The sequence below is a fragment of the Hesperophylax consimilis genome, chromosome 5 (genome assembly GCF_061612785.1).
Source record: "Hesperophylax consimilis isolate HC1 chromosome 5, BYU_Hcon_1.0, whole genome shotgun sequence".
NCBI classification, from domain to species: Eukaryota; Metazoa; Arthropoda; class Insecta; order Trichoptera; family Limnephilidae; genus Hesperophylax; species Hesperophylax consimilis.
The window spans coordinates 24,839,431-25,127,788 of record NC_142840.1 but is presented as its reverse complement, the minus strand read 5'-3'; the positions used below and the strand labels follow the sequence as shown (position 1 = coordinate 25,127,788).

General features: G+C 35.7%; 1 protein-coding gene across 2 annotated transcripts; it reads right to left on the bottom strand.

Moving 5' to 3' along the window:
* Positions 1–65,691: 65,691 nt before the first annotated feature.
* Positions 65,692–287,793, bottom strand: jing (AE binding protein 2 jing). Of its 2 annotated transcripts, none has more exons than XM_089631744.1 (6): positions 287,485–287,793; positions 77,992–81,037; positions 77,314–77,493; positions 71,882–72,038; positions 70,483–70,714; positions 65,692–68,242 (listed from the first exon to the last, which is right to left on the bottom strand). In XM_089631744.1, exons 1-6 carry the CDS (start codon positions 287,703–287,705, stop codon positions 67,810–67,812), a joined length of 4,269 nt encoding a protein of 1,422 aa, XP_089487870.1. In that variant the 5' UTR covers positions 287,706–287,793; the 3' UTR covers positions 65,692–67,809. The 2 variants fall into 2 exon arrangements, with proteins under 2 accessions (XP_089487870.1, XP_089487871.1); XM_089631745.1 differs by having other exon boundaries at positions 71,891–72,038.
* Between the last annotated feature and the right edge of the window lie 565 nt (positions 287,794–288,358).

Below are 288,358 nucleotides of genomic sequence, written 5' to 3'. Positions count from 1 at the left end.
GCACCCTGTTACCAATATTTCATTTTCTCTACTTTATACAAAGCGTATTAGCATAACCATTTGCACATTTTAAATACCCTTCATTTAAAACTAAAAATATCCAAAACAACATTATGTCAACTGATGAAAATACTCCCAACGGGGGAGGTGTTGAATAGTTCAGTCCAAGAAGAACCACAGGCCATGGTCAAACGATTTTAAAACTACGTTAAGATCAATGGCTTATGATACTCCCTAGTCCTGAGGTGACAGTTGGCTGAAGTATATTATACAGAATGGCGCAAAAATACTTTTATGACTTAAGTTCGTTATAACTCGTTTTAATTGCAAAATTTGCTAACAAGATTTGGGGAAATTATTATGGAAACCAACGGTCAATTGCTCTGATGCAGTGCGCATTATTAATAATAAATTAAAATGAACTGCAGGCCTCTAACGAATGAATTGAAATAATTCCTAACAAAGTATCAGTCAAAAGCGAATGTTTTATGACAGAACACGCGTTCATACAAATAATGGTATTGATATTGACATACAATTAGGAAAAGATGATGTGCTCTTGAAATATTCTTAATGACTAATATTTTATCAAGAAGTTAGCAAACTTTCACTTTTTTAACAGAGTCATTTTTCTCCGTGCACAGTGTCATTTACTGCAACATGGAGCCTCCCTGGTACCGGAAGATCACACACTATTTCACTGTGTTGTTCAGGATAGGCCCGGAACATCGACAAGGAGACGTTCTGCTCAATATCGGGTGATAATAGAAAAATTGTTGAGGCAAAACGATCCACAATTGCGGTTCGACTTGCCAAGGGGCTGATAATACCTAACACCTTGAGATTCTTACTAATTTTCTTTTGGCCTATTTGAAAGAACAAGTGTACGTTAACAAGCCAGCGACCATCCCCCCAAATAAAAACCAATCCACAACACTACCAAATTTGCGAAAAGTTATGTAAAGTCTGTTGCAGGAGTACGAATTTGCGAATCAGAAAATGGCCACCATTTACAAGACATAATCTTTTAGTTTATGTCAATAAAATTCCCTGTGTTGTACAGTACTCTAAGAAAAATGTATTCTAATCTTAGTTACTCAAATCATAACGGTAAATCTGCATCACCCCGTATTTGTTATATGTATTTGTATAATGAATATTATAAATAACACAGTTGGCCATATTAATCAGCTATAGATAATAATAAAATGACTACTATCAAATATTCAATGCATAATTATTCATACCCAAACTTATCAACTACACACATCCTACCTTTGATTACAGGGAAATGTACGCCACTGGCTGTTCTCAGATCATATCCAGTCTAATTTTATAGTATGGGATCCATGATTACGTACGTTTGAAAGACATCGGTGACAGGTACCTACGTTTACTAATATTAAAGCGTAGGTCGCTGATACCAATGTCTCCCTAAAATACTATTTTCCCCGAAAATATGATCATGAAAAGGCACTTTCAAATATTCTAAAACTAAAAAATGTCATTACTCGTCTTATTTTCCGGACTGTCCCGAAGTTCCACTCCCATTGAGAGCTGTTGAAATTCCTAGTCGTGTAGAGACTGATGACAGTGCGTTCCGGGAAGTGTCTGTATTTGCGTAGGTAACCTGTCTGGTAATATAAATCGGCTACCACGTGCATACAAACTCTTCCTAAAATGCTAAATGTAGAATCTCATAAATGTGAAGAAACTGGGTGAAACACTGAAAAGAAAATATTTTAACAGTAGGGACAAGGTATTTTAACGGTAGGGACTAGGTAATTTAATAGTAGGGAGAAGGTATTTTAACAGTAGGGACAAGATATTTTAACGGTACGGAAAAGGTATTTTAATAGTAGGGACAAGGTATTTTAACAGTAGGGATAAGGTATTTTAACAGTAGGGACAAGGTATTTTAATAGTAGGGAGAAGGTATTTTAACAGTAGAGACAAGGTATTTTAACAGTATGGACAATGTATTTTAATAGTAGGGACAAGGTATTTTAACAGTAGGGAGAAGGTATTTTAACAGTAGGGACAAGGTATTTTAATAGTAGAAAGAAGGTATTTTAACAGTAGGGACAAAGTATTTTAATAGTAGGGACAAGGTATTTTAATAGTAGGGAGAAGGTATTTTAACAGTAGGGACAAAGTATTTTAATAGTAGGGACAAGGTATTTTAATAGTAGGGAGAAGGTATTTTAACAGTCTGGGCACGGTATTTTAACAAAAACATTTACAAATCATTGCCACATTTTCAAAACCACTTGCTGATTAGTGACTTCTGATACTCTTGAGGCGACAGGTGGCAGAAGCTGTAGGAAATAAAACTGAAACTGAATGTATAAATATATGTTTTAATAAAATAATGTATGAAAACTGTTACATAGTATGCATTAGTTTTGTCTGCAGGTTACCAGATTCCTTGAGACCGGAAGACTGTACAGATTTAATCACACGTTCAGTCACCAAGTACCAAGTGACCTAATAGCCTAATAACTGCCTAGTTAGGAATTAATTAATAGTTAAAAGCGACCATTTATATCACAAAATGTTTTGTTACATTTTCATTAAACGAGTCATGAAGTAAATTCCAATAATATATTGTTATACAATTATTTTTTATCACTATTTTTTTCCCTTTAACACATGTTATTATACTTATCTAGAAATGCACCTATTTACGGGGATATTGAATTTAGCGATATAATAAAATAAATGACATAGTGAAAACTTTATTTTAAAACAGTGTAAGGAACTCTTGTATTCTTTAAAGAAAGCTCGTCCCATTTTGAAGTGGACAGTAAAAGGGATTTAGAATTATTTGACTTTATATCGGTGTTCAATGCATTAAACTCTCTATAATGCTTGCTTTTACATTTTGACGCTAAGAAAAGTGTTGAAAAAGATCAACCTCAGAAGAATCACTTGCCACTGTCACTCGATATTATAGCTACGACATGATCAGAAACATGAGATACTTCCGAGGCGACATTCGATTATAAATCTCACCATTTATTAATTTTGAAATGATAAATGATAAATCACAACTAAAATTGTTAAATCGTTGTTCCTACCCAAACTAAGAAACCCAGAAGTGACATTAAAAATAAATACTTTAGTGAATGTATGTTATTGAATGTTTTTTTCCACCTGCTTACCACGGTAATTTCTTGTGGGGACTAGTTGGTTGTGTATTTGTGAATTTGTGAAAAACAGATGAAAAAATTATCAGCTTCCGCATTATTCATGTTGATAGCTGAATTAACAGTTTACCTTGGAGATATCACAAGTTATCAAGACACGATTTCATAACTACGATGTCACAATAGCTTGTGATACCTCCAAGGTAAACTGTTAATTCAGCTATCAACATGAATAATGCGGAAGCTGATAATTTTTTCATCTGTTTTTCACATTTCTAGACTGAAAGTTACGCTCCTGTTGACACTATTTCTCAGCGGAATTTCTGAATCGACATAACACGGATTTACCAAATAAATGCGTAATGCCGTTTGAGGCAAAATCATTTTTTGGCGTTATTTTAATTTAAATACAATAAGTTAATTTGTCTTCTTCAATATTTAATCAAAAAGGATCGACATGTTTTAAAAACAACCAACATTAAGAATAGTCAAAAGCGAAGAATCACTCAGAAAAGAAATAATCTGAAAGAATCATTCAGAAAAAAATTACAATGAGCAGTGATTAATAGGTTATTATTATCTCACCTAATTTTCTGCTGATATTGCTTAAACGAAATATTATTACAAAAGAAATGCGTTTGATTCAACATGCGAATATAAAAATGATGCGTGGCAAACTATAAAACCACCGATAGAAATTTCTGAGATTTTCTAGCACCACTTTAGAAGAATTTATAATAGGCACATTACGTAAACATCGCTTTTTCTTACATAAAAAGTGCTTTGCCATGAACGAAGATAAAGAGAGAAAAAACATGTGGTGCAAATCAATGTGATTTGCTAAACGAATTCCTTGAAATTTGAAGACTGAACATTCAATATAATCTGCTCAGTCCCTAAATAGCAAAAAACTCAATTGCAAACTGAAATTCTCAATCCATCGGCGTGGAGTAACACCAAAATAATTCCAAAAAAAGTTTTAAATCTAAATTTTATCATAGATTCAATAGAATTCCATTACATTCATCAATGGAACGTTATAGCATGTAGCGGTAGAACCATTTGTCAAGTGCCCCGGGTACACTGCTGCAGTGTGTGATGTTTTGAATATCCACAAAAACAAACGATAAATAATAAACGAACGTGCTCAAAAAAAAATTTTTTTGTTTAGACAACGACGGAAGATTTATGGACAGACAGGCCTGGAGTAAACAGATTCCCACGGGAAAGGAGAGACCGGAGGGACAGTCGAGTTTTGAACTTGGGTGCATTGACAGCCCCGAGAAAGGGATACAAATCAGAAGTGTTGTTTGAAATTACAGTTAATTATTGAATTCAAGTGGTATTAGAGAGTATTGCGGAATATTGAATTAAAGTGAAAGATTATTGATCCGGCGTTTGTGTGAAGTGAAAGTGGTTCGACTCAGTGGGTAAACAATTAATAATAATGACAATAATAATAATTGGATAATTTGTAGAGCGCCGTTTTGTAAAAACCCACCTCAGGGGCGCCAGGTGTTGTGCAATCGCGATTGTGTTATAAAGTTGTGTTGATTTAAACGTGATTTCGTATACAGTTCGAACTAGATTGCTTGTCTTAAAAACATGAAAATAATAAAAATAATGATTGCGTTTTTAAAATAGAGTGAATGTACTTAAAGGCAGGAAGTGTTTAATCGGGCTAAGTTATTGATTTGGCGAGATGGCATTCTATCCACGGAGACCGAAAACCAGAGAATCAAATAGATTATTAACTGTGGGTTCGAATCCTAACAGATTAGGGAGGTACAATTTTATTTACAGGAATATTTAATTACCCTTTTATAAGCGTAGGGAGGAGGTCGAAAATTAAAGTGATTTAGCTATATAGTGTAACCAGGTAAGCTTCACGCTGAGAATGAGAGGTGCCTAACTGGGTGAGTTTTTATATTATTTATTAAATTTCAGAGGACCTTTTTAAAAGACGGATACAACCGAGGTACAGGAACTAAGTTTACGACACCTGCCGCCCAAATAATGTTATCATTAACAGGGATGTGCTAGGCGAACCGTCAATCAGCTGTGAGCGAGAGACGAGTCAACGACCTTTTCATATATAGGCCGAGAGGCGCGGAGTACAGTCAGTCAAAGGGGAAGTTTTGCTAGCGTATGCCGTCCCAAATTGAAAGCGATCGGATGCAACCAGACGGAACGAAATGAAAACTTTTCTTCTGTTATTTGACTTTCTAATTTAATACTTTTCATCTATTATTTGACTTTCTAAGTTACGAATTGGGATGCACAAAAACAAATCTAAAGTCGAAAGAGGGAGATGGTAATCTCCGAAATAAAACTACCAACCGAACAACTTTTCTCAACAGGTATCTTTCGAGAGGTAGGCAGCCTCTTTAAATTAAATGCAAAAATCAAACCAATTATCCGTTTATACCTTACCTGAGAGCAGTGGCGGCTCGTGACTTTTGGGTGTACTAGAGTGCTTATATTTATAAAAATGACATTTCTGGAGTTTTTATAGCTGAAAACGATTTTTTTTTTTTTTTTCGAAAATTGATTTTTTGTATGAAGATTTTCAGGAAATTTCAGTAAAGCCGTGCGCCGCACGGAATTCCTGAAAATCTTCATACAAAAAATCATTTTTCAAAAAAAAAAAAAAAAATCGTTTTCAGCTACAACAACATCAATAATGCCATTTTTTGTAATATTAGCACTTTAGTAACCCAAAAGTCACGAGCCGCCACTGCCTGAGAGGATAGGTATTCAGTAGAAGTTACCCATACCTAATACGACATTTTGCTGATAATTGTTCTTCACCCAGCTCAGATGATAAACACCAGACCCAGCAGCAGCAGCTCCCATCTTTGTGGATACCTTGGAATGACAAATAATATAAATATATATTTTTATTTTTTTGCTATGGAAATTGTAGCTTCTACCAATTCTCCGTTCTTTCATACTTTTGTTTTATTTTTGCTTCATAATTTTCTTTATTGTTTCCTCACATTTCTCTTCTGCTTTCTTTTCTTATATTTTGTTATTCAGGTTATACACCCATATAGAAGAAACCTTTAGGGGCAACACGAGTCCGGGATGAAACTGAACATCAATGTTCTGTCAATGTCCATTTTCCCCACAAGGGGGTGGATAAACCTCGTCCCCTCATACGGCCAAAGGACAGACCCCGGAAACAGGATATCCACAAACCTACCGCGCCTCCCCCGAGGACAGTAGCAGGTTTGAGGGATGGTCGGTCGACTTTAGGGAATCTTCCTCCCCGCCTCCGACGACTCGACGCATCTCTCCCTAGGGTCTTCGGGTATCCATTCCCCCATCTCCCAGTTACACTTTCTTCAGGGCACCACCGAGAAATCGGCTAAGGGGAGCGGTCCCCTGACTTCGTAACCGATCAACCCAATCACCAACTGACTCGCCTCGGGACCGCCGAAAAGAATGTGGATTATTCCTCTCCGGACCAGCACCAGATGTTTTTCATTTGTACTTTTGTTTTATCTAAATTACTATGCACATACTATGTAGACAAACAGTCTACACCAGTTGTTTTTATTTTTGTATTTATTTTTTTCCCCTTCTACTAACATAGAAACAGAGGCAAGTACTCTACTAACAAACTAACATTGTACACAGTAAGCACTCGCAGACTGCTTCCCTAAAAACGTATGCGGGGACATTCGAGGTTTAGCTTCGTTCTTATTAAATGTAGAGTCGTTCTTAACAAAAAAATTAGCGTCCTTGCAAGAGCCCTGAAGGGGTAACCATAAGTTACCTATACCGGGGCGGGTAAGTGGTGGGATCCTCGAATACCTAATACACGAGGATGCTAGTAACCTCATAAAATAAATACTGGAACCAAATATTAAAATACAGACAGTCCTCATCCCAAATTTGGCATTTCGAGTAGACCTTACATATATCTCACATGATAATTGGCTGAATGGGTAGGCACACAACCTATCGTTAATAAGCAGGCAAAATGTCGACAAGATCGTCGTGTGTTACCTATGTATTGACCTAGAAAGGGATGTAAATCCCCGACGGCGTGGGAGTTACAACGTTTTCTGGAGGTGGCACGTAACTTAGGACCTTGCGTGTCACATTTTCGCGACTAGATTCGTGACAAGGGATGTCATGGTTTTCCCCTTCTACACTCAGTAAAGTAGATTTTCCTGGAGGTGTTTGAGATTGGGGCAATTCTGAAATTGGTGATGAGACCTGGTTTTCTTTATTCTGGCGTGAAGGTTGCCGATTTGGAACAAGGGGAGACCCGGCCGGTTGTGATATCCAGACACGCAGATATCGATCGCCTTGCTCAAATTATCATCCATCAGTTTTGTTTGGTAAGAGGAGGAGTCAATCTTAGCTTGAAAAAAATTCATTTCCTTTCCTCTCCTTCCCCTCCCAAAATATATACATGGATGGCGCCGACAACTAACACCATAAATTTATCGTATGTATATCACACATATAAAATCTAACACTTTAATATATTCACATTACCCTACGATAGGTAGAATCGAGTAGCTAGTGGGGGGGGAGCAGGCGACTTAGAAGATAAGGTTTATGAAATGGTTTTAAAACACAGCGGTAATGGATTCAACTCACTCTATCTCAAAAGAACCAAGGGATACCACACATACATAAATAACTAGGTTTCTAAACCGAGAAACAAAAACCCAACACAACGTTCGGTGAAGCCTTTTTATACTGAACCGTCACGTGAAATAAGTACGTTCAAGGTCGTACGTCACGTAGACAAACTAGGATGTACACACTTGAAGGGGTGTGTAATAAAGAAAAGACGGCAGGGAGGACCTTCCTACCCCGGATATATATATAACCAAAGCCTTATGGAAAGTTACCTACGGGACTTAAGGAAAATTTATCGTAGAAAGAAGAGAGGGAAAAGTTTGAAGTAGAAAGGGCAGATCATTACAAGTGTAATTTTGAAACATGTTGGAGTCAGGTTGGCGATAAAAGTCTTTGATGATGATGCATTCCAGGAAGAATCTTTATTCAAGTATCTACCTAAACATGAAGTAGATACATGAATGCAGACGCTCCCTAAAACGCTATGCATGAAGTTCCAGAAACGAACTAAACTAAAAATTCTGAAAGAAATTTTATATTTAGAAAGCAAAAATGAAATAATACGATAATATAAAGAAATATAAAACAAAACCACATTATGTTAATGTCGTAAAGGCTTACTTAATTCCCGGGACTTTCTAGAAGAAGTCACTACTCCCCAGAAGGAATTCCAATACAACATCACATGAATTCAAACGTTACACGTAATGCCGAATTAGAACTCCAAGAAACTGTGTGTTCTCGGAATCTGTTTTTAAGTGAAGTCTGTGAAAATATATATATATAGGATACTCACAGCAAAATTGTGTACTAATTGTGAAAGATAGCTTCCGAGAACCCTAATTATTTTAGAGTTATCTGAATTCAAACGTTACACGTAATGCCGAATTCAGATAACTCTAAAAAAATTAGGGTTCTCGGAAGCTATCTTAAAGTGAATTCTGTGAAAATGTATAAAGATTACTCACAGCAAAATTGTATTCTTAGGAGATTTTGGTTTCAAGAAGCGGTAAACTACTATCATAAGATAAAGAAATATACTTTGTGAAGCTAGACAAAGACACCTTGCAACTGCAAATCTGTCACGACCTTAGAGAAATTAAAATCATGACTATCAAGAAAGTAACCATATCTCCCCAAAATAAGTTGTAAACCGAAAATACACGAGTTTAAATAAAACGAGTAATTCCGATTTAAAACTACAAATTAAATTAGCACTTTACAAATTAATGAGTATATACACATGATTTCGAAGAACCTTAGATGAATAACTGCCGTGAACTGTGTACATATATATAATGTGATATGCGAACTGGTGGGTGAACGTGTCCAGGAGTATGGAACGTATGAATCTATCCCTCCCGCTGCGGTGAAAGGCGAAAGGTTAAGAGAGACCATTTGAAGAGGTCGGAGTCTCTCCTCAAACCAGCCTCTTCCGAAACTGGTGGGCAGGCGCATCCTGAACAAGCCAATAATATACGCAGATCAAATACCCGATGAACCCGGGCACCCCTGCTAAATCGCCAAACGTATCAAACTACTTGGTATGACCTACGACAGGGGTGTTGAATATCCAATTCATGGTTCCATGGGCGGCGGTACCCAATCCCGCCTTCTTCAAATTGAAATCATGATCTGTTGAGTACATTAACTATTGATATAGGTAAATGATAAGTAAGAAGAACTGAGAATTTGGTAGAAATCAGTAGTTGGATCAAAATTATAATTTTTAAATATTGAAGACAATATTAGTGATTTCTAAACGAAAATCTGAAACAGAAAAATCAGAAAAGGAAACGGTCACATCTGGGACTCGAACCCAGGACCCTTGTCTTTCCGGGACAGTGCTCTACCGACTGAGCTAATGGGACCCTATTCCCCTCGGTCACTTTTAACTGTATCATACTTCGAATAAGAACCACTAACATTGTCTTCGCTTTTTCACCGCACATTTTTATTGGCAACTATCTTTATGTATGATCGCAAGATTCAACCCGAACTAAATGCAATCCAGACAGCGTCTTTTTAGATAAACCTATCTTATTTTTTTATTTTTAATGTGCGACATCTGTTGACTTTTCTGCAAGTCTAGAATGAATATTTATTTTTCGGAATAACTTTATTGAGTAAAACCTCAAATTGTAATATTTAAATATTGAAGACAATATTAGTGATTTCTAAACGAAAATCTGAAACAGAAAAATCAGAAAAGGAAACGGTCACATCTGGGACTCGAGTCCCAAATTTTAATTTTATTTTAGAGGAAATTTAACTGCTTTGTCTACCCTAGAAGTATCACAAGCTAGCATGACACAACTTCAAATTCACTATGTCAAAATAACCTGTGATATCCCTTGGGCAGCTACTGTTATATTACCAAAAATGTTATTTTGTTAGTGTGCCCCACAGGCTACGGACACTAGGGAGCAGTTCAGACTCTTGTGTGGTGTATATATGTATCTTTGTTTGTAACATGTAGTAATTATTTTGACATCCCACAGTACGCGCAGTATTTCTACTCCTGCTTTAAGTCAGACTTCTTTCACGGAGTGTGAAGGATGACAGTATATTTCAGGATTACAATAGTTAAGGTTAACTACGGATATTCATATTAAAACGCAGTTAACTGAAACAAGTGTGTCCCTAAAGTACTATATTTCCCATCAATAATCTTCTTATTCACCTTTAAGGGACCTCAGGTGTTCAGCTTTGAACACAGGCATCGCTCAAATTATCTAGTTTTGTCGATCCTGGGCAGCTCCCATCCGTCCGAATTAATTCGATGATCTGTGTTGCCAAAGGTCATCCGTCATCTGTTAGTTTTGCCATAAATATGCACAGAATAATTCCATCTGAGGTTGTAGATTGTGGGATTGTGTAGGCTTGATCCTTATTCACTCGCTAGTGTTTCAATCTCACAAGGAGATGCCTAGCATGAATGTTTCCATGGTTGTTTGTGTGTTTTGGCTCCATTTGCTTCAAAACGTTCTTGTATAGTGTATACTTCGGAACCTTAATATCAGAAGTATACATTTTCAAATACGTCCTTCGGTGGTGCTGATGTGTCGTCCTGTATTTAAATTGTGACTAATTTTGCTAAAAGCGATTCATAAATCACCCTCTTAAATGCAATAAATAAAATTGTTAGGATAATTTTCAAAAGCATTAATACTCTTTACATTAATTTAATAAATGTGTCATTACCAAGAGTTAGAATAGACCTGATAGCGGTAGCACACTTTTCATACACTTTTCACAGCTCGAATGAAGGTGATAAATGATTTTTAATTTAGTAAAAGTCTTTAGTAAATTAAAATGTTTAATAAACAATCCAGCAATTAAGACTAAACAACAATTTTTGCAAAAGTCTAAATTCTACTGAAATTGTTTTCCCAAAAGAAGTTTTTGTAATTCATCACACGAAATTAAAATCGACGGGTGACAAACTACAAAAACTCCCTTCAAGAAACTGTAGCGACTTTTCCAGAAACTTGTTGTAAATCTTCTATTTTATTTTCCATTTTTAAACTTTACGATGCTTTGATTATTCCCCAGAAGAAGTCCTAAACCAACATCACACGAATAAAACACACGCGTAATGCCAATTTAAAACTACTCCTAAGAACTTTTAACTGTATAGCCCTTGAAACATAATATTATAAACAACACTTTAATGTGGGCTGTAGGAGATTAGGCGATAGTGCATTCCAGAAAGCGTCTTTATTCCGGTACCTACTTAAGCACGGCGTTATACAGTAGGCACATTAATGCAGACGCTCCCCAATAAACTAAGCGGGTATATCCAGAAGGTGATGACAGAAATACGGAAATAAATAAATAGAGCACAATATAACCAGAACGAAGATAAATAATTAATTAATATTTCAAATTATTTATTCTTAATTTAAATTTGAACCCATCTCGAATAGATTCTACATTCTTGAATCTTACAGGCAGTTAGTGAGACTTTCTAAGATTGTCATTATTACCCAAAAGAAGTTCCAAAAAGACAACGCACTAATCGAAATGTTACGCATCTTGCCGTAATAGTACTACCTCTAAGAAACTAGGTACAATGTTCAGATTAGATCCTACTCTGCCTGCTGATAGTGTTTCCCAAGAAAAGTCCTTATAATTCTCACGATAATACTCGTCAAAATACTCAAGAAAATACTCACGATATTGCTATATTATCGTTAAATGCTTGTAAAATGCTAAGGGGACATTACGATTAGCAATGGTCTCCAAAGTAGTACGTATACCTCATGGGGTACTCCGAAGTGACGGAAAACCTAAATATTTATCAAAGATGAGCAATGTCTCACTAATTTTTAAATAACATGACAATGGCCTCAGATATAAACGATCTGTTTGATTTGCTTTCAAATGAGGTGTTGTAGAATTATGTGACCCCAAGAAGCGCCATAGACTACCATCACAAGATGTTATTAAATATACATTGTAACACTAGGCTATGACATCTCTGAAGGCAAATGTCTGCTTCTAGTCCACATAACCTATTAGTAATAATTATTCATTTTACTATATCTTCCCAGAAGAAGTTGTAAACCCACATCACACGAGTTTCAAATAAAACGATTAATGCCGATTTAAAACTAATCCTGTGATCTTGATCACTGTACAAATAAATTCACATGGTTTAAAGGTAATGCAGAAACAGTTTTTCTTCTTTGTTTGCCTTACATAACTTGAAATATACCGCAGTGGAAGCAAAGTTCCTACTTCTGCCAATATCCGCTCTTATTTTATGGACTGGTATAAATGACCACAATATACTAGTATTGTAAGAAGACATGGGTAACAGTATCCTACGAGTATTTATAGTAACACGTAGGCCATTGAAACCAACGACTGTCGAAAATAATTTTAACTGCATCAAACATAATATCCAAAATACTGCTTACAAAAAAAACGCACGCAAAGTTTCAAACCATATTAAAAATGAAATAATTACCTCTCGAAGACTTGTTTCAATGATTGCTTTATTCTATGCAAGATAACTCTGGTGACTGTAGAGTTCGTATCACCCCAAGAAGTGCCATAGACTACCATCACAAGCTGTTATTGAATTTACACTATGTGATGCTAGACTGCGACATTCCTCGGGCGAATCGTTATGTGCACGTTATGAGATTTTTTCAATCCGATTTCTTGTGCAACGTAAAACATTTAGTGGAATACACTAGCACGACAATCAATGATCTTTGACAATATCGTTAAGGTGTTTTCCTGGATATTTATTTGCTGTTAGTATAATAATAAAATAAAGCAACATTGAAAGAATTTGGAAACATGTATCTACCCATAATTCTTTCTGATTTAAGCAAAAATTAAAAAAAATACAAACAACTTCTTTAGCGTGGCATTTGATATTGAAGAAGACACAACACTAACAAACTAGTAGTCACTATGAGGATGGGTAGTGTTGGTCGGTGTTGTTTGCTAACCGATCTATAACTTCCTATTTTAAGACTAAACATTCCTATAGTAAGTAGGTTCCTAACCAAATTTCATGAAACTCACTCGAAATTTTGTAATAATATTCAATATAACATCGCTATCCCATTGACAATCTTGTCTTGAAGTGAAAATTATGGCTAATATAATTCTTGTGAGAAGTAATATGTTTCTATGTGTTTATTCCTCGGCTTGAACGAAATCATGTTAACGGCTCCACTGACTATTCTTCAGAATTTGACGAAATGCATTCCAGAAAGCGTCTCGTTCCAGGTACCTACCTATTCATATAGGAAAACGGTAGGCACGTGAAAGTAGACGCTCCCTAAAACACAAGGTATGATGATCCAAGTTAGTTCACAAGAGTCTGATGTCCTGATGGTAGAGCTATCCAAGAGAAGCCCATATAATTCATCACACGAATCCAAAAATGACGCGTGACAAACTATATGAACTCCCCTTAAACTACTGTATTTTTTTCTTAAACAAAAAACTGTTAATCTTTAGAATCTTTCTGTACTATTTTAATATAATATCCATTTTTCCTCCATTTTTTCTCTTTTTCCTCCACTTGAACGAACTCATGTTGGCGGCTCCACTGACTATCCTTCAAGTATTTGACGAAATGCATTCCAGAAAGCGTCTCGTTCCAGGTACCTACCTATTCATATAGGAAAACGGTAGGCACGTGAAAGTAGACGCTCCCTAAAACACAAGGTATGATGATCCAAGTTAGTTCACAAGAGTCTGATGTCCTGATGGTAGAGCTATCCAAGAGAAGCCCATATAATTCATCACACGAATCCAAAAATGACGCGTGACAAACTATATGAACTCCCCTTAAACTACTGTATTTTTTTCTTAAACAAAAAACTGTTAATCTTTAGAATCTTTCTGTACTATTTTAATATAATATCCATTTTTCCTCCATTTTTTCTCTTTTTCCTCCACTTGAACGAACTCATGTTGGCGGCTCCACTGACTATCCTTCAAGTATTTGACGAAATGCATTCCAGAAAGCGTCTCGTTCCAGGTACCTACCTAATCATATAGGAAAACGGTAGGCACATGAAAGTAGACTCTCCCTAAAACACAAGGTATGATGATCCAGGTTAGAACACAAGAGTCTGATGTCCTGATGGTAGAGCTATCCAAAAGAAGCCCATATAATTCATCACACGAATCCAAAAATGACGCGTGACAAACTATATGAACTCCCCTTAAACTGCCGTAATTTTTTCTTTAACAAGAAACTGCTGCGAACCTTGTAGAACCTTCTTGTACTATTATAATATAATATTCATTTTCTTCTGTTGTTTTTATTCGGAAATAGTTCTAAGCCCATGTAACACAAATAAAAATAGACGTAATACCGACTTGAAACACCCCCAGAGTAGTTCAATTTTTTGGAACGCACAAATATTACGTTATTTTGTATTATTTTAATTGCTTTCTAATGATGAAAATCTTCTGTGAACATTTATCACACCTAGAAGTGCCTTAGACTACCATCACACGATGTTAACAAATACTATGTGACGCTAGACTAAAACACCACTGGGTTAATAAAGTCTATCGTGAAAAACGTGCTTTGTTCTTGGACACTGGAGGGCTCCCACCCATTCCCGAAACTGTTTTGTTTGTGTAAAGGACCAGACGTGTCCATTTCTCAGTTTGTCTGTTCGAGATTCTTAATAATAACTAACAATAATAAGTCCCGACCCTAACTTCCCTATCACCTATCATTACAACCCACTGTCCTTTTGAATTTTGGGTAGATTGGAATGCAAATATTAAATGAAATGGCATTATGGATGTTGTTGTAGCCTGAAACGTTATTTATTTTTTTTATAAAATAATAATTTTTGTATGAAGGTTTTCAGGAAATTTCAGTTTGGCGCCGATTTCCTGAAAAAAACGAAATCTTGAAACTTTTTCGGCTACAGCAACATCTTTAATGCCATTTTATTTTAATATTAGCACTCCCAAAAGTCACGTCACTGCTTTCAACATTATTCATCAACCATCAATTTAATTGGACTGAAACAAGCTGGAATGACTCGATTTCAAAAATTCTATTTCCAGACACCGTGTATAAAATACTGTCAATATTTACCTGCTAACAAACTACAAAGAAGTTTAGCATATTTTAAATGCTAATAAAAAAATACATTCCGATTTATTATAATTTCTTATATATTAACTAATTAGTAACCGCCAGTAAATAAGAGGGCTCACACGGGCAGGGGCGCGACTCCCTGGGGTGCATTACACATTGTACATTAAGTAGGTTCTGATGCACCCCGTTACTACTTTATTCTAAGCCTCTTAGCATAACCATTTGCACATTTTTAATAATCCAAAACAACATTATGTCAACTGACGAAGATACTCCCGACAGGTGTTGAATTGTTCAGTCCAAGAAGAACCACAGGCCATGGTATAACGATTTCAAAACTACGTTAAGATAAATGGCTTATGATAATCCCTAGTCCCGAGGTGACAATTGGCGGAAGTATATGATACAGAATGGGGCAAAATTACTTTTATGGCTTAAATTCGTTATAATTCGTTTATTAAAAAAATATGTATTTTGTTCAGAAAAGATTTGGGGAATTTATTATTGAATCCAACGGTCAATTTCTTTGATGCAGCGCGCATTATTAATAATAAATAATAATAATAAAACATTATATTGACAAAAAAGTCACTCTGCTCAGCTATACATTTCAGATTTCTCCAGCACATTAAAATACCGTCGGTATTTTAATGTTCGGATCACACCCACACGGAGAAAACTTAATTATATGAAAACTGTTAATTTTTCAAAAATCTGGTCAAATTTTTCGTTTTCCCCCAACTGAAAACCAATATTCTAAAGTGAAAGTCTGTTGCAAGAGTACGAATGTGCAAATGAGAAAATGGCCACCATTTACAAAATGTAATCTTTTACTTTAGGTCAATAAAATTCTCTCTTCACTGGAAAAAACAAATTTAATCTTATTTACTCAAACCATAAAGGTAATTTTGCGTCACCCTGTAAATTTTTTGTATATTTAAATGTATTTGTATAATATATACTAAAAAACTTTTTGACTTCTTGACAAACATTCCCGGGTTATGAATAACCTGAAAATATTTTTAAATCTCCTACTACCACTACGGTAAGCGGAAAATGTTGCCTGTGTTGTGAAAGAGGACTTAACTAGCCGAGGAATTGAACACGCCACGCCTGGGTGGAACCCAAACGCGATGCCAAATCAGCCACTGACCGGTCAACTACTAAAAATATGCATAAGAAAAATTAACGTTGATTATAAATTTCATTGTACATTATTGCCAACTTCTATCTATTTTCTAGATGGCAGTAATATCCGCAAGATTAGATTTGCAAGGCAAAAATTCTATGTTTATCGAATCACGTAATAGCGAACTATTCTGTAAATCTACTCATTCACAGGTGTCACTTTGCACACTAATACGTCTACTGGTAAAATGAATATATTTATGTCAAACACAAACCCAATCAATTAAATTGAGTGAATGATTCAAGAAGCAATAAGTTAAATATTTTTCATTCAACTCGATTACCTCCTGCCATTATGGTTGATAATACTACCAAAAAAATAGTTTTATATTTATTTTGTTTTCACATTAAACGACTCCTTATCTGACATCTATTAAAAGAAAGTTGAAGTACGTTTTGCATGCTACTTGTCCAGAAATTGTGCTGCACATCATCATATCACTACTTGCCGCTAGATGGCAGTAATACACTTTGCTCAAAAACATAAAAACACAAGCAAAATGCCACTGTACAGAGCTTCCAGACTAATTTCATATCTATTCAAATCTACGAAGTTCGTTACAATCTACGTTAGATGATTTTTCTTATGATTATAGACGGTGTTAATTTAGTTATTTTATTAAAATGCGATTTTTGCAGATTTTATTTGTCCCCGTGCATACGCAACATGAATGTAAAGAAATTGTTTTGTCCGTAATAATACGCAATTCTTTCAAGAGACGCACACAAATACAGTATTGGACTGAATCACCGATACAAAATCATATTTTTGTGCTTCTTTTCTTGAAGGAATTAAGTTTATATACGGTCAAAATTATTTATTCATTTTCATATAGCATATATGATGTTTTAAAGCTTATCTTGCAAAAATAAATTTTAATGAAATATTTAAATTCAAGCGATCTATGAACACGTAGATTATAACGAACGTCGCGTTTATGAACGAACTATTTGTTTGTTGGCCTCCCAAAGTTTTTATTTAATAAATTTCCAAGTAGATGAGAACTTTCCCTCTAATTTATGCCGTTGGCCATATCAATATAATATTATAAATTAAACAATATATGATAAAATAACAATTATTCATACCCGAACTTATAAACTACTCAAATCCTACCTTTGATTACAAGGAAATGAACGCCACTGGCTTTTCTCAGTTTTTATTCAGTCTTATTTTATGGTATGGGTTCGATGGTTATGTATGTTAGAAAGTCATCAGTGACAGGTACCTACGTGTACTAATAAGGGTAGGTCGCTGATACCAATAGAAAATCCTCCCTAAAATACTATTTTAAAGGGCACTTTCAAAGATTCTTCAACTAAAAAACGTCATTAATCGTCTTTATTTACGGACCGTCATGAAAACTTCATCAAAATCCAAAAGCAATGGAAATGATGAGCATGTGCTGTGCATTCCGGGAAATATCGAGTATTAAATACATTCCAATTTATTATTATACGATTTGCAAATAAAACTCAATTTCCCAAAAAAAAAACAATATTCTTCGCCTTGTTCTACAGGGTTTTCCAATAAGAGGTGTTATTTTGATATTCAATCGTAAAAGATCAATGGTTTCGTTGCTTGTGTGGCACGTAGCGCCGTTTTGTTGAAAGTAAACGTTGTCCAGATCAATACCATCCAATTCCGGCCATAAAAATCATTAATCATCTCTCGATAGCGCAATCCATTAACCGTAACTGTTGCTCTAGCCTCATTTTCGAAAATGTAAGGTCCAATGACTCCGTCGGACCATAAACCGCAGCAAACAGTCACACGTTGAGGATAGAAAGACTTTTCAACAATAACTCTTGGGTTTTCCGAGCCCCAGATGCGACAATTTTGCTTGTTGACGAAGCCACCGAGGTGGAAATGGGTCTCATCACTCAAGATGATTTGCATTTAATTCACTCAAGTGAATTTTAATTATTTCAATGCGTTGTTGAAGCGTGTATCGTTCCATTTTTATTAATGGCGTAGTTTCTACTTTTCTAATGTCAAAAAATGACAGCTTCAAAAGTAACATCTACCGAAATAGCGTTTATTCAAAAATTAATTATTAATAAAATAACTAAATTAACAATGTGGTTTGGGCATGTAGAGCGAATGAGCGAAGATAGGAGTGTAAGGAGGATATATGATGCAAATGCGAATGGTAGCAGAAGTCGGGGACGCCTGAGGAAGACATGGCACGATCAAGTGAATAAGATACTCGAGTCGGGCCATGTGAAGAGTCAGAATAATAGAAGAGTATGTATGAGACGATGTATGAATGTGAATGAGGCAAGGAGTGTATGCCAAGACCGAGTTGTTTGGCGGTCCGTCCTCTCTGCCTACGGAAACGGCGTGATGGTTAGTTAGTTAGTTACAACTCTTATTGGAAAACCCTGTATTTGAAGTTCCGCTCCCATTGAGAGAAGTTCCTAGCCGTGGAGAAGACTGATGACAGTGAGTTCCAGGAAGTATCTGTATTTGCGTAGGTAACCTATCGGGTAATATAAATCGGCTACAAAGTGCATACAGACTCTTCCTAAAATGTAAAGAAAATGGGTTAAACACTGTAAAGATTTTAACAGTCGGAAAAAGATATTTTAACAGTCGGTACAAGGTATTTTAACAGTGGTTGTACAAGGAATGTATTTTAACAGAGTAGGGGCAAGTTTTTGGATAATAATTCGTATGTTATTATTAAGACGTCACCGGTGAACTAAATTTGCTCTAAATAGATGTCCGATTTTTTAAATGAATAACTCTTTTAAATGAATAGCAGAATTTTAGTCGTTAAGCTGCCTCAAAATTATACTCGCGCCAAGCGCCGCCTTGGCTCAGGCCGGCCATAACCAAAGCTTAGCAAGCTCTGGTCTAAGAGAAATTTGTTTTAAGAACTCCCCTAAAGTGCCTTCATATAAGCTCTTTATATAAGATCATAGAATAGATGAGGTGGGATTAGAGGCGCAACTTAATGACTAAAAATCTGCTATTCATTTAAGAGTTATTCATTAAAAAAAACGGACTTGAACCTTTTATTGGAAATGACGGGTTTGTAAATTCAGTTGAATTCAAGCGTTCATGGACTTGAATGTGAATATTCTTCTTCCTTTTTTTCCGTGAAATTATATTTTTTTACGGTTGTCGTTATTCCCCAATAGTAGCTCTAAAGCGACATCACACGAATAAACATAGGTCAAATGCGTAATAAGTTAAAACTTCCACTAAGAAATTATAATGTATTTTTCTAGTGTCCCTCAGTCTGGACCTACTGATCGTACTTCCTAAATGAAGTTCTTATAATTCATCACACGAATTAAAAAGTGACGCGTTACAAACTATAGGAACTCCCCATAAAAAGCTGATGTGAATTTGTTCATATTTTCTGTTAAGACCGTCGTACTAGGTGCAGTTTATATTCCCCAGAAGAAATTTCAAATCGACATCACACCAGTAAAAAAAGCGTAATGCCGATTTAAAATTCCTCCTAAAAAACTTTCGTTTCTTCTTAGTTCATAGTCTTGCTTGATGTTTTGATCGGAACAGTGTACAAAACTATAAGTAGGTAATATAAAACGATAGTTTGATCCGTTTTGTAGCATTGCCTTCAATGTTTTTTCATTAGTTGGTGAAGTGTGAAGCAATATTGTTTTAATAATTTGCCATTAACTGATGGTGTATTTTTACTGGATTGAGATAATGTTTAATGATGACTGCAGGTTACCAGATTCCTTGAGACCGGAAGACTGTACAGATTTAATCACACGTTCAGTCACCAAGTACCAAGTGACCTAATAGCCTAATAACTGCCTAGTTAGGAATTAATTAATAGTTAATAGAGACCACACAAAACAATAGAACCGGTATTAATATGACAAAATATTATGTTATTTTTTCATTTAGCGAATCATGAAGGTAATTCCAATAATAATATTTTTTTTACATTTTATTTATATACCTATTTGAATATATTTTACATTAAACCCGCACGGGAGGCTCTGAGGAAAATTATTTTCTCCAGGGCTTATGTCATCTTTGCAGATGCCGTGTTTTTACCGGTCCCCTGCTAAATCATCCAAAATAGTGAATCACTAGGAGTAACAACATATGGCAGGGGTGTTGGTTATCGAATAAATGGTTCCCGAGGGGACGGTACCCAAACTGTTGCAAACTCCTAAATTGCTAACGTAATTATTATTATTATTAATTATTAAATTATTATTATTACTATGGAATATATAGGTACTCGTAAAATTAATATTTTTCCTATTTTAGTTATTGAGGGCAAATATAGGTTTATTGTGTTTGTTAAAACACCAATTATATATTTACACACCTAATTCGTTATTTCGTTTCTTGACTTACATTACAAGGAGATGATTTAAAAAAATGTATGGAAGTCAAATGGGTTTCGCTTCTTCCCGTTAATTCTTGTGAAGACAACTATGATAATATCATAGATTATATTTCAAGAAAGAAGTTAGACATATTTTTCCCCTCCTCTCAAGATCCTTTGGTTACTTGATATTTCGTACTCGGGGCAAGTCGTCAATGAGGATTTTGAACGTTCTAAGATAAGTCGGCAATTATTTATGTAGGTCATAAACTGAAATCTCCCCTTATAATCCGTCTGTCAGCCGATTACAACATCTTTGGTTAAGTTGTCATTAAAGTATTTGTGAATTCAAGGAAAAGTTGGCACTCAAGTACAAATCCAATTCATTAATATAAGATTTGTTCAAGAATGCCAACTATTCCTAAAAAACCAAGCACTTGTTATTTACTGAATGTAATTAAGGTTGTAACACAAAATAAAGTAGGTAACTATCAATTAGAGAAAATATATATTGACGATAATGCATTCCAAATAGCATCTGTGCTCGTGTACTTACCTATTAAATATAATACCGGTAAATACATGAACACAGAAGCTCTCTAAAATGTTTAAATTTACTGGACTGATGATAGACTGCAAGACTGGAAAAATTTGAATAAATTATTTTTATATCTATCGAAAGATAATAAATCACCAGTGATGTTATATTATATTTTGTTTACAAAATCAATAATGATTTGCGGAGATCAACTTTGATGAATTCGACATGAGTTTGTCTTGCCTCTTTCATTTTTTCTTTTTCTTGTCTTCTTTGATATCAGCCTTTTTCCCAACCATTTCAACACGTATGAATTAACATTTCAAGAAAAGTTTAATGGCACATACCAATCGTTTTAAAGCGCGGCTATGTTGTTTTACATTTTGACGCTAAGAAAAGTGTTGAATAAGATCAACCTAAGAAGAATCACTTGCCACTGTCACTCGATATTATAGCTACGACGTGATCAGAAACATGTGATACTTCCGAGGCGACAGTAAATTATAAATCACACCATTTATTAATTTTGAAATGATAAATGATAAATCACAACTAAAATTGTGTAAATAAACGCTTTATCGTTGTTCCTACCCAAAATAAGAAACCCAAAAGTGACATTAAAAATAAATACTTTAGTGAATGTATGTTTTTTTCCCACCTGCTTACCTCGGTGCTTTTTAAAATAAACGCTTTATCACACTATCTCTATATAATTTTCAAGTAGCAGTATAGCAATCGGCTCGTGACTTTATAGGGTGCGTCCATAAATTTAAAAAAATACCATTTTATTGATATTTGTGTAGCCGAAGATTAATTTTATTTATTTCTTTATGAAGTTTTCAGGATTTTTTTCAGTTATGTGGGGCCTATTGCCGGAAATGTTCTGAAAATATATATTTTTTAAATAAAATCTGTATTGACTACAACATCAAAAAAGTCGTTATTGCATCTTAGCACTGTGAAACAGTCAAAAGTGAGGAGCCGTCATTACCGTGTATGTTTGCATACTATCTTGAGTCGTATCGTTATCATCATGTCAGCATCCGCTCAGTGATGATTGATATCAACTTTCCACTTCATGTGTTGTCTTCCTGGTAGGTACTCTTCTTTCGTTTTAGAATCATCCTGTAGTAGTTTCGTTTTAAAAACAAGGAAGTAGGTTCTGACAAGTAGGTGAGAACAGATAGAGGGACCCATCTAGTCCCTCTATCTGGTTCAGGAAAGTGGTCGATGCCCTCGACTGCTTTTCTTTCTGAGTTCATACTCCTCGAGATAAATCTGGAAAACTGATTATGCTCATCCCTGAAGGGATCTACAGCATATCGATTATCAAAGCCTCCAAATGAAATGCAAAATGTATTATGGATGTCCGTATCATCACAGGTATAACATTATTTGCCGTCCCAAAAGTAATGAGTATTTAGTGTTTGATATAAAATCAGAAATAAAGTAGAAGTGATGTCAAGGCCTCAAAGAAGGACACGCTGAGGATCGCCGACTGATTTCAAATGCGACACTCGGTCAAACATCAGTGCATCCCGCTCCGGGGATTTAGAATCTTACTTCTTTTATAAACTTATTTTCATTAACAACGCACAACCATTTCATTTAGCAGCTGTCCCGCGGGCGTAAATAGGCATCTCGATCCAACATTACAGGGTATAATAATATTATTAAATCGCCTACTACCGTCAAAGTGGAAAATGTTTCTTGAGTCGTTATGGAGGCATATACATGGCTAGCTGAGGAATTGAACTGCCGACGACTGGTTGGGAACCAAACGCGATGTCCACTCACTGGCCCGTTGATATCACAGAAGTCATATAAATAGTCACATTAATTAAAAATGTTTTCATATAATATGTAGATTTCTTCAAAACCTGGCAAATATTCTGACGACAGTAAAATCCAAGAGGAGTTCTTATAATTCATCACACGAATTGAAAAATAAAGCGTGACGAACTGTAGGAACTCCCCCTAAATCTAAAAGTTATTTCATTTTAATGAAATCCTAAAGTTTTACCATAATTTATTATTCATCAAACGAATTAAAATTTGTATAAAAAATAGGTGTCATGTGAGTTTAATATTGGTAAAAGAATAAATTTAAATGACTCGATTCACGGAGAAAATTGGGTATTGCAGATTTATTAAAAATCTCTTCTCTTCTTCATAATGCGGTTAAAAACGGGATTGCAGGCCGTTTGATAAACTTTTAGTAAATTCCTCATATATTGGAACACGTGTTCATATAACAATTTGGGAGGCGGGTTTGGGTAACGCCGCCCCGGGAACCGAAGTGGTTCGTTACGTTTGGCTATTTAGCAGGGGTGCCCGGGCTCATCGGGTGAGGCGTGTTCAGGATGCCCCTTCCCACCAGCTGCGTGGCGTGCCAGATCGGGAGAGGCTGGTTTGGGGAGACCCTTTGACCTCTCCAGCTGGTCTCTCGACCCATCGCCTTGCAGTGGGAGGGATACATATTTATTCGCCCGTCACTCCTGGACGCACCGATCCCTAGATTCCTACCCACCCCTAATACTTTTTTTCCTTCCCAGAACTTCCTATCCTTCCTTCATTCCCTTAAAAACACCCTCCACACAGCATCCCCAAAGATGACATAGTCCCTGAGCGATATTATTTTCCTCAGGGCCTCCTGTGTGGGGATAATGTTAAAAAAATTATATGATGACGAAATGCGAAAATATTGTGATTAACACGTGTTCGGTCATCGTGATAATACATTCCCCTTTTACTAAAAGTTTGATAGGAAACTTATCAATTTATTTCTCATTAGTCGTTTTTAACCGGCTTACGAATAAGTTGAAGAGATTCTTAATAAATTAAATTTAAACCCGATAAATTACCTTTTACTTTTACTTTGCCTTTACTTTACTTCTCACTGGACCTTCCCATATTACCTTATCACCTCAGATTACCATCCCACTTTACCTACACAAACCTCTCCCATTTAACTTCTTACTTTACTTGACTTCTCACTGAACCTTCCCACATTACCTTATCAACTCAGATTATCATCCCACTTTACCTACACAAACCTCTCCCACTTAACTTCTTACTTTACTTGACTTCTCACTGAACCTTCCCACATTACCTTATCACCTCAGATTATCATCCCACTTTACCCACACAAATTACCTCCCCACTTAACTTCTTACTTTACTTTACTTCTCACTGAACCTTCCTATATTATCAATACAATTAACAAAATCAATGTAAATACTAATATGAAAAAAATAAACCGATGATATCTTATGAAAATATATATATGATTGAAAGAGTTTGTAAAGTATAGAGGAATTTAAAAAGTATAGAATATAAAACATAATAAGGAGTATAGAATTTTATGATTAAAAAATATATAACATCAAAGTGAGTGCATGTTACTGGGTAAGCAAATAAATATGGTAAACTGTTGATATTTAGTATGTACGACTTACATGTGGATTCATTGTTCTTCAGCATATTGTTGTATTGATTTTTGTTTGAACTTCGGCTAACAATACTAGAGTGAAGTACAGTAGTCACAATATTGTTCTCAGCAAATACTGAAGCGACTCTAAATTACATGAAACGTATTACTGGTGTCAAACAACAAATACTGAAGCGAATCTAAATTACATGAAACGTATTACTGGTGTCAAACAACAAATACTGAAGCGACTCTAAATTACATGAAACGTATTACTGGTGTTAAACAACAAATACTGAAGCGACTCTAAATTACATGAAACGTATTACTGGTGTCAAACAACAAATACTGAAGAGACTCGAAAGTACATTAAACGTTTCTGTGGTGGCAAACTATGTTTAATAATTTATTTATTTTTAAATTACCGCCCCACTTTACCTACTCGTATTACCGTCACACTTTAACTTTACGCAATACCGTCCCACCTTATTTGAAGAGCTTGTGATACAACCCGGAATTACAACAACTACCTTTATACTTCACTATTACTTCGCTTTTTTTTCCAAGACTAATTTTTCACTTAATGTCCGTAATGTGGGGTCTTCGTAAAACTGTCTTATATTGTTTAAATTAACGCCTAATAAGAAATTCTGTGTTTGCATGGGGCGTAAATAGCTAGGTACTAAGTAAAGTACCCTAAATAATTGTAAAATATTAATAATTAACCTTTAGTACATTCAAAACGCGCGAAAAATTATGTTTCAACAGACCTTGTCAACTTTATTAGAAATAAATATGTTTCCGTAAAAGAAAGTACATTAATTAAATAATTTAATTAACCTGCAAAAAAAACTTCTGAAAATCCTAACAAACAACTGAAAATAAACGAATATACCATCACATCACCATAAAGCAAAAGTGAGAACTCACCACTTATCCGGTCGCCCTCTGCAGTCCTGGGACCTACCTTTCGATGACGGCCACATCGACGGAGACGGCAACAGCGACGGCAACGGTGACGGCAACTGCGACGACAACTGTGACGGCTACAGCAACGGCGACGGCATCAGCGACGGCCACTGCGACGGCAACTGCGACGGCAACTGTGACGGCTACAGCAACGGCGACGGCATCAGCGACAGCAACTGCAACGGCAACGGCGACGGCAACGGCGACGGCAACTGCGAAGGCAACTTACTGCGACGGCGACAGTGACGGCGATGGAAACAGCGACGGCAACGGCGACGGCATCTGAGACGGCAACGGCAACGGCGACGGCGACGGCGATGGCAACGGCGACGGCAACGGCGACGGCAACGTCGCGTCGACGGCAACTGCGAAGGCAACTAACTGCGACGGCGACAGCGACGGCGACGAAAATAGCGACGGCAACGGCGACGACAATGGCGACGGACACGGCGATGGCAACGGCGACGGCATCTGAGACGGCAACGGCGACGGCGACGGCGACGGCGATGGCAACGGCGACGGCAACGGCGACGGCAACGGCGACGGCCACTGCGACGGCAACTGCGACGGCAACTGTGACGGCTACAGCAACGGTGACGGCATCAGCGACGGCCACTGCGACGGCAACTGCTACGGCAACTGTGACGGCTACAGCAACGGTGACGGCATCAGCGACAGCAACTGCAACGGCAACGGCGACGGCAACGGCGACGGCAACTGCGAAGGCAACTAACTGCGACGGCGACAGTGACGGCGACGGAAACAGCGACGGCAACGGCGACGGCATCTGAGACGGCAACGGCAACGGTGACGGCGACGGCGATGGCAACGGCGACGGCAACGGCGACGGCAACGGCGACGGCAACGGCGACGGCAACGGCGACGGCAACTGCGAAGGCAACTAACTGCGACGGCGACAGCGACGGCGACGAAAATAGCGACGGCAACGGCGACGACAGTGGCGACGGACACGGCGATGGCAACGGCGACGGCAATGGCGACGGACACGGCGATGGCAACGGCGACGGCAACACCGACGGTAACAGCGACGGCGACGGCAACGGCGACGGCAATGGCAACGTACACGGCGATGGCAACGGCGACGTTACATTTCTACAGAACTAACAATGTTTTTAGCAAATTTTATAACTTTTTATATTTCTAGATACTTTTATGATTATTTATTAACTTAACCGAAAGTTAATTATTTTGCTTTTTAAATCTAAACTCACTCATAAATTTAGAAAAAAAAGTGTGGAACAATATATTTTTTTACTTTTAATGTTAAGCTACGTTTTCTAAGGAAAGAAACAATTTTAAAAAATCTAAACACCGCGTTTATCATTTTGAACTGTATTACACGATTGACACAATTCAAAATCAGTGGAACATTAGCTATAACTCTGACAAAGACATGGAAAAGAGCCGCCGGTGAAATTAGTATCCTTAATCGAGCTAGGTGTGTGGGTGAAGGTAATGTAATATGAATGTTTTAATATTTACAAACACGCGGAAAAAGCGCCGCAGGTGAAAAATTTTCTATGTCCGGGGGCAACCCAATAAATACTTTCGATTTTTATGTTTCGGAGAATCAGTCTTCGGAGTGCAACCAAGGCGTCGTGATTCCTCCTTCACTGCACAAGCAATTTTTTTGGAATTTTTTTTTCGAGTCCGTACTCAATCCGGCACCTAGCCGGGGAAAATTTGATATATTCTTTTCCGAGTACTATGTCCTCAATCTGTATCATTTTCTCAGAATCCCCAAAGATGACTTGTTATGCCTAGAGAAAACATGTTCCTGTCTGAAATTAATGTTAAAAATAAAATAAGTGTGTCCCTGGTCGGGGCGTCCCACTCCGTGGATAGGGCCATAGGCCTAAACATAGGCTTGACTGAGACGACGTTGCGTCTGCTGTGGTGATGTTGCTTTAAATGGCTTTAGTAGTGTTTGGTGACCAGATTTTAATAGCCAGATACTTCCCCACCTTCTTTTTCCTCATCGACTTCCCCTCCCCACTACTTTCAGCTACAAAACATACCATTGGGGTGTGGGCCGTTTGAAAAAAAAACAAATTTTTGAAAAATGACGGATTTTTAGTTTTAGCGCCAATAAAACGCCAGTTTTTCTTTTCGCATCGCCAATTTGTGTAGGGGGGCAGCGAAATCTGTATCCGTGTATCTAATTCGTAAGGTGTTTTTGTATAAGAATACTGCACAAGATCCCCAACTGCCCGAAATCAGTGGAACTATGTCACCCCCAATGGCGGAAAGTCTGAATGTAAGGGGGAGGGGATGACCATGGTGACGGCTCGTGACTTTTCGTTGTTTTGAGGTGAAAGATGGTTTGAAAGGGAGATGTGTATATACGAATGTTAGAGGGAGCAAGCTAATATTAAAAAAAACGATAATAATTAAGCGAAAACGATGAAATATTTCATAAAATCTCTCGTCAAATGCTTTAGTGGAATTCAAGATACACTGTTAATATTTTCAAAACATAAAATAACAGTAAAAAACGTGTTTTTAATCATTTTCGGAGCTTATTTTGCGATTTTTTTCATCGAGGGATTTTCATATAATAAATTAACGTTTCGGCATAACAAATATATATAATTCAAAAATGACTTTATGATTTTAATGAAACTAAAAAAACTTAAAGATTTATCGAGAAAATTGTTATAAATTGGGTTTGCGTGGGCTTAAAGCCAAGTCTTAATACTGTAAAGCAATACCTTGCAAAAGCGTATTTAAACAAAATTAATTAATTAACGCCATCTGTGAACACGTAGAATACAACGAGCGTTGCGTTTAACCTTAAAGCAATGTTTACATTCGGAGTGGTGATCTGTCACCTGAGCGATATTAAAAGCACTGAAATATCTACGATTTTAAGTTGTAATAAATAATATTAACCGAATTAATATCGTATTATATTGAGAAAATAAACAAAGACTTTTACATTTCCATCCTTAGAATATGTTGGAATAATGTAAAAATCGATTTGTGTGTGAAAAGCTAAAAACAAGCCGAGAGTTGTTTTTAACACGTTCGTCCTTCTGAAATTTTGGAATGATTACAAAAAACATAGATTTCAATGTAAATATCGGAAATCAAGACTTTAGAAAAGTTTCGTCCTTTGAAAAATTTGAAATGATTCAAAAACATATTTTTGATACTGCTTCTACTGCACACAATTTAAAACGATCATTAATATAGGTATGTATTACAGGAAATGGATAATTCACATAAATTTATAAAAAAACTTACCCCAGTCGCTGCTTATCTTAGAGCTCGCAATTTAATTTAATCTGTTATCTAGAATTTGTTTATTTTTACTAAAACAATACTTTTCACTTTGATTTATTGCTATTTCTATGTGTTTTATTTTTCAAGGTTTTTACATGTAAATAAAAACCTACGCACTATTACAAAGCAACTATTTTAAAATTTCCTGAAAATTAAAATATATAACAAAAATAAATTGAAGGTAAAAATTAATAAATTTAGGTATATAAGGATATTTAGGTTTAAGTAGCTAAAAGGGGAGGTAAACAGGTAGTTCGGTTGGTAGGTGAGTAGGTAAGTAGCTAGGTGGGGGTAGTGAGATAGGCAAGTAGCTAGGGACAGAGGCAGATAGGTATATAGATAGGTAAATAGCTAGGGAGGTAGATAGGTAGGTTAGTAAGTAGCAAGGTGAAGTACTTGGGTAGGTAGGGAAGGAGGTAGGTAGGAAGGGTGGGATGAAGGAAGGTAGGGATTACGGGGTTAAATTAGGCTAGGGCGGGAGGTAGTTCGGTTGATAGGTAAGTAGGTAAATAGCTAGGTGGGAGGTAGTTAGGTAGGTAGGTAGGTAGTAGCTAGAGACGGAGACAGATAGGTACATAGATAGGTAAGTTTCTAGGGAGGTAGATAGACAGTTAGTTAGGTAGGTGAATAGTAACCTAAGTATGTAGGGAGGTAGGTAACAGATAAGTAAGCATCTAGGAAGGGTGTCTGAAAAACAAGGGTGTATCTAGTTAGGTAGATAGGTAGATAGTTAAGTAGCTCAGGGAAGTACTGGGTGGGTAAGGAAGGAGCTAGGTAGGAAGGGAGGCATAATGTTAGTCAGGGAGATTGCTAGGATGGTAGGTAAATAGATATCTAGGTAAGCTAGATGTAAACTAGTAGTAAGTATGTCGAGGGGGGAGGTAGATAGGTAGGAAGAAAGGGAGAGAGGATGGTAGGGAGTTATTTCTTGGATAATTTGTATAGCGCCGCTTTTGTGAGACATCACCTCAGGGGCGTCGGGAAGTAGGGAGATAGCTAGGGTGGTAGGTAGGAAGATAGATAAGTAGCCAGTTGGCTCGAAAGGCGATAAATAGTTATGTAAATTGAAAGTACAGATAGATAGATAGTTAGGTAAGTAGAGTAGGAAGGCAAGTAGCTAGGGAGGGAGGTAGTTTGATAATTTTAAAGGTAAGCTGCAAGGCCGGTAGATAGGAAAAGAGGGAGATAGTAGGTAGGGATTTAGGTACGTAGGAAATTAGGAAGGTAGAAAAGGGGGTAGGTAGCTAGGGAGGGAGGTAGTTTGATAATTTTAAAGGTAAACTGCAAGGCAGGTAGATAGGAAAAGAGGGAGATAGTAGGTAGGGATTTAGGTACGTAGGAAATTAGGAAGGTAGAAAAGGGGGTAGGTAGCTAGGGAGGGAGGTAGTTTGATAATTTTAAAGGTAAGCTGCAAGGCCGGTAGATAGGAAAAGAGGGAGATAGTAGGTAGGGATTTAGGTACGTAGGAAATTAGGAAGGTAGAAAAGGGGGTAGGTAGCTAGAGAGGGAGGTAGTTTGATAATTTTAAAGGTAAGCTGCAAGGCCGGTAGATAGGAAAAGAGGGAGATAGTAGGTAGGGATTTAGGTACGTAGGAAATTAGGAAGGTAGAAAAGGGCGTAGGTAGCTAGGGAGTAGGTAAGGAGAAAGGTAGGTAGGTAATTATGTGGGTAGGTAAGTAAGTAGCTTGGAGGTAGGTAAGAAAGACGGGAGGTAGGATAGTAGCTGATAGGTGAGTGGGTAGGTTGTAGATAAGGAAGGAATACGGTAGGTAGGTCGGTAGGCTGCTAGGGATGAAAGGAGGTAGGTAGGAAGGGAGGAAGGTACGTAGTTATGGAGAAAGGAAGGGTAGGTGGTAGGAAGTTAAAAAGCTAGGAAGCTTGGGAGGGATGGAAGGAGGTAGAGAGTTAGAGAGTGTGTCAGGTAGGTAAATAGCTAGGTTGCTAGGGAGGTATGGCAGGTGGGGAGGAAGGGAGGTAGGGAGTGTGATAGGTAGGTAGACAGCTAGATTGCTGAGGAGGTTAGGGGTTTGGAGGAAGGGAGTTTGAAAGCTAGGGTGTTCATATATATCCTAGAAAGCTAGAGTAGTAGGCAAGGAAGAGAGGGAAGATGGTAGAGAGGTAACTTCTTAGCTGGAGAGTTATATTAATGAGCTAGGTAGGTGGTTAGGTAGTAGGTATACAAATAACTAGAGAGGAAGGTAGTTAAGTAGGTAGGTAGGTAGCAAGGGAGAATAGCATGGGGTAGAAAAAAGAGTGAGGTAAGTAAGTAGGGATATAGATAGGAAGGAACGTAAGAGGAGAGAGGAAAATGAAGGTAGCTAGGGAAGGGGGTATGTAATTAGTTAGATGGGTAGGAATATAGCTACTGAGGTAACAAATTATTATAAGCAGTAATTAGTTGCCTGAAATATCCATACAAATTGAAAATATCTCCCAAGTAAAAATAAATGCCGACGACGGGAATTGAACCCGCACCTTCTGATGTCCGGTCTGGTGCTCTGGACCACTGAGCTACGTCGGCTTATTCCCAACCCGCCAATTACTAATTATTAATTATTGCTTATAATAAATTGTTATCCTTTGTGCTATGCATAAAAAAAACCTTGTCTTACAAACATTAGTTTATCATTAAAAAATAACTACTGAGGTAAGTAAGGAAGGCAGGAGGTAGGTAGATATAACGGTAGTTAGGTAGGTAGCTGGGATGGGGGGTAGATAGTTAGTTAGGTAGGTAGAATTGGTAAGCAGTTAGGGAGGGAGGTAGTTAGGTAAATGGGTAGGCATCAAGGGAGATGTGTAGGAAACGTGGGAGGTTAGTAGGTAGCAAGGAAGGGGGGTAGGTAGTTAGATTGATGGGTAGATTAGATAGGTATGGAAGGGAGGAAGGAAAAAAGGAGGGTGATAAGTAGCAGTGGCGGCTCGAAAAATTCGACATTATTGATGATGTTTAACACAGAATTTTTTTTTTTCGAAAATTATTGTTTTTGTATGAAGGTTTTCAGGAAATTTCAGTTTGGCGGTGCACTGCGCCGATTTCTTGAAAATCGTGCCGCCACTGGTAAGTGGGTGAGGATGAAGGTAGGGATTAGGTAGGTGGGAAGTTAGAAAGGGGAAGAAGGAGGTAGGTAGCTAGGGAGGGAGGTATGTAGTTAGTTAAATGGGTTGGTATGTAGCTAGTGCGGTAGGTAAGGAGGCGGAAGGTAGGTAGGTAGGTAGACTGTTAGGAGTGGTAGGAGGGAGGTAGCTGGGGAGAGAAGGAGGTAGTGTGTGTGGTAGGTAGGTAGACAGGTAGGGATGTATGTAGGTAGGGAGAGTGGGAGATAGATGGCTAGAGAGGGAGGGGTGTAGGAATTCAACTAGGTTGCTAAGGACGTAGACAGGTTTGGAGGACGGGAGGTAAAAAGCTAGGGTAGTAGTAGATTTCTAGGTCAGCTAGAGTGGTAGGTTAAGTCAAGACGAGAGGTAGGTAGGTGTTTGTGTGGGTAGGTAGGTAGGTAAGTAGCTGGGGAAGTAGGAAAGGAAGTCGGGAGATAGGTAGATAGTAGCTAGGGAGGGAGGGGTGTAGGAATTCAACTAGGTTGCTAAGGACGTAGACAGGTTTGGAGGACGGGAGGTAAAAAGCTAGGGTAGTAGTAGATTTCTAGGTCAGCTAGAGTGGTAGGTTAAGTCAAGACGAGAGGTAGGTAGGTGTTTGTGTGGGTAGGTAGGTAGGTAAGTAGCTGGGGAAGTAGGAAAGGAAGTCGGGAGATAGGTAGATAGTAGCTAGGGAGGGAGGGGTGTAGGAATTCAACTAGGTTGCTAAGGACGTAGACAGGTTTGGAGGACGGGAGGTAAAAAGCTAGGGTAGTAGTAGATTTCTAGGTCAGCTAGAGTGGTAGGTTAAGTCAAGACGAGAGGTAGGTAGGTGTTTGTGTGGGTAGGTAGGTAGGTAAGTAGCTGGGGAAGTAGGAAAGGAAGTCGGGAGATAGGTAGATAGTAGCTAGAGAGGGAGGGGTGTAGGAATTCAACTAGGTTGCTAAGGACGTAGACAGGTTTGGAGGACGGGAGGTAAAAAGCTAGGGTAGTAGTAGATTTCTAGGTCAGCTAGAGTGGTAGGTTAAGTCAAGACGAGAGGTAGGTAGGTGTTTGTGTGGGTAGGTAGGTAGGTAAGTAGCTGGGGAAGTAGGAAAGGAAGTCGGGAGATAGGTAGATAGTAGCTAGGGAGGGAGGGGTGTAGGAATTCAACTAGGTTGCTAAGGACGTAGACAGGTTTGGAGGACGGGAGGTAAAAAGCTAGGGTAGTAGTAGATTTCTAGGTCAGCTAGAGTGGTAGGTTAAGTCAAGACGAGAGGTAGGTAGGTGTTTGTGTGGGTAGGTAGGTAGGTAAGTAGCTGGGGAAGTAGGAAAGGAAGTCGGGAGATAGGTAGATAGTAGCTAGGGAGGGAGGGGTGTAGGAATTCAACTAGGTTGCTAAGGACGTAGACAGGTTTGGAGGACGGGAGGTAAAAAGCTAGGGTAGTAGTAGATTTCTAGGTCAGCTAGAGTGGTAGGTTAAGTCAAGACGAGAGGTAGGTAGGTGTTTGTGTGGGTAGGTAGGTAGGTAAGTAGCTGGGGAAGTAGGAAAGGAAGTCGGGAGATAGGTAGATAGTAGCTAGAGAGGGAGGGGTGTAGGAATTCAACTAGGTTGCTAAGGACGTAGACAGGTTTGGAGGACGGGAGGTAAAAAGCTAGGGTAGTAGTAGATTTCTAGGTCAGCTAGAGTGGTAGGTTAAGTCAAGACGAGAGGTAGGTAGGTGTTTGTGTGGGTAGGTAGGTAGGTAAGTAGCTGGGGAAGTAGGAAAGGAAGTCGGGAGATAGGTAGATAGTAGCTAGGGAGGGAGGGGTGTAGGAATTCAACTAGGTTGCTAAGGACGTAGACAGGTTTGGAGGACGGGAGGTAAAAAGCTAGGGTAGTAGTAGATTTCTAGGTCAGCTAGAGTGGTAGGTTAAGTCAAGACGAGAGGTAGGTAGGTGTTTGTGTGGGTAGGTAGGTAGGTAAGTAGCTGGGGAAGTAGGAAAGGAAGTCGGGAGATAGGTAGATAGTAGCTAGGGAGGGAGGGGTGTAGGAATTCAACTAGGTTGCTAAGGACGTAGACAGGTTTGGAGGACGGGAGGTAAAAAGCTAGGGTAGTAGTAGATTTCTAGGTCAGCTAGAGTGGTAGGTTAAGTCAAGACGAGAGGTAGGTAGGTGTTTGTGTGGGTAGGTAGGTAGGTAAGTAGCTGGGGAAGTAGGAAAGGAAGTCGGGAGATAGGTAGATAGTAGCTAGAGAGGGAGGGGTGTAGGAATTCAACTAGGTTGCTAAGGACGTAGACAGGTTTGGAGGACGGGAGGTAAAAAGCTAGGGTAGTAGTAGATTTCTAGGTCAGCTAGAGTGGTAGGTTAAGTCAAGACGAGAGGTAGGTAGGTGTTTGTGTGGGTAGGTAGGTAGGTAAGTAGCTGGGGAAGTAGGAAAGGAAGTCGGGAGATAGGTAGATAGTAGCTAGGGAGGGAGGGGTGTAGGAATTCAACTAGGTTGCTAAGGACGTAGACAGGTTTGGAGGACGGGAGGTAAAAAGCTAGGGTAGTAGTAGATTTCTAGGTCAGCTAGAGTGGTAGGTTAAGTCAAGACGAGAGGTAGGTAGGTGTTTGTGTGGGTAGGTAGGTAGGTAAGTAGCTGGGGAAGTAGGAAAGGAAGTCGGGAGATAGGTAGATAGTAGCTAGGGAGGGAGGGGTGTAGGAATTCAACTAGGTTGCTAAGGACGTAGACAGGTTTGGAGGACGGGAGGTAAAAAGCTAGGGTAGTAGTAGATTTCTAGGTCAGCTAGAGTGGTAGGTTAAGTCAAGACGAGAGGTAGGTAGGTGTTTGTGTGGGTAGGTAGGTAGGTAAGTAGCTGGGGAAGTAGGAAAGGAAGTCGGGAGATAGGTAGATAGTAGCTAGGGAGGGAGGGGTGTAGGAATTCAACTAGGTTGCTAAGGACGTAGACAGGTTTGGAGGACGGGAGGTAAAAAGCTAGGGTAGTAGTAGATTTCTAGGTCAGCTAGAGTGGTAGGTTAAGTCAAGACGAGAGGTAGGTAGGTGTTTGTGTGGGTAGGTAGGTAGGTAAGTAGCTGGGGAAGTAGGAAAGGAAGTCGGGAGATAGGTAGATAGTAGCTAGGGAGGGAGGGGTGTAGGAATTCAACTAGGTTGCTAAGGACGTAGACAGGTTTGGAGGACGGGAGGTAAAAAGCTAGGGTAGTAGTAGATTTCTAGGTCAGCTAGAGTGGTAGGTTAAGTCAAGACGAGAGGTAGGTAGGTGTTTGTGTGGGTAGGTAGGTAGGTAAGTAGCTGGGGAAGTAGGAAAGGAAGTCGGGAGATAGGTAGATAGTAGCTAGGGAGGGAGGGGTGTAGGAATTCAACTAGGTTGCTAAGGACGTAGACAGGTTTGGAGGACGGGAGGTAAAAAGCTAGGGTAGTAGTAGATTTCTAGGTCAGCTAGAGTGGTAGGTTAAGTCAAGACGAGAGGTAGGTAGGTGTTTGTGTGGGTAGGTAGGTAGGTAAGTAGCTGGGGAAGTAGGAAAGGAAGTCGGGAGATAGGTAGATAGTAGCTAGGGAGGGAGGGGTGTAGGAATTCAACTAGGTTGCTAAGGACGTAGACAGGTTTGGAGGACGGGAGGTAAAAAGCTAGGGTAGTAGTAGATTTCTAGGTCAGCTAGAGTGGTAGGTTAAGTCAAGACGAGAGGTAGGTAGGTGTTTGTGTGGGTAGGTAGGTAGGTAAGTAGCTGGGGAAGTAGGAAAGGAAGTCGGGAGATAGGTAGATAGTAGCTAGGGAGGGAGGGGTGTAGGAATTCAACTAGGTTGCTAAGGACGTAGACAGGTTTGGAGGACGGGAGGTAAAAAGCTAGGGTAGTAGTAGATTTCTAGGTCAGCTAGAGTGGTAGGTTAAGTCAAGACGAGAGGTAGGTAGGTGTTTGTGTGGGTAGGTAGGTAGGTAAGTAGCTGGGGAAGTAGGAAAGGAAGTCGGGAGATAGGTAGATAGTAGCTAGGGAGGGAGGGGTGTAGGAATTCAACTAGGTTGCTAAGGACGTAGACAGGTTTGGAGGACGGGAGGTAAAAAGCTAGGGTAGTAGTAGATTTCTAGGTCAGCTAGAGTGGTAGGTTAAGTCAAGACGAGAGGTAGGTAGGTGTTTGTGTGGGTAGGTAGGTAGGTAAGTAGCTGGGGAAGTAGGAAAGGAAGTCGGGAGATAGGTAGATAGTAGCTAGGGAGGGAGGGGTGTAGGAATTCAACTAGGTTGCTAAGGACGTAGACAGGTTTGGAGGACGGGAGGTAAAAAGCTAGGGTAGTAGTAGATTTCTAGGTCAGCTAGAGTGGTAGGTTAAGTCAAGACGAGAGGTAGGTAGGTGTTTGTGTGGGTAGGTAGGTAGGTAAGTAGCTGGGGAAGTAGGAAAGGAAGTCGGGAGATAGGTAGATAGTAGCTAGGGAGGGAGGGGTGTAGGAATTCAACTAGGTTGCTAAGGACGTAGACAGGTTTGGAGGACGGGAGGTAAAAAGCTAGGGTAGTAGTAGATTTCTAGGTCAGCTAGAGTGGTAGGTTAAGTCAAGACGAGAGGTAGGTAGGTGTTTGTGTGGGTAGGTAGGTAGGTAAGTAGCTGGGGAAGTAGGAAAGGAAGTCGGGAGATAGGTAGATAGTAGCTAGGGAGGGAGGGGTGTAGGAATTCAACTAGGTTGCTAAGGACGTAGACAGGTTTGGAGGACGGGAGGTAAAAAGCTAGGGTAGTAGTAGATTTCTAGGTCAGCTAGAGTGGTAGGTTAAGTCAAGACGAGAGGTAGGTAGGTGTTTGTGTGGGTAGGTAGGTAGGTAAGTAGCTGGGGAAGTAGGAAAGGAAGTCGGGAGATAGGTAGATAGTAGCTAGGGAGGGAGGGGTGTAGGAATTCAACTAGGTTGCTAAGGACGTAGACAGGTTTGGAGGACGGGAGGTAAAAAGCTAGGGTAGTAGTAGATTTCTAGGTCAGCTAGAGTGGTAGGTTAAGTCAAGACGAGAGGTAGGTAGGTGTTTGTGTGGGTAGGTAGGTAGGTAAGTAGCTGGGGAAGTAGGAAAGGAAGTCGGGAGATAGGTAGATAGTAGCTAGGGAGGGAGGGGTGTAGGAATTCAACTAGGTTGCTAAGGACGTAGACAGGTTTGGAGGACGGGAGGTAAAAAGCTAGGGTAGTAGTAGATTTCTAGGTCAGCTAGAGTGGTAGGTTAAGTCAAGACGAGAGGTAGGTAGGTGTTTATGTGGGTAGGTAGGTAGGTAAGTAGCTGGGGAAGTAGGAAAGGAAGTCGGGAGATAGGTAGATAGTAGCTAGGGAGGGAGGGAGGTTGGGAGTGTGGTACGTAGGTAGATAACTAGGGTAGGGTGGGAGTTAGGTAGGTAAAGTGAATAGGAATAGAAGGTTTGAAGGTGGGGAGGAATGGAGGTAGATGGTTATTTGGTAGGTTGCTGAAGAGTTAGGCAGGTTTGGAGGAAGGGAGGTAAAAAGCTAGGGTAGTAGTAGATTTCTAGGTCAGCTAGAGTGGTAGGTTAAGTCAAGACGAGAGGTAGGTAGGTGTTTGTGTGGGTAGGTAGGTAGGTAAGTAGCTGGGGAAGTAGGAAAGGAAGTCGGGAGATAGGTAGATAGTAGCTAGGGAGGGAGGGGTGTAGGAATTCAACTAGGTTGCTAAGGACGTAGACAGGTTTGGAGGACGGGAGGTAAAAAGCTAGGGTAGTAGTAGATTTCTAGGTCAGCTAGAGTGGTAGGTTAAGTCAAGACGAGAGGTAGGTAGGTGTTTGTGTGGGTAGGTAGGTAGGTAAGTAGCTGGGGAAGTAGGAAAGGAAGTCGGGAGATAGGTAGATAGTAGCTAGGGAGGGAGGGGTGTAGGAATTCAACTAGGTTGCTAAGGACGTAGACAGGTTTGGAGGACGGGAGGTAAAAAGCTAGGGTAGTAGTAGATTTCTAGGTCAGCTAGAGTGGTAGGTTAAGTCAAGACGAGAGGTAGGTAGGTGTTTGTGTGGGTAGGTAGGTAGGTAAGTAGCTGGGGAAGTAGGAAAGGAAGTCGGGAGATAGGTAGATAGTAGCTAGGGAGGGAGGGGTGTAGGAATTCAACTAGGTTGCTAAGGACGTAGACAGGTTTGGAGGACGGGAGGTAAAAAGCTAGGGTAGTAGTAGATTTCTAGGTCAGCTAGAGTGGTAGGTTAAGTCAAGACGAGAGGTAGGTAGGTGTTTGTGTGGGTAGGTAGGTAGGTAAGTAGCTGGGGAAGTAGGAAAGGAAGTCGGGAGATAGGTAGATAGTAGCTAGGGAGGGAGGGGTGTAGGAATTCAACTAGGTTGCTAAGGACGTAGACAGGTTTGGAGGACGGGAGGTAAAAAGCTAGGGTAGTAGTAGATTTCTAGGTCAGCTAGAGTGGTAGGTTAAGTCAAGACGAGAGGTAGGTAGGTGTTTGTGTGGGTAGGTAGGTAGGTAAGTAGCTGGGGAAGTAGGAAAGGAAGTCGGGAGATAGGTAGATAGTAGCTAGGGAGGGAGGGGTGTAGGAATTCAACTAGGTTGCTAAGGACGTAGACAGGTTTGGAGGACGGGAGGTAAAAAGCTAGGGTAGTAGTAGATTTCTAGGTCAGCTAGAGTGGTAGGTTAAGTCAAGACGAGAGGTAGGTAGGTGTTTGTGTGGGTAGGTAGGTAGGTAAGTAGCTGGGGAAGTAGGAAAGGAAGTCGGGAGATAGGTAGATAGTAGCTAGGGAGGGAGGGGTGTAGGAATTCAACTAGGTTGCTAAGGACGTAGACAGGTTTGGAGGACGGGAGGTAAAAAGCTAGGGTAGTAGTAGATTTCTAGGTCAGCTAGAGTGGTAGGTTAAGTCAAGACGAGAGGTAGGTAGGTGTTTGTGTGGGTAGGTAGGTAGGTAAGTAGCTGGGGAAGTAGGAAAGGAAGTCGGGAGATAGGTAGATAGTAGCTAGGGAGGGAGGGGTGTAGGAATTCAACTAGGTTGCTAAGGACGTAGACAGGTTTGGAGGACGGGAGGTAAAAAGCTAGGGTAGTAGTAGATTTCTAGGTCAGCTAGAGTGGTAGGTTAAGTCAAGACGAGAGGTAGGTAGGTGTTTGTGTGGGTAGGTAGGTAGGTAAGTAGCTGGGGAAGTAGGAAAGGAAGTCGGGAGATAGGTAGATAGTAGCTAGGGAGGGAGGGGTGTAGGAATTCAACTAGGTTGCTAAGGACGTAGACAGGTTTGGAGGACGGGAGGTAAAAAGCTAGGGTAGTAGTAGATTTCTAGGTCAGCTAGAGTGGTAGGTTAAGTCAAGACGAGAGGTAGGTAGGTGTTTGTGTGGGTAGGTAGGTAGGTAAGTAGCTGGGGAAGTAGGAAAGGAAGTCGGGAGATAGGTAGATAGTAGCTAGGGAGGGAGGGGTGTAGGAATTCAACTAGGTTGCTAAGGACGTAGACAGGTTTGGAGGACGGGAGGTAAAAAGCTAGGGTAGTAGTAGATTTCTAGGTCAGCTAGAGTGGTAGGTTAAGTCAAGACGAGAGGTAGGTAGGTGTTTGTGTGGGTAGGTAGGTAGGTAAGTAGCTGGGGAAGTAGGAAAGGAAGTCGGGAGATAGGTAGATAGTAGCTAGGGAGGGAGGGGTGTAGGAATTCAACTAGGTTGCTAAGGACGTAGACAGGTTTGGAGGACGGGAGGTAAAAAGCTAGGGTAGTAGTAGATTTCTAGGTCAGCTAGAGTGGTAGGTTAAGTCAAGACGAGAGGTAGGTAGGTGTTTATGTGGGTAGGTAGGTAGGTAAGTAGCTGGGGAAGTAGGAAAGGAAGTCGGGAGATAGGTAGATAGTAGCTAGGGAGGGAGGGAGGTTGGGAGTGTGGTACGTAGGTAGATAACTAGGGTAGGGTGGGAGTTAGGTAGGTAAAGTGAATAGGAATAGAAGGTTTGAAGGTGGGGAGGAATGGAGGTAGATGGTTATTTGGTAGGTTGCTGAAGAGTTAGGCAGGTTTGGAGGAAGGGAGGTAAAAAGCTAGGGTAGTAGTAGATTTCTAGGTCAGCTAGAGTGGTAGGTTAAGTCAAGACGAGAGGTAGGTAGGTGTTTGTGTGGGTAGGTAGGTAGGTAAGTAGCTGGGGAAGTAGGAAAGGAAGTCGGGAGATAGGTAGATAGTAGCTAGGGAGGGAGGGGTGTAGGAATTCAACTAGGTTGCTAAGGACGTAGACAGGTTTGGAGGACGGGAGGTAAAAAGCTAGGGTAGTAGTAGATTTCTAGGTCAGCTAGAGTGGTAGGTTAAGTCAAGACGAGAGGTAGGTAGGTGTTTATGTGGGTAGGTAGGTAGGTAAGTAGCTGGGGAAGTAGGAAAGGAAGTCGGGAGATAGGTAGATAGTAGCTAGGGAGGGAGGGAGGTTGGGAGTGTGGTACGTAGGTAGATAACTAGGGTAGGGTGGGAGTTAGGTAGGTAAAGTGAATAGGAATAGAAGGTTTGAAGGTGGGGAGGAATGGAGGTAGATGGTTATTTGGTAGGTTGCTGAAGAGTTAGGCAGGTTTGGAGGAAGGGAGGTAAAAAGCTAAAGCTTTGAGAGTGTGATAGATAAGTATATAGCTAGGGATGTTGGTAGGTAGGAATGATGGGAGGTGGATAGCTAGGAAGGAAGGATGGTGTCTAGGATAGGTGGGAGTTAGGGAGGTTAGTCTGGAGGGTTGAATGTAGGTGGCTAAAGAGGGAGTTATGTAGGTAATTAGGTAGATAAATATCTAGGGAGGAAGGTAAGTAATTGAAATAAATGAAAAGAAGTCATAGTATATAAAATTATTCAAATGAGATAACAAAAGTATTTTTTTAAACTTACCCTTTGGTGATCTGGAAGCTCGCTAGCTATATGTTACTACTTATTTTTATTTCAGAAACAAAACTTTTATTATTCACTTCGATTTATTGCAATTTCAAAAGATATTATTTTTAGGGTTTTTAAATATAAATAAAAACCGTTCACTGTTAGAAAGAAGCACACACTTTCCTGAAAACAAAACCAAAATTATGAAAACAGGTAATAATTCATATGAAAATTTAATAGGATATAAAATACTTGCATGTTCAATAAGTTGTTAAGATGTGAAATATACAATTAATTAAATACATATTAATTATATCGAGGGGACTTACCACTGCAGTAGGAGATGTTGTCCGGATGGGGAGCCAAGAAAAGTGAAGTCCGATCCAATTTAGTTCCTCTTATATAGGCTAACGCGGAGCGCGGTCGGTGACGTAATTTTGCTACGCCGAAGACGGAAAGCCAAGGAAACAGCAGATTCAAAATAATGGTAGAAATGGAAATTAAAGTGCAAATTTGCAAATTTTTGTTTTTAAATTAAATAAATCTTCCAGAATATACGAAATAATGTACAGATTTACGGTTTCTAATTAAACCTATTTAGATATTTTAAAAAAATATTGGTCTTCCTGTTGGGGCTAACAAATTTTTTTCCAAAGAAGTCAAGCTAGCAGTCCAGAATGGAGTGCTGGTACCTACCCTAATGTACGGCAGTGAGGTATGGAACTGGTAGAGGATTAATGAATATAATTATATAGACTGAATGCTGTAGAAATGAGATCCTTGAGTCGTATTTGTGGTAAAATCATGTATGATCGTCTGAGGAATGTAGAGACCCGCAAATATTGCTAGGCTGATGTGAGCTTAATTAAGTATGTGATGAGATGGTTAGTTAGTTAGTTAGTCTTCATGATTATTGATTTGCATAAAATTTTGTGTAAAATGCAGAATACATGAACCTACAATGCAACAAATCTTAAAAATAAACTAGTATATTTATGTATATATATATTTTTATAACTGTAATATGTAACCTTTCCTAAAAATAATTGTTGTCGTGATATGAAAACTTTTATCTACATACTCGTATTTAACTCGTGTAAAAAATATCTCTCCCTATCAACAACTCCATTGGAATCATCATTCGTTTTAATAAATGTTACCTACATGTATCAAATAAAATGCGTAACACTTTTGTTTTATTAATAAATAATCCATTGATTGAAATGAGTTAATTGCAAGGAATTTTTAAAACCCTTATAATTTTGCAAAAGCTTAAGTCCTATACTATGACACAATCAAATGTCATAGTATAGGTTGATTTGCAAAACAAATAGTCATAACACCAGTGCCAGTGGCGGCGCGGCCGGTGCACTATGTATGGGCTCGCTAAATAATTCAACAAAACATAAACAACAAAGATTGTCGCAGAAACAGTGCGTGCTCGTATGAGGAACTTACAAAGTAAATACGGTTTTACTGCAATATCAGCTACGAGCTGCAACCGTTTAGCTTGCGATAAGCAGATGGAATTTAATTATTACCGATTGTTCCTGTAAAGTAATTGGTTTCTTTCAGCGCTAATAAGGATTATTCTTCTCAGAACGTTATAAACCTTTAGTTTAAGAATATTAAGATAAAAAACGCTCAAGGTATTTGAAGCGCTTAGGCGTACTTTATCATACTTTATTGAGCTCAATACAATATATAAATATATGAAAACCTTTTTTTTGTTATTTTTATTTCTTGCTAGAGCAATCCCGATGAGTTACAAAACTCACTGTAGGACGAGAGGAATATACGTGGGAGTTAATAGGTACAATTTTACATTGGTATTTTGATATCAAAATTATAAGTTTCACGCACGAAACAGTACAAAAATAGAAAAATAACATAATTATAAGTGTCACATACAAAACAGTACACAAATAGAAAAAGGAGGGTTAAGTAGAACAAACAAGAAGAAACCAACAAGGAAACAGACAGGGATATACACATAAGCACAGAGCCAAGGTAGGAAATTAGATGAAGGTACTTACCCACTAATACAATCGTGAAAATAGGTTGTGCTCAATTACAAATACAGGGGATTAAATCGCTTCAAAATTGCTCTAACCTTTATGTAAAATTATCCGAGATTTTTTCCGACTATTCCTATGTTTTTAATTTGAAAGTATGATGATCTGTAGAAGAAATGCGGTAGTATTGTGATGTTTTTTCATATATTTTCTAGTAATACTTTGTGTTTTCCCGCGATATATATGGGAGTAGTTAGGTATGTATTTGCAAAGCCTTATGGCTTTGCAAATACATACCTAAATTTTTTTTTTTAATTATTATATACAATAACTTTACATATTTGATAACGTGGATATTACTGGGTAATTTAACCGTGCTGATGTCCCCATTTGTCCTATCTACCAAAGGTATCCATCCTAAAATGGCACCATGACCGGAATAAAGGTTTTATAACTAACAATCACGCCATTTCCTGGCAGGGAGGACCGACCGCCAAACAACTCGGTCTTGGCACACACTCCTTGCCTCATTCACCTTCATACATGTTCTGCTATATCTGACTCTTGAGATGGCCCGACTCAATCATCTGATTCACTTGATCATGCATATCTTCCTCGAGCGTCCCCTACTTCTTCTACCGTTCACAGTTTCGTCATATATTTTCCTCACACTCCTTTCTTGGTTCGTTCGCTCTACATGCTCAAACCATATAAGCGTCCCTTTCTTAATCTTACTAATTACGCTTACATCAGCCTTGCATTCTTTGCGGATCTCCACATTTCTCATACGATCATACATGGTTTTATCACACAACCGCCATTTTACAGCATTCAGTCTTATTATTTATTAATATTTATTAGAAGAAATATATGACGTAAAGGAGACAGTATTCTTTGCATTCATCATTCATCTTACTAAATGAAAAAAACGGGGGAGTCCTATCCTACTCCTATATTCCTATCGGGGCTCATCTTATGTTCTAGAAGCCAAGATTTAATATTTTGAGGGATACTGTCCATAGCAATGAATTGTCCCATATAATATAATAACAGTTGACATAGTTTTAGGACTGGTCCTTCGAGTGTGTTGGAAAGACACCATTTTGCCTGAAAAAAAAGAGCTTGTTCGCATTCGGTAAAGTTTTTCAACATTATGTTGAGATACATATTCTCAAAAAATTTGATTTAAAAAAATGATTCAACACTAAAACAATTTCCGTTTGGTTAAAATAAATTTGAGAAAATGAGTTACTCACTTTGGTTTGACATTTTATAAAAAGGAAGTAAAATAATTCATAAGTAATGTTTATAATGTTGAGTTTTTCACCCAAGATACCTACTATAAATATTTTACCATTAGTTAAAGCTTGTATTTCTGAAGTGGATAGAAGATGAAGCTGGTTTTTCTTAAAAACAAATAAGTGGTGGTACAATATATTTATTTAATATAGTCAGAGTAATAAAGTAGTTTAAATAAGTCAGAGTAACAAAGTAGTTTGATGTTAAGACAAATTAATAAAGTCCTTTAATAATAATTCACAGTAATAAAGTAGTTAATAATGAGTCAGAATAATAAAGTAGTTTAATAGTAAATTAAAGTAATAAAGTAGTTTAATAATTTTATTATTACTGAACAGCCATCATTTAACAGGAAAACAGAAAAAAATCAACAAATTAGTCTGGCTCCTGAAAAGGTACGTTATAATTTATTTATTTTTTATTAATACCCCAAACTAGGCAAATGCCCGTATTATGGTGGTAATAAATAAGAAAATATTAAAAGAAATCATAAGAAAATATAAAATAAAATATAAAAACAATTATACAATGTTGTCCATATATCGTTATACAAATGGTAAAACAAAAACAAAAACAAATACAAAATAATAATGTGACACTTAACCTTATCAAGTAGATGTACACTAGATATAAAATGTTAATTTTATAACTAAATAAAATATACTTACAAAAAAACTACACAATATTGAATGGTTGACTTACGAATTATTTTACTTCCTTTTTATAAAATTTCAAAACAAAATGAGTAACTCATTTTCTCAAATTTATTTCAACCAAACGGAAATTGTTTTACTATTGAATCATTTTTATTACTTTTTTTAATTTGAAAAAATTATCTACGATTCGTGCTGTAGCAGTTTGGGATTACTGCTTAGTCGTCAGTAGTTACAGTTGTATTTTAAGTACCATCTTTAGATGGTTAATTTGCATTCGAAAAACAGTTCACACGATAATAATGAAGCTTTCGTTAAATTTGTGAAGAAAATGCAAAATTTGAAGTCAACTTCAGTATTTGTTTTTCTGAAACAGCGCTTACGGCAAAAGTTATCATATCGGTAAATTCGAGTGCACTATTCTGCCCTGACTTTCAGTTCCCGCAGAGATGGATGGAGCATGAGTTCATTACTTTTCACGTAGGTCCTCTTACATCTTACCTTCAGATTCTTCAGAGATAATAATTCTACAATGCGTATTTATTATCCACTTAAATGTGGTCAAACTGCTGATTCCTAGTCCCGTATCAAGGATATAATATATCTTCACTATTATAAACAAACTAATCTGTTATAACATTGACTACGTATAACTCAGTTATAATATAATCTGTTATACCATTGATTATGACTATAACTTTAACAAATTAATCGGCTTTTCCAGGAAATCTTGCCGCAAATAACTAGCCGCGAGTTGTTTGAATTTATCGAATTCGGGGTAGGAATTTTACTAATATAAATAAGAAGATACCAGGGAGGTTTTAAAATGGATTTGAAGTTACGTCAAATGAGATTGGTATATAAAATAAAAAATTATCTATATATATTATATATATTAAACATCTTCCATATTAACGGAAAAAAACCCCAATGGCCAAACTACTACCCGATGCTCATGGAAACACCTTTTTCAGGACCTAGACAATGTTTGCATTTCCACAACTTTGCATCCCTCGTGGCGCACTAGATCGCTTACGTTTTCCACAAACAGACCAACCCAAACTAGAGCAACCACACTTGTCGAGAGCTTTTAGAAAAAAGGGCAGCGTTTCCACGATAATAAAAAGAATTGGAAAATTTAAATAGCGCGTTTTTGATCAAAATGATTTCATTACTTCCTGGGCTCAATCTAGTTAAATACAAACAGATATAGAAACATTCATACCTGACAGTCAACTTCAGAGGTTCCCAAACTTTTTTGCCCCTTAGACGCACGCCGAATATTGAATTTTCCTAAACCTATTATTATTATTTGGACTTTTATGAATTTTGAGAAAATCGACACTTTCGATCAGTTTTTCGAGTGCCACAGCTACAAATACCATAGTCTAATTTTTACTATGCAACTCAGAATATTCCCGATAATGATCACAGTCCTAAATAAAACTATAATATAACAATAATGACAATATTTAAATAAAAAAATTAGTTAACTTTGACTCATCATGCTCTAAAAAAATGAACAACGCTAACCTGGCAATTCGTGTAAAATAATTGGTCATTTAGTGTAATTTTTTTTTTAATTTACTTCCGTTTCAGGGTATATTTTCTTATATCCCTAAAAGACCTACTGTAACTACACTAATCATCACCTAATTTCACGGCCCAAAAAGTTTTTTTGTTGAAATTTTCATTTGACCCAATAATTAGCGCAGATTAATTACGCCAATGGACATAGAAATATTATATTTAGCAGTTTTGATCACGTCCCTTCCGAATGTGGGAAAGCTTATCACATTCTTTCTCACGAAACGTTTTGCTTATGACACCTTTCTTCACTCCTAGAAACAATACTGCAACAAAGGGAGTCAAGTTACGAATACTAGGAATAATGATCGCTGCGTCGTAGAAATTTCCACATAATATGCTGGCGTAGATAAATAGAACAAAGGAATTATTTTGTTAAACAGAATGCTGATTAATATTTTGTTCAGTTAAGAATGTGATACATTGTATTTGTATTTGCCGGCAGGATTTTCAAAATCTTCCATGAATTGAATTTTCCGTTTTTGACTATAACATTTTCCAGCAATTTATGTTCTTATGGACGAGAAAACCATCATCTAAAATATAAATATACTCTAAATATATAATAAATTTTAAATGGTTTTTCTTCTGAGTGTTGAATTTTAAATTTTTAGCGAAGACTAGGTTTCTTGAAGGATGATATATTTTCAATCAATACAATGGCTAGACGGAAGGAAAATGGATGTTAGTCGTAGCATCAAATACCTGGGACATATTATCACAGACGACCTGAAATTCATCAAGGATATGGAAAGACAAAGAAGAGCGATACCCGTTAGAGCATGTATGCTATCAAGGCGTTTTCACTTTTGCAGTATAAACGTAAAAAAGGATATTCTGCACTTCGCTCAACATATCAGAACTGTGGGTAGATTACGCTGCATCCCAATGGCATAAGTCGCTTACAATAATGCTTATCGCCAACTATTCCGCCTACTAGTGCACTCTTTCAGAGCGCTTCTTCGCCACCACATGGGAAACCTATAGCGCAGACTACGCCAATCAAATAACACTATCGTCACTGCCATGGTTGCCTGGATGGAGTCTCCCCTGATGGCCCTCTGGAGATGAGAGATGTTCAAATATCCTCCATAAACGGCATTTTTCACTTCTATTCCGCATTGCCTATCTGTGTATTCTTATTATTATTATTGGTCTGTTATTTTGAAATATGGTATGTATTGCATTGCACTACCCCTACATACATGCTGGAATAAACTCTCATTATTATTATTATTAATACCTCAAATTAAAGTAAATTAGCGGTAGGACTATTTGTTGTATTTGTATTTATTTAAGTTTTTTGCTGCATTGATAAAGTTGAACGGAAATAATATTTTGGGACGATTGAAATTTTGCTTTTCTTATTATTTTTACGTCATAAATTGCCGCCAGAGGGGCCGCATAACACACGTGAGCCGCGCCCAACCAGCAAATAAAAAAATACGCAATTAATTGGGATGAATAAAATTTGTGACTATAATAGTGTATTCTTCAATGTTCAAGTATTTATTAACTTACTTACTTATTATTGCTAGTTTGAAGCGGTTCAAGAAGTAGTATTATCTATCATTTTAGGTTCTTTGTTTAGGAGGTCATTGTGAAAGGGCCTCTCGCAAACCCTTAAAGGGTCGAATGTGGAATTAACTAAGTATGCCTAAAATATCGTATTTAATTTTAAATTAAAATCTTTTAACTAAATCAAAAGATTTGTCTCCCCCATAACTCACGAAGAGGGTCCCCTATTCAACTGGACAATATATTTATATATATTTTTGGAATAACTCAATGAGTAAAACCTCAAATTCAACTCCTTGAAATGAAAATTGGTAGGGTAAAAATAATCTCCGTAGTATTGTGTAAAATGCTTTTTTTCGTTAGTTATGTTTGGTCAAGTTTAATTCAAATAATTTAAGTATTGTATGAAGGTCGACGGTCGAAGGCTTTGCTATTAATGTAATTTTTTGTTCTGTTTTTTTTTTGCACTTCATTCGTATGCGTTTTAATAATTGCAAATTCACTTTTTCGGGTTTTTAATTTAAATAAAATAAATAACTTACAGAAACTATATACCATTCTGGATGCCTCGAGGTAATTATCGCCACAATAGAACGAATGAGTACTTGTACGATTTTTTTCTTTATTTTAATGAAAAGTGTAATCAATTTATTTGGACAAAATTGATTAATTAAGATCGTCTTCTGCTTGTGCTATTCCCGATTTTTAAAACACAAACCACACCATAATAAATTAGTGGTTGAAACTCTTATCAAAAAATACGTGACACGAGCTTACATTTTTTTCCTGCGCAATCGAAACAAACGCGTAAATTGTTCGCTGATATTATTATGGTGTATTGTATAACACTGTAACGCTGGACTCGTATTGCCTATTCCAGGCAATACGAGCATAGCGAACCTATTGTTGCTGTGCCAGGGGTGGCACATGCATCATTAACAGAAGATGGCAGTTTATCAGCATAGTATTATTTGTTCGTTACATGTAAGTACATACACTGTAGGTATATATAGACCGGGCAGAGGCTGAGTTGGTATCGTGTCTGGGTCCCACCCAGGCATCGTAAATACAATCCATAGGCTGGCTAAGTCCTCCGTCACGATTCTCGCAACATTTTCCGCTTACTGTGATGGTAGTAGGAGATTTTCAAATATTGTCAGGTTATTCACATTCTGGAAATGTTTGTCTTTCATTTTAATGAATTTAAAGAAATATGCCATCTATGAAACTTTTTGCTTTTAAAGAAACTTAAAACGACGGTTATATTATTATTAACTTTAGTTCGGGTGGGTGACAAAAAGTGACAAAATATGAACATCCAATGTACAACTAAAAAACCCCGTGACTGATGTTGCTTTTTAATCGACAAAGTAATATAGATACGAGTCAAATGTTTCAATAAAATTCTACAAAAAAATGTTGTTAAATAATTTTTTTTATTTCTTTATAAATTTTCTAAACATATTTTGATTGCTAAAGTTCCTGCTGTGAAGCTATATAATTATGCGAGACAGCTTTACTTTTCCACAGGATAATCAAACATTTTTCTCTTATTTTAAAAATAAAGAGACATGCGCCTAAAGTTTCCCGCTACTGATCAACACAATTGGATTTTAAATCTCTATGGCTTTAAAATGAACGGTGAAAGGGTACTAGATTTATAAGTAATGGGAATTCTTAGTTCAACAGGCGAAGAAAAGCTCTCTGCCATAGGTTTTTATATCCACGTAAACTCAAGGTGTTAATTTCACACCTCGTTACAAATAGAGTGATTAGTCCGGTGCAGAAATGTGGGAGTTGTGGTGATTCAACTGTCACTTAAATAAATCATAATGTGCAAAAAATAAGGAAAAATAAATAAAAATTCTAACTTAAATTTTCCTGTTTCCTGAAAACTCAATGCCTGGTGAAGATGAAAACCCTTTCTGTTGATTTTTTTAAATTTTTTTTTATTTGTATTTTTTACAAACGATATGTATTTTTTATAAAAGTTATGACAACTTTACATGTTATACAGTGTTATAGAGGAAATTAAAAATGTCCTTTCTCGCCCTAAAGGGACAAGTCTCTTTTATTGTGTGAGAGAGTTCTAATTCAACTTTAAGAAGACATGTAAGTGAGTAATAACAAAATATAAATAATATACAAATAACAATAAACATATAAGATTAACGTAAGATTTGCCACTAAAAAAAAAAGAATATTAAAAAAAATAATAATGACAGATATAGATTCTTAAATTAGTTTTAGACGATTGTTCAAAATAAGCTGAAATTCATGAATATTTTTGATATTTTTTTATATCGGAAATGTTTTTAAATTTTCGTTATTTTTTTAATAAGATTGTTAAAATAATTAACTATTAACTAACTAATTTAGGTATTCCTAGATAGAGGTCGGTATTTTTAATGTTCTTGGTATTCAATTTTGAGAATTTAATTTTTTTCTGACATATTAAATTGTAAGTTAACAAACTGTCTGTCTTTAAAAATTTGTAGTTTTGTATATTTAAAAAAAAAAAAAATTATTATAGGTATTTTGAATATTATTCAAATTTCTTTAAAAAACTTAGATGTTTTTTTCAAAATTTCCAATCCTAGATTAATCTTGAACTATTTTAAGAGTAATTAAAATACTATCAAGAATTCCTCTCCAATAATACCATATTATAATATAGATTGACCAATTGCATAGTACACTCTTTTTAGGATTTCTAATCTAAGAATATTTCTATGTCTAACAAATATATAAATACGTTTCCAAATTCTTTTGAGAAGTTCGTTAATTTTTTTTCCATTTAAAATATTGATTTATGTAAACAGCAAGATATTAATTATTAATTTGAAATATTATTTTAATAAAATTCTTGTGTCTTGTACAACTTTTAAGATTTTAGTCAAATTTGTGGGAAAACAAAAAGTAACTCTCCTGAAAATTGTTGATCCATACAAACTTATGAAATCTTCTTATAGAAGATATCTAAAAAGATCTCTGGAAAACCACGTTAATCGGAAGACTAACCCTTGCGGTTAGTAAGTTAATCACTCGAGTGCTTTCGTCAATAACTGGAAAATGAGTTGAGTGATTGGCGTTCGAGTTGTAAATTAATAACCCTAATTTAAAAATATCATTTCTCTGAATCTTGAAACGGAGACATAAACTAATTATAGTGCCATATAGCCGGTGAATTCACTATAGTTTAATTCAAATATAGCACTATAATTGCTATATAGCCGATGAATTCACCGGCTATATAGCAATTATAGTTGAATTGACCGGCTATATAGCAATTATAGTTCTATATAGCCGATGAATTCACCGGCTAAATAGCAATTATAGTGCTATAGAGCCATATTTTTTTATTATTGTTTTTGTGTTTAATTCGTATAACTCCATTTAATTTTTTTTAAATTTAATTAATATCAAATTTAATAATATAATTATTAAGTTCTGCAAGTATTTTTTGGTTTATGTTATTTTTACAGCTGTTTCGGCTTTCAAGGCTATTTTCAAACTGTGGTTTATCCACGTTTAGACGACTTATTAATATGATTTTATTGCTATATAGCCGATGAATTCACCTATCTTTTATCACCTATCAAAAATCGTAAATGCGTGAATTCTCCGAGTCATAACGGCATATTATGGCGTGCGATCACTCAAGACGCTTTTCAAACTCGGCATAATATGCCGAAAATCAATCGTGTGGTTATAGGTGCAGTAAGCAACAATGTAGAATAATTTAATAATATTCGCAACTCACCGAGCTGGTTTTTTAGCTGAGGTTCATATCGCCTCGTGGCTCGTGGCATTGTTCTTACGACTTTTAAATGTGCTGAATTCACTTTTCATGTTTACAGTTATTTTTATCGCTTTCTTACATAGATTTGATTTTGCGAATTTAAAAAAAATCAGAAAAGCAATCGCTATGTGGTTACTTATTATTATAAATAAATAATAATTATTATTTCAATATTTTATTAAGTCTGTCTTTATTTCTTATTAGGTACTACTTTTCAATAAAGCCGGCCGTCGTGGTCTAGGGGTAAGGCTCTCGGCTAAGAATCCGGAGGTCACGGGTTCAAATCCCGGCGTGCACAAATACATTTTATTTTATTAATTTGTAATATTTCAGAGTGGAAGATACTCTCAGTGTCGCCCCGGTGTAAGATCACCATTCGGTATTAAAACGTTGGTTGAAACGGCTTTAACCGTGATTGGTGACCAGATCGGAATAGCCAGGTACTTCCTCACCTTCATCATCCCATCTCATTTCCGATTCCACTACCTTCAACCTCACAACATACTCCGATTATTGGCGATGCCATAGTCTCACTTGTTCCAGGATGGTTGGGAACAGTTTATTTTCACACTGCAGCAGATGTGCTTTGTCTCAATTGTAGTGTTAAACTAAAGATTTAACATTGGAGAGTTATGCTATGTTTCATAAAAAAATATGAATCATTTGACATTAAAACAGAAATGATTTCTTTTTAATTTCACTCAACCTGATATCATATATTCAAAGCTCCTGTCGCTATTGGCAGAAGAATAGACAAGTTCTATAAATATATACTATAGATTTAGTCATCTAATTGGGTGGTGAAATCTTCGAGTAATAATAATTCATTTATTATTAGTGCGCAGTGCTTCCAACATGCTTGTGGAATAGGGTGTATCGATTTTTAACTTTTATTTTGTTTTCAAATTCCAAGTTGAGAAAAAGTTGCTACTAGGTACCACAACTTACCACAAAAAGTTTTGGATTTTTAAAAAAATGTTTAGGTCTCCCGCACAAGGCCTAAAGTTTTAATTTTTTTCAAAAAATATCAATTTATTTTTAATTTAAAAAAATAAAATCGTAACTTTTGTGTTTATTCCAAGTTAAAAAACAGTAATATTAAGGCATAAAAATAAGTAAGAAACGATTTTTTTTATAAAAAATGGATTTTAGGTCTCCCGCACAAGCCCTAAAGTTTGTTAATTTTGATGAAATTTTGTAATTTTCTGTACATATATGAACCATGCTTTTTTTTAAGTTTAAACCACCGGAATTAATTTTAATTTTCTTACAGAAGGCATAAAATGAGTTCAGAACACAAAAGTTACGATTTTATTTTTTTAAATTTAAATTTTTTTAATATTTTTTGAAAAAAATTAAAACTTTAAGCCTTGTGCGGGAGACCTAAACATTTTTTTAAAAATCCAAAACTTTCTGTGGTAAGTTGTGGTACCTAGTAGCAACTTTTTCTCAACTTTGAATTTGAAAACAAAAAAAAAGTTAAAAATCGATACACCCTATTGTGGAAGGGCGAGTACCAGGATTTGCAACCCTCATAAAAGTCCGGGTAGCAGATTGGAAGAGGACAAACAACTCCAAAAATGTCCAGAGGGCAGATTCAAACATCGCAGCATACTGGAGAAAGGTTTTGGCCCCATCAATCTAATGATGAACGTCTTAAAAATAATTTGTTAATTCCTATTATTGTATATAATCATTGTAATATTATTTTAATATTTTTTATATTATTACAGTATATGTTTTATGGGATGTATAAATATGGAACAAACTCATTATTATTATTATTTCTATAAGTCCTCCTCAAGTCCTCCTCAAGGGCGCTTTACAACGTTATTTAACCAACCATTAACATATCACTTATACTTATAAAGTATAACTTACAGCAAAGATTTGTTACTAATGGCTTATATAACCAAGATCTATAACTAGTGACTTGGGTACAATTATATCTGAGAATTATAAATTGCTAGTGACTTAAACTAAGACTAGTTACTTAAAACTAGCGACATTCGTATTTATGACCCAGTTTTTGCAGTAATAATATTCTACTTATCAGCAATAAAACACGGAGGTAACAATTTAATAATAACTGGGGGTATAGAAATGTGATTTTTTTTAATCGTTGACTTTGATCTAACTCGGACCTTGGCCAAGAGTTTAGCGTAGATTATTATTGAAAAAAAAAACTTTACTAAGGTCTGGTGTTTCACAGAATTTGAACAATTCATCAAATTTCAAAATTCTGTGATCAAGTTCTGTTATTACATCATTATTGGCAAGTTGTTTCACGAAACTGAAATAATAACAGAACATGAAAAGAACTTTGACAGAACTCGAAAATCAACTTTGAAAATTGTTGAATTGTTAAAATTCTGTGAAACAACCCGTCCTTAAAAAACGTGAAAAACAGCTGACAAATGGATAAAAATCAAAAATGTGTTTATCGTTAACTCTTTTATTTTATTTTAAATTTGAATATTTGTATTCATCTCAAAAAGGCGGTCAGGTTTATTGAATTCTCTGCACACTGTTAGTCAAAACACAGAATATCACATCACCTCCATATAACTATGTATAATAATACTTATATATATATTTAGGGATATGATATAAACAAACGGGCTTTCTAACAATGCTTTGAAAACATCGACGGATACTGATATGGGTACTTTTTCCTTTCTTTATCTGCTCCTATGGGTGGGCGAATGGCGGCAAATGAAGAAATACGTCGTATATTGTTATTGTAATGTTCTTGGATATACATTTGTTTCAAAAGAAATCATTTGAAATTCGCCTGATAAAAGGAATTTTTTTAAAGGTTACCAAATTTTCAAGAACTCCTTTATTTCTCTAGGTTTTATAGGTAATTATATTAATCTTGTGTTTAAATAGTTGTTTATATTTCATTTTATGACCTCGATTGTGTCTCTCGAAGCATAATGACTAGGGTCTTACGTCTAATGGCGCGAATACATTTGCGAGCCGAAACGCGATACAAGCCTCGAATTATGGGAAAGGAACGAAGCATATGTACATATTTTTTTTAAATAACTTAATAAGTAACACCTCGAATTGTAATATTTAATCAAAGACAACATTAACGTTTCTCCAACAAAAACATGAAAAAGATAAATAAGAAAAAAATACAGTCACAACTAAGAAAAACAAAATAAATAAAAAAAGTTCATCCTAGACTTGCAGAAAAGTCAATAGATGTCGTACATTAAAATAATAAAGGATATATTTATCAAAGACATTATGTAGATTGCAGTTAGTTCGGGGAGAATCTTGCGATTATACATAAAAATAGCAGCCAGTAAAAATCCGTTAGTAAAATGAAGATATATTGGTAGTTCTTAGTCGAAGTATGATTACATGTAATCAAAGGAAATAGGGTCGGATTAGCTCAGTGGTAGAGCAGCGCCTCATCAAGGCTAAGATCCTGGGTTCATTTTCTAGATGTGACCGCGTCTTTTTCTAATTTTTCTGTTTCAAATTTTTGTTTGAGATTTTTGTGTCAGGACACATAGACAGGTCTAGTAATGACAAATAATATTTTCGTGTCCTCAATCAATTATATTTTTTTGCCTAACAATTTATATTCCATTATTGAAGGCAATATTAGCGATTCCTATTAGAATCCTTTAGTATAAATATTATAGTATTAAATATTATAATTTGAGGTTTTACTCACTAAGTTATTCCAAAATAAAAAAATATATATTCCCTTCCTTAATATGTAGGTATGTTTTTCAATAATTTTGCTGACCATTAATAAAATTTATTTATTTTCCGTGCCAGTTGGTATCAACGCCTTTTTTATAATAGGTGTCTACAAAAATTGAGTAAGTACCTACTAATACTAATATTATTGAAACATAGATGACAATCGCTTTTTTGATTTATTAAAATCTTTTTCTGACCAATTTCTTGTGAAAATGAAAATGACAATAACAGGATGTATTCTCGTACACGAATTAATAATTAGGAATAAAAATAGTTTTTGACAGAATCAGCACAATTTTAAAACAGTCATTCCGACAGATTTTGTATCAAGCTCCTCGCGTTCTTAACTAATTTGAAAAGTTTTGGAATCTAATTTAACAAAAGACGTTTCTGCACATCTCTGCGTACATTTTTTTCATGTTTCATAATATACAAAGTTTTTCGCTTTAAATTAAAATAATAAAAACAGCATGACAACTATCTTTGTAAATGGGCAAATTACATGTTTATTGTTGTTAATTTCGGTTCACAAAGCCATTCAATATTTTACAGTATTTTATAAATCTCAGCAATGTTTAACATAAAATAAATAAAAGTTTTAATGACCGCAGTATTGAAGCGATTATTATAAATCAGAGAACTCTATTTATATTTGAACATTCACACATTTTTCGTTGCTTAGGTGGTCTGTGGCTGTCAAAATACTTCAATATTACTGGTCGTATTATTAATATTTTTTAAATTTATATATTATTTCTCTCGGTGCGGGCCTGTATTGGAAATACTTAAATGCTCGTACATCCCCGGTACATGGATACACTCGTAGCCATGTCTATGGATTGGATTCCGTTGTTTTGGGGTTTCAAGACGCTTTAGGTATTACTGAATATGTATAGATGATTTTTGTAATCATTTGTATGAGTATGAGATTAAAAAGCTGAAGCAGTGTTCGCTTACAAAATCACCATTATCATGACTATTACATTTTTTATTTTTTTTTTTATTTGGTACATTATTTTTTACAATTTATGTTTTCCAGTAATGTAGGCCTCACTGGGTGGCTTGCCCGTGCTGAGGCCTTCATTTTATAATATGAAAATATAATCTACATATTATTTAAAGAAAAAATAATACATTTAAACAGAAAATAATACATTTGAAATTAAAAATACGAAATACATAATAATACGTTTAAAATTAAAAAATAATACAATAATAATAATCTTGTGTGTTTGTGAGTGATGTGTGTTTATATTGGTTTTGTGTGTTACGTGTAGGTTTCATTTTTATTTTATGCTATGACATTTTGGTAATATTGTCTTTTTTGTTCTTTAATCCATTTTGTAATTTTGTGTGTGACTTACTAACTAATTAATTAATTACCCCTGAGGTATTCGACGTCCATATCAAATTGCCTCCTTTGGCTGCTTACTTCACTTATTGTAAATTTAAAAGTATTCAACAAGATGGAACAAAGAAAATTTTGCGAACAAACCTTTCTTATAATGTTGGACGCCATATTCATAATAATGAAGAATGAATGTCGCTAAAGCCAAGCATTTTTTCCAATAACTCCTCACAAAATAATTTCCATCAGAGCTTATGTCATCTTTGTGTATGCTTGTGGAGGGTCTTTTTGATAAGGAAAGAGAGGAAGTTCTGGAGAGGGAAAATGTGTGATGGGTGGGTAGCAATGTTGGGGTGTCCAGCAGTGACATATGAATCCATCCCGAGAGAGAGAGAGAGAGAGAGTTAAGAGAGTCCGGCTAGAGAGGTATATGGATCTCCCTCAACTGACGAATCCGCCGCCAAGACCTGAACAAACCTCATCCCATGAACCCAGACACTCCTGCGCATAAGATGTACCAAACCACCTGGGGTGATCTGTGGCAGAGGCTGTCCAATGAATGGTTCTCTGGTTAGTAGTAGGCGTTTGTCCTAATAGTGACAGATTTCCGTTGCGCGGGAGTTTCTAGCGTAACTTAACCGCTCAAATTCAAACGTGTAGACTAGTAGGTGCATTATGGAGCACGAGACAGCAGAACCTGTCTAAATTTAACAGAAAATTCACTTAAATACAAGTATATGAATTTGTGTCCAAATTTGATCCAAAAATCATTTTTGATTCAAGAATCTCTCAATAACCAGCCAGCACAACAAAGGTAGCTATTTTCGTATAGGTACTGATTTCCCAAACTTAAAAAACGGATTATCTCATTCTCAATATAAAAACATATTTTTACCTGAAATTTTCCAAGCCATACAAAAATAAAAGCAAGTAATTACTCATTGTAATTGTATTTTCCAAGCCATGCAAAAATTAAAGCAAGTAATTACTCATTTTAATTGTATTTTCTAAGCCATACAAAAATAAAAGCAAATTACTCATTGTAATTGTATTTTCCAAACCATACAAAAATAAAAGCAAGTAATTACTCATTTTAATTGTATTTTCCAAGCCATACAAAAATAAAAGCAAGTAATTACTCATTGTAATTGTATTTTCCAAGACATACAAAAATAAAAGCAAGTAATTACTCATTGTAATTGTATTTTCCAAACCATACAAAAATAAAAGCAAGTAATTACTCATTGTAATTGTATTTTCCAAGCCATACAAAAATAAAAGCAAGTAATTACTCATTATAATTGTATTTTGTCAGTAATTAAGATTACGACATTGTATAATTCTTGGTCAAAATAATTGACAACCTCATTGAGTACTTATTATTGAGTGTTTTTTTTATTATTTTATGTTATCTGGAAGTTTCCTACTACTCCGTGAATGGCTGCGCCATCTTTTCTGCATTACAGGAATCTAATCCTACGTATTTTGGATTAGTAAATATATCCATATAATATTTATATATTATTCTGAAATTCGTTCATTTTTTGTATTTATCTCAGAAAATCCGATATGCTTATCCACAGTTGACATAATATATTAGTATGTAGTACAATAGTGTACATTATGCATACAATAAATAACGTCAATATGAGTGGTAGTAGAAGTCGGGGACGCCCGAGGAAGACATGGCACGATCAAGTGAACCACATAAAAAAATGTTAAAAATTATTATAATACGCCCACAGGCTTTGCCTTGGTGGGATTTTTATTTTTATTTCCTTAAATTTTTGTATTTTTATTTTATTACCACGTATTTTATAACTGTTCTAATGAAACAAAAATTATCCATTTAAAAAAATAATTTAAAAAAGGAAACATGAGTAATCAAAATAACAGAAGAGTATGTATGAGACGATGTGTGAATGTGAATGAAGCAAGGAGTGTGTGCCAAGCCGAGTTGTTTTAAACGGCGTGATAGTAAGTTAGTTATAATGAAGTCGGGTCGTGCAAAATTGAGTCATCTATGAATAAGTAGTCCAAGCTTTTGACTTGAGGGCAACCAAGATTCGAACCATATTTTGAACATTATTCAGTGCAATAAAAAATACCTTGGTTGTGTCGTAAAGTCATGGAGCTAAAAAGCCAGGCCAGTGAGTTGTGTACTGGTTGGGTAAAAAAAATATTTTTGGTAGTGTAAGTTAGGAAGCTGTGTAAGTGTAAGTTAGGAAAAATGAAAAAAAAAACGAAAAGAACATTTATTTGCAGGGTAAAGCTGTGTACTCCCTGAAGCTGTAATCATAACCGTTGGTAAAAGTTGCAAATACTGTAATGGTAAATCTCTAGTATGTTTACTAAAGCTTATATAGAGGCGTCCGCTCGCAAACTACTTTTTTTGGTAACGGTAACGTCTTATGGTAACAGCTCACAGGTGAGTACTACGCAGCTTAACTCTTCATGTGCTGCTGAAAAATTTTCACCATGCTGCAGCTAATTTCTAACATACTTGAGAGAGAATCCCACAATGCGTGACTTTCCAATTCGTAATTCCGAAAATTAAAAAAAAATTTCTTCATCACAAGCAAGCCGAGTGCGGTTGTAAAAGGTACATTTTAGTGGAAAGGGCTAACAAAATATTTATTTATTTCTACATTTTCTCCATAAAGCAGTTATACACTAATGTATTGCGGAAAAGAATACAAATTTGATGTACATATAAATAAAAAGGTTATGGGGGACAGTTCTACGTAGGATGAATTGTCTGAAAGTGATGTTGAAAATGTCGATGGTCAATGCTGAATCGTTAAGCAGTTAAGTCACTCTGATGATTGGCGCGTTCTAATAGGCAGAAGTCCTCACTACCGTAACTTAAAAAGTGCATGGGATCTCCCACGAGTAGGCACACAAATGCTATTCTTTCAAAACAGGTGAATTAAGTATAGGTCCAGAGATTAACTTTAAAAATGTTAATGAAAATTACTTTTCGGCGGGCTTCGAACAAGGCCGGATACAGGAATGGATAGTACCTTAAAAACCTTAATTGTACTCTTTTTATTTCTTGGAATACGATTTTGTTCAGAAGGGGCCCAAATAATGGAGCTGTATTCCAGGATACCATGAACAAGTGCTTCATATGTTCTTCGTATATCGATTCCATTAGTAAAGGATCTCACATTACGGAGAATAAATTCAAGTGTTTTGTTGGAGCGGGAGACAATGTCTGATATGCGGGATTTGAAAAAAATTTGCTAAAAAGGTATCTAATCTAATTTTTGAGTGCTAATTGGTAGGGGAACTGTGTGACAACATTTCTGGATTCTGAAGGGTAAGTTGATCGGTTCCGACCATTTGGCAAGAGAATTAAGATCATTCTGTAGAAGAATAGAATGGTTTTGACTTTTCAGAGGTTGAGTATGTCTCTGTTAAGGAGTTGGTTATATACTTGTGAGAAAGATGGTGTCCGTATCTGGCAAACTGAGGACGATTGTATATATAGTAATATACTTGAGTCACGCTTGCTTTCGGACCGTTTTTTATCTTTTATGTTTTGTATTACTTACTGATTGACGACTGGCTGCTGAAGATGAGTAATGTCCAATTAAAATGACTAACTAATATCGAGTGTTAGTGGAAAGGGCAAAATGAATATTAAGTCACGGTTCCTTTGGATTTTATGAAGGGTCCTAGTGACGACCTTTGGATGGTGTGTTGAATTTTTACCTACAGGTAAGTAAAGGTCAACTAAAATTTATTATATTTTTTAAGTATTTATGATAGTGGATATTAAAACATATTAAAATTATTATTTCTTGGATAATTTGTAATAAGCGCCACCTTTGTGAGACATCACCTCAGAGGCGCTTTACAGTTGATATTACAAAAAATATTAATATTACAAAAAGTGAAGTACAGGAACAGGTGACACGAAGATAGAAGATAGAGACTCTGCAGCAAGAATTCTAGGTGGTGAAGAAACTGGACCAGCTGCTGCAGCGAGAGAGTCCACCGCGTCCACCAACAGCGCCAGCACGAGGTTCGTCATCCGTCCAGGTATGTGTCTGCTGCTAATAGAGCGCTGACACAATATCCTCACATAGATACCAGTCCTTGGCAGCACCGCTGTGACGTTCAACAACACTAACTTTGCAACATTAACTTTATGTATGTCACAACACTAACTTTGGTCGTAGATATCGTAGAGATCGTATACATAATAAACGAATTCATAAATCATAAACAGTTTTACATATTTGTATTGTTATATGCCTGCTGAATGTTGGTATTGTGAAGCCGGCCTTGCATCTGATTTAAGGCCGTTTTAAACATACAAACGCAGTGGTAATAAGTCAAGTTTTTTACTGTTCTGATCTTACACGTCGCATAATATTGGCACCGCGTTTATAACTAAAGAGGAGATTATTTCATTTTCTAATTTTTGTAATTGTAACGGACGTACTGCTCCGGGAGCGGACGCGGTCGCCCATGTTAAGATCGCCCCTGATCTACATCATCTATCTATTGAATATACTGCTAATTAAATATACTGCCGAAATATAAATGTAAATGTATGTAAAATTATGTGAAATTGTAATGTAAAACCTAAGAAATTGTTATAATAAATGAAATGTCGGAGCTTGGCTAGAGGTATACGGGCAGAGAAGTATTGTGAGAGCTGGTAAAATCATAATCATATTTTAATTCGGGCACGATTGTTAGAACCGTGCCAAAACGTAGTGGGAAGCCGTGCCGTGCGCCATGCGCCGTCGTAGCGTCACAAATGACCGGTGGTACGCCATCATTACGTCCCACGGGCACGGTTCTGAGGATCGTACCCAAACAAAGGAAGGCCGTGGTCACGTTCGACCACGGCCCGAAACTACCGGCCGAGCGGCGGTAGACGGCCCGGCGGGGCGCCGCGATAGCGTCGCAAACACGGCTAACGGATTCCAGGAATCAAAGAAAAGGTGGGCCCGTGTGCGCGTCGCGCGCCCGCTTGCGGCTATAAAACGGGCAACAGGCCCTCAAAACGTCAGATCTCCAGAAACCACCACCAGCTCTACAACTCTCTCTCTGCTCTGCCCTCTACCTCACTCCGACTTCTGCTTCTACTCGCCTTCTTTCACTCTGACCCCCGCCTCACCCTGGACCACGGACTTGCCTACCCCTTCGGACCAGACTCGGAATCAGCTCAAGAACAAGCGACAAGCTATCGGACCAGCTCTACAGCGGCTTCAGAGACGGCCCCGTTCTACCCCTCCACGCCACTGAAGGACGACATCTCCCGCCTCCACAGATTGGGATCACCGGCCCCCTTACAGTCTTGTGTTTTACACGATTACGTCTGATACAGTAATCATTGGTGAAATTTCAGTCCATTTGTTTTTAAGTTCATTATACTGCTTATATTTTTATAAATTTTCACTAAAGAAACTGGAATTTTGACCAAATTACATATCTCTTGCACTTCGATATTTACGGGTCTGACAAATTAATATCTCTTTACAATTGAAAAATAGATTATACCTAGCAGATAAAAATGCTGCTGTGGGTTTTTGCAAACGGCTTTTAGTTGGGCTTGCACAACAGCATTTTGAATGTATGCAAAAATTTACCTATGAGAAGGGATCTATTCATTTTTCTATCCAAATAAAAACCATTTGTGGATGACATATAACTTCTTTCTTTTGAAATTCACCGAACATAAAACTAACTTCAACTATCTTTTCTATTTTGTTATTTGAAGTTTGGAAATTTGTCATGCTGGGAAATTTTTTATCCCGCAATATGTTGTTTCTGAAAAAAATCTTCCGATAAAATTGGTCAGGAAATTGTATTAAAGTTTTTGAAATGGAAAAATTCCAAGTATCGTACATTAACAATTTTTTCTTCAACCTTTTCTCAACGAGGATACTGTGTTGCACGGCATTCACATGTCGAATATCGTCAGGTAACTCGAGGTATATGGTTTAAGCCTCAAAACTCTAAAACTCAAGTTCAGCATACCTGCCCCGACACTTAGCTCGTCCATGTCGAGATACCGCTTGAATTCAGCACACCTGCTACCGAGCCATTTCAATCATCTCGTAGTCAGTGGTTGTTATATGCATTGTAAAAATGTGTCTTGAGGAATTTGAAATCGCCCAATGTATGAAAACTTTAAGGTTTCTTTTTGAAAAAACAGAGGGTGCCACTTCTGTTTAAGGGGTTGGGTAATCAGCGGCATGAAAAAAAATTAGTATTTTAAATATATAAAATTAAAATTATTTTATAAAACAAAGTTATTATATTAAGTTTTAACTTTATTTGATAATTATGTTTTTTTTATATTTATTGCAGACAAAGTTTTCGCTTTATTTGTTGGACTATTTTTTCAAAGTCGGCGACCACTGTAATTCACAAACCGCTTGACAGATTTGAATGGAATTTATACAGTTTACTAGCTGTACCCCGCCACGCGTTACTGTGGCTTAGTCTGTCTGTGCAGATAGAGAAACAATAGCGCGTGTTGCTTTTATGTCGAACAGATGGTACTGTTTTAAAAAAAAAAGCATGGAGCACTCCTGTCCCAGTGAGACTGGTACACCAGAGGGCCCTGATTTGTTAGGACTAGGAACACGTGCTCTAAGGATAGGAAGGAGGTTGTAGTTTAATTGACCGGTAAACATGGCAACCTAATAAGCCAATATTGGAAAGTAGGTTGGGCAGGAATAAAGAAATAGATTGAGCTTAGGTTTTCATTACCCGTCATTCGTGCTTTCCGCTTCCACTGTTTCTTGGTTGTTTGCTTCTCGCCTCACGCTGCTTCTTACTTCCTACTTCTTGCTACCTGCTTCCTACTTAGCGTTTCCAGCTTCACACTGTTTCTCATTGTCGATCGAAGATTGAATTAAGTAGAAGTACCAAACGAGAGATGAAGGAAATCTGTCCCTTCATGGAAAGAAAGTGATCTGCATTGATTGTCACTATCATTGAAATAAAAGAACAGAGTTCGTAATATAATTCATTTTATTTGATATTTCATACGATGCAATAAAATGTGATAGGTAGAAAATTGAAATAAGATAATAAAAGAAAATAAAGATAATCAGTAAATATGTTTGCTAATTAAATAATAATATATCTGTAATGAATAAAATATTTTGTATTTTGCCCGAATACTTGATATAAATAAACTGAGGTAGTTTTTCTTTCTCCGTTTCTTTTAATAATAATTTCTCTTCCCAAACACACGAGGGAATCAGATAAAATCATAAAGGGTCAGACAATATGACACCCTACGAAAGCACGCAAAGAAAGAGGCAAACATATGTGACAGGGTTGAATACAATGTAATTACACGCTTACACACAAATTAGAGTTGTCGGTAAAAGAATATGTAACTCTACAATAGGTAATTCAAATGTGGGCATTGTTTAGATTTTAATCATTAAAATTCTACAAATAAAGTAAGCTGATTGTGACAACATAAAGTTTTATATATATATTCTGAAACATTCATAATAAACAGAACATTTATGTATATTCCTTTTCGATTGCCTACTTTAAGCTAACACTCTTTTAAATACCAGGGATTCCTGGACGTAAGGCTAAATTACACTATCAAACTCGACAAAGGAGTTAACGCACTCGGTAAAGTTACACCCGCCAACAGCCATCGCTCATTTCTATCTACAATCTGTGATGCCTAGTTTCATAGTGACATTTGCCTGAGAACAACAGACACTCCACATCCATATATAATAAAGTTCACAGTTGAGAAGGTTTCTTAGCAACCATTACATTATAAATAGGTTCCTCTCACCTCCAGTGTCCTCTGCCCTCTGATTCTACTTGGATTTGCAGACACCAGACAGGTGGTTACAGACAGACGGGAGAATGCAGAGAAACCCTACTAAACAACTTCCTATCGAAAGGGCACTAGCTCACAAGACAATCTAATAATACACTTGAAATTGTAAATATAATATATTTATATCACTGTAAACAAACCAACCCACGGATCAACTTCCTCTTTTATACTATTTTACACTGGAGCGGATGTCATGAGATGACTCATCATGCTAATCATTCTCAACTAATCTCCATCCACACTAACCTCTGTTACCACAAATTATATTTCAATTTGTCTCCAAATACTCAAATAAAGGTGAATTTCATAAATATTGTGGAAAAGATGAAATGTGAAAATAATTGCATCGCACAAAAATATATTATTTTGGTTTCTTGACAGATTTCAAAATGTAAGGTTATCAATATAAATCACAATATTTGTCTACCCCATAAAAATATGACGAATCTTCTCGCGTTACTTGCTTACAATAAATGATGTAAAACCATTCTGAAATTCAGTCAATTTGTGCAAGCACTTTTCAACTATCGAGTATACAAAACATATTTGCGATTTGGTCAGACAAACTACTATGCATTGAAAAAGGGTTTTTGTAATTTTAAGTATGCCTAAATGTTTCCGTGTAAATTTATTAAATAAAACGTACTTTCTAGTCTTAGTAAAAATATTTTCCTACTTATAGTGGTATTCCGATTCTTACACATATTTTCGACCTAACTTTAAAATCACATTCTACAAAAGTGACCGTAATTTTTAAACATAATCTTACTCTTAGAGAAGTTTTGGTTATACACAAATATTTATTGAATAATTATTAAAAATGTTATTCCATTACATTCTACTACCTTGTCATGAAAGAAAATTATATCCACTCTAAAATATTTTGTAAAATACTAAGACCATTGTTACCATTTGCAATTGATTATAGATTTAGTAAAAACATCAGTCTATACAATGTACATAAAGATTTCAATAATAAAATTACAATTGATTTGAGCTTGCAAATAAAAGGAATTCTCAGTTAAATAATTTACTGAAATATATTATTCAATGGAAATAAGGAGATCAAATTTGGAATCCTGTAAAAGATTTTTAGTCGAAATAGGATTGCACGTTGACAGAAAGAAAACATTTTATGGTTAAATTAATTTACATGCTTTTTTAAATGATTGCTCATTAATATTGCTTCGGGTCAGGTTGTATTCATAATAATTTTCAATTTTCATTGTAACTACCAAAATAGAGTTTTGATAAACGGAAGTCAAATTGTCGGTGAATTTTGTATTCACAAAAGTAGCAAGCTTTCGATTCAAATGGTTGCAAACATAATTAGTAATGACAAAAATTACAAATAAATGGTTGCTTCAAATTCATTTTACAGGATATAAATACACACATTACAAAAAAAAAGGTTGCCACATTAATTACTCAGTTTACAAGATATAAATATTAGAAATACAACAATGGGAAGAAAAGAAACCATCACTTATTTAATAAATGCATGTGGAACAAATTTGGTTGTTTTATCTCGTCAAATGGGTTTTACATATTTGGAAATGGAGTTATAGATGCAAAAAGCAACAATTTAAATTGAACTAAAATAATAATTGCGCTAACTTTGTTACGTTGATTGTAAAATAAAATTGATTAATAAAAGCTACAAGTTCATTAACTAACTAATAATAGAAAGAGTCCCCTAGGAGCTGAGCCGAGCCATGTTTTATATATCTTGGTGTATTTATGCACAGCGCAACACGGTACAGCAAAGTAAATCCGAGATCAATATTATTTAGTGATAATCTAACGGACGCAGGCGTCATACCAGTCATTGAGTGCTACTTTATGTTTTTTCGTCAAATTATAATATACAGTCTCAGGTACAAAAACGATAAACAAAACACAGAAAACAAAAATGAATACAGAGAACAATGAAGTTGTGAATGGCAATGAATGAAGATTTTGTCCGACAATGATCATATTCTGTGGCTGCGTCATTTGTACAGAATTTGACAGAACAACAGAAGGCTGTCATCGGAACGCAAAACAGCTGATATGACACCACCTCTATCGCTTAAATCACCCAAAGAAAATATTCAACTAAGTCATTAGCCTTAATAATATATTGTAATGATAAGTCTACACTTGTTGTTACACAATTTGGCAGTGTGTGTTGTGTGTTTATATGAATAATATACATAGACATTTCTGATCCCGTTTATGGAGATAAACTCATAAGATAACCATCCACTTTACATACATATTAGTAATATACAACACTACTTTAAATAGCTAAGCACTCCACACTAGATATCTTACATTGTTACACGCGTGGTACAGCAGTTTTACACATCATTTAAATTAAAATTCATTAAGTATAATATTATTACATTGTGCACAAACATTACGAGAAAATAATACAATAATTACTTTAATTATACATAATAATTAATTATGAAAACTGTGAGATCTCTATATGAATACAAAGTAAAATAATGTCCTTGCCCTAAATACGCTATGGCTATAGCGCACATCTAAACCTGTACAATCTCGGCTATTTACATTATATAATTTAAATGACATGACACAGTATTGACAGAGATGGCAATTTAAGTATACTTCCTCGCCAGTAACAAACACGCTATTACATTCACACAAAGTTACTAAAGACTTTATCAAAATGACTCGTTAAACTAAACATAACCCGATGAAATTTAAGTCTTAAATTTTTGTTTAAATTGAAAATTTTAACGATTATTTTCGATTTTATTTTATATAATACAACAATTTCAGTCTTATCAATCTGTTAGAAACATAATGTCACTTAACTTAGCTATTCGGCAGTCAAAAGTGACTAAAATTTTCCAAAGAGATTTAACTGTAAGAATTTCAACACGAAACGAAATACAGTGAACCTTAGAATATACACGGCTAAACTGAGAACTATCGAGTAACATACGTACAGCATAGGCAGAGTGGCATCATTGATATTAATTTATACATCGAAAAAGGCCATTGTGGTGGAGTCAGATACTCTTCTCATCACCCAGACCGGTCCACTCTCGGCACTCTTCTACCGGCGTCCACCCAAACACACCTCATACTCGCTCACCTCACCACCTCTGGTGCTACAGTCTCAGGGCTACGTCTCCTGTCAAGCGCTTCCCCTGCTTCCTCTTGGCGGCTCCCGTCAGCTTCTCGCTGCAACCTTCGTTCACACAATTAACTAGTCGTTTTCTCCTACAACTAAATGTATCAAAGGAGGTTTCTTTATTGGCAGTGTTCGTTTTTAAACTATCAGTCTTGGCATTATTATTGTGACAGTGTAAGGAATTGGTGCTCCTTTTATTAACGGCTCTGCAGATCCCGTTGGCGGGCGTGGCTGGCGGCTTCATCAGGGTGGTCTCTTGCCGGCTGCATTCTCTCGTGCTTGGCTTGGCGTCCCGGTACGAGGAGCAGAATCCCAAGTACAGGACATCTTTAGCTGCCGGAGGTAAATGCGCTAAACGAACATCCTTCCTCGACACCACATCCTTTTCAGGAAGCCACTCATCCGGTAATCTGAAAAATACACGATAAAATCAGAAATGGTGAAATGTACACATACATACAAATTGAATATAGGCTCAGGTTAACCAAAGAGAGTCGAGCAACCTAGAGAATAAGGAAGGGGTTAGACGAAAGATCGCCAAGAGATGGAGCAACATGAAAAGGTGTTACAGATGTTGCATTGAAAAAGCACCACAGCTTTGGCTAAATTGCTAAACTTGCTCACAATAGTAAATGTAGGAAAACTAATGTATTACTAAAGAAAAGAAGGTTTTTCTTTTCGAGAGGATTTTATTACATTACTTTTAAAATGACATTCAGTTTAAGAATATGAACCTAGTATGTATGTAGTTTTAATTCCATGGCAACTCAGAACAGTGGCAATTCAACACACTTTCGATTAGTGATATAGTCATAAAAAGTGATAAACTGGCCTATAAATCTAACCTAACGCAACCTATTTAACCTAATTGGCCTTTAAACAATCAAATACTATATCTGATGTTCGTCAGATGTAGTATTTGATGGTTTGCAGTTTTGCCGCTCGGAATCATTATGTAAACCACTATGTACATAATATCACATACAGACTTCATGCAGTATTCAATTATTGTGACTGATTGAAAAAGTATTTAAGAAATATTTTCTAAACACACTGTCTTTCTCCTTTTTCATCCTTTACCCAAAATATTGTTGCATTTTGTCGGTCCTTCATTTTATCATTTTTTTTTTTTTTAAATTAAATTTACAAACACATTACAAAAATTTATAAATTTAGATATTTCGAGGCTGATTGTGAAGAAATTATATTTTTTTAACTATACTGCCAAACTCAATTGAGAAATTATATCTCATGTTTGAATTGGGCAGTAGCGTCATTATGGTTTATAAGCTGTAAAACTTCATTAATTGATGTACATAAAAATTAACAAATAGTTATAAACCTAGATGAGTAATTTAAATAACATAATATAATTATTGAGAAAATAAGAAAGATAATTACAAACTCAAAAAATATAACTTAAATAATATAAAAGTTATTAAACTTAGAATATAGAAATAAAAATAAATGTTATAATATTTGGATGATTTGTATAGTGCCGTTTTTGTACAAAAAGGTAGGTACAGAACTGGTTGTAAATTGTTCAAAGACAGAGCTGGCAATATTGTATGAAATGGGTACTTAATAAAATGCAACAACAATAAACGCATACTAATACAATCAATCAATCACACTCCCGGGACACAATAGAAATATTTCGAAATTGATAAAATAATTTTAGAGGTTATGTAAAAAAAAAAAAAAATTTTTTAAATATTAATTAATTGATTAATTACCTTTAGGTTCATAACACGATTCAATCAATCAAATTACAAATGGGCTCATATTATTACGCTGAATAGGCACATTTTGAACCAATGAAAAAGGGAAAAAAATTTTGTTTCATAGAATTTAAACCAATTGGGCACATTGATGTTTAAAATGTTGAAGTGCAAAATATTTCAAGTGATTTTAAAACAATATAGCTCTTCGATTTTTTTGACACAAATGATTTAAAATAATTTAAGTGTATTTATATTTTGTTTGGGTGCTCTAAGAACAAAGGCGTATTGGAAATTAGGAAAAAATTAAGTGAAATATCACTCGAAACGTCTGTGTACAATAAAGTACGGGCTTGAGAGATATGGATAATGTACTTAACTCATTTATACCTAAAATCGCACTTGACACATGTGCGATCGAAATGGATGTATGTAAGAACTAAATTGAAACAATAAAACTGTTATGTGACGTTATGGACACAAATCTGTTACATTTTATGGGACTTCGATTGACATCAAGGACATCACATTCGAGGACATCATTCGGCCTTAGGACTATCAAAAATGTTATTTTAACCGTGTTTAAAAGCCTTCAGATGAAATGTTCTTTGTCTTCCTTTATTGTGTATATTCATTTAATGTAAAAGGTTTCTACATACGAAGAAGTCCTCTTTTTCGGTACCTTAAAAACAGGTGTAAGATATTTTTACCATAATTTCTTACACACAATAGTTTAGTTGTTCACCATACACAAAGTAGTAATGGTCATTAAATTGGGCTTTATGCACTGCTATCTTCAAATCTGATTCTACTTTAAAAAAGCAAGCATAGAATTGCAACTTCTTTCTCAATTTGAACTTTCATATAACATTAATTAACAGATAGAAAACATAAAGCCTCACAAATCATACATATTTGAAATAACTTACACATCCTTGGGAGTCCATGTGACAAGGCACTCGGGGTACTTTAGATTGGCGTGCAGTCTCCTGGCCAGAACGGAGGCAGACAGGGTGATGCAGTGGGCGCTTCGCTCTCTCTGGTACAGTGGGGCCCCCGGGGCCACCCCGGCCGCGCCCCCAACCCTCCATGAGGACGACTGCACCACGCGGTACTGGAGGCCCTCCATTATACCGGCATCAAAGTAGTCGAACGTGCGGGCTGGAATAAACCAAATTAATGTTAGAGGAAATCTATGAAAGGTTATAACTTTTAAGAATTTTCTTTATTCAATTATTTATTTTATATTATGGAAACAAACAGTTCATTGGTTATAGTGATTATTTATTTTATTTTAGTTCATTAGGAAAACAAACAGTTATACATATACTTTTTAAAGTAGACATAACTTTTTGTTATTTAAAAAAAAAAAAGACATTCCCGGGTTACGAATAACCTGACAATTTTTGAAAATCTCCTACTACCACCACAGTAAGCTGAAAATGTTGCTTGTGTTGTGATGGAGGACTTAGCCAGCCGAGGAATTGAACACACTACGCCTGGGTGGGACCCAAACGCGATGTCAACTCGGCCACCGACCGGTCGAGTTATCCATCATAAACAAATGAAACAATGTAACTTTTAAACTAAAATGTAAAGACTGTTCCTCATGTTTAACAGGAAAACAACTGGTAATTTTGACATTAGGATCAAAGAACATAAGGTGTCTTAGTAATATTTCAGATTTGGCTAACCATATCATTGCCAATAATCATAGTTTTTCAAAAACACAGGAATAAATATTATTTATGTTAATAATAAAAGAAAACTACTAGATAACTTTGAAGCCTTAGAAATAAAAAAATCTATTAATAATAATGAGTACATTTTTAATAAACAAGAAATATTTTGACTTGTCAAATATGACAAGTCAAAATATTTCAGTAGATATAATATGTCTCGATGCCATCTAGTGGGAAATTTAGCATTAACAAAGCCTTTTCTACAATCATAAAGTTGGTTGTTTACAGGTGAAAAAAATATAATAAGCAGTAATTGTTGATTGAGGTACTAGTACATAATGAATTATTTGACGTGTTGGAAATAAGCTGACATAGCTCAGTGGTCCAGAGCACCTGATCAGACATCAGAAGGTACGGGTTCGATTCCCGTTGGCGGCATTTATTTTTACTCAGAAGATATTTTCAATTTGTATTGATATTTCAGGCGAATAATTATTGCTTATCATTATTTGTTTTCCTTTATGCTATGCATAAAACATGGTCTTATAAAAATTAGTTTATCATTAAAAAAATAATATTAACTTAATAAATTAAAATTAAAAAAATAAATTTAGTTGGTAATTAGAAGTTATGAAGGCACACATACAATGCTTACCCGACCAGGGCTGTCGTCTGTAGCGTAGCTTTTTACCATTCCTCTTGATAAGCTTGGGCCCACCGCTGCTGTCCAGACTCTTCCTGGCACCATTTGCACTGCTCCCTTGCTCTGTGAAATGACTGTTGACGTGTCTTTGCAGCGACAACTGGAAAAACACATAACATGTTCATATAATCGGCATCAAACAATATTTAAAATATAGCGAATACATAAAAGCGTAAAAAGTCTGAGAAAATAAGGAAAATAATATATACCAAATGATTAGAATTTCCTAAATAATTAATAATTTTTACAACATAATCGAAAACCAATTAAATTTAACTTATAGTCCCATTCTTAACCCTTCAGTATTTTAAATATGTATTCAAAGAAGTCTTTAACTGCCATTTAATTTCTCATGAAATTTCCCAATGTTTCCGATCTATTTTAAATTTACTAAATGTTTATTATTTTAGAAGTTGTCGTAATGACCAAAACCATTATAGAAACTGGATAAAATTATCTTTTTTATATTTGTATTTGAAAGAAACAATATTAATATTTCTAAATAATACAATTTTTAAACCAAACACGAAAAATGTTCAATAAAAAACTTACCGAAACATTTTTACTTACGCCAACAACGTGGAAATAATTCCATATTTAGAAAACAGTTTCATATTCTTTACAAAATGGTCACTTCACTTTCAATGCCGTAAATACATAAAAATATATTAAAAAAAATTGTAAACTTCCGATAATTATTTGACATCAAGGAAACAGCAAAATATAATATAAAACACACCTGCACAAGGCATATATATTATTAAAAAATGTCACTTTAATGAATTTCTTTGATACGTATTATAATTTAATAACACAATTAACATATCCTACGTGAAATAAACCCAACTTTTGATCTCGGCACAAAACAAACATTTTCAAGACACTGACAGAAAGATATTTTAAGATAGTTCCAAATGAAGTTCATAATAACACATATTATTAAAAAAAAAACTGAAGAAAAGTACACGAAATAACAATTAAAAACATATATATTCCGATAAACTCGCTCACTTCGTAAACACAAACGGTCACATTGCCGACCATGATGGAATAGGGATGGAATAGGGATGGAATAGGGATGGAATAGGGATGGAATCGGATGGAATCATTACGAATTGAATTTTCACATAATCTCGAAACTCAGCGTTAACGGTGTCAGTTGTATATAAAATTAAAATGAATTTATAAGCAGGTTTTCTAAGGGTTTTAAATTCAAGAACTATGGTCACTTTTAAAATGACTTACTAATACGTATAATGCTATTAATAATGTTAAATAATACTGATGTAGCTTTTTGTGTTGCATTAATTAGGTGACTAGGATTGTAGTTATTTCGTCGATTGAAGGCCAGTGGAACGGAAGGTAGGTGAATTAAAAAGTAGTTTTTTTAAATTATTTACTCAAATTACGTAATAATGCAGAAATATTGGTAAGGTAGTAGGTATACAAAGTGTCCGGGGGGGGCAAAGTAAATTAACTTTGAGAGATGTACTACACATGAAAGTACAAGTAAAAAAGATTGAAACCTTTTCAGAATTCCAACATTTTAAGGTAGTTTTATCAGGTTAAATAATTGAATTGTTTGTATGGGTAAAAAATCTTCCATGAATAAAAATATTGTTCGATAAAACAATGAAATTTCGAAAATAGTTATTTATGTTTTTTTTACTTCTACCATAATACAGAACCACCTCCCGAAATTAGTACACTTTACTCCCCGGCCACCCGGTATAAGACGAATAAAATAAAAATGAAATTAGTTGTAATTCGATAATAATAAATTTTACAATAATAATATTAAATTAATTATATAATTATCTTCCTTTTTTGTAACAAATAGATATAATGATATCTTCACTGGGATCTCCATATACTAACTATTCGTCACGCCGTTTCCCAAAGGGGTAGGCAGATACAAGTAAAAAGTCACACAACTCTGTATTGGCATACACTGTTCACTTCAAGCACATTCATGCATATTATATTACAAAATTTACATATCAAAACTACAAAATAAAGGCAAGTAAATGTATCTTTCAGTCTTCACAAAATAGTTGTACACCAATTTAATACTACCGAGAAGATTACAAATTTAGAACACAAAAGTATGGTAAATGATAAATGGCTAAAAAAATCGCTTGTACATGAGTGAAATGTGAAATACTCCAGAGTGAAATTATTGACTCAGATAATTCAGATAAGAAATAAAGTGGGTACATACCTATAATTTTATATTTTGACAGAAAATTATTTTTTCAAAATTGGAATCATCTATTCCAAGGCTGCCCAACCCCAGGCCCGCGGGCCACAATGTGGCCCGCGAACGAATTATAAGTGGCCCGCGTGAACCATTTTAAAAAAACCCGCCAATTTGAAAAAGTGTCGCGGGCCCGCGGTAAAACAAACATTGCAGCTTGCGCGCGGTCACCAGTGTTGCCAACGAAGGCGATTTATTGCTATTTAGGCTACCCAGAACGAGAATCAGCGACGAAAAAATCCAACCTGTTGAACTTACTTTTTAAACAAAAATACACCGGTTTTTGACATAATATTTTTCACGTCCGAAATGGAATCTTGTAGCCACCCCCCCCCCCATGGAATTCGAAAAATTGTGTTGTGGGGAATCACATATGATGTTTTTGGGTGCGCGGAATTTTTTTCCTCAGCGAAGTTCCGTAACAACCCCCCCCCCATGGATTTCAAATATTTTGTGGGGAGCACTCATTTTGAATTTTTGTTGTGGGGAATTATGTTTTATAGAAATTCTCTAACAACCCCCCCCCCCCCCCCCCCCCATGGAAATAGGAACCGTTAGGTACTCAGTGGCCCGCCAGTGATTCAAAAGCGTCAATTTGGCCCAACTGTTAAAAAGGTTGGGCAGCCTTGATCTATTCTATTGGAATAATCTTAGGTAGGCAGTTGAACTACAAATTAACTGAAATTAGATAACTTTGCTTAAACTGAAACACGCTATTGTCTTTACTTGAGAAGTTGTTATAAAAAAATAAGATTGTTCATTTTAATAGTAGATTTATTTTTTTGATAATCATATAATTTTTTAAAGTCTTTAGAAATATAGTATATTAAAGTATAAGTGGATAAACACGCGCGATTTTTCGAGCACGATGGCGTAGCCGAGTGCTCGAAATAAAGCAAGTGTTTTAAAGACCAGTTATCCACGAATACTTTACGCTATTTTTTTTTATTGGTACACTTTGAAAACATAAATATTGATATTAATATTAAAAATTTGGAAATAAGAACTATTAATGAATTCGTGATGTGACATCACAATATCTTGTTGTCATGGAAATGAAAAACACAAACATTAATTTGCAATCTGTCACATAAGATTAATAGTTGGATTTATAGTTAAAAGTTGACATAGACTTCACATTTTGTTGATTTGTTTATGTTGCCATGGTAACTTTAAAAAACGCGCGTTCCATAAAGTGCGATTTAAACACGCTAGAGCGTACTTTAAATGAGTAAAAAAAGGGCACCAATAAAAAAAAATATTATTTCACAATGTTCCAAAATAAAACCTGTGACCGATTTTCGTGTTTCGAATTTCGAAGTTGATCCGCCCAATCACTAACTAAACAGCTGACCAGAGCTAACATAAAAATGGCAATATTTGCGTCCTCATTCATAAAAATTAAAAATGAAGACTGAAATTAGTTGATGGAGCCCCTTGTTTTTCTTGAATAATGATTAATAATAAATACTTTCACGATATTCACATAAATATAAATCAAACACTGCAAATTCAATGCGAAAACACTCACTTTTAAAACACTTTCGGGTGAATTTAAAAGATGTTCACTTTTAACATACTATTATTGCACGATTATTTCATCAAAACAACACACATAAGTCGTTAATATATTGAGTTATTAAAAAACAATAGATTACATTGCCATTTTATAGAAATAATGACCAAAAACACAATTTAATCACGGAGCTCTATCTGTCACTTTAACGGTCCACAGAATAATTCCGCCAATTTGTAATCATGCACTTAGTCATTTACGGACCCTCCCGGTCAGATCTGTCCTTCCGAGGCTATAATGGAATATGATGTTTGTGGCTAGTAGTGTCCTTCCAAGACTTGAAGGGTTAATATCATTGTGACCTCTACTAACTCCTCAAAGAAATTTCAGGTGAACCGCTCTCTTTCTTGCGCATACCCCGTAACAAGTAACTATCCCTTTTCCTTATGTTACTTTCCACTTCAACACTTATACAACAAAAATTATTATGTTGTTTAACTTTTAAGATAAAGGAAGGACAACAGTAAAAAATATTGAGGGGTTAAAACCAAGAAGCAGGGTAGGCATAAGATATTTGAACAAAGCAATAGTGTCACGAAAACTTATTCCCCTTCCACCACTTCTGAAATCAGAAACATCTTGGAAGAAAACATTTAACTAGAATCTGTTAACTGGTTCAGTGCCAATCACTCCCATAGGGGGACTTACATATATGTAATTTTAATGGTAACAAAAGCTCCTGCCACCAAATGTGTTATGTAATAACACCTAACACCCCATCGGAAGATGTTCTCATTTTTCAAATGAGGAAGCAGAATATACGTTGACAAACCATGGATCACTATTATTATTAAGAACACGAAATAATAATTGTGTCAAAGTTTTTGAAAAGTAATCAGTCTGTGATTTAGGCTGAAAGTGAATTTCATCAACTATTCCCTGGTCATGTGGCACCAAATGGACACACACTACGCCATTTAGCCGCTAGTCTCGAGGAGACTGGGTCTACAGTCAGTAGCAGACGTGGCCGGCTCCTATCCTGGAATATCATTTCTGTGGCTGCAGTGATAGATGTGGAACATGTAGATGAGGAAAGGTTATTTATTAGCCCTTTTTTTTGAGGACGGCATTGGCAACACTGTTGTGACTGGTGAGCGCTGCAGAACGACTTCGAAGGGCGGTACAACCTCACACTCGGCACGATTGGTAGTGGACATTCTGAAGCAAGCGTTTCCCGGCCGCTTAATCCCTTGCTTTAGCAATTTTCACTGTCCCTCATTTGGCCATTACAGACTTCTTTCTAAAGGGGTTTTTTAAGTCACAGATCTACATGAACAAGTCACAGGTCTACATGAACAAGCCACAGACCTTGGTGATCCTACAGGAGAACATCTAACAAGAAGTGGAGAATTAATCGCCGGAAGTTTTGAGAAAAGTCATAGAAAATGCTGTGACGTTTCACAGCCTGAATGTGCAAAAACTCTGGCTGTGTACACTTGACCAATGTTATCTTAACTTAATAAATAAACATAATCAACATACAGAACCAATTCTTTTTAATTACTAACTAATACTGCCTTTGTTGCAGTTTGTAATAATTACCTGAGTATTGAATCTTAGTCCACACCCATCCACGATGCACCGGAAGAGCTTGTTGCCCCCGTGGGACAAGACGTGTCTCTCGAGCCAGCAGCGCGAGCAGGAAGGGCGGTTGTAGACCTTGCAGCCTTGCCACAGGCAAGTGTAGGTCTCTCTCCCCGCTTGTACATTCACGTGCGATGTCTGAAAAGTCATTAGACAAATGATTAGTCTTTTTCAAGACACCAGGATAATTGTTCTACAACTGTATTCTTCTTTGGCAGGACATTTTCTAGAAGCACCTAATTTTCTTCCAATTTAAATTTTTATTAAGGAAGAATTTGCTCCCAAAATTCATTTATATTATATATTGATTTCTTAGGACGGGTTGTTTCAGAGAAATTGAACCATTCTTCAAATTTCAAAGTTAATTTTCAAGTTCTATTGTTATTTCAGTTATTAGTACAGTTTATTAGTATCTGGCCTATAATGATATAATAACAGAAATTGAATAGGACATTCACAGAACCTTAAAATGAATGTTGAAATTTGATGCATTGTTCAAATTCTACGAAACAACCCGTCCTTACATAGCAGAATTCTAGATACTTTTAAAATACTAACTATAAAAGATAAAATTTTACCACCCGTTGCTTATACTACATGTAGAGATAAAAAATTAAAATTTGAGTGTTTTCTTACCTGCAGATGCTCCAATAGATCGCCACTGTCGTCAAAACATAAAGTGCAGTCATTCCACCGGCAGAGTTTGTTTTCTGAAGCATTGGATCTGGTGCTGCCCCTATTCCTGGCATCAGTCGGCTTTTTAACAGGAAACCTTATGGTCTTTGGTGGGGAGAGTATCGGGCTCTTCTGGCAGCCCAGCACATCTTCTGCTTCTGCAACACTCGTATCGATGGTAAGGAAGGAATCGTCATCAATCTCTTTGCCCGCTTCGGTCACAGAAGATTCCGTGGAGGTGACTTCACTGATAGTAGTATCCGGACTTGACTTGCTTTCATTGAATGTAGGCGAACTTTGATCAAGTTTACTACTGTCATCCAAATCATTCTCTATTGAATCTGTAGAGTCATCTATACTGAGTCTCGAAGGCGGAGCTTCCAGGATAATTTGTTCTTCAACTGTTTCATTGACAACAGTGATCATCGGTATACTGAGCAATGGAGCAATCTTGGAACAATTTAAAGGATTTGGTAATTTTCTAGTAACTTCTAATGCTTGAGATACAATAGTATCAATAATCGCATCCGGTTTAGGCACAGAATATTTGGTAGTAGAATTAGATATAGTAATGTCAACATTTTGCATCCTACCATTCTCCACAGTGGATGTGATAATGTTCGTTTTAGAGTTTGATACCACGGTATTAGTGTCCGGTTCAGAAGCTAATGACATTTTTGGTATAGGAGGTCGGGTAGGGGTAAGGAAAACACGGTTAATATCACCTATTTTTAAAGGCGAAATTGGTATACTACAGGTAGGCATAGACAACCCTGATATATGATTACTTATAGGGTTAATGTGTACATTTGAATGGACGGGTGCTGTCAGAACCATATTTCCATTAAATGTCTGTTGAACATTTCCATTAAATGTCTGCTGGCCATTTCCATTAAATGTCTGCTGGCCATTTCCATTAAAAGTCTGTTGGGCATTTCGATTAAACGTCTGTTGGATATTTCCATTATAAGTAGGTTGTGAATTTCCGTTAAATGTAGTTTGAGTATTCCCATTAAAAGTCTGCTGAACATTACCATTGAATGTTGGTTGGGTATTTCCATTAAATGTTGGTTGGGCATTTCCATTAAATGAATGCTGGACATTTCCATTAAAAGGTTGGTGAACATTATTAGAATTGTATGTCTGCTGTACATGAGATATTCCTGTGTTGGTTTGCGTGGTAACGACACTTCCGACGGGATTCAAGATGAACCCGGAGGAAGAAACGAACATGGGATGGTTCAGATTCATGGTGAAGTTGGGTTTAGACACCATCACCGTCGGCATACTTGTAGATATGTTTTTCTGGGTAACAGTGTACGACACATTCGTGGTACTGGTGGCGGTCATCTGCTTAGCTATAAGGCTGGGCAGACTGGGATGAATGGGGCCGTTGATTTTGAGAATGGTACCATTGATAAACATCTGCGTTGTCTGCTGATTGACAATGCTATCAGTTCTTTGCATGATATTTTGGCCGGAGAGAGGTAGCACAGTGTTCTGCGCCATTTTGGTGACTAAATTAGGGATTTGCAAGATAGAGCCGTTGATATTCTGAACCATGGGCAACATGAACTGGCCATTGAGTTTGGTTGGACTAGTCAGGCTGATGTGATTGGGGTTCCTGTTGCCCTGCGAGTCGGAGGGGCCCAGTTGGTGCAGACTCTGCTGGGGTATTCTGATGGCAGTGAGCATCACAGTCGGTTGGGACATTGACAAGTTGGAGACACATGAATTAGTATTATACGAATTAACTATACTTTCAGTTCTATGAGTTTCCACTATATTACAATTGTTTGTTGTCACATTAAGATTAGAATTTTGAATTTGCGCTTGGTTATTATAGCAAGGCACTCGATCCACCTCCTTACACTCACTAGACACTTGTATTGACTTTGATAAATCTGTTTGCAGAGACTTCATTTCTGCTAGGGGTAGTTTCATAAATACATGACGCATGTGATCATGAATTATGTGATTAGTATTTGAAGGCAAAGGTGGCGTTGAATTCGAATACAGTGGAGGCGAATTATTGACTGCGGCTTTATTTCCTTCAGTCCCAACTTTAGGCAGGACACAGTTTGATGTAGCTTTGCAAGGCACCGTATTTGCAACTGATTGAACGCCAACTGACTTCTGGGTGGTTTTTCTGACTTGAGCATTTTTTGTTTTAGTTATTTTAGGAGCTAAGGACTTTTTACCATCCATTTTTCTTGTTCGTTTCTGTTTAGGAGTAGTAGAGGTTCCTATGCTTTTGAACTCTTTTGGGATTTTCTTTCCAAATACAGTAGAAGTCTTATTTACATCAGTCTTCTCAGCAATTAGAGGCCTACAATTACTTTTAGAATTTAGGATGGGGTTCAAGCCTGGGAGTGGTTTCCTGTCTTGCTGCTTCTGCGGAGAGATATGAATGTAGCTTTCTGGAATTTCATTGGTATTTTGTTCAGCATTCGTGAGTAGGTTAGCGGTGAGCAGTACTTTGGGGTTGAGGGTTTGCGAAAGGAAGGAAATGTATTTTTCCAGGTTTTCGTTGGCTTCGAAAGAGCCTTTGGTGACTCCATTGGTCGGAAGGCGGCTCTTCCCGTCAGTAGCCTTGGTGATCCAGGCGGCTATGTCGCGCTTGAGAGCGTTGGGCTTCATCTGGGACTTGAAGTATTCGGTGATGCGACCCTGCTGGCTGGCTGCGTCTAGGCTCAGGCCAGGCATGACGGCCTTGTGGATGACGTGCTTGGGGATCTGCGCAGGGTCGAGACAGTCCTCGGGGCTGGTGGGGGGCGCAGGCTTGGAGAGCTTGGTAGCGATGAGCGCTTCGAGGTTGGTGCACTTGTCCTGGCGGGGCCGCTTGGCCGCCCAGGGCCAGGCGGGCCGCTGCACCACACCGCCGCCCCCGCCCTCGGACACGCAGCCTGAGCTGGAGGACGAGGGACTGCACGGTGAGCCGGGCTCGGTGATGTCACTCCCACTGCTACCGCTGCAGTCCGTACAGCTGCTCAGCACTGCCACCCCGCTGTAAAAAGACAAAAACAATAAGCATTAGTAAACATCTCATTGGCGCACGAGAACACACACTTTGTAGTCAAAGTCTATTTAAAAGAAATACTGTTAATTATATATAGGTAGTCAGGGCTGGCCCTGAGATAATTTAAATAGGAGCACAGCATGTATTTATTTAATGTTACGTGGAAGGTTTTTATGTACTTTAATTTCATATCCATGTAGTATTCACCACCTAGGATTCTTGCTGCAGAGTCTATCTTCGTCACCTGTTCCTGTACTTCATTTCAATTTATTTTTGTAATATGTATTTATATTTTTTTGTAATACCTGCATCAACTGTAAAGCGCTCCTGAGGTGATATCTCACAAAAGCGGCGCTATACAAATTGTCCGATAAATAAATAATAATAAAAATATATGTTTTGTTTTGAGGGCAAAAACAAAACAATATTTCAAAAAGACCTTAACTACATGGAAATGATATGAAAGAATATATATTGTGGGAAGTTTCAGTTTTTTAAAAGGGGTCTACATGAATTAGAAAAACGCAATTTGTGATTTTTCTTAAACATCTCCTATGGATAACAAAAACATCTTTGAAGTTTACCGAATTTCCCCGTAAAAACTATTCCATTGAATAAACATATCCACAATATGCAGAAATTAAGAATCGATATTCATGATTTTTGAGTATGCCCAGAACAAGAGAAGCTGATTTTTGCTACATGTTCTTTCCATCTTTTATCTATTACATCGCTCTAATAACAATATATAATCTAAACATGTCAATTCCTCCATAAATTTGAAATTTATCTACATTCTTACTTCAATAAAACGCGAATCAATCATCTGTACGGGGTTGGTTATCTTCCGATTCCGATGTTTACGTTCATCTGAAAAAGTTTTAAAAAACATAACACACATCAACAACTACCATACGCGCCGACAGCGGCGGCGCCACTGGCAGATGTAACTAAACTACTAACTAGCGTCTCGCGCGCCCGAGCGCGCAGTAGCGGCAGTCGGGCGAAGCTCACAACGCACTGCAACCACGAGGTAAACGCACCGAACGGCGCAGAGTAGGGGGAAAATGCAAGAAAAGGATGCATTTACGGCGACGTCACGGTGACGAAACGAGACAAAGCGAAAAAGCACAATACAGACACGACTATCCACCTCTGCTTTTAGAGTGGTAAAACAACGCGAGCAAAAGAGACAAGAATATGTGTAGAAATTCAAATAAGCTTGACCGTACAGAGTATTCAGAAAAGCCAAAGGACACTTAGTGAAAAGTAAAATAATATGTATGCTACTTCTAGTATTACAATAAGATTATTTAGTCACTTTTTACTCGGTGCCGTTATTGTTCGTAGTTTTTCGTTGCGATTTGAGGTGCCGACAGCTTTGGAACGGGGTGGGCCACGACGAGGGCGAGCACATGGCGCGTGGGCGCGTGCGAGTGGGACAGTCGCGCGGCCGGTGGCGCCGCGGCGGCAGAGAACCGAACCGCACGGGGGTTATCGAGTCAGATGACTGAAATTCGGTATGGGTACTATTTTTATTTGTGGGGTTAAATGGCGGCAGAGTAGAAAAGGAATGAGATGAAAACACGAAATCATCATTTATGGGTCAAATGGTGCGGACTCACTCTTTAAGTTTTGCAAAAGACTAGCAAGAAAAATCATTATATGATAATATTGAATGTTAGCTAAAAAGCGCACACCCTTGAAAAATAACAAAATCTGACTTTACTTCCCAAGATTAACAATAAGAAATTTAAATAAAATACCTGCACAAGGAAAAAACAGAATAGAATTAAAATAATTTTCTGTTAAAAATATTAAATTATTATATGTAAAGGTACGTAGGTAGTATTAGCATTAGGTATTAGCATATGCAGAAACTAAAGAAATTTACATATAAAATACATTTTCTGGTAAAAAAATATTATGTTATAGGTAAGTTTTTATCGCTCGTCAGAATTCTTCACATCAGTTCCAATTTTGAAAATGATGACACATAAAATCAGAGCAAATTTGAGTTCATTAAACGTGAAATTTGAAAAAAATGAATCATCAACATTAAAAAGGGTTTTTTTCAACTTTGAGGATTTAAAAAAAAAATCGCACCTTGCGCCACAATATGAAGTATCTCAAAAAAATACAAATAAATAGTAGTATTATCTGTGTGTAAGGATAGAACGGCCAACCTTATAATTCCAGAGATAGCCTCATTTTTAATGTCAGCGCCATACAAATTTTTCTTAAAAAAATTATAACTCTTTCATTTGTACACGCAATTGCTTCGTACGACATTTTATAGCATAGTAATGATCAGCAGAATCCATTTCTAGCCAAAAAAAATACCCTTGAAAATTCAAGTCTCTATGTCTATGAAAGGCGATTTTCAGCCCACTGTGCGGCGTCTGACAAGATGCTCTGATAGGAACTAGGTACTGATATTTTTATATGATAATAGCTAAAGTCCCCGGCGTTACCCGGGCTTTACGTAATTTTTTTAACTAACTAACCATCACGCCGTTTCCCCGCAGGGGTAGGCAGAGAGGACGGACCGCCAAACAACTCGGTCTTGGCACACACTTCTTGCCTCACTCACATTCATACATCGTCTCATACATACTCTTCTATTATTCTGACTCTTGACATGGCCCGACTCGAGTATCTGATTCACATGATCGTGCCATGTCTTCCTCGGGCGTCCTCGACTTCTGCTACCATTCGAATTTGCATCATATATCCTCCTTACACTCCTATCTTCGCTCATTCGCTCTACATGCCTAAACCATCTAAGCGTCCCTTTTTTAATCTTACTCATTACGCTTATATCAGCCTTGCACTCTTTGCGGATCTCCACATTCCTCACACGATCAAACATGGTTTTACCACACATACGCCCCAGGGATCTCATTTCAACAGCATTTAATCTACTTTCATCCTTTCTTTACCAGTTCCATGCCTCACTTCAATTTACCTAAAGCATATATTTTGGTATTCATATTGTACACCAATTCGTTATAAAGATTAATCAAAATAGTGATATGGCACTAAGCTTCGCCTTAAGGCGATGCACTACGTCGTGTAATATTTTAAATTGAGCCGCTATCAATAACAACCCTTACGTAGATGGCGATAAGGTTAGGCGACCAAATTTTCAAACCAAAAACACATATTTTGCATTACTACGTATGGCATCGCCTTAAGGAAGGGTTGTTTCAAAGAATTTGAAGAATTCATAAAATTTCAAAGTAATTTTTCCTATTGAAAGTCCTATTGAAGTTTTGTTATTATATCAACATGAGCCAGTTGTTTCACAAAACTGAAATAATAACAGAACTAGAAAATTAACTCCGAAATTTGATGAATTTGTTCTAATTCTGTGAAACAACTGGCCTTAACCGCCAGCAAGGACTGCGATTAAACGCAGCGGTTTTGGAATAGCTGAAAACGCCAAACCGCATGCAAACACGAACTGCGGCTGGCTTTTTACTTAATTTCTATTTCATTGTGGTTCTGAAATAGAAATCGCAGTGCGCGCGGGCGGTTAGGTTCTAATGAGGAAAATCGCTTTGAAATAGCCTATTTATTTACTATAATCTGTTTACATATTCTGTCATAAATTCATTCAATATAAATGTCAACATAAGGTATGCTATCGGCGTGGTTGCTATGTTATGGTACTTACGTATGTTTGGATTAATTCAAACATACTTATGTTTGGATTAATTCACGTGACAGAATGATAAAACAGCCAGGAAATTGGAAAGAGCCTATCGTATAGGCTAGCCACAAAAATCACAATGTTCCAAGTTCATATTTTGTGTTCATGTTTAAATAACACACCGAAAGGAAACCTCTCCCACGTTCTCATAAACGGTGACCGGATAACTCAACACAGTGACAATTTAACACACCTTTAAAAAGTGATATAAAGTCACGAAAAGTGACAAAACAAACACTAGATTAGGTTTACAGGTTAGTTTTTTGTCATCGCTTTTAATAACTTTATATCACTTTTTAAAGGTGTGTTGAATTGTAAATGCAGGTAATTCCGTTAATGGAGGACTGAACGCCGTTGGCGCTAACAAAAAATTGTCCAAAGAAGCGAAATTAGCAGTCCACAACGGAGTGCTGATATCTACCTTGATGTATGGAAGTGAGGCATGGAACTGGCAAAGAAAGGATGAAAGTAGATTAAATGCTGTTGAAATGAGATCCCTGAGGCGTATGTGTGGTAAAACCATGTTTGATCGTGTGAGGAATGTGAAGATCCGCAAATAGTGCAACTGATGTAAGCGTAATGAGTAAGATTAAGAAAGGGACGCTTAGATGGTTTGGGCATGTAGAGCGAATGAGCGAAGATAGGAGTGTAAGGAGGATATATGATGCAAATGCGAATGGTAGCAGAAGTCGAGGACGCCCGAGGAAGTCATGGCACGATCAAGTGAATGAGATACTCGAGTCGGGCCATGTCAAGAGTCTGAATAATTTAAGAGTATGTATGAGACGATTTATGAATGTGAATGAGGCAAGAAGTGTGTGCCAAGACCGAGTTGTTTGGCGGTCCGTCCTCTCTGTCTACCCCTGCGGGGAAACGGCGTGATGGTTAGTTAGTTGAATTGTCATTGTGTTGAGTTATCATGGAACTCTCACAAACGACGGCTGTAATCAGTGATGTCATATCCCAAAAAAATTAAATAAAACAAGTTTCAAGCGTCAAAAAAATATGATTTACCGTATTTTGAAGGATTAAAAAAAACCATAAAAGATAAAACAATGTTTTTTGTAACCTTTGTATTGACATTTTAAATAAGAAAATAACGGTACATAAGTATGTTATCTATAATGTTTTATTAAAAACAATAATTTTATAAATTTCCTTTGAATAATAGGAAAAAAGCCCACAGAACGTACGATTTAATCATTGTATTTTTTATTCTGACCCCTGTCAATAACTCCACAAGTTTCAAGTGTTCTGATGTTGACTGAATATATACTGGAGTTTAATATTGTCAGCCGAATCACTTATCGGGTTTAAGCATATGCAACGCGAGACGGAATATATAAAACGAGTCGAAGAGAGAATGGGACGGAAGGAGCAGCTATCCAGCTACGAGTATTGGGCAGGTACCTAGAGAAGAACCGAGCACGGATGTCATAGTGATCCACCGGAAACTGTTAATAATAGCTTATTTACAAGAGCGGGAAGAAGGACTAGAGGAAGCGGGAAAACACCATGTGCTCCGTCAATATGGCCCTACCGCTGAAAGCTCCGTTGCAACATTGTTCATACGTCTTTTATGAAAAAGAGGGAGAGGGTAAAACGAAGTGTCAGCGGCATGTGTAAGGTTCAAACAATTGGATAAAACGAACTTTTGTTTTCAAACATATTTATTGAAGAAAGAGGTTCCTTGATTGATTTAATCTTTGGGAAAGCTCTGGCAACAGAGCAACCAGTATTTGTTTATAAAACCAGGAACCGAGAATACGAATTGAAGCAGCTTCGGAAGATATTGGTCCAGAGGGTGATGATCATATTATATTTATTTCACAAGCATCTCTTAAAAACATTTGATTGGATAATTTCTCGGTTATTTCAACATAATAAAGCACGGTAGAGAACGTGCCGCAGGAACCTGGCTATTCAGCCCGTGTCAATGAACTAGAAAACGCCATCTTGTACCGAGGACTGATAGGTAAGTTATGCTTGAGTAACCAGAAAAATTAGAACCACTAAGATACGAATTATACAAAAGTTTAAAATTACTTAAAAACCTATTACAAAAACTTTACGGTCCTTCTCCAGAATCAAAACTGAGCGAAAGCTAAGTAGAGCAAAAAATAAGCCAAAACCTCAAAGCTAACTCGGTTACATAATATTTCATCAAAATGAAAATTCAACACACATTTAAAAAGTGATATAGAGTCATTAAAAGTGATGAAACAAAAATTTGATTTAATAGTTACCTATGTAACCTATTTCGGCTACTGGCGTTATACCTAGCTCTCTCATTCAAAATTTAGGCGTATAAGATCTGTCAAAGAATTTATACATAAAAATGCAAAAATCAGTCATTTTAAATAATGTAGGATTACGAAAGATTTTTTTAATATTTATATTGAGGGATCAGTAGGATGTATAGGTCCAATTAGAAGTTCTACCGAGCCGAACCCTCTGATATGAAAAAATCTGGAGTCAGTGAATTATTTTCCCATTTGATCTCTGGTGATTTAACTTGTTGTTTTTGTATTTATTATTTATTATTTTATTTACGCCCTTATGGGCTTTTACATGAAAATATACATTTACATTGATTACAATAATTGAACATAAGAAGATAAATGGAGTTAATTGTAAGAAAGCAACACATATAATAAAATTTTGTGCAAATTAGCAAAACACTAATAAGATGGATTCAATATAAAATATACCCAAGCATGAAATAGTAAGTAAAAGAAAGTTCAACATAAAAAGTAAGTAAGTGGGTGTGTTTAAACCCAGTATTAATTGTGTGTTTAACAAATCGATAAACCAATATAAATTAGAGTGTAACTTACTCGTGAGGTAAAGAACATTATAACAGAGATTTAAAAAAAAAAAAAAAAATAACAAAATAAGAGTTGCACCTGTAAAAAGCAAAAACTAATAGAATTTAGCAATATCGACATGAATAAGAAATAATAAGATCTGAGATGGAACATAGTGTTATGTATAAAAAGTAGTTAGTAGGTATATGCATACAATTATAAGTGTATAGTAGAGCAAATAAAAAACAAACAAATATGGATATAATTTACTTGAAAGGTTTCGAATGGGAAAAGATGTAATAAAATTATTAAAGCTATAAAAGTTAATTATTAGCCGATAGAATCGAAATAAGTTGCCTTTTAAAGCTCACAAAATTGTCAAAACCAAATATATCTATAAGTTCACAGTATTTATTCGCAAGGTTGTGAATTCTAGGAATTGGTGAAAAAATAGAATAATTAGTGTTGAGGTTCTTGTTAAATTTAAAAGTATCTTTACTGCGAGTTTGCCTAGCAGGAACATTAATGCAAATAAGTTCCAACAAATTAGGGCTGTCAATTAAAGATTTAATAATTTTGAATAAAAATAGCAAATCAATTAACACTCTTCTATCAGATAATTTAAGAAGTTTAGTTTCAGCAAGCAAGTTATTGTAATTTATAAATTCGATTGGAATTTTCATTTTAAAATTAATGTACCGAAGGAATTTATTTTGTACCTTTTCTAATGATTGAGAATGAACCTTGTAGTACGGTGACCATACGGTGGAATTGTATTCTAATTTGCTTCGTACTAACGAGCAATACAGATGTTTTAATGTTGACATACTTTTAAAATTTGCTCCCATTCTCAAAATAAAACCTAGTATTCTCATCGCATCGCTTGTTATTTCATCGATGTGTTCGTTAAACTGTAGACTCTCGTGGAATATAACACCAAGATCACGAATCTGTGATACACGAAGAAGATTAGCACCATTCATAAAATAGGAAAAATTAAGTGGATTTTTGCCTTTGTAAAAACTGATAATCTGGCATTTACCTAAATTTAGTTGCAAATCATTGACAGAACACCACGCACATAGTTTATTAAGGTTCAACTGCAAAATTGCGCGATCGTCATCGTCTTTGATTATTCTGTATATCTTCAGATCGTCGGCAAATAACAGGACTTTAACATTAGTAAAAATATTAACAATATCATTGATAAACAAACAAAATAAAATTGGGCCCAAGTGAGATCCCTGTGGTACTGTATTATGCTTATATAATGCACTTGCATAATGTGGATTGACTAGATTACTAGATGATCATTTGTGGAAAAGTGTGTGGAAGGGTTTTGTTTTTTCCTGTGGGGAAGATTTAAACCGGACATAAAGTAGGAAAAAAAAATAAATTATTTGTTTGTTTTACTTGATTAGTGAATAACTGTACGGGTCGCACACTACACACAAGAGATATTCTCACTGGCAAAAAGACTGCAGTAGTCTTAAAATAAAACTTCGCAAGTCCTCATGGATTGATTGGTCCAAGATAAATAAATGCTCTTATTCAAGTCCACTTGGCACTCTTGGCAGAGGATTTATTCTAAATTACACGGATTTTTATTAATATAGTTTTGCTCTATAACCATCGGTCAATTAAACATCGTGGTGATAGTAGTTAGTAGGCGAAATATGTGATGCTTTACTGTCGGTCAGGCTGTGTCTAATCTCCTTAGCACTAAACTTAACTACGGTGCGAAGAACAGATTTAATTAAGCTATAGCTATAACTAACGGTTAAATTTGAGCTCGGGTTAAACTCTGGAATGTTAAGCTCCCTCGCAACGCTTGACCACTTAAATCTACCTACAGGGATTACAAAAACGATTTGCTAATCGAAATTATAAGTGAGATATTAAACATTATTAGAAACTGTCAAGTTAGTAACAAATTGTTGATTTTCAGCAATAAGCTTTTAAGCTTAATTTTAAAATAAATTTATTTTTAATACTTTCTTTAAAACCAGCGATATCCAATAAAATGTTTGTAGTTTCACCAAAAATTATTGCAGAATATTATTTGAATTTGATTTTTTTTTGGTTTTCCCATTTTTAGATTTAAAATATCAGTCTGTAACGCCTTTTCTGTCTGGATTATATGTAATAATAATTTGATAATATGGTTAGATTTTTTTTAATATACCCATTTTTAGATGATAGATTTACAAAATATCAGCAGCGTCACAATAACACAATCTAAAAAACTGTTTTTCGAAGCGGAAGAAACACACTTAAAAAACGATGAGCTCTGGGGTCATGCAATTTGTAAAGCATTTTCCGTCTGAATTCGACACAACTCAAGGTGATTTTCACAAAAACGGCGCTATACAAGTTATCCAATTATCATCATTCGTTACATCATTTCCATAGTGAACTATGGCGCTTTGAAATATTAAATAAAATGTAAAAACGAAAATATTGTTTGATCGATGGTATAAATTTCAATAATTAAAAATAAAATTATTCTTCTCTTGCACAAAATTGATGGAAAAACATTCCAGTTTCAAAAGAAATTCTAACCCTCAGCAATCGAATCAACGGCCGGATTATCTTGGCCATACCGCTGTTCCTCTCATTGACGGTATGCTCGGATTCCTCGGTGTCGTCACGGAATTCGGATGAGGAATTTCAGAGGTTGGAACGAGGCGGACAGGTAGTCCTCCCCCTCCTCCCACCTGCCTAGATCGGTAGATAGGTAGATTGGTCCACCGACTCGGCCAGTGGTCGGTTTGGGATCATTATTCAGGCGGACATTCCTGAGTAGGATAGGAGAGGGGAGAAAGGGGATATCTCGCAGCGGGAGTGAAATTAAACCTTTGCGAGAGATTAGCGGGACGGCTTGATCCTGCATGGATTATGGATAAATTATAATTTTAAGCCGTTTCCGTTTCATCTGTTTGCTTTAACAGAAATCGTATTGAAAAAATCTACTCCGATTCCATTGAAAATATTCAGCGTAAATTTCTATGATACATTAACTATAAACCCCAAGAAACCATAAATTACAGCTACTTGATAAAAGAATTAAAATTATTAAAACTCTCAGATAGAAGACTTGTTTCCGACGTGACTTTTATTTTTAAAATAGTTAATGGTTTTATACACACCCCTGATTTACTTTGTCCAATTACCTTCCATACACCAACTATAAATACTCGATGAAAAATTATTATTAGTTGCTACAACAATATCAGGACTGAGTCATTTAGATGTATGCATGTACCTAAATTGCAAGCAGTTGACAATACTTTCTCAAGAAGATTAGATGTGTTCAACTGCACGGAATTTAGGTACAAGAAGGGTATAATAACATACCTCATAAATATTAATGTTAGCATTTATCATTCGTTTGCACGTGTTCTATTGTATAATTTCTTTAACAAATTTTACTTCTTTCATAATGTTCCACTAAATTATTGTATATCACGTTTGTAAAAGCTCACATGGGCGTATAATATAAATAAATATATAAAATGTTATGAGATCGGAATATTGTCTCGAATATCTCTCACTGACTAATAGAAAAACTACTTAAAGCGATTAAGGTTAAGGTATGTTCACACACACCGTTTTTTGACAGATTACATTTATTTGTATATTGCAAGGGTGAATAGAGTGCAAAGATGAAGAAGATGATGCGAAGTACCTGACTATTTAAATTATGCTCTTCAATGTTTACTATATGAAGACGGCAGACTCTCGGCAAATTATTATTTTATAGGGGATAAATGTAACTGTAAACTTAATTCTAAATTCCACATAGAAACTATTTGTTTCTTAAGCGGGCATTTCTTCTGTCGTTATGTCAAATTATTCAAAAACAAGCAATAATAGACACAAAACATTTAGAGTTCGCAAAGTCGTTGTTGTTAAAATTTCGCAAAGAAATAATAAACAACAGTTTTCCGACCCAATGCCTCTTGCGCAGGTGAAAAATGTCACGAGAACACACAAAATATTCAAACAAAAAACTCGGTGGGGGAAATATATCACTGTGGAGTTTCGGCTATATCCCAATATTAGGATAATAAATCTGTGTGGTAAGTTAAAAAAACAACATATTCCTGGAAGGCACTGTGTTTTTACTTATCACGACAATATTATTGTCCTAATAAAATTCTCGTTCTTGCTATTTAAAAAATATGTGTATAAATTCCAATCCGTAGGTGCGCACGGCAAAAGCAACGATGATCGGTAGCGATATAAAGCAGATGTTTGGAGGTGCTTTAAGATAAAGGAAATTTGTAATTCAATATTCAATTAGATTATTCGTGACCTTTCAAAAACGTTTCATACGATTATTTTGAATCAATGGAATTGTCATATTATTAACATCGCCTATGCAGGTACTTAACTCGAAGAAGGTTCAAGAGTTTTGAAACTTTGCAACAAAGTAATAAATTAACCACCCGATTTCAATCTCTCACTGACGTATTTGATTTACTCGATCATGCCATGTCTTACTGGGATGTTCCCGACACTCCTTTAACAATAGCTATTTCACACACGACCTCTTAAAACCTATTGATCCTTTTGATTTTAAAATAGAAATTCCAAAGATATAGAGAAATTCTGTAGAAAAATGTTGGTAGGTATTACATACATATAATACACGGAGAAAAATGACTAATATCGAATATTGCTAATTTATTAAGAATCCCTTCAAATTATGAAACGTTTAAAACGGGATTGCAGGCTCTTAACGAAAGAATTGATAGGTTTCCTAATAAACTTTTAGTAAAATACGAATGTATTGTCACGATGGCGGAACGCGTGTTCATAAAAAATCTAATATTTTAGCATTTCACCATTAAGGCAAATGCAGGCACATGAACACGTGTTCAGATATATTAGGGATTACTAAAAGTTATCTTTATATATTAGGGATTACTTAAAACCATGAAACGGCCTGCTAGACAATTTTAAACCGGATTACCAATAATTTGAAGGTATTTAAATTAGGAATAGTCCATAGACATATGAATATTAGTAGACCTGCCCTAAGTGATAAAAGCGTATTATCCCCACTCCCCATACCGGTTCCATTGGAGCCGGCTGTGCTCGCGTATGGCCTCAAGTGAAATTTGAAAACGTGACGTCATCATTCTTGTGCGAACTATGGTCGAGGCATCATCGGTTCATTTTACGAAATAACACGGCAAAATGTTGAATTGTACTATGAAAACTTGTAAAAATAGATGTGAAAAGAGAATAAACCCAATTGTCGTATTACATTCCATATATAAGCATTATTTTACTTTATTTTAAGCATATTCACATCGTATAATATGGATCAGTTGTAGAAACATATACAATCACATCGAGAAACGTCTGGACGCGAAACACAAAGCAGGTTGGTTGCTGGGAAGTAAATTATGAACATTTATAAAAGTGTCTTAACTAAATACATAAACGAAATATTCGACTCTGAAAATAGAAGAAATTTATTTTGCCGAATTTGGACTTCGCAAATTTGTTCATAACGTGGCGAGTAATTTGCGCTCCCATGTAAAAATGTCTATTCATTCAAAAGCAGATTTTACTTTTAAGAACTAAATGGTGATATTATAATGCGAGATGCCTATTTACTGTCAGATTGATTTATTGACGAATCACAGTCAGCTTTACCCCCTTCGTTCTTCAACAGTTGATTTTACCCCTCGCCATTATCTTCTCGTCTATTAATTCCTATGTCTGTGGAATAGTCATTTTTCTCCGTGTACCAAGATTGTATTTTACCCTCTTATAAAAAAATTGATACAACTTTTATATTTCAAATTACATTAGGTAAGTAGGTACCTACTACGAAAAACTAAATTTGTTAAATTTGGAATTAGTCAAGGGTAACATTTATTTTAAAAATTAAAACTAAACCCAAGCGAACTCATTCCTGTATTTTTTTACGAATGCCTTATTAGTTATTATTATTAAAAATTTAGCCTGCGGCGCAAGAATAATGCAAGACAGCAATAAAAATTGGGTCAACCAAAACATTATATTTATATAATATTTTTGTAAAAGCACATTAAAAGAAGATTTCTTTATTCATTACTTACGCTCATTTGTTGTCAGGGGCTAAGGCTAAGGGTTGCGAATAACAAGATTGCCAGGACTTACAGCACATCTGAAAGCTTGGAGGATTTTCCCAAGCCTGTTCAGAGGCTTAAAGAGTAAATGGAAGATTCTTAGCACATTGTTTGGAAAGTTTCCTTGCATTCAAAATCGAATTTATTAAAGAATCGAATGTTCACATCTGATGTATTGATACATATCTTGATGTATGTTATTGATCGACTATTTAATTACAGTTAATGTTATTTATTCACAAGCACACCATTTAATAAGAACTTATATAATAACAAACATACATCCCCTCCCTAAACATGAGTTATTCTCAATGAGGGAGATATTAATTAACAGCATGAAACATATATTTACCCTTAAGCGGATCATTTTAAATAACGTGCGATTGTACACCGTTATTTTTTTATTTATTATTTAATAAATGTTTACACGTTACATTTTTTGACATTTTTTTAACTACCATACTAGGCTAATGCCCGTGTTGTGGTAGTTATACATGAAATAATAATAAAAGTAACATAATAGAACTAAAAAATACTATTTTATAGAAACATAAGTATGCAAGTATGAATCATAAATGAAATAATAATAAAAGTAACATAATAGAACTAAAAAATACTATTTTATAGAAACATAAGTATGCAAGTATGAATCATAGATGAAATAATAATAAAAATAACATAAAAGAACTAAAAAAATACCATTTTATAGAAACATAAGTGTGCAAGTATGAATCACACATGAAATAATAATAAAAATAACTTAAAAGAACAAAAAAATACTATTTTATAGAAACATAAGTATGCAAGTATGAATCACACATGAAATAATAATAAAAATAACTTAAAAGAACTAAAAAATACTAAGTATTTAAATATATATTGGACGGCTGGTATATTTAGATTTTGTAATTTTCTTAATGTTAACCCTCTGTCTGCTGTACACTTTTACTGATGATCTTACTTCTATCAATATGTATTATTTGTTAACACTCTGCTAATAAAAATACAAAAAAAAATGTAAAGCCTAATTAGATAGATGTATTGAAAATCTACATATTGTAGTGTGTGGGCAGGTACTTAGTTCAATTCCCCATAATAATACGCGACATCACATCGACGATCCCTTGCGTAAATTGAGTTCTCGAGCCTTATCTATAATAATAAAAATGTATGTCTCCCTTTTGATAAGAAAAATCGTAATAGTAAATTGTAAATATTGCTAGTTTTCCGTTACCTCTGAAATGGAATAGTCGAATGAATAGTAAAACATAATAAGTGTGGGAATTTGGCAAAATCGAGCCACTGAGCAAACAAGTCGGACCGAACACACGAAGAGAATTCGAACACGAGTCAACCAGACAAAAGGTTCGTCAATGCGCCGCGGTAATAGAATCGACATTTTGAACATCTCCATCCGAGGTCATCACATTACATTTAGTTGAATTCTGAGTCGAATTACAAAAAGATACTCAAGGCCCCAACTCGAAAATAAAACAATACAAGTTGAAAAGTTTGAAAAGGAAGAAAAGGTAACACCGCTGATAAATTTATTGAAAGATCTCCTTCTCTCTCGTGAAAGATGTGACAGAAATAGATGTTAAAATAAACACGTAACGGAAATAGGTGTTAAAATAATTATTGAGTTCTCAATGACTGGATCACAGAGCTCAAAACCTGAAGCCTATAAACATAACGCTGATTGATATGATATCGATGCCACTTCTCATACCTATTCAACACATAAACTATACATTCTTATTCTAAATACACTTAAAATGCATTGCCCAGAAAATAGAAGTAAAATAAATGACTTTTTTGTTTAAAATTATTCACTCCGAACTAAACTGTTGTGAACTCTTGCACCTTATCGACTTTAAAGGGAAAAAAATATTATTCTGCAACAATAATTCCGGGACCAACTACCATGCACGTGCGCCTATTTCTCGCTTTTACACACTTGGAAACAAATTCACCTCAAACATCGGCAGATTTGATATTAGTTTACCTGAATATTACAAGAGATATCTGAATTGTATTTTTATGTAGCATAATATTATTATTTAGGAGCATCGCATAGGAGCGATTGCGCATAGTTTTTTTTTATAATATTCTTATTGTTCACTCTACATTATGTATTATGAACTTTTATTGTTATTTTGTATTATATTTATGCCGTTTGCAATTTTTGTTTTTGTTTCCGATTTTTTTATAACATATTATATACATTTGAATGCAACTTCATATATACCATGTATTATGTTCATTTAACAAAAAAAAAGTATGTATGTTGGTTCTGTATCGTCCATTAAACCACGAACAAAAATAATAATGTAAGGATGCGAACAAGCTCAGATTTGTTTTAAGTAAATAACATTAATATAAAAAATATATTTTTAATGATAAACTAATGTTTATAAGAGAAGGTTTTTAATGCATAGCACAAAGGATAACAAATTATTATAAGCAATAATTAGTCGCCTGAAATATGCATACAAATTGAAAATATCTCCCGTCGGCGGCATTTATTTTTACTGGGGAACGATAATCTGTCACGCTTTGGAATAACTGGGCGCAAGTTATATTTTGTCGAACGTAAATCCAAGTTGTGATGATTAGAAATCCGGCTTTTGGTAGTGTCGTGCCCGGAGAGTCGGGACTGTCCACTCTGTCCAGTGCTCGAGTGTTGCACTTGGCACTCGTGTAAATTCAGTAAATTGGTGAGTTGCGTTGTGGTGTGTTGTGTGCCATGCTGTAATTCGTCCGACGTGCGTAGCCATTATCCAAGGTAGTCCATTGACTCGACGGGGGCGTTGGGCTACTCCGCTGGTGATTTGTTTTCGTCTGGTTTCGAGTATTTTACTACCGGCCAATGCACGGGCCCGAATTAAAACACGACCCGCCGAACCGATACAGCCGATACCGTGCGTTATTGTTATTGGACAACTTTGAATAGCTAGCTTTGTTTAGTAATTAAATCACAACGGGGGACCTTTACATAGCTGTTATTACATTTTATTGTTACTTAGCGCTTTTCGTTAAATGTGTTTTAACGTTCCTGCCGCTGAGAGATCCATTATAATCTCTCTTTCTGTCACGCGATTCTGAATGCCGAGTGTTTGAAAGTCTTCAATGCTTCATTCTAAGAACGTATGGAACCAACATGATAAAAGCTTTGTCCCTAAATTTTTACACATTTTTACCTGGTGGCTCTACCAGTCTATTGAACGCCTAACCGACCTGGGCACCATTTCTCGTTAGATAAGACTGTTCCTACGACAGATCAGTAGTAAAGGATAGTGAATTATACTACACCAAAACACAAATTCTAAACCAAACAGAGTCATGTATAAGTAAAAAGTCGACTTGCGCGACAGTGTTTTCTACAACGCAAGCACTGTTAGTGCCTATTTTAAACCTACTAATTACACTGTAAAGTGAACTTTCACGACGGAAAATCAAACTTAAATGTGCTAAAAGTTGTATACAGTGGCATGAAATTCACAACAATTCACGACTTCCACAACAGCAAAAACATTCAGAACTTTAACGAGAAGTGGTCAGAAAATATTCAAACAACGCCGTAGGACATCCCGTTTTGTAATGATCCTAATGAAGTTGCGTAATAACGTAAGAAGCGATTCATTGCCTCCGATATGCGGAGAGATGAATGTAAACGAGCTTGCGGATAATGCGGATGGTACAAAGAAGACCCCGGGCATGCGAGAGAATAACACCTCGGATGCCGTTGATTTTTTTAAGTTACGGGCACCCATGTTTTACTGCAATCTACACCTGAAGAAGGAATACTATGCGCCTATGTTACACAGGCGAGTACAATGCGGCAGTAACAAGAGAAACATAGCTACAAGAATAATAATCCTCAACGGAGAACGTTGAAACATCCTCAGTCCCAGCCCTAGGAGATCACGATAAGGAACAATAATTAACACTAAGTATGTTAACTTGTATGTTGAGATCATTGTTAATGAGGTCAAAGGTAGGTAAATCTCAACATTTTATTATATTTAAACGGCCTTTATATCGTCATGAGCCTTGCTGGATTTTTGTCATATTTCAACCTTACAAAAATTACTTTTAATCACTAAATTATGGATACGTTTGATGTGACAACCTTACAAAAATATCTGTGAAATGAAAAAAAATGACAGTAGTCATGTTAAGGGACCAAATTATGTTAAGCAAAGGCGGAAATCGGCCTCACAGGCCAAGACGACTATCACAACACCATATAAACTTCCGCTAGTAATTACATGTTAACTACAGCAAAATGCAACAAATAAGGAAAGTCATTAGGACACTTACGACGTCATAGACGACGACATATTTATTATTATAGGCATATTACATTTACAGGGATATTTCGAATCGATCATTTTGAAATAGATGTTTCGATTACGCCCATCACTATGCAGCTATGTAGGCACTGCATAAACATGGAAAAATCTTACTGATATAAAATACTATTAATTTATTAAAAATCTGGACAAATTGATCGTTTTCCTGTTAAAACGGGACTGCAGGTCTTTAACGAATGCATTGACAGATACATTAAAAAAGAATCGGTTAGAAGTCAATGTTTTATAAGGTCATACAAATACTGATATTGTCGCATTCCGTCAAGATATTTATTATGAAAAGAACACATGTTCTCGATATATTCTGAATGACTAATATTTTATCATGAAATTGGCATACTATCCCTTTTTGGACAGGATCATTTTCTCCGTACACCCTTAGGAAATCCACAAGACAAAACTCCGAGACTATTTCCAAACCACCAGCTAACAAATACCCTACGCTTAACGGGGAAGAATTTTAGCAAAATACGGATTCAAGAAATAATTCAAAATATCGCCGGTTGTAAATCAACGCAAAATAAATCAATATTCCTATCAAATGACAGAGCTGCGGAATTATACTAATTATATTCATAAAATAGATGACAGGCCTAAAAAGATAGTAATCAACGATAAAAATCGTAATTTGTAAAGTTTCACATGTAAAGTTATGGTGTTTTGAAAGCAGATGCTTAATAACTTAAGTTATTTTATTCATTGGAATATCGTCCTCTAGGCAACTAGGCAGTTAATATAATTTCACTGGGGGAGAAAACCCCTTTTGATCTAAGATCTTTCACAAAGAATTCAACATGTTAATAAAACAATATTGTTCATACTGCTGTTAACTGATGTAAAAAGCAATCAGATCTTCCACTGTTGTTGTCGACAGGATAATTAAAGGCTAGACGAGGCGTTTAAAGGCCTGCAATAGCGGGATTACTGAACTCAACCACAAAGGTTACGAAAATAATGTGTCTTATACTATGAATTGTCCAACTTGCTCCACGCTACATGGCATTTGGCGTGCAGTTAACTTAATGATTTGGCTATCCACGAATGTTGTGCAGAGATTGTAACCAGATAACTCGTGTAGTTTGTAGCTTTTCGGTTGGTTAGGTATACTAAGGCGATTATGGGGTACCTACTTATAATCTGTCTGCCCACCGACGGGGTTGCCACGCTCCGCTAACTACAACAGCACCACACAACACTACAGAGTAGTCGGTGCCTGTCGGTGTTGAAGGTAGAGGAAGGTACCGGACCATATAATAGGTGGGTATTATCGTATGCAGGTTCGTCGGTACCTGCTCACTACTGCAGCCAGCCGGTGCAGGGTGCAGGGTACCCTAACACCAGATAACCATACGCGACCGATTGCAATTAAAACATCAACGATTTTAGTGCCAGCCCGCCTAATTTATTTATGTTGCATTGCTTGCATCGCGAATATCGTCCTCGTCGGAATACAAACAGACGCGAGACAGTTGCGGCTGCGGCGATGAGTTGCCGTTTTAGGGCACTCGGGCGGTTGCCGCCGCCGAAATCACACCTGGATTAAAACGATGAGCGAGGTAGATGGAGATGATTAGTACGTGGATAAAAAAGCAATTAAAATAAGACCGTAATATTAAATATACATGCGGAGGAAGTGGACTATTAAAATGAAGGCATAATTCAGTATCTCAGACTTCCAAATACACGCTTTGCGAAATGAATTTTGAGATATAATTTTACACAACAACTAAACAGCCGCATGTTAAGGCGATGCACTATGTCGTTTAATATTTTATTATATTTTTTAGTAACAACCCTTACGTAGATGGCGATAAGGTTTAAATTCTCGCTTAACACCATCCGCCTGTTTTGAACATGGCCAAAAAGTGCCTTTTATTTTATTTTGTGGATGTTCAGGCATAATTTTTTTTCCGATCATTTTATAAATAACTTATTTGCCACATTATACAATAAAATCATAACCGAAAATGGGTTTGTAAGTAGGAAATTTTGAACTTTAAAGCAGTTTTTATAGGCCTTACACATTATTTTTTTCTGGGCTTATAAAAAGACTTATCTAAAAAGTTCTCGATTTCAAAGGCCAAGATGTATTCTACTCGCAGTATTTAATTAAAGCATCTGAAACATTTCTAGGCCACCAAATATTCAAACCAAAAACACATGATTTTGCATTACTACGTATGGCATCGCCTTAACTTTAAATCATCGTGAATTCAGTTTGCGCCCTCATAAATCCATCTACCGTACAATGCAGGTAAAGGGAATATCTTGTGTAAAGTAAGGTCATAAAGTGAACCCATAATCAAAGCAAGCAAATGCCAACGATGCAAATAAAGGTAAAAATCAACACAGGTTTAAAATAAAATCTAACAAATTTAAGATGCTCTTTCGACTTTTTAGTAACTTAACTCAATAAAAAATGAATGACTATGAAGCCCGAGGTATGAGTAAAATTATGTATGGTCGGTCATTGGTAAAAGATGACGCGACTAATAAAGCGAGGATTTAAAAAATAATAATAAAATTGTTGGGGTTACCTTTTAACTAGGCCAACATTACTGGATTGTACTATGAAATGTAAAATATTGTACATGAAAAAAAAACATGTAAGTTCGCAACATGATCATAATAACATATATTTAACATTATAGACATACAACAACGTGGAGATAGATTTGGTTACTAACCGTGGTGCATAAAAAAAATAAAAGGGGATGAGATAACAAAACATTATCTTTTGTGCCTGTCATTTATTTGCCATAACAATAAATAGCAGAATGCACAAAAGGTGCGCACGATCGTTCACACTCGGTAAGGATTCCCTCGCAGTTTATTAACCCTCCGAAAGTGCATACATCATCCATTGAGCATAATAATGCGCTATTGTTGATCGGAAAATTTAAAATTCAGCGCGCACTCTATGTATGCAAGGGGGTCATCACACTGATGAGATGTGACGCTTAAAGACGTATGCCATTCTAAACACATCGCCGACAAGACAGGTGAGCTGACAAGTTCGTGTTATATCCTAACATCGTGATTTAGCCTATCGTCCCATTGGGTCGGTAAGGGTATGGAATCGATATAAAACGAAGACTCTGCGCAGAAAAGTAAAGTTCGCTATGGTTTGTAGTGCAGGCATTGCGACACTTTTCTCAGCGTCTTCGGTTTATGTCGATAGTCATTTAGCTACATCCTAATTTTCAATGAAATCCGTCAGATGAAAACGAACAAAAACAAATTTCTTATTTCAACCACTAAAATGACGATTTGCGTTACACGTTTGGAAACAAATCAGTTATTTTACTTATTTGCCACATATAACTTATTTGACATCGCGTCATCGCGTTAAATGTAATAATATATATATGTATTCATAACACAATTTTCACTGTCATGATGATCGGTAGAAGTTAGAACCAACTTCTCATAATATTATAGCTTCGTTGTCATTGTCAAATTATTCTATCACGAATCAATTTACCTTACTCCCTTTTGTTTCGTTATCCTATAGTATGGCTTTGTCTAAGGGACTGTTGTTGAAAAGATTTTTAAGGTGATAAACATAATATACAAAACTTACACTGAATATAAGTATTAACCACAATCAACAGCTGCGGAGTGAAATCGCTGCGGATAATCGAGAGAAAGATTGCATTACCGGAAGAGATAATTATATACCTTCTACATCATTTTAAGCTGCAAGTTTATAGAAGTAAGTTCAGCTAAAAATAATGATTGGAATTATATACGGAATAAATTATCAACAGTTAACGGAAAATTAAACAATTTTATGGTTTTATGGAATAAAGATAGGTAGTTTATATGTGCATCTAGAGAGATTTAGAATTCCGAAGAACAGTAAATTAAAATTAGATAGATTTATGGATTATGTAGTTACTGTCATTAATGTGTAAATGTAATTAAAGTTGGCTGAATAATCAAAGAGATAAAGATTGAGTTATACGGCGTTAGTCTTAAGTACTAATAATTTAATATTAAAAGTTCATAATCTACTAAAGGATTGAAACACATAAACAATTTATGGTTTCCTGTTACAGAATCGGGTCTCGGCCGAGCAATGTCTTCGAAACGACGATAATATATATAATTCGGGGCGAATCCCTAAAAAGACACAAAAGTCTGAGAGCGAAGCATGCAAAACGAAGATGGAGCGTCGAATCAATGAAATATCGATGGATTTAAGCAGTACACAGCAATAAAAGCGGACCGTTTTAGGGCCCTGCCAAAATAGCAGGGTGGGAGGAACAAGGGACCAGCAAGGACGAGGGACTCACGTATACCAACGTGACGAATACTTAAATAACAAAAGCCTCAAATCAATAAATTGTTGCACGCCAAAAGAACCCAAAATAAATCCGACACCTTTGACCAAATTTTCCCCCTTTCCCTCTGGGAACATTCCTTCTATGCAATAAAACAAATAATGATTTAAAAATTAGAATATTATATAAAATTCTTTTCATGCAATAAAACAAATAATGCTTTTAAAATAAGAATATTATAGAAAACTCCTTTTATGCAATAAAACAAATAATGCTTTTAAAATTAGTTATTATAGAAAACTCCTTTTATGCAATAAAACAAATAGTGCTTTTAAAATTAGTTATTATAGAAAATTCCTTTTATGCAATAAAACAAACAATGCTTTGAAAATTAGTTATTATAGAAAATTCCTTCTATGCAATAAAACAAATAATGATTTAAAATTAAAAAATTATATAAAATCATTTGCATGCAATAAAACAAATAATGCTTTTACAATTAGAATATTATATAAAATTCCTTTTATGCAATAAAACAAATAATGCTTTTAAAAATAGAATATTATATAAAAACAACCATTGTGAAAACATCAAGTTAATAGAAGCGGAACATAATGATGTACTTTATTCGAGAATCTACCAACGCGTATCCATTTGTAAATATTGATCGACCAAACTAAATAGTACCTAGTTACAGTTAAATCCACCCAAAAAGCGTACCTACACTGTATAAAGATGGTTCATCAAAAGTCTGGCAAGTTAAATAATAACCCTTAAATACAACAACTGTTAAAAACATAATTTCAGATTTTTATCAATGAGTTATGGCCAGTAATAACGAACTTATCGATTTCAATGAAACGAGTTCAGCTTCCGAATGTTGACACAGTAATGGGGTAGGTCGAGCAAAGCGTAACAAACTAGTGGCAGTTTTACAACTGTTGTAAAAGTAATTATGCTACTTCAGTAGGTTTATGTAAAAAAAAACACATTCATAGTATAAAACGGATATAATTTTTTTGCCATTGCCATACTATTTATTTTTTTATGGGTTTATACAAAGGTAAAGGGTCACGTATGGAATGTGGGAATCATAGGGCTATTAGCCTGCTAAGTTCAGTTGGCAAGCTGTATGGTATGAATTTTGATTGAAAGGGTAAGAAAGGAAACAAAGGATAAAATATGGGATGTGCAAGGTGCTTTTATGAGTGGAAGGGGGTGCATGGACCAGATCTTCTCATTGCGTATGCTCACTGAGAAGTTTCTGGAAAAAAAACAGAAACTTTTCTGTGCCGTTGTAGATCTACAAAAAGCATACGACCGAGTCGACAGGAAAAAGCTATGGAAGGTGTTGTCCAAGTATGGAGTGAATGCGGGAATGAGGGAAGCGTTGCATGTGTTAGGGTGAACGGTGGTTTTACGGGGTGGTTTGATATCACGAAAGGTGTTAAACAAGGCTGCGTAATATCACCGTGGTTATTCAATCTATACATGGATAGTTGTATGCAAGAATTGAAAGAGGTGGGATTGGGCGCGAACTTGAGTAATCTTAAAGTATGTTGCCTGTTGTATGCTGATGATGCGGTGCTGATTGCTAATAGTATGGATGATCTGCAGTCTCTCGTGTCTAGGATGAACGAAGTATGCGTGAAGAATGAGTTAATGATGAATGTAAGTAAGTAATGGTGTTTGAAAGAGAAAGTACGAAAACAGTGTGCAATATAGCTGTGAATAAGGAATACTTGGAGCAGGTGGATGAATTTGTGTATTTAGGAAGCATGTTTACGAGAGATGGGAAGGCTGACAGAGATACTGAAAGAAGAGTAAATGCAGGTAACTCCATTAATGGAGGACTGAACGCAGTTGGCGCTAACAAAAAATTGTCCAAAGAAGCGAAGTTAGCAGTCCACAATGGAGTGCTGGTACCTACCCTGATGTATGGAAGTGAGGCATGGAACTGGCAAAGAAAGGATGAAAGTAGATTGAATGCTGTTGAAATGAGATCCCTGAGGCGTATGTGTGGTAAAACCATGTATGATCGTGTGAGGAATGTGGATATCCGCAAAGACTGCAAGGCTGATGTAAGCGTAATGAGTAAGATCAAGAAAGGGACGCTTAGATGGTTTGGGCATGTAGAGCGAATGAGCGAAGAAAGGAGTGTAAGGAGAATATACGATGCAAATGTGAATGGTAGCAGAAGTCGGGGACGCCCGAGGAAGACATGGCACGACCAAGTGAATCAGATACTTGAGTCGGGCCATGTCAAGAGTCAGAACAATAGAAGAGTATGTATGAGACGATGTATGAATGTGAATGAGGCAAGGAGTGTGTGCCAAGACCGAGTTGTTTGGCGGTCCGTCCTCTCTGTCTACCCCTGCGGGGAAACGGCGTGATGGTTAGTTAGTTTATGGGCTGATGAGGTATAATGGAGACCGACCCAACCTAACACAACAGTTTTGCTAAAATATTACATGTTTGCTGCAATTTCTTTCACCCGCTATGCCTTCAGACCTTTTTCGTCGCCGCCTAGTTCCTAAGTGAACAATAGATAACTCCCCTTTTGAGAAAACTGACTAAACGGAATATGCATTTAATATTAGATTGAAGAAATGGATTTTAGATCAACAGCTTTACTAAAAAAATCACTTCACAACCGTTAAACAGTGTTTTTATTACAAATCAAAATTCAAATTTTATTTTATTATTGTATGAACGAGGTAAAAAGTGAAGTGACATTTTTATGAAAAAAATCTTAAATAAAAGGACTGTGTTTTTTTTTTATTTTGAATTTCGTGAATTCATGCGAATGTGGAGATCCGATTAAAAATGTTTGTAGTAAACTTTTTTCGTGTTTGAAATTAAAGTATTGCAATGAAAATATTATATTTCAAATGCAAAAATCTAAAAGGTAATCTATTTTTTTTTAAATGATAAACTAATGTTTATAAGACAAGGTTTTTATACATAGTACAAAAGATAACAAATTATAAGCAATAATTATTTGCCTCAAATACCCATACAAATTGAAAAAATCTCGCATCGTCTAGATATTAAACTTTGAAATTAATATGCACTTAACTGAGAAAAATAAGACAGTTTAATTTTATTGTTAGTAAGATTGTTAAAACTCATACGAAGACTGGTAGTAACTAATAAGTACAAGTAAAGATGATACAATTATCTCTATTAGTTAGGAAAAGGATGGTAATAAAGCATTTATCATTATTATTATGATTATAAAATACATCATTTATAATTTTTATCTATAGATCAATATTCCAGGGGAGTGAGAATTATTCGTTGTATTTATTGTAAATTTCACAAGTTGTAAGCAAGTACGATAAGGGTAGATTTGTTACCACTCGGAAAGTGCAATCGGTGCCTCTTTGGTCGGTCAACACAAGTGAATGTGTTCAAAGAGGTTCGTACAACAAACTAATGCCGATTAGCGAGGCCAAATGAGCACTTGCTACTTGCAGGTATCACCAAACGAGAATTCATAGTCCTCCCTCAATTTCCAACTATTTGCCAAGCCATTCGTCACGATTAAAAGCGCATTTGCAACGATCGTCATTGGAGGGACGAGTCTAACGCGTTACGTAGAAAACGGGCGTCAGTCGCTTTAAAGTTTTAAAGTAATGAAAAATTGAGCGGGTTGAACGACTGCAGTCAAGGCAGATATCACGGTTCACAGTTCACTGTTCAGTCTGGGGCAATAAAGCCGGCGGGCCGGTCGCATGTGACACGCCACTCTTCTGCCGCGCCGCGAGGGGCGTCCTAGAGCCAAATTATGCAGGGAATAATGTGCGGATGATACTATTCGCGACATATCCGACAATGGCGAATTATTTAACCCAGCCGCTTGTGCTACACCGTATAATACCTGTAATGGAAGTCTGCGAGGTAAAGGTTTATCATATTTTATACAAGAAGCCACTGCAGATTACAGCTCAATTAGAGATACGCAAGAAAGAAATGAATAGGCATCGTTACGTTTGAATAGAATTTGTAAACAAATTTTCGAACATTAATGATCAAGCAGGGAGTAACTGAAAGCAATGAAAACATTCTGCAAATAATAATAGAGTGTATTGACTAACTTTGTGTTAGTGACAAGCATAATCAAATCGACGACAGTAAAAAATCGATTCGAAAAAAGAACGCCGATTTTAGCATCTTATAACAAAAGACGCCGACGGCTCGCCGAAAATACAGGGTTTTCCAATAAAAGGTGTTATTTTGAATAGCCCGCTATTTCGGTAGATGTTACTTTTGAAGCTGTCATTTTTCGACATTTGACAAGTAGAAACTACGCCATTAAAAAAATGGAACGATACACGCTTCAACAACGCATTGAAATTATTAAAATTCACTTGAGTGAATCAAATGCAAATCATCTTGAGTGATGAGGCCCATTTCCACCTCGGTGGCTTCGTCAACAAGCAATATTGTCGCATCTGGGGCTCGGAAAACCCAAGAGTTATTGTTGAAAAGCCTCTTTATCCTCAACGTGTGACTGTTTGGTGCGGTTTATGGTCCGGCGGAGTCATTGGACCTTGCTTTTTCTAAAATGAGGCTGGAGCAACAGTTACGGTGAATGGATTGCGCTATCGAGAGATGATTAATGATTTTTTATGGCCGGAATTGGATGGTATTGATCTGGACAACGTTTACTTTCAACAAGACGGCGCTACGTGCCACACAAGCAACGAAACCATTGATCTTTTACGATTGAATATCAAAATAACACCTCTTATTGGAATACCCTGTATATGTGATTTGTAATCTAGTGTATGAGGGATTCGTACGATTCTAAATCATTTAAATAAATTTAAACCAATTATTTATTTTACGAATAGAAGTGTTTTGACAATAAAATAATAAATCACTTAGGAATGTATACCTCGATAGTGCCAAGAATAATAATCAGCACGAATAATTATTTGTAGTATAAAGTATAACCAGAATGTTGGTGTATCATAACAGAACCGAATGCAAGCTGAGCGAGAACGTTCACCAGATGGCAATATTATGGCAGTATTTACCCGCTGGCGAAATGCCACGCGAGGCGTAAATGTTGAAGCACCAGAGACACAGATCGAATGGGGTTGTATTATTTGAGGCCCCGCTCAGAGCTCAGATGAGTTTAGGCTTTAGGCCAGAGGGGTGATATTACAAGCTTCAAAAGAAAAGGAAAAATCACAGGTTCTTCAACATTTGTACCGATTGGTGAAACTAATAAATTATGATTAGTAAACATTGCATGTAAATATAGAAGGCTAACTATAAGGAATTTGGGTACTAACTATAATTTCCCCTCACAGGCATAGGCAGGTACCTCCCACAATTCAGCACACATTATTTACTTATTCCTACAGATTCTTGACATGACCAGACAATTGATTTTGTGTCATCCTTTGGCAGCCCCGACATTACTCAGTGTAAACATGGGTATTAAGTACATCACGAAAGCTCGTTATACAAAATTAAGATAATATTATGCACTAAGCAAATAATGGTAGGTACAGTGTGACGGCACCGGTACCTACTGTTCGCGTTACTCAAGAAGACCTTTGATAGTCGACGTAATAAAGTCTGTGTGAGTAAGTAGGTACTGAGCATAGTTTTTCACGGGTTGTTACCAAATCGATGTATTCTTTGAGACAACAAAGCTTTGCGCTCGTTTCGCCTCAACGAGGGTGGCATCGCGGTGCACTGAAGTGGGAACGGTGGGCGGAAGTGCGCAGGGCGGCCGCTCCACCGCCAAATCATCATGCTCAATTTCCTCGGCGGGAGGGCGGGGAAGGTAGCACCCCCAAACCTCCACCGCCCTCGGGAAACTACGCCCCACCCTAAGGGGACGCGAGGGGTTAAACTGGAATGAATCCGCCAAGAGAACGGTTTCGGCGGGGTTAAGTCCAGATAATCCTCGCCCGTCGCAAAGAAAATGCAGGTTTTTCGTTGAATAAATCTGGCTTATAAGCGAAATGAAAGGGTTGGTATTAACTCAAAAAAAAAATTCATTGAAAGAAGTGTCATTTGAAATTGCAATCGAATTCTTGAAAAGCCCACCATAAACGAGACTGAGTAATTTTAGGTCTTGTGGGTAATTACACTTTATTAATGTGCCAAGTTTCCTTTGAAAGTTTAGAATGCCGGAATGTACCTACTGTCTGGAATGCCTAATTAAGCGATTAAAGTTCTTGTGATGGAAGAATCCGGTAAAATCCATATTGCTAAAGTTCCTGACAAAAGAATTCCAATCCTAGTGAGATGTTCACAAAACATTTTTTTTTGTATTAGGCAATTCACCCTAAAGAGAGTGCTATGTGATAATACTAACCTGTTTACATACAGTTTCTGAATATTAACATTTTTTATATACCTATTATCTACGTTAACTGCAATCATCTGCAAAATGTACGTACGATAAAAGAAATAAATAAACAATAAAGTAATAAAATAAAAACATGCTTTTATAGGTGTGCTGAATTCAATTGATAACCCAGTATGACGGGAGATTATAATGAATGCACAATATCTTATAAATATCTCAAAAATAGAATGGAGTAAAATGAATAGGTATTGGGGTTGTGTGAGTAGGTAATGATATCAAATTTGAGTGGCAAGGGTTGAGGGGGGTCTGTCTTGAGCAATCCGGCCAAAAACAAAGGCTTAGTCCTCATGTCAGCCGCTCCGCACTTGTGCCTGGTGAGCCCCGGGCCTTTGTATAATAGCCCAGCTACACTACTCGCGAAGTTGATCGAAGTTGACCGAATACGATAGTGTGGGCACGAACTTCGCTTCGCTTCGGGCATCTTCCCTTCGCTTCGCAAGACTTCCGATTGTTGTCGGTAAATGCGCCCGAGTCAAAGGACTCGAAGCGTCACGGCATAAATAAACCAATCACTGACTGGTTGGACTGAGTTACTCGCGAAGTACACGAGTGTGTGGGCACGCACTTCGAACTTCGTCGAGGACTTCGTCGAGGACTTCGTCGAAGCGTCGAAGCGAGTAGTGTAGCGGCCGCTTAACATAGGAAAGTGTAACCCCGTAAACCACTTCGCTAATAAAAACATTATTATAATTCACCTGTAAAGTTTACAATCCCCCAACAGAAACACGAGAGAATGTGGTTTTGAAGGGATCATTGTCTTAGTGATGTTTTAGAGGAAGCTACAAGTCAAAACTGTGTATATTCTTGGTATACCTTATATCGTAGGTAATAGGCATTAAAATCGCTTGACAAACGGAGTCTAGAAACGTTCAATTTCAAGCAAACAACTGGTTTTTATTTATTTTGTAAATAATTTTATAAGAAAGCTAAAAAGTTAATCAAGTGAAACTGTCACAGATAATCTTAGCTATAATACTGTATTTTTTAAAAGTTGTTTCCTTTATGCGTTCATACATTTCTATTGAAATTTTTATTTTTTTATTAGTTTGCATTTATGTTTTTTATTGAGTAATTTAATTTGGTTTTTGTATTATACTCAAGCGAAGCGATAGGAAAACTTTTAATTTATCTAAAGCATATTTTTTGGTATTCATAATGTACACCAATACGTTATAAAGATTAATCAAAATAGTGATTTAGCATTAAACTGCGCCTTAACTATTATTATGAATATCCGCGCGTGCACGAGTTGTTTTACAATTTCAATGATTAGTTCAAAAATTCTATCTTTAAAAGTTGAGTATGTTACAATGGAACAGAGAGGTGGGAAAGTAGCACAATAGCTTAAAGATTAAGGCGACACAATACCCTGATAACGGGGATTTGCCCCGACGCTCACATTTTAATTATTTCTGATGAGCTTATTACTAAAATCTTAAATGTTTCTAGAGGGATTCGAAGGGATGCAAGTTATTTATATTTAAGATTAATAAAAACAGGACCTTACAATTAAATATATTATGTAAAACGATAAGTACATTTTATTAAATGTAAAATGTTGTAAGATAAGCGGCAAGTACCAGATTTTATTTTTCTAAACGATGAATTAGTAACTTCCCGACGACTCCCTCACAAAAGATTAGAGATTTTATTAATGTATTCATAAGAATTAATTAAAATAAAAACACTCGCGAAAATCCAATTTCTGGCCAGATACACGAAAAACGACCGCCAGTACTTCAAAACTCTCTATTGTGCGTAGTATATTTGTGTGCGGGTTGACAAGGAGTTACTACGTATTGATTCAGACGCCGCGAAAGTTCCGGCCTGTAAGGTTGTGTCACCCGGCCGGTCGCTCCGGTCATTTCTTTTACGTATTTTTTTTATTTAATCAAACGATACTTTGAAATCTATTAGTGAAATTTTCTGTTTTTTATAATTTAACTTCTTCCTCAAGTGAGTAAAGGTTTTTTATATAAATAATAAATATAAATATAAATAATAACCAATACAAAAGAATACATTGTTAAATGCGTAAATGTGTAGGCACTTGAGAAAAAAGGTGACACTAAAGTATTGTCGTTATGTTATTATATATCATTTCTAGCCCAAGTAGACTTTTTTACTATTAATCTTTTTTTTCACGCGACGCGGCTGTCTGTCCGGTTGTCACAACCAGCGGCACAGAATGTTATAGAGTGCCCCTTCACTAGAATCGTTTTCCTAGTTTTATTTATTTACGCCCTACTGGGCTTTTACATTAATTTCTAATTATACAGTCATGTTAGTTGTAACAATGGAATATCTAATAAATTATGGTAAAATAAAAGGAGTTTTTTTACTAAGGAGTGGTATTCTCTTATATTTCAATAAAGTGTTTGTGAAGAGTTCGTTTCATTACTAATACTCCAGGGCAATTACCGATTCGCGATCGTAATTATTCCGGTAGTCCCAATTTTTTTATATGTTTTATAAACTGGTCCCCTGATGTAAAATCTGAGTTTCCGACCTTGGCACACCTGTGCTCGCGCCGCCATTTTGAAAAAAACCGGCCGAAATCGCTCCAAAATCTAGTTTTTCCAAAATATCTCATTCCCAATGCAAATTTCGGCTAAATTAGCTAAACAATTAAAGTAGAACATAAAATTACTTACTACTTTTGTGTAAACAATTTTCTTCAATCTCTAATAGGTACCGAGGTAGAAAGTCGTAAAGGTGCGTATATTTTTGAAAAAAACAAGTTTTTTGCGCGACTAGCTTTTGTTTTTTGTAAATATCTCGTTTCCAGTACAATTTTGTGAAAAAATTATTGATACTAATTTTGTAGAAAATAAAATTTCATAAAATAAATAGGTATTTAATTTATGTGTTTTAACTCTAATATGTATCCAAGCTCTTATCCACCAAAACCAGTTAAATTACCCAACAACAAATTTTTGAAATTCGAAAGTTTTTTTCCATAAAACAAAAACTCTACATCGAAAGTTTTTCTCCATACAGACAATTAGACATATGTCACCTATAAAGTACCTAAAGTCATTCGAATATTAAAAAGAGTCATTAATCTTTTAAGTTTAGATTGTTAGATCATTTGTTGTAGATAGAATTGTGCAATTATCTCCCCAAGTTACTGCACTTACTTACGTTGAAATGATTTTCAAATTTAAGGTAAAATTGAACCAATTTATAATAAATCTCTTGGCTAATATATACTTACGTTTCAGTTAAATATGGGAAAACAGAAGACAAAAGGAGTTTTATCCCGAACAAAATTACGGCACCAAGGAAAATGTTTAACGGAATGGAGAAGGTACTACTTAAATACACACATAAAAATAGATCTTTGGGATACGTTTTTTACAGAACATAATTGTACAATGTCAGCTTAAATAATTTTATATATGTAGATATATACATATATACGCAGTCGATAAACTTCTGAGCATATTGAATTTGGAATATAAGAAGTAAATTAATTTTGATTTCCGGTGACATATTTTTATTTTTACCGAAATGCATTTTTTACACCAAATAAGCTCAGGGATTGTTGGTGAAAGTTTGTCGGGCATGTCTTAATACATCTCTAAATAATTAGGGAATAGAGACAGTATAAATAATTAACAATATTTCTCATTTTAGGAAAAATTCCGCAAGACTTCATCCAGATAATATTGCAAATAATAAAGAAAATACGAGTATTGTGTTAAACACTATACCGACACTCAACATGGTAATTTTTTCACAATTTCTGTAAATATAAAGTAAATAATATTAATTTTATATGATTAAATAAGCGCTCTAAAAAAATTAACAAAAACTGACATTATTTTTCAGCACGGACCAGAGATGAATGAACCTGAAAAGTTTTCACTATTTGCTGGCTCTAGTTCTTATGACACTAACGTGCATGCCGTTTCCAGCCCCTTATAGCTAGGTCTGACGCAGGCATGACGATTGTTGTCAACTGATATGTTCTCACAACAATAATTGTTGAAGAAAAATAAAATTAAGGAATGAAATTTAAAACACTTTACCTCTGTTTCAATTTTTGGCCTGGTTTTGGTGGATTAGAGCTTGGATACGTATTAGAATTAAAACACATAAATTATATACCTATTTATTTTATGAAATTTTATTTTCTACAAAATTAGTATCAATAATTTTTACACAAAATTGTACTGGAAACGAGATATTTACAAAAAATCAAAGCTAGTCGCGCAAAAAACTTGTTTTTTTCAAAAATATACGCACCTTTACGACTTTCTACCTCGGTACCTATTAGAGATTGAAGAAAATTGTTTTCACAAAAGTTGTAGGTAATTTTATGTTTTACTTTAATTATCTAGCTAATTTAGCCAAAATTTGCATTGAGAATGAGATATTTTGGAAAAACTAGATTTTGGCGCGATTACAGCCGGTTTTTTTTTAAATGGTGGCGCGAGCACAGGTGCGCCATGGTCGGAAATTCAGATTATACATCATGGGATCAGTTTATAAAACATATAAAAAAATTGGGACTACCGGAATAATTACGATCGCAACCCCCTTTTTGGCGCTATGTGTACTGGCCTATAATACGGAATCCCCAAATATATCGACAACATTCTCACATTTATAACCCAGATAACATGTAGGTACGTTTATAATCAACAAATCAATACAAAAACCGACCAATATCATATAACAACAAAGGCAAAGGCATATGGCAACAAAGAAAAAAAGAACAGGTATCCGCTAGTAAGCAGGGTGAAAAAAATCAAAGGCAGAATAAAGAACACAGAAAAATGTGCAATTAATGCTTGCTTCTAGACTCAGCAATATACCACCTCTATCTATATTACAGCAGGTAATTTATACACTTGTATATACCCGTCTATACGTACTTATACGCTCGTGTGTATAATTCCAAAATTTGATTGAAAAGTGAATTAACATAATGTTTCTAATATTGTTTTTATTTAATCACGAAAATACTTAATATATCAATAATCCGATGCCGAAAGGACCGATTTCACCGGAGAAAAATTCTGATTTAAACATATAATTTTATTATGAACGTATTGAAGTCGTAAAAAATTTTCAAATACATATTTCCCATACATATTGTTTTCAATTATATATCCGTAATAGAAATTTTAAACCGTTAAATATTTATGTTATAAACAGAAAGCCTACCTCAAACATTAACGAATTCTTAATGTATCATGAATCTATTTTAAATAACTGTATAGATGATACCCTTATCTTTGGTGATTTCAACATTGACATTCTTCAAAAAAATAATACATCTCTTAAATACATCAACACGCTAGACTCATACAACTGTTTCATATGTAACACATCCTATCCTACACGAGTAACAGATACCTCTACTTCTCTAATAGACCATATCATCTCAAACAGACAAAATATTTCCTCAACTACTGCAAATATAGATGCCTACCTAAGTGATCATAACATTTTGATATTAGATTACCAAAACAGCTTGAAACATCACACTAATAATAGAATACATTCTTTTTCAAACAACACCAAAACCGATAAAAACATGTTAAAAACATATGTAGAATCCCACAACTTTCCACACGAAACCACCAGTAATGCCAATGAAATCTATAATAATTTTAATAAATACATCAAAACAGCAATAAAATCATCCCAACATAAATCTGAGTTACGCATAGGAGACCAACGGAGGGGTAATACTCCATGGTTTGATGCAAAATTAAATGCACTTATCAAACAGCGCAACAATGCGTTTAAAATCTGGAAAAAAAATCAGCAAAGTGATATATTCACAGCACTGAGAAATAAAACAAGAAATCAAGTTACCAACTATAGAAGATATGCTAAAACCAAATACTACACGACTATATTTAAAGAAAACCTGCGTTATCCGCGACAGACATGGAAAATAATAAATGCAATTCTAACAAATAGCTCGACACCCCAGAAAGATGAAATTGAATGTCTTCTCATTAAGAATGAAGAAATAACATGCCCAACACAGATAGCTTCAACTTTTAACAACTTCTTTATATCAGTTGGGGAAAACTTAGCAGCTACAATTGCATCATATCCAGATGATTCTATCACTATAAACACGGATCAAAAAGCAATCCAGTCCTTATACATGGCCAAAACAAATAAAACAGAAGTTCTCAGTATCATCTCTCAACTAAAGTCTAATGCATCTCCAGGTTTAGATGGAATTACACCAGTGTACCTGAACTTTTGCAAAGATATATTAGCTGACCACCTTGTTTTTCTTATTAATCAATCCCTGAATAGTGGAATCTTCCCAGATCAACTAAAGATAGCAAAAATAATTCCGATTTACAAAGATGATTGCAAAAAAAATCCTTCTAATTACCGTCCTATATCCATCCTCTTTGTCGTCTCTAAAGTTTTTGAAAAGGTTATTAAGCTTAGGCTCACTAAATATCTCCTATCAAACAATTTACTCGCATCCCAACAGTATGGATTCAGAAACCAATCTAACACAAAATGTGCTGCCTTCGATTTTGTATACGCCCTCCAAAAGCATATAGACCAGGGTAAGCATGCTGCAGGCTTATTTATAGATTTAAAAAAGGCTTTCGATACGGTTGACCATGGGATACTACTAAAGAAGCTAGAACACCTAGGCATAGTAGGCACTCCCCTGAAGTTACTGTGTAGCTACCTCTCTAACCGACACTGTCAGACCTTTGTTGGAAAGGGGACAAGCAGCATGGGAACGATGAAATGTGGCGTGCCTCAGGGCTCCGTACTTGGACCATTACTATTTTTAATATATATAAATGATTTTGCTAAATGGGGACTTAAGGGTACAATACAACTCTATGCAGATGATACAGTGATTCTTTATCACAATAATGATTTAAACGAACTTGAAAAGGAAATGGAAAGTGATGTAGCTTGCCTGGCAAACTGGCTGCGATTAAACAAACTTAGCCTAAACATAAAAAAAACACATTACATACTGTTTGCAAATAAAAAAATGTATGTCTTAATATAAGTCTTGATAATAACCGCCTTGAAAGGGCTGATGTTACAAAATATCTTGGCCTTTTCATTGATTCACAACTCACATGGAATCACCAATTTAAACATGTTCTATCCAAAATTACTCATATAACTGGTGTTTTATATAGACTTCGCGGGTTACTTCCTCCCTCTCTATTAAAATCGATTTACCATGCTATGATTCACTCACATCTAATATATCTCGCCGGAATCTGGGGATTTGCTACAAAAAAAATGATTTCAGAAGTCCAAGTCGTCCAAAATAGAGCCCTGCGAAATATTTTCAGTTTACCTTGGGACACACATGTCAAAGACATCTACAGAAACACCCAAATACTTCATTTTAATACCATTCCCACTTTTGAAATAACGAAAACTATATTAAAAGTAATTCAACACTCGGCACATTCCAACACTACACTCTATTACAATTACGACGTACACCAACACAACACAAGAAATCACAACAAACTACATATACCAAAAATCAAATCAACAAAATATGGACTAAGATCCCTGGAATACATAGCTCACACAAAATATAATCAACTACCCAACGAGATCAAATGTGCAAGTCAATGTAAAAAGACCCAAACTAACATGCTCAAACTTCATCTTATTAATGACTATCTGAAATAATAATGTTGTGTATGTCCCATCATGTGTCCATTTAATACATACAGCTATATGTTTCATGTAATGCGTATCATTCCCGCAATGAGTTTATTAACTCCTGGGAGTACAATGCTTTATATAATATACTATATTCTGTATTGTATACTTTTAATAAAAAAAATTAAAAAAAAAAAAAAAATTGACGTAAATAAAGTAAAAGTTTTGTTTACACAGGACGAGAAGAAACCCGTTATTCTGGAAGGAAGGAGAATAGAAGACATATTTTTTCTTTAACTGTATTAAATAGAATTTCGCAGCACGACTCTTTTTATGATTGTAATTATCTAACTTAGAGATAGTTGAGCGTATACTTCGAGAAGACAAGTTCTGGGAAGAAAAAATGCTTATTAAATTAACTAATTTTTAAATGGATTGCATTCTTGTCGAGCTTATCGATCCTGGAGTCACAAGGTCTATGAATGTTCGTGATCCTCCACATATCTTAGATATTGTATGTAAAGAACGTCAATTTGGAAATCGTCGTTTAGATTTCGACGAAATGCTATTTATTGAATAATTATTTTCGTTTTTTATATAAAATTATTTTTACTATTTCTAACTTATATTATAATAAATGATGGCCTTTATACAAAAAAAAGTTGCATCTTATGCTTTTTACATTACACAATTATTTGTTTTATGTAACTTTTTGTAAACGATAATAATAAATATTGAAAATGACTGATATTTTATTTATCTTGTCAATATATTCAGATATAATTATGATCAGATATTATGAAAATGATTCGTGATTGAATACCGTATTGCTTTGACATCTGTCAATGAAGAACACGTCGGTTACGAGTCATAAGTTACTGCCTACCGTCTAGCAGTATGGTTACAGAAATCTGATAAGAATCATAAAATCATGAGCTCCTTCTGCAATAGGTAACGTTTCTATCGAAATTTGCCTAAAACATGCACATTCAACTTAATATTACTATTCACATAGTTTGAAAGACGCCCATTATTAAGCATTTCATGTTCAAACCTTACTCATGGGTACCATCTAGTGGATTTCATCGCTGCTCTGACTTCGAACTGTTCGTTGTGTCGGGTGTTCCCCATTGCAACGTACTTCATTCCCCTGCACCCCGAAATATTATAATATTTAATTCGAGCGGAGCGCGTGTGAAACTAATTTGCTTCGCCCACTTAAATCGCGTTCACGCCCATAACTGATATTTTTTTAGGATCTTATTTCGTCTTAAACCTTTCCATACCAGTGTTATTCATTTCAGGCACACATAGCAACATTTCGATATAATATCCAAAATTTAATATTGCGTACTAGAAACACAATTAAGCTGACATTTTTTCGATAAATACCAGAGAAGTTACACATATGAAATGATTAATTAAATTTGTGTGAAATACATGGTTTTCATATGTGTTGATTTTAAGAAATTGAACACATTGTTTTAAGAATAGTTATGAATATTTAACGAAATTCAATCAAACCAGTAGACCGAAGTTAACTCGTAAAAATAATGTAAAGCTAGACGAAAAAATACCTAAGAGACTTGAACAATTAATTATAATTATATTATCGCAAAAATATAAATCAAATGATTAATACAAGCGCCCCTGAGGTGATATCTCACAAAAGCGGCGCTATACAAATTGTCCAATAAATTAAAATGGCTCATGGAATGATAGATTATCATGCTAAACTGAAAATATTAATATTGAATGCACAAGCACGAAGAAGTTATAGAATTATTTATCACCTGTGAATTCTCACATCACGAAGATTAATGCTATAAGTGTTGCGATATAATTCAAAGCATTATTGAAAACACTACATAACTTTAATTCACTTAAACATTTTCGCTCGAACTGGTTTCACCCTGCTACAGTCATCTTGATACACGGAGAAAAATGAAAAACAAAACTATTTGTAACCCTGTTGAAAAACTGCAAGTCGCTTCCTAATAAAGTGTTAGTAAATTCATAATAATATCGGAACACGTGTTCATCCACCTGCGTTTGTCTTAATAATATATCATGACGAAATGCAAAAATGTTATGCTACTTATGAACACGTGTTCGGACATCGTGACAAAACATTGGTATTTTACTTAGGTAAGTTTATCAGGATACCTATCAATTCATTCGTTAATGGACTACAATCCCGTTTTTAACGGGAATATGAATAATTTGAAGAGATTCTCAATAAATGAGCAATATTTTTACAAGGAAGTATTCTCCGTGTACCTATATTTTAAACTACTATTATGTATAACCTTTGGGGCCAGGGGAAATATATACAGCGTGTACTAGGTACAAGTTGTTATATACATCCTGGCTAAAGTTTAAAAATAAAACATAAAAGTTTAGTTCTAACACCTTTTACTACAGTGGAATTCTTCAAATATAAAGTTAGAAATACACGTCGCAAACATTTCGTCATAGCAATAGACTAATATTCAAAATAAAACGCGGCTGCATAGTGGACGGCTGCTTTACTAGTCAGAACCTAACGGGCACAAGTTTTACAATAAAACAACATCAAAATAAGACTGACTGCAATAATTTCTAAGGTAACCATGCGGCATGCACCATGCACCATGCGGCGCATGCTCCCGTGAACTATTTTAGTTCGCTGTGTAACTTGAAACACGCCGCTGGTAATTCATAGAAAAAAAACACAGTTGGTCGTTATTGTACCTACTTTGTAGATGCTTTGTGGTCACGCTATTTTTTCAATCGATCGTTCTTGAAAATAAAATCAAAAATGATTTTTCTATACAATATTGCAATATAGACATAATATCTTCGGTGTTTTGCAGAAATTACGAAGATTCTAAATCACAACTCAAAATATTTTCCAGTGTTAGTAAGATTGCCCATATTCTAAATCCCCTAATATTAAATATTTTAATTTGCTGATGTTATCATATTTTTATTCTAATATTACTTATAAATCCTTGGTCACTGCACTGTCAAACTGCTTTTGCGATCTCATACATGGATAATGTCAATGCATTTTTGATGCAACTTGTGTTATACCTGTAAATATCATGTCTCTAGAGAACCACGGACGACATAACATTATCAAAACGTTCAGCGACTGAAGATTGAACATCAAAAAGGGCAGAGCATTATTAGTGCAACACTGCTGCATAAAAACTTCGGATAGGTAAAGCTTATTGGGCCGAAAAATGTAGCTACGTGGGTGAAGAGCAGATGTTCTTACAATAAACAGGATGTCATAGTATAAGCCTAATTGTTGAGATGATTGATAGAAAAAACCCTACAAAGAAGGAACATAACAAGTATCAAATTTAATGCTGAATAATATAATTATTTTCTAAAAGTTAGGACATGATGAATCAAATTAGGAAAGTTACTTATCTTTAATTATTAACTAATGCAGAAACCAAATAAATACACATTTCAAATATAGAATCATCGATTTATTTATTCAAATAAGATAATGTCGGTAGGTACCTACTTTATGGCTTGTCTGAATTATTCCCACAAAGAGCTTCAATTTTTAAAATCAAAGCATATCCAAGTTCTACAGTTAATTGAACCGGAATTACAGATTGTCACAGCCGAAATTAGTATTTTTAATGTTCAATAAAAAATCACCGTATAAGTGTTCACAAAAACAAAAAAATAATAATAAAGACAACAGTTTTTACAATAAATACTGTCAGTAAGGATACAGAAGCAATAGGTACTCGAACAATTGTGGTTTAACATTTGTACGTGTATTAAATGACATTCATATTATTATCAAATCGATTGTTCGATACAAAGAAAACAAGTAAATGAATAATAACTTGGATAACTATTATATAGTTGAAAAACATAATTTTAAAACCATATGAAGAAGCTATAGGTTGGCAATGAAAACGTAATAATACCTATCCAAACTTGCACACAAAGGTGATCCATGAATACGAAGAGAAAAAAATGGTTGTTCAGCAAAAAAGGTGCATAAAAGCAAGCATACAATTATTAACAACTTTAAAACTGCCGAAGGGAATACACATAGTGTATTTTGTAGGTGTACCTAATCATTCTTCAGAGATAAAGTGCCCACCAACAAAATAACATGACATCACTTTACCAAATACACAAATACCGATATAAAATTAATGTAACTTTTGTTAGAGCAAATCGCAAAAAAGCCAAATACATTTTCAGGTGACAACTAACCTAACTGATTCAGAAAACCCAAAAAGAAACCCATCACAAACAATTTGTTCAAGGTATTGAATATACATTAATAAGTATATGTCTTCTTCCGGTCACGTCTCCCACGAGCAGAACTTCCGTCGAAGTGCGACGGGCCTGAGAAAGCAGCAACGGCGCGACGGAGGATCAGAAGCCGTAGTCGGTCCGTAGTCCCTAGTCCCTAGGCTGACCTTGTTCGCTGCAGGTGCGATGACCGCCGGTCGCGTACCCCGCTCCGCTCCCCGCGAGGATAAACCTTCCAGGTACCGGAGGTTTTAGAGGGCACTAAACGAGTAATATCTTCTAATGCGGCCTGGCGGGCAGTAACCGCTAACCTAACCTAACCTAACCGCTACTCGGGATGTGATTCACGAGTCCTGCGACGGAGGCTGGGAGGAACCGGGAGGTGTGATGGAATGACCGCTCATCACTATTACGGAATTTGAAGGTACTTTGATTCACGCTACGGTAACCCAGAATCAAAGTACCTTAGCACTGATGAGAGGTCATTCCATCCTGTCTATCATCCAAGCATTTTGTGGTCAACAAAATAATTGTGTACGATAATTTGAGTAATCGATTTCCTTAATTATTAGGAAACGAAAACTTATAAAATAAGATTCAAAGAAGACGGTTATTTACGATACATTAATTTTGGTCATCAAATCAACTTTTGAGCAAAAATTACGTTGAACACAGGAAACTTATAATAGATTACCAACAACTTTTGCATACCTACTTACCTATGTTAAAAAAAACAATTTGGGGAATCGAAACTACTATGTTATAATATAAAGAGGATTGCAAATATGAAATCTGATTGTAGAAAAAGCTGTGGTGTTGTTCCACTGAAATCCTTATACAATTCCTTCCTTCATCAATCACCACGATAAAACTATAAAACTTCTAAGCTCTGCGAATACGTCGGGGGATATGCCCACTTTTGAGGCCAAGAAAAACACACGAGTTTACTTTCCTAGTTCCTACCTTTATACCAAATCGAACAGAATTATAACAAGGAGGAAGGTGGTATCATTGTGTAACTCGGCTGTGAACTAGTGAGGTATGCAGCAAGGATCACAAAGAAACGACGGCGGCCTAGGTTAGGTTAAGGGCATAAAAAATGCACGATTCTAACACAAAAGGATCGTGGCCCCAGAATGGCGTGGCTAACTTAGTGGAAGGAAGGAGAGGTGACAGACAGCCTGCGGGACGAATACAGCTGATGGGGGTGAGGCTCTATTCTGGTTCTATTATGCCTGCTCCATAGACTCGTACCTTCCCACCCATCTAACAATCCGTTTCTTACAAAATGAACTTTCTTTCATTTGAGTGGGTGTACCTACTGCAGCTGCTCTTGAATTAAATTTAAGTTGCTTACAAGGTATAACTTATACTGCAAATTAGTTTAAATTGGAGATTTTAATGATGAAAATAAGTAGGTAGGTAAATACGAAGAAACAATATGTCTACAGATTAAGGGCCTTACTAATAAACGAGATAAATAAATCAACTGATAAACAAAAATTATTAATATATATGGTAAACGGTTTTTTATCAATTATGTAAAAAATAAAAACACATTTATTAGTAAGGGGGTAGTTAAATATAATATATTAATAATATAAATATGTTTATGCTTGTCCAAAGTTACAAAAGTATTTTTAAAGCGATTTATAAAATTTGTATCTAAATAAATGAATAATTACATCTACTGCTCGTCTGAGAGCTTGTTCAACTTTTTGGTGAGTTCCAATTTACACGGACAATGGCCAGATGTAGACTTTAACCATCGAAGAAATAAAAATTGTGGTTTATAAAAAACGTAAATCGGATTTCTTTACACGTTAAATTCAACTACTGCAGAACGGCCGGATCAACAAATTATTTGCAGCCTTGTGGTGCAGCTTGGGGAAAACTAACAAGGAAATTATTTTTGTACATTTTTAGGTCTTAAGACCACCAACTAGGTGGCCCTTAATTATTATGGTTAGATTTAAATAATTATTATCAGCAGGAAGTAATCGGAATTTGCCTCAATGTTAAACCGCGTGAGAAATGTAGATAAGAATATAAAAAAAATGAAAAACCCCCGAAGTAAGTGTAAGAAAGGTATATTTTAACAATGTACAAACGTTCCTGAAATTAGAGTAGGTATTTAGATAACATTTTGTTATATTTTTATATTGGCCACACATGAAGCTTTAAAACCTTCTGGGAGGCAAAAAAAACAATTCTGGCTTCAACGGAGCCCACAAAACCGGACTGCTCACGGACGTCAATGGAAGAAAAGTTATGAATTTCGATAACCTTTGGTCGTAATCAGACACGATTGGGTTTTCGAAACATTAACTTCGATTTCGTAGCCCAAGAGGAAACTCTCTCAAAGCAACCATCCATTTTTTGCTTAAAATGAAAAAGTTGATTGTACAGAGGTGATGTAAAGCAACACAATGTGAATATTCGACGGGCTTTATGATAATGATACATTTCTCTTCATGTATTGTACTTTATAGGAGCGCACACCAAAGTTTTCTCTTCTTACTTTGTCATACATAGATGACTACCTATATGGAAAATTTTGATATTTAAAACTAAAGGTAAAAAACAAAAAGAAAAAAGTCAAAGTTCACTCTGGTAAAGTAACAACATTAACAAAGGGTCATGTCGTACCGAAAGTTGTTATTGTGCAAAGCACATAGGTTTTATAAGTCTAGGCGTTGGCGTGGCAGTGATTCGTAGATACCCCACCCATGTATTTCCATTATAAAACAGCATAGCGGTTACCTGATGCAACTTTGTGTTGTGTACCTTTATGAGCAGCACATTGCTTTGTAACAACAGTGCAACGCGGTTAATGTTAGTTACAAAACTGGTATAACATCAATGACACCATGTCAGCTGAGCGGTTGATTTCACTAAGAATGCTGTTCTGATGAAAAGGTAGAAGGGAAATCATGTACAATCATTTTTACTTCACATTCTTTTTGGTAAAATACGCAACTTGGTAAAGGGTAGAAATAATGAAAATACATAGAAAAATATTTCCAAACTAATTTTATCATTTTACGCGTTTTGACTTTCGGGTGTGTCACATGTCTAGTTCTATTTTTTAATTTATTTATTGCACATCTATATATTATTTTTTTATATTATTCGAAGGGAATTGAACCCGCACCCTTCTAATTGTCGGTCAGGTGCTAGACGCTAGACTCTAGACCACAAAACCCTAACCCACCAAAGAATTCATATGTACTAGTATTTCATTCACAAATTAGTGCTTATTACATTTTTGCACCTTTAAACATCAACTTTATTTTTGTAGGAAAGGCTTTGTTAGTGCTGAATTCCCCACCAAATGGCGTCGAGACATATTATATCTACATTTGTTGGTGAAATATTTTGACTTCTCAAATATTATTTCTAAATAAATTCTAATTTGTAAATAGAATTTAATGTTCATAGTTTTTATACATATTTTTAAAGTTATTCCCGTTGCCTTTTCACGGTCGATATACAATCTGACTAATACTAAACTCCCGAATCCAGACAGAATGCAGATAAATATTTCACAAGGTAATCTGCGCGTACAACCGTGGGCTGTAATCACAAGCTCATGAATCACCATCATACATAGGTACCTACTTACCTACCAACTATTCTATGAAAATTACCGACGCCGAATTCGTTAGAAACAAAAACGAAAATGCCGACGAGAAACAACAGTTACTCCGAAGCAGGTAGGTGGGTACTTACTTGAACACATGGAATATTATTTATTTGGCTAACAAAAGTGAAATAGACTCGTTGCAAATATTTGGATAAGAACGGCTGTAGCGGGTGGGAAGGAGAATTGCGGGAACGTTGGGGGAAAGGGGGAGGGGAATTATTAGCATTCGTCTCACGGACTGTCGTGGCGGGTGGATTGCGGGGGGAGGGGTGCTGGGTCAAGGAACGCGCCAGCTCCATACTTTATTAAATTTGCGCTCATAATTAAAAATGGTGACGTATTTCTAAAGTAATTACATATACTCAACGTGCATTTTAATTAAGCTTGTGGGTAACAAAGAACACACACGATGGCCAGCCTGATAAAAAAATAAAAGTGTGCCGAGCAATAATCAAGAAAAAACAATGCACGTAAAATAAAAATCTTTAGTCAGAATAGAAACAGAAAAAAAACTTTCGAACGTTGTGCTCTGGCTTCATGAAATTTGCATGAAATGTCTATCAATGCAACTATGCAATCTCTCAGTAAGCTGTTCATTACCACTACTCGAAGAATAAAGCATACTCGTAAAATGTAATAAAGAATAAGTTTATTTTTCGGAATAACTTTATTGAGTAAAACCTCAAATTGTAATATTTAAATATTGAAGACAATATTCGTGATTTCTAAACGAAAATCTGAAACAGAAAAATCAGAAAAGGAAACGGTCACATCTTGGACTCGAACCCAGGACCCTTGTCTTTCCGGGACAGTGCTCTACCAACTGAGCTAATGGGACCCTATTCCCCTCGGTCACTTGATTGAATTGACTTGGTTGAATCTTGCGATCATACATAAAGATAGTTGCCAATAAAAATGTGCGGTGAAAAAATGAAGACAATGTTAGTAGTTCTTATTCGAAGTATGATACAGTTAAAAGTGACTGAGGGGAATAGGGTCCCATTAGCTCAGTTGGTAGAGCACTGTCCCGGAAAGACAAGGGTCCTGGGTTCGAGTCCCAGATGTGACCGTTTCCTTTTCTGATTTTTCTGTTTCAGATTTTCGTTTAGAAATCACGAATATTGTCTTCAATATTTAAAGAATAAGTTATTCTACGAATGGCGCTAATGAACAGTTTACTTAAATGTTGTGAAATAGCTTCCAAGATTAAGAAACATATTTTCACTAATCGATTGTTCAATATACTGTATTGTTGAAAATAAAAATAAAATACAAGTGGGTACCTACATGGCCTAGCTTTGGTTTGGTTACATTTAACCGAGAAATACAATTTTTAAATCGTTTTACGAAAATTTATCACTAGACCATTCAATTTTATTTTCGGAGCCGTCGATTATTTCGCAATGTTGTATGTTGTAGAAGATCTACAAAATAACGTAACAACTTCGCGTCTGAGATGTTCGCACGCCAGTCGGCCGAACAAATGAAACCGAAACGGCAACATGTTGGCGGGAAAATTCTGACTGGCAATAATAATGTCAACAAAGCCGCGCGGGTAAAGTTCACTTTCAGCGCTGGCGAAGCGCGGATTAAATTGGAGATAGGTAGGTACTACCGTAAGTACCTACCCTAGTGTGTGTGGGAACTAAATGGGTTAAGTGTTAAGTATTTTTAGCTGCCTACTTGAAAGCATAATAATTATAAGCTGTAAGTGAGATTACAGATATTAAATTGACTAGCGAAGACCCGTAATATAAATAATCTACAAATCAGTTACAATTTTTAAAACAGTAATTTAAATAATTTTTCGTTCAAAATATTATATTAAAGGTATGTAGGTACTTTTTCGCTTGTCCGAATCCTCCAAACCAACACTTCATATTTTAAAATTAACACTCAAATCCAAAGCAAAAGTTCCAGAGTTCATTGAATCGGGTTACAGAGAGATAGTTGGAGTCACAACCGAAATTATTATGTTTCCTAATGGGCTTAATATAGGTACCCAAGTATACCTTAAATTAACCATGGGATAGTTCAATTTCAAACCTGACGAAGCGCGGGTTAATTTGGAGATTAATTTCAAGTAGGAACTAAATTGTCAATATGTTTAATTAGGCGGGATTTTCAGTTCTATTCCAAGCATTGATGACAAATATTGATAAAAGATAGTGTGAATTATCTGATTATGATTGAAAAATAGATACTTTTATATCGTTAATAATATGGTAAACTCATAGACATATGAATATTAGGTAGACCTGCCCTAAGTGATTAAAAGCGTATTATCCCCACTCCCCATACCGGTTCCATTGAGCCGGCTGGGCTCGCGTACGGCCTCAAGTGATATTTGAAAACGTGACGTCATCATTCTTGTGCGAACTATGGTCGAGGCATCGTCGGTTCATTTTACGAAATAACACGGCAAAATGTTTACTTGTACTATGAAAACTGGTAAAAATAGATGCGAAAAAAGAGAATAAACCCAATTGTCGTATTACATTCCATATATAAGCATTATTTTATTTTATTTTAAGCATATTCACATCGTATAATATGAATCAGTTGTTACTATCACATCGAGAAACGTCTGGACGCGAAACACAAAGCTGGTTGGTTGCTGGGAAGTAAATTATGAACATTTATAAAAGTGTCTTAACTAAATACTCTGAAACTAACTACGACTCTGAATATAGAAGCTGCCTTACTTTGCCGAATTTGGACTTCGCAAATTAGTTCATAACGTGGCGAGTAATTTGCGCTCCCATGTAAAAATGTCTATTCATTCAAAGCAGATTTTACTTTTAAGAAGTAAATGGTGATATTATAATGCGAGATGCCTATTTACTGTCAGATTGATTTATTGACGAATCACAGTCATCTTCACTCCCTTCGTTCTTCAACAGTTGATTTTACCCCTCGCCTTTATCTTCTCGTCTATTAATTCCTATGTCTGTGGGTAAACTTAATAATAATTAGGATAACAATTACATGGGTGGGTACCAACGTAAAACCCTCATAAATATTATCATCATCATATTAAAAATTCAGGTACCTAATTATTAATAACAAACCGGTTTACTTCCTGTCGAGTTACTGAAATTAAAGTATTAAACTGAACTAGAGAAGTATTAAATACACCAACTTATAATGCTAATCTATGATTTTATGATAATCTGAAAGAATTTAATATTATCATGAGTTTGCTAATGCTCAAATTGCTTTATTTCAAATTAATGTGTATTTTTTTAACACTTCCAAGATAGTTCAACGATGGCACACAGGTACATCTTATTTTCTCGGAAATAAAAGCATAACTTGATATAATAGTAAGAAGTCGATACCATTAAAGCATTATAGTTACTTAAAAAGAAGAAAGGAATACAAAAAGGTGAAAAGATTTATAAGGATCAACGAAGTTGGATATATTTCGGCAAAAACAAATTTGAATAATTTACAGGTAAATTACTATTGGGAAATTAGGTACCTACTTACCATCAAAGGTAATCATCACAATAGCTACTTACCGTCGTATTTATCGGTTATCAATTTTTAGAATCCACAGGAATTTATGTCAATACAGCGAATCTTCTTGATTATTCAAAAGCAAACCTAGGGTCACCCCTACACTTTTTTTACAGATGAAAATAAATATAATATTTATGCTGTTTTTTTTAGATAACCATGTGTTTATCCCATAAATTTTTGTGGTGTGACCATAAAGCAAGATCTAAAACATCTGCCAAGTCAACTTATCTCCAAGAGTCTTAAAATGAAGTCGCATAAATAAAAAAAAAAACTGACTGAAAGAAAGAAAGCTCTCGTGATACCTCTACAAAGCGATCTAAAGTTAAGATAAATTTGGAGTATAGCATAGAATATTTCCATCGATATATTCGAGGGAGGCAGGAAGCGAGGAAAGGGAAGAATGAAGGAACCGCAAGGTGGGGAGGAGTGGCGCTTCAAGGAACGTTCACCTTATAGCTATGGTGTAGGAGACACCTATTCTAGAGTGTGTAGGTACTCCTGGTAGGTCTACCTGGGACAGGAGAAAAATATAAGGAAGAAAACTTAACTTATGAAAATAAGTCATTATCTAGTTGAAAAATTAAAAAAAAAAAATTATATATAGGTGTATAAGAAATACCCACCACATTGTTTTGCCATGTACAGGGTTTTCCAATAAGAGGTGTTATTTTGATATTCAAAGATGAATGCCATTTTTTAATACAAATGATGGAATGTTTATTACATTATAAAGAGGAAGGTGTGCCGTTAATATTGAAAAATAACATCAGTCAAATGACAACCACGACCACGCCTACGGGACCATATCCTTTTCATGAAATTTTCCATAACCAAATCGCAAAGTGGCTGCCTTATGTCCTCGATAGCCTCACGAATTCCATCTTTGAGGTCTTGAATTGACGCTGGGCAGTTGGCGTAGACCTTCTCTTTCACGTGGCCCCAAAGGAAGAAGTCGCAAGGTGTTAAATCACAAGATATCGGTGGCCAATTGTGATCACCTCTTCGAGAGATAACACGGTCCGGAAACTTTTCCCGTAAAAGATCAATGGTTTCGTTGCTTGTGTGGCAAATAGCGCCTTGTCTTGTTGAAAGTAAACGTTGTCCAGATCAATACCATCCAATTCCGGCCATAAAAAATCATAAATCATCTCTCGATAGCGCAATCCTATTCAAAATAACACCTCTTATTGGAAAACCCTTTACTACATAAAGCGAGGTTACAGCGGATTTTTCAGCGACAGAACCATATAAAAAAAGCAAGCGAGGAAACTGAAAACAACCATAAATTTGAACATCAAAAATACAAATTTCGGTCTTGTGCGTCTTTCACTGTGGTTCAATGAACTCTTGATAAGTCAATGTAATTTTCAAAATTGGAACTGATTGTGTGAAAAATTCAGACAAGCGATAAAGTAGGTACATACCTATACTAGGTTATGTTATAATATGTTTACAAAATATTATTTAATTGTCGGCTTCAAAATTTGAATTATAATATCACATGTTTTCACGGGTCCGCGCTAGTATTTAATAAATAAAATAAACATCAAAAGTTAAACGAAATAATAGGAGCACAGAAATGTCATAGGATTGTGCTAATTTCCGCGTGGCGCTAATGTCACAATTTATTTATTGTACATAAAAGAAACGTCAAAACGTGAGCCTGCCGACAAGAACAAAATACCAGGAGCAGAGAAATATAATCGTTACCAATCCATTTGTTTATTACAATAAATATTTATTGCTCAGAATAAGTACCTAGTTGTTAAAAATCACACAACGAAGAAACCATTTATATATGTATTTTAAAATACAATAATTTTTTTTTTTTATTTAATAAATATTTACACGATGATGCATTACATTTTCTTTCGACCATCACACTAGGCTAATGCCCGTGTGTGGTAGTTATAAATTTTATATATTTCGTTTATATTTATAGTCATACCAATATATTTTATTAAATTTTCCCGCGACGTCAGAGTTTCACACAGTAATAATACTTGGCTAATCTTTATGGTGCCATTATTTATGAAATAATAATCAGCCCCCTTACAATCTATGTAAGGGCGCTGTGCTAAGGAAAAAAATGTTTGATAATGGTTTCGAAAGCCGAAAAATCTGTAACGTAATAATCAGAATCCAATAATAAAACTCGTAACAAATTATAATTTTTTAAATTATTATGATTATCGGCGAAGTTCAAAGTTCATAACTTAAATTGTTACGGAAAACGTTGTACTAAATTCCTATCTACTGGCCTATTCCTATCTACTAAATATATAAATGGTTTGGCTAACTAAACGTGTACTTTGGAAGGTGATGATATACGCTTGCAAATTTTATTATTAGAAATAAACATATAGATAGTGGTATATAATAAAAATTTGAAATGCACAAATCATTTTTTCTTTTTAAATGTTTCACCGTGCATTTTTTTCGTCTAAACACTGAACTAAAATTACTAAAATTACTGACAAAATTACAAGGAAAAACACAAATTTTATTAGATAAATGTACCTACCTATTATAAATATTATTGTCATCTCGTTTTTTTTTTCATTTCACATAAAAGTAAAAATAACAAATTGAAAAAGTTGTACATTTTAATTATTTTGTGGTGAACTTTTAGATTTGAATATAAAGCTTTCTCTTTCTAACACCATTTAGATCATATTTCTAACCATGACAGTAGATAGACACAACGATTTCTTTGAGATCATATGAGCTGTTCCCAAAGGCGAACAAATTAACCTGAGGGGTAGGTTAGTGGGAGGTAAGTACCTAGTACTATCTACTTTTACTAATTCTTTTTTCGGTCAACCCGTGGTGAACAAGAATGATCGAAAAGCACACCAACAGCTTCGTTCGCTATGTGTTAAGTCGTGGTAGAATTTTTACAGATGCATTCTAAATGATCAAACTAAAAAAATAGAAGTGAACACAACACATTTAGGAATCTGGAATAACAAATAAAAATATAAAAATCTCTTAGACGCATCTTGGATCAACAAAGCTTTATCCTCTCCCCGCAGGAGTGTGTGTATTACAATGTTTGTGTTAGTGCATCGCACGCACCAATACACGCGCACCCGCCAAAGTCACACCGAGTTCGTTCCCTTCCATCTAGTTAAAAGCTTAGAAACAGGCCAGAGAGAGAAAGGGCATACACAGGTGCACAGGCATAAGCGAGAAGGGATGAGGCGAGGTGCAGATAAAAAATAAAAGAGGAGGAACAAGTTTCGCTGCGCTCGAAGGATTCCCATCCGCACAGCTGAGAGGGGGATTGGGGGAGGAGGTGGGGGACAGGGGAAGTAGGGTGGATATCTCCCCCAACAGATAGGCCTTTCATCACAAGGGTTGCGAGGCAATTTGGTTCAGTGGCGCTTATCACAGATTTATCAAAGCACAGTTTCCGCGCCCATTACCGAGGCCCCGATGTCGCTACACCTCCGGAGGTCGAGAAATTTACTTTGCTGTTGGCACTTGAATGTAAGGACAAATCAATCAACGATCTTACTTTTTAATTAATTAAAACTTACTTACACCTAATTTAAAAAAAAAATCTATATTATACCAGTTTTACTAGGTAGGTACTAGGTTAACTTTCAGAAAACTACAGAACTAAAATATGGCGTCTTGACTTATTTTTGATAAATTTAGATATACGCTCCATCTCACAATCGAAGTGACGTTGCGAGCCAGTTATGACGCCAGAACTCACCGTTGGAGTATTTGCTGTATATACCTAATTCAGATACACGGTTAGAGACCAAAGTTAATGAAATCAAAAAGCTATGTCAGACGCCGAAATAACTAGATGTGATTTGTGTTCACGCCTTCAAAAACACATAAATAAAAACCATCCCGTTATTTATCCTTATTATGGCATTAATTTTGACCATTTCAACAGCCCTGTTAGTGTAACTACGGCCGGGTAGGCGAACGAGCCGCTATTGAATTTGGTTCGTAGTTCATCTCTAGTCACTAGTGAGGGGACTGATCCCTATCGCTGTAAGGGTGTATAGTACAATACTATATATTATAGTGCCTGTATAGATCGGTTCACATATTATTTTATTGGTAATTTTTTCATGTGCATTTACAATGACCGATAGCAGACGTCAGTAATAAAACAAGAACGACACATTATTTTGTGGAATATACTAAATTGTAACCCAATATAATACTATATACTTCCAAAAGCAATCATAATTTTTATTGTGATCGATACAAAGTTGAATAAACACTCCAAGTGCTTATATTACAATAAATCTTATGGAAACGAGATCCCTGAGGCGTAAGCATGGTAATTTACAGTACTATACATGAAAAGATTTGAAAAGTTCAAGGTCGATGTTAGAACCATTTTTTAGACCAGATAAAGAATGTCATCATCTTTTTTTTAGGCTAATCAAGATGAAAAATCTTCAGTGTAGTAAAGAGTGGGAATAAAAGAAAAGTGTGAATAAGACAATGTATGAATATGGATTGTTTGCGAAGACAAACGAAGAAAAATGAGTAATGCTAATTTATTAAGAATCTCGTCAAATTATTCGTAATCCGGTTAGAAACGGAATTGCATGCCCGTAAAGAATAACTTGATAGGCTTCCTGATAATCTTTTACTAAAATACCAATTTGTTGTCACGATGTCGGAACACGTGTTCATAAAATTCCTAAAATTGTTACATGTACACGGTGTTATTATGAATTCACTAGTTTATAAGGATACAGCCTGCAATCCCGTTTTTAACCGGATTACCAGTAATTTGAAGAGATTCTCAATAAATTAGCAAAACTCATTATTCTCCGTGCAGTGCTTTGTGGCGTTCTGTCCTCTCTGTTTTGTCACCCCTATACAGAGATGTGCAAACTGGGTACCCAAAACCATTTGAAATGCAAAATGGAAATGGGTCAAAACTTTTCCATTTGAAAATGCAAAATGCAAAATGGTTTTTAGAAAAGCATTTCAAATGCAAAATGCAAAATACCTATTTTCAAAATGCATTGAAAATGCAAAATGGTTTCTCAGGTCAAACAATTAAAATAATTATAGAATTTTTAAACAATTTTGTCATTTAATTATGGAAATCAATGTAGAACAAACATATTACATGATGGTAAATCAAAAAACACTACGACTAGAGATTATGAAACCACAAAAAATTTGCGCTGGACAATTTTTGCCAAAGTAAAAACATATAAATCTAACATTTAATATTACAGCGTCATTGCCCCATTTTCAGTATTTGAATCAGTATTTTTTGTAATGGTATCACTCAATTGCCAGGACTCATACCAGGGAGCAACTTGGAGCAACTTGACAAATGTAAATTATCTCTCATAGCGAGGTTGAGGACCGACTGATATTTGGGGCTTATGAAAAAAAGATGAGTGGAGATAGTAGGAAGAATGTTGCAAAAAAGCATTTAAAATGGAAAATGCATTGAGAAAAGCATTTAAAATGCAAAATGCAAAATGGTTTGTAGAAAAGCATTTAAAATGCATTTTGCATTTCCATTTGAAATGGATTTATTTGAAATAAAGCACATCTCTGCCCCTATAGTGAAATCACATGACAGTAAGTTATAATAAATATAGTACATCTTCATTTAATGCACCACAGATAGAGGTGTGGAAAGATTTAGTTTGTATCCGCATGAGAGAGTGCTGTATCCGCATGAGAGAGTGTTGTACACTCATGCACACGAACAACGATATTTAAAGAAAGAGCTAGTGTTTTTATATTGCCGAAATAAATACAGTATAAATCACAAAGTTGCTATGTCCGCGGGACCGCCCTCACGTTCCATCAAGTCGTAAATAACGCATTCGGTCAATTCCAAAAGTCTGCTGGACTCTTAGGGGGCGGGAAGGGTCAACAAAACTCTTATTTACACCAACTGACCAAATGCATATAATATTCTCCTCAAGATTTCTACAAATGTAGAATTCAAATTTAATAACATGGTATTAATTTACGACCAGTAAAAAGTCTTATTTACTTTGGACAATATAAATGCTTTTTGTATACTTTAGTTCAAAGTAAACTGGGATAGAGTTGTACCATCTTCAGGGCATAAATATAACAACTACTTTATAAAAACAGGTAAAATTTACTTAATTATCCGTATTTATACTGCCCTGATAAAGGGACAGTTGTATTAGAACCAAGTTGGTAAGAAACTGTAAAAGTGTAATAATATTATTACGCAAATATTTTAGTATTTATTATTGTCACAGCTGTTTTGGAGTAGGCCATAATCTAGTTTTAATAATAACACGATTAAATTTGATTTACCATTAGGTTTTTAAATTAAATTGAGTTATATAAAAATAACACCTAACAATAAAAAATAAAATTTTAAAAATCAAATAAAGTGGAGTACACAAAAACCGAGTAGGTGTGTATTTTGAATAGTAAATTATTCCACAACAAAAATGCCCATTTTGAAAAAAAATGTTTTCAGGGACATAAATATATAAGCAGATAAGTAATCTCCACAAAAGTTAATTTGGTTCTGTAAACATGGAGGAACTTGTACCTGTATTTTATGTAATTCGACATTCAACCTAACCCAACCTAACATAATAACATTTTGGCAGATCATATTCCCATCTTCCTTAAAATATCATAAATAATCATCTAAAAACACAAAAACATTTTTGAAGATCACAGTATTAGCTTTTATATCCCTCGTTTATTGATGTCTTATACTGCTAAAGCGTTTAAGTATGTGTTAATAATAATCATTGTGGTTGAATGATAACGGTATTTACCTTATAACTGATAGATACAAATCCACATGTAGTTGAAAGACAAAAAAGTGTGAGTAGGTATCTACAAATCTGACAAGCCGTATATACATCATAAATTTGAATAAAACAACAAGGCGCAAGTGGCCCGCGACTCACGGTAAAAAACCAGTTGAAAACACGGTCAGTGTGCATTTCAAGTTTAAGGTCCCATTGCCGAGATGTACAATAATAATAATATATTATTGTATATATGTAGTGTGTAGTAATATCACAACTATTTAACAGTAATAATTCTAAGCACGGGTTGTTGCAGAAAATTTGAACAATTCATCACATTTCGTAGTTAATTTTCAAGGACTGTGAAAGTTCTATTATTCTCTCAGTTCTGTGAAGTAACTGATCCATGTTGACAATAACAGAACGTCAATTCACAGAACTTGGAAATTTGATGAATTGTTCAAATTCTCTGAAACAACCCGTCCTAAGACTCGAATTCTCATTTGACATTGTTTGAACGTGAAAAGTCCAGGTATGATCGAAAAATAAGAAGACGACGACGACGACGCACAGTGGGCTGAAAATCGCCTTTCATAGACACAGAGACTTGAATTTTTTGGCTTGCTGTGTAAATAAAATATTGTAAACTAGACAAAGCATACTCATATGTAAAGCATTTAAGGATTATGTAAAATGAATCATCAACATTAAAAAGTGTTTTTTTTCAAGTTTGAGGATTTAAAAAAAAAAATCGCAAGTTGCGCCACAATACGAAGTATGTCAAAAAAATACAAAAAAATAGTAGTATATCTGTGTGTAAGGATAGAATGGCCAACCTTATGATTCCAGAGATAGCCTCATTTTTAAAAATGATAACTCCTTCATTTGTACACGCAATTGTTTCGTACGAAATTTTATAGCATAGTAATGATCAGCAGAATCCATTTCTAGCCAAAAAAAAATACCCTTGAAAATTCAAGTCTCTATGTCTATGAAAGGCGATTTTCAGCCCACTGTGCGACGGGGCGATGGACGACAAAAGACAACATTCCTGATATTAGTAAAATACGTGTACCGTAAGTCGTCTGAACATAATTTGTGACGAGCGTACATCAAAATATCAGGTGGTTTTAGGTTTTGTGGAGGAGCCCAAATAATATTTGTGGCGTTAGGTCAAATAATTTTTTTAAAAACCTGGGGTGAACTTGTCCCTATAAATCTCAAATAATAAGATTCGCTGTTTTATTTGAAATTTTTGGTGGATTATAATTGTTTATGATTTAATTTTTCACTTTTTGGACCATAAATATAAAATTAATATGTTATTCACATATTTTTGGCGTGGCCGCATAAGCGACATGATGAATGTGGCAGCTGCAACGTCATAATTCTTAATAAATCATCCGCACGAAGTTACGCGTAATCTCGTACCGATATTCCCAAAGAGGTAATGGCATACCCTGGAGGGTACGGAGGAGATAACAGCAGGTTCAAAGGAAGAAAGACCGCAACAGGTTTAGATGAGAATTTTTGAAATTAGACGTCGTCCGGCGCGAAAAACGCGCGCGAATCTCGCGGCAGTGCGGGGGGTTCAACGGCCGCCTGACGCGCGCGAAGAGCAAAACAATAAAACACTGGATACCAGGGTGGGCCATCAGCGTTTGAAATTTTTTATTTTAGATCAAATATTGTGCATAACTCTTTATACCTCTTATACCGAGGATTAGGGGGATAATATTAAAGTGATTTTGTGAAAAAACTATTTACATTTAAAAACATAATATTAACAGTACGGTTTTCACGGTTCTGCTCAAAATCTATAACCGGCTCCTATCAAAAGTCCCTCTAAAAATGCCTTCGTATCTACTCAAAATCTGTGTTTATTCGTACAACTAATGAATAGATTTTCATGTAGCACTTCAAAACACCACTAACGTCAGACTTCCATGTTCTCAGCGCCACCGGGAAGCAATATTTCGAGTGATTTAAAACTGTTGTGACTTAATCTGATGCAAATCGTACGGAGCTCTTAAAATAAAATAAAAAGTTCCTCATTCGGAAAAAGCTTTGAAGGTCCACCCCACTGGATATACTAAGACTTATCGGTAGGTAGTGGATACAAAAAGTCGGTCTGGCGATGCTTGCTAATCTCCGACCAAGTCCCCGTCCACGATCCGCTGCACCGACTCGCGTCTCACATATTTGGAAGTGTTTTTTTATATCATTTCCCGCCACAATGCCAAGTTCGCGATCGGCCGGAACGGGTTTCTGGCACGTTTCGTCACTGGCGCGGTTATTCAAATCGCAACGGTCCGCAATCCGCAATCCGACCACCGAATATTATTATGGAGGTCTCGAGTCAGGCTAATACCTCCTTGAGAGATCCTTTGTAACTTGTAACCTCTCTTTCTGGTAGATTACAAGTTGCACAACGGTTACAATGGAACGATCGGGGATATCAAGTTGTACCTCGCCGTATGGGCCTGCTACTGAGAGCACAGCTATAACCTATATTTCAGTTGAATCCATAATTCAAGAGGAGAAAAAGGGAGTCAGAGATAATATTATTAGCTTGTATATTGTACCTGTGTGAATGTATTATTACACAGCTCCGCTATAATCGCTAATGTGGCTACTTACGTTTATGAGGAAGGTGCAGAGGTTACAGAGGAAGTAATAACAATACTGGGTGCTTTATCCGTGCTTAGGCCCCCAGTTTACAGTTTAAAAAATAATTAATAAAAAGATGATATGAAATGAAATAATAAATTGAAAATAAAAGAACTTCTACAATACCGAGTTTTCAACTGGCGAAAACAAGACAAGACGACAACTTCACAAAGAAAAGAAGCGAAGCCCGTTATGAAAAGTTGTATTTAAAAATAATTACATATCACAAGCTGGAATTTAGATTTTAGTAGGTTTATGTATCATACAATTTAGCTAGGGATTCAATAGCCAAGTTGCTCAGATCGAAACCAGTTATATGAGCGGATAATAATAATTGTTTATCGAGCAGCATGCTGTAATGATTACGATTCAAGAGTGAGTGAGTCGACTTCTCGACTGCGATCATTCCATCACCCAATGATCGTCACGTCAATATCGAGGAAACAATAAGTGGAAATACCTACTGGAAATACAATACCGAGGAAACCATAATGATGACGGACATCGAACAAGTTAAATTATAATATGTTCCTGTTCATTGTTGAAAATTATGAGTTTTAACAACTTCTAGAACAACGAAGACTAGCATGCAATCGTCAAATATTATGCACGAAACGTGCAAGTGCAACGTAGTGCATTGATGTAGGAGGTGGCGGGACACGAAAATCGAAGTACCTAATATCTAGCCATTTTCTATTAAAGTATAACTGACACAATATTACTAATTAACGCATCGAGAATAATCGACTTGTAAGAACAAAAAGTAGCAACAATCTGAGACACCAAATTAAAACTAAACACAAATTCTCCGACCTTCTATCAGCGTCTTTAAGAAATAGAATGATGAATATGCCAGAGGCCTGAGGGGTTAAGTAAAATAAAAATATATTTAAACTTTTCACCTCAAAATTAGGAATTTACAGTTTACCACTTTTCGCTCACAGTTACTATTATAAAGACACAAGAAGAAAAACAGTTAATGGCGCGACCGGAACTTGGATTCAGGTACTTATGATATTCGGGCATCTGCTTTAACCACTGAGCTATCACAACTATCGTCAGACTAGCCGCTTTTTTCCACTAAATAAAAGTGAGTTTTAAATCATTAACTTTACAAGTTTTTTTTCCGTGCGAGACATTAACCTTTCCGTATAACTAATAATATTATTTGATGTAAAAGCACTCCAAGCATGTTATGCTAATCTTAAAAGTTGGTACGCGCCGTTTAACACATAGGTACATGTTAATTTAATATGTGCTTAAACATGATTAATATCCAAATCTGATAAGTGAAACCCGAAACGACATCGGCGTTAATTGACGACAAGGGCGGGACCCGCTAATGGCTCGTATCATGCCAGATGCCAGATCGCCAGATACTAGGAGAAGAGTGGACGTCTCTCCAGCAGGGACGGTGCGGATGTAATTCCACCCAGCTAGTAGGCAGTAAGCAGTAGGTACTACGTAAGTACCCACCAACTCTCGGCGACCTAACGACTTGGGAGGCTGAAGGAATAGGTGCTACCTAACTAACCGCGAGATAGCACAAACGGAGAACAAAAGGGTTACGTGTATAATCTATGCGCCTTGTGTCAGCAGTTTAACCAAACGATTATTCATTCAGATTATCCGTCACTACTCGGAACAGACCTGGGCTTAAGTCTGCCTAAGCTCCATATAGTCCGAGGCGGATGCGAACCGGTCATTAGGAAATCATTCATTCTTTCTTCCATTGTAAAGGAAAGTGACGAAAATGAGTACTGAGTAAGCAAGAACAAACTCCACAGACTTGAGGTTCATTATACCTATAAAGGACAGGTATAATAAATGGCCCGGAATTTAACTAGACAAAGCGAATGGGTTTTATATTTCAAAATACACAAGCCTAAATAAATATTAAGATATTAGGTATCAGCAGTTTAAGAACACGAAGAAAAGAATTGCCTTATTTGCTTTCCTGAACTAGAAAGTGTACACAGATATTATTTTTTTTCTTCAACAGTTTTTTAAATTTGTAAATTTTATTATTTAAAAGCAGTGTTGCTAGGAATATCACAAATGATTTATAGTATTAGCTCCGCGAGCCGACGCCATTTTGACGTAAGCATCGAATCATTAAAACTGAAAGTTCATGCACCAAACACCATGCACATATACCAGTTTTCTATTTGTTGATTAACCATATTGAAGCAATAAACTTTATTTTAGTAAAATAAATACCTACTTAAAACAAACTTTGTAAACTGTCAAAGTTTGTTACGAAAGTGTAAATATAAAATACATACTATATATACCTAGGCATATATTTAATAAAATAATTTGATCGCAAATTTATTATTTTACCTAAATTTAAATATGAAATTATATTATTTCTAAAACGAATGATTTCTGAATAAGTTTGTAGGATTTATTCCCAGCGAGAATTTTATTTATGAAATGTTGTTTTTTTCATGTGACGTTGATAAATGAATAACACTGTAATGATATTCCGATATGTTATTTACCTCCATTCATGCTGTAACATGACTCCTGGAGCATTGCCACCACGGACAACATCGCAGCGCATGGAGCTGGCTGCAGATATCACTCGCTGCGGATGATCAATCCATCATCAACACAATAGAGCTTGGTGATAATGATACTTGGTAATCAACTAATCCAGACTCATGAACGGAATTATCCCGAAGTATCCACGGAACGGGGTTAATACACCGAAAGCACTCTACGGGACATCAAAGCTCCAACAACGATAAGATATAAACCAGTAAAGTTGACACAAAACATCAAAGTACACTCAGAACCTGAATTGAAAACTAGATAGACAAACGAGTCAGGAATGTAAAAGATTCAGATGAAATGACACAATAAACAACACTAAAGTAACGTTAAACATTGAGCTAAGTTCGTCGCCTCTGGGCAGATGCACTGGATGTTGTACGCGACTTGTTTACACTACAAATCCACAATATTCTTCATGCAGTTCCTCTGGCGCAACGATAACACAAAAACTCTAAAAAAACAAGAGAATAAGTCCATTGTTAAAACTGAATTCTATTCTGTCCCTTTTACGAGCAGGTATACGGACCATCGATATGTTTAGAAAATAGGAAACCAACACTCGCGCACTTCGATGCAAAAGCTCTCGGCAGACTAGAAAGACGCAGTGTTGCAGTAGTTGTTCACTGAAAACTTGCACGAAACAAACACTACACTTATTTTATAACTTAGAGTTAGTATAAAAACATAGCACTCGAAGGTTTTGTGTCGAATACAGTTTACAAAATGGATAAGTGTATTCGATGCCGTAGTGCGAGCGCTTCGCGTGAAGAAGAATAACTGGTTAGACGAGCGCTCGCCGCCACAGATCGGGCGCGAATGACGGCCGCGGGGCGCGCGCCCTCGCCCTCCCCCCTCCCCCCCGTACCCCCGCCACTGTCATACGGCACCCCCCGGCCCGGGGGAGGGGGCGCTACCCAGCGGGGAAAGGCTTATGTGGGAAGCGCACCGAAGCTTTTGTAATTGTTTTTAAGTCGCTTCGGCGATGCCAATAGCGTGAGAATATCCCGTATCACAGAACTTTGAAAAGACTTCTTTAAATAAAGATGCTGAAAAGAACTAGAATGATATATATTTCCATGTGTGCAGATATGGTTGCCATTATTTCCAAAGTCGGAAAAATTCCTGAAATTAAATTCATCAAGGTAGTACCAATATTTAAGACGTTCGTTCCCTCTCCAGCATTGTTCGCGCACAAAAGCTAAGGACAAAAGTCCTGACGATCCGAACGTAATAGCAAGCCTAACTATAACCATATTTTTATTCCAGAACACATAAACATTTTTTCCTAAATAAATACGCTGTTGAGTTCTCACATCATAAGAAGCACCAAAAAAACATCGATCAGAAAAATTTAGGAAGTGTGTTTTTTTGCTTATAACCCTAGAAAGTGATTTATTTATACATTAACTCATGGGCGTAGGCAGGGGGAGGGCAGGGGAGCAGCTGCCCCCTCTATACAAATTAGTGAACAAAAAAAAAACAAAAAATGACGTTTGTAACTGGCGCCAAAACTATAAATCTATTGTTTTTTATAACAAAGTGACAAGTTTAGTGCCAGTTACAGAGGTAACGTGTCGTCTCGGTCGGGGCCTGACTTTCGTTAGGCCCCGAGGATGTTTTGTATTATTTATTTTTAATATTAACTCCACACAGGAGGCCCCGATGGGAAATAAGTTCCTTAAGGGCCTGTAGTAAGCGTTCAAAGATGGTTTTTTTTTTTTTTTTTTAAAAGAAAGACAAACATTCCCAGGTTACGAATAACCCAACAATGTTTGAAAATCTCCTACTACCACCACAGAAAGCCGAAAATGTTGCTTGTGTTGTGATGGAGGACTTAGCCAGCCGAGGAATCGAACACGCGACGCTCGGGTGAGACCCAAGCGCTATGCCCACTCAACCACTGACCGGTTTAAAACTGAGATATATGAATACGAATTAGCGAGGGAGCGCGTTAATATTTAATTAAACGATAATAATTAGCGAAATTGGTGAAAATATTTAATAAAACAAGACTCGTTTGAAATAGAGAAAAAATCTCTAGACAAATGCATTAGTTGCATTTAAAGATACACTGTGATTTTTCATTCCTATAACATATTAAACAACAGAACAAAACGTGTTTTAAATAATTTTCGGCCTTACTTTACGATTTTATTCTATCCAGGGAATTTCATACAATTAACGTTTCAGCATAACAAATGTATGGATATTATCTTCAAAAATAACATTATTTTTTTTGGAACTTAAAAACTTAAAGAGTTAACGAGAAGAAACACACATCGAGAAGAAACACGCGTCTGCCCTGGTGATGGACTCTGTGACATTGTCCGAAACGTTGGCTAAAGAAGGAGTTAGCGCAACACGGCATAACACCCCAAAAACAAATAACAAAAATACTTTTGGCCGTGAAAATCTTAAATCATAGTTAACGAGAAACTTGTTCAGTTCAAATCGGTAGAATTAAGTATGCGGGGCTTAAGGCATAATACATACGTCATCTGTGGGTATACTGTGAAATGGTTGTTACCATTGACTGATTGGTTGGTACACATTGAGGACGCAGATCTCGAAAAATAATATAAGAAATTTTACGTAGAGCCCCAACGTCGGAGGGGCCCCCGGCTAGGTTCCAAAATGATACACAATGAGGACACAGAACTCCAAAAAAAAAAACATTTGTGGGCGGCGCTTTTCCGTTTCTCTGTGAGAGTTATAAGTAATTTTCCACTCCCTTCGCTCCCGTCACTTATTCCAGTTGGGGTTGTCATAGTTCCACAGGGCTCCGACATCATCGAGGAATTGGGACTGATGTGCGGTATTCGCAAGTATTTTTTTGAAGTGAAACTTCTTTACGCGCGTCATGCAATTTCGAGGACCGGAGTAAAACCGACTCATGACCGAAACGAAAATGCGGGTACCCCCACCACCGATTAAAGTTCATTTGATCTAGTCAAAGTTTTGAAGTAACATATAAATGCTTCTTAGCTCATCCCGACAACTGGCGTTGGTGGTGTAATGGTCAGCATAGTTGCCTTCCAAGCAGTTGATCCGAGTTCGATTCTCGGCCATCGCACATTATTTTTTTGTTTTTAACGCCTTTTTCATTCAATATCTTATTTTTTAGTAGGTCAGAACATTTTTTAAAAGAAAATAATATTGCAAAATAATAAAAACACTTATCTCACTGTGATAAAACATTACTCCGCTAGAGCGCGCTTTGCGTTATTGTGTTGGATTAAAATTATTATCTAATCCGTATATTATGATAATTGTATTACATTTATTTAATTAATTTATTTATTTTGATAATATGTAATAATTTACAGAAAAAAAAATTAAAACTATCTCCCTCTGATAAAATATCCGTTCGCTAGAGCGCACTACGCGATCTTGTGTGGGATTCTATTTCTGTACATTGTACATTATTTTTAAAAATATATTATATTTTGGGTGTGATGTAGGTAACATTATAAAACATAACAAGCTCTCATATTTTCAGAACCTACATAATATAATCAATTTATGCGGCTTTGCTTACAGTTGGTGCTCAGCGTGGTTGGCTTTCAATCAGTTAAGCGAGGTTCGATTCTCGGCTGTGGCATTTTTGAAGTGAAACCTTGTTGAGGTGGGGGAGCCGCTCACGAACGTTCTCTCTCTTCTCTTCTTTCCTCTCTCTCAGACACCAGCGAACTGCGCCACGCCAAGCATCAGCTGAAACTAGAAGTTTCACTTCTGTCTTGCGTAGGCTTGACACACCCACTTTTTTATATCTATGTAGGTAGTCTAGACAATCTAAAAAAAAATCATTTTCAATGCAAGATAAGATTTTGAGCCCCTTCACAGCTTAAAACGGCCCAGTTCATAAACCTGAGCAATGCCGGGTGTACGTGAGCTTGTATGTAAATATTTCTAGTTTGTTCTGATTACTTCTTTGTTCCTTCCTTGTGAGCTCCATAAAAAAATTAAGCTTCCTCCTAGCTCGCTGGCTGGCGACGCCCCTGTATCAACAGTTAATATTTGTGTATCTAGCGATTTAAGGCGATGCACTACGTCGTGTAATATTTTAAATTGAGCCGCTATCAATAACAACCCTTACGTAGATGGCGATAAGGTTTAAATTCCCGCTTAACACCATCCGCCCATTTGATTAATGCATGAAAAAAACATGGCTAAAAAGTGCCTTTTATTTTATTTTGTGGATGTTCATTGTTCAGGCATATATATTTAATTTTTTTCGATCATTTTATAAATAACTTAATTTGCCACATTATACAATAAAATCATAACCGAAAATGGGTTCGTAAGTAGGAGATTTTGAACGTTAAAGCAGTTTTCATAGGCCTTTACATTATTTTTTTTCTGTGCTTATAAAAAGACTAAAAAATACTCGATTATTTCAAAGGCCAAGATGTATTCTACTCGCAGTATTTAATTAAAGCATCTGAAACATTTCCAGGCGACCAAATTTTCAAACCAAAAACACATGATTTTGCATTGCTACGTATGGCATCGCCTTAAAACTCAATAAATAAGCTTTAAGAATAGATTTTTCTTGAAGAAAAAATAGAATGTACCAAAACGGTGAGAGTCATGTCGTCCTTTACGATTGTAACCCTCCCCCTTGTCTATTTTATTGTGGTGTGGCGATATCCTATCGCACTGCGTCCCTAGTCTCTATTGACCTATGGAACGCAGAATCCTGAAAACACCCCGGACCCTCCAGCACTAATTATGCGGGGTGCTCAAATAATATCAAATCTGATACACGCCCAAGGGGGGACATTCGGTCAATAAAGTTGCTAAAATATCATTTTTACATGCGTTTCGCATATTCCAAAATAATGACACGTGAAACATGTACTGCTTTTTCTTTAAATTTACATGTATCTATTGAACTTGAAGCTGTTAAATTCTTTGGCGAATATTACATAAATAAATATTTTGAAATAAAACCTACAAAGGACACCAGATTAAAAGAATAAATCTAGAAATCGAATTAACATTATCTATTAGATAATGTTAATTGATAAAATTATTAAAAAAGTGCTTTGAAATTAGAATACGAAAACTCATGGTTTGATAATAATATTACCTAAAAAAACCTAGCCTAAATAAACGTGTTTTGTCATTAAGGTAAAAAATTTGACATGATACATATTAAAGCACTCGCGTCGATGAATAATTAAAGGCTTTCCCAGACTAATCGATTAGAAAATTTGCAGTAATAATTAGTTAAAACATTTTTTTTTAATTATTGCGAAAGTTACAGCGTTGGTAAAAAAAATACATATACAGGTTGTCCGGGGGTAAAGTGCGCTAACTTTGGGAGGTGATTCTACATGAATCATCATTCCATTAAGAAGTAAAAAAGATGAATAACTTTTTTGGAAATTCCCATAGACATATGAATATTAGTAGACCTGCCCTAAGTGATTAAAAGCGTATTATTCCCCACTCCCCATACCGGTTACATTGGAGCCGGCTGGGCTCGCGTATGGCTTCCCGTGAATCTTGAGAATGTGACGTCATCATTCTTGTTCAAACTAGCGTCGAGCTATGGTCGATGCATTTTATGAAATAACACGGCAAAATATTGGCTTGTGATATGAAAACTTGTAAAAATATATGTGAAAAAGAGAATAAACCCAATTGTCGTATTACATTCCAATATGTAAGCATCATTTTAAGCTTATTCACGTCGTATAATATGAATCAGTTGTAGAAACATATACTATCACATCGAGCCAACATTCGTCGAATGTAGCGATTCTCAAGTGTGCGCATCGTTGTTACTGGGAAGTAAATTATGAACACTTATAAAAGTGTCTTAACTAAATACGTAAACAAAATATTCGACTCTGAAAATAGAAGAAATTTTTTTTCCCGAATTTGGACTTAAGAACTAAATGGTGATATTATAATGCGAGATGCCTATATACTGTCAGATTGATTTATTGACGAATCACAGTCAGCTTTACCCCCTTCGTTCTTCAACAGTTGATTTTACCCCTCACCTTTAATTTCTAGTCTATATATTCATATGTCTGTGGAAATTCCAATGTTTATTTTTCAATACAAACATATTTTCCATACAAATAATTCATCTTTTTAACCTAAAAACTACGTAAAACATTGGAATTTTGAAGAAACCTTTTTTATCTGTTGTACTTATAAAATCACGTAGAACAACCCCCGAAGTTATCGCACTTTACCCCCGGACACCTGTATAAGTAATGCCAAAGAGAAAAACGTCGAAATGTAAAATGACCGATAGTTAAAGCCGATTTATGATCAAGTCAATTGAAATCAGTCCATGTAGGACATTGCATATGATAAAACTTAGGTATGTATAATGTGGTGTACTAAAATGCTATGAAGTTATGAAAAGTGATGAAACAAAAACTAGGTTAAATAGGTTACATATTTTTTTATTATTATTTTAATATATCTAGATCATATGGGTTACATTAATACATACATATTTTGCAAAATATAATATTTAGGTTCATAATTGGTCATGTATACCTTATCAGAAAAGAGGAGCTCATGTGCCTGATAAGGGAGCCACGATTCTTACTTAGATTCTATGTTATAATATTATGTTATGTGTAAACTATATATAATAATATATATATTTTTTTGTACTATAAGTTTTTTTGGAAAAAAGTATGATTTTATTTATTTGTTCTTGTTGGTTCGTAATACAGCGCAATTCGGAAGGGAGATTGTTGTAGTTTTTTATGGCTTGGTAAATATAATGGTTTTGCATTTGAGTTGTTTTAGAGATTATATTATATGTGACTATTTAACCTAGTTTGTGTTAAAAGGTAGGTAGGTACTGGTTGAATGATAACTCAACGCAGTGAAAACTCAACACACCTTTAAAAAGTGATGAAAAACACATATTTTTTTAATTTTTAATTTATATTTTTTATATATTCAATAATATTGTTATTGGGTTTATAAAAACAGTTTATTTGTAAAAAAGTTCTGCTGTGTAATTATTATTACGCGTGACAGCTGTTTCGCCCTCTGAAGGCATTATCAAACTGTCTGCCTTCAGAGGGCGAAACAGCTGTCACGCGTAGTAATAATTACACAGCAGAACTTGTTTAAAAATAAACTGTTTTTATAAACCCAATAATAATATTATTGAATATATAAAAAATAAAATGGAGTTCTACAAATTAAACTTAATAACAATAAAGAAAAACACATATTTTTTTTAGTTTTGATTCATCACTTTTCATGACTTTATATCTTTATTAAATGTGTGTTAAATTGTCATTCTGATAAGTTATCTGGCCACCGTAAGTACTTATATAATTCCCATAACAACAGTCGAGGCAAAAGTATTTGAAACCAAGGGATACCAAGCAAACTCCGACAAACTTTTGCCTGTGTAAATAAACACGTAACTGTTCATTATCGTTGTTTACAATTCTTTTCACGTTGAAAAGTCGACCAATGTCACAGAAGCATTACGCATAAAAACCGATCAACAAGTCAGGGTCAGGGCTACATTATTACATATAATTACAATTACACAAACCGGTCAACGTTTTAAAACCGTCAGATAGGGAATATATAAATCATCATTATTATGCAAGGAATATCGTTAATAATGGCAATTTTATGGAATTTTCGCAGTGCTAACTTACTCTAGTAAGTTTACTTTATAACATGCGTTTTCATGGATCATCTTTTCTAGGGTTTCGGTACTGAAATTTATTTAAATGTTATTTTACATTTTATGCAGTGTTGCACTAACTTCTTCTTTAGCTAACGTTTCGGAAGCTAAAAAAATGTTCTAGCAGTGTGTTTCATAGACGACTTGCGTAATATTATATAAGATAAAGCTACGTGATTCAACGCTTTACGGGAATTGAATAAGCGAAGCCTTTAAAGAAATATATTGAAAACATAAGTACAATTGCGTTGCTCAAAAAAAAGTCCTCTAAATGTTTAAACGATAAATTGTTTACGGCGCGATAGAATAATAATAATATGAAAACCATTTTGACGGAAAGTTGATTAACTAAAAAATAATTTTATATAAGAAATAAAAAGTTCTGAACACGTGGGCTATGAAAAGGGTAAAGTTTTATTAAGGGTTGAAAGTGGGGTTGGTTTTCAATGGAGGGTGAATTCGGGTGGTTATTGTTTGTTTTCCCCGCATTTAATTTTGATTGACTACAATGTGAACATAAGGTTTAAGGTTTAAAACATCGTCTAGAGGTGGACATTCATGAATTCACTGAAGAACTACGTTAACTTTGGTTAGATGATATTGTATAAAACCAAAGGGATTGTTTCCAATACCGATTTTTAAGCCTTGACGTATTAAACCCGAATAAGCCATTAGACGTAGAAGTAATAAAAACAACGTTTGAAATAAAAATAATAAAAACCATGTACCTACGTAAATTTTTACGACGCCCTTGAGGTGACTTCCAACTTTCATCCACAATAGCGCTGTATAAATGTAACATTTAAAGCCTTACTAATACATGGTGAATATTTTATAAGATAAACAACCGTGTGTGTAAAAACCTTACTAATAGAAACTGAAATTTTTACCGGCCATAACATATTTCATGGAAAGATATATATTGTTTTATACGTATATATATTGTTTATAGCCAAAGAGGATTGTTTATGTGTTGTACTTGTGGAAATTTCTCATAGAATTTCGGAACATTTCCAATGTATTTGAAATATAATATGTCGTAAAAACAAATACCATTTTTCATTTTAGAAACTAGATAAATTTGCCTTTTATTTTTTTGTATTTGAAATATGCTTTAATATTTGTAAATTGAAAATACGAAATTTGAAAACACGTGATTTTTTTTATTTAGGGAATCTTCAAGAAAAGTGTTACTACACTTTATCTCGTTTTTACAATAAAGAATATAATAACTACCCAGAGAAAAAAAACATTTTGGATTCATTGTTTTCGCAATGTAAAAGATCATTTCTTGGATTAATTTAGGAATTTATTATTTAAAAAAATCGTCATTTTCATGGAATACTTGTTAAAAACAAGCGGTAATAGTCATTCAATTTGCAAATACCTTAGTCAATTAACAGCATGTCAGAAATAACCTAACTTTTTCAAGACGGGAACCTGATGCGTCATCCTTTTAAAACGCGTGTTACCAGGTCTTTCGCAGCCAGTTAAAGGCATTTGTATTAGGAATAGTTTTAAACTCTTTATTTAATGTATAACTAAAACACCGTTTAACCAGTTGGGTAAGTTTTTTTTTTAATATTAGTTATTATTTTCTTATTTCCTTACTGTATTGGTTATAGCTGGTGATTTGAAGGAAAATATTTTAAGTTCCGGCAGATAACGAGGATGAGGATAAACAGCTTTATAACAGAGCGTAAGATTATCTCATACATTTTCCTGGAAACACAACTTTTCAATCCACGCCAGTTCGGCACCTGCCTGTAATCATAATTGCCTTTTAAACCACCAGTCTACCTGAATTTACCTATCCAACGATGGCAGGTTCCGTGGAAGAGTTAAATATTAGGCAAGTTGGTCCCACCCTATAATAAGAAGCATGAATGCCCACGGCTAAAAGTAATAACAATACATACCCACCAAGATAGGGTCTTACAATTATTTTTTCCACCTCAAATCGAACGAATTTTTGCTTGCCTCTATATCCAAGCCGATCGTTTTGCAAGATATGAAAGAATAATTAAGGTTAAACCAGATAACCGGCAAATAAAAATAAACTTGAGTAAATCTAAAAAAACTTACTCGATCTGATATAAACTTACTATTATTATGTATAGTAGAAATAATAAATCATGAGATCTTAGAAATATACTTATGTGACCATGGCCTCTATCGCTCCGACACGTGTGTTGATTTGTGCTACGGATGATAGCTTATCAGCAGTAAAACAAAGATCAGGGTGGCCCGACTTAAAAAAAAAAACATATTTCAAAACCCTCTTAAAATTTACAGATTTTAGTATAAATATTAGGGGGCAGGCGTAGATAATATAAATTAATTGTTTAGTCGAATAAGAATCGGTATTTCTTCGTGATTTTTAAATGTGTGTTTTCAAATACTCGTGAAAATAGTAAAATATTACAGATAATGAGATAAATTTGCAAATACCTTAGTACCAGTTAGTAAAGAATATAAAATGATAAATTAATAGTGTAGGCACAAATTTGCCTGACATTGTGAATATAAGTAGATATTCAAAGATTCTCGAAAAGTGGCCACAATAATTAAATTTGATTAAACAGCCGGCAATTTCACTATATAGTATATTATAATAGAAGTAGATCCCTCTCATCCCTAATTTAAATAAAAAATAACACCGCCTAAGAGTAATTTCATAATACAACTAGGTACCCATCGAATTCCTATGCCTCGCTTCGAAAGCCTAAATATACATGCAAGTTAGATACAATGTAGAACAGAACACAAAATTATCGCTCAAATAATCCCATGGTGTAATATTTGTTAATTTATCGGCCAATATCGTTTCGAAAAGCATCGCGTCACAAGATATAGAGATGAACTTAACAACCCAACTTGATGTAAACTTGTTGTACGAGCTTCGAAAAGCGTTCGCAAAACCAACGACGATCATTCATTTTGTGGCAAAAGTGTTGTCGTTATTTGTTGCGTGACGTAGTTGTTTTGGTGATAAAAAATGTATGATTCTATCAATTGTTACTTTTATCTAAACTATTAAGCCGTAAAGCTATCCATAAGGTATGTATATATATATATATTTTTAATATGGTTGATTACATTGTAAATGAAGTCCGCGAGAGCCCCTACCTAAAATATTTCTAACAGCCTCAATTTCGTCTTTGAAAAATGATCTTCACAAAGCTAGCCTATTGAGCGCTGGGACGAACTTGCTGGAAGACAAATTTGGTCCGTGCATACCAACAAAAGGGCAATCCCTCTTCCGATCTTTCGACTGCGAGAGAATGCACGTTATTTTTGATAAATGTTTTTCTAAACCAATATTTTTGATTTGGGTGTTAATTTTAAAATAAAGACACCCTGTCTAGAATAATTGATCGATGATTATAAAGCACGTAAACAGTTATAAGGATAAAAATTATTACAGGATAAAAAACTATTATAACTGTCAATCAGCTACGAACTACCTATTCGAAATATTATTTTTATTATTTATTAACAAAAAATATATAATTACATACAAATACATATATTTTTAAGTATAAACCACTTCACAAGCCTGATATTATTATACAATTAACAATAAGATTCATTACATAATAATTCCTAAAAGTTTCGGGTTTACGGTATGCCACACTGGCCACCCTGATAAATACCTAAAAAAAATGTCCGATAGTTTCAGTTGGAATGTGTTGCAAATAATGTAATGAATTTTAAAGGGCCACAATAATAACTGTCAAACAGCTGTTTTTACTTTTCAAATAAACTGTAATGACTTTAGGTTTTCCTCGTGTTACCTTTTCCTAATACGTTTCATATGACTTTGTATACATAGAAACAAACTTGCGGTGATTTACGCGAGAACGATCGTACATAAAACATAATATACTGCATTAATAAAAAGTACGTATTATTTAGAGTACGCGGTAGGTGCGGTAGGTAGGGCTTGTAAAGTAACTCGGCACTCCCAGCTCCTATCGCGAGTGTGTGGAGTGTGGAGCCTTGAATTTGTCAAGTAGAGCATTTTATGAGGCTGATTTCTGCGGGGCCACAAAATATTATCGCACTCTCGGTAAGCAAGGAACTCCGCGATTTGTTTACTGAATAATACATGTTTGACCCCATTTCGCGGACGAAGGTATTTTAAAGTGCTGAATATCCGGTATGTTTATCCAAGTGGTTCTATTTACTACCCGGCTTCACCCAAGTTACAAAGCTTCCAGTGCTCATGATGCAAATGATTTTTTGAGCTTAAAATAGATTCGTTGACCTATAAATTTAAGACAGAAAATGCTGTATTTTTCAAGACGCCAGAGTTCATCGTTCCAGAGTTTTCTGCGGGATATACAAAGATACATATTTACTTATTTATAGTAAGGTTAAGTTTCCCTAGCACGAAGTTCTCTACTAAGTACCAGCCGTCACTAGTAATAGCGTGAAATACAATGCGCTTGACACTATTATTGATTGATCTTTCACATTACCGTGAGTTCTTTGAATGCAACCACTTTCGCAGTGGAACTCGACCGTGAACATATAGTATCCACGTAACATTACATTTGTTTGAAAATACGCTCGAGAAGGTAAAGATCTACCTCCATCGTAAGCTTTCAATCTTTCTCGTATACGACCATGTACCAGAAAGAGTGGTTACAACTGAGCTATCAGCGGCAGAAAAAAAGGGGAAAAAAACGCGACGCGCCCGTCGTATCGTCTTCACGCTAACAAACGACGCATGTACCTAATAGAAGGAGAGATTACAGCGGAGCTCTCATTGGCAGGACTCTTCATCCATCGTCTACTCTTCATGCTAGGCTCGGTGCAGCACGCAGCACGCAGCACGCAGCACGCCGCACGCAGCTCGGAGCACGAGCGTACCGGTCAGCGCGGGCGGTGTCGGCGGGCGGTGATGCGGCGGGGCGGGGGGAGGTGAACGTCCGCTCCAAGGCCGCGCAGGGGGAGGGTAGCCCTCCTGGCGGGGAGCGGGAGGGGGACATACACCGCCCTCGGTCTAAGCCGCTCTGCGCATGTGCATTGTCCATGTGCGCCGTATGCGTTCAGTTGCGCTTTGGCAACATACCTACATACATACTATTATTATTTGTTATTTACTGTCATCGCCATTGTTAAATAATAACTGTACTTATGGGCGTGATTATTATTTAATCGATATTCGTTATTATTATTATATTGCACGATTTATGAATGACCTCCAAGCGACGTCAATTTAAAGTTTGACTTTTACAATTTTATCCATTCTCATTCTACACATACGCAAACGGCATAAAATGAAAAATTAGTGAGTAAATCATACAATTCAAATAAGCAAATCATAGGTAACAACTGGAAGAGGGTGGAAACGTCAAAATAATTATACTATGAGTTTAGGAAAAATAGTGTAAACTGCAGAACAAATTCATCAAAATATAAAGTCAAAATACTAGCTGACGTATACCCTGTGTTGCTGGGAGTTATCTTTACGAGATAGACATATACCCTGTGTTGCTGGGGGTTATCTTTACGAGATAGACATATACCCTGTGTTGCTGGGAGTTATCTTTACGAGATAGACATATACCCTGTGTTGCTGGGGGTTATCTTTACGAGATAGACATATACCCTGTGTTGCTGGGGGGTTATCTTTACGAGATAGACATATACCCTGTGTTGCTGGGAGTTATCTTTACGAGATAGACATATACCCTGTGTTGCTGGGGGTTATCTTTACGAGATAGACATATACCCTGTGTTGCTGGGGGTTATCTTTACGAGATAGACATATACCCTGTGTTGCTGGGAGTTATCTTTACGAGATAGACATATACCCTGTGTTGCTGGGAGTTATCTTTACGAGATAGACATATACCCTGTGTTGCTGGGGGTTATCTTTACGAGATAGACATATACCCTGTGTTGCTGGGGGTTATCTTTACGAGATAGACATATACCATTACAGACTTTTCTGTAGACCTTTTTACTATATGCAATTCCGTAGTACATTATTTTGATGCATCTCATATGGTTTAGCCAGCAGTGGCGATGTAAGCGCTCAAAAAAAATTATTTACGAGTTGATTACAAAACATCGATTTTTCTGTACTTTCTAAAAATATAAATATAATGTGCATGTATTAGTACCTTCCGGAAGAAATTCTCTAAATAATAGTGAAAACCCTATTCAAATCCATGGCGTAGTTTAGAAGCACTAAGCGCACAAACAGACAGACACGGATAGCGACTTTATTTTATATTATTTAAATAAACGGGAATTTGTTTACACAAGAGTAACATTGCCCAGAGCCAGTATGACTATGACACCGCCAACATAGGCGAATGTTGTCACGATATAGAAAAATCAGGGAGACTAAGGATAAGGATAGTTTATGGTATATTTATACCGTTGATATTAAATAAATAAATAAAATCGAAAGGGGAAGCTTAGTAAGTTCCTTGTACCTTTCCGGAGCAGAAAACATGAAGAAGTTCGTGACAATTCATAATATAAAATATTCAATGTTTGTCCTAAAAATCACTTATTTTCTTTGAAATTGTACAAATACCATACAAAATAATGTTCGTACAAATACCATACAGAATAATGTTCGTACAAACGTACCTAGTGGTAGGCATCCTTTGTCTATTTCTACTTACAACAATATCTAGGTATTGGATTTCACGCATTCCTATTTCGCGGTTAACCGATTACACGCTAAAATAAAATATTCAAAATAATCCAATTTTAAGATTCACCCCTGCGAAACCTAATCCAGAAAGTGAAAAGCGGTGAGGAAACAAGTTTATCGAGAGGCTAACTCTTATCAATGCTTAATGGCAACTTACCTCCCCTGGCTCCCCCCCCCGTCCGTCACTCGGTCTCGCTCTCCCTCTCTTTCTCTCTCTCTCTAACGATAATAGGGGTTGGCGTAACAATACGAATGTAACATGCTGGTCACATGATGGACAACCCATACTGTTAAATAATATTACATTATAATTATGAACACATAATAGGCGTACAAAAAATCTAAAAGTTACACCATTAACATTGACAAAAAATCAATCCGAAAAAATTTTTTTTTTACCATAATACATATAATTTTATTAATACATACATACATTTAAAAATAATCCTTCCTCCGCAGGGACCGAATCAGCCGCGCTAACTGAGCTAAACAACAATCGCCAAAGCATTACCAAGATATTGCTTGTTTTAAAGTACGAGGCATATCCAGAAAGTAAGTGTACTGAGGCTCTCACGACCGAATGAATTTTATTTTAGATATGTTGGCTACACTTACGTGTAGCCTGACTCTTCTCCTCCGCAACGAGACCTGTTCAAGGTCAGTACGTTGAGAAGTGTCAACGCGACAACACGTTTCGTGAAAAATGTCAATCCAATCTCCCGCCAAATGCGAAATACGCGGCGTCATCCGTTATCTCGTTTGGAAGGAAAAACCTCCGTTTGAGGTTTATAATGAGGTTAAAACTGCATATGGTGATAAAGCTATGAATTGTACGAGTGTGTACTAGTGGTATCGCGAGTTTAAAAACGGTTCTCACCTCTTCACCCTCCACCAAAAAGTTCAAAACCACAATTTCAGCCAAGAAAATCGTGGCATCCGTGTTTTGGGACTGTCAAGGCATAATTTTGATTGAATATCTGCCTCAAGTGGAGACCATCAACTCTGCAAGATACTGTGAGACCCTAAAAAAATTGCGGAAGGCGATTCATAACAAGAGGAGAGGCATGCTGACAAAGGGAGTCAGCCTGCTGCACGACAATGCCAGACCACACACGGCCAACGCCACGAAGGAACTGCTTGCTTCGTTTAAATGGGATATCCTGAACCACCCCGCGCATTCCCTTAACCTAGCACCTTCAGATTATTATATCTTTACCTCCCTGAAGCTGTACATGGGTGAAAAAAGGTTTTCAACCGACGAGGAGGTAAAGGAGGAGGTGGAGAAGTGGACGAAGGGGTTGGCGGGAAACTTCTTCGAGGAAGGCATCAAAAATTGATACCCCGCTTCACCACCTGCATTGAGAGGAATGGCGACTATGTCTAAAAATAGCTTACATATGTACTACGGTAATCATGTAATTTTTTTGTTTCAATAAAAAGATTTGTAACCTACAAAAATTCAGTACACTTACTTTCTGGATACGCCTCGTAGATTCATTAATCAAGTGCAGCAATTTGATACAAATTACAAGACGTTGAACTTTTTGCATCATTTGATCCCAATTATATTAGTACAAAAGATAAAAAAAGTGGTTGACACAAAGACTACGGAAGGTAAAACGAAACCCCTTCACTCCACGGACACGTCGTGTTACGGGGTTTAGATAGTGCGGAAAAGCTCCCGGTTGCCGGTTTACTACCCACCGGCCAACTTTGAAGAAATAATATTCTACATTTGTTGTTAATATTGCATTATTTAAGAAACATTTATACAAATAGATACTTCTCCATTTGTAAAATGCAGGGAAATTAAATAAAAATCATCATTTACGTTCCCATTTATCAACGACAGCAAGAAAAAACTAAACATTTTTTAGTGTTTATGAATTTTGAAACAATTTCACATATTTGTAAATACTCGACAAAAAGATAGTATACCTATTCTACCCTACGATAGATTGGTTGACGTGAGATTAATCACGTTATAACATAAACAGGAAACACCATTCAGGAATTTCGCCAGACAGGAATGTAAGAATGTTACCCAAGTTCTTGACAAGCATTATTGCAAGTTACAATTAAACGGCTTATTGGTACAATGCAAGGATGATTAACACATTCTTATCAACTTTAATAATCGTATGTAAGCATTATAAATTACGTTCTACCTATGCTCTAATTGAAATTGGTAGTTTAATAGTAGGTACTTAGTGAAACAATCATTTTTTATCATAAAATAATAAAGCTTAGAAAACTGAAAAAAAGGTTTCAGGGTGATGATTGTAGACGTTAAAAACTAACAATTTAGATAGAACAACACGATAACATTTAATAATTATACATGGATCGTTAATACCTACTTAGCAACAATAAAAGGAAGGTATTAAGCTATTCAGGAATAATTCCAAAAGCTACATCGTTAAAAACAACAAAATATTAATTTAAATGACAAAGCATAGCCCACTTACGTCCTCCCATCCGATGAACAGCGCTTCCGCTTATCTCCCATCGTTTCAATTAAAATAATTAAGCACCAAATAACTCGCGTTAAAGTTCACAGATGGACACCGGAATATGCCCTTATCGGCCAACTAACATAACGTACACCAACTATCGGGGCGCTAATTTTACTGCACGAAACGATGGCGAATTCAAACCCAATTTACGACATAAACTGACAAATTCGTCGATTTGCCAGTGGCTGATAATAACACACCACACAATGCACTCGTAAATTTTCTCGTTGGCACTTCTGCACTAAATGCGGTAAATGCCCGCCTGAAGCTGCTAACCCTGGCAACAAACGCACTTGAGTTATGTACGGTTACAATATTTCACTCCGTACAGCTTACTGCTTGCAACTCTCGCATCGACATTTTCGCTGTATCGTAAACAATAACACAAGTCTCAGCTCTCAGCGATAACAGAAGCTTTCACACAAAACTACAATGAGCGTTATTTACACAAGTCACCGAATCCAGAAACAGAATCTTGTTAGATACAGTAAACAGAGCACAACGCTGCAACAAGTTCAATACACGATAAAAAGAGTCAATATTTCGGAATAACATTTCAGATGGCCAATCGTGTGTGCAAAATGTAACTGATAAAACACGTGAAAGCAATTCTAGGAAGGACAGTGATAATGGTCTGATAACACGCACCAAAAGTGAAAGCTAGATATGAGACAGATAGCCGCCACTTATAGATGTTATTCCTGGATATGCCTACAGGAAGACGCGTGCGGTAGGACTGATATCTCCCGCACAGAGGAGATGTTCAAAGGTCTCACACGACGACAGTCCCGTGAGTTGGTCGCGTTGCTTTTTTTCTTCCAGAAATTATTTATAGAAGCAATTGTGGCGCGCGCTCCCGACAATCTGGAATACAGACCGGGGTAAACAGATGTACGCCGAGTTTACAATTACCCACTGTACGACCATACAACAACCAAAACACAAAATACTTAAGATTTGTCAAAAACAATAAAAAAAATCCTTGTATAATTTAGGGAGGCGCCGGAAAATACTCCTATCGTCAGCCCACGCAAAAATAATAGGACAAACTGACTTAAGATTACCTTTTACGTAAGCTTTTAGTCTATTTATCTAATCTAGTAAAACACAACGCGGAAACGATAAAATAACTGCACGCACAAGAGCGTTTTACTTGGAAGTAACCTATGAACCTACATAGATATTTTCGTCACATCAGGAAACCGGAAAACGATACTGGTACTGGGCATTGCAGAATGCAGCCCCTCCAGTGCTTCAATGTTCATTAGGTTGGTGTGGCTACATAGCTACATGCAGAGTATCGCATTTCACTACACGGGCACGCCAAGCGGGATAATTAACGATTACACGAAATGCTCTAACGGCGTGTAAAATAAAAGGGTCGTTATTAAATGGGGAAAACTTGGCGAAAGTGCGCGAAAATGTTTATAGCCGTCGTCACCGGAAGGGCGACAAGAAACGGCGCGCGGGGAAATTCCGTAACACCTCGCGACATTACTTACTGGGGGAGGCTTTTACTTCGCGAAATCATCGGCTAACTTCACACAGCTTAATAAATAATCAAAATAATAATTATATTTGAGTTTGAACGATTTGTAAGTTTTTAGATATATCTTGGTAAAATCAATACGATTCATTCATTCATTTAATGTTTCCATGACAACTCCTCAAAACGACAATTCAACACACCTTTAAATAGTGATATAAAGTCATTAAAAATGATGAAACAATTTGACGAGTTATCCGTTCACCATTTAAACTGTAGATACAAATAATAAAATAAGTTTTTTGGTGGTTACTCGATTACCTTTCCGGGCAAAGTAGAATAATAATAGTACCTACGAAAAGCTCGATGGAGTAATGGAATTAATAACCCTCCGCCAGCCCGGACCGGAAGAGCGGCGGAGGAACTATTAGAAATGGTTGATGAGCGAACGGGGCGAACTATTATTTTAGCAAACAAGGGGTGCGGGTGAGGGGGGTGGGGTTGCTTGTGATAATACATCACTTTGTTTATTTTAAAACGTGCAGGGAAGTTTTTTAGAGTCATAAAAATTTGTTGATCGAATCACAAATTATTTTTAACGATTACAAGAAAGAGAACCTATTACGTTTTGATCAAGAGTAAACTTTGCATCGGACGAAAAAAAAGATTTAATTGACTCTTTTCAACAAAGATTTCAGATTAATGAATAATGATCAACCATCATTGTCACAGAAAACATCTATTATGTTTATGTATTTTTTTTGACGATGTTCTCCTAACTAGGTCGACAGGGTAATCTCTGTGATCATAAACTATTCTAATAAAGTTTATTACTTTGTATCCATCCCAGAAGTTTACAGGTTTAGGCCATCTTATAGATTATGATTGTTACCATCTTTACTACCCGGCATTGGCCGAGATTTGAACACTATGCGTTAGGTTGCTTTATTCCGTTATGATTTCAATGAACCAGAGACATGATTGAAATTACGTTGGGAGCTGTAATTAATTAATCGTCTGAGTTTTTATGCAAAAATACCTTGCGCACAGTGAACCGATTGGAACAAGCTAGCTTGACAAAATATATTTTTGTTTTTTTTTTATCTTTTGTCGTTACGAGCCAAAAAACAATTTTATATTTTTTTTCAGCTATTTTTAGTACAATATGTCCATTTTCATATTAATAGAGGGGTAATTATAAATAGAATGATGTTTCTTTAAAACAATGGATATAGGGTCAATTTCTAAAAATCACCCTCGTTTTTTGATTAGGCTTGCCTAAAATTCATGCAAATTGTAGAGAAATAGTGTAAAAATTGAAAATATAATTATGGCTACGTACTAAAATAAAACAAATATGTAGGTACCCTAACTATGCGTAATCATAAACCCAATTCAAATCAATAATTATGATAACACAATAGAATGGTAGATACTTCCAGAATCACCCTGGTGAAAGACAACCATTCAGTAACATAGTTAGTAATAGCTTTAACCGTGACTAGATCTGAATATTCAGATACTTTTCAATCTCCCTTTTCCCCACCTGCTTTTATTCCCTACTACCTCTAACCTCACAACCTACCACATTCCTTGCCAATTATGAAACTACAAAAACAATAATAGGGGATTCCAAATAGCAACGAGCAGTTGGGAGTCTTGTACTAAGACTATTAGAGAAATTAAACTAAATGAGATCAAAGATAAAATCAGATTAAATGACATTAGATGGTAACTTTAACTCAGAACAGGCTCAGCCTAGTGAGGTGGATTATACCAAAAAAATGTATGTTAATTTATTGGTTAATAAATAATTTAAAAAAAAAAAAAAAAAAAAACTTTATCATATAATATCGGCACCCTTTTGGCAAGGAAAGCTATGAGAAGCTTTTGTATTAACCCATAATCCACTGCTCCGGTAAATCTTTCACACGTATTTTGTTAATACTGCAAGAGACGCCATCAAAATCTAATTACAAAGACTGACTTCAGTCATAGATACATTTTAATAGAACCAGGAAATAGTCACACACCATTTTAGATTTAATAGTTATCTCCTTTTAAATTCCCAATAAAAAAATGGAAAATCCATTTGAATTTTGTCTAGCTAGATTTTTTGAGTCAATTCACCGTGTTACCGTCTGTATAGTTACGACACACGATATAGATAATGTAAACGGTCCCATATCCTAGTTTTTTAAAATTGAAATATGTTTAAATTGGGCATATTGACGGATCGTGGAGTACCTACCTACACCTTAAGTTCATGATAATACATATATCTAATGAACAGCATTTTTAATGTTCCCATATCTGAAACCAACAGAGACACAAAACCACAATAATAACACTCAAACAAATAACACAGCCACCGTCGTAGATAGCAGTGCGATGATTTGACAAATGAATTAATGCAACAGACCGAATGAGATAGCGCACGCTTCTGTCGGATCGACTGTAATATTTTCATGCAATATGGTAAGGTATAATATACAGATATTCATAATTTTAAAACTGCAAATTAGGCAAGACAACACCACAAAGGGTTTGGGTACAACCGTGGATCAGTCAAGGAAGAAATCAGTATATTATGAATATTTATTTATTTTATTGTTCTTTAAAGTTTCTTCCCGCTAAACCACAAATAAGCAGTTTTGTCAACAGGGTGTATATGTTCAATTACAGTGTAAATATGTATACATAATATTATTACTAATTATAAATATACATAATATTGTAGCTACTTATTAGATATTCAGATTATTATTGTTGGCACACTGTCTAAAATAACACTATGCTAAAAAATAACAACTATTTATTGATAGTAATGATTAGTATAAAGTATTTGTACTTATGAGCCACGTTTTCACCATATATCTGAATCCATTTGGGAATTTACAATTTTTTATGTTACTTGGCAACATGTTGAACATTTTGGGCAGGTTATATTCTAGGGTTCGCTGTCCGTATTTACTGTTTTATTTTGGAACAAGCATACATTCATTCTTTGTGAACCTAGTGTTGTGTTCATGTTCCAAGTTATTACTATATTCATAGTCAGATGCTGAATCAATATTTTGTCTTATAGTTAGGCCTGCACAGGCAAAATATTTAAGTTTCGATACAACAATGAAATGTAACGTTTCTCTGAAAAAATATTTTTGAGACTAGTAATTGAACTGACTGTAGGTAATTGAAGTTACTTTTACAAGAATGTCCCCAAGTGGTTATTCCATATCGTAGAGTTGATTCTGCGAGTGATTCGTGTACATAATATTACAATATTCGCAAAGAATGAAAGGCTGATATAAGCATATTGGGTAAGATTAAGAATGAGGAGCTTAGATGGCTTGGGCATGTCGAGCGAATGAACAAAGAAAGGAGAAGGAGAATATGTGAATGATAGAAGAAGCCGATAAAATTAAGAAGTCGGGCCATGTCAAGAGTCAGAATAATAGAAGAGTAAGTATGAGACGATGTATGAATGTGAATGAGGCAAGAAGTGTGTGCCAAGACCGAGTTGTTTGGCGGTCAGTCCTCTTTGCCTACCCCTGCGGGGAAAAGCGTGATGGTTAGTTAGTTTTTTAGAAGAAGTCGGGGACGCCCGAGGAAACATGGCACTTTAAACTAAACCAGATACTTTAGTTGGGTCATTTCAAGAGTCGGAATAACAGAAGATGAGAATATGCACGAGACGATGTATGAGTATGAATGAAGCAATGAGTGTGTGCCAAGACCGAGTTGCTCGGCAGTCCATCCTTTCTGCCTACCCCTGCGAGGTAACGGCTAGATTGTTAGTTAGTTAGTTAAGAGTTCAGGTTATATAACAATACCTAATTTGGTGTAAAATTACCATTGATAACATTAAGTACGTAGTACCAAATTTCTTCTAAACTAACTGCAGGTCTCAAGGAATACGTAGAATTTGTCATCCACCGTATTCAGGCAGGGGTCGCTTTCCACACGGGTGAATTCAGATTTCAACGATTCACTTGACAACTAACAAGTTGTGGAGACGTCCCCAAGTGTGAGACTCTGATACAAATATGTTGATTTGTGCCAGAATCCCACTGTTCTGATACGTGGCCGTTGATTAAGAAATATTAACAAAATATAATATACAATAATAATAAGCAAAGCATATACCCGTTTCTTTTCAATGATCTACATTATGTAATGTAGGTATCTAACCTGACGTGAGGGCATGTTTAAATAAAAAAAATGTTCATCAGAAAGTTACTAAAACTCAAAATATAATGTACATACTATTAAATATGAACATTTTTGTCATAGCGTGAAATAGTGAATATTTTTTGGTTATTGGACAAAGGAAACTAGAAGAATAAATAGGAGATCTGTTGTAAAAGTCTAACAATTCAAAATAGAGTGTGTTACACCTTTAAAATGTTAGGGGCTTTAAACTTCTATTCAGTGTTCCCATAAACATGAACAGACTTCATCTCCCTTGTACCTTAACCCCGAGGTTTAACATTCCTCGTCCATTTTCGTAAAATGGAAAAACGAGAAGCGAGAGTTGCAGAAAGAAACGAAGAAGACACGGGACTTCGAGAGGGGAAGAGATGGGACCACTTCCGACGGAATATAAAACAATGCAGTTTGCCGCAGATGAACCGGGAACAATAACAACCCAATGAGATGTGTGGAACATGTAGAAAACGCGATGTTGTGTACTGTTCCGTCGTTTTAAAAGTACAAGATCTGATAAGTTATTTTTTTTTTAAATTTCATTCAGTACATCAATTTACATATTTTTTGTTAAACCGTTTGAGCGTTATTATTTACCATGAGAGCTAAAACCCACCCTCGCCCTCATAAATATGTCGAGGGGGTGAATAGTGAAACAACAATCCCGGCACAAATTAGTGAGCGGAAAACGCGTTGCGTTTTAGTGGCCACGTGTACCAACTTAATGTACAAGTTACTTTCATTTTGGGTCACGAAAAATAATATCGAGTATAAAATAATGTGTACCTGAACCTAACCTAAATGAATAAATTATTATATGTAAAATTAAATTTTATACGTTTTGTCAAAATATCACATAAAAGTCCTTTTTTTTTTAAATCAATAGAGCGGTTTGAATTTCGTTTCTTTAATTATTTCAATACACAATTTTATTAAAAGGCTTCAAATTTTGAAGTCTCATTGTCAAACTTTAAAATTGCGATAGGTAACTTAGTAGCAGCTGATTAACGAAGTTACCAACTTTTAGCAACTAACAAACACCATGAAACTATGATTTTGAAGATCGAGATCAATTAGATTCTATTGAAAGTCAGGCATAATTTGTCAATTATTTTAAGAATTTTTTTTTCCGATAATGCTTAAAACTTGGACGATGTGTAGTAACTAGTAACTACTAGTTAAATTGCTAAGAAGCATTAATTTAACCTAAAATATATTTATTCATGCCATGAAGGCTTTTATATATATACAATGTTTAAGGAAAGCTGATCAGGAGTACAATAATATGTGTATATTACATAACATAATAGGCAGAGTACGGACAATATAAGCAGGTACAATACTAGTTATAATACTAGAGTTGTTGTACATTCAAGTAATAGTTGTTCAATAAATAAATATAATAATAAGAGTACAATTTAGGTTCTTAAAGTACTACGAAAGTAGTAGCGGAACCATATTTAATAACAATGTTGATGTTAGTCTAATAAATATGAACTGTTTATTGTTAAGCATGTTAGTATTTACCAAGTGCCGGATTGGGTATTATACAGAACATAGCTTAACAATATTAATACATACTACTGGCCATACGTAATCTTAATAATAATTGGATAATTTATACAGCACCGTTTTAGTGAAAAATCACCTCAAGGACGCTGCACAAATATGAATGCATAGGCTCTATACAGGGTGTATCGGCACGTACCCGACAAACTTTAACCAGCTATTCCTTAGCGCATTTGGAGTAAAAAATGTTACGGGCACTTTGCTGTCCGGTAAAATTTTTTTTTAATAAAAAATTTACTATTCATATTTTCACCACATGTCACCAATGTTTTATCCTTTGTCAAAGTTTGAAAACCCGTCTGGCAATATTTTGTTCGAGTTTCGTTGAATAATGTACGTACGTACCTAAATTGGCGCGCTTTTACAATCACAACGAAATTGCATGGCACCATTCGTCTCATTTTTAACTATTATTATTTAGTGTGTACGAAAGAGCGAGGACACTTTTTGACACCCTTGCTAATAACAGCTGTTGAACACGAGAAACAATTCCGATGACAGTGACGGAGTGTGGTATTTTATTTTTTTGTTTTTAATTGAAAAACAATGTTACCGGACAGCAAAGTGCCCATAACATTTTTTACTCCAAATGTGCTAAGGAATAGCTGGTTAAAGTTTGTCGGGTACGTGCCGATACACCCTGTATAAGCAAAGCTTCCTAGGCTATGTTAGTACATGTATACAAATAGACATTCTGAATTTACACACGTATGGGGTTTTCACATAAGTAGTTATGTGACCAACTTGTGGTTATGCAAAAGAAAATACAGTTGTCTCGTAAAACGTCAGGCGGACACGCGTGATAATAATTCAGCGATTTACACGGCAGCTAACCTGAGCGCATAAGCAACAGTTTGACTTTCCGCGAAATCAAACGCAGGGGAAGAAATAAATACTTGGCCGAACGACGCATTGTACGGTGCGGTAGCGACATGACACTTAATTTATGCCCAACATTTCGACGAATTAACATTTGCATAGTTCGGAAAATGCTCGCTGCACTACACAATACACAATGCACGTCCCCGATTGCAGCAAGCGGCAGAACCGAAATGATGGATACGTGCAATATGCACCGTGTTATTTATGGCACAATTGTCATATTTTATTCATTCATTGGGGGCATTTGACACATTGCATTAGTTTTCCAGGATGGAAATGATCTTGACAATGTTTGACGACCATATATTAAAAAAAAATAATGGTAATAAGACATGTTTTACCTTAAGGAATTACGGATGAAAGTTTGGAGAATAAGATTACCTCACCACCACCATTATCATGAGCAGTTTGAAGGTGTATATGTACTGCAAAGCGTCATTCATTACCTGAAACAAAAACAAAAAACGCGTTAGTATAAAACAAAATAAATGTAAACAATAAATAAATACGATACTCAATAGGAACGGCTGCGCGGCATTTTTCTAACAAAACTAAAATTGAAGTTGAAGCCAAAATACTTACTTACTAAATCCAAACTGATTAATTATTTTTTTCATAAAAAGGAATATCAAATATCTAATACGGACACGTGCGACATTTTTTGTTTGTATTATAAATTATAAAATATAGGCCATTAAAGAATTAATTTTTTGTTTATTAAAAAGACAAGTAACTTAGTTTACATCACTTTATTTTTATATACACAATCTACAAATAATGACATTTCAACGTGAGAACCGGTTAGAAGAACCTTTCTTCGAAAAATTCAATTTTTCATGATTTTACAGGCAACTTTGATATTTTTTATGCGAGTTAATGGTAATTATTAAAAAAAATATATTGCTGAAACTACGATGTAATCATAATGAAATATAAAATTTAAAAAAAGGTTTTCTTGGGTCGAAATTTTGAATTTACAACATAAATCGATCATTTGTAATTTAAAATTAAGAGATAATCAAAATATTTTTTTTTAATTATAAATATATTTTATTTTATTAAATGTACATTAAATAATTATCGTTAAGTCACAAACAATTGCCAAAGTTGCCTCTAAAATCATAAGAAATCGAATTCTAAAGCGGCCTGTCATTTGAAAAGCAAATAAATACAATAGCACAACACATCCATACTAGATATTTTCCACACCTTTTGATTAAAAAAAATATTATTCAGTTTTGTTAAGTATTTTGGCCTCAAATCTAAATTTAAATTTCGAATTAAAAAGGCCGCGCAGCCGTTCCTCTTGAAATGTTAATAAAATACGTTATACGGTTACTGAAATTAATGAAGATCGCAATTTGCAAACATAATTTAGTGTTGAATGTGTTGGGAGTACGGAGATTGAAGGGTGAATTATATGTCACACGATACAGGGTTGCATCGGTGGGGGGGGGGGATTAACGAGAAAAAATGATCAAAACTTAATAACGAAAATAATAATGGTGTGTAGAAGAGGGCTAATGAAAATGAATGTCTGTGCGAGTGAATCACCCGAGGTGGGGAGGACGTGGACAGTAAGTGCAGGGGGTGGAAACTAGAATTGTGGAACTCCCCTATTCTCGCGTAAATAAATACTGTGAAACCTACTACATTCTGCGTACTTTGTACTTATAGATATATGCCTCCGTAATGCCAAACACACGTCATTATAGTCAAGGAACACAATAATGTGAACGACATAGGTAAGTGGATTTTTATGTGTTCGGCCAAGGAGACGAAGGTTGTTATTACTGCACATTCCATTTTATTGTTTCCGCTGATGAGAACCACGACAACAACTTGAGTTATAAAAGTACGGACAACTAAATCATATTCGTCGCTCTTGTGTTTAATGTGACGGTACGTTAACCACATAATTAAAGTGTTGTAAATTAGCCCTACAAGTCAAAATAAACCCAACAGGAGAATTAGGTTTAAGTGAGTAGGTATACTGCGTACCTAACCACTGTCCATTGTTCTATTTTCTAATAGGTGAAACTGACCACCATTTCTTTCAAGTGGTAGTCAGTTTCACGTCTGGTTCTTGCGGAATACTTTTGTTCCCTTCTGGTGTGATGGGTACGGAATGGTGGTCGGTCAGTTCCCGCTATTGGTTTCTCATCTCTGTCCCCGCATCTTTGGGCGGCTGTTGTTTCGGGGGGATCGGATGAAACATCGACGTCTTGTTTTGGGCAGCAACCTTTTTCGGTCCATCCATCCGGTTTCCGATCTGTCTCCGGCAGATCGCATATGTTACCACGGAGACTCCATATTTCGATTCATTTACTGTTTCGTTTTTAAATATACCTGTCTTCTGTCTCCAAATTCATCTCTGATAATGAACTGAAAATGAAGTGGAGGGTTTGGGGGGACTTTTTTTCATGACGATGTTTTAGTGTTTAGGGCGCTAGGCTTTTCGTCGCTTTTACAGGTGCACCGGCTAAGACACATTTCAGGGGGTAGATAGAGATAGGGCCAATAAACATCTTTTTCGTGAATGATGTACAAGGACACTGAGGGCATTGAACTCAATTTAAATGTAGCATCATTTTAAAAAGAGTCGGATAGGCAAAAGTTTTTAGATAGCATCTTAAAGACAGGTATTGTAGAATTGCTAAAAAAATACATTAACAATTATCTTAACCCATTAAATGGTACGCTGATATATCGGCATGCATTTCTTGATAAATCAGAAGAGTGACAAATAAGATCACTTGAAAAATGACAAAAGTGATGAAAAGAGAGTAGCCTAAAACTTAGCCTAGTTTTTTCCATCACTTCGTGACTTTATATCACTTTTCAAGATATTCTGATTTGTCTTTGTTTTGATTAGTCCGGTTACCATCGGCATGACACCTGTTGTAAGTGTGGCTCGTGCCGATATATATTTATAGATATATTGGCAGGGACATAGAAAACGTTTCGCAAACTTCGTCGCAGCATGTCCCTGTCACCTGCTTTTTCGACATTGGAAATAATGGCAATTGTTTTATTTTATTTAGCAAATTAAAAAGTAGTAATAAATACCAAATATTATAAAAATAATACATATTATTAAGTAGATTATTTTTATACACCTAAATGGTTAAACCACATTTACACATACAGTTATATTTAGAAAACGATTCATAACCAATAATACACACATTTTAAATTATTGCGCTACACGTAATATCATAAACTGATTAATTGTTTAATAAATAGTGTATAAGCATAATGCGGAAATCTATTATTGATTTCTCAGTTAAGTAAATTGCAAATGTTTAAACTAACCATATTGTAACTGTAACTGATTTCCTTAAAATAAAATAGGTAAATATGTGATCTACTTCGATTATAAATATAACAAGTTTGTTAACCGTGCATCCGGCGCACGACCGGCGCGTTGAGATATTTCAATCTGGTGCAAGATCACGATTATATTTACAAGACAAGCAGATGGATCTCTCGAGAGAGTAAAAGTTTATTGGTACAACCTATAAGAATACTAGGTATGGTGGACCATTTATAGTTTACAGCATATTCAACATTCCAATGCGTTATTAAATGAGCAAAAAATTTGCCTACCTACCTATGACAGCATTGCGTACAATGCAAAATATTCAAGAGAGGAGTCCAAGTCAAAACATTACAATATGTATTTTGGACCTTCTTGAAATATTATTTGTCGAAAGAAATAAATTACGGAACGCAAATTTAGTAGTACAAAAATTGTTCATAGGGCATAATCGAATGACATGATTTAACGCCAAGTTGTAAAAAAACAATCAAAAAGTACAGAATGAATATGGTAAGCTACTCGAGCTGTATCGACGGGTGACCGAATAAATCGTCACAATGATAATTCATCACATCTTTAAAAAGTTATATAAAGTCATGGAAAGTGATGAAACAAAAATTTTATTAAGTGGGTTAAGTTAAAAAAAAAATTATCGTTTCTAATGACTATATATAACTTTTTAAAAGTGTGTTGAATTGTCACTGTGTTGAGTTATCATGGAACCGTATCGATGATGGAAAAGCAAGAGGGGTATATTATTTTTTTTTTGATTTTTTCTTTGGTCCCCAACCTATTTTCCCTGCTCTTTCCGTATTATATTAGAATGAATATATTCTCTATTCTAAAAAAATTTCGGTGGCACGAAGATATTTTTGTTATTTGACCCCTCACACGAAGAAAAATGAGTAATGCTGATTTATTAAAAATCTCTTCAAATTATTGGTAATCCTGTTAAAACGGGACTGCAGACCGCTTCCTGATAAAGTGTTATTAAAGTAAATTCGTTATTATAACTTATAATATATATTATATCGGAACACGTGTTCATACACCAACGTCTGTCTTAATAATATATCATGGCGAAATGCAAATTTTTTTAGGATTTTTAAGAACAGGTTTTCGGACACCTTTGACCCCCTTTACCTTTCCATCGTCAACATTAATATGTACCATGCACCGAGTATGAGATTATAATCTGAAACTCAAAAGGTACTGTTAAACATTATTCACTTTTTATCCAAACTAGTGATGTAACATTTTTGCATTTAAATGGGATTTTACGAACAATTCCCGCAGGGCGATTAGAGTTTTAAAAAATCACCAGTAATTAATTCCGCCAGAGCTGTTGAGCCGAACTTCAAATTGGTAATCAAGTGGCGGAAAGGATTCGAAGACTCGAATGGGCCCTCGGCCATATGGCGGTTGCAGTAGCAGGGCAGGGTATTAATAAGTTTTAGAAGAGCGTGTTGCTATTATATCATAATACAGTTAGCTAGGAATACATTATTATCTCACTATGCCATAGTAGACATAGGAACTATGTGTCCGACAAAACTTAAGCAATAGTATGCTTACTCTACGGCCAGCACATCTAGATGTGAGTAATCGTCTTATCGAACTTTCTAGGTCAAATCGAGCCGTTTACTATGATCGCTCTTTTCGTGTAACAGGCCCGCTCATCTGGAATAGACTTCCCTCAGCTCTTACTAATCTCCAGAATTTGGTTGAACTTAAACGAAAAAAATATATATTTTTTAAATTTTATTCAAAAAAATCTTACCATTCACAAATCTTAACTACATTTCAATATTTTATAATAAGCCGTATTCTCAACCTTCCGGTAATTGTTTGGTTTCGGTTGCCTACTTATTGTACCTTTTTAAAATGTCTGCTCAGAAGATTCTCATTTCTAATAAACCGCCTCCTGTTTTGAATTATGTTTTAGTTTTAATTTCCTTGTTTTGTCCTGTCCTGCCGTTATTGTTATTCTAAAAGCCCAGCTACACTACTCGCTTCGGCGCTTCGACGAAGTCCTCGACGAAGTTAGCCGAAGTTCGAAGTGCGTGCCCACACACTCGTGCAACTTCGCGAGTAACTCAGTCCAACCAGTCAGTGATTGGTTTATTTATGCCGTGACGCTTCGAGTCCTTTGACTCGGGCGCATTTACCGACAACAATCGGAAGTCGGGCGAAGCGAAGCGAAGTTGCCCGAAACGAAGTGAAGTTCGTGCCCACACTATCGTATTCGGTCAACTTCGATCAACTTCGCGAGTAGTGTAGCTGGGCTATAAGTTTTGTCATCACTTTGTATAAACAGTATATTTAGTGTAATAATAATAAATCTGTATTGGGTAAGTCACGCTGTAGGAATAATTTTAATAACATGACAACTAATACTAAATTACCGTTTTTAAGTTTGTTATAGTAAAGCGTACTTGAAGTGAAATGACACAACTGCGCTATATAAATGCCATGTTATTATTATTATTAGACTTGGTTTACTACACGTACATATTTTAAATACTATATAAATTTCGTATCAAACAGTTGAAAAAATTATTTTGTATCCTAGTATATTTTAACATCTTTTATTCTATTGTTGTAATTATAGAAGAATATGAAACAAACCACAACCGTGTGGAACAAACCGTGTTATATCATAATTAAATGGAATTTTCAAAGCTTCATAGCGCATGATGGAATAAAGTAATGATCTGAAAACAATAGCGTTAGACTAGAAATTTAAAACTGATCTTAGGAAATTTCATGACGCCAGAGCGTCGTTCCAAAACTTTTTTGCTCCATACAAACAGATTTTCTGCGGTACAGTATCCACCCTCTCGATTGGGGTTTTATTTTTTATTTAAAATAGTGCTATAATTCGATTCACGCTTTACGTTTAGTTATATTACATAAATATTGTATGGACGTTCTAACAAAGTTGATTTTGATTGAAAGTTAAACAAGACAATCAATCAATCAATCAGTCATTAGACTTGTCGAAGAATAATATTAGGGGAGCTTTCAATACGGCCTGCGATTGTTGTGAGCCGATGTAATAAAACTGGAGATGCAAGTTTGCCTTGGAAAACTTTCCCAACAAAGTCGTATTTATTACAAATCTCAAGTAGATACTTACACACACTAGTGGGTACAATAGGTTGAAATATCAGATTTCCGCTTCCTGCCGAATTGCTCCCTCTAGGGCGAACCTACTATGAAAGGTCATTCATTACATTACGAATCAAGGGATGCTGGTTGTATCTCGGAGGTAGGTAATACAGTAGACTCTCGATTTGTCGGTGAAAAAAATCCCGATTAAGCAATCAAACGGTTTTCCGCTAGTGCGTTGTTGGGTGTTTTTGTCCGGGTTGAGCAGTGGCTACAGTAGACAACCTAAAGGGAGGTCTAACGGCCGTTGTTCCCAACATTTCGAACGATCAATCTCAGGGTCCGATCAGCCAAGTGATTTATTCAGTAACATTCGATTCGCCTGTTTCCAAACATCTTTACTGTTGATTATCTTAAGTGGCCATGCCCACTATCATAGACAATAAAATGACATCAAGTTAAACTTTCAATGCTAAATTAACATTGAAGAATTAATTATTGTATTTATTATTAATGCATATATTTTTTTAAGTACTGTAATTCGTAAACCGATATTTAATATTTAAGCGTATGAAATATGTTAAAAATAAAGTATTAGCTTGACTTTAATGCCACCGTGCCTTGGCCTCGCAAATATGTTTCACTCTGTTGACACTTTTTATAAGTAGTCATTTACTGAGGCAAGCTTAATCCAGTAGTTTGGCTTCCTTAAATTGGTTGATCACTCAGTTGTCACTTTTCCGTTGGAAAGAGCATAGTTGTGCGTTTGAGCAGTGTTGAGCCAAAATTTCGGTTCAGTAGTTGATCAGTAGGATTGGGAAGAACGGCCGTAAGTCTAGGTGTCTGAATGGTGCACGTGCAAATGTCGCAACCGTAGGCTTACGTAAAGTTAACTGGTGGAAAACATCAGAAGATTTTTTCTAGAGGTGGTCACTAACTAACTAACCATCATACACTCTCTCCGCAGGGGATGACACTCGTCACACTCAGGACCCACCCACTCGTTACTTTATTCACATTCATATATCGTCTCATTCAAACCCTGGTTATTCTGACTCTTGAAATGGCCTGAGTGAAGTATTTGATTGACTTGATCGTGTCATCTAAGCGCTTAGATGACACGATAAAATCAATCAAATACTTCATTCACATTCATATATCGTCTCATTCAAACCCTGGTTATTCTGACTCTTGAAATGGCTTGATTGAAGTATTTGATTGACTTGATCGTGTCATCTAAGCGCGTCCCTTTAATAATCATTCATTCATCAGCCTCAGATTCTTTGGGAATCTCCACATTTCTCACACGACCATTTTTTATCTCCTAGTTATATAATAATCCACTGGAAATTTTTTTTATAGGGTCAAAGATTCAATTTTGTTTGGATTTAAAACCAGAGTCTGCTGTAGATGTTAGGTAGTTATTTTGTGTGTAGTTAGACCATGCACAAGTTTGGCTCGTGGCTACCCCGCAGCTAAAAACAAATCAATTTTATTAAGAATATCTGACACTTTTATTGCTCGAGTGGGCGGTGTGCGGCCAGCCTTATATTGTTCTGCTGCTGATAACTCCGTTGTATCGTCTCGTTCTGTTACTTACCTCGTTTATGAGAAAGAGGGAGTGATAACAACTGAGCTATCAGCGGTAGGCAGTGCCATGTTATACTCCCCTCAGTCCGTGTCCGATGTAACAGACATCCATAATGAATCAATAACCAGGGAAATGCTCATTGCGTTGATGAATATATATGTAAGAACTTTACGCCCACAAAAAGTTGTAAGCTTCAATGGGATGAGTAAACTAAATATGCATAAAACTTTCTAAATATTTCCTTATTGGAATACTTACTTCAATTTGAATTGGGTACATAGCAGTGGTGTGCAGTGCAAAAGGGCGGCCACGTTGGATATTGTTTGAAAACTTCTGAAATACTAGTATATAATACAGTGGCGGTTTTCTCTAAAGTGCGTTTGTGCGGCGAACCCCCATTAAAAAGATGAGAAAATAAAACAAACTTGTTTTATAATAATATAAGCACATTATAGATAGCACGCTATTAAAATTTCGCCTTCAAAACCCGCGCCACCGAAAAATACGATACATATTCCAAATTTTGTGCGAGTTGAAATCCGCGCCAAACTCGTCATACAAAAGAATTTTAGCCGGTACAGATCCCTATGACGGTGACATATACAAAATTTGGTCTTTCTTTGCAAAAGTAAGACAAATTGTGTGCGCCGAACACGCGTTATGTTATCACGTGACCTCCGAACATTGACGAATGTAACCGAAGAAACCCGAGAACTTCGCGGTCGACGTTTGACCTTTAGGGAAGCAAGTGTTATTTTTTATGTTATATTATGGTATTTAACTTTGTAGTCATTTTTGTACATATTTTTGTTTTCTTGTTTCTGCATTTCTCCAACCGTTTGCTTATGGCATTTGCAAATCTACTACCTATTGAAGTAGACTTAGTAAATTTATTTCGTGCCACCTTTATTTGTTTTTTTTTTATGTTTTAAATATCTATTATATGTATATTCTACGAAATTATTCTTCTCGAAAAAACAATAATAATTAGCAACATACATTGAGTGCTATAAAAACATTAAACAATTTAATTCCTATAAAACTTTTCTCATTATCTAATATTTGTGTCTAGTGAAGTGATTTAAAAACAATAATATGTAGGTACCCCTCCCACTAACTTTATTTAAGTTGTGTGACTGCTGCCGTATTCGACTATTTGACGAAGGACAACAGTAAGTAAATTTTAATTAGATATGTTTATCTTCTCTTGAATTTCTGAACCCCCTGTTAAAAAGACCACGAACCGCCACTGATATAATATCGCAAGTTATGAGAAGAGTCTTAGAATAAGAAGACGGCAAAAACAATAGAATTATATTAATTACTTTATAGCTTTTCAAAGCATTATAATTTATCATAGCGAGAACACGTGACGTCTTACTCATAATAGATAATACGGAGGGATAAGAACAGGTTAGGAGAAAACGTTACACATAATCACGCGCGTGCGTACCTACTGCGTATACCGGCCGTAATACCGCAATATTAGAGGCTGACCGATTTTTAAACCGCCTGACCCCCAGGATTAGGGACGTATTACTATGGTATTAAGTCGGAGATCGCGGACTTATTATCTGCAGGATTTAACAAATATCGATTGGTCGCGCAATGAAAATTTTAAAAATATTATCAGAGGAAAACTTTAAATCAAAATATCGATTTACCAAAGCAAATAAGGTAAGCTTAATGAAATTGGCCAAATATCGAAGTAAATCCAAAGCAGACCGAGTCAATGACATCGCAAATATCATCTGAGGAAACGTGAAGTTAGCAACTAAACGCGAAATGCAAAAATGACCGTGTTTTTGAGGATTCGAACAAAGTGGTGCCCGTAAAAAAAAATATTATGATAAGTAAATATTTTAACCCAAGCAGTATACGGCCCTCCTCGCAGTACATCTATACCAGTGTTGCAGCGGGGCGTTAGGTAATATTTATAAGTAAAACTGGTCGTGTTTAGGCAGGGCCGGACCCGTGCAGACGCTATTGGAGCAGTCCGCTCCAGAGGCCGACTTGCCAAAGTGCCAAGGCGCTGATCATACATAATTCAGCGTCCTTGAGGTTTTTACTAGCGCTAGGCTTAGTTTGGCTCAGGGCCGGCCCTGTGTTTAGGTAATGACAGAGGATAAAAATCATAAGAGTCGCGCGGCCCAGGTTTGCGATAAATATTCGCACGGTTAGCCATGCATCCAATTAATATCGAATGGAATATGTTTTCACAGACGTCCATCGGGGACGTGCACGGCAACCGGCAGTTGTTAGAAATGTCCGCTCGATTTGGCTTGATTTAATTGGAAATTGATTGCCAGAATGAATGGACAAAATAAATAACTGATTGCCAGGAAACAAACGAACAGAGCAATCACTATTTGTTTCCAAAAAAAATAGTTCAAAGAATGTTTTAACTGCTTTGTATTGAAAGATATTAACTGATTATGTTCACAAATGTTCTATAGCGAGGATTCGTCTATATTTACTACACATATTAAAAACTACAAAAACAAAAATGATTCTTACGAAACTGAATAAATTATAAAACCTTCAATTGTATTTTAGTTGTAGGTACTACCTGTTATGCAACTGAGGACCTAAAGGCACTCGGGGGTTACCTCGCGGGAGGATATGAAATCCTCCCGCGGCTCAAAAATAGTACGCAGTCTTAATTCTTTCGAAAAGGTCTGAATACACTGGTCAACACATTTTTTGTCCCTTTAACGAAAGTAGCCAAATCTGACAGGAAATTTCACGCTGATTTCAGATATGTGATTAGTTTTTTTCTATCACGTCAGGTTTTTATGGGTTTTAAGTTTTACTAAAACGTGTATTAATTCATATTTATTCGTGAGTTATCATTGATTTTTTTTATAATATGGCAACACTAGGCTCGAATTTCATTTGAATGTCACAAACATGAAAGATAACTATGACAACATGAAGCTGCGGTTAACTAAAATTAAATATGTAAAATACGAATGGAAAATATGTGGTGATCTAAAAGTAATAGGGCTCCTACTAGGACTGCAAGCGGGATACACAAAGTATTGTTGTTTTCTGTGCAAGTGGGACAGCAGAGACAGGAAAGACCAAGGACTGTCCTACTAGAAAGCACCTTAAACCTGGCACGAAGAATGTTCAACATGCTCCCTTAGTAAAATCTAAAGATATCTTTCTTCCACCCTTACACATTAAATTGGGTTTGATGATGTTTTTTTTAAAAGGCTTGTCTAAGGATGGAAATGGCATGATTTACTTAAAGCAAAAGTTTCCTAAGATCAGCGACGCAAAAATTAAAGAAGGAATATTCATAGGACCACTAATAAGGGAGGTCTTGACTGATCCAAATTTTATAACAGTGTTGAGAACAGTCGAACTAGCCGCTTGGTCAGCCTTCAAGAATGTTGTCGAGAACTTTCTTGGAAGTCATAAAAGTGAAGACTATATCAGCATTGTCTCTGAAATGCTCATGGCCTATAAAAATGTGGGTTGTAACATGTCACTAAAAATACACTTCCTTCACTCCTTTGAATTTTTTCCCGAAAATATGGGAGATGTCAGTGACGAGCACGGCGAACGATTTCACCAGGACATTGCGGCTATGGAAAAGCGATACCAAGGAAAGTGGAGTCCATCTATGCTAGCAGACTATTGCTAGACCCTGCAGAGAGACTCTCAACATACTCACAAGCGCAAATCAGGAGCAAAAAAAATTAAATTGAAGTGTTTTGAAATTTTGTTAAGTAAGTACCCGTCATACTTTGGAAGAATTATGTAAAAAAACATTGTTAAATAATAAAAAAAACCTGACCTATAAATTTTTTTTGATTCAATTCGTGTGTATGGATACTAAATACATATAAAAAAGTAAGCTATGCTTAAGGGACTGCACTTAAAAAAATAAATGTCGACCAGTGATATTCAAAAAAAATATGATCGACTCACAGCGTGATAACCTACGTCGTCTTACTACTTATTAGTAAACTCGTATCATTCTATTTAATTTTATTATTATTATTTGAATATAATGCTCATTATTTTAAAATAGCTTTTATGGACGCCTGGCAGATGTGAAACATCGAAATTATTTTTTATTGAAGGAAGTGAAAATTAAATTAAACAAGTTATTACTTTATGGTTTTTTGCCATTTACAATTATTTTATATTATCAAAAATATACACAAAGAAATAAAATACAATTTAAAAATTCATCATCATTTAGAACAGATCCATTACCACTTTTAGTTAGAATAGAAGTTAATATACCGCACAGAGTTTTGGCGGCCGGGTGGAAAGAGCTGACGAGTCGCTGACCGAATGATCTATACATATTTTATTAATTTAAAAAAATATTTGATTAATTAACATCATAGGCGAAAAAAAGATCAACGGGAAAGAAAAATTGCTGGAAATCATAAATTTCAAATTAAATTTAGAAATTATGTTACTAGATGAGTATTATTACTTAGATAGAAAAGTAAAATGATGACGTTGAAGCTAAGACATATTGAGTGAGTTTTTCAAAATTCAAACAAAGAAGCGTTATTTATCACAAATAAAATAAAACTGAAGAATGTCAACAATGCAATAGAATGCACTTCAGACTGAGCACGTCATTTTCCAATGGCACAAAGGAAAACTGCCCGCAGAAATGTTTATCCAGCATTTTCCGCCAGAACGTTTATTCACCGCGAAACAAAGACGCGAGAGAATGCGATCGAAACATAATAAAATATTATTTTCCGCTTTCGTTCAGTGGACTACTAACTGCCTTTTATACTGGCTTAACCTTGACCTTGGTATTATTCAGGAAAATCTGGAAATCTAATTCATAGAAGCCAGGAAAAACACCCATTTCCATATGTTAAACGCATTCAAGGTCGCACACACAGCAGCGCGCGGGTCAAAAGGAAATCACGAGGTGACCTGGGTCTCCTTTGTTTCCAAAGGAGGAATAATATAAAAAAGGAAAAAAATCACAAAGCGAAAAAACATACCAACCTAAATTCTACAATCAAGCATTTACGCACAAAATAAAGTTAACAAGTCAACCAAGTTTTTCTCGAGAATTTTGTGGGTAGAATTTAACATAATTATGAAATTATTTTCTCTACACCAGTTCGTATGATATGGTATCTATAAAGATGTGACCTGTAAAAAAAAAATCAGCCTATACTTCTGTCTACGGAACATCACACTTGTGGAAAAAGGTATTCTAGCGTAATTTGTATTTACTGTTTTACATAATATTAAATCAGTGGAAATAAATATTTTTTTTAAATGGTGCCCGCATAAAACTAACCAACCACAACACTCGAGAAAGTGCACCTCGAAGCATGAAGTGCATACCACATTCACAACATTTTTACGGTTTTGAAAATTTTTACAATTTATTGAAGAGTCTCAACGTGGTGCTGATAAAACAATGCTGACCGGACCATCGAAGCCGACCCATGTATCAGTGGCGCAACAAAACGCATAAAAATTCAAAGCGTACACGCGTCCGCCGAGGAAACATAAATTTTAATCTGGAATCACCAAGTACCGGGCAAGGGGCACGGGCCCAACTTGCAAGGCGAGAATACAATAAAATCTAAACACTTCATCAAAAAATCTCAAAGTTTAAGAAGTAAAATATACGAGTCATATGGTATGCTATGCCCTTTTTCATGTTACGTGGACGATTTGTGGATGTGAACAAGGAAACGCGGTGAGATCGGGTAATGTTTAGGGAGTATGGGGACACTACCTAACTAAAAGTTGGTAGTAGTGCCCGGCTCGACAATGCTCAATAAAAATACGAGGTAGGAATTCCAAGACTTAAAGCATTATTGTAATGGGTTAAATTAAATCAATCGACAACCAAAATGGCATGCCACACGTTCGATCACCATCGAATGATAAACAGGAATACATTTTTTACCCACCGATTTTAACATAACAGCGTGTTTTTTTTAAAGGCATAAAATGCCTGGGCATTCTATATTAATTAAAGTAGTCCATAAAGTGATACAAACTGGGATAACTTAAACAAAAAAGGTAGATACCCAGTAGTATTTACGTGCGTAGGTGTTGCGTCGGACAAGAGCGATGTCCGATATTGAAATGTCAAATGTTATCAAGCACTTAATACTACATAGAGTTACAGCGGTAATGATATAAATAATTTGAAACTTGTTTTAAATGACATGTGTGATAGTCGTTCAGAGCAGACCTTGATAATTGACGTGTAATTTGATTTGTTTTTTTTTTTAAGTAAGTAAACCGTGTTTTTACCAGATAAGATAGATGGCCGCTTACCTCAATTAAACTGAACGATAACTTAGTTGAAGTTAGGCTCTAACACACAATATCACTTAGTAATAATAATAGTTAAGATAATTTGTTTAGCGCCATATTTGTGAAAAATCACCTCAAGTGCGCCAGGATTGAACTGTAAAACTAAATAATGGAAATTAAAAAAAAAAAGAAAAAATGTAACTGTGACCGACTTTTCCAATGTGCATTGGCATAAAGCTAACATTCAATAAACGCGAATAAAATAACGAAACTAAGAAGAGTAATTAGAAACTTATTTTAACTTCGAACAACGACAATGTCCACGGAGAAACCATAAAATTATTTCAAGTTCCGTAACAAGAATGCATTAAATTGTAATATTGTTAAACCTGAGACCAGATTTATTGTGCTTTTAGATTAAGCGTCCCGTTTATCTTTATGGACTCGCTGCATTGCCATTTTCTAAGGGTAATTCAACCAATTTAGAATCGTCCGCAAGTTCGTTAACCGTAGAAAACTCGATTTGAAGAAGAGTTAATACCAACAGATCAACGCAGCAGATGATAAAAACGGGTACTGTAAGAATTAATTACAAAATGTCAGAGCAAAATAGGTTAGTTGTCGTACCCATCGTTATCGTGTAAAGGAAATTGAAAAATAAGGCCTGAATAGTGGGTTGTTTTAAAGGTCGCACACCCTAGTAATAATCAACCCCAGTAGGAGCGAGATAATAGAGCTAGTACATGTTTCTCTCCGGGGGAGGGGAGACGCCGCCCATTCAGTCTGATTGTGGAAGGTCTATCATTATCAACACATGTCGCTTTTATTTCGACAAGGGAGGCGGACAAGCGCAAAAAAACAATAATGATGTTTGACGGGTATTATAGGAGTTTAATCCCTGACAACAAGGAGATCCCAAGACGTGTGGATGTCGATGCCATATTAACCAAGGCAACTCTCTATTCTCGAAACTAAATTAAATAATTCTAAGCTTATAAGAGGCTTTTTCGGGAATTTTATAATAACGACAACATTATTTAGTAATTTGTAATCGGACGATCTCGAGGTGTTCTAGATTTTTGTGCTTGAAGGTAAGAAGTAGGCAGCGTTAGATTTTTTTTTGAACAATAATACTTTTTTGTGCATTTTAACATGAAATAATTGGTATATATTAAATGTATTTTGATTTAACTTTTTAATATTTTAATTTCTTTAAAATATTTTTTTATCATTTCTATTACGGTTTAAATATGAAGACGTATTTTGACCATAATACGCCCTTTCCCTTATATTTTATTATTTGTTTCTACAAAATAGTATTTTCCTATTTCTAACATTATAATCTAAATCATGAGCGTATGGTACACAAAGAGCGTAATTTGTAAAATTTATAAATAATTTTTTTTTAAATAAAAAATTTCACACTTTCATAAGAAGTGTCAATTATTCACGGAAAAATAAAGAACCTAATAGAAATTATTTCCATTACATTTGATAATGAATTAAATTGTTTATTTGTTAAATAAAAAATAAATATTGACAATATTTCGAAAGCCGAATAAGTACGTGTTCCCTCCCCATGCTGTAGCGGCCAAGTTTGCAAGACGTTTTCTATGGCCTACCCTGAAATATCGGCAGCCCCGCGGCCGCACTCAAGAGGCATAAATTGTCGAACCGATTTACAGACATAACGTGCTTAAAGAGTTAAATAATTTAGTGGAGCAATCCAGTGTCATTGTCGTTCAATGTATAAAATTGCAAAAACGTTTTTAAGCGGCTCCTATAATGCAAAACTACTTAATATTATCAGTTCTGTACCTACCACAAGAAAGAATGTAGCCGGCACTGGTTATTATTATTACCTGCTTTAATAGAGAACTATTTAGGCTCGAGATGACATTTAATCAAAAGATCACTAGCCATTTTCGGTGCACGGCGAAAGTGGACGTATGATAAAAAGTGTAACAGCAACCACTTACTCAAATAGAATCACAGTCGGAGTGAAGGTGCAAGCCCAAGCAGGCGGCCGCACCGGTAGCGGTGCGGCCCCGGTAGGGACATGGGAATATACTACAGAACAAAAGTAAAGACAACGAGAACGAGAGCAACAACACTGCTACAACAGCGAGTAGTGCCACATTATTGAAAGACAAATTCGCGCGGACCTGACCTGCCGCAACAACTGTGACGCGGCGCAGTCGGCTGGTACGAAAGATAATCTTATTTTTTTTGAAGTGCAAACAAATTGAGATAATAAGGTTGGTGCTAAGTGGATAGAAAGCGTTTATGAGAAAGTATTCAGCAATTCTTCATTTTTAATAAACGTGAACCAGTACCTCCAATAATTTCCTCATAAATACCTAGCTACTTCGTAGCATCTCTAGTGGGAAATGCATGTGATTCTGGTTGAAATGTTTGTCTTTGTAATTTGCATACAAAGGACGGGTTGTTTCACAAAATTTGAGCAAATCATCAAATTTAATTTTCAAGATCTGTTGATGATCTGTTATTATTTTATATTTTCAGTTGTGTGTGCCAATTTGTGATGGAAATTTTCATACCTTGAAACTTATTTATAATTTTTCACGAATTTCTTTATATATGTAGCTATTAGGTATTTTATTGTTATTATGGATTGAAATTTCGTAGAAATAAGATCCCAGAGGCGATTCGTAAAGAATACAAGGCTGATGTAAGCGTAATGACCGGTCAGTATTGAGGTGGCATCGCGTTTGGGCCCCACCCAGGCGCCGCACGTTCAATTCCTCGGCTGGCTAAGTCCTCCATCACAACACAAGCAACATTTTCCGCTTACTGTGGTGGTAGTAGAAGATTTTTCAAATATTGTCAGGTTATTCATAACCCATTAATTTGGCTTTCTTTAAAAAAAAAAAACTAATATTAATAAGAATGGGATGTTTAGACGGTTTGGGCACGTAGTGTGAATGAACGAAGAAAGGAGTTTAAGGAGAATATAATAAGCCGGGAACGCCCAAGGAAGACATGGCACGATCAAGTGAACCGGATACTTGAGTCGGACCATGTCAAGAGTCAAAATAATAGATGAGTATGCTTTAATATGAGACAAGGAATGTGTGCCAAGACCATCGCCTTATTTGGCGGTCCATCATCTTTGCCTACACCCTGCAAGGAAACGGCGTATCTTCGAAAAAAATAGTTATCTTCGATAAATAAATCAAAATCCAATACAAAAGAAATAATGTTAGATCGAGGCCCACCTTTACTTTCATTGTCAAAAAGGTGCCGTTTGAATTTGAACTCACTTCGTAATAGCTTGTAGAAACAGATTCATCAGAATAAAGATACTATAAAGAAGTGTTTGTATCGTACGGGACTGCGGGCGGATGTTTCAAAATAGTTCGAACCAGTTTGACGCGAACTCGCGACACTCTCTAATTGTTCGCCTGTTTTGGTTTGTTATTTCATTGTATCGAGATAATTGGCAATTCCACGACGAGGGATGCCCTTTAGTTTCCGCGGTGCATGATAACATATTTCAATATATTTAAAATAATGCAGGTTGTCAATTGGACTGAAGCGCAGATGGAGCTGTAAATAAACGAATGGCTGGCAGCATAATCATTCTGTAGAACAAGGTGCACATTATAATAATCGCGTTTTTAGTAATCGGAGGAGGGTTCGATGATGGTGACACTGTTGTAATACTAAAATACATCGTATTACAATAATATAAAGACATGCCGCTCACGCTCCTTTCTCCTCTTTCTCATAAACTGCATATTATGTAAAAGAAAATCTGATTACAACGGGGATCTCAGGGGCAGCACCACACGATAAGGTAACAGGTAACCTACCACGCTGAGATGCGACTCTTTAACAACGGTGAAATGGACACAAAGTACATTTTAATTTGACCAAAGCGGGTTTAACGAGCGGCCATTAGTGCGAATTAATAAGGTCGAATCTACATATCAATTTAAGCTTTTCAATAATTACGCCCAATAAAGACGGCCTGCCCTCCGAGACTCGGGCAAAGCTATTCCCAGTCAGCGATAGTATGGTCCTGTCCGAGAAACCTCTCTTTCTGTTCCATTCTCTCTTTATGAGAAAGAGGAAGAGACGACAACGGAGCTATCAGCGGTATGCCCACACTGATTGTCTCGTGCTCGCGGCACATTTGCATACAGCGGGCCGCAGTGCAGGAAGTCCGCGAGGAAATTGCTGCTTCAACTCAACAAGTACCACCACTACAAATACAACGTCACACACGGACCTGCGTTTTGCAATCAGGTGCACACCGGGTTATTTACGTTCAATCGAACATTTTTATATTATGCATATACATATGTAAATATATATTTCATTAAGACAGTAGTTATAGGCCTTAGTCGTAAGTCACTAGATATAATTCTTAAATGTAAGACATTAGTTTTAAGTCGGTAGTTATGAGCCTAAGTCGTAAGTCACTAGTTATTATGAATCCTAGTTGCAAGCCAGCTGTATTAATTATGTAATAAATATACTTGTACAGCGCTATTGAGGTGATTTTTCACGAAAACGGCGCTATATAAATTGGCCAAATATTAATTTATTATTATTATTTAACTGGCAAACGGAAACTGAAAAAAAGGAAGCCTATTAAAATGTGCGGGTAAGCGAAGGTACTTTTACCGTGCGGGGGGATGCGTTCATAATAAAGAGGTTGTTCATCTGTTCAAAAACCTTTTGAAAATACGGAAAATAAATTACTAAATACAAAAAAAATCACATTTTCCTAGATATTTTTTTCTTTCTTAATTCACATTGATAAATTATATTGTACATACCCTTAACTTATTTCGACTATTGACATGAATTGACATGAATTTTACAGATCAATTTCAAATTTGATCTGAATGGGAGTCACAGTCTTGTCTTATTATATGAGCCATATTTCCATATAAAATTCTAAATGATTTAGTTGATATTCCGGTATTGCTAGAATTGATAAGCTTTCGGATTCCACAACGTAATACTAGAAGTCAGGATTTATTTCAGTGCAGAAATTCTGGGACTAACTGCCATATGTATTCCTCTTTGCTCAGAATACTAATGGAGGGAAACAATTATACCGAGTCAGTGGACATCTTCAATTTATCTTTAAACAAATATAAAATGTTGTTAATGTATATTTCTTAATATTCTCATGTAAAAGCCCCGAAAAAGGGCGATCTATAAGGGCGAAAATTTCGCTCTTAATTTTGCCAAGAAATTTTAAGAATTTATTAAAACTGATTCCAAAAATGTTGTTAGCGACGTATTCAAATATTATGAAATCGGGAGAACTAAGAGAAACAACGATCAAAATTTAAATGTAAAGAGTCGTTTGTAAGCATTCATAGGTCGTTTCCCTGCGGAAATTGCATCACACGTAGTTGGCAAAACATACACGGACTCGTAGGACTTAATCGTTTCTCGAATCGGCATCACGTCATGCTGTGCAGAGAGCAGTAAACATTAGAAAGACAATCGCATACTTGAACGAACCATCTGTAAGGAAACGATGTGGACGAAATAAGGACATGATATAGGAAAAGCCACGATGCAGTTTTTTGTTTTACAGAGAAAAAAATTATGTCGGATGGATACGTCGCTAAGAATTTCATTAAACAACTTTTTTTTAAAGGTTAGCTTTAGCATGTCGAGACAAATTTTACCAATAAAAATAATGCACTCATTTTTTAAATTTTAATACCGCACAAGAGTAACTGCTCCCAACCGTCAGGAGCCAGTGAGACTATGGCATTCCCAATTTGGGTATGTTGGGAGGCTGAAGGTAGTGGGTAGGGGAAGGAGATAGAAAGGAGTACCTGGCTATTCAGATCTGGTCACCAAACACGGCTAAAGCCATTTTAATTCTGAATTATATTTAATATTTTTAAATACAATTTGTGAAATTCTACATATTCATCAAATTAAATTTACTTGCTCACGACGGGACGTGAAACCGCGACCTACGAATTGCTAGTCGAAAGCCTTACACCTCGACCACGGAAGCCACAATATGACAATATAGGGCATAACAGCACGTAACCGAGAGATTTTAACCAACGATTCCTGGGCATTATGGGAGTAAAAAATGTAGATTTAAAAAAATTAAAAACGAAAGATAAAAGAACAGACGTGTGAAGAAATAGCTGTAGAAGTTGTAGACACCTTAATCATTGTGTTCCACCTCAACATCAGAATTGTCTTCTCCGATCGCAAAATCAAGTAGGCTACTTAAGACTAACACCACTGCCTTTCCGACGACCAGCATATCTCCGTCTTTTACGGTTTTCTCCGAGATCTGTGACAGGTACAGAATATCGGATCGAGCTGGTGCGGCAATCGCTTCTGCCGTCTTAAATGATTTAAACATAACCACGAAGGATAATACTAATAAAGTAAGTAATAGACAAAAATAGACTGCGTCGCGCACATCTGCGTACCAAATATATACTCACTAAAGCAACGACTTAGGATAAGTGGATTATTTTTTAATGGCCGAAAGGACCAGACCAGACTGGTTTATAAAAAAGGGACACAAATATTATAAGAGCACGATCGTTAATCGTGGAAGCAGACTCTCATTTCATGACGCATGTTACCACTAGGTTAGGTTAATCGTGGAAGCAGGCTCTAATTTCTTGACGCATGTTACCCCTAGGTTACTCCACTTCCGTAAATATAAGCAAATCAATAATAGAATATTTTGCTTGCCAAACCATTTCACATGACCATTTAAAAGGAATTGGCTGTGATGGCAGAAATGTTAACACGGTAACAACTGGTGGTGTGATGCGAACGGTGGAGAAACACTTGAATTGTCCAGTACATTGGATAAAATCTGTCTTCTTCATTGCAACGAGATGCTTCTACGTCATTTTATTATTAAGTTGGATGGTACAACCACTGGACCTCGTGCTTTTTCCGGCCTCGTAGATTCGTCTCTTCATAATTGCCATAATTTGCCGGTAAAATCTTTTTCAAAAATTGATGTGGAGTACTCGACCGACGTCCTGCATTCTGATGTAAAATACTTGCTTGATATTTCCAAAATAGTATCCTGGGGACGTTGTTATTCTATTGCCAGAATAAACCCAGGAGTGATTTTTTATTTTATTTTATATTATCAGCTAGTCGTATTCTACGTTTATATATTGGAAGCGCAAAGTTATATTAATCGCGTTCATCATGAGGGCATACGTTCCTATGTGGTTTAATATAAAACTACGTTGGTCATGCAAGGAGGCATATATTTAACATGATATCTTCCGGACGAATTAAAAGCAATAATTAATCATGCGATACAGCGAAACACTTACTACGCTCATCCTGAAAATTTACTCTTTGCAATGATAACCGATGAATCGCCTACCATCAAAGAACTTGGGATAGGGCGTTTATTGCAAGCCAGAGAGTTATCCCGGACAGAACACCGAACATTTGAAGTACCGATATTGAATCCTACATTGATATATCTTGGAAAGATACGCCAATCTCATATCCTCCCATTTGGGAAGATGTAAAAGAAGAAGAACCAGAGGAATGCCTTACATTAGAAGTCGGTACCATTTTCATCACATTTGACAGATTTCGCTGTCATTCAAAATCGGTAGAACGTTGTGTGAAAGTTGTGACTGAAGCATCTTCGAAAGTGTGTGGTAAGAAGAACAGGGAAGGCCTACTACTAAATGTGATTTCATATTGGAATAATTGATCACATTTATTTATGAATTTTGTAATAATTATGAGTGTAATTCTTAATGTTTTAAAGGTTTTTAATTGTCAATAAATTGTTAACTAAACATTGTAATTATAACTCTTTCCTCATACTTTACTTGGAAACAATTCACAAAAATCGTTTTTTTAACAAATTTTCAATCGCTTGCGGGAACCTTAAGATGATAGATAACATTAATTAACTTGTTTTTTGTTTTTAATTAACATTAAAGACATAAGAAAAGTTTTTATCAGTAGCACGTATTGAAATATGACAATTTGCACGAGCTGAATTTGTAATCGCCTGCGCAGATTTTTTTACTTTGCCACCATGTGGCGGCTAAAGCACGGGTCGGGCAGGTCGTTGCCTGTGACCCGGTAATGACCCGCTCCGGCCCTGTGAGGTCAGCGCGACGGGAGCAGGGGGACGCACGAGGCAGGCGGCCGGTAACCAGGTTACTGCCAGCGGAGCAGGTGCAACAGCAAGACGTCAATGCACCGCGCCGCACCGCTCAAGATGCAACAGGCTTGAATAGGTTAAGGTGAATCGTGTGATTAGATGGATAATGTTATGCTCGCATTCATTCATTCGCTTATCGCGGATGTTTTACAGTCTGAAATTTAATGGTAGACAAAAATGAAAGGCGCTGCGATCGTTTAGAAGTTTGTTTAAACGGAAACTAAGTGTATATTTTTAACTTCAACCAGGCGGTGTTCAGAAATTAGTCGTACTTTCCGAAAGGAGATGATTCTAGAATTTACATCTCTAAATAGGATAAAACAAATTAAATAAGTAATAAGTTCTAAAGTACGTAACGGATTTTGATAGGGTTTTCACTGTCATTTAGAGAATTTCTTCTGGAAGGTTTATATATATAATACATACATGTTACATTTATAGAAAGTAGAGAAAAGTAGAGCAACGCTGGGTACACGTCATCAAGTTTTATAATAAGACAATTTTATGTTTAACTCTTTTATTATCTACTTTGCAAGGAAGATAATTACATATTTTTTATTTATTTATTTCTGAATCAATGTAACAAAACGGTCATTTATTGGAAGTTAAACAAAAAAAACGCAATCTTAGCATTAGGCTCTGATTTATTTAATAGGATTGTTAAGATTAGAATACAAGGAGTAGTTAAATTAATTATTAATGACAATACATTATGAATGCACAATTAAATTGATTATACGTATCAGAAAAGCAGATTACGGGGAAAAACAAATACGATTAATTAAAACAAAAAATAACTTTCGGGAACAATTCAAACGTATACTTTGAAAAAAGGTGACAAGGCAAACAAAGCTGTCGGTAGGGTACCTAGTAAAATTAAACGCGTAATAAAATAGACTGAATGTAGGTCACATCATGATAAAGGGGCATACCATTTGAATTGAAAAGGCTTTAGCCATGTTTAGTAACCACATCGGAAACATAGTCAGGTTGGTACAATGGTCTATTTTTTCCGCTACCCTCAGCTAAATTCTTCACTCTCGCGGCATTCCCGAAATCGAAAAAATGATAGTACTATTGTCTCCAAACAGTTGGAACTCTTGAGCTCCATCACAAAAAGCTGTATATCAGCAAACATTCAAAATGAAACAATATAGACCTTGAACGGTAAACCTTTTTTAAATGTCTGAATAAACAACCTGACGTGCGAAGACGCACAAGCATAATTCTGTAAAGAAATTTGCAGTAAATCAGCCGGACAAAGAAAGTAAACATGTTTAATAAAATCGCGCGACGAACAAACAACAGCCTTGCAACGAACGTTATTGAAACATCAGGCACAAAGGCAAAGGTGACGACAACATAATTATTTGTTTATTTGCATGGCGGCGAAAAAACAATAAGCGACAGAGGCGTATTCAAGAGTGTTTTGTAAAGTCGCTTATGCGCGGCAATTTCACGTTTCACGGTGTGACGGACCACGTCACGTTGAGTGACACCGGATCACTGGACGGCCGGACGGCGGATGGGTGCATGTGCGAATGCCTACACGAACTCTTATTATTATTATCACTGTGGTTGTTAAGACAGAAGATATGCTGACGCTTAACGACGTTAAATGGAGCCTTCTGTTCTAGCAGGTGTATAGAAGTCGTCAACCTAGTGAAGAATCGTTAACCTACAGAGACAATGATTGGAACGTATTGTATGTTTCCAGTAAAAATGTGGTATATAATATTATGATGGATCGATTTTCTTCATTGCGAAAATTTGTAATTTTTTTCTTTGTTTGTTTTTCTTTATTCATAATACAAGTTTTTTACATGATTTTCGACTACCACACTAAGCACACGTCCTTTATACAATTCATCAAGAAATCTCAACAAAGAAAAATTACATCGACAGAGTTTGATTTGACCACCTCGCGCCCCATCGTTTAATTAACTAGGCAAACAAAATCCTATGGCAATATACAGGGTGTATCGGCACTAACCCGACAAACTTTAACCAGCTATTCCTTAGCACATTTGGAGTAAAAAATGTTATGGGCACTTTGCTGTCCGGTAGCATTTTTTTTTTCAATTAAAAACAAAAAAATTTAAAATTTCCACACTACATCACTGTCATTGGCATTGCGTTTCGTGTTAAACAGCTGTTATAAGCAAGTGTGTCAAAAAGCGTCTTCGCTCTTTCGCACACACTAAATAATAATAGTTAAAAATGAGACGAATGGTGCCGTGCTATTTCGTTGTGACTGTAAACGTGCGCCAATATAGGTACACACGTGCATTATTCAACGGAATTCGAATAAAATATTTGCCAGATGGGTTTTCAAACTTTATCAAAGGATAAAACAGTGGTGACATGTGGTGAAAATATTAATAATAAATTTTTTATTAAAAAAAAACGTTACCGGACAGCAAAGTGCACATAAGATTTTTTACTCCAAATATGCTAAGGAATAGCTGGTTAAAGTTTGTCGGGTACGTGCCGATACACCCTGTATATAATAAACTTTACATTAACTTGATAAAAAATCAATAAATAAAACTTGATTAAAAATCACAGTAGGTATCAACAACTTCGGTACAATAGCCCGTGGAGATGGGATGATGGGTGGGAGGGAAGGGGATGGATATAGCCTCAGAGGGCCTAAGTAAATTATTGTGTATTGTGTGAATGTTATTTATTGATTTTAGGATTGAAGACGAGATGTGCTAAGTAAGTAGAATAAAATTAAGAGGAGTTAAACGGATCGAATTCACAGTTTGAAATGTTAAAAATGAATGAAGGGCGGTGATTGAAATGTATTTTGTTTTGAGTTAGTATGGGTCGTTGAGTTCTATTATTACATCAATATAGAACAGTTACTTGATAAAACTGAAATAATAACAGAACTTGAGCTTGAAGAACTTGAAAAAAAAATTAAATTTGAAGAATTGTTCAAATTCTCCGAAATAACCCGTCCTTAGTGTTGCATTGAGAGATTATTAATTAATCATTAATGTGTGGTTTTGTCTTACGGGCACTCTTAATTCAATACATAAGTAATAAAATAATAAAAAAAAATATTCAGGGCAATCTTTCACAGGGGTGGTTACTTTTTTGTAAAAACATCTTTTGTACATCTGCGGAATTTATACGACTTTCAAGAAATTTCCTTTTGTGACGAAATGCTGAAAAACGCGGCCGACTCCCGATGACATTACATAGGTGCTTTAATGCGAAGGTCACACAAGGTCTTACAGTAAAAGAATACAAGTTAAAAAAATAAATTACGCATAATCCCTCGAAGGAACTAAATTGAACATATAGTAATCTGCCCAACTACCCGCATTGACACTGATGGGTGTAACAAAAAATGCAAAGCGCTAAATTGCCGAGTGTCCGCGATTCAAATTAAGCGACGTCCGGTGCTCGTGACGTCGGGCGCGTGCCACGCGCAATCGTGGCACCGCTGATGATATTATTACTGCACACGGCTGGCCACAACAGGTAGGCCTGATGAACTACCTGAATGGATAATAATAATAAAGACCGCCGCACCTTGCGCAATACGCATCCGCCGGCTTCGGACGCCCGCGCCGGGGGAGACAAAGGCCGGCGCGGCAGATCGAACGCGCGGGGAACGCACAACGCACAAGGCACGGTGACGGACGCGGGACAGGTGCACGCCGCGGCGGCCAACTGTCGCGCCGCAGCCGCAGCCGCTAGCGCTATGGTGACCTATCGCGCAGCCACTGGAAACAGAGCCATACCATACCAGAACAACTATTACATCATCAACCATACATCTTGAGCTGGTTACATTAGATTCATCTAAGAAATGCAAGTCGTTAAGAGAAGAAAAGTAACAAACAAAGACACAACAGAGGAAACTCGCTTCCTTCACAGCCAGCAACTTCTCCTCTGTTGAAGCTAACGAGGAAGTGAGATTCATTATAATATACGTCATGTATTGACTTGGGAAATAAAATCAAACCCCCCGTGGCTGAAACTTGCTATCTGTTCTGTGAATAAGATTGATTCCCTTCGAATGTAAACTCAATCATTGCTTTGTTAGTTGGCAATTTAATGTGATTGACAATACTGAGATTTAACGAAGGTGTATGTACAAAGAGGATTTTTAGAGTATAAGATGCCTACTTTTAGTATCACCCAGGTGAGAGCCCGCAATCCAGAATCTAGAAATTACCACATCCATGTTAAATTTAGAAAGCCAGGTACTTGCCAAATTATCCACTTCTCTATCTACCTTATCTCCACTCTTCCTTCAACTTCACAAAGTTACATTAATCGGGGATGCCATGATCCCCTTGGCTTTGGGCAGTTGGGACTGGTGCGGTAAATAAACCGTGTAAAGAGTGACATAACCCATATCAAATATTTCCACCTCACCATGACATTTAAACAATGGAGTGTCAATACATGCTGAACTCAATGTTATCTTCATTGTGAATTTAAACGATAAATTAAATTGAACGTTTATTGTTTTTATACGTTATTTTATTGTTTGAGTAACGACTTGACAATCAGGTTTCATTTAAAGGTTCCAGGTCGAAAGGCAAATCAAATACCATGATATTTTTAACATTTATTTTATAAGCACTAGAGTTCAGTTGTAATAATTATTATGTTAACGAAAATTAAGGAGAGGTTCCAACGGCACTATCAGCTATATTTGCCTTACTTGCCTACTTTTATTAATTAACTGGATATTTTCAATACGCCAAACAATTATGTTCCCAAAATGAAACATTCTCAAAGTTATTCCGATATAAAGTTCTTCGTTTACCGGTTCTTCGTTTTCGTCCAATTTAACCTTGAACAAACAGCTGTCGCCTTTTTATCTTCATCGCAGCTTATTGCTGTGAGAATGCAACACCCAACACAATAAAAAACTGTCATGTTTTAACATTAACAATGAAATAAAACCAGTTTTCAATAGGGTCAACTAAATATTTTAAAAATGCATACCAAAAAATAATACAATGCAACCCAATTTATTACTTTTCTTAACCCCCAAAAAGTCTTAAACTTCGAATTCAGTGAAACTTTGATATATTGAGACAGTTACTTTTATACATTTATTCCATTTTTGAGCGTTATCGGTTTAAACATATTGTTACCATCTTCAGACTGGTACAATTATTCCTTAAACAATGGTTTTTATACTCGACACTTGGGAGAGTGGTATTCAAAGAGTTTATTAAAATTATATGGATTTCCCATCTTCGTTGCGATATCGTGTTTTACAGCTGAATTTTCAGTTATATCCAGTGGGCATAATTACATCGGTTTTATAAGTTAATTTTCTATTAATTTAGGGAATTGTTTTCATACCCATTCACGGTTGTCAGACAGGCAGGTGTATATTACTAACTAGTTTTATTATATTCAAGGGATTTATGATTGATATTTGCATTAAGTTAGCTTTCAAAATGATATATATTAATAACATTGGAGCAGGAAATAATATTGTAATGTACTCTAAATTGAGAAAATAAATATTTACTTTACAAAATGTGATTACAATGAATGTTGGAGCAATAGGCTGAAAACAGTAAGAGTCAAAATAAAATGAAAAAATACAGTGTGTGGCAAGCCTACGCACGACGGAAGTGAAACTTTTAGTATTCTTCTCTCTCTCTTTTCATTTCATATTATTATTATTCAGAATGCTGTACATTATAGTTTTAAAAAGCATAAATTTATTTATAGGCGTGTTTTTAACAAATGAACGTTTAACTAGATTCCTAATATTGACATATTTATAAGTAGCATGTGATAAGAAAAATTAAAAGTTATAAAAATATGGGATTCGAACCCGGGTCCTGCGTAACGAGTGTCGAACGCTCTACCTCTAGACCACGAGGAGAGGTATCTCGCGCGACGAGAACCGCGTATACCGTGTACTCCTCAATTGACTTTTAACGTGTAAATTTTCGTTTTCAAACACGGCAAATGAATAATACCACATAACGTCTCGTTAACGCTTTATATAGGGTCGAATAGAAGATATATCGGCAGTGTGAAGTCATATCTGTCGTATTTAAAAATATTTCCGTATATTTGCCCGTATATTAATAAATAATGGGTGTGTTTTTTACTAAAAAAAAACTTGTCACGCACGTCTGCGAGAATAATTAGTCGCGTTATCGGCCTTGATTAGTAATTTTAATGATTCAAAATAAAAATAATTAATCAAAATACCGAGCGACTCTACCGGCTCGATTTGTAAGCTATATTTCGACAAAAATATCATATAGGTACCGACCGTTAATTCTAGCCAATTACTCGAGTGAACACCTGCCGGTCTAGAGTCTCACTAAATGGATTTAGACATTTCGGGAGACTATCGGTTAAAATTAACAAAGTTATGTAATTTTTTAAAAAATTTATTAAAAAAAATGTAGATATTTTCTTATATGTATGCCTGACAAAGTCGCAGCACGAGAGCATTTTATCACTTTTCCTCGTATTAAAAAAATCACAAAAAGAAAAAAAAAATTAGTTAAAGCGGGGATCGAACCTCGGTTCTTCATGACGTCAATCGGGCTCTCTGCCTCTAGACCGCGAAGCTGAGTTTGGAGAGTGACCTAAACTAGGTATATAATATTAGCTAGGCTCCTATAGCGAAATGATCCCCGTTTTTCGTGACGGTCATGAGTCGGTTTTACTCCGGTCCTCGAAAATGCATAACGCGCGTAAAGAAGTTTCACTTCAAAAGATAAAAAAATGTTTCAATATATCATTATAATGGAATTCCAAGTCAGCATCAAACAGCGATATATCTTTATGAAACCGTAATAGCAATTAGCATTACATGCGCAGGTATCAGTAATCTGAGGTTTAACCGAAGGAAATGACAAGTTGCCAAACTGACGTAATGCAGCCGCAGTCTACGAGAAAAGCGTGAGAAAATAATAACGTGAATTCCCGGGTTTGGTCAGATGAATGATTAATGTTAAAAAGCGTGCATCATAAGAATCGTCGGAAATCCATCTCGGAAACAAACGGACTTACCGAAAGTGAATCATAAATACAGCATAATTTCTAACCTAAAATCTAACCTAAAAAAATGACTAAAAATATTATGAAAGATAGTAATGGTTAAAAGATAATATACTAGCAAAGTATAAATTAATCAATGGCATTCAACAATTCAACATTGAGTGCTGAATCAGCCAAAACTCACGAACAGTTCTAGCGTCATGAAATTTGCACAGCTTTCTTTTTTGGAGTTACTAGATTGATAGCTGTATTAACTATTTTCAGCTTTGTTTTTTGGAGTTACTAGATTAAGCTGTATTAACTATTTTCAGCTTTCTTCGTAAAAACCCAAATAATAATTTGTTGTTTGCCCCATTTGAAAAAGGAATACTAAAATGAATGTTAAGACTTTAGGAATATCTGTCTACTAATATATGATATATGAAAATTCAACAAAAGTTTTCGAGTATATTAACTTTGAAGAAATCTAAAATTGTCAGCAGAAAGTAACCGAGAACAAACAGTGCAGACGAGAAGAAACATGACTCATAATAATAGTGTATAAATAATGCAACGCTCGTTCTGCGTTCGCCAACATGAAAATATGATTGCGTTATTCAAATAGGTAGGTTACAAGTAAACCAAGAAAAATACTGATATATTATCTATGCTAAGGCTGGGGGCAAAACCTCTTTCGTGGGTTCAGATAAAATGGAAAACTAACTGGACCGGTGGGTTGTTTTATAACCGTGGACATTTTACTTTCTGCTTGCATTCGTTAAGAAAGCATTTGAAAAAAATAACAAATCATCTGATACCGGTCTGATAACGTTTTGTATAGCGACACAGTTCTTCATTACAATCTTCACATCTGTCCTGATAATGGACACTGTAACATAATCCGAAACACGGCATAACCCAAAAATTAATTACGAAAAAATAAAATGTGGTTTTTGATTTTGAGCCAGTTCTGTGCGTTTTGATTCTGAATGACGGCCTTTCACCGGAACTTATGCTATATCTACCACTGTCTATTCGATTCATCCAGTGTACTAAAGTCCTCGCCTCCCAGCTTCCAAGAGCCAAGACGCGATGTGACGGCATGGGCATCTCACACATAACTCGCTGCGGACCAGTCAGCCAGAAAAACCGGTCTCCGGTAGTAATGGCACGGCGTTCAATGAATACTAACATCATTAGATCTAGTCTCCAGTCCTAGTAATCTAGCGGGCGATAGTACGGAGTACGGTCATGCATCACCGGAGAATATTCCATCACAAAGTCGGTCGGGTTAACCAACGAATTCATGGATACAGAGATACTCGTATAAACAAAAATACACGTAGCAAACTGTAAAAACTTGAGTTTGGAAAATGAACACCTATAAAATAATGTTTTCCATAAAAAAATATTTTATAGAATAAAATATGCATTGCAGTGTTAATATGGTTAAGTTGAAAGTTCGCGCATTTTAACAAGCCAACAATACCATACACGCCATAAATGTTATAAAAACTGTATCAATGAATGTGTTGTGGATGGTATGCGCGCGTTGGTGTTTCTTTGTTGATTTGGCGTTTGAAGCGTACTTACGTGCTAACAAAACGAAAAGACAGATAAAATACATGCTTTGAAAATATCGGTAATCATAAATGGGTACAAGTTTAGAAACAGTCACTGTAACACCTCCGAAACCGTGTAAACCATTTTGTTAACCCTTGTAGCACGACGTCTGCAGGGAAAAAAATGAGGGGCAGAAAATATCCACAATTCATTGCTACGTAGGTAGGTATTAGGTATGAAAGCAAAAATAAAGCAGGTGAAAATAAAAAACACAATAAAAATAAATGAGAATCATATTCCCTAAAAGGGAACGCTCACGAGCATAAACTATAAAATTGATTATTAAACGTATTAAGAATAAACAAACAAAACAACCCCCATCGGTTCCAGGCGTATCGAAAACTGAAAAAAAAAATCATTTTACAAAAAGAAATTGACAGGTCAATTCGATGCTTTATTTCCAAGTTCCCATAGTGAATTATTATTTATTTGATGTACGGTGACCTATATGTGAAAATGAGTTGGAAAAGTGATCTATTCAGGAATTAGGTACATAAGTAATGTTTACACAACATTTTTTTTTTTTTAAACTGTCGAATATTCCTATTTTAGAAACTGACAATTCGTGGTGGAATTACATTATAGAATACTCACTATTAAAACGATTTTAAAAAAAAATGTCCACTATTTTATACTTATTATTTTTTACTTTATTTCGTAAAAAGTAGATAAAAGTTTTATATCGTTTTAATAAATCATTAAAACTATTGAAAGCTATTTTTCTGAAAGTTCATTCTTGTTTTTTACGTCAAGTTATTTTTTCAGAACGAGATTCACATTACGCAAATTTAAGACGACTGGCAATTTAAAAAGTTTTAGAATCGCTCGTCTGAGTTAGGTGGCGAAATATAATTATACTATGGGTTTAAACATGAAAAAAATATATAAAACCCATTTGTAAATAATAAACTAGTCGGCAATGGAGTAGAGCAAAAATGAAATTAAACAAGATATTTGTGTATTATTTAACCGATAATCTTTACGGAGTGTTATCCCCGGCCATTTATCATCGGTGAGCACAAATTCCGCTATCCAGTATTAACTCAACCACTGAATCCACCATCCAGTATCTACTCATACACTGTATCCGCTATCCAATACCCACTGTATCCACTATCCAGTATCTACTATATCCAGTATCCACTCATCCACTGTATCCGCTATCTAGTATCTACTGTATCCAGTATTCACTCATACACTCTATCCGCTATCCAGTATCCACTGTGCAGTATCTACTATTCAGTATCCACTATTCAGTATCCACTCTTCAGTATCCACTCATCAACTCTATCCAGTATCAACGTATCAACTGTATCCAGTATTAACTCCTCCACCGTACCCACTATCCAGTGAGGAATGTGCGATATTACGGCATGAAAAATGTGTGAAATAAACTCGTTAAGGTGCTAGAGCAAGGCTGCCCCAGGCCCGCGGGCCACATTGTGGCCCGCGAACGAATTATAAGTGGCCCGCGTGAACCATTTTCAAAAAACCCGCCAATTTGAAAAAGTGTCGCGGGCCCGCGGTAAAACAAACAATGCAGCTTGCGCGCGGTCACCAGTGTTGCCAACGAAGGCGATTTATCGCTATTTAGGCTACTCAGAACGAGAATCAGCGACGAAAAAATCTAACCTCTTGAACTTACTTTTTAAACAAAAATACACCGGGTTTTGATATAATATTTTTTGAGTCCGAAATTGAATCTTGTAGCCACCCCCCCCCCCCCCCATGGAATTCGAAAAATTGTTGTGGGGAAACACATATGATGTTTTTGGGTGTAACGTAACAAACCCCCCCCCGCATAAATTTCAAATATTTTGTGGGGAATTATGTTTTGTAGAAATTCTCTAACAACCCCCCCCCCCCCCCCCATGGAAATAGGAACCGTCAGGTATTCAGTGGCCCGCCAGTGATTCAAAATCGTCAATTTCGCCCAACTGTTAAAAAGGTTGGGCAGCCTTGTGCTAGAGTATCTCTTTGGTGTTAAATTATAGACTGAATTACTAAATTCAATAGAAAGCAAATACATATAAAAAATATATTTAAGTATGAATATTTTAGCTTAATCTACACTGTTTATGGAAACATTAACCTTAGATTAACGGCCAATAAATAAGTCAAATCAATAATGAATAAATAATAATGAAATACCACTTTTTTAATGATACATGTCAAATGTTTCGTAACAAATGATTCCTTCATTAGAAACCAAAGTATACTAAAAATTAATGTGACATACAAATATGGACACAAACACAACTGCAAAAATAAGTGGTGGGAGAGGATTAGAGGGAGAGGGTAACTAATTATGTATAAACTAGATGACGTGTACCCGGCTGCTCGACTTTTCTCTACTTTCTATAAATATAATATGCATGTATTATGTATATAATCCTTCCGGAAAAAAATTCTAAATGAAAACTATATCAAAATCCATTGCGTCGTTTAGAAGAACTAAGCGCACAAACAGACAGACGAGGACTTTATTTTATACTGCTAAGAGATGGGGAGATAAATTCAGGCGGTGGCTATTAGTAAAAAGTATTTGGTTGATAAGAACAAAAAAATAAATAAAATGCTATCACAAAAACAGGTTAAAGTGTATAATTCTGGTCATCTGAAATAAACAAATGACACAATGTTTTGTATTTTGAAGATTGCAATAATTGAAATCATGACATGGCCCAAGTTACTAGAATACAGACAACAAAACTAACTAACCATCACGCCTTTTCGCAGGGGTATGCAGAGAGGACGGACCGCCACAAATCGGTCTTGGAAAACACTCCTTGCCTAGATAGAACAAAGATAGCTTCCTGGTTAAGGCGATGCACTACGTCGTGTAATATTTTAAATTGAGCCGCTATTAATAACAACCCTTACGTAAATGGCGATAAGGTTTAAATTCCCGCTTAACACCATCCGCCTGTTTTGATTTATGCAAGAAAAAAACATAGCCAAAAAGTGCCTTTTATTTTATTTTGTGGATGTTCAGGCATAATTTTTTTTTTCGACCATTTTATAAATAACTTAATTTTCCACATTATACAATAAAATCATAACCGAAAATGGGTTCGTAAGTAGGAGATTTTGAACATTAAAGCACTTTTCATAGGCCTTCACATTATTTTTTTCTGGGCTTAAATATACTTAAAATCTAAAAAATACTTGATTAAGATATAATAAAAAGGCCAAGATGTATTCTACTCGCAGTTTTTAATTAAAGCATCTGAAACAGTTCTAGGCGACCAAATTTTCAAACCAAAAGCACATGATTTTGCATTACTACGTATGGCATCGCCTTAAGATTGGAGATTTTGGTTGAAGTTGCATAGTTACTTCCTACTCCTACGACGCTTCAAATCGGCGTGATTCTTAAATCTCAATCTACCCTTTTTAACTAGCATTTGAAACCGATTCACGTGAAAGTGATTCCGTTCCAGTTTATCGAGAACCCGTCACGGTTGCATCTGCACAGCGCGGCGGGCTGCAGTGAACGCTCTTGCGAAAGCGAATCGATCCGTTCTATGAACATACTGGGAACAGATACATCATGACTGCCTGCTGCAAGAATTGCGCAAGCATCATTAGGCAGCGGCGTGCAGTCACAACCATTGCATTTTTATTAACTAGCCGAGGCGTACCCGGGGTTGCTGGGAGTTATTCTCAGGAGATTGACATATACCATCGCGGACTTTTCTGTAGGCCTTTCTAAGATATGCAATTCCGTAGTATATTATCTTGATGCATCTCATAAGGTTTAGCCAGCTTTAGCAATGTAAGCGCCTGAAAATATTTTATTTATGACTTTATTCCAAAACATAGACTTTTCTCTACTTTCTATAAATAAAATATGCATGTATTATAATAATGATACATACAGGTGTATCGGCACGTACCCGACAAACTTTAACCAGCTATTCCTTAGCACATTTGGAGTAAAAAATGTTATGGGCACTTTGCTGTCCGGTAACATTTTTTTTTAATAAAAAAATTATTAATCATATTTTCACCACATGTCACCAATGTTTTATCCTTTGTCAAAGTTTGAAAACCCATCTGGAAATATTTTGTTCGAGTTTCGTTGAATAATGTACGTACGTACCTACGTTGGCGCTCTTTTACAATCACAACGAAATGGCACGGCACCATTCGTCTCATTTTTAACGATTATTATTTAGTGTGTACGAAAGAGCGAGGACACTTTTTGACACACTTGCTAATAACAGCTGTTGAACGCGAGAAACAATACAAATGACAGTGACGAAGTGTGGATTTTTTTATTTATTTTTGTTTTTAATGGAAAAAAAATGTTACCGGACAGCAAAGCGCCCATAACATTTTTTACTCCAAATGTGCTGAGGAATAGCTTATTAAAGTTTGTCGGGTACTTGCCGATACACCCTGTATATGTAAATATATAACTATAAACCTACCGGAAGAAATTCCCTAAGTGATAGTGAAAACCATATCAAAATCCGTTGCGTAGTTTAGAAGAACTAAGAGCACAACAGACAGACGCGGATAGTGACTTTATTTTATACTATTTAGAGATATTTAAGTTACTTATTTATTTAACGCCCAGAGAGGGCTTTTACATATAGGTGGTACAATTTTGATGACAGACAATTTTGAAACATGAGAAAGATATAATAAAAATAAAATAAAATTAAAAAATAATATACCTATGCGAGAAACAAAAATAAAAAGAACAAGAAAATAAATTTAAAAATACTGCGATTTGACTGCTTCAAAAAAATAAAACTTCCATTTAGGAATAGTGTTGAAATAAATCTTTTATGTGATCCACAAAATTCGCAAAGTTAATATTAAATATATCGACATCACCTAAGTATTGGTTTCCCAGAGTGCGAAACCGTTGTATTGGGGAGTTCGCAATGTAATTGCGCTTATGTGTGTTGCAGTGGAATAGTGTATTTTGTCGTGTCGTAAGTTTATGAGTTGCAGAAGTTCGCAACAATCGAATTTAGAGTTTAGAATTTTTAATAAAAAAAGTTAAGTCGTTTATTTTACGCCTGTCTTCCAATGTGTGCATTTTTAGAGTATATAATAAGAAATGATATTGTAAGTCTTCTAGCGGGATATTTAATTTAAAATTTATAAAATAATATATAATTTATAAAGTAATACACAAATCAGTAACGAAACAAGAAGCCAACTTCATCAATATGTCAAAAAAATTCAACTGACTTAACTGTGCACAGGTAGCTGGTATCTATTTATAGTTGTCAAAAAAAAATTCTGTGTGAGAGTCGAAAATCATTATCTAGGGAACAACTCTACATATTTATTTATTTATTATACGCCCATAAGAGCTTTTACTAACATTTTATAATAATAATATATATTCATAACAATTCAGTGAAACAGTAATCAATATTAAAATTTGAATTTAAAATTATACAGAACCCATACAGAAGAATGGTATTATGCTAAATTGTTATTATTACTGAGGTATGTTATTATAGCCTTCTTGTAACTATATTCCATGCAGTTGAAAACATCTACAATTTATTAAAAAGCATTGCCAACTGCATGCAATCTAGGTACAAGCGAGTATCTAAATGGCTCAGTCCTGATATTTTTATTGCAATCAAAAAGAGTTTTGGATCGACTAGTTCTTATAGGTATAAAGAAAGTAATTAGAATTATATTACATTGATTGTCGACTCACTTTTGTGTCCAAAATATATACCGACTCCAAAGTTAAGCGTGTTGAGTTTTACATCATGCGTACTATTTAAAACTCATTGTATACATAAAAAAATACATTTAATGGAAAAATATCAAGCCTTGTAAATTTTATTGGATGACAGAAGATGTGATATAAGCAATGTAATTATGTAGTAAATAAGTGCCTGAAATTAACAATTTTCAATTTAGCTAAAGCCCCTTATTTTGATGCTTATAGGTATAGTTTGTTTTAACAGATATTAAAAAAAATGCACATAGTAATCCATTAATATGGACAGCACGTCACTGCGTTATGCAAGTGGTACGGGAGCTCACTGAAGTGCAATGGAAGATAAATGCTTATCGTTATTAGTGTTATTACGAGTGCACGCGATATTTAGGACGTGCGAACAAACAAAATAGCACGATGCACTTGGAGTTAAGAAAACGCACAGTTTGGAACTCGTATAAGATATTGCCATTTTCATCGTAATTTAAATAGTAGTATTTTGTCCACCTATTTGTCCTTATTTTGTTCGTAGGATAAGATCCTATAAATACCGATCGTTTCGGGTCAACTGTAGGACCTTTCACAGTTGTTCTGATCTTTATCTGAATAGAACGAAATCATGCAAATTTTGGTTGTTCTTGTTCGAACCGGTTACTAGTTACACATTCTATGGTAAAATAGAAAGACAAACAAGTCAAGAAATTCTATAGCCATGCATTAGTGATGTGAATAATTGATAATGGTAATAAATAATCGAAATATTTTGATTTAAATCAATTATTATCGATTCCATTAAAATGTATTTATTTTCAAACAAATTAATAAAAATATAGACAGCATTATCCCTAAAATATAAAAAGGAATTCGACGACATCTTTTGTTAACTGCGAGAAAGAAAATTATGACTGTCATTTTATTTAAGAGAATAAAATTTTTGCGTTCTCGTTTTTTTAAGAAAAGGAAACAGCATCATCGTTGGCAATACATATTGTTCGATTATCTGTGTGTTTCGATGGCCATCACTAGCAGGCATAGATCATAAATTCCCATAGAATTCTAACATGGCACGGCATAGAGATTTGCTGGTTGGTTGGTTGGCTGGTTGCACAAGCGATTTTACCTTGGGCCGGTGATTGCGTGCCTGCTGGCTGCAGTGGGAAGTGCATTCTCCACTTACCTCGTGTGATCTAATCATCGCCGCCAAGGTTGTTCTCCCCGGTGCAACCGGCCGCTTGGTACCGGCACAGTGCAGGCGAGGACAGCCGGGGACCTATTCACGAATAGAGTCCGGCCTGTCGTATGATTTACAGCACGTTAAGGAATTATTGACACTACAATGGGTACCTTGATAATTGCAGTCTCATCGTAAAATAATGAAAACACTACTTAAGCTGTAAGGTTCGACATTGACAAAAGCTGTCACTAAGGCAGAGTAAAAAGCCGCAGGTATGCAGTCAGTACAAAGGAACAGCAGAAACACGTTTTCAACAACATTTTCTAAAAAATCATTTCATGGTTTTTAGTTACGACTTGTGAAACAAAGCACGTTAAACTGCAAGGCGAAGCTTTTGGCGTCATCGTGTACGTAACATTGGTAACAAAAAAAAAACGACGGCATTTTTCGTTGTGCAAAATGATAATATCAACAACAAAAAAACAGATATTCGAAAAGTGCACATGATAGTAGTTTACCTAGAATGCCCAGGGCCTTTTATTAAATAAATAAGTTGTCATTTTAAGTTCGCGTATCTATATGCAAATCAAGTCTTTAATGCCCATTGATTTCTAAATGCAAGAAAACATGTGTATTTTTTTATGTGAAAGCGCATGTAAGATTATGGCAACCCCAATTGGGGTACGTTGTAAGTCTGCAGGTAATGGGAAAGAGACGGGGAAAAGGAAGGTGGGGTAGAGGTAGGTGGGGAAGTACCTGGCTATTCAGTTCTGATCACTAAACCTGGCCAAAGCCATTTCAATTCCGAATGGTGGTTTTACACCAGGGCGATACTGAGAGTATATTCCACTCTGGAGCGTGCCGTAAATATACAATATATTATGTTAAATGAGTAAATTGTGAAATAAAACAAGTTGCGCACGCCGGTATTTAAAAGCGCGACCTCTGGTTTGCTAGTCAACAGTCTTACACCTCGACCACGGAGGCTAACAAGCTAAACATATTGTTGGATTGATTGTAAGGTTAGCGTGTGGATAAAATTATTGTAAATTTAAAGAGCACTTATGTTGTTTGACATTCAGTAGGTAAGGTGTTTAGGGGCCTTACTAATAAACGTGTTTTACATATTACACAACTGATGAACAACCATTAATTTGGGGCAAATGGTTGTTTATCAGTTGTGTGTCTGTCTCATCATGCAGTCCTTATGTAGATGGCGATAATGTTGAAATTTCTGGTTAACATTAGTCGCCTGTTTTGATTTACGTAAAAAGAAAAACATGACGGGCAAAAACAGTTTAATGTTTTCCGATCATTTTTCTAACTTCATTATACAATACATAACAGAAAAGAGGTTCGTAAGTAGGAGTTTTGCACAATAAAGCAGTTTAGAACATATATTTTTTCACGGCTTACAAAAATACTTGTCAAAAAATGCTCGATTATGTCAAAGGTCAATACGTGTTCTACTCGCAGTATTTAATTAAGCATCAATAATATTTCTTAAGCAATCAAATTTTCAAGCCAAAAACTCATTAAAGCCTTAAAGTTCAATTTTTTGGAGAGGAATAGTAAGTTTTAAGCGTCGTTGTTCTTACTCGTTACGTTTGGAGAGGAATAGTATGTTTTGAGAGTCGTTGTACTTGTTACGGTGGGAGAGGAATATTAAGTTTTGAGCGTTTTTGTACTTACTTGTTACGTTTGGAGAGGAATAGTAAGTTTTAATGGTCGTTGTTCTTACTTGTTACGTTTGGAGAGGAATAGTATGTTTTGAGAGTCGTTGTACTTGTTACGGTGGGAGAGGAATATTAAGTTTTGAGCGTTGTTGTACTTACTTGTTACGTTTGGAGAGGAATAAGATTTGAGCGTCGTTGTACTTACTTGTTACGTTTTTTTGGTACTAGTAGGCACCTACGTAATGATTAAATCATATTTGAAGGTATTTATACTAAATATTAAAAAAAAACATTTTATCGGATACGATATATTTATAGTATTATAGTAATACAGGTGTTTACTTTAATAAATTCTAGAATCGGTTATCGCGTGTTATAAATTTGACAAGACACGATACATTATTACAAAAATGGCATTACCGGGAAAACGGTGATATCGAGTCAGGCATTATCAAATGCAAACAATCCTATCTGACACTTGCTTCGGCTGTGAGTGCAGGGCACACACCAAACAGCGATAACCACTCAAACTAAATTATTACAAGTAAAATATGATGGATGACTCCTATCGTAGTTATATTTTTATTCGGAGGTAGTCCAGCAAAGTTGCCACATGGCTGCTGGTTCTCCCTTAACGTTTTGTGTTAATTAATAAGAATTTAAAGCAGAACTTTACATATTACATTCATAGAAATGTGATTTTTTTGTTGTACTGTGTTAACATCAGAAGAAACAATAGTCTACGAAGTAAAAGTTATCAATCAATGTTTTAGAATGAAAAGATAAAATAAATAAAATTAAAAATAATTTTACAGATACATTGATTTATCTTCTATTATCCACCTTTTTATGTTTTTAGTGTTAGGTTTCTCATGTTCCTTAAGAGGAACGATTGCGCGCTTTCTTCATCCAAAACTTAAATTTGGATGTGAGGCCAATATACTTCACCAAACCAAATAATATTTTTTTTAATTAAAAGGTATAGCAAATATCTATTACGGATATGTGCTGCTTTATTTATTTAATTTTAAATTCTAAAATATAAGCCATTAAGTAATTCAATTTTTCACGATTTTAGAGGCAATTTTGATAATTTTTTGTGAGATAATGGTAATTATTAAAAAAACAATCTTTCCCAAGCTACTATTTAAATACAATTAAATATAAATTAAAAATTAAAACCACCTTAAAATGACGTTTTTGTGTTGAAATTTAAAATTTATATACGACAATTTTTGTTCCAACGTAAATCGGTCTTTTGCAAATTAAATTAAACCCATCAAAAGAGCTTTTTTTAACAACTCATTTTTACATTATTTTTTATACTTTTATATAATTAAATTAAATTTGCATAGTAAAAATAATTGCCCAAGTTGCATCTAAAATCGTGAAAAATCAAATTCTTTAAATGCCCATATTTTATAATTTAAAACACAAATAAATAAAGTAGCACATATCCGCTCTAGATTTTTGCTACATCCTTTGATAAAAAAATATTATTCAATTTGTTTAGGTATTTTGACCTTAAATCCAAATTATTAAGGCCGCGCAACGGTTCCCCTAAAGTGACAAGTTATTTTTTAGTTTATTAAATATCGGTACGCAATATTCCAGCGTTCGGCATCCATACTCATCAAATACTAGCAGTACCCCGCCACGCGTTGGTGTGGCACAGCCTGTCTATGCCAATAGAGAAACAATAGCACTTGTTGATTTTACGTCCAACAGATGGCGCTGTTTTTTTTAAACCTTTTATTACGTGTCACATGTGATATCTATATGTATAATAAAACCCACGTATTTGAATGTGACGTTATGTCAAAATTTCAAAGCAATTGGTGAAGAACTTTCGGAGATTTATGATTTTGAACAAACGAACATTAACATTTTTATATATATATATATTAGTGGGATGACCAAACCTTTGTTTTCCGTAAATATAATACAAGGATAAGATTAAAAATAATTTCTTCACGCAAAACTAAAACAACAACAAAAAACTATCGCAACTTCCTACAATATATCTTTTGGTGGAATTCCACGGATAATTTAACATTGGTTAAAAAGTCCCAGTTATTAAACGAAACGAATCGCTGCTATGGCATCATCATAATAATTAGGTATTAAGAATGTACATACTTTACAGAAGATTAATACATGTCGATGAAGCCGAGCATTCAAAATCATCAGCTCGAACACATACCTGAAACAAAAGAAAAAAAAACGACTGTCAGAAAAAAATTGGTTAAAACAGATTTTGGAACTGGTATATTACTAAAGTAAGAAGTAGGGTAGATAAATTTCTCTATTTCAGGTTACATAATAGATAGCAGTTTGAGGACGGATTCTACTTATATATTTAAATGTAGGATTCGTGCTTCCAAATAATAACATTACTCTTTGTAAATATATTTCATTATCAATGTTAATTAAACAATATAACTTCGGTTGTGAGTACGCAATTCTGAAGCCAGTTCATTCTAAGATACATAATTCTTATTCGTATGATGAATTTATGCCGCCGTTCTTGTGCCGTGTAATGGTCAGCATAGTTGCCTTCTCATCAGTTAATCGGGGTTCGATACTCGTACGTAAATTTTATTTTGATGTGAAACATCTTTTGGCGCGCCTAGGGGGGTAACACCGACTCTTGCGTGGCAAGACGGGACGACGCTCTTGCACGGAAACGGGACGAAGATCTCGCACGAAACGACGCTTTAATCGGGCAGCTTGTAACTCATCGGCTCTTTCCGCCCGGCCGCCAAAACTCTGTGCGGTATATTTGCTTCTATCATTAAAATTGTCAATGGATCCATCCCAAATGACGATGATTTTTGTAATTTTAATATACATATTTAATTCCGTAATAATAATAAAATAATTGCTTACTTTTAAAAATATAATGACTTGTTTACCTAAAGTTTCACTTCCTCCAATAAAAATTATTTTCAATGTTTCACATCTGCCAGCCGTCCCGCGACGACTATTTTTTTTATTAATTACTAACTACTTTTTTGTGCTGGTTAATAAATAATCCCTTAAAAAAAGAATTTATGATATTAGATCAGCGTGTGCCTCTGCTTATTACCAGAAATCCAGTAAAAGATACTAAACAGACAACAACCTTCCCACGTGGAAAAAGAATATTTTGCGATACGGACCGAAAAAAGAGTTATACCTTTTTGAGTTGAACAGCAGCAAAAGAAATCTAAAATAAGCATGCTATAAATAAAATGCTACTTTCAATGTGCATATTACAAAGGAATCATTACGATCATTTGGGTAGGTCGATGGTGAATACAGCAGCGAGGAAAATTGAAAAATCAAGCATCATGCAACGATTAAAATGGCAGGTGACCTGATGGCGAACGTGTTTATTAACACAGTTGCCAACACAACATGAAGATCAAGGGGGTTATTACATGATAGGGATGCGATCGTAAGGCAAGGGTAAAAAGGATAATAAGGGAGAAAAATGTTATTTATAAGACGTTACGGCTTGTTTACATTTGGGGAGTCAAAAATTTCACCACGTATTTTATAGCCAGTGACAGCAACAACAAAAATTTTGACAATGGTGGTATTACGAAGAAGAGACTCCAAAGCTTTTTCACTCCCAATATTAAGAGGGCATTAGAGGACCGTTTATTTATTATTTTAAAGCTTATCGGTACAAGAAATGTCTCAAAATAAAACAAATGGGAAGAAATTAAATTATATGACAGTAGCTGAAATCTCCGGCGTTGCCCGGGCTTTACGTAGATTTTTTCTAAATCTCATTAGACAGCGACCTTCCTCTTGTTTTGAAGGTCGCAAAAATGTATCAATTTGCATAAATATCAAATACACGCTGCCCGCCGGCCCAGTAACAAACAAACACACACTCATCTTTATATATTAATAGATAGATTAAGAACTTAACAAATAATTTTTAAGTGATTTAAAAATGTATAAACACACAATATTTAAAATAAACATACATAATATTAATTGTAGAACTAATAATAATCCGCAAATAAAAATATGGTTTTTAATTTTACACAACCGGTAAACCATTTACCATACATTAATGGTTGTTTATCAAATTTTAAAACATGTTTATTAGTAAAGCCTTAATTATTTAATGTGAAGCTATAAAACGATAAATAAACTACACATTAAATCAGAATAAAGTAACAATTGAATTTATTCATTTATCGAAAATGCATTTTAAAATTTTCACGTTTCAGATTTAAAGCGGAAGCGTGCTCGGTTGACCGTGTCATTTGTATTCAAGAAAACACAACCGAGACCATATTATTATATAAAGTAGGAGGAAAAAAGACTGAAGCTAACGGTGCGGCGCGTCACCATATCGCAGTTTGTGCATAGGAAATAAGCTCATTGACACTAAACTTGGCGGCGATTGTCGAGAACATAATTTATAGCCGCGTCTCTCCTTCGCATGTCACAACGTAAAAACGTCCCACAGTAATCACATGCGTCCACAAAACTTGTCCAGGCAAACTAGAATAGGGCTTGCAGATTGCAGATGCTTTTAATTTCCGATGAAACAGCGAAAATTATAAGATACTTTTATTTTTTTGGGGAAACAACGATTACATATTATTATAATTCTGTATCTAAATATCGCTAATAAACAATTAGTTGATGTTATTTAAGTGTTAATCATAAGTGACCTACCAAGTAAGTATGCTACTGTATATTATCTTCATATATAGTTAGTAATAACATGGATAATTATAGAAACAACGGGAATTGGGGAAACAAGGATTACATATTATTATAATTCTGTATCTAAATATCGCTAATAAACAATTAGTTAATGTTATTTAAGTGTTAATCTTAAGTGACCTACCAAGTAAGTATGGTACTGTATATTATCTTCATATATAGTTAGTAATAACATGGATAATGGTAGAAACAACGGGAATTGGAGAAACAACGATTACATATTATTATAAATATCGCTAATAAACAATTAGTTAATGTTATTTAAGTGACCTACCAAGTAAGTACAGTACTGTATATTATCTCCATATATAGTTAAGTAATAACATGGATAACTGTAGAAATGTATTATATTTTTGTACAGCACCTTTTTGCACAAAAAATGCGCTATACAAATCATACAAATATTATTATCATGGGAAATGTTGCATGAGGCCAAAGAATAACACAATAAATGCGATGTAGGCGTTTTTCGTAATCCTGAAATTCGGACCGATCGATCGGCCGTAAAAATGTCGGGCAGCATAAGAGCGACAGAGTATATTAATTGGTTGTCTCGATCTAATAGTCAAAAGGTAAAGTCAGCGGCGACATTGATTTATATCATAATAATTTTGTATTTGATCACGCCGGTATTGATCACGGGGACCAGAGTCAAGGAGCTTACTGCTCTGCCACGGAGGTAGTCCTGTGTAAATAATAAATCCATCATGTATATACTACAATTTTTTATTTAAATTTTACTAGCTTTTCCAGCTTGTAAAATGGTTCAAATTGAAGATTATTTATTTGAAAATTTGGGTACCTACCGCGCTCTACCTTGGAACAGCAGCCGCAGGACCACAAAGACGTAACTAACTGACAATAAATACGCTTCGAATAAAATCTTTTTCAAATCTCAATATTATGCAATGCAATGAATGTGAATAAACAAGTTTCTAGATTCCCAACTAGTAAATAACTGTCAGATTTGAATGAATCACCTGCTTAACTTCAATGCGCCGGATTGGCTGGCGATTTTATAAAATAAACCGTATGCTCCTGAGAACAAAAAAATAATAACACGTGTTTATATTATAATGTTAGTCGGTCTAATGTGCACTATTATCAGTAGGTGTCGAAACCCGTTCCGAGATTTACAAAACCAGTTTGCAAATTTATGCAAAGTAACGTAAATTATTTAATTACGATTCTTCGATCACATACACAGAAATCCGAGCGTAAAACGTTTACTTTATGCGTAAAAAAATATAATGTATTTAATATTCGAATAAGATACGTCAACGCTAACGTGGGATCGTTGACCGCGCGTTGTAAGCGAATATTTTAATCATAGGTACCACAAGAAAGATACTTCGTGATCACTATTATAAAACAATGTAACCTTATTTTTAGATCTTTTTAATAATGCCAGGAGGTAGATATACATGCCTATATAAATATATTAGAATAATAGTAACAAAGAAAAATACAAGAAAATTTGAAAGCCCTGAAAAATGGGAAAACCATTAACGACCAATAAAAAATTAAAACTGACGTGCAGCCCCCATACTTCACAGTATATTTCCGCTAAATCCCTATTCTCAATCCCCTCATTTGCCTTTACCTACCCACATCACTCGTACATCTGTCCTAATGACCTTTCAATTATATTCACGTCATATTATCATAACATAAAGTCATATTATTTAGTTTATATCTGCCCCGATGAAGACAAGATTATATACACAAAGGTACAGATTTCATTAAATAAAATAAAAACGTTTCTTTTCACAACGTTCAAAGCTGATACAAGCGAATCGAGCTTTGAAAAGAATACAGTAATGTGGCTGACACTAAATAATATTTTACACGTTACAAGTTAATTGCCAGTATTAAATCGATATAAATCAATATCCTTTTGGTCGAGGGATTAGTGTAGAATCCATCCCGCCTCACTTGCATTGAAAACATATTGACAGGCAGACAAAGTAATTGAAGGGAATAAATAATTCATTGCACTCGGGATAGATCGGTCTGCGGGCTAGTTTTTTAATGAAAGCCAGCGAGAACTTTAAAATTGGGGGGCGATTTTTACTTTATTTTGTATTTGCCAATATTCAAACATTGAGAAGAGTACTTGTAACAGGGCGCATCAGGAGTCAGGACGTACCTGACAGACTTTAACAAGCAATTCCTGAGCTCCCAGCAGCACCGGACACGGAGAAAAATCTTGTTAAAAAGGGGATAGCATGCCAATTTCCTGATAAAATATATAAGTCGTTCATAATATATCGAGAACACGTGTTCTTCTCCTAATAAGTATCATGACGGAATGCGACAATATCAGTATGTAAATATCAATAACAGTATTTGTATGAACACGTGGTCCGCCGTCCTCATAAAAATATCGATTTTAACTGATACTTTGTTAGGAACTCTGTCAATTCATTTGTTAAAGGCCTGCAGTCCCGTTTTTAACAGGAAAACGAATAATTTGACCAGATTTTTAGTAAATTCACAGTATTATATACAAGAATGTTGTGAACAAACGTTTCAAAAAAATACCCTGAATACATTCATTTTCAGATTGAATTTTATTTGTAAAACTGGGGTATAAATGGTTTTCAATATATTTCGTAATTTGATAATCTCTATGAATAAAGTTGACTCCCATCGAAAACCCAACATGTGTATAGCAAACCTAATCCTTATTCAGTGGGGTAAGCCACCCCCTTATTGGCCTCGCAAATAAACCAATTTAAATTCAAATTCGACAGCGGGGGTGAGGGGTGGAGGGCTCTGGGCGAAACTGGAATATACGGGGTAAGGGGAGGATCAATAGGGTGTCGACAAAGATGAAAAACTTTCAAGAAATTAACTTATCTGGCAGTACCTGTATCCTAAACTTTGTGGTACAACACGTAAGAAGTTATTTACTGGTAGAAAATCTTGTTTTATACTTTTACGCACCGTAGCCAGATTTGTTAATAATAAATCAATGTTAAATGATTTAGTTAAATCACTGCATTAGCAGATTCCGTTTCATTCAATAATTTATTACACTGCATAAAAAATGTAGTTCTTTAAATTAACCACAAAACAAAAAAAGTCCAATTTGAGCTAAATTGTGGAGGATATTAACATATAATATGTAGAGTTAAAAACGATCTGCCCGAGGCTGCAAAAACACTAGATACTAATTGGTGAGCTCTAGCGACATGCAATTTGCACAAGATTTTCTGTCTGAAATATTAATGTTAGCGCAAATATTTTCATTTATCAAAATCAATTTCAGCATGAGTTATGTTCAAACTCAATAGACCATATATCTGGGTTGGTTGGAAGAAATTGGCAACTCACAATCAACCCTATTATTTAGTTAAATTTAGTGTTAATAAATAAATAAAATAGTACGTATGAAACAACTTGGCCAAAGCCGTTATGAAATATATATAGAAAATAATGCAAAATCAACTAATAATTGATCCAACTTTTTTTCAGTGCCGTTTAGCAATTAAATCACTCTAAGAGTGAAATTCTTGAGTTAATTCTTTAGTTTAAATGACCTAAAGATTCTTTCGTTTAAATATATCATAAATAAATATTCTTCTGCAACACGACCAACTATCAGACACACTCACTGACCAATAGGATGCATGATCTGGGCAACAAGTAAGGGGGTGCTATTGATTTATTTATTGATTCCATTTATAGAATTCAGCATAATCTATACCAACAATTTGTCGAATCCTACAAATTGGAGTAGCGTTGGTAAATTAGATTTAATGTTTTGTCTTACATGTAGTGTTGTTGTAATTTCTTTTTTACTTTATGTTACTCTTACATTTTACTAATATTGCTTCATATTTAGTTTTCTTTTTTTTTTAATTATTTCTTAATATTTTTTCATTATACTGTAATCACAATTTTACAATTGTGTATTTTGTACCTACTTTACAATGGATTATATCTATTTACTGTCAGTATCTCCTGTATAATACAGATATTCTCCTATGTACACTGCATCATGCATCACTTTTATGTAAAAGCCTTTTTAGGCGTATATATAAATAAATAAATCAGCCAAGTACAAGATAGATAATCAATCAGCTAGATACTGGAGTAATTAGTAAATGCATTGTTATTAATTAAGAATAAAAAAAATAATGCGATAGCAATAATTTGTCTCTTTAGCTTGAAAGATTCCTACGTCCTTATTAGACGTGCTACAAGATCGATATGTCAATCGGAGCGATACAGGATTGACTTAATTGGATGTATTAAATGAAGGCTGTATAACAACAATGACTGGTAGTGTTTACATTTGCAACCAGTAGTCAGTAGCCGCACGGAGATTTAGGTAATTCTAATTCCTCGCTCGCTTGCGATGCCACATGCTCCTCTGTCTGAAATGAAAGGTCTTTAGGGGGTGGCACCCCGGGGAGCCGGGATCCATGGGGTGGCTTTAAACCCTCCGATTATTCTAATATGTGTGGAACCATTGCGATAAACGTTCGTATCTTATTCGCTAAAACTGTTAGATGACAGATTTTATTCTCCTTGGGCTGGAGAAAATATTACATTATTTATTGTCATAACATACCAGAAACTAAAATGATACAGGTGAAATGTCTGGTTGCAAGTAGAATAAATATGCTTTCGTATTATTCTTATTTTTAACACAACGTGCACATCGTTTTCGGAACAGATCACGTTAAAAATTTAATAAAAAATATTTTTATTTATTATTATCGGGTAGGTACTTATGGAATAACTTAAAAATGAAATTAAACGCGGGTACACACCCCCACTGAATTCTTTCTTTACCAATAACTTATATTGTGAGGTAAGTTTTTTTTTTATATTCTCACGGCCAAAAGCATTTTTGTTGTTTGTTTTTGGGGTGTTATGCCGTGTTGCGCTAACTCCTTCTTTAGCCGACGTTTCGGACAGCGTTGCAGTGTCCATCATCAGGGCAGATCCGGTAGATCCGAAGATCACACATCTTCGGATCTACCGGATCTGCCCTGATGATGGACACTGCAACGCTGTCCGAAACGTCGGCTAAAGAAGGAGTTACCGCAACACGGCATAACACCCCAAAAACAAACAACAAAAAAACTTATATTGTCTTTACGAGATGTCTTATTAATTATTATTTGTTCCGTTCGTGGGAATATGTAGCACATGTAAATGATATTAGATGAAATGTAACCATAACAAGTACCTACAAATTATAATTCATTAATAAATTACCAGAAAAGATGATATTCATTAGTAACAACTTTAAAGAATTCAAAACACAAAAAAAACTACGAAAATAAATAATTATAAAACAAAAAAAATAGTAACAAATAAACTGATTTAATAACACCCCCACCCCCCCTTTACTCTCCAGCACAATCTTTTTATGGGGATATCATAACATCGATATTTTTTCGGATTCACTGCCAAAATTTAAAAGTGGCATCATGTCATTAATATAATAAATTGTTCAATGCGCATACATGTACACACACCTAAACACTGTAAGCGTCACCCGGTAGTTACTGAATATACTTACCAAGGAAAGATATCATAGATACCCATTGAAGTATTTAATATCTGTAAATTGTTTCATCATTGTAACCAATATACTGTTTGTTTCTATAATATAAAAAAAAAAAATACAACATTAAATTAAAATATAGATAAAAAGATGCATAATCACGAATGAAATGTTACATATAATTCTTAAGGCGATGCCATAGGTAGTAATGCAAAAACATGTGTTTTTGGTTTGAAAATTTGGTCGCCTAGAAATGTTTCAGATGCTTTAATTAAATACTACGAGTAGAATACATCTTGGCCTTTGAAATAATCGAGTATTTTTACAGAAGTCTTTTTATAAGCCCAGAAAAAAATAATGTATGAGGCGTATGAAAACTGCTTTAAAGTTCAAAATCTGCTACCTACGAACCCATTTTCGGTTATGATTTTATTGTATAATGTTGCACATTAAGTTATTTATAAAATGATCGAAAAAAAAAAATATTTATGCCTGAACATCGTCAAAATAAAGTAAAAGGTACTTTTTGGCAATGTTTTTTTCTTGCATAAATCAAAACAGGCGGATGGTGTAAAGCGGGAATTTAAACTTTATTGCCATCTACGTAAGGGTTGTTATTGATAGCGGCTCGATTTAAAATATTACACGACGTAGTGCATCGCCTTAATATTTTCTAAAGGTGTATTTGAAAAAAAAAACCAAATCACCGCCATCTATGAACGCGTAGATTATAATGCACGTTACGTTTACCCTTAATCAGTCTCTTGAGAATATTTTACACAAAGACATTGTTGTCAAAAATAATATCTCTTATTCCGAAGTTTCCAATTACCGAAATACCTCTTATTTCAAATACACGAGAATTTAACATCGATACTTTCAAAAACACGTTTGTATTACTTGACACCGTAGCGCATCGTTTTGCAAAGATGCAGACAGTTGCATGTTTTATTTTATTCCCGTCGGCGCCGAAAAATAATCAGTTAAACGAACATCAGTTTGTGTTGCGATAATTTTTAAGCAATTTATTTCCCCCTCTGCGGGAGACGAACCCTCTCCATAAAGCAGTTTCCAGACATAATTAAACAAATGTGTCGGTGAAGCTGTTCAAATAAGGGTTGGGCCTAGCAGGCAGCAGGCCCCTCCCCGAAGGGTGATCAGAGGCCCGGAGGTTCTTCAACTTTATTATTTCTTCTCCCGATACGAGTTCTCGACTATACGTCCTTTTGTGCCCCTAAAAGCATTCTGGGAGAATCCAAAAAAGTGCACATCGACAAATACATTAATATTCGATAAAGAGAACATACAAAAAAAGGCGGGATTATTTTAATACAAATTTGATTATTTACTGGTAAAGTATCGTAAATTATCAAGAAGTTTGCTGAACATTTGAAAATATGTTTTATAAAAAAATACGGCCAAAAAAGTAGTTTTGGGACGTATTTCAAATATTTTTGTTTTCAATAAATCGTACTAATCTTTTTTTGATTATAATATTTCATTTAAAAAAAACACATGTTTGGCTTGCTTATTGTATTTGTGTTGTGTACGTGTGTTTTACTTTGCAACCTATAATCTTTTTGGATATTATTTGTAAGTAAAGTTATTATTTCGTTAGGTAAGTTTTTACACATCTTCGGATCTACCGGATCTGCCCTGATGATGGACACTGCAACGCTGTCCGAAACGTCGGCTAAAGAAGGAGTTAGCGCAACACGGCATAACACCCCAAAAACAAACAACAAAAACAATTATGATTTCGTTGATCACCAAAAAAAAAATGCGCAGACATAATTTTGATAGTTAAATGTTAGAGGAGGTTAATGTTCATGCAGATAGGTAGCTGAAGCTTAAGCGTACCGCTGAGAGAAAACTACGCTCAGTGCATTGGCGACATATAGATTGTGCTAAATTTCAACTTAGTGGTCGCTAGGTTTGATTAGCGAGAGCATCCATTATCCAGACAGTAAAGCAGGATCAAAGAGGGGAGCGTAGGTGTGTCAATAGGGGGCATTGTCTCTCCATCGATCCGCTGTTTTTACATGCAGATCCCCGCTGCAACATCCGTCCCCAAACTGGGTTACTAATCCAGTACGCGTGCAGCCGGGCGCGGGGCAGTGCACCCAGCATGCACCCAGCATCGCGGCCAGCGGCTACAGCAGTGGTGAGTCTCTCGTCTCTGCTCTCTGCTCTCCACCAATGCAGCTACCTAGTACCTACCTAAGTAGGGTTCACGCATTTCGGGTTGTCCGATTCGGTTTCGTGCCACCCCCTGAGCGCAATGTGACGCACCCCTCGGGAATGATTGAAAGGATTTTATTGATCGCCCGACGCTACAAGCTGTTGTATTTTCGAAGGATTCGAATGTCATTTTAATGATAAAATCAATAAAATTCTACATGGAGAAGAATTCTAGCAAACGTAAACATTAGAGTATAAAATACTTGATATGGTTAAATTTTTAGAAAAAAAACTGATTTAGCTTTAAGTGGTTAAATTATAAAGTAAAAAGATAATTAAAACCTAACCATGAAATTTTATTGAAATATAGATCTAATTTTTTTAACCTAAACCATCGCCGGCTAAATTGATTGGTTTGTGCATCATTTATAGTAAAATAATAAGATATATCGCGGATAGTAAAGTCAGCACTTTCAAGTCGTGTATTCTATGTATCATAATGTTGACCGTTTTCACTGTAATCAAAGTAGCACTGTTTACACAATTGTCGTAACAACCGTTACATAATGAAAGTCAAAGTCATAATTATTATAATGGAGATGTGTTTTCTCACGCTACGAAGATATGGCAGGCGGAATTAAATCTATTGTAGACATATCAAAGCTACAAGCGATTGTCCTTCAAAAAAGCGTTAAACGGATGCCACTTATTAGAAGATATAAAATAATACAAATAACATAAATTAATATGGGTAAGAAGTAAGTTATTCAATTTAAATTTTTGCACACTTGTTCTTCAAAATAGAAGGAAGGTCACTGTCAACGAGATTTATAAAAACCACCCCCACCCACTTTTCTCACTCTCTTAAGCAGAATTTTGATACACTATTAAATTTTGCACACTTATCGTAAAAAATAAGGGGAAAATTAATGTGTGCATCAAATTTCAAAAAAACTCTATGTAAAGCCCGGGCAACACCGGGGACTTCAGCAACTCGATTATAAACTGGACTAATAATATAAATTTCGCTAACAATTAGTTAATGTTAATTAAGTGTTAATCTCAAGTGACCTACCAGGTAAGTATGGTAATAATAATAATAAATGGCTAATTTATACAGAGCCGTTTTCGTGAAAAATCACCTCACCTCATATATCTATTAAATAATGAATACTAGAACTACTGACTTAAAACTAGTGACTTATCTCTAAGACTTATATGTAATGACATACGATTAAGGCCTATAACTACTATCTTAATGACATATTTATTTACTAATGTAGAAACATACAACTAAAATTAACAATTTAATTTTACTAGCGCCAGAAGAAGAAGGGAGTTCTATGATATTAGGGTGTTTTTATAATTAAATTACTATATATTATCTTTACATATAGTTAGTAATAACATAGATCATTGTAGAAATGTATTATATATTTCTTCAGCGCCCTTGAGGTGATTTTGCACACAAACGGCGCTATACAAATCATCCAAATATTATTATTATTAAATAGAAAAATAAGCATACAGATGAAGCACATTGGAGGTAAAAAGATTAAATATTTGTTTGTAAGCCCTGGAAAGCTTATTAAACATTACATTATAAAAAATAAAATAATTAAGTATAATTAAGTGCCAAGAACTAATACAGGGCTGGGCAAACAAATGTAATAAAACAATAATTCCATAATACTGCCTACCGAAATATATCGTAAAAATGGTGCGTTCAAGTCACCACATGTAGATTAGAACACCGGTTACAATAGTTAATATAGTAATAGTACACTGATAGCAAGTTAATGTTACAACCCAATTATCTATCAAATTTTATTATATTTTAGCGGACAATGAGTACAGTTTAATTCAAAAAATTCTGGCTTTACATTATTAACTAATCTAATGTTTTTTAGGTGTTAAATAAATCTTGATTGGGTGTGTGTAATATATCGAAGTATGCATCGGGTAAAGAGAACGTGCAGTACTGACTGGACGCTCGGCTGCACAGTGCGCAATGGTTATGTACTATGGCTGTGGCGAGGAAACTGGGGAACCCACTGAGCCGGCGAGCAGTTGCAGTCAGCACAGGACACAGACTCTCGGGCAGTGGGCAGGCAGGGTATCCACGGAGTTAGGGACGATGTTGTTGCTAGTTACTAGGCACGACCGGTTGCGGGAGTGTTGCTCTTCCTTACGTAGACAGTGGCGCACGTAATGTGTTGCAAATAATAAAATAATTAAAAATAAATGTTTAACAGCGTCATCATAAAAACATAAACATCTCGTTATTGCATCTCGATTGCGTTTATGTTTATGAGAACCCTCGATACAATTTGACGGAAGCCGTGTCTGTACCTTTGAGTGAGCATTAGTTTACTTTTGAGGCACATGATTGGTTGAGCTAATGAATCGGTTAAGTTATGTATGGGTGTTCGCGAAGTGAGTACACAGAGAAAAATTACTGATAAATAATATTGCTAATTTATTAAGAATCTCTTCAACTTATTCGTAATCCGGTTAAAATCGGGATTGCAGGCACGTAACGAATGAATTGATTGGTTTCCCGATAAACTGTTAGTAAAATTAACATTTGAACAATCTGTTATTATTATATATCAAGAAAAACACGTAGGTGCATATTATTACGAATTTACTAAAAGTTTATCAGGAAACGGCCTGCAATCCAGTTTTTAATTGGATTACCAATATTTTTAAGAGATTCTTTAGCAATACTCACTTTTCTCCGGGTAAATATAACCCAAAATATTTCAGCGATTTAACTCGAAATGTTAAAATGTATTTTGTGGTCATATCATAATCAATGAATTTTATTTTTTTGTAATTTTTTAATGATATTTGATTAAAAAAAATTGTTGCAGGTTTACAACACCATGTATTTAATAAAAATTAATATGAACAATTTACGTATGAAAAAAAAAAAAAAACCTAAAATTTTTTTCTCAAAACTAATAAGTGTACCGGAAAAATACGAGTTATTACATATAAGTATTGTATTATTGTATCTACTTACCTAAGAAAATCAAAATAATAACAGCAAAACAAAACTGTAATTCTAACCTCCAACCAATTTTCGAGAATCTTCACTTTGTTAAAGAAAAAGTGACATTTGACAAAAAATTTTGAAAAAAAGGTGATGCCACTCGATAAAATATATTACCGTGAACTTGATAATTCTAAAACGGCATGCATTAAGTATACACCAAAGAGTTAAAGGTGGTTTGAACGGTATGTTGCAGTTTTGCAACAGTATGCATTTAAGGGTTAAAAAAATACATAAGTGCAAGCAATTATATGAAGATATTTTTCATTTAGACTTGAGACAAATTTACCAAACCATGCTTCATAAATCGCCTTCGCTACCGTACAGGTACATTTTCCCCGTCCACGAAATATTCCATGTTGGGAATAAATACTCATAATTAGCACCCCAAACATTGACCATCCAAAGAGAAAAAATTCCGCGACCTAGGTCAATAGAGACTTGAGTAACTGGTCAATGTGTGTTTGTGTGCAATTCCATTACTCGTTATCCCTTATCACGATGAATAATAATTAAAATGTCAAGAGACGAGAGTGTGAAACAAGAAACGGTATTACACGAACACAATATTAATACCTTAAGCCGGTTGAAAGGTGCACTACCTACCTCGAGCGTGTGACAAATCATCAGAGGATTTGAAGATGTTTTCTTAGTGATCGGCAGATGCTACATTCGAGGAGTAACTTAAATACTCAAGATTGCCATCACAATTATTCTCAGATATCACTTATAATATTATATTATATTGACAATTAATTACAAAGTGTAAAGTCATGTAGGCAAGAGAGTTGGTTACAAGATCGCGTGCGTGATATTTTGAATAATACAGCACAGCCACAATTATACAGGATTTGCAAGTCTGTTTTAATTGTTCAAATTGATAGGTGTGTTTTTATGGATACAAACGCATAATAATTAAAATTCGCTTTCACGGCCGTGTTGCGTGCAAACAAACATTAAAAATTTAATGCATCTTCAATAAAAAGATTAACGAATTTACTCACATTACTAGCAGGCATTCGAGGCCTGACATTTTAGCGATGGGATGAAATATGAACAGGATGTTATTTAATCTTTTTTATATTACGTGCATTTATTAAGTGCAGCATGACGTGTTTCCATCTTAAACGAGCATAACTTAATCATCGGTAGTCGTGGCAGCGTTCACTTATGCGCCCGTATGCACCGGGACAAGATTTGATAAATGTGACATAACACGCTACCATGTGTATTCGCACACTTCTATACCATTAGAAGCAAACAATGATAAGTTGAACGAGGGGAATAAGTTGCCGATACAAATTACTTCAAAGCAATTAACTAATTAACAAAATGTTTTTACATAACATAAAACGATTTTCTGAACAAACTAAGCAACGCAAAGAATTTAATTTGTAGATTTTAACTAATAGTTTATAATGCGACATTTATTTTATATCTCTTGACCACTTTGTTTGATTGCTGAAATAAGCCATATATTTTAATATTTTTTAAAAAAAGTAAAGAATCTACCTATATTGAAATACAATCTACAGAGAATTTATTTATCAATGATTAATGGAAAGTTATTCTAATTACTTCTATTGTATTTAATTACAAGTTCAGTAGGACAATGCAGTCGAAGTTTCGTACATATATTAAAAAAAAATCGCAGTTTTTTTGAACTGTATATTATCTCCATATAGAGTTAGTAATAATATAGATCATTGTAGAAATGTACTATATATTTGTACAGCGCCCTTGAGGTGATTTTGCACAAAAACGGCGCTATACAAATAATCCAAATATTTTTATTATTATTTTTGAAGTGCGCGTTTTGCAACCAATAATACACTCCCGAAAAGCTAAGATAACTCGCGAGTGACAAATAATATATGAACAGTATTCCTGTAATTTACCCGTATGTACATTTAAATATTGCAAATGTTATATCCAACAAATTAACGAACCATCACGCCTTTTCTTCGCAGGGGTAGGAAGAGAGGACGGACCGCCAAAACTGTCTTGGCGTACACTCACTGCTTCATTCACATTCAAACACACCCTTATGTTATTCTGACTATTGGCTCGACCGGACTCAATTCTTTGGTTCACCTGATCGCGCCATGTCTTCCTCGGACATCCCAGATTTTATTATCAACATTCGCCATAATATATTCTTCTTACAAATCTTTCTTCGTTCATTCGCTCTACATGCCCAAATCATGTAATGTTTCCTTTCTTAAACTTACTCATTACGAGTTAATACAATTATCGACCGGTTATCCCCATTTGATAATCGTTGTTATGATAAGGTGAGGAGGGTTCCAATCCATTCAAGTTATTCGGCAGGTGCTCGAGGGGGGACCAACGCAGGCAGTGGGTACCGGGTATTGGATTGGGGACACGAGTTAAAAGTTTATTGTACAAAAACTGAGACAGCTGAATACAGCGAGTTGATAGACCAGGAGTAGAGATAAAGGTCATCCCTGACAAACGTATTCAAAAACAGTGGACGTTCAAAGCGTGCTGAATATCAATACCATAATTTTTCAAGTGTTTAACAAATTCATGTCGCTGACATATATACATATGTGAAATATTATACATTTTACTTAAGTTACCTAAGTTAGTTAGTGTGCTAGCCCTTTAAATATCAGGAACCCAAATTGGTATGATGTTAGGGGCCAAGTTTGGTCTCCTAATAATTAAAGGGCTAGGGAAGGATAGAGGTTTGTGTGAGTGTTTGTTTGTGTGTGTGTGTGTGTGAGTGTTTGTTTGAGGGTGTGTGTGTGTGTGTGTGTGTGTGTGTGTGTGTGTGTGTTTGTGTGTGTGTGTGTGAGGGTGTACGTGTGAGGGTGTGTGGATGTGTGTGTTATGTGTGCGAATTCAGTGTGCTAAAAAAAATTATTGCATTTAACAATAGAAATATTATTACTATCTTCTTCAAACCGTAGGTCAAGATTACTTATTTCGCTGCAGTCCTTTCTTCGGAAATCTTGAGATACTTTCGATTCTCTTCGTGTCATCTTCACGCCGAACGCCGCCCTTTCAGGGTCAATTTTTTCGATACATTTTGTGTGATATGACGGTTTAGCGATGTATGCTTGGAGCTTAATACAAAATGACCATTCCCAAGCGGGGCGTTTATCTACATATATCGCCCGGAATGGTACGTACCTCGGTTCATAGCCGTCATAACTGGCGTGCGGGAAGCAAAGCTTGTGTCCGCAATAGATTATTCTCAACCAAATTAATATATTTACTTAGATTTCATTTTATTTTTAACATATTTATAAAGACTGTGTGCAATTTTATAATTACAAATATTATGTAGGAATATTATGAGCGTAAAATGTTGTTCAATTTTGTTGGCGGTTCAGCGCACGAGTGAACGTTAGCGCGAGCCGCGGTCATTCTTAAAAAGCTTGGAAATGATTTATATTGTCAAAAATCTTAGGTGGGTATGTACGTACAACTACGCATTAAATATGAAAAATTATAAATTATTTAAAAAAAAGAGAGTCTCTCACTGGGGACAAGAATTGTTTCACTCATAGTTAATTTTATATCAGTTTTATACGATCGAGCAAACTAATGTGGTACGTTCAGGTGAACACAATTCAGTAAAGTTATGGTATAACGTAGAAAGACACGTTATAACTAGATTCAAAACATTCACGCAGATCCGTAAGAAAGTTAGCTAAAGCTATTAAACAAGTTAAGAAACAAAAATTAATAGATTACATTGTCAACATTTTTTAACATACAACAAATAACATTTCAGATTGTAACCGAATAAACCTGCCCAAATTCATTAAAACATACCAATTTCAGTTTAATTTAAACTCAAAATTGATTTGAATTTCAGTCAAGTGATATATTAAATTGTGCTATAAACACTTATTTTTACGTTTTCTCATTATTTGTCATAAAATTGGAACTGGTTTGTCTAGAATTCAGACTGCGCTGCACTAAATAAAGAACAAATTTCAGATTGTACCTAAAGGATGTAAGTTCGAGTCACGTTCAAATGTATAGAACACAATGTCAGACCTTCTGACGATCTTCTCACCAAAGATGAATCAATTTGTCGTTAGTTCAAGTCAAAGTTTAAAAATACAACACAAATAATATCGAATAGTGACTGAGGGATCTCAATCAATTATCCAATTCAGTGCTCAGGGCATTACAAAAATGAACTGGAATAGAACAAGAAGTGTAAGTTAACTACAAAGTTACCAGCGACTAGAGACTGGTGCAATCATCTGCTCCAATTGAGACATGGCGAGCGGCGTCGGAACGCCGGATGCCGGATAGGGGTCATTATGGGTCGTCGGTGATGAACCAAATGACACACTTAATAAATTGACTAACTGAATCTCCTTTGATTATTGACTCCATATAAAACAAGGTCTTGTAACATGACTATTAGGTTGGATTTTGGTGGTTGAACCGAGAAAATCTATTAAATTAACAAAGAAAAGCAAAGAAGCTACGCGAATCTAAAATCGTCTATAGGTATTTTAAGCGTAGATAATAGAAACATGACGGCCTCCGTGGTCGAGTGGTGTGGTTGCAGGTTTTAATCCCGGCGTGCGCATTCAAAATTGTATTATTTCACATTAATTTAATTCATATAATTGTGTAATTGTGGCACGTTCCAGACTATTAAATACTCTCAGTATCGCGTTGGTATATCCACAATTTCAGAATTGAAAACTAACTATCTAACCATCACCCCGTTTCCCCGGAGGGGTAGGCAGAGAGAACGGATCGCCAACGATTGAAACGTTGCTTGAAATAGCTTTAGTCGTGTTTGGTGAGCGATACACCTTCTTCCTCATCTCCTTCCCCTCCCTATACCTTTCAGCTGTTCAATCATGGAAGAAGCTACAAAATACCCCAATTTGGATTCCAGCCTCTCTGGCTCTGGTTAACAGGGAGCAGTTGGGACCCTTGTGCGATATTCAGATAAAAAAACTGATGAAGATATGGTATAGAAGCGTGCCGACTGTCGTCGAGCTACGACAAAACTACGCAGGACTATCAAAGCGGCGGAGCCAATGAAAGTTATACTTTTGGTGTGTAGGTAGAAACGAAGGCGGGGAGTAGCTGCGCGTAGATGCGACTTGCAGAAGTATGGATGAACGATGTTGGCGATACGGTGTGCTCGCGGTTACATACATATAATAATATAAAAACATCAATAAATTTTAACAGTGAAGCAGAAATCTGTCAAAAGATTGCAGTTCTTTTCTGTTTGGAATCTTTAGGTCAGTGCAGCTATTTTCTGCTTAAAATTTTATATCGATCATGAGCTATAGAGTTCAGTAAGAAAGGCAATTTGTTAACTTATATTTTAAATTTAATTGATCAATAAGAAAACGAAGTCGAAAGGTAAAGAAGAAGTAAGAAATAGATTCATAACATTGATAAATCATATTACATGTTTAAATATTCCAAGAATATTGTGATGCACGCATCATTTTACTACGGTCACTTATGAAATAAGATCTAAATATAGCTCTATTTGTAATTTAACTAATATAAATACAGCTTACAATGGATCCAAGATGTTCCCACGCTTCTGGCGGGCGGGGCATTCTGTACTAGAGTAGGCAGGGTTTCGCCTATTGCCTCTGTGATCCATGCAACATGAGTAACAAATAAACTACTATAGTATAGTATTAAAGGGGCTGAATTCACCCTTTGCCGATTTACTCGTGATGTGGGCAAATGAAGGTCAAACGCACAACTAACGAGGGACCCGATTGCAAATGTTCTCAATCGACACGTCTTTTTAAAATAACTAATTTGCCTTTAAATTCCATATAGCTCTGTTTAAAAAAATCATATTTCGATACACCTATACCCATAGACATATGAATATTAGTAGACCTGCCCTAAGTGATTAAAAGCGTATTATCCCCACTCCCCATACCGGTTCCATTGGAGCCGGCTGTGCTCGCGTATGGCCTCAAGTGAAATTTGAAAACGTGACGTCATCATTCTTGTGCGAACTATGGTCGAGGCATCATCGGTTCATTTTACGAAATAACACGGCAAAATGTTGACTTGTACTATGAAAACTTGTAAAAATAGATTTGAAAAAGAGAATAAACCCAATTGTCGTATTACATTCCATATATAAGCATTATTTTAAGCATATTCACATCGTATAATATAGATCAGTTTTAGAAACATATACTATCACATCGAGAAACGTCTGGACGCGAAACACAAAGCTGGTTGGTTGCTGGGAAGTAAATTATGAACATTTATAAAAGTGTCTTAACTAAATACTTAAACGAAATATTCGACTCTGAAAATAGAGCCGAATTTTTTTGCCGAATGTGGACTTCGCAAATTTGTTCATAACGTGGCGAGTAATTTGCGCTCCCATGTAAAAATGTCTATTCATCCAAAAGCAGATTTTACTTATAAGAAGTAAATGGTGATATTATAATGCGAGATGCCTATTTACTGTCAGATTGATTTATTGACGAATCACAGTCAGCTTCACCCCCTTCGTTCTTCAACAGTTGATTTTACCCCTCGCCATTATCTTCTCGTCTATTAATTCCTATGTCTGTGCCTATACCAGATACCGTAAAGGGTTTGTGTACTTAAACGAAAGCAAAATTAGATTTCAATATCTCCAATGAGATGTATGAATTCACAACTCTGTAGTGAATACACTTTTGTTTTTATATGTATATGTTCCTTAATACATATTTAGCTTTCCGTAATCTACACTATTAATTTGAATTTACCTTAATTTAATCAAAAATCATAATTTACTGTAAACTACACAACTGTATTACTAGTTAACTACTTTTGTAAAAGCCCATTAGGGCGTAAATAAATAAATAAAATAAAAGAAGTTATGAGCTTTCAAAGTGAACATTGGTAGAATGTATGCAATAGGGTAATTTTCAATGTTGTGGCCACAACATGTGCCGTTTTCGATTTGACACCAAAACGACATGATCGTTTTTATTCGTGAATTCGGCGGCATTGACGTTCCACCGGGCTAAGTTGGTGACAGCCGTCTTACCAGTTATTGGCGTTTTATATGTCATAATGACGTTGTAGCCAGTTGGACCGTTTTAGATTGTTTTTGAAATCAATAATTATAAATAAAAATATTAAAATTAAATATTTTTAGTAGGCTAATCGTAATAAAAAAATAAACTTTAAACCTTCCACACATTTTTAACGGTATTTGTACTTCGTGAAAATACCCCATTGTGTCTTGTAACGTCACAGGCAGTTCAATGGTAGTACTACCGCGCTTGTAGCATGATGTCATAAGCTTTTCGGATGTCCGCAAATATCAACGTTTTGACGACTTACATCTTTAGTAGGTAATCATTTATTTATTTATTATATCTTACTATACATAAAACACATTTTTTTTCATAAAAATCAATCTCACTGGGACTAAGCCTGTATCGAGGTTAACAATTTACATTTGAGTGAAGCAAACATTAGAGTATCACAAAAATAAAGTAATTATACATACAAACACAAAATATTTCAAAATTTAAAAAAAAGTATTAGATGTGTTACCAGATGGGTAATTTGACAGTATATTGTAACAATATTTGAACCATAACTAATCATTAATCATTATTCAAAAGAAGAAGCAAAGTAGATAGTGTGAAATTCAGTTTTTATCAAATGGGACTTATATAAAATCTTATTATTTAAGAAAGGACAAGGATGAAAAAATATGAAGACAATCGTCTGTCAATACAAAAACCTTAATTAACTTTTTAAATTTAACTAAAAATTGGTAGACTTAATATGATTTGGAAGAATATTAAACATAAGTGGTGCCTGATATAAATAATTTCTTTGACCAAAATAAGTTTTAGTATGTACCGCCACAAAATTCAATGTAGAGCTAATTCTAGTTGTCCGCATTCGTTGTGTTCTTTCAGCAAATTTAATATTGATAAAAAAAATTGACAAAGTATTTGAGTGATGTATAGCTGTTTTATGCACAATCATATTTGGTACTTTCCAAAAATTCGAAAAGTTGCGTCAGCAGCACGTTCTAGTTTAATAATATTTGTAAATAACACGAAATTTCACTGTAAGAGACAACCTCCTTGGGATTGAACATATATAATATAAGAGAAAAATGCTTACGACTTAGGTATTTACCTACTGCCAAATAGAGTTATGATCCCTTTTCGAGGTAGGATAATATAACATAAGTTATTAGTTTTATTAATTATTTTACTAGTTATAAGTGAATCAGATACTTGAGTCGGGCCATGTCAAGAGTCAGAATAATAGAAGAGTATGTATGAATGTGAATGAGGCAAAGAATGTGTGCTAAGACCGAGTTTTTTTGGAGGCCAGTCCTATCTGCCTACCCCTGCGGGGAAACGGCGTAATGGTTAGTTAGTTAGTTTTAAGATTTTAAGTTATATTTACATATTATTAGTAAGAACTCGCTGGTATTGTGACATTCGAAAATTTACCTACGTAAGTTAGTTCGTTAGTTCTAAATCATTACAGTAGGTACTCATTAGTTACGAGCGGTAAGTTGTGAGACCGATATTTTTCACAAAAAAATTGCTACAAAAATATCAATTATCTTAAGTAGGTAGAAGGAAATGTACTTTTTCAACAGAAAGTAAATTTAATAATCCCCACTGCGATTTCAAATCTTATCGGTTAAGTGTGTAAAATTCCAATCAAATAAGTTATTCGTAAGTATCGCTGATTTACAAACGGGAGTTATGGTCGAAGGGACGCAGAAAACGGAGGGTCGGCGGCACTAGGTTAGAAGGGGGATTACACTTTTAATTTGATAATATTTTTGTATGGAGCACCCTCTGGAAACGCGAAAGCACATACATTAAATGCATTAACAGGGGGGTATAAATAATCGCAGTAACGAAGAGGTGAATTGTGCAGACCGAACAAGAGCGCAGCAAATTACCAAGTAATTAGTCTTCATTAGGTGAACTTTGTAATTGAAGAGCAAATAGTAGCAAAGGCCAATGAAAAACTTGGAAAGACACTTTCAGACCACATTGAAGGCAAACAACAAGAAGCATTTAAAACAAAAATGTTTTTTTTTATTTTTTATTAGGTACAATATTTTTTTACAATTCAAGTATTCCAGTAATGTAGGCCTCACTGGGTGGCTTGCCCGTGCTGAGGCCTTTATTTTATAATATGAAAATATAATCTACATAATACATTTAAAGAGAAAAATGATACATTTAAAATTAAAAAATAGTACATTGAAAATAATCTTGTGTGTTTGCGAAGATGTGTGATCTACCGGATCTGCCCTGATGATGGACACTGCAACGCTGTCCGAAACGTCGGCTAAAGAAGGAGTTAGCGCAACACGGCATAACACCCCAAAAACAAACAACAAAAATGCTTTTGGCCGTGAGAATCTAAAAACTTACCTGTGTTTATATTGGTTTTGTGAATTACGTGTGGGTTTTATTTTTATTTTATGCTATGAAATTTTGGTAATATTGTCTTTTTTGTTCTTTAATCCATTTTGTTATTTTGTGTGTGAATTTATTTTTATCTTCCTCAATTTTAATTTCAAGTTTTACACTGTTGAAAGCTTTTATTGCATGGTATTGGTAGTGTCTTTGTCCAAAGCTTGAATTGTCTGTCGGAGTTTTTATGTTTTCTTTGTACGCTTGCCTAACTGGTCTGTTAAGTGTTATTTTGTGTATGTTGAAATTATTTTTTTTTTGTCAAAAATGTAGTTTAGTAGTGTTTTAACGTATAATTGGCGTATATCTAGTACGTCACAGCTATTTGGTGTGTATCAGTCAGTCTATGTTTTTTTAGTATTGTTGTTTCATTAATGTTTTTGAGTTAGTTAGATGGGAATTACGTAATATTATGGTTTTGCATGACTAAAGACTAATGAATATAAATGATAAGCATAATATACACTAATTAGGTCATCAGGCGAGTCATTCAACGATTAGATTAGTTTTTATGTTTCGCTTTCAAAAATATTGTACCTACTATTTATTTGTCATATTAAAATGCTGAAGTTATTCCAATTTTATTATAGAACACTGCTTAGCAAGAAAGATAAGAACAAATATAAAAAATAATTCTAGTAGTAATCGCAACATCTCAAGAGCTAAATAATTATACTAAACACATAATTGATAAACCACAAAAAACGGTGTTATTAATTGAATAATGATATTATCATGTAACTAAAGTATTAGAGTGTAGATAATATTTTTTTAAAAAAAACTCCACTTTGTTTGGTAGATTCCCCTGACAGGCATATGCGAATGCTGTGTTTGTTCTGCCCGTTTTCAATGGAAGTTGTGTAGAATCCACAGAGATAGATAATTTGAACGTGCTTGCTTTGACTATGTAACGAAACAAATCTGGATTAAAGCCGGATAGTAAAACTACCCATAAAAGTGGGTTCATAACTAGCTACATTACTGTTACATAAATAGTGAGCAGGTATGTAGTATTGTATTTCTACATTTTTGCAATGATTAATCACGGAACGCAACAAAGCTGCAAAAGAAATATGCATTACGAAGAGAATAGAGGGCCTTGAAAGAAATCGAATGCAATAATAAACTAATAACAGTTAAAAGGCAGGAACTTTTTGCTGCAGTTGCGCGCAAAAATAATAATAATAATTCAGCATGACCTCAGTCGGGTCCAGGCATAAAACGGATTTCGCCGAGAGCGGCGAATTTCCTCTTTTTGCCTAACGTCAAAAGATAGGCCACGCTAATTATATAAAATCTGTTACTCGACGGACACGCTCCGATCTGCAAGACCTTGGGACCGCAGACAGTTGCCTGAAATGCACTTGCCGCGGGCGGTGTATAAATGTTTTGTTGTTGATGCAGAACTGCACATTTTTTGTACGTAAGCTTTTAATTTTTTGCTACACATTTTAATTGCACTATTTCGTGTTTTTTTAAGATCCAAACACAGAGGCAGTTAAAAGGTCAGTTACAATTATTGTTTGCGAGAATCCAATTTATTACAACAATAATGATAATTATGATTATAACCATAGTAAAAATGATAGTTAATGAGTTCGAAACGCACGAAGCCAGTGTAACTTCGGCATTCCCGTTTGAGCAATGTTGGGAGACTGAAGGAAGGTGGGATAGGAATATTAGGAAGCGCCTTAACTATTCAGATCTTCAGAATGGTTGCCTCACGCTGATGAATTGCTTGAATCTAATCGTAATCTGTGAGAAATAATTTAGGACGCAGGCGAATGCTGTTTACTTTAAAGTTATTATTGTTGAGGCCGTCTGTATTTATATTATCTCGTAAAAAAATAAATCTCTCTTTTCAACAAGGTGTAAATAACAGGTTTTGAAACTACGACCTCTAGGTCCAGAGCAAATGAGTTTTCCCTTCTGCTTAAGTTGACGAGTTAATAATCTTGCACTCAAAAAGTATTAGGGTCTTTCTATGAGAGACAGGCAATCAGTCTAACTTTACAAAAACGGTTTACAATGAATAAAAAAAAAATTATAAAATATTACATCATGCATTTTCAGTTAGGATCAGATAGCTCAATCGTGTATCGGAGCAATCATCCACTCCAGGGATGGGGAGTTCTGGTGGGGTGTATCGCAAACCTCCTGTCCGATATTAATATGCATTCATCCCCGCAACGAAAAGCGAGCCTGTAATTTAAATACCCTTTTGTTATCTTCGCGAATTGACGGGCCCCGAGTTCTGGTGGGTCGGCGGGCACGCGACGCACACGAGAGGAAGAAGGATTAGATGGGAAAGAAGAGGCTCTCAAACATTTTAAACCAACCATTAATCAATTCAGTAGCCGCTAGCAGACCATAATGAAGTTCGGGTACCCAGATAAATAACAGGTAGAGGAAGGGCCAAAGACAAAAATTAAATAGGGATGAGATCCCTAAGACTACATGTCAAAAACATGTATAACCGTATTATGAAAGAGGAGAACAGAAAATAATGCAATGAGAGCGTGGAGTTCCTTCATATCTGCCTAACCCTTCATAAAAAGCGAACTGGTTACTAAATTAATTGTAATTTGCTAAAGAGTTGAACATTAAAAAAAATCTCTCACCAGTCAGTGTTATCAAATAAATGGTCTTTGAATTTTGTGAATGCTTCCTCGTCAAAGTATTGGAAATATTTTTAATTATAAGTTCCACGGGATAATGAATCACAATATTCAGTAAATTCGAGAAAGAAACAATAGATTGGAAAACTTGGATAGAAAAAATAAATACTTAGGGGAGCGAAACGGGCCACGTGGCTTACAGAATGGAATATATTCCAGCAAGCCATGTGAACGGACCAAAGAGATTTACGAAAACTGGATCGCCACGGGAGTCCTCGATCCTAATTTAGAAATAAAACCCGTATCAACCAACATGTTCAATTTTCACCCATACAAAACTAAGTACATATTTGGTGTATTTTGTCATCGTGTTTGCTTAACACGGCAATTAGAAAGGATACGAGTTTATTATCGAGATGCAAGAAAAATATTTTGTAACTTGTTTGTAAACTAACTAACCATCACGCCGTTTCTCCGCAGGGGCAGGCAGAGAGGATGGACCGCCAAACAACCCGGTTTTGACACATACTTTTTGCCTCATTCACATTCATACATCGTCTCATACAAACTCTTAATCTCTACTCTATTAAATTAAGACAACGAAAATATCATACACTACAAAAAAAATAATAGCGTATCATGCAAATTTATGACCCATGGTACCACATATTATAAACCATACCGCTTGAATTACACGAAGATTTTTTTTAAATTGAAATTTCTTCAAAAACATTTAAATATTAAGCTAACGATAATAATATTCACAAGGTAAGATAATACCGCAATTGAGAAAGTCCGAGAACCAGTGTAAGTATATACATAAACCGGGTAATTAAACAATTTAAAAGTTCTTCGTTGAATGGTAAAAAAATTCTACATTGTACAAATATAAAAAGAAACCTCAGGTATCTTGATCACAATGTGATAATGTCATTATAAGGAGCTACAAATACAAGCTACCTACCCAACTGATGGACAAAGGGAACGCGTGGTGAAGATGTCACAAAATCACGTCTGAAACCTACATGCCTGGTACAAGTGTAGATCTCGATGTGAATTGATCCGGGCTGTAGTCTACAGGGATGAAATTGACCAAAAGATAGCCAACCTCTGATAAGAGAGGGCGTTAACAGAATTGCTTTTAAAACAGTAGCTTCACCTGTATCCATTTATAATGCGGTTTAAGAACTTCATCATCTAACCGGGCGCTAGATGTTTGAAGTACAACAGATTAAGAATTTTTCCAGCGAAAAACACGCCAATCGTTCTGCAACGCTCAGCAGTTTAACATCAAATTAAAAGCCTAATCACTCTGCAAAACTATTCGCTGTAAATTGCGGGTCGAAAGCGCCGGCGTCTCCGTCATTTCCCTCAGGGCCGGAAGAGTAATTTGCCGAGCATCGCGACGCCATCGCCGATTACCGAATTAATTCAGGCTGCACGTTAAACAGATTTGCGCCCGGCGAGGCCTGTAATGACACACATCCTAGTCGGCTTCTCTCTTGCTCCTGGATCCTGCAACCAACATCGATCCAACCTGACGCGAGTTGGGAAATGATCCAAAGAACAACAAGGAAACTATACCAACAATATACTTTAAATCTTTTCAAGAAGTAAGCAGAAAAATTAATGGTTTGTCTGAAGCACACATCAGACAAACCTTTTTCTGTTTGGAAATTCCACACAACTTTCTAAATAAATAATTACACGCACCGTAAATTGTATAACACACGAAAACAACAAGTCGTAACTATAAAGCATAATTTGTGTTCTCCTAAAAACACTTGAGCGTTGAGCTCTGGAGTCATGCTATGATTTTTTAGTAGCAGTGTAATTTCAATCGTGAGATAACTAACATTGAAAGATCGCCTTAGATGAAAATCGGTAGAGTAAAGATAGTATTATTATGAAATTATAATACTCTGAAATACGAGAATTATGTTTAAATCAGATCAAAAGATCAATCAGATCAATCAGAGCCACCGCATTATTATGTACTAGCTGATGTGTACCCAGCGTTGCTGGGGTTTATCCTTAGGAGACATATACCATAGCGGACTATGTTGTAGACCTTTTTAAGATATATACAATTCCGTAGTACATTATTTTGTTTTTTCTCATGGGGCTTAGCCAGCGTTAGCAATGTAGTCTCGGAAAATATATTTTTACGACTTGATTATAAAACATCGACTTTTCTCTACTTTCTATAAATATAATATGCATGTGTCATATATATAAAACTTTCGGAAGAAATTCTCTGAATGATAGTGAAAACCCTATCAAAATCCGTTGCTTAGTTTTAGAAGAACTAAGCGCAAAAACAGATACTTTTTAGTGATATTTTATAATAAAAACAGTATTTCCGAGTATATTCCAAGGGAACGATTGGTTACCAAAATAAAACAAGAGGAGTTAAATCATATTTTAAGTTACGCAAATTACCTCCAAAGGGGACCAATCTTGCCCCTTTTCCCTCAGGGACCGTTTCATACCTTAGAATAAACTTCAATAGGGATCTAATAAATAAAATTTCGCGAGTAAGGAATATTTTTACGAGGGAGAAACGTATTATTTTCTGTTAAAATAATAGAAAAAATGTATCTAAGTTCAAGCAGCCAGTAGGTATAAGGTGATAAACGAAAATCAGTAAGCGTAATGAAGAAAAAATTACTAACCGGTTTCACCGGAGTTTAAATCATTTATTTTATATTGACAAAACATGCAACGGGCAAAATGGCGTTTCGTCTCGACAGTTAAATAAATAAAGTTTAGTGCTTCATCGCTCATGATGGAAATAGGTTAGTATGAGTCGAGTCATGTTAAGGGTCAGCATAACACAAGATCGTGCATTAGAAAATCAATGAAGGGTGTGTAATAAGTTATAAGCCAGATTTGTACCGCGTTCCATCTTCTCTGTCTATTTTTTTGTTTATTTTTACTGATACATTGGCAGTATTTTTTTATAAAACATTATTCGATAATGTGAGCCTCACAGGGAGCTTGCTTACCCGTGCTGAGGCCCCATTATACAATTTTATAAAATACAAAATATGTATATAAATAAAATGGACCGTATTAAAATTAAGTTAAATTAAACGAACTTAAATGAAATATTATAGATGGGATGTTTAGGAAAATTTGAATAATTCTTCAAATTGCAAAGTTAATTTTTAAGTTCTGTGTAAGATTTTTCGAGTTATTATTTCAGTTCTGTCAAGCAACTAGTCTATAGTGATATACAGGGTGTATCGGCACTAGGGAATGCAATCCCGGTATACCGGGATCCCGAAATACCGAGATCCCGCAGACATTTTGCGGGACTAATCTCGGTCGAAAATTTTGCGGGATCCCGCTGGACTGGCGGGATTACACAGAAGCGCAGCTCATACATTTAAAAATTCGCCCACAAAGAACGATCTGCTGCAGACTTACATGACAAAAGACATGGGAAAAAATATTGCTTTATTATTGGACTGTAAAACAAGGTGGTCAAGCCTGTGCGAAATGATATCAATATTTAACAAAGTAAGATTGGGCGTATCGAAAAGTCTGGTTGACTTAGGGCTCGGTGCAAATCTTGACTACTTTTTCACTAAAGAGGAATATTGTGTTCTGAACGATCTGGAAGGAATATTACAGCCGGTGAAATTAGCAGTCGAAGTTTTATGTAGGCGAGAATCAAACTTGATTACTGCGGAAACCACTTTAAAATTTGTTATTAGCAAACTGAAAAATATTAATAAGCCATTAGCCCAAAAATTTGTTGATTCTTTGAGGAAACGGATTTCAGAGCGGCGAACTAACTTGACAGCGGTTTTATTATACTTACATGATCCATATAAGTACGAAGAAGACAGAAGTCAATTTATTAATGTTGATGACACATTTAGTCTCCCTTCAAAAAGTGTAATACGCAAGGCAATCAAAACTATAGTCAAAAGGCTAGAGTACACGGACACGGGTAACAACGCAGTAGCCACTGCTCCTGCTGACGCTGATGATCCTTACGATGACGATGACGACACTTCTCTCGCTAATCTGGAGACAAACGCAGCAGCAGCAGAAGCACCAATGTCACTTCAAGACGAACTCGAACTTACTTTGATTAGTATGAAGAGTTCGAGATCAACAGCCCATCAACAACCTAGATCTGGCAATATGAGCAACCTTGAGGTTTTAATAAAGAATGAAATGAATTACTTCGAGTCCGGTGGATTAAAAGGCATATACCTTCAATTCACTTACAATGCGCTAATGACTATTGTGCCAACCAGCGTGGAAGCTGAGCGAGCTTTTTCAGCCGCTGGCTACCTTGTGTCAAATATCAGAAGCCGTTTATCAGACACAATTAATACTTTAACTTTTTTACGAAGCTTATTCCAAAATAATGTTTAAGGCCTTGCGCGCACCACGATTTTCTGTACCACGATAATTTTGTCGCAGAAATGCAACGTATGAGTTAGTAAGTATGTGCGCGCATATACGACAAATAAATAGTTGCTATTTTAAAATTGTGATTTGTCACATTTTTCCGCGACAGAGCGCGACGCGATTGTCGCAAAATAAAATTATAGCATTTGAAGTTATATGGACACGCGCGCATTGCAATTTAAAATCGCTACCTGACAACCTTTCTTCAGCTGAGATTGCATTCCGCCATCTAGTATTATTGTATGCAATTTGAGGTCCAACAATTCTTAATAGTTTGTCAAATGTCTGAATCGTCATTCTATAATAGCCGAAGAATTTTTTTGGATATTATCGAAGATCATTGTATTTCAGATAAAAGAAACCTTTAACATATCTTTCTGCTGTAAAAGGATGAGTCCAGTATTTATGTGTTATTTTATTCCTCCTCTCCCGAAGAAGCAAAACAATACAAGCAATTTGTACGAAATCCATGTTGAGAATGAACAATTCTTCGCAATTTTTCATCGCGATGCGCGCAGTATTATTTTTGCGATTTATTATAGCACGATTTTAAAATAGTGTCGCAAAAAATACAATCGTGGTGCGCGCTAGGCCTAATTAAACTTATGATGCTCATTGTACAAGAATATTGTTTATCGTGTGAACGTTATTATTTAAATTTAAGTTTCAGTTCAGTTTCAGTTTCAGTGCCTGCAATCTGGGCGTTTATTTTATTTTCATTTGTGTACATAGATTTCTTTTACCCGCCTCACTAGACAAAGTCTGTTCCGAGGCGGGTATGTTATGTAAATTTATGTCTTATCTTATTCTTTGCCAATGTATGACTTAAACTTTACCTAAGTCTAACTAAAGGTATACCTATTAATAAATCATTTAAAATGTCCCAAAGAACTTGTTTTATTATAGGTATAGATTTAAAACTCTAAAAACAAGGTTGGTAGATCGTGGTCTTTATTATACGATTGATTGGATATCTAAGTCCACTCTGCTGGATCCCGCAAATACCTGGATCCAGCGGGACTAAGATTGTTCAGTCCCGCAAATACCTGGATTGACATTTTCTTGCGGGATTGCATTCCCTAATCGGCACTAACCCGACAAACTTTAACAAGCTATTCCTTAGCACATTTGGAGTAAAAAATGCTATGGGCACTTTGCTGTCCGGTAGCATTTTTTTTTCAATTAAAAACAAAAAAAAATAAAATTTCCACACTACATCACTGTCATTGGCACTGCGTTTCGTGTTCAACAGCTGTTATAAGCAAGTATGTCAAAAAGCGTCTTCGCTCTTTCGCACACACTAAATAATAATAGTTAAAAATGAGACGAATGGTGCCGAGCCATTTCGTTGTGATTGTAAAAGTGCGCCAATATAGGTACACACGTGCATTATTCAACGGAATTCGAATAAAATATTTGCCAGATGGGTTTTCAAACTTTGACAAAGGATAAAACAGTGGTGACATGTGGTGAAAATATGAATAGTAAATTTTTTATTAAAAAAAAACGTTACCGGACAGCAAAGTGCACATAAGATTTTTTACTCCAAATATGCTAAGGAATAGCTGGTTAAAGTTTGTCGGGTACGTGCCGATACACCCTGTATAATACAGAACTTGAATAAGACTTTCATAGAACCCGAAAATGAACGTTGAAATTTTATGAATTTTTCAAATTCTGCGAAACAACCCGTCCTTCGAAAAATATATATAAAAAATAGGCAATGTTAATGTAATTTTAGGTAGGGTTGTATATAATTTGCGAATTTAACATTTTTTTTTAATCTTAAAAATAATTTTAATTTTTTTGATTAAACTTAACTTTTTTAGTGAAATATTTTTTCTTTCCGTCATTTTTTGTTTAGAGTTATTCTGTCTGCAAGGTAATGGCATGATGGTTAGTTAGATAGCTCATGATGGAATTGGACGTATCGAGAAGATACGAGATTTATCAAAACAAGGGTTTTGGACAGATATCTTAATTTACAGTTCATTGGAACGTCGACCAAATTTCTAAAGAATGTTGGGGCGAACGTTGATAAAATTTCGTATCATTCAATTATTAAAACACTAACAAAGAAAGTAAACGGTTGAACCAAAACCACCTTAACTCAGGCCAGGACACCGAAACAAATCGTCCTCTGAATATCACAATTACATAGGAATAAGTTATATAAATGTTTGATTCAGAGTCCCGGCCTGGGTTGGGGTGGTTTTTGTGAATCCCGGACCGGAAATAACAGCAGCCATATTATAATTAACACAAACCTGTAGAAAAAAAAATATTGAAAGATTAATTTCGCCAAGGTCTGAAATGAAAATAATCCCCGAAGGAAACCAGCCCACATATTGTGCTGACATAAAACTCCATCCTCAAGTCCTTGGGCCTTGAAAAGAGAAATTTACAGGGTAATTTCAAGTGATAATGTTTACCGTCAGTACGTAGCAGTAGTCGATGCAACAGCTGTTATGGAAACGTTTTGCTAGGCCGACATAAAGGACAGCTTGTAAACAAAGACGATTGTTGGTGCATTTCTTTTGTATGCGAAGAAAAGAGACATAGCGTGCGTGAGGGTCGAACGGAGCATTACAAAAAACCTGCAGACATCATTTTTTGTGTTCTACAAATATAAAAAAACGTACCTCGAAAGAGTTCGAAGACGAAGATATCTACATTCTCGAAGGTTTCAGCTGCTCGGTTTATTAAAAAAAAACAGACCTACGCCAATAAGATATATGTATGATAATACATAAATATTATCATTTATTATATCCAATCAATTGGCTTGAATTTACATGACCATGGTTTCCCAATATGCGGATTTTTTTGAAGCGAAGGGGAAAGGGGAGACAAAGGAGCTGGGGAAGAGGAAGTTTGGCTAATATATCCATTAAGATCTAGTTACTTAATGTAGTCATGTCAAGCAATGTTTCTGCCTCCAACAGGGCGGTACCGGGGGTACTTTCAACTCTGGAAAGAGGTGCAAAATAACTACATTATGCTTGACATAAATTCCACGTGGAACACCACCATAACATTTAATAATTTAATGACCTCTGAGTTAACAATAATCAATAACCGCTATTTTAATTGAACTACTTGTGCAATGAGATGTTCATGTTCAATCACCACTTGCCCTGTGGTGTAAGGTTTCCTATTCGCCAAGGGAGATGTTTGCACCCATGAGAATTGAGGTATCAATATGGAGATAAGTCCCCTACTACACAAACCATGAAACCAACCTCCTACTATAAGTAAGGAACAATTACCGCCCAAATAAAAACCTTCAGTCATTCAAATGTTCCCAAACTTTATTACGTTTGTTGAGAAGAATCATTTAATTCAAATAAAGAGGTCTTCTTCTTCTTCTTCTTTCGCATGGTGGGGGGGCAGAGGGGGATATCTAGGTCTGCGAGCCAGTCTAGGGCCTAAGGCGTTGCCATGTGGACCTCACCAATCCCGCTGGGGAATGAATGGAGCGGGGTTGACCACATGGTAGGTATAAAGAGGTATTATTTTGTATCCCGCTCAACCCTTACCAGTGGCGTGCGTTGTTTTATGACCAAAGGTAGACTGTGTGTATTTTTTCAAATTCGGTAAGAATTATCGTGCATTGAATATTTGAAAATGGATATTATTTCATCATTCCCGCTGATTGACGTGTTCAACAGAATAAATGAGTGTACATATTGTAAGTTTTTAGATTCTCACTGCCAAAAGCATTTTTGTTGTTTGTTTTTGGGGTGTTATGCCGTGTTGCGCTAACTCCTTCTTTAGCCGACGTTTCGGACAGCGTTGCAGTGTCCATCATCAATGATGGACACTGCAACGCTGTCCGAAACGTCGGCTAAAGAAGGAGTTAGCGCAACACGGCATAACACCCCAAAAACAAACAACAACAAAAAAAGAGTGTACATATTATTTGAATGATTTTTCTTTAAGATTTTCAGTCTTTATGGACTGCAGGCCACTGAAAACTATTTATTTTAATCGGATTATACACCAGGAGGTAGCGGGGTCGATATCCTCCGATGCCGATTTTTAACTGTCATATATTCATATTTTAATTTTTTTTTTTAATTATTTTCATTATAATTACGATATTATAATTTTGACATTTTAAGAAGACGCATGTGATATACATATAAATATAAAAGATACATTGAATATTTTCTTAGTCTCCTCACTATGAGATCCTGTTTTGAGGAAACTAGGTTTAAGATATTTATTTATTAACTAGGTTTTCAGCGACTTGTATGGTTTAACTTCATGGTTTCTATGGGTAGGGTTTTTTTCAGTAATTTCCATAACAATTGTTTTTTAATGTTTGCATGTTTTATTAGACTAAATCAATTCCGTGCAATGCTTATAATATTGCATATTTGGGAGCGCATGGAATGAAATAAAACACTGACTAGGGTAGACCTAAGTTAAGCGGGCGCCATAGCGACAAATATGAATCTGTGAAAAATCTTAGGTCGAGATCTCCCCCCGTGAGTTCGGCGCAAGTAAATAATAAATGTAATACCCACCAGTGGCACCAATACACCCAGCGGAAATCTCACCCCAAATATCTTACGCCTATTTAAAAAAAAAACAAGTCACTAATCCGACATAAGGAGTATAATATTGAAAATGGTAGGAGAGTAACGAATGACGCACAACTTTGGCAGCAGAAAATTTAAATAAATAAGAATAATAACATAGTACATTTGCATTGTATATTTGTACAGCGAGCGCCCTTGAGGTGGTTTTGCACAAAAACGGCGCTATATAAATCATCCAAATATTATTACTATAAACATTGTCAAGATGAACTAAAACTATTAGTTATAATTAACAGTTAGTAGACCTTGCGTCTAAAAAGTACCAGAATATACTCTGAAATCATTCAAGATCAATTAAGAATTGTAAGTAAATAGACCACATATAACTGAACCATAAAAACAGCCACCATCGCGAAATGAAATAAAAACAAATTTACAGACAGACAAAATGCAAAACGGTCGAGTTAAAAAGGACAATATAAAATTTGTACCCAATTAAAAACGTTAAAAATATTTTTGTTACCATTGAACAGGGCACTCATTCGATCCAGTTAGGTGTACACCAAAATCCATAATACTGTCAGCAAAAGGTATATTTGCAAATTTTTTTAATGAATATAATAAGGCCACTTAAAATCATTTTATAATGTACCTACCTATATAACATTTTAGGGTTAAATTAAAGTTTAAGATTGCATATTCTCTACGTCAAAAGTTATTGGTTATACGTAACACCTTTACTCCGCACATTTTTTAAATAAATAAATATTTTTTTCTCTAAAATTCTTGATGCTGTCAATCCACATCAGCGGTGCGCTAAAGTTATAGTTTATTATTAAGTAATTATCGCTTCTTTCATCGTATCCAGTATCTGCCTCATGACTATAGTCTCTTTCAGATCATAAAAAAATTAAACAAAGGCCTCGCGTAACACGATCCATGCAACATGGAAAATAATTAAGCTCGTTACTTTCAGGTACGACGTGATTTGAGTGTTGAGGAAAAAAAAACACAAAACAAGGAAAATAGAAGACGCAGCGCCGAGAGGCCGGGAGGAGGCAGAGATAATCCACGTTTTGGTTAGGGAACCGGGAGGGTGAGAAGCTCAATTAGGAAGGAAACCTTTCAGTACCAGGCCTGCGGCTATGAGGAGAGAATTCTAGTCTACTCGCACAGGTAGGATGTATCAAAGAGGCTGTAAGAGTAATCTACTCTAAATAATGCAAAGTTCTCATCGACAGAGGCATCAAAAAGAAACCGTATCAAAATACATAGAATAATAATATCTAATATGTAGGTACCCCATCGACCAATTATTATTTAGACAGGGCGTGCGAACCTTAAAATTAACACCGAAACCCAAAATATTGGTTTAAGAGGAAGCTATAAGCCAAAAATGTGTATATTCTTGGTATACCTTATATTGTAGGTAATAGGCATTAAAATAGCTTGACCAACGGAGTTCAGAATCGTTCGATTTCAAGCACAAAACTGGTTTTTATTTATTTTGTAAGAAAGCAAAAGAGTTAATCAAGTGAAACTCTCACATGTAATCTTAGCTATAATACTACATTTTTATAATCTTAGCTATAATACTACAGTTGTTTCCTTTATGCGTTCATACATTTCTATTGAAAAAATATTTGTTTTAGTAATTTACATTTATATTTTTATTGAGTAATTTATTATTTTATTTGTATTCTACTCAAGCGAAACAATAGAAAAACCTTCAATTTACCTAAAGCATATTTTTTGGTATTCATAATGCACACCAATTCGTTATAAATATTAATCAAAATAGTGATTTGGCATTAAGCTTCGCCTTAAGAAAACATTTATCAAAAATAAAGTGTATTCTTTCGCACTCGAAAGATCAGAAGAAGCATTGTTTTTTTACCTTTTGTTGGTCTGCACGGAGCTAATTTGTCGTCCAACAAGTTCTTCAACGATCAAAATACTAGAATTGTAAAGACGTTAAAACGTAAAATTCATCGAATATCACGAGACACGTTGGCCTGGGAACGTAGTATGTAATGCACACGTTACGTACGTGAGCCCAGTGTGTCTTACCTTTAGTCTCATAACACTGTCCCACTTTTAGTCCCAAATTTAGAATGCCATAGTCATTATTATTTAATGTTATTATTTAATGAGCAGGCAGCATTCTGCTGATGCGCTCATATCTGATGCCACAATAAGTTTAGCAGTAATTGGGTTAGGTTTGTTGGTTCTAAATTAGAAAATGAAATATATTTCAAGAATAGTAAAGAAAAATACTAGTTGAACGTTTCTATAAGTAGAAAAATAACAACTAAACCCATATTTTATTACAACTTGTTACAAGAAGGATGAACATGTCAGGCTTCTTGAAACCTTTACGCATACAAAACGTCAGCCAAGCAATAAAGATGTAAGTAAAAGCTTTTCGCCAATCGACAATTAAGAAAAAAGGCATAAGTAGAATGCCGGATAATTCCTTAACCAATAAAAAAAACAGGTCTATAAAATAATAATTGCGTGGATCGAGCAATAAACCCATTGCAGCTTGCAATAACGAATGCGCCAGCATGGTCATCTTGATGTTTATTTATCGGTTTGATACCCAATAAACGGCCACCGCATGATACGGAATTATCAAACAACGGACACAGCTGTCGCGGAGTACCTTCAACCTACAAAATAATATAGTAATAGGTACTACTGCGGCAGTTTGAAGTACGTACGAAGTAAATAATATTATAATAAGAGGTACTACTAGACAGAAAATTCACATGTTTTTCATCTTAGGAGGTAATTTTTACACCTGTTTTATAATTGTGTGTCAAAGTTTAGTCTTTCTTTGTTTTATTTGGCAACCATGGATTCCAAATGGTGTTGGAGCATTAATGCACGACAAGGATCCCTGCCACAATGCCAAATTTGACCACAAATTTATTAAAGCTCATCGAGGAACTCGTTCAGTTAGGGCGTGACAAACAAGAAATTAAAAAAAAAACAGCTCGAAAAATTTAATGCACAGCATGCCGACTAGGAGTAAATTGCTTCTGAAGAACAAAGGAATGTTCACCAAATACTAAATATAAGCCATCCATGTAATTTAAGTAATGCTATGCCATTAAAGTTTGAAAACTAAAAAAAGTCTAATAAACTGTGTCTACACTCTGTAGTACGTACGCCATAGATGCGATAAGAAGTATTACAACAGCAGTTTGTAGTAGCTACATACGCCATAGATTGATTGAAGACACTACTCATGCTCCGTTTCATGTAGTTGCTTCTCGAACTATTTTTTTGTACAATTCTTGTTCTCAGAGATTGCATCGTGTGGGGAATGATATTTGCTTTATCAACATATTTAATGTTAATACAATTATATATGCTATATTTCAAAAGCAAATATGCATATATTCAGATATGCATTATAACTCAATCTATCAATTAGTTAGTATAATTAAGATTTGCACTAAATTCTTTATATTTTTTTATCTATGTACGTAAAAACCCGATAGGCGTATAAAAAAAATGAAACCGGATTGCAGGCCGTTTCCTGATAAACGTTTCGAAAATTTCCAATATATCGGAACACGTGTTCATGTACCTGCATTTTTTTGCATTGATAGTAAACAATGACGAAATATGTAATGGGATTTTTATGAACACGTGTTATGACATCGTGTAAGTACATTCGTATTTTACTAAAAGTTTATTAGGAACCCTATCAATTCATTCGTTAAGGGCCTGAAATCCCGTTATTAACCGTATTACGAATAATTTTAAGATATTCTCAATAAAATAGCAATATTCAATAAAAAAATTCTCCGTGTACACCACAGATAAGGGTTTTCCAATGAGAGGTGTTATTTTGAATAGCCCGCTATTTCGGTAGATGTTACTTTTGAAGCTGTCATTTTTTGACATTTGACAAGTAGAAACTACGCCATTAATACAAATAGAACGATACACGCTTCAACAACGCATTGAAATAATTAAAATTCACTATTATTAATTATTAGAATTCCATCGAAAAATCATCTTGAGTGATGAGGCCCATTTCCACCTCGGTGGCTTCGTCAACAAGCAAAATTGTCGCATCTGGGGCTCGGAAAACCCAAGAGTTATGTTGAAAAGCCTCTCTATCCTCAACGTGTAACTGTTTGGTGCGGTTTATGGTCCGGCGGAGTCATTGGACCTTACTTTTTCGAAAATAAGGCTGGAGCAACAGTTACGGTGAATGGATTGCTATCGAGAGATGTGATTTTTTTATGGCCGGAATTGGATGGTATTGATCTGGACAACGTTTACTTTCAACAAGACGGCGCTACGTGCCACACAAGCAACGAAACCATTGATCTTTAACGGGAAAAGTTGCTTTGAATATCAAAATAACACCTCTTATTGGAAAACCCTGTATATAGAATGACAAGAAGAACTACTGTGGCAGTACGTATAGTACATACGCCATAGATAATGTTGCCCGGGGGAGTTGCTGCGGGAGAGGTGGCGGGAGGGACACTGCACCGCACAGCGAGGCCCAGGTTCATTGCACGCCATGCACCGACTGAAAGTAGTGCGTGCTGCAGGATGATTATTTAATAAATGATCACTGCCGTTGACCGTAGTGCATAATACCAATGCAAAGTGCAGAGTGTGAGCAACAGTCTATACATAGGCGGAGTGCAATAATAACTTATTTAGATTAGGTCCAGTGTTCGGATGAAGACAGTATACAACTATTTGGAGAATACATCGCGAATTCTAATTGAAACTAAAAATGTTTTTTAGAAAAGAACCATGCACGCAATCAATCTAGCTGGCTTCTGCGATGCTTGCAGGAATACAATTAAGCTGAGAGGTTCCTTAGTGCGTTGTGAAGATGTTCAACAGCGAGTCTCATAATATACAGCCAAATTGATAGACTTGTCATAGCATGAAATCTAGATATCATTTCGTCGGGCTGGAGGCAAACCACGTGACTATATTTTAGGCACCAGGAGGGTTCGAGAATGCTTTGAATAAACTAAGAAATCAGTCGTACATCGATCAACGAAGAGCGCCCATTGAAATAACCAGACCATGCGCAGAAAATAAAAGTTCGCTAAAGTAAGGCACAGGTTTGCAGCGCAGTACATTGTGGGACTTTTCTGCGCAGGATCTAAATATTTGCGTTTAAACAATCCGCCTGGGGTAGCGACGCTAAAAATGAGTGATAAGTGTAAATTATAATACATGTGTGTACAAGGGTCGAACTCAATAATGTAATAAAATATTCAATTTTGGAAACAAGGCCTAACTTTTGTTTCCCCAATTTGGAATTTGAAGTAAAAAAATTTACGCAACCAGCAATTTGCGCGCCATTGTAAAAATGACTAGTCATTACAATGCGAGTTGCCTGTGTACTGTCAGATTCATTTATTGGCAAATCACAGAGAGTGAGACGGTCACGCCGCCTCCCACGCTCTTTACCCTTGGTTTGTTCCCCTTTCCTGATTTGATTGTTTATGTGCCTCATGGAATAGCCCTAATTTTTTTTATTTTTTTTTATTTGGTACATTATTTTGTTACAATTTATGTTTTCCAGTAATGTAGGCCTCACTGGGTGGCTTGCCCGTGCTGAGGCCTTCATTTTATAATATGAAAATCTTATCTACATATTACATTTAAAGAGAAGATAGTAAATTTGAAAAGAAAATAATAAATTTAAAATTAAAAATAAAAATACATAATAATACATTTAAAATTAAAAAAATAATACAATGAAAATAATCTTGTGTGTTTGTGAGTGATGTGTGTTTATGTTGGTTTTGTGTGTTACGTGTAGGATAATTGACTTATAATTATAATTGACTTCAGATTATCAATTCTCGTAGCTTAATCTTCAAGATACCTTGGTGGAAGAGGAGAATAGGAGAGGAGGAAAATGGCTGTCACAGAGACAGTCACCAGCAATAAAACAGCTGATATAGTGAGCGTTGCAAAAAAAACATATATTTTAAATATAGCGCAATTTGAACATGTGTTTTATTCGTGCTGTGAGGAAGAATTAATAACACAGGAAGAAACACGGGCAATGGTTCGGTAATACTATAATCGTTTTGTATGATACTTGCTATAAAATGGTAAAATACGAAAATAAAGAAAACACCATAAAATAAATAAAAGAAACACCCATTTACATCGGTTCCATGAAACCAATTTGGTGCATTGGGACTGGCACACGCACGCCAAGAACCACGATGATGACGATAATGGAGGGTCTTTATTGAGTGATGGAAGAGGGAGGCAGAAGGGGGCTGATGATACGTGCAGTGGCGAAATATTTACAATGACCACATGTTCACAAACACTAAATGCGGGCTTATTACAAAATAAATAATTACACGTATTTTATGAACAATTATTGTAGGTAACGATATAACTTCAAGGATCAAACAAAGGAATATGTAAAATACCACGATAATAAAAACGTTTACATATATATTACATCAAATATTAAGATAACATATAAATAAGGGTTTGATGAAGTAACAATGTCATTGACATCACTCTTATTCTCATTAAGTTTCTGAACACCTGGCATAACTGAGCTATTATTATTAACGACGAATGATAAAGTTGGACAAAATACCAACATTAACCATAGACAATTTATCAATAATTTTACCAGGAAAGCTCAACTAATGAGCTTGTTAAATTAATAAAATTAAATTCAAGCACGGAAGCAAAAACTGCCAATTAATGATGATAAAGGGGTTAAGTAAGGCGTCCATAGATTAGACATAGATAGCTAGATCACGAGGGAAATAATGAGAAAATAGAATACGGCAGAAAGCAGTTAACGTTTTACGTGCAACAGTTAAAAAAAGAAACGACAGGAACTAAAAACCCATCAAGCATAGGAGCATCAAAGGAACGGGTTCCTCCACTGAAGGGCGAGGTGTATCTGACAGTCAACCGCTGGCGCCGATCTTTCTTCCCATCACCACATAGACAAGACAGACAATCAGAAAGATCCATTGCAAAAGCTCCGCGCAGTAAGCACTGACAAGGATAGAGGGTAACCCGTCTAACACTGGGCCTAGTTTACCAAGCTGTTGCCATTTCGTTCGGTACGAGGAGCCTTCCAGGCCACAACCCGTTTTGTTGGTTTTATTTTTACGCGGCCCTAAACCAGTTAGAGCGGACTCTGAATTCTAGGAAGGGACGTCCGGACATTAGGGGGAATGCATTAGGCGAGGCGACGAAAACCACAGAAGCTTTGGATTTAATGGATTGGATATACAATGTTAAATCAAAACAGGCCTGCTCACACAGTGTGAAGCAACGGAAAAAGATATCAATTAAAAACTAATTTTATCAAATTATCCTACGTAAATAAGTATTTGCCCAAACCAATTCGCCTAATAACCACCAACCAATGTAACAACATATCAGAATTTCGCAAATAAGATAGGCTTGGTTGCATTTTACAAAATTGCTCGAAATTTGAGTTCGAGAATTTTAAAAAATTGCAAAAGCTTTTACTGCTAAACTTTTTTAAACGTGTCCGGTTTCTGTTTTTTTCATGACAAACCATTTTTATTTATTTATTTCGAACCATTCTTGCTGAATATAATAAATTATGACACACCCATCCAATAATTAAGTAGGTACTCTGCTTTCAAACAAAAACCTTTGTAAATATCGGGTTAGGTTTGAAATGAACACGTTGGGAGACAAATAAGCATTCCAGTGCAAAGAGAGAATTCTCATTAGCGGAAAAGCTCTGTAATCTGAACAAACAAAAAACCACAAAGCACATTTCGTTAGTCAGCCAAGTAAGGCGTGAACATGGCAAACATTATAAGGTGTATACCTACTTCATAGACAATATAACTAGATACTAAATACACATGTATCCTTCTTACTACTTACTTATCCGTTCCTAATTGTAGGTATTCGTGACCTCTACGTATACATACATCATAGACATAATAACTAGATACTAAATACACATGCATCCTTCTTACTACTTACTTATCCGTTCCTAATAAATATGTTATATTCTTTGTAGGTATTCGTGACCTGTACACAACGGGAATTGTTCGTCCGCCCTGAAAATAATAATTATTTAAGACGTGAAAAATAGCAGGTTTTGAGTAAGGAAGGTCTGCCGAGGTTGTTGCCTTTCGAACATCAAAGGAAATTGGCATACATGTTCCAGCCGGAAGAACGTGTTCCGCGTAGGTACGACGACTACACTGTAATAAGTACCCACGTATGCCTTCGTGTTAGAAGCGAACGGGAACGCCGAATGCAATCACCAGGAATCAGGTGTTCGCGTTCTCAGTCTCTGCTGAGAGTTGCTGGCTGGCTCCTTGCTACTTGCTACCCGTACAGGCAGTGGCGTCTGAGAGGTCATTAATAGTTCGTTAGCTGGGAAAGGCATGTGAAAAGCCTGAACGGCCTAAACCGCTTCCGCTCCACGCAAAGAGCTAAGAGATTGCCGGCCGGACGCCTTGTTACAAATAAATTTACATCGCGTGAAACCACTGCTGCACTGCACATAAAAGATCCGCGTATCTTTCGGATCAGGAGCAGGAGTCCAAGCTCTCAAGGGGTCTAACAAGTTTCCTTTCCAAGGGATAATATTAATATTATTCACATTGAATAAGCAAATCATTTACGTGAGTAGCATGTTATGTACAGTATCAGCAATCTGCAATCTTGATTACTCGTCTAGCACTTCCAGTAGATAAATCGTATCATACAACCTTGTCATAAATGAATCGTGAAAGGAAGTCGTTATTTTATTAGCTCGAACAATTTTCAAACTTTCCCACCATATTCATCGTAACGGGCAGAAAATACCACCGATGAAGTATGAACCCAATACGTTGTGTCACCAAGGAGAATTTAACATGCAACGTATTGTGCAGCCGAGTATTTTGATCACCAGCGGCTCAAGGAAGTATTACGCGAAAACGCACTTAATGCAAAGTCATTTTGTTAAGTAAAAACACGTCGGATTCAGCTCACTGAACAATTTATCAAAGGAATTTTACATTAAAAAGCTTTCTTCGAATAATGTACTTAGCATGCTTGTATGGATAATTGGGAACCTTTAGCAAGTAACATGATATCATAATGAAAAGTATATTATATATATTTTTATGAAAATTAGTATCGTTATTTGAAAGAGTGGCAACACTCAATCATATCAACAGCTCCAATTTAAAAACAGGGCAGAAACGTTTCAATAAAAAGCAATTTGGAAAAATATAAGAAAGAAAGAGTCGTGATTGAAACAGAGATCAAAATAAAGGCTGACAGCAAACGTCGTGTTCGCGTCGAATAAACGCCTGAAGAAAAAAATAAAAGGAAACTAATACACTAGGGTGCTTGTGAAGTTGAAATGATTTATTACTAATGGCAAAGCTGCTTCCCCAACGTGGCCTTTGAACAACTGCAAGCAGCCAAATCCCGTTAAGCTACCCCCTCCCGTGGCAGGGTAGCAGGGTAACAGGGTTGTAGGGTTCTGGCTGGGGGAGAAACTTCGCCGGATAAAATACTAGCCAGAGTAGCTATTTTGACAAATAAGAAAGCGAGGGTAATTTCAACGGAAGAACATGTTTGACAAGATGAAAAATAAATACAAGGCTGCTATAAATAATACTCACATCCACTAAAAACGTTGACTGAATATATATTTTCCGTCTTTTTTAGCAAGGTCATAAGATTGGGATAAATTTTTATACTTACCATTATTTACAAACTTTTATTTGTGGAAGTCACATAGATTGAAGTAGGCTAAATTGTATTGAGTTTATGATTTGTTAGTGGATATCTAATGAATGGATGCACATTTTTTTTGCTTGCAGATGGGTATCTAAAAGTTTTTTTTCCATTATCTCTTTCTCATTCGTATGGATTAAGTAATTAAAATAAATTATTCGGATCGATGTAATTTAAAATCACTGTAATATTATCATACAGCCGTTGTAGTAAAAAAAGAAAAAAATAAACACCCAAAGAAACTGAAGACAATATTAGACAATTTTTTATTCGTAGTTATAATGCATCTAGAGATTATTATTTATTGGATAAGTTGTATAGCGCCGCTTTTGTGAGATATCACCTCAGGGGTACTTTACAGTTGATACAGGTATTACAAAAATAAAGTGAAGTTAAGTTAAGTTAAGTAAAATGAAGAATAGGAACAGGTGACACGAAGATAGAAGATGGAGACTCTGCAGCAAGAATCCTAGGTGGTGAAGAAACTGGACCAGCTGCTGCAGCGAAAGAGTCCACCGCGTCCACCAACAGTGCCCGCACGAGGTTCGTCATCCGTCCAGGTATGTGTCTGCTGCTAATAAAGCGCTGACACACTATCCTCTCACAGATACCAGACCTTGGCAGCACCGCTGTGACGTTCGACGAAGATAGAAGATGGAGATCATCGAACATCACAACCAACTCTTCCGTAAGTCACATTTGCCAATACCTATCTTTTTGTTTCAGCGAACGGAGCGTTAATTTAAGTAGGCACATACCTGCCTAGATTATAATCTAACCCATGTGTCGATAGTCTACGCGATTATCGCACAAAAAGGAATTAGGTAAAATGGAAGACAGCCCAAGATGTCAGTTTTGCCTGCCTGCGTTCCACAAATGTTGTCAGTTATAAATTTATTCATGGTTTTATGTTTTCCAAAGTAGAGTGAAAATCGATTATTACGTGGTGTGGATGAAGTTCATTTGTTCAAATGTTTAATTTGATGCTAATTACTTTAGCAATCAATGTATTTTGCATTGCTATACTAATTATTGCAAAGCTCGCCCAACCTCATGTAGTATAACAAAGAAAAGCAACAAAACACGCCAGTCCGTGTAGGCATACACATGTTTAATTATAATTGCAAGCGCAGGAAGTCAACGAACCATGTGCAAGCAAACATAATAAGCTCTCATGAATAAGTTATGTCGAACAACGGAGTCTGGAGTTGGTGCTCGAGACCAGTACCAGCGGTCAACACAAGTAGTGGTGATTTGTAGTAAGACTAGCGAGGAAATACAGTCAAAAGAAAAATAAGCAACTTCCTTTCTTACTAAATGCAAATACTTGTACCTGCCCGCTTAAAAGTGCATCAGCAGTTTAGAAATCTGTTGAACCTTACCTGCAACAAACAGAAAAATACGTAAGTGACGGAAATAAGTAGAAGTATTTAATAAGTACGAAGGAATTTATTTTAACACGTGACAGCTGTTTCGTCTTCCGGAGGGTTTGTTACTGAATACCCTCGTTGGCGAAGCAGCTGTAACGTGTAAAAATAAATAGATTGGTATGTATAGGCAAACTGACCTGGCAGAATTATTAATATATTAATTAAAATTTTATCCTTTAAAAAATAAATAGGTACAAATCTGAAAATTTTTCAAGTTCCTAAAATGTGAAGAACTGTAAAATTGGTACCTACTTATACATTTACACTTATTAAAACCAAAGTTATAGCCAGGAAAAAATCTCGAACGATGAGCTGTGGCGCCCTGAAATTTACCCAATTTTCTAAGTCAACTCATAAAACTTTTCTAAGTCACTCCAAAACGTCATCGGGGTTTCCAGACGCCATAAGGTTTGTTCCACACTGTTCGATTAAAAAAACGAAGAAATAATGTTAGAATCGGATTAAGTCGAGTAGTAACTACCAGAGGATGTATTAAAATGTAATTATATTAAGTTTGTTCAAGTGAACACTTTAAGACAACAGCACACGTCCACGTTTCTTCAGCAATGTATCCCTCCACTGATTCCGTCTAATCAGTCCAGTCATGTACGGGACCGGTTGTTGCATCGCGTAAAAAAACATCACCCCATATCGGTTGAGAAAATAATCGAAAAAGTCCGAGCGAGATATTGGAAAAGGCGAGCGGACCTAGTTGCTGAACGATCTAAGAGGAAAGAATGTAACATATAATTATTTTTAAATAGAGACCGGCCTCTCGCTTATTGCAGCTCGAAACTGATTATATTCGGTGTATGTTAGGCATAAGTATGTACGCAAAAACCTAAAGCTTCGAATAAAAACGAACATTTTTTGTTGATCTGTTACTTTTCGTACTTTAGAGATCGTACATTTTACCAGTGGTGACATAAAAATATAAGGACGGATTGATTAACACAATTTGAAGTATTCATCGAAAATTAAAGTTAAAATACAAGATCTGTGCAAGTTCAATTCAAGTTCTGTTATTATTTTATTATGGGCCGGCTGATTACACAAAACTTGAATATTAACTCTGAAATTTAAACAATTCATAAAATTTTAGAGTTAAAAATCAAGTTCTGTTCCAGTTACTATTTCATCACGGGCCAGCTGTTTCATATTATTTTGTAGATAACAGAACTTGAATATTAAATTTGATGAATTGTTCAAATTCTGAACAATACGTCCAAACTGTTTTAATATGTTAATTTTTGTGCATAAAGTCATGAACAACCAAATGCCAAACTATTTTAAGGATGAAATTGTTTTTAATAGAGATGTTCATAATTACGAAACCAGAAATGTAAATAGAATTAGATTGCCACATATGAATAAATCAAAACACAGAACTGAATAATGTACAAAGGACTAAAGATGTATGACGAAATGCCTGAAAGTCTGAAGAATGAATGTATTTAAAAGAAATGTTATGTTTATTGCAAAAATATTGAAAGTTACAAAATGAAATATTATCTTGTTTATATTCAAATTTTGTATAAACTAACTCAATAAATAAAAAAAATTAAAAAAAACTTGGAAAAAGCTAGATGGGTTGTTCCAAAGAATTTGAACAATTCATCAAATTTCAACGTTCATTTTCTGTGAAAATCCAATTTAAGTTCTGTTATTATATCATTATAAGCCAGTTACTTGACAGAATTGAAATTATAACAGCACTCTAAAAGATCTTTGACACAACTTGAAAAATAAATTTGGAGAATTGTTTAAATTTTCTGAAACAACCCGTCTTAAGTATTCATTATATTTAGATGAAATATGAAGCGAAAAAATAGGTTCCACTGTTTTACCTCCAACCAAAAATACCGAATCCGGTTTTCCCGCATCGCGTTATAACAGTGGAACACGTTTCGACTAGATATTAGTGCGCAATAGCGCCTCTTTTGTATCTATGTAAGTGGGTGTAGTACAGGGTTTTCCAATAAGAGGTGTTATTTTGAATAGCCCGCTATATCGGTAGATGTTACTTTTGAAGCTGTCATTTTTTGACATTTGACAAGTAGAAACTACGCCATTAATAAAAATGGAACGATACACGTTTCAACAACGCATTGAAATTATTAAAATTCACTTGAGGGAATCAAATGCAAATCATCTTGAGTGATGAGGCCCATTTCCACCTCGGTGGCTTCGTCAACAAGCAAAATTGTCGCATCTGGGGCTCGGAAAACCCAAGAGTTATTGTTGAAAAGCCTCTCTATCGCTATCGTGAATGGATTGCGCTATCGAAAGATGATTAATGATTTTTTATGGCCGGAATTGGATGGTATTGATCTGGACAACGTTTACTTTCAACAAGACGGCGCTATGTGCCACACAAGCAACGAAACCATTGATATTTTACGATTGAATATCAAAATAACACCTCTTATTGGAAAACCTTGTACAATGTACATACTGATGTGCTCGCTAAAACCGTCGCCAGTTTTGTGATAACTTGTCACAACCTCCAATGCACGGTGGTCCATCCATGTATGTGATTTTGAGACAAGGTAGGATTGGATTAAGTTATAAAAGAAGATTTGGCGATTTGACAATTTCCGATACATTAAGAGAAACGTTGTTAAAAATTAACAGTAACATTTTACATACACTTTGTATATAAATGATATATTTTTTAAATTTATTACATCTACTAGTATGGGCCGACACTAAAATCAAACTGAAACACACAAAAACTACTGAAATCAATGATTCGATCAGATTATACTCGTAAATATGCCGACAGCTCAAAGACACATAATTTGACTCGGAGCTTTGGGAAACGTAAGTCTGCCGATGTTTCTGCATGTTAATCCGTTTTTAGAAGGCGCCCGAAGAAACCAAATGAAAGAAGATTAGAATGCTTATATGAAGATTTTACCCGGAATCCATTCGATTATTTCGTTGAATCCGAATTATAATTCTCAATAGGTTCACCGGAGTCTTAGTCTTAGTTCAAGCCAAATCTAAATGGAAATTATTCTCGGATAAGCTTTAGGGGACGAGATAATATTGTGTAAAACTGCGACGAGAATAAATATATTCTAGAATAGACTCGCGGTTATTATTCATACGGGAGTACGTAATTCGCATGCTATGGAATTGTAAATTTTGATAGTAGATACGTAGTGGTGCAAACAAATTACCTACTACTAATGTTATAACGTATACTATAGTTATTATCTGAACATTATGATTTAATTTTGCACTTCAAAATCTCGACATATAACTTCGAGATTAATCACACATCGCCAATCGCCCCGCTTGCATTGACAATAATGACAAGAAATAATGATTAACCCAACCTCGTTGCGTACCACATTCAGGCAGTTAATAATCATCTTAATGAGCGAGTACAGGTGTTAACGCGGGGACGATTGCACGCCAAGGGAAACGCAGTAAAACATCTCCCACGTACCTGGTACCTGGTACCCTATTAGCTAGGCGGCCAGATGTAAATTGATGAGGTGTATAGCTGGCAGATGGCGCCCGTAACCCAAGGAGGATCAACATTACATTATGTTATGGAATTATTCGCTGCAAACTATGTTGATGATAATAAAATAGATCGACGAGAAACTGAAAGAATGCGGGCGATAAACTGACTGCTGCTAAACTAGTTTTTAAAAACTCGGATGGCTCATTGTTCAAGAATCCTTCAAGAATCCAAACACATGTAAGGTAACAGACATTTATTATTAATATGATAGAATTCATTCATGGCGCATCATACAATAAATACGTAGTCTCATAACATGTACTTAAAATGTATTTAAATTTAATTTCCTATATGAGAATGGAATGTAAAAGTCATGATATCTTTTCTATGTTCCTGGCAAATATTCAAGCATTTGAAATAACAGGAGGGGAGGGGGTAGGCTGAGCGGATTCTGAATTTTATAACCTGACAAACTGTTTTCGGTGTTTTTTTATATTATTATACGTTTGTGGGGGCTAACCGATTCTGATTCAACGGTATCTGATAAAGAGTGGCGAGTGGCCCGTTTTCTGAAAATGGTGATGTCAGTGATATCTGCAGATTTAAGACGATTGAAAATTACAAATATTCACCTTGATTTTATAGAAATCTAAAAATCATCTGATAGTTTTTTCAATGTAATATAGCTCAATATACCTAATTTAAATTTAACATTTTTTTATTGAACTCATGTAGCACGTATATTTTTAAGTTTATTGTTTCGGGCAGCGTGACCCCACAGAAAACCAACCCCAAATGCGACCCATATGTTGGGAGCCCCTGAGTCCGAACTAGTCTAGCTTTAAATAAATTGTACGACCGGTTTCAATTTGATTTAATATCGCCATGACTAATATATCAACTAAAAGAATTTAACTAAGCTAAAGACGACGGTTTTACAGAATTTGAACAATTCACCAAATTTTAAAGTAAAAAGTTCTCGAAGAAAGCAAACACTTTCTGGCTTGACATCATATATAAAACTTTTAATTAAACCGGTTTAATTAAAAGTAAAAAAAAGTTGTTTTTAAAGTTAAAAAATATGTTAATTCATTTATGTAAAAAGTCCTATTCAAGTTCTGTTATTATACAAGTTCTGTGAAACAACCGGCCCATGATGAAATGGACGTGTTTAGGCCTTAATATTATGATTATTGATAAGGATGCGTTTTAAATGAAGTGATTATATTTTTCTAAAGATTAACTTTATTCAACACATTTTTACAAAACGATTTATCAAAAGGTTTCTGTTACTAATTACGCGTCGCACTTCAAGGTGCTCGAAACAGAATAAGGTTCCGGCTTTCAAAATGCACCGCTGGCGGCCGGAACGCGCATGCGTCCCAGTCAGTGTTGCCAAGTTAGCATATTATATGCTAAATTTGGCATAATTACTCCATGTTTAGCATAACTATTATGCTTTTAGCATATAGCATATTTATTTGGCTTATTTTTACAGAAACATGAAAATAATAAAAACCATTTTTTTAACTAACAAAAATGATATTGATTGAAAAACTGGTGTCTCAATGGAGAAACATAGTTCACATTAAATGGGAATCCTTGACTTCCACTGTAAAGTTTTGGAATGAAGTCATCAAGTCATGCAATATAAAGATGCAGCTAATAATAACCCCTTCGGTGATTTATGTCAGTTTGCAATGTCTATTTTAACATTGCCGCATTCAAATGCGGACATTGAATGTGTATTTAGCCAAATAAGTCTGGTCAAAACAAAACCACGAAATCGTTTGGCGGTGAGAACCCTAAATTCCATTTTGTACGTGAGATTTGGCCAAAAGAGAGCAGGAAAGTGCTGTTATTCTTAGACTGTTCCTGACGAAGTACTACGCTGCATTGGGACCAAATAAAGTTCTGCTGTTAATGAAGAAGAAGAAGATAAAGATGAAGATATTGATATTTTATTTCACTGATTTTATTTCTTAGTTAAATTTTTGTTAGCTTTTTTTTGGCATTTTTCAAAGTAATTTAGCATTTTTCTGGCATATTTTTCCCATCACTATATTTCTCAATAAATACTAAGTAAATAAATACTAAGTGAATTTATGTTGGCTTTTTTTTTGGCATTTCTTAAAGGAATTTAGCATATTTCTGGCATATTTTTCCCATCACTCTAGCATATTTTGAAGTAGTTGAGTTGGCAACACTGGTCCCAGTGCAGTGTGGTGACTAACAAAATCTTGCCAGCGTCTAAAGTTAATACTTCCTACATTTGAAATTTGATGAATTTTTCAAAAACATTCAGTCTTGATGTTATTATTTATCAAAGTAAATAATTTTGAAAGTAAGTTCATGACACCATATTATCATGAAGTTATAAATATTTAATGTGCGTTCCCTTCTAATCCTAATAATTACAGTGGCAAGTCAAGGCTCCCCCCTCAGCAAATATGGGAACACATTAATTGTGATTTGCGCAGGTGTCAAATGTCCGGTCCTTCTTTACTTAGCCTCGGTATACCTGTACAGCGTTGCCGTGAATATATATGAAGGGCACTATAAAATACAAATATATTACTAATTCGAATAATAGGGATGTGAAAAAGAATACAATATTTATTAAACAACAAATACAAACTTTTGAATTAGATTAGGAATGCTTATGTTTACAACGAAATGTGTTTAAGCATTATAATATTATATAGTCTACTTTTTATGATATTATATTTAGGGTACATTATAATAATACGAAGGATTCGTATTATGGGCCGGTATTTCAGTTGCTTTTTAAGTTCGGTTTGTCAGTTATTTACGTTCGTCAAGTTGCTCTCTAGTAGGAGCCCTGGCAAAAAAAAACCATGTGATACTTTTTTTCTAAAATTTACTGATATTCTAGCCCTATATAAATTTAACACTAAACCGTAATTTTATTTTTTCTCCTAGCTATCAACAACTCGCACCATGTTTTACACATATTATATGTATGGTTATAATCTGTAATTTGATGTATGTTTAGATATATGTTTGCATCAAGTGAACATTGGTAATTGGGTGTATCCTGAAAAAATATATTTTTTCATTTTTAAACGTATCTAACATGTTCGCGGGTCGACCGACACGACCGACATTGTCGACAGTTACAATCTTAGCTCTACTTACAAATGTGTGATAATAAAGTATACGGATTGGTTTGTAATTTAGATTTAGAACATTCCAGAATATTAAATAAAATGTTTTTATAATAAGTAAATACGTCGTAGGTAGTTGCATTTAGCGAAGGCTTCGGTAAAAATATGTTAGTAAAAAAGAAATAAGAGTAGTCCTTCGCTTTGCGTTTGCCTTAAATGTTCAAATACGACATATTCATTAAAATCTCTTAATCCTGCATAAAAGTTTTGTATCGAGCATATGAAATATTGATCATCATGTAGAAGCCCACCGGGGCGTTTACAATAGATAAATAAATAAAAATAGTTTTTGAGTATATCTGACATGTATTTCTTTTACTGTATGTTTCTACTACATATTAATTTTGTAATGCTTAACTAACCAGCAATCTTCCATTAAGAGTGAGTGACCAGTTCAGACACGGGGGCTCCATCAAAGCCAGAGTCAAGTGGGCGCACTGTGCAGTGTACAGGGCCCGCAGATAGTACGAGTACACAACTGCTGATTCTGTACAAATCCCAAGTGCGCCCCACTGTTCATTTTGGCAGCAACCTCTGGTCTGGAGCTCCAAAAAACTTATGAAAACCCCTCTATTCTGTGCAGAAACGAGAGGTCCGTTTGATAGATTCCCGTATCTTAACAAATGGATAATCTTTAGAGCACAGGCGTCGTGTAGGTATGCCGTTCTTGTTCTACCGGTATTACAATGGAAGATGCTCCGAGGAACAAGCGTCATGGATCCCTTCGGCACCGGTGCATAATCGGGAAACACGCCAAACGCGCACCCAACAAATGTACACGGTTGACATTTATCACATGAGAACGGGTCGCCTCTACGACTCGTTTTTGAGTTCAGCAGCTCGGCTGTGGAACGATTTGCGGCCTCTGTGTTTCCTCACTCCAACACGGGTCTCTTCAAGACTCACGTCCACTCCTTCCTTTCTTAAAAAGGACCTTCCATCATCCCCAAAGATGACATAGGCCCAGAGGGAAATAATTTTCCACAGGGCCTCCTGTGTGGAGTTAATGTAAAAAAAGTAAATAACTAATGTACATACTCCTGTTTAAACCTTATTGTTGTACGTCATATACCCATTATATTTGTAAATGCCCTGCGGGCGCGTTTGAGAATATACGTTATCCATAAAGTTAGAATTTTGAACAGTGTGCGTATATAAGGATAAATAATCGAAATTATAGTATTTTAATGGGTTTCTGTAATCAATATAGTTGTGATAACCTATGCCACTCACGACATAATATCTTCAACCGCAATATTGCTGCTTTATCTTCCTGAACCTATTGATAATAAGACAACATTGATGTCAACTGTCAACAAAAGCTATCAACCCAATTATTGCCATTTCATAGACTTATCAATTCAATACTATTACAAAATAATAATATATTGAACTGTGTAATGTGACCTATGGAGCAGCCTAGAAACGTATACCACTCTTGACCAATTCATTAATTATAATATAATTACTATAGGTTCAATCACATGAGAATCCAGATACCAGTTGGGTTAAACATAAACATACCTAAATGTAGAATGTCTATTGATATTATAAAATGGACAAGTCGAATTGAAATGGGTTGTCCTGTCTGTTAGCCATAATGTATTTGGGTTTAGTGCCCATAAAGTGGACACATGACCAGTTAATAAGTACGTAGGGTTTATTATGAAAGAGCGTTGCATATATTACTTGCTCACTAACATCGAGCCCAGGGCCTCGATTCCGGACGAAGTCATTCCACTCGAACAACGAGTGGAATGAATTTTGATATTTGGTGTATGTATGTGTGTGCCTTCGACGAGACTCAAGAATAATAATGTCGACCAAAGTACGTACTTTCGACGGCGATTGCGAGCGGTCTGGATTGGAGAATCGACACCCAGAAACTTGTCAGAGTTAATGACATTAATACTTGAAAGACATTAATAAACTGTGTGTTTGAACATATCCAATATAAAAAATAACATTTTAGGTCGGTATTAGGAACTCCCTTTTCATGAGGAATGTAGGTAGCTTCTAGTTTCATCAAAATATTTCCAGTAATTTATTCGAATTAACAAGTTATAAAATAACCTGAGAACTTCATTTATCACAAGGAAATAAACAAACAGTAATGAATATTTCTACATAATTTAATAAGATTAAAAACGATTTAAAAGTGTCAGAATTTTAACACAAACGAGGAAATTCTTGCACGAGTTTAGGCTGGAACCGAATTCATCGCGGCCAAAACCTGTTGTACGAGTCTAATCTATTATGATCTACTAAAACAATATCAGGTATTTGCAAATAAAATTTAAGAAATAAATGCCCAACTGTAATAATATCGAATATTATCTTGCCTTTTAACCGAAACCTGTTTGGAAGTTATTTCATTTGGTATAATAACAAAAAATATTTTACGTTAACGCACAATCATAATCGGAATACGTGCAATAAAGAATAAATTACACAATTATTTTATCAGCATACCATACCTATCGCTTATCTTCCAGGAACATTTTACAAGGTGAGATTAAGTTGGTCAATGGTTTAAAAATAATATGAGTTTGATTTAACAAGATTATGAAGCATTACTTAAAATATTATTATGCTTACATTTATAAAAATAATAAATAATAAAGAAGACGAAAATTGTATTATTTATTTGAATTAATGTTATTATGATAGTTGTTACGTAGATAAACAAAATAAAAACACGTTTTTATCGTAAAGTAATACCAATGTACTCAAAATCCAAAATGGGAGTTATTCGAAACAAGTTAAGTTAAACAAACTACAGTTATCGCAGTAGATAACTCAATAATGATACCACATACAAAAAAAGATAACAGAGCTACAATCAATAATATTGTTATTTTCTTTAAAGTGTCACTCTCCCGCAACTGCACTGTCATATAAGTAAAAAAATTTGGATGTTTTGAGGTAAGTACTACATTTGGTATCAGTACTACAGTAGGTATAGATAATTTTGTAAGGCTAGCTTTACACTTAAGTTAAATTTACGACTAATGTAAGTTTTTGATGTTTTTGGTTACTCACAAGCGTATTTACATATTCGTCATATTTATGGTAATTAATGCTAACGTAAGCTGTTCGGAAGTTTAACTTACGTAAGTGCTCACAGCGACCGATACACTTGTAAGTTTTTTGCGGTAAGATTGGCCCTCCCGTTAACAACAAGTTGGTGCTGTCATAATAAAGACAAAAGGGCCTAAAGAAAGTATAGAAGTATACTTGGCGGACCAATAGCAGTTCTTTAATTTTTATCTGAATAACATCCAGATGACAGCAACCGAATTCGAATACGTCATGTTAGAAACATTGAGGTAGAAAGAATTGGACCGCTAACCATAAAGAAGGATGCTCATTATCTAAAAGCTTTTTACCACCCGAAAAATAAATTATATCTCTTCGATTTTTTTTTTCGTTTAGGCACCATTTCTTACGGTAAGCGCCTCAACTTATCAAACTGATTTCATAAGCTGTGAGAAGGCTGTAAGTTCGCGCGGATACGATTAGACCTATATTGAATTGTAATGATATCCAACGTTGAATAGAACAGGGCAACAAAGTTCAACGTCGTAACGTACATAGTTAAATATGACATATTGAAGAGTAAGTACGATGTAATTACTACTAACTGGCGATAATTTATCGGCTATTGTATCTGACCCGTCATAGCGGATATCGTACTGACCCTGATACACCGAAATAGAAGTGCGAACGGATATTGAATATTGAAACGATATTAAAATGAAATGAAGAAAAATGTTATTGTCACGACAGGGATTTGGACAATTTTTTGTCAACTTGGCGGCTGCTCTAAAATATCGACCATTATTTCAGCTTTCATAGCTGCCGTGATCTTAAAATACACATAGCTATCGAGCTCTACATGTAAGTACAAACGTTGCCGAATGGAGACAGGGGGATGATGCTAAAACTTCAAATCCTACTGTGTACCGAAATACTAATATTTATTTATTTTTATAATATTCATTAAATTTTATGCAAGGAAGCTTTTGACTGTCCAACTTGGAAGGTTTCCCGTTTTAGGAAAGTCAAACTAACAGGTTTCAAATTAGCCTAGAGGAATACAGGATTTAAGAATAGAGAAAATAAGTATGTAAAAGCGAAGATTCAACTAGGCGTTCGTGATAATATTAATGAAACATCGAATAAAGAAGGGGACAATATGAAAAACGCTAGAACACTTTATTCAAAGTAGCCCGGGTACCTTTATGTTTTGATTCAATACATGCAATGACGGCACACCAAAACTTCACGTAGGTTTGTTTTAAGGTATCAATCAACTAGTTCTATATATATTAATACTGTGGTACTTTTATCTAACATAATATGCAATTAGGTACTAAACACGTTGCGCAATTTAAGATGCCATATTAGTATGATTATCAAGACGATCCATAACACAGAGCATAAGTTTGATGATCGCATTAAGGTTATTTATCTCGAGCCACCAATCTGTCTTGTGCTCTAAACTTTACGGTGAATTATTATCCAAGATGAGCATCTTGAATCAAAGTTTTAACCTTGACAGGCTGCGTAATCTCTAATTTGTTTAGGAGCCGTGAAAATATCTCTTAGGCTCGAGGGCGAAGGGCCAGAGTAGGTGCCGGAGGTACCCAGCCCAACGGGTCGATAGAACCAACGAGGATTGTGCTGGAGCTGGCGCATACATCGACCCTTCGGTTGTGGGTCGCGGGGGAGGGAGGGTACGGGAAGGGAGAGGGTTTAACCCCTCCCTTCACCTCCCCCTTCCTTCCCGCCACTCCACCAGCCCCTGCCAGTGTTGTGAAGCAGAGTCGAGGTGGCAGCGACTATTGTCCCGACGACCATTGTATCGCAAGCCGTAATACTGGGTTAATGGGAATATCAGCTGGTTATCGAAAACAGTGACTAGGTATCTACTATTCTACCGAAGGCGATTGATAACTTTGTTCAAGTTATGCAATGTGTTGGTGGCGAAGGGAAAGTATTTGCTGCGTCAGCTAATTGAATAACGCACTAGGGAAAAGGGAGTTTTATGAAAGGACGGTACCTCGATTACACAAGTAACATTCTAAAGACAAAGCGTGCGAGATAAGAGGATTTAAAAAATTTAATAGTAAATCACATAATATCAAGTAATTTATTTATTGTCAACTTTGCAAGGACGTTATATTTATTATCAATGCGGGAAATCGGATAATATTTACGAAAAATGATGCAACATTTGATTAATTGATGATAGACAGTGAGCCATCTGCTATCCAATATTTATTTTTTTTAACTGAGGGTAAATATATAATATATATTATGTTCCTTGGTGTTAGTTAATACCTGCCTAATTAATAAGAGAATAACTTGTGTTTATATAGTGGATATATATAATCCCTTCCTCTTTTCTCACAAACGAGGCGCGTAACAGAAAGAGATGTTACAACGGAGAATTTAGGGTTATGCTAGTGACAGACCATGTTATAAGCATCAAAGCTTGTTTGGGCGTGGCTTATACAGATTATATGTTGAAGTGTCACACAACGCTATAATCTTCCTCTCTCTACGGCAGGAGAGAGGGTCACATCTATTAGGGGGCTGCCGCGGAATATCATTTATTTGTACGGGATTTGTCACCTTGACAGCTAACAACAGCCGCTTGATCACGGCAGCTCCCTAAATTCATCTCATTTTCAAATATCGCCTGGCTAGCAGATCTGGGCATAACATCGTCACCACGCCCATATTTATAACACATCATCTGTCAGGTGTGACAGGTCGTATGGGATTATATGGTGAGCGATATGGTGGTATAGGCCACGCCCAAAAATGCTTTGATGCTTTGAGCGTTATGCGTCAGCACCATAGAACCATACACAGATTTTTTCTCGTGTAAGCCTCATATTTAATTGTAAAAGAAGCCGACCATGCAAAGTTCACGATAAATCCTGATTTAGAAGGTCCCCAAATCCCGGGATTGGAGAGAGGGGAAGGGTGATGTGTGAATGGGTCCTAAAAGACTAGTTCCTCTGTCAAACTCTCCCACGTGCTCGTCTGCCTGTCCCCTCCATTCACACCCATAAACAATTATGTAAATTAAAATACACGAAGTATCGGCCATCAGCCGTGCTGCCCTTTCACCGCCACAAATCTAACGTAAAGGATTACTGTATCCGGGCAACAATGCACATATCGGACACAAAAGATACACGCATGGGCGAACAACCAAATCTATCGCAGTAAAAAGTAAGCCAGGATATTAGCGGCCGGGCCAAGTAGGGCGAACAAGTGTGGTAGTTTTCAATCAGCAGACCCACCACGAGGCATTTATTATAAAATAATCTAGATTTATTAACAATAATGATTAACTGATGAATTACTCAATGCTATATATACAGGCATGCAGACTAACTGATATTCCCCTTTGTAATATTTTTTTACCTGTTCTCGCATTAATGTTATGGTGTAAAAATGGTTAATTGAGATGTAAAAAAATGTGTCGTAGATGTACATGGATTATAAAGTAAGTATATACAAATGCCAAGAAGAGATGGGATTGAAGACGACGGTGAATGTGATGCATCATCCCGTGTCCTTTCACAAATCTGACCACAAGGTTGTTCCGGATAAAATCGCACAAAAGTTAGCCGCAACAGTAATATCTACATAGGTACCGTTTGTGTTTACTTAGGGTCATTCCGTAAAGAACGAGTGCACAATAGAAGCGGCGAAGTCAGGTGGTCCATACAATTACAAACCCAGCAGAAGAAAGGAGGTCCGCGTATTATTATTCACAGAAGAGGAATACATAAATGCCAGTAATTAGTCATGACTCGAACCATTCGGCGGGGACGACCTGTCATTCTCTACGGCGGGGATTACTATGAAACTGGCTGAGTGCTAGAGACTGGAAACTCGTCGTGTCATTTAAATTTCAAATTTAAGCCGAGTGTAAATAAAAACAACTCTACGAACCGTGTCGCCTGAACGCCCCAAATACTTAACGAAACTGACGGAGAATGAATATTTATTTTACGAACAAAAGAAATGCAGGACGGCAGGTAGAGTGCCTATATGAACACATGGAGCGGATATATCACACACGGGTCAGAGCGAGGTAGCTAATATAATGTGAACCTTGGATTTTTGATGACAAATCGAGCGGTAAGGTAACCAAACTCTGCGAGCTGCGTGCTACTGCATAGTGCACCGCTCATTACAGACAAATTATTCGTTTAATAAAATATCACGGCATTACTTGAACAAAGGTATAAAATATTATCTGCTATTCGAACGGGTCGAACCTTACTAATAAACGTATTAATTACATTTTACACAACTGATAAACAACCATTAATATTAATGCTAATTTTTATTAGTAAGCGTCAAGTATTAAGTACATGTAAATGTGTGTTTAACAATAAAAAGTTCCTTGTGGTATTAATCTAACTTTTTGTAATGCATGTATAACACAAACTGTCGCGTCTAGAGAAAAACAACTCAGACCGCGCCATCCAGCGAGACATTAGGGTGGGATTCAATTTCCGTCCGAAACCTGTCAACGGACACGTAGCCACTCTTCAACAATCGATTCCCGAAGGTAGTCGACCAGGGGGAAGCGAGCAGTCTGCGGCGGAAGCTGTTCCCGGCTCCTCACGAGATCTCAAGACAATGGGCTGGTCCACGACGATGCTCGCAGTCTCACAAGCACACTGCAGCAACACCAACTAGGTGGGCCGAGTCTGTAGATTAATACAGCGGAGGAGCTTGCCATATCGAGTTACTGGCGTGTCTTCATTGTGCACTAGTGGGGATTCCTATAATATTGATGTTCATTTCGTCAAACAAACATCCTGCATTCTCAATATTATTTCGGAATGACAAAGATTCATTTCGACAAGCGTTTGAAATACCCCGTCTTATATGTAAAATTACATTCGAACGTATAAAGGAAGTCAATATTATCAAACGCTAGACGTCTGAAGTTCTATTTGCATTTTGAAGCCATACTCGGATCCGGTTTGACTGAAATCTTACATCATTGGAGTCATTATTATTAACATAACTATAACCTACAAAACATAAAGAAAGGAATATATTGTACCTACTACTATTATATTTGGGAAACATACAGTCACATTATAATTTACATAAAAAAGCTCAGTTGCATGTGGAAGTAGCGATGAGTCGTTCATGAGCTAGCTCTTTTTGATGAGCCGTATTCGTACGATTCCCAGCAAACCATACTACGGCTCAATTGAACAGTTACCCTTTTTTATCAGGAGATATTTTAGAAAAATAGCGCTATTAAAATTGTGTAAGTATTAATTGATATTATGTACTCAGAGACGTGAACGGCATCTGGAAGTCCGACATCTAGAGACTTGGACATATGTACCTACACCTACTAATTATCTTATTTATCTCGTATTACGAGGCGTAGTATCGGTACCAAGATTAGTACAAACTCGAAGCTGGGAGCCGTAGCTGGGGAACCGTACCGGGGGAGCCATATACGGCGAGTCGTATCGTGCGAGCATAGTATTCTCATTGCTCATACGCTCTGAGCTCACGGCTCCCGTTCAATTGAGCCATCGTCAATTGAATTGATTCTTTGAGACGTACGAAACTTGAGCTGGTACCGTGGCTCCCGCTCTTTAAAATGAGTCAGACCCGGCGCTATAGTGAATTTTACACAAATCTCCGACATTTCATATAAGAGGTTACCATTTTATTTTTGTTATTGTTATTGGTACTATCAAGCGTATCATCTGTCTGTGTTATCTGGTAAGCATAATATCATTAGGACATTGTTTTAAGTTATCTAATACATAATGTCTATACCTAAATATTTAGTTTGATGAGTCGTCTGAATATTTTCGAACAGTCTGGACTCTGGTCACAGCAAAAATACAGCGAAGGGCCAGAATCAAGTTCCGGCTGGCCCAACAAAATTCAGAGACTGACATAAAAAATGGTTCCAAAAAAAGGTCGAGACGGTATCAAAATAGCGGCAGCAAAAAACAAATCCGCGCCGCCCCGCCGCGATGGGATTTGGTCAAGCCGGCCATTGGCCAATAACTTGGATGGGTTGGTATCGTATCCGAATTCTTGCGGTTAGCAAAGACCAGGAGCAGCCGGAGTGTGGATGGACGAAGGAACTCAGGTAGACATCCTAGGTAGAGAGGTGAAGGCTAAAGGATGATCGACCACCAATAATAAGATTAGCCTTGAACGCGCAAGAGAAGAAAGTCGAACAGAGCGAAATAAGGAAACTGAGGTGGGAATGAAATAATAATAAGTTAAGCATAAGTTGCAAATGTTTCATGTTCAAATCACTATTCCAATAACTGGAATCAAAACAACTGACAAACTTCCATATGATTGAAATATAAACCGCGTGGGCATAAAAAGGCGTAAGCGTTTGCGAAATTACAAGCCCACTCGCTAGCGATTTTACCCTAAGGGCAATAATATTTCAATCTTCATCAATTAACCTGTTTTTATAGTTTTGTTTAACACACGAACATAAACTACTTAACTATCATGCATATTTTGTTCAGGATTTAAATAGTCCTCAACTAAGTTTTCACGTCAAGAAGATACAAAATACTAGGCAGACTGACGAAGAAATAAAGGATAGCTAACGATCAAAGGCCAGGGAATGAAACAAGATTCTTAGAAGTTGGCGGTATGCTTTTCCTACAGATACAAAGGATAGAAAAAGCGATATGGTATATTTTTTGTTTATCTTGTAACAACCTACGTACCAGGAACCTAGATAGAGACACGTTGTAAAATTTAAAAGAAAAACTTCATACCTTTCTCATTTCCGACTTCAAAAAGAAGCTAAATGTGAGATTATTTACGACCGACTAGTAAGGAATCAGTAAAGCGTAAATATTTTTTATTTTTTTTATTTTACAGTATTACCGCACAAGAGTCCCAACTGCTCCCGTCTGGAGCCAGTGAGACTATGGCATCCCCAATTGGGGTATGTTGTGAGGCTGAGGGTATTGGGGAGGGGAGGGAGATGGGGAAGAGGAAGGTGGGGAAGTACCTGGCTATTCAGATCTGGTCACCAAACACGGCTAAAGCCATTTCAAGCAACGTTTCAATTCTGAATGGTGGTCTTACACCAGGGCGATACTGAGAGTATCTTCCACTCTGGAACGTGCCGCAAATATACTATATATTATTTTTAATTAATTAATTGTGAAATAACACAAATTAATCAAATAAAATTTATTTGCGCACGCCGGGTTCGAACCCGCGACCTTCGGATCTGTAGTCAAAAGCGTATACCACTAGACCACGCCGGCCGTTATATACCGCTTTAATAAAATTATCCTGGCTACAGAAAAACGAAAGAGGTGTAGTGATTTGTATTCGCATTAAAACCATGTTTAATTAATTTTAAAAATCGAGAAAAAAAAAACTTTGTTGAAATAATTGCTATTGGGTTTTTGAATACTCATTTTATCGGTGTCACAAACCCTCCCTAACGGATAGCAGAGGGGTCACACACGCGGTGAGACACGACGCGAGTGAGGAGGTACGTGTAGGTGTAGGTATCCGGTACAAGCACAACACCGCTTCCTCCAGTGCTAGTGTGTGGGCGGCTTTACCCAATGGACGCACGGATCAACGTTCACTTCACAGCCAGCGGGAATGTGGAGTCATACAAACTGATGGAAACACTATAATGACCTTTCAAATATGTGTGAATGAAATGACTCATTGATAAAAATCGCAGGATATTTTTTTAAATAGACATTCATAAACCATAAATATAGATACCAACGTATTTTTTTTATCATGTTTGCGTGAATGACGTTATTTCAGCAGAGACGAAAATACCTCAAGGCAAACGTATGTTAATTCTTCAAATATAGTTGTTCTTCAAATGAACTCGTTTATAAGGATATTATCTACGGTATAATAAATTATGCACATCTAAAAGCATACTAAGAATTAGTCAATATATAGCATAATATACAAACACATAATATTTTGTACATATCTAAGTTTATAAAATTGAATCAACCAATTTTAATGGTAAAATTCTAAAATACGAAGGAGACTATACTGCTAAAGCAAAAATCACTATAGGGCATGATCACGTGTGCAAACTGACGTCAGATGTCTGCAGTTGATATTTATGTCACTTGCGTAGGATATGCAATTCCATGTGTGCTAACTTAAGTCAGATGTCTGCAGTTAGATATTTATATTTATGTCACTTGCGTAGGATATGAAATTCCATGTGTGCAAACTGAAGTCAGATATGTGCAGTTAGATATTTATATTTATGTCACTTGCGTATGATGTCAAATTCCGTGTGTGCAAACTGACGTCAGATGTCTGCAGTTAGATAGATATACAGGGTGTATCGGCACGTACCCGACAAACTTTAACCAGCTATTCCTTAGCACATTTGGAGTAAAAAATGTTATGAGCACTTTGCTGTCCGGTAACATTTTTTTTTAATAAAAAAATCATATTTCACCACATGCCAGGGTGTATCGGCACGTACCCGACAAACTTTAACCAGCTATTCCTTAGCACATTTGGAGTAAAAAATGTTATGGGCACTTTGCTGTCCGGTAACATTTTTTTTAATAAAAAAATCATATTTCACCACATGCCAACAATGCTTTATCCTTTGTCAAAGTTTGAAAACATATCTGGCAATATTTTATTCGAGTTTCGTTAAATAATTTACGTACGTACCTACATTGGCGCGCTTTTGCAATCACAATGAAATGGCATGGCACCATTCGTCTCATTTTTAACTATTATTATTTAGTGTGTATGAAAGAGCGAGGACGCTTTTTGACACACTTGCTAATAACAGCTATTGAACATGAAACAATGCCAATGACAGTGACGGAGTGTGGATTTTTTTTTTGGAAAAAAATGTTACCAGACAGCAAAGTACCCATAACATTTTTTACTCCAAATGTGCTGAGGAATAACTGGTTAAAGTTTGTCGGGTACGTGCCGATACACCCTGTATATATTTATGTCACTTGAGTAGGATAAGAAATTTTGTACTTGAAGTGTGCCAACCATAATAGGAAATTACTCCTAGTGACGGAGGCTACACCATTATTTATTTATTTATTAACGCCTTTTTTGGGTATTTTACATATGAATAGTAGTTAAACATTATACATAGTTACTAATTAAATATAGTTTTTATACTGCCTAACTAAACTGCTTCAGTAACAACATTTTGTATTTGTTTAGTGATAAATTGAAATTGTCATGTTATGACCCCGAAGCTGTGAAATACTCATTTAACCTATCAAAACCGTACCTACAATGAATTAGGTATTATTAATAAATAAGTATATATATATAATAATTTATTTATATATAACTAATGTATTAAATTGAACACAACCGCTTGACTAGTAGGTATATTATAATAATAAAACTTCGCAAACTTTGTTCTGCCGATACATCAATATATAAAGATATCCCGCCGTACAAATTACTCAAAAGAAAAAAATGAAAACGCTTTAAAATGTTAACAGGAGCAATAACCATTAAATTAATGGAGTCCATAATTATTATTCAGCTTGTAAATAATTTAACCGATAAAGTGTTATTATTTCAGAATTATTTAGCTACTGAACTTTTATTTTTAATCTGAAGGAACTATCAAAAACATGTGTTTATTCGCATAAGAACAAAGTATAATAATAGCGGAAACATAAATAAGCCGTTTAAAAAAACCAGTTTAAATATATCACCGCGAACGGAGAAGTTTTGACAGCGCGATGTACAAATGTGAGAGGTGTTGAAAAAAGGAATGAGGCATATCAAAATAAGGAATTTGTTTTTTGCAACGATAATTTGAGATAATCACTCAACATTCTAAATGTTTCCGTTTGTAAAAAGTAAATAACTTTAATACTTTCGGCGCTTTAAAAGGGGTTGATTCTAACATGCGGGGTGGTAGGAAAAGGGTATGGTTATAGGATAATTAAATTTAATAATGTTAAGTATTTCAGTCATCGATTAGATTGTACCTCCTCTACCTATAATACGAGATAGATTAAATAACATTATTTTACATCGGATTATTTTATGCCAAGAGAACAGCATCCATCACCCACGTTGATATATGCATTCAATGACTACTTTTTAGAGGCAAACTTTGCCATGTAGGTAACAAAACAAGATTTTCCAGCGTGTATTTGTAATCATGGGAGCAGAGTAGCAACTTTAAGTAAGTTCTAGTACCAACTAACTCACGGCTGTAATTCTGTTGCGAAACTGACGGCAGCTTTAGCTCGCTTACCGCAGATTCTATCCAGGTTTACCATGTTTCTTGATTCAACCAACTTATTTAGATTTCTGACAGCCTAAAGGTAGACTACTTGTGTAGGATTTAAACTAAACAAACGATAGCAAGAATACATACACGATCGAACCAAATAAATCGTTTTGGTCAAATTATAAATAATAGTCTCTCAATGTCTCAATGCGTGGAAGATTTGAAAATTTAATTCACAAAAATATGTAATTTTAATATTTTCATTAAGGCGATGCCATACGTAGAAATGCAAAATCATGTGTTTTTGGTTTGAAAATTTGGTCGTCTAGAAATGTTTCAGATGCTTTAATTAAATAGTTTTTTAACTTAAGTAGTAGTATAGCGCCCTTCGTGGCAGCAGGACGCGTCCTAACGCTTCCTCCAACCGCTTTGTGTTTTTTTTTAGTATTTTCAAGGGAAATGAGGCAACATTCCTTTGAAATTATTTTTAAAATCAATCAATCAACATTTGAACTTAAATAAAAATAAACTTAATAATTATTAGAACTTTGTAATATGTGATTTGAGTGCAGTGTTTTAAAAGTGAATATTCGGAAATTTGCTCAAAAATATTCGAAACGAACGGCGATCGGTAAATGTACTCCAGATGTTTTCAACAAAATTCTCGGAAACTGGGCAAGCATGGGCACTGGCAAGTTTTTTACTAAGCCCAGGGTAATTTATTACCCAACCGTCGCTTTTTATTGTGGACAGAATGCACCACTTCAACAATTACCAGGAACAGGATTACATGGAGATAAATGATGGACTTACTGAACGTCACAGCGGTGCTGCCAAGGTCTCTTATCTATGTGAGGTGTCAGCGCTTTATTAGCAGCAGATACATACCTGGACGCTGTTGTAGGACGCGGTGGACTCTCTTACTGCAGCAGCTGGTCCAGTTCCTTCACCATTTAGGATTCTTGCTGCAGAGTCTCCATCTTCTATCTTCGTAGAACGTCACAGCGGTGCTGCCAAGGTCTGGTATCTGTGAGAGGATAGTGTGTCAGCGCTTTATTCGCAGCAGACACATACCTGGACGGATGACGAACCTCGTGCTGGCACTGTTGGTGGACGCGGTGGATTCTTTCGCTGCAGCAGCTCAGTTTCTTCACCACCTAGGATTCTGGCTGCAGAGTCTCCATCTTCTATCTTCGTGTCACCTGTTCCTTTACTTAATTTTACTTAACTTAACTTCACTCTATTTTTGTAATATTTATATTTTCTGTAATACCTGCATCAACTGTAAAGCGCCCCTGAGGTGATATATCACAAAAGCGGCGCTATACAAATTATCCAATAATAAATAAATAAATAAAATACTGCGAGTGGAATACATCTTGGCCTTTGAAATAATCAAGTATTTTTTAGATAAGTCTTTTTATAAGCCCAGAAAAAATAATGTAAAGGCCTATGAAAGCTGCTTTAAAGTTCAAAATCTCCTACTTACGAACCCATTTTCGGTTATGATTTTATTGTATAATGTGGCAAATTAAGTTGTTTATAAAATGATCGAAACAAAATTAAATATTTATGCCTGAACATCCACAAAATAAAATAAAAGGCACTTTTTGACCATCTTTTTTTCTTGCATAAATCAAAACAGGCGGATGGTGTTAAGCGGGAATTTAAACCTTATCGCCATCTACGTAAGGGTTGTTATTGATTGCGGCTCAATTTAAAATATTACACGACGTAGTGCATCGCCTTAATAATTATTGATTCCACAAACGATCTAAAACCGCACATTCCGAAACGGTTCCAATTGGCTACAACGTCATTAAGACGTAGAAAACGCCGCTGGCTGGTAAGACGGCCATCACAAAAGTTGCCCGGCGTGACGTCAAAGCCGCCGCATTCACGAATAAAGACAAACATGTCGTTTTGGCGGCAAATCAAAAATGGTTATAAAAATTTAATTCGTCGACATAAAAATAAAATACCTGCATTATCGTATTTTTTTCTTATTTTCGTTCGAGGGTGTTAAATAACAGTGAATACCCTATTGGCTTTTGATATATTTTTTTAATATTTATTACGAATTGAATGTTTGGTCAATCGATAAAGAAACTACTACGTTAGTATCCTACCTGTCCAGGGTATCTGGAGATAATTCACAAATACTCAACAAAATATAAAAATGTTGCAAGCAATCGTTAATTAATCGTAATACAGAGAGAAAAAAATCAAGGAAGATTATATTTAGCAGAAGGAAATCAAACCACATATTGAGTGGGTGGTACCTATTTACCTCAAACGGCAGGAAAGTTAACCCATGATCGTCTACACTCTACCCACGTACACAATAGTTTAAATATATGCAGGATGTCATTTACATTATCCTACCACAACCCAAATGATATGGGCTTATAAAAAGAGTTGTTTGGCTAATTTCACCTATTTTTGGAGTCCGAGTTGACTTATATCGCTAAATTGATTTATTAGATGCCTAATAAATCAAGAAGTGTACATCAATCAAGAAAACAGTTTCTGCTTTGCGTTTGCAAGCGTCGTTTATACATACCACATCCGGAACATATAACAATTCTGACCTTTTCTTATCACGTTTCTATCATTAGGGAGTATCACTTTACCCCGACGAACATAACACGAAATAAATAACTCAATACCGAAGTAGGACTGTATAAATATTTACTATATAGATTCTGAAACAGCTTGCTAAGTAATTTCCACCACGAACTAGACGTTTGAAATATGTATTCTCCAAAAATAACACGCTATATGTATAGTTTGTTACATATTTTGAATGTTGAATAAGAAACAAGATCTAGTAAAATTAGTGTTGAAACTCGGTCGAAGCTGGATAGTAACTTCAATACAGTTTAGTATACGAGTAGATGTTATATGTTATATCCTAGACGAATGATTAGGATTGTTAAATCTATAAACATAAACGACCGACGCGTATTCCAAAATCCAATGCGTGAGAACGTTGCAGAAATCAAACGCGTGGAAGTTTATCTTCTCTGCCTTCCCAGTCACGGAGATACGGAGTGAATAAATTACTGCCGACAGAGCTCAACTCGGAAATACAAATTACGTGATTGGTTTTTTGATTGAGGATCAGCGATCGAAAATCGTTAATCACGCTCCCGGCAGAGTAATACCGGAAACAAGAAAATCATTAGTCAGAGTAATCTGATTATATTCATGCACATTTTATAGGAATCTCTCAATTATAATGCTCCTGTTTATACGCACCCTTAGGAAGGTTACGATAAAAGAAACGAAAATCAGAGAAGAGCCGATCATGTTCGCCTAGTACCTACCCTACATAACAATCTAACAACTTTCTTTACCTTGGATAGATGATTTGATTGAGTGGTAGATACGCTCAGTATAGTCCTGGTATAAAAAAACACCATTCAGAATTGAAACGTTGCCTTAAATAAATTTGGCCGTGTTTGGTTACCAGATCTGAAGAGCCAAATACTTCCTCACCATCCTCTTCCCCATGTCCTTCAATCTCTTAAAAAAACCTAAATTAGGTAAACCATAGTACCACTGACTCCAGACAGAATAGTTGTACTCTTGGGTGGTATTTACATACACTAATAAATGAAGAATCAGTGGTTGAAAATCGTTAATGCAGTTGCCGAAAAAAAACAGGAGGAATCATTCAAAGAAATTCAATTACATTCGTGAAAATTTTACAGGAATCGCTAAATTGTTAGAATTACGGATACGTAAAGCAATGCAGATCGGTGCGCCCTATGACAATTCTGCTCGCCTGATACCTCGCTTTCGGCTTGCGAAATAATTGTAAAACTTTTAGTGCAACGGTGATCGCACGATGGTGAAACTTGCCCGCAGAACTGAAAGTAACAACAACCACGAAGGGGATAACGCCTCAAGGTTGAACCAGATGAAGAGAGCATTCTAATACGGTGTTAGTTGCTAAGACTCAAATGCAGCCGTAGATGCGTTTATGGACACAAAGAAACTTCAAGAGGCAGTTGAATAATGCGGAAAATAACCTTGTTTTCATAAAATAAATGTAAGATCTCTATACGGAGTGGAATGAATAAGTTATTTATTAATATCGGTATAGTTCATCAAATTTACATATTATGAAGATGGAAGGCTGAACAATCATTCCCATAAGCCCACAAACAAAGAATCCGTCGTATAATCTCAAGTAAAAAGCCAAAAATTTGTTCGATTTTTTTTCTAGAATTTATAGGGCAATGATGCCAACAAATTTCTGCTGTAAGTTTCGAAATATTCATTTAAATGTGAAAAAATACGAAACGAAGTCATACTGCTTATTACATTTTTTGTTCTTATATATTCTGTTGTCAATGTTAACATATACCAGTCCCAAGGAGAGATCGTAGGAATGTCATCGACGATCTTCATAAAAGCCACCCATAAAAATCTCCCTTCTCATTCGTTTTTGCATAAAAACGAAAAAGACAGTAGGCACTAGAATTTCGAATGTCTTTAATCATATTCTCATGGACATTTCGCAAACGTATGTTTCTTCCGAATCGTATATTTGTAAAACGCATACAATGGTAATAAAATTTGCGAATGAGAATAAGGAAGAAAATGAACGTTAATCACACACTTATTCGTTAATATTTACCGCAAAAATAATCAATTTAACAGTTGTCGTGGAAATCGTAAACAAACAACACCGCATTAAAGAAGGCAAATCGAGGTTTTCCCGTTTCCTTCTAAGTCAGTGATCAACACTAGTAGTCGTAAAGTGCCTTGAGATTATGATAATACTGCTTACTGCTAAATGATACTAGCATAATAAACTGTACAAATGAAGTAACTTTACTAAATAGGCAATGCTCTTATGTACCACTGTCATAGGAAATGTGCAATAGATCTTTTGTCATGACAGCTCAAAGGACACATTTGACTAGTAGCGTGTAGAAGTGTTGTTCTGTCACCTCGTTAAGGTATAACACAGAGGCCTAATAAAGGAAGCACTAACTGTTTGTTAAGAAGTTTTTTTTGGTTAGCAGCCAACTTCCCTTCAACAACCTTCCCCTCCCCATTCCAACAGCCTTGCAACTACGGCCAGTTGGGACCCGTGGTATTTTGTTAACAGAGCTCATCAATAAATTCCACATTACATAAACCGTATCTTGCTAATATTCTCTTCTAAGGTCAGCTTCGCACACTTGTCCAATGTTAGCCTAGTGTACTATTTTGGTTAACGTTAATTCATGATTTAAAAAATATATTTTTAATTTCCGATAGCCCACTAGGTATATTATTTTCTTATAATCCACGTAAAAGCCCAGCTGGGCGTAAAACCAAATAAAAAAGTCTTTGCAGTGCCTCTACAATGTTCACCGAAGGGAGGGTGCACCAATTCCCCGCCTTTGCCACCGACTAGTCAACTTCTAACCAGCGACAGATGCCGATGATGCGGCGACCATCCTGATGGATTACCATTTAATTAATTTGATTATTATTATGTTTTAATTATTATTTTCACATTATTGTTATACAAACATCTGATGTAATATGGCAGATTGGGTATTGCACCACCCACCCAGTACTTCTAGAATAAAACCTTAAATAAAATAATGAACACGAAATAATGTCTCAACAATGGCGACGTTTTTATTGAGCCACTGTGTATGTGTATACAAGAAGATAGGAGTGGTGTTGCCATCAGCGACGTTTCGGCTCGTCTCGTTCGTGAAAATGCCAACACTGCTGGTGAACTACTGATTTGTCTTAGATTTATACTTTGGCAGAGTGCCACATAACCTGCTGGGTTTTGCTGTTAACTCCAGAGCAATGCACCAAGATTGAAAGGACGAAACGACGACGTAAGAAAAGTGACCCCTTCCAATTACCATTTCAGTAGGTGTATTCAGACATTTAGATTATCTTGGTGCGAATTAATGGCCTGCGAGTGAAAACCGACTAGGTTTGTTTGTGCGTGAGCAACCATAAAAATATACAAATGCTGTAGTAGAGGTTTGTGAAGAGGATAAAGCGAAAAATCTAAGATAAACGGACCTCACTAAAACATTTACAATAATTGAGTACCTATGTTAGAACCAGCCGACAAACAACGAGATATATCCGTTAACGCCTATTTGATTTTACTGTGCGCCTAATCCTAGTCTCACACGAGCTCTGTACTCTCATAACATTCTGGGTGAAACAGCGATTCATGAGCATATTTGTAGTAGAAAACTAGATGCCATTTTTCTGTAATTAAACAAAAAAAACAAACACATAAATATGTTTTTATCACATATCGGCTGTCACTGGTATATAATCGAGGTGGAGGTAAACCACGTGACCATATTTTTGGCACCAAGAGGGGTCGAGAATGCTTTGAATAAACCATTAAAACAGTTGTACACTGCCCACCGAAAAGCGCACATTGAAATAACCAGACGATGCGCAGAAAAGTAAAGTTCGCTCAAGATAAAGGTTTGCATCACTGTTCATTGTGGGACTTTCCTGCGCAGGATTTGAATGTTCGTTCTTATGATACGTATACAATTACGAACCGAAATGCAAGCCGAGCCACGAATTATGGGAAAGGAACGAAGGAACTGCAAGCGGCGGTTGCTTGGTTCCTTTCCTATATATTGAAGTTCAGCTCGGCAGTTTGGCTCGCGTATGTATACGTAGCATTAAAAGAATCGCCTGGCGTAGCGACGCCAAAAATTGAGTGAGGTGGGTAAATTAAACATACTTGTAAAACTAAATGGTGTAACAAAATATAACATTTTGGAAACAAGCCCGAACTTTTGTTTGCCCGATTTGGGATATGTAGGTAAGTTTTTTGCCAGCAATTTGAGCGCTATTGTTAAAAGGTCTAGTAATTCGTATGCAGATTTTATTTTCAGGGACCGAATCGTGATATCACAATGCGAGATGCCTGTATTCATCCAGATTCATTTATTGACAAATCACCGAAAGTGGGACGGTTACGCCGCCTCCCGCGCTCTTCGCAACTTGGTTTGTTTCTCTTTCCCTGATTGGCTCGTCTATTAATTTTTAATGCCTACGGGTGTATGAACTTAAGAAAAATAAAGATTAAAAAAAATACATGTTTGCCATCCCTGGTGCACAACTTTATAAAACGCTTTGTAGGTGCCACGAGATTTAAAAATATACATTTATGTGTAGCTAAAAATTAACATCATCTGTCAGTGTACAAATCTCCGCATAATAAAATTTCCTAGCGATATGTGTTGCGATCTATGAGAATAAAAAAAGGTTTTATTAGCAGATAATATGACTAGATACACTGTAAACATTCTGAATGGCGCAAAAAACTACACGAAAAAATATAACGTTGTTTTATTACGTACATAACACGGCTGCATGCAATAATATTATTAAATTGTTTCAAGGTCTGATTTGGTCGGTTCCTGACCTACAACAATAATCCACAGCACCGATGTTTATCGACCGAGGTCATACACTTTTTCTGGTGTAAGTACAGTTACATAATTAATTTATTTCTAATGTAAACGGACTGTTGGTAAAGGATTTAGCACAATCGTACACTTGATAATATATTATATTACATACCTACCTACGCATGCGAGCCGTACAAAAATAATGATATGATGTAACAATGGATCGTAGCGATAAATTAAATTTACGAGTGTATTTTTACGAGCGCAATAAAATACACTGAAAAGTAGTGCAGAATTCGAGAAATAATCAATTAATTTCTTAGTATTTTTCTTTTTATGATTTTACGCATGCATAATACGGATTTTTTTTCCAGCTATACAAATTCATTAATAAAATGATAATACATATTTATTTTAGAACATGGACGTTTATAATAGAGCTAGAAATATTACTACCGGCTTCGTCCGAGTTTATTTATTTTTGTTTTGTTTGAAATCTCGATTGTTATCGAACATACAAGGAACAAAGAATATAGCGTTTTGTATGCGAGTCTTTTTTAACAGTATAATTGATCTTTCAAAGCTCCGTAGCTCATGATGGAAATGAAGTTGTAGTGTTGGCCTTGTAAATCCCGAAAGAAAAATATTTACTAATTAAATGACGCCAGATCTCTTGATTTTCTGCTTTATAGGTAGCTGAAGATAAGATAAGGGCTATATAATAGATAGATATGAAATATGTAGAGCCATTGTTACCATTGTATAATAATATTAGCTAAAATTTCTCCTTGCTGTAAGGGTGCCTATAAACTGGAGAAAAAAAGCTCGAACCGAACTATGAATTATGGGAAAGGAACGAAACGTTTACGGTTGCTTCGTTCCTTTCCCATACTTCATAGCTCGGCTAGTGTGTCTGCTCACAAATATATTTATACGCATTATAAGAAAATATCGACTTCTCTCGTTTTACTTTGTCAGGAGATTCGCCGGGCGCGAGAGTGACGGTGCAAGTTGCAAGAGTGATCTGCGGGAGTTGAATTGTTCCTTCAAACGCGGACTGTGGGCAGGTACTAGGTAGATTAGTTAGGTACTGGAGTACTGGGTGGGTAGGTACCGGGAGGTTAGATATCGTGGGAGTAGTTACACCATATAGGTACACAGTTTAATACGTGCGAGGCGAAAGGTGCCCTACTACGCGGTATACCTTCATAAAACCATACCATTTAATTTGGATGCAGGCTAATCCGCCGTGGTAAGCGGTCGTTTATTATGTTTTCGTAAAACAGGAACGAAGGGTTGTTTCGAAAACATGACGGCAAGATTGAGATCAATTTGTATAATAAAGGCCTGCATAGGTATCCATTATCAACAACTTGTCGTTAATATTGCGCAGAAAAATATAGGTACAATAAGTTATAATACGATCGGCGTAGTAGGTACTCTCAGTATCGCACTGTCAAAGGCCACCATTCAGAAACAAAACAATGCTCAAAGTGGCTTTTGCCGCGTTTGGTGACCAGATCTGAATAACCATCTTCTTCCTTTCCATTCAGCCTTACAACATAACACATCATTCACCAAATATAAAGAAGTCATTACCCAATTTATTAAAAAAGAAATCAATTCTATGTTATAATCAATTTTATGTTCTACTTTCAATTTATTGAAAGTAGAACATAAAATTTAACTATAAAAAATACGTAGCTATGTTTATCTTACCAATATATTGTAATTTTAGTGTTATAGTGTTCCATCTTGCGTATCTAGTTCCGATTTTATTTTTTTATTTTATTTTGTCTTCTATTTTCGTTTTGCTTTCATATTTTTACTAAATAATTAATCAATTTACAGAACATAATAATTTACGTTAACTAAAATAGTTAATAAAACTAGTTTTCACTACTTTTGATTTTTTTTAATGTTTCTCTTCTATAGAAGCTGGGGCTTGTGTTTAAATAATATTATATTTTTGATTTTGTTGTGCTTTTAGATGTTATTTGTAATAAATAAAAAAATAACATGTAAAAGCCCAGCCGGGCATGAAATTAGAAATAAATAAATAACCTAGTGCGGGAAGCAGTCAAGTTGAAAATCACAAGTCTTCAGAGCAAAACTTGCTCCACAAAATTATTATCTATCTATTGATTTTTCGGTAGTAATGTGTTGTTTGATTTTGGTCAGGCATTTAAAAAAATAATTGCATCAAGTCCAAAGAACGTATCTACAGACATTATTTAAAGCAAATACATATCCCATTTCCCACGATTGGTGTCAAAAGAGCTGGTATCAAGTTGTCGAGTAGGTCAGTCACAAATAGTTGTAAAAAATAATGGCTGCCAGTATCATTTTTATTTGCTATTCGGATGCATCGGAACATTTGATGGATTTGATTCGATACATGGTACTGCAGCTAAGTGTAAATGATAGTGTTTAACAAATAACAACTATTGGTATACTGATGTTGCTACATTAATGCGGAAACTATAATACAAAACATTTTAAATAACATAAAAAAAATCTCCTGCAAAATTACACGATATCGTAAACAAGTGCCACTTAAATTTTTTACTCAATTAAGAGCTCGAAAAGTTGGGAACGAAACAAAATATCAACAAACATCCCAATATCGGTTGTCTGTGATGTGCGTAAAGCTGGGTCCAGACATGTTCTTTTCTCCGTACCGTACCTCCGTTTCGTATCAGCGTCGCGATCAAGAACGCTAGTTTGGACGCCCGTTCGGTACGGTACGGTGGTACGGCGTCTCGATACGGATAGAGGTACGCTCCGATCCATCGCGAGTCGGTTTTTCGACCCGCTCAAAGGCGATACGGTACGGGTCTGCGCCAGTCTGGACGTGTTCGCGACGTGCATTGGTCGTGTTCTCTGTCACTACCCGAATCAGCGTGAAAAATGCAGTGGGATAACTATAATATTGCGAAGCTTATCGATGGATATAGGGCCAGGGAAGTTCTGTGGGATCCCGGAAACAGGAATTATTACAATAAAAATATTGGGAGGAAATGAATACGCGATGATCGCAGCGACGTTACGGAGATACGGGCTCTTGATCGCGACGCGGATACGAAACGGAGGTACGGTACGGACAAAAGAACATGTCTGGACCCAGCTTTAGTTACTCCCGCGTGACATCTGGTTCAATGAACTTAAATTTGCTATTTTCTGATTTTAAAAATTGGAACTGACTGTGAAGAATAATTCAGCCAAAGGATAAAGTAGGTACCTACCTACCTATAACATATTTTTTTAACAGAAGATTATTATAAAATTGTCTTTTCATTTTTCTTTAATTAAAATATACCTTGATTATGCAAGGGTCTGCGCTAATAATAAAATTCACGAAGATTAATAATTGTTCAAAAAATACACAGAGCGCGTGTCTAAATTCTACGGATGGGTTATTTCGTAGAATTTGAACAATTCATCAAATTTCAACGTTCTTTCGCGAGTTCTGTGAATATGCTGTTCAAGTTCAGTTATTATATCATTATAGACCAGTTACTTGACAGAACTGAAATAATAACGGAACTTGAAAAGAACTTTCACAGAACTTGGAAGATTAACTTTGAAATTTGATGAATTAAAATCCTGCGAAAAAACCCTTCCTCAATCTAAATAATCCGATGAATATTTCCACCGATAATCGCCTGGTTTTCTATCACTTTCTATCTCCAATACATCCCCTCTCATCATAATTCACACCTGAAGCTCATCTTGTTGACAAGGACGGGTTGTTTCAGAGAATTTGAACAATTCTTCAAAGTTCTTTTCTAGTTCTGCTATTATTTCAGTTCTGTCAAGTAACTGTCCTATAATGAATATTGAAATTTGATGAACTGTTCAAATTCTATGCATCAAACCATCCTAAGTGACGATCGTCACATAAAATGAGACGAAATTCACAAAAAAATCGATGTTCCGCGCGATCTATTCATAAAACATTGACTGTAAGCAAGTACCATTACAATGCAGAAAGAACCATGGCGAAGGTAGAATGGAGCACACGGGGAATATTAACAAGGTGATTAGGATTGCACATTTTATGCAATAACTGCAATTTCAAAGCAGCTGCATGCGACGGTGTTGTGCAACTATGGCCGAACAGAGAGTTGGTAAATAGGCCACGGCTCTACGGCCGCAAATAACCTTACGATAATATTAAATATGGACAGATACCTACCGGATAGTTTCTCGGTCTTCACACTCATTGTTCACCGCGAAATTAAACGGAACGAAGGAAAATATGCATATCACAAGTACACCAGCTATTCAGTTATATGTATACAAAACTACGTGTCCTGAGACTAATTAAGTCTTGGAGGAAATATGGATTCCTCCAAGAATAAAAGACTTCAGAGCGAAAGGCAAAACGCAAGCTTAACTCCTTAATTTGTTAAAACTATAAATTCTTTTTCATGTTTTCTATTATTTTATTGTTCATTTCAAAACGCCTCGTTTAATATGAGTAAAAGAGTGGGGGCTTCATGCTGTTAACTTTCATTAAGTGTCACCTTATAGAGGGGCTGAAGATCGAGAGATCTCTCCGCTTGGAATAGGTAAACTCTAGTTTTTGTTTCCATCATGACGATATTATTAAAGGGATAGTAAAACCAATTTTGGTTAAAAATCAACATTTTTTTTAATTTACAGTTATGATATTAATATCCTGCTGAACTCCAAGTGTTTGCAAAATTTAAATATATTATGTACAATCAAACCAAACAGTCTGCAATAATTACCGACAAACTACATAGATGAGCTGCCTATCTAACTACTTAGATTTAGAGTTGAGTTAGTACCTATTATTAAGTTTACCGATGATATGCATGTTGATTTTATGTTCAAAATCGGACGTTCATTCTCATAAGGTACTTACCAACAAAGGCAAACGATGCACCTGGAAACCTAAAAGCTATGTAGGCTATTCCTACTTCTACATTTCTATAGCCATAAATATGAGTGAGTGTACAATATCCGGATGACTTTAGTGGTGGTGGTACTAACTGTCGAACAAGGCTGGAATGGTTCTTCTTTACTTCATACTCCCAACTAGTCCAATATGTCATCAACTCCTGGTCCCAAAATATTATAAGGCGGCCACTACACTAGTAAGTTTTTTTGTCTCGTAAAGGTAGAGTTGCGAGCACAGCGACAGAAGCGTAGCGTCAGTGACGCAGCGACAGAAGCGTAGCGTCAGTGGCGCTGCGGCTGTGTCGCCGATACCGATTTTATAGAAAGTCTAGCAAATTTTTTTTAAATCGGTAAAAATTGACACCGAAAAAATACACTATTAACAGGGACATATTATGAAAATCACACTTCGTTTCAACTTAATTACTACAAGATACAACTATTTATATGCACAAAATAGTTTATTAGGCGCTTAGTTTGGGTTCTTTAAATAATTTATGCGTATTCAGATTGAAAAGCAACTTTCGCAAAAGTCAATTCATACTGGAAAAATCCAGAATGGCGGCATAAGATCGTTTAAAAAGGGCATTTTCGAACTTTGATTGAATAAAAATGAAATTTTAATTCTAATTTTACTATCTCTACCGACATAAATAATTATTAATTGTATTCATTATGAAACGAGGTGCAATTTCTACAATCTGCCTATTAAACGTGCGACGGTTTTGTAATTTTTTCGTGTTAAGTGCAGAAGAATACAAAAGCAACAACAAAAGAGTCGAGTAAAATGGCAAATCTTTCACAAGAGATTGATTCATTATATTTTAGTTTTATTGGATAAAATTTATAGTGACAAGATAAGACAACTAAGTAAGTAATGACTGCGGTCCTCTGGCGATAGTGTCGCGGCCCTCGGAAGTGACTTGGACATAGGTGCTGCGTCAGTGATGCAGCGACACTGTCGCAAAGGACGCAGAGTCATTGACGCTACTGTCGGAACCTAATGTCGTAGCTTATGCCAAAATTACCAATGTAATCCACATTTAAGTTACTTACCGTAATTTATAACAACCTTCAGTTATTAAGTCCATTAATTTCATTAAGAAGAAAACCATTATTTTCATTATTTGAATCAACTACTTAAAAAAGGATTCAGGATACGTAATTATCTCCTGAAAACAATATTAAAAATGTAAAACACAAAGAAGTAAGTACTATGAAAACAGCTGTAAACGAAAAGAAAATTATGTGATGACAAAAATAATCTGAAGAGGAGTAAATAATTTGTTTTTCAGATGTTAAAAAAAGCTTTCCGAAAACGAGCAACCTTCTTATTAATTAGAGGCCAAACCCTTTCTAACCTCAATGTTTCACATGACGTTTTATTCGAAATCTTCGGTCATATGGCCACATCTAAAATTAAATAACTGCTATTGGTACTCCATTCTTACTGGCGATTTTTTTCTCTCAAACCAACTTCTATTCCAACGATTTCTTTGGGCCGTTTCGCATTTTTTAACAAAATTATTGACAAGAAGCCATCTTACCGCGAATAAACTTACAGTGCATCAATCGCTTTGAGCACTTACAATTAAACTTCCGAACAACATACGTCAGCATTAATTACCATAAATTGGACGATTGTGTAAACTTACTTAAACTAACTTATCAAAAACTTATATGAGCCGAAAATTTTACTTACGGGTGTAAAGCTAGCTTAAGGGCCATAAGGCCTAGGTTACATAAATAATAAAGGCACAGACAACAAAGCAAAAGCACATTATCTTAACTGGTAGATTAGATTTTCATTCAACAAAAATGTTAAGCTTAAAACCTTTTACGCAATGGAAAGCGTGGTATTATATTATTAATCATAGTCTTATCACTGGTATTATTGAGGTTGACGTTATAGCGGTAAAGCTTATTCCAACAAGGTTTTACTTATCGAAATTAGCTATAATACATAGGTAATGAATACACAGAATAATAATAATTATTGTAGATATGCGCATTTGTATAATATGGTATAAAACAAATAAATTCCAAAATGGGAGATACCTACATGACAATGTTGTGACTTGTGAGGGTAAAAACATGGCAACGTCGCTTTCGGAAAAGTAGTAGTAGGCAGTTAGGCACTAAATTCTAACCATAGGTAGGTTCGGAGTTATATCGCGGGAACCATTTGCTCTCACAGAAAAAATACAAATTAGACAATTCTCTCGAAAATCATAATTCTGCAATGTAATATTAACACCTAATAGAATAAATTGTATTTCTTTAAAAATTTTGTATTTGTTTTATCGATGTAAACAACGATATTAACATTAACTTGGGAGAGAGCGGTATAAACAGAAAGTATTGTGTAAATAAAACTTGTTCGTGTAAGTAGAATACGTACACCGGTAACAAAATCAAAACACGAAGTATCGCTTTCAATCTGTGCCGAATTATGCAATGAACAATTCTGCTGGCGGAGCGGTTCGGAATTCCCTGAGATATTCGGCAATGACCGTGACATTCACTACTACTTCCAATTATTATAACAATGACCGCCTCATTGCCAGACTTCAGATAACAGGAAATTCGACCATTCAATCATTTCGCACATAAAAAAATACCTACAAATAAATTCGTAGAGTTTATAGTAGCCATAACAGAAGCAGGTGGTGACGTTCACACGATGATAACAATGGCGGATAAGGAGATAAGGCGGACAAATTCAACAGTCATCACATAAACTCGATAAATAGTATAGTTTTGAATAGCGTTTCTGTCAACAAAACCAACAATTTCATCTTGGAGCCTGGATAATTACGAGGAAGAGTAGCCCGAAGCGGCGTTGTGTGCTCGGAAGGGTCGACAACCTCAAGCAGTAGAATGTTTATGTTATAAATGTCTACTAACCTGTCAGACGATTCCGAACTATCATATCTGTCCGTACAGCGCTTCTTCCTGCAATCTTCTTCCTTCCCTGGAGCATATTCCACACGTTTATTATGATCCGTCGAGGAGTTTTTAGGCTCAGCCACGCTTTCTGATTCACATTTATCACTCGTAACATCACTTTTGCTCTCGATATAAAACGACATTTTCACTTTGGCAGGTCGTGAAACATTCTCACTCATTGTTTTTAAGTCACACACGTTCGCACTGTCATCATTCACTGAAGATTCGTCCTTTTCCACGAAACCTGCCCCATCCGCGCACGGCCCGTCCGCCATGTTGGATCACACAACTGTTTTGAAGTTATTTTGTATTTGGGCCGCTAAGGACATGAGCGCTGCATCTGTGACGTCACACGGCTGCGCGATTTGTAGGGGACTGACGTAATTGCTCCGCCCCTTTGGGTGCATTCTGTCTTCCCATTGGCCATCGTGGGTACTAATAGTTTCTGTTTGCTAAAACTTTAAACCGACGTGCTTTTTGTGGAAATAAATATTTAAAAGGGGACTGAAAACTATTCGATGCCCCTAAAATTCACGTACGACTTTCAACCGTTAATTGACTGAGCGTAGAGAAGTCTTGTTGTAACTCGATCGTTTTGCATTTCGTCTGTCTGTCAATTTGTTTGTGCGTTCCGTTTCTGGTTCAAGATAATAATATTTGGATGATTTGTATAGCGCCATTTTTGTTCAAAATCAACTGAAGGGTGCTGTACAGTATATAATATGGCCGTTGTAAAAGTTCAGTAAAGATTCATTTTTCAAACCTGAAATCTTATTTTTATTTGGACTTTCTTCTACGATTTTCAATAGTACCTCCCTAACTGAAAAAGAAC

Excerpts from the sequence above, each read along its gene's own strand:
- jing (XM_089631744.1), bottom strand. The coding sequence starts at position 287,705 with ATGAGTGAGAATGTTTCACGACCTGCCAAAGTGAAAATGTCGTTTTAT. Across the intron at positions 77,494-77,991 it reads ATCTATTGGAGCATCTGCAG|ACATCGCACGTGAATGTACA; the intron begins GTAAGAAAACAC and ends ATGACTTTTCAG. Across the intron at positions 70,715-71,881 it reads GCCCTGGTCGGGTAAGCATT|CCCGCACGTTCGACTACTTT; the intron begins GTATGTGTGCCT and ends GGTTTATTCCAG.